Source organism: Schistocerca nitens, chromosome 2 (genome assembly GCF_023898315.1).
Source record: "Schistocerca nitens isolate TAMUIC-IGC-003100 chromosome 2, iqSchNite1.1, whole genome shotgun sequence".
In the NCBI taxonomy this organism is placed as follows: Eukaryota; Metazoa; Arthropoda; class Insecta; order Orthoptera; family Acrididae; genus Schistocerca; species Schistocerca nitens.
In genome coordinates, this window is record NC_064615.1 from 1,053,167,250 (window position 1) to 1,053,423,535 (window position 256,286).

At 43.5% G+C, this 256,286-nt stretch overlaps 1 protein-coding gene and 1 non-coding gene across 2 annotated transcripts; both read right to left on the reverse strand.

The window, feature by feature from the left end:
* Positions 1–15,013: 15,013 nt before the first annotated feature.
* On the reverse strand, positions 15,014–225,260 carry LOC126235534 (Down syndrome cell adhesion molecule-like protein 1). The gene is made up of 15 exons (XM_049944253.1): positions 225,014–225,260; positions 224,663–224,901; positions 215,046–215,283; positions 190,023–190,166; positions 161,911–162,075; positions 148,268–148,407; positions 131,968–132,236; positions 111,089–111,243; positions 110,922–110,939; positions 89,161–89,259; positions 67,211–67,396; positions 39,786–40,091; positions 25,297–25,473; positions 20,662–20,981; positions 15,014–15,307 (listed from the first exon to the last, which is right to left on the reverse strand). Exons 1-15 carry the CDS (start codon positions 225,258–225,260, stop codon positions 15,197–15,199), a joined length of 2,814 nt encoding a protein of 937 aa, XP_049800210.1. The 3' UTR covers positions 15,014–15,196.
* Positions 90,316–90,390, reverse strand: Trnat-ugu (transfer RNA threonine (anticodon UGU)). The gene has a single exon. It is a non-coding gene; the product is annotated as a tRNA-Thr (tRNA).
* Positions 225,261–256,286: the final 31,026 nt, after the last annotated feature.

Below are 256,286 nucleotides of genomic sequence, written 5' to 3' on the forward strand. Positions count from 1 at the left end.
CAGCTTGTGGCCTTGCGTTTTCTTTCTGGCCACTAAGGGTGTTCTGACTTGTTATAACTCCACCCAATAGAGTTTCTGTAGCCCATGGAAAGCGTCGTTTCTTTCGTAGGGCAGAGTTTATCCTGAGAAGAACAGTTTTTTTCCAAGCGTGTTTTTATGCAGGTGGCCACAGTGAGTTACCAATGTTTTGAGTTGAATTCTGTGCAATCGCTGCGGCTTTACATTGTGTCCAGTGGTTGTCCCGCTGTGAAGGTTTCAGCCGAACATGGGATGGGTGTTGCTGTCATAAAATTTTCCTTTCCTCAGAACTGCGTCTCATAGCTTGGGTCTGGGAAATTACTTGCATGCAATTACTGGTGCGAGTGTTAGTGGTTTATATTCATGAGATATAGGCTTGTTTATTGGATTTGCATATCAATAAAACTCGTACATTTTTATGTAACAATGTCGTATGACCTATCGATTTAACGGGAATTATTCAGGAATTCAATGGACGGTGTGTTATTTGTCTGACACATTAAATGGTTTAAATGGCTCTGAGCACTACGGGACTTAACATCTATGGTCATCAGTCCCCTAGAACTTAGAACTACTTAAACCTAACTAACCTAAGGACAGCACACAACACCCAGTCATCACGAGGCAGAGAAAGTCTGACACATTAGAATGCTATATGATGCAGTGGGTGCAGCTTTTGTGTTGAATACTCTCAGGCTGTTCTTACGGATAGTAGATTTCTTTATCTCAAATGTTGCCTTCATTCCTCTTACTGCTCTGTCTTCAGTGTGCTTCATAAAGGTATGGCCTGTCACCTGCAGTGTAATTCCTACGTATTTGTGGCTTTTATCTATTTCCATTTTTTTTCTGCAGATGAATTCATTGTTTGCCTGGGTTCCTCCTTTTTGGAATGTCATTCTTTTGTCTTATCCCTACTTATGGTAAGATAGTTTTCCTGGGACCGTCCTTCCATTCTGTCAACAGTTTCTTGCAAGGGCTCTCTTCTTTCTGATTGTGGGGTCATAACAACAACATACAGCCACATTCTCACATCTTTAGATTCTATCCTTTAGATCATGTCATGCAGAAATGTACTGAATATACGTTGTCACTGCAATAACAAACACATAATGGTTAATTTATGTAGTGAAAGTGCATGATATTTCTGTTATATAATGCAGGATAAGATCTGTGTGCGAAGAAGCAAGTATTATTCAGCAATTAGAGAAAAAGCATTTCAAGATTACAGCAGCTCACTTACTTCTAAAAATGGTGGAATTGATGCAATAGTGCAGTGTATTCAGATACTAGTATTGCCAACTTCAGTGCTGTTAAACACATGCCCAGTGAACAAGGTGTCTGGTGAAAGTGTAACTTAAGGTTGACAGTAGCTTTTAATAAAGGAAATCATCAAGTTTATTACAATGTCTCTTAGTGCACTAGCACGAGCCGTATGTCAAAACTCGGTTGAGAAAAACTTAAATATTTCATGTTATTTGACTGATGTTGTCTAAGACTGAAAACATCACCTTGTAAATAAGTCTTTATGGCATCATAAGTAGTAATAGTATAGCAACTCTGATTTGTGCCTTTGAGAGTGTAGTATTAATAAGGGAAATGTGACAGTTAATTGGCAGACATCAAATATCAAAGTGTAAGTTCTAGTTTCACTGGAGCCAGGGCTCCACCTCTAATATGCTATCGATTCTATCGGATTTTTGTAACAAGGATCGAGTCGTAGCTCTACAAACACCCGGAACTGACTTTGATTCAGGGATTGATCTTCGGTTACGAATGCTATTTAGATTATAAGTTTATTTGATGGCTCTGTGTTATTTCTGCGAAAAATCCACTTCCAAAGTCAACAATTATGTTTCTCCTACTTCTTGCTGGATTTTTGTCACAGTTCCATTGTCATAACCTTAATGACAACACCAATGTCTGTACGAATAGTATCAACTGACGCCATACTGAAAACAATGCCCCAGAATTTCGGCAAGAGAGTGTGGAAATGGTAGCACACGGCACCACTGCTGTGATGACACTTGCTGTGGCGCCAGTTTTGTTACAAGTGGAAGCCAGCCCTTAGGTCCGGCTGTTGGTTTGAAATGCTTTTGCTGCGTGTCTGCAAAACTAACATTACAGTTTGCAATTTTTCACAGTCGGTAAGTGGCTCAAAATGATCGCAGTTTCAGTTGATCTTCCGTAACATCTTAATCTTGAAACAAAATATTATTTACAAAAGGAAATGGCAAGACATAACTCAGTTTGGATAGTCTTCTGCAACAATTTCATTTTGTCGTCCATTTAATAAGGCGTTATTTATAAACTATTGATTTAACATGTGACATGTTTTGTGTTCTAAAACATTTAGAAAACAAAGGTGAACAAAAGTTTTTCTTTATGTGGTCACTAAGGATAGATAAAATACAGCAATTTATTTAGTTATTAATCAATTTTTGTAGCACTGTTAAAATATTTTTTATCAATCATATTATTTAGTTCACTGACTCCCTATTTTTAACTTCACATCTAGTACATGAATGCATATTGACTAAAAATCAAAAGTACACCCTCACACTTGTAGATACAAATTCAGCATTCACAAAAAAAAATGAAATACCTTACTCATTAGCAGCAACAGAATAATAGTACAACAGTTACGACTAGCTTTAATCGTGCTGCTATACATTTTTGTTAAGGAATAATATTAAAGAGTTTGCTCATTTCCCTGCAGTCTACTTCGTTGTTTATTTGGTATAAGCCCTGATTTAATTGTTATAAAACATTATTTCACAGAAATAGGACTTGTAGGAATAGCTGGAACAACCATTGTTTCTTCTTTCATCCATTAAATTCAATGCCTCCTGTGATAGCTAAGAAATTCCACTAGGCCATGTCTCTGCTGTCTTGATTGATTCATCTGATAACCACCTGTATTCTACAATATTCATTTCCATTGTTTCAGTCAATCTAGACTAATGCCTCCTTGAAACTCTCAATAACCTCTAGTTCTTTCAACTTACCCGTGTCCCATCTCCTTAATTTCCTACCTTTTTGCAATTTCTTCAGTTTTAATCTACAGTTTATAGCCAATAAAGTATGGTCAGTGTTCACATACGCCCCTCGAAATGTCTTACAGTTCAATATCTTTTTCCGAAACCTCTGTCTTACAGTTATTCACGGTGGTCAGAAACAGTCTGAAAAGCTTGTAAGGGCCTTGCAGGGTAGGTTGTGTTGAGAAATTTTTACGAAAAAAATTCGGTACGTCGCGGTATTGCATTGAAGTAAGCCGATCAGGCCATTGCAGTCGCAAATTCAAGCTGCGCGCCAGATAAAATTATCAATGGTCAGTTGTTCTCACAGCGTAGATGACAGTGCACGTGACTGCTCAGCTTTTGGCTCGCGTTCGATCCTTACTACCGCGTCATGTCCAATTTTTGTATCACTATCTTGTTCGGTTTTAGGAGACGAAACGAAGTACACATTTGGCGACACTGCCTGTGAGGAGCCACTTGAATCTGCACTTGCAACGGCCTGATTGACGAACTTCAATACTCATTAACTCGGAAAGGTGGCAGCACATCGAATTTTTTCTTATCAATTATTTCTCAGCACAAGCTACCATGCAATACTGTTACAAGTTTTTCAGATTGTTTCTGACCATCCTGTATAATCAACCTGAAACCATCCAGTTTCTAGGTCTCTTCCACGTATTGAACCTTCTTTCACGATTATTAAAACGTGTACTAGCTATGATTAAATTATGCCCTGTGCTATATTCTGCCAAGCAGTTTTCATTTCTGTTTCATTCATTCTTCCCCTGTCTGTGTCCTCCTGTAACTCTTTCTTCTCTACCTTTTCCGTAGTATCCAGTTAGTCACGCATAACAATTGTACTTTCCTCTCCATTATCTACCTTAATAATTTATTTTGTCTCATGGTACATCCTTCAAATCTCCTGATTATCTGCGGAACTAGTTAGCATATGAACTTGTACTGCTGTGGTGGGTGTTGGCATCGCGTCTCTGTTCATGATAGCTTACCTGCATTCCTATTTTATTATTCATTATTAGACCTATTCCTGCATTTCGTATTGATAATGCTGACCAGAAATCCTGTTCATCATTCCATCAAACTTTACTAATTCCCACTATGTCTAACTTCTTCCTGTCATTTTCCCTTTTTTAAATTTTTTAACCTGCCTACCCGATTAAAGTATCTAACATTCCTTGCTCCAACATGCAGAATGCTTGTATTTTTTTTCCTGATGACATCCTGTTGAGAAGTCCCTACACGGAGATCCGAATGGAGGACTGTTTTTACTTCCGAAATATTTTACCTAAGAGGACGCCGTACCATCATTTAACGGAGCAGTAGAGTTGCATGTCCTCGGCGGAAAACAAAGGGTGTAATTTCCCATTGACTTCATCTGTTCACAGTACTAGCACGGCAAGGCTATGTCGACTGGTACTGCAAGATCAGACCAATCAATCACCCTCACTGTGTGTTGCAAATATGAGTTAAGAATTGATTATTGTCCTTCAAAATGAATGCTGATATGTTAGAAAAATGTAGCAAACTGTCGGAAAATTTCACTCTGCTGCGCTTCTATACAATGGAATATTTCATTTGTTTATTTACACGTCAAGTTCCGTAGGACCAAATTGAGGACCAAATCTCCAAGGTCATGGAACGTGTCAGTACATGAAATTACAACGAAAAAGTAATAATAGGCAAAAATAAAATGTTTATGAACCCAAAAAAGTCAAGCTATAAGTTTAAGTAAAAGCAATCAACAATGCAACAAGAATGAGCTTAATTTTTCAAGGAAGTCCTCTACAGAATAGGAGTGACCCATGAGGAAACTCTTCAGTTTCGATTTGAAATCGCGTGGATTACTGCTTAGATTTTTGAATTCTTGTGGTAGCTTATTGAAACTGGATGTAGAAGTATATAGTACACCTTTCTGCACAAGAGTTAAGGAAGCCTCATCCAAATGCAGATTCGATTTCTGCTGGGTATTAGGTGAGCTGCTTATTCTTGGGAATAAGCTGATATTGTTAACAAGAAATGACAATAAAAAATATGTGTATTGAGAGGGCAATGTCAAAGTAACCAGACTAATGAACAAGAGTCGACAAGAGTTTCCTGAACTTACACCACTTATTGCCCAAACCACTCGTTTCTGAGCAAAAAATATCCTTTTAGAATGGGAACAGTTACCCCAAAATATAATATCAAACGACATAAGCAATGAAAATAAGCAAAGTAGGCTAATTTTCATGTCGAATGATCATTTACTTCAGATACAGTTCGAATAGGAAAAATGTCAGCATTAAGACGTTGAACAAGATCCTGAACGTGAGTTTTCCACGAAATATGAACTGTTCAGTTTCACTAATCATGTGCCCTTTCTGTGAAATTAAAACGTTGGGTTTTGTTGAATTGTGTATTAGAATCTGCAAAAACTGAGTCTTACTGTGATTTAGCGTTAGTATATTTTCTACAAGCCATGAACTTAGGTCATGAGCTGTACTATTTGAAACCGAGCCAATGTTGCACACAACATTATTTACTACCAAGTTAGTGTCATCAGCAAACAGAAATATCTTAGAGTTACGCACAATACTAGAGGCATATCATTGGTATAAATAAGGTACAGGAGTGGCCCCAACACTGATCCTTGGGGCACCCCATTTGACTGTACCCTACTCAGACTCCACATCACAGCCATTCCCTACACTGTGAATAATGACCTTTTGCTGTCTGTTGCTAAAGTAAGAGGTGAACCAGTTGTCAGCTACTCCCTGTATTCCGTAATGGTCCAATTTCTTGAGCAATATTTTGTGATCAACGAAATCAAACGCCTTAATTAAATAATAAAATATGGCTAGCGTTTGAAACCTTTTGTTTAACCCATCCACTACCTCACAGAGAAAAGAGAACATAACATTTTCAGTTGTTAAAAGACTTCTAAATCCGAACTGTACATTTGATACCAAATTGTGTGATACAAAATGATCAATTATCCTTACACATATAGGATTTTCAATAACTTTAGCAGACACTAACGGCATAGAAATAGGTCTAATGGTGTCTACATCATCCCTTTCTCCCTTTTTATACAGCGTCTTTACTACTGAGTACCTTATTCGATGAGGAAACTGATCATTCCTAAAGGAAAATTTACAAAAATGCTTAAATACAGGGCTAACATGTACAGCACAGTACTTTAACATTCTGCTAGGCACTCTATCATATCCATGAGAGTCTTCAGTGATTTAACTACTGGCTAAATCTCCCCCTTGTCTGTATCACAGAGGAGTATTTCCGACATCAGTCTGGGAAAGGCATTTGCCTAGAGAGTTATATGATTCCATGTAGAGACTAAATTTTTATTTAATTCACCAGCAATGCTCAGAAAATGATTGTTAAGTACTGTACATATATCTGGTTTATCAGTTACAGAAATATTTCATCTACTTACTGACTTTATGTCGTCAACCAAGTGCTGCTGACCAGACACTTCCTTCACAACTGACAACATGGTTTTAATGTTATCCTGTGAATTAGCTATCCTATGTGCGTACCACATACTCTTTGACTTCCCAATAACATTTTTAAGCACCTTACAGTACTGTTTGTGCTGGGATACTGTAGCTTGATTGTGACTACTTCTAACATTTTGATATAATTTCCATTTTGTTCTACATAATATCCTTATCCCACTAGTCAGCCACCCGGACTGCCTTTTACTGCTAGTACCACATTGAGAACGTTCTAATGGAAAGCAACTCTCAAAGAGAGTGAGAAATGTGTTAAGGAAAGCACTGTCTTTGTCATCTATGTTATCGACACTATAAACATCCTGCCACACTTGTTCCTTGACGAGGTTTAAAAAACTCTTTATTGCTGTTAGATTAACTTTCCTACATAGCTTGTAATTATATGTGACTTTTGTTTGAGTACAAAAGCCTTTTAGTGTTAAAATTTGTGCATCATCGTCTGAAAGGCCATTCACCCTTTTACTAACAGAACGTACGTCTAGTAATGAAGAATGAATAAAAATATTGTCTTTGGCTGTACTACTGTTCCCTTGCACCCTAGTTGGAAAAAACACAGTCTGCATCAGATGATATGAATCTAGGAGATCTACCAACATCCTTTTTATTGCACCATCATACACAAAATTAATATTGAAGTCGCCACATGTAACTAATTTCTTGTACTTCCTATAAAGTGAATAAAGATCCCTCTCTAGCTTGAGCAGAAATGCTCTAAAGTCAGAGTTAGGGGGACCTATTAACAACAAAAATTAGAAGTTTAGTTTCACTAAATTCAACAGCCCCGGCACAACATTGAAATATATTTTCAGTGCAGTGCCGTGATAAGTCTATGAACTCAAATGGAATACTGTTTTCTACGTACATGGCCACTCTCCCTCTCCGCAAGGAACTCCTTGAAAAACAGCCACCTAATCTGTATCCTGGTAAAGGGAGCCTCTGAACTGTCAAATTATTTAAGTGGTGCTCCGATGTACCGATAATTTCAGAGTCAACATCTACAAGCAGTTCACTAACTTAATCTCTAATACCTCTTATACTTTGATGAAATATGCTAATTCCTTCTCTACTTAGAAACATGACGTCCTCTAAAGGTGATCCCTTAGTTAGAGGGACTTCCTTTAACCCTTTGTTGCCTGACGGTACTTAAAAGTACCAGTAAGTTTTGACTCTCATTATTTTCTTGTGGTGCAAATTCGTGATCTGAGAGCCTGTCGGTACGTAACAGTAACTCTGCTCTACTGTTTCATAGATGTTATTGTGCAATACATAGACCTCTCTGGCGGTCAGAGCTTGAAATTGTTTATCGCGCGCTGCTGTGAAAACAGAAGGTTGTATGTGCTTGTTTCCATGGCGTTGCCTGAATTTGTGTGCAATTTATTGAAACTTACGTTGAGTTTTCCATTGTACGTACTTACCTTCTTTGTTTTTTTATAATAGTTTGAAGCATTACGTTACAAGTGAATGAGATAAAGTGGAAAATATAAGGCGGACTTATTAGTACCGTCAGGTAGTGTGAACACTTTATTATAGCAACAATGCGTTACCTCTCACTAGTTGTTCTGTCCACTTTTTCTCACACAGAAATCTGTAAATACATTTGTCTGTGGAACAATTAGAAAAAACAGGAAAGGTTTGCCATGGAATTTACCTAAAGAAAAATGTCTAAATCAAATCACAGAGAGTCACCAGTATTTCAATGGTAGGAAAATAAAGTAGTGTATTTTGCGTCAAACTTCCATGGCACTGAACAGAGCGTAGTGACAAGAAAATAGAAAGATGGAAGTGGTATGACTATACCATGTCCAGTTATTGTATGTGATTACAATAAAAACATGGGTGGTGTGGATCATGCAGACAGGTTACGTTCAACTTATGGTCTTGACAAGCGATCAAAGAAATGGTGGCACCGTCTCTTCTGGGGAGTAATACAAATTGCTTTTGTCAATGCTTACGTCATTTTCAGTGATCTACATGGGGCACTGCCACTGCTGGAATTCAGGCGTGCTGTGGCACTAGGGCTAATAAATGAACAGCAAGTGTCAAATCTCAAAAAGAGAAACTCTGGTAAAGATGAAATAACTCTCCTAAAGAGAAGGAAGGATAACTTTTCTGTTCCGAAGGATGTACGTCTTGGCAACCGAGGAAACCATTTTGTAGTGTTCAGTTGTAAGAGAGGACGATGCGAAATGTGTGCGAAAAATAAAATTCAGCCGAGACCACATTCACAATGTAGTACATGTAAAGTGTATTTGTGCTGCAATGAGAAAAAGAACTGTTTCCTACAATTTCATGAGGTATCACTAAATATGTGATATGTATATACTGTCAAAAATGTATAGCTAAGTTACTATGTATTGTGAAGTTGCTCTAGAATAAATTTATGCGAAATTTAAAAAAAATTCAGAAATATCATATTTCTGTTAATTAATTTTCTAATGTAAAAATATTTAATATTTATGTGGAATAAAGTACAAGTTATAAAAATTGAAGCATTTTTATGCGCATGTTGTGATTCTGTCCATGGAGTCTGACGGTACTTCTGAGTACCAGGAGAGAAAAAAGTTGTGAAAAATAAAATAAAATTTTACAAAAAATCCTACCGTCATTTGAGGCCACAATAGCACGAATTCTGCAAAGAAAACGTTAAAAAGTAAATTTTTTCTTATGTCAGGAAACAAAGGGTTAAGCAGGTATACCTAACAGCTGACTTCAGTCTACAAAAGGTGCAGTTCTAACTCCAATTGCTACAGGAATTTTTCCATAAGTGATCCCACTACCACCCACTACACCGTCACCTAAAAGCTTTGTCAGCCTCCCCTTCCCATACCTACTGAGGTGCAGGCCATGCCTAGTAAAACCCGATCAACTGATGGACTCAACTGGCACCACTAAAATGTCTGAAATATATGTCGTACATATACGTACAAAAGCAAGCCTAGGGGTATCAGCTCTCTTCGACATAGACCAGCGGTTACTATAATGAACGGTTAACTACGAAGAAAATGAGGATTATACGATTGCAGGTGCTTACAGTTTTAATAACAGCTTTTTTGGGGCTCTAACTGTGATCAAAGTTGCGTGTTTCTGCCAGACCTCTCGCCTCCTCCTGCCGGAGATATCATGAGGGACCAGAGAGATAGCAGATCCATTTTATGATGTTAAATGCTTCAAAAAAAGCAGTTGTAATTCACGCTTTACTCGCACAGCTACCTGAAAGAGCTGAACTATTTGTTGCCGAGAAGTGACGTCATCTGAAGATTACCAAAGGTCGTTGACCCACGCCGGTTACCTTACTTTCAGTTGTTTGGTTAAGCGCGAGAGTAAAGTACAAATTACATTCGCTATTTCAAAGTATTTAACTCAGAGAATCACCTGAAGTCACTCTAATGTCTCCTGAATCAAATCTGTGGAAACCTGGCGGCGTACTTTACCATCTTGCACTTACATTGCAGACAGGAGCGATGTGATGAAGCCACTTCCAGAAGCCTTCGGTAAAGCATCGTCAGTGGAGACATCGAAACTTGTAGATGGCACTGAATTAATCAATTCTTCCTAAGAGTACTTATGCAGAAGTAATAGAACGATGGCTTCCAGTCTGACACGCTGGGTCGTTTTTCTTTTAGCTTCCTGTGTCTATATTCTCCAATAAAAGTTACTGTCTCTAATATTTACTCACTTCTGTATTTTGGTACTGTCGCAGTAATACATCCCCACATAACCCACGTCAAATTGTCTTTATGCCAGAGTACTTCAAGCATCTGGATACATTCAGTCTGCGTTAGCAAGAGGATTTGGCCATGGGAGCTATTAAAAAAGACGTCCGAAAACGTGTTGTGCGTCAAAATGGTCTAGTGCTTTAAGTTATATTTTATTTAACGCAATGTATCATTATAATTATTCTGCGTACCTCACTTGTAAAATAGTGACTACGTACATCTTCTACAAGCTGAAGTGCATATTTTTGTTCGCATGGTAGATCCGTCTCCAAAACAAACTCCCTGGTCGAAATATCTACGTGTCCGTAAATATTTTACACTCAGTATATGTAGACGTAGAACAGTGCTGGGTACGTAAGAACGTAATAATATAAGGGTATTACAAAGAAAAAAGATCGGAAACATACTGTAATATTGATGGCAAAACAGTCAAACTGTTTTATCCCAAACGTACATATAAAATTATCTTTTACTCACAGAAATTAATTACTGTAACAGAGTTTTAGTTTTAATCAGTGCATTAGTAGTAACCTTGAACGTAGAGGAGCCACTAGCTGATTCTTGACTGCCTTGAATTATTGTCCCTTCGAAAGGCAAAACATCTTCGTTCTATTACTGCTTTCGAAACAAATGCAACGGGAAAAAGTAAGATGTTGTACTACATTTTCTGGGACGTCACAGAGATTTTTCCCACGCCTATGATTTCCATTTCGCTGGCACCAACGCGCATTAGAGGCACAGAGATCAGTACAGGTCTTTGCTAATCACATCTAACGAATGAAACAGTTAAAACGAAATCACCGAATTTTCCTCACGTGTTGTTCTGTGTTGCGGGCCCACCACATTGCCTCCGTATTACTCGCTGTGACGCACTTGTAGTGAGGTGACTCTATTAGTCTGTAACACATCTGGAGAATGCAGAATCATTGGTTATTCGTTCCCTAGTGCATGGCCACCAAAATCACCAGACTTGAATCCGTGTGTTTTTCGCTGTGGGGTTACCTGTAGGACAGGATTTATTAATGGGACACTAACACATGTTGGCGGTTGAAGACGAGCAGAGCGAGCGAGGTAGCTAACATCACATCTGAGATGTTTCGGGCAGCGGTACAGCAACGTCTAGCGAGATTCCAGGCAGTCGTGGATGCATATGGCTGTCACTCTGGGCAACGTTTGCAGCCTGGAACGTAAACGTGCTATGCCATTAACAAATCGCAGCCCGGCAAGAAAAGCGCCACAAGTCGAAGTTCTTGTCACTGAAAAATACGCGTGAAGTGCCCCAACGTTCACGAGAAACGTCACATCTCTATCTCACAATTTGTATACTTCTGGCCAGTTGTGTCAGTTTTGTTATACGCTACTTCATGATTCGTCAAAGCAAGAACAGTGTCACTTCAGCGTTCTTATCGGCAGGTTTGCATGGGTCATTCAAGAAGAGTGGCACATTCTGAGTTGTGAAAGTTTTCATGTAAAAGGTAAGTTGAATGTAATTTTTAATATCATTGCTTACCACTTTATCTGTGTTTATACAATATCTGTATCTTACATTACAATATGCTTCAGATATGCGTTCATGTATGAAGAAACACTGCTTTGACGATTACAGCTGATACTGAATCGTATTTCTCGGCGAAATGTATTTCTACATTACATAAGCTCATTTGTTGTCTTTCTAAAATTGTACCTAACTGATGACGCTTGTTAAACTGTATTATTTGTTATAAACTACAATTTTGTATTTTTCTATTGTAGCAATTTCAACTGGTTTTTTATTTTTAATTAAGAACTAATTTTACTTGATGGAGGATAGAATGTAGAGCTTATATATAGTGAGCAGAAAAGTGGCAAAAGTATTAAATAAGAGGCCACAACAGAAACAAAAAAAGTTTTTAGAAAATCAAGAAAAATTACGCAACTTAAAGAATTATTTAATAATTACCTGATAACACCTCACATTCGAGGAGTACGGAACTACATGTCCATATTATGATAATTATAGACGATAATGGACTTTACTGCCAAAATCATCTACCTGAAATTTATAGAAAGCTTATACTATTTTAGTATACGCTTTATAGAATTCTTCAAGTCGATTTCTTTCAAGTACTGCAGTTTGAATTGTGTCGCTGTCCTTGCCGGGGTGCGAAATGTTACCTCTCTCATTTGGAAATTAAAATGTGGTTCTTTCAGTGGTTTATTCGTTATTTCTCTTCCATATGACCTTACAAATGTTTCCATTAAGTTTCGTTTCCTAGGATCACCAGTTTTTCATGGGGCCCCTGTAAAGAGAAAGTTTAATTATAACTGTGGTGACGGCACTCACGACTCCAGAGAGTACCGCACCACAATCAACAAACCGCGCTCGAAACACTTGTAGTGCGGCGGCTTTGTGGGTTGGCATTACGAACTAAACCGAGGTTTGCCAGAGCCACAGCTGCCAACCCGTCGGCATCACGTGTGTGGACAGCAATTAGTCATTGCCTCATTCAGTACCGGAGCACTGACCTGCGGCGGACGATTCTCTTCAGTGCGCCGCGTCGGGTACAGTCAGTCTCCAGTTGCCGCCGGGTCTACAAGCTACTGTGTTGGTCCACAGTCTCTGTGACTTAGGCTACGTAGGCATCGTAGGTCAGCTCTTGTCTCTACGTTGGCGTCACTCAGAGATACAGTGACAGGACTTTGAGCTTTTAGAGGACTTGTAACAATTTCCAAGATCGAATTGTGCTGGACATTTCACAAAAAGAAGCAGCATCAGAACATTTCTTCATATTTACTAAATATCATTTTATTACTAGCTGTTGGGAATGTTTCTGAATGAACATAACACACGCTGTCCTCCTGCATTCCCAACAATAACCGCGATTTATATAAAGAAAATATGATTTCACATTCAGAATAAACATCCTGATGTACCGTTCAGAGATTTTAACAAACATTTTATAACTGTTACTGAAAAGATGGGGTTGTCAGGTTCTGTAGATGCTACTATGGAATACTTCAGACCAGACATTTCAAGTAACTTCCATAATATGAATTTGACCCACACTATCCCAGCGCAAATAATTTTCATCATAAAATCTTTAAAATCAAAAACATCTAGTGGATATGATGAAATATCAACGAAGTTAATTAAAGAATGTGATTCTGAGTTAAGTAACATATTAAGCTATCTGTGTAACCAATCGTTTATCGGTTGAATATTTCCTGAACGGCTGAAATATGCTGAAGTTAAACCACTGTTTAAGAAGGGAGATAAAGAAACAGCATCAAATTTCCCACCAATTTAACTTTTGCCAACATTCTCAAAAATTTTAGAAAAAGTAATGTACAATCGGCTTTATAACCATCTTATCTCAAATAACATACTGTCAAAGACGCAGTTCGAATTTCTAAAGGTTTCTGATATTGGGAAGGCTCTTACAGTGAAAATGTGCTTAATTCATTAGACAAAAAACTGCAGGCAACTGGTATATTTTGTGATCTGTCAAAGGAATTTGACTGTGTAAATCACAATATCCTTTTTAAGTAAATTAGAATATTATGGTCTAACAGGAAATGCTGCAAAATGGTTCAAACCTTATATCTCTGGCGGGAAACAAAGGGTGTTATTAGTAAAAAGACATGTATTAAGCTATCAGGCATCATCCAACTGGGAACTAATTACATGTGGGGTCCCACAAGGTTCCATTTTAGGGCCATTACTGTTTCTAGTGTATATCAATGACCTTTCATCAGTAACATTAACAGATGCCAACTTCGTTTTGCTTCTCGATGATACAAATATTGCAATAAATAGCAAATCAAGTGTAGTCTTAGAAATATCAGCTAATAAAATATTTTTGGACATTAATCACTGGTTCCTAGCCAATTATTTGTCACTAAACTTTAAAAAAACACACTACGTGCAGTTCAGAACTTGTCTGTGGTGTCCCACGAGTATAACCCTAACACACGATGACAAGCAGATAGAAGAAGTGAACAGTGTTAAATTCTTGCGATTACAGCTTGATAATAAATTCAACTGGGAGGAGCACACCACAGAACTGCTGAAGCATCTTAACAAATCTCTATTTGCAATGCTGTGTCAGACATAGGAGATATAAAAATGAAAAAGCTGGCATACTATGCTTACTTTCATTCCATAATGTCATATGGGATTATTTTTTGGGGTAATTCATCAAGCCAAGCTTGGAACATTAGCTTAGTTGTTTCAGTTGTAAATATTTGTCACGTATTATTCTTTTTCTGACGTATTCTACATCCTGGAGGACCTTCTCACTACGGATCTATTGGAATGAAAGTAAATCTAATCTAATTGTAAAACGAAACTTATTGCAAAACAAAGAATGCTCCTTATACATCAATGTTCCAGTCTTAATTAACCAAAAACGAAAATTGTTTTTGAAATTTTATATAGTTAATTACAGTTATAATATTACATAACAGTTACAACACATTTAAAACTTTCAGTAGATGATATTCGAACAAGTTTAGAATGTTTAGGGTACACTTAGTTTGTAAGAACAGTATAATATAAACATTATGTATATATAGATCATTGTGAGAATCAAAAACAATAAAATTTATATTTAAGTACAACAAAGAACAGCGGCATAAAATGTTCCACTTTCATTAAAAGACTTTATTCCCTACATTATTTCAGAAAACAGTCATTCCTTTTGTGGGTAATTTGATACTTATTTCGCACTTGCTACACTTAACTGTATGGTTTAAAAGGGTATCGTGCTTCACTAAGACGTGTAGCCTATACACGTAAGAGAATCGCTTTGTACGGTATCATTCTACATGAGAGTAAGTTCACAAGGCACTTGGATTATTAGCACTGCCTTCGGTAAGACAGTAAACTGTATCTGACGACTGCTGCCGGTAGGTCGACGTGTGCACACTCTTCCAGTCAGTACCTGTGGGTGAGGTACAGGTTCCTCAGCGGAATCCACTCCGACTTATCGCCGTAACTCCGTGGTTCTTGCATCTTTCGGCACGTGACATCCATAGCACCTCCTTGCTGAAAAAAAAAGAGAAAGAAAAAGTGTCAGTCAGTAGTGGTCAACCATTGACGGATACACGAGAGGATTTGAGATAAATGTGAATATTTGCGTGTGCACAAATTACGATTGTGCAAAAATCAAAAAAATGTTCAAATGTGTGTGAAATCTTATGGGACTTAACTGCTAAGGTCATCAGTCCCTAAGCTTACACACTACTTAACCTAAATTACCCTAAGGACAAACACACATACACCCATGCCCGAGGGAGGACTCGAACCTCCGCCGGGACCAGCCGCAGAGTCCATGACTGTAGCGCCTTAGGTGCAAAAATCGTAACTATTTAGTATCATAGCAGTTGAGAAAAGTCGTTCTTGTAGACCCATAACTTGTGTGAAAAAAAAAAAAGTGGGAGAGAGTACTGTTAGTGTTGTTTGTTTACTCGTGTTAGTTCTCGTTGCATTCGTGGTATTCGTGACTAGAAGACGGTCGCTTGTCAGGATCCGTTTATCGATAAACAAATGCACAATACAGCAACTTTTGTTGGTTTCGTGATGCCGTTGTTTAAATCGATAATAATGGTAAAATGTACTGTCCATACAGCTGCTTGCGGAGTAGATAAATACACAGGGTGTTTCAAAAACTTTGTAAAGTACGAACTTTGGGGACAGGTTCCTTACAACAAAAAAAGGAAAAAAGTTCATATGAATGTATGTCCGAAAGCCCTTCGTTTTCTGACGTTTGACAGCTTTCCAGATACAACACAAAAACTTTATTATCTTTGCACCCGTTTGAGTCTATGTATTCTAGATGACCATGTGTTGCCAGAGAGACTTGTCTACATTCATCATTCGCCGGTCGTCAATGTGTCCGTTGCGTACATTTACTACAGGTGTGATTCAACTGAAAGTGCTCCGTTGAGATATGGCAGGATATTCCCGAACAGGCAGGCATAATTTTTACGTACGGCCGTGCGAATGGCAATGGAACCGAGGTTGCACAGCTGTATCAGACGCGTTTCCAAGCTGAAGACAGCTGAGTCATCCAACCTTTGGTGCCGTGTATCGTCGCGTTGACGAGACAGGTTCTGTAACAAAACTGACTGTTGGCCGAGGGAGCCTACACGTTGCTCGTACGCTTGACTAGGAAAGCACGTTATATGGGCTGTCAAGAGGAGGCAGGGGTCAGCGCAAGAGAAATGGCGATGGCATGTCTAACATCACTGAGTACAGCACAGAGGACTCCTCACGAGCAACTCATGTACCAGTATCACCTTAAACGTCTGCCCATCGTCCACCACGGGAAAACTTTGGCCGATGATTTGTTGCACAAACAGCCAATCCGTAGTTTGTCTCTTCAGTTTGGTTTACAGGCAAGGCAGCGCTTGGGAGAGACTGAAAAACAAATTTCCACAGACAACAATGCTACACTACAAGTTAGACATCAGCATGAGTTTAGTGGCCTGGAACTGTAGGTGACAGATGTGCCTCTGCAAATAAGAAGAAACATGTGATTTATGCATAATGGAGCTCCAGCGTATTTATGTATCTACCATGAGGAATGGGTATGTAGAGGACGACCAGTTCCATGTCCTGCACGTTCTCTCGACCTCAGTCCTTAGGATTATTACCTGTAGGGGCACCTGACACAATTGGAGTATGCAGCAGTCCATCCAGATGCAGAAAACCATCGATGTGTCATGGATGCATGAAAGACTATTAGAAAACGTCAGGGAGTATTTGAAAGGAAGCGGCAGTACATGATTCGATGAGACCATGCATGTTTAGAAACAAGGGAAGGACATTTCGAGCATGTATTTTGAGTTTACAGTGAGGTGACAACTTCTGCCTGGCATGGTGCAGGAACTCGACGTGACACAGATCCAACAATGCGCTGGAAATGCCCTGCAGAAATATTGAGCAATGCTGCCTCTATAGCCGTCCACAATTGCGAGATTGTTGTCGGTGCAAGATTTTGTACACGAACTGATCTCTCCATTACGTCCCATGAATGTTCGATTGGTATCATATGCGGCCAATCAATACGCTCTGTGCGGGCAAACAATGCGCTCGAATTGTCCAGAATGTTCTTCAAACAAATCTAGAACAATTGTGGCCCAGTGACATGGCGCATTGTCGTCCATAAAAATTCCATCGTTGTTTGGGATCTTGATATCCCTGAATCGCTGAAAGTGATCTCCAAACAGCTGAGCAGCCAGAGGATCCAGTCCATTTCATGTAAATAATGCCCACACCACCAGCTTGCACAGTACCCTGTTGACAACTTGGATCCATGGCTTCGTGGGGTCTGGGTCTCACACGAACCCTACCATCAGCTCTTACCAATTGAAATCGAGACTCATCTGACCAGGCCACTGCTTTCCATGCGTCTAGGGACCCAATGATATGGTCACGCGCCCAGCAGAGGTATTGCAGTCGATGTCATGCTATTACTTCGGTCGTCGGCTGCCATAATCCATTAACGCCAAATTACGCCACACTGTCCTAACGGATACATTCGTCGTATGTTCCACATTGATTTCTGTGGTTATTTCACGCAGTTATACTTGTCTATTGGCACATACAACTCTACGCAAACGTACCTGCTTTCGGTCGTCAAGTGAAGGCCGTCGGCAACTGCATTGTCAGTGGTGAGAGGTAATGTCTGAAATTTGCTATCCTTGGCACACTCTTGACATTGTGGATCGGGGAATATTGAATTCCCTAACGATTCACGAAATGGAATGTGCCATGCGTCTAGTTCATACTATCATTCTGCGTTGAAAGTCTGTTAATAGCCATCGCGCGGTCATGATCATGTCGGGAACCACTCCACACGAATCACCGGGGAACAAATGACTGTTCCGACAATACACTGGCCTTTTATACCTTGTGTGCGTGATACTAACGCCATCTCTATATGTGCATACCGCTATCCCATGACTTTTTGACATTTCAGTATATGTGTTGTCGAGGTCCAATCATCTAGACTTTAAACTTTCATTAACTACTCGGAAAAGAAGGATTTTGGGATCGGTGTTTATACAGGGTGATTTTTTCCACCGTGTACAAGCTCTAGGGATTGATCGATGAGAGGTTACGGAACATTGTTGCAGAGACCGCGGTATGTGATGAAAATGGCGTCCATGTGCCTCAACACATTCGTGTATGCACATGTTTTCTCTCATACTTTCACATCGGCCAGGCTACGTCTTACCAGTGTCGAAGGCACATGAGTACGCTGCTCCAGTATCTCCAGAGTAGTAGTAATTTTCATGGAGAATGTGCCACATGGTCGTCTGTTTTACTCTGTCCTGGTGGGCCAACTGCCTGGTGCTGGCACGACGGTCGCCTTCCATAGTGTTAATCATATTTTTCTCCAAGTTTCGGGTACGTTCTTTTTGAGTTCCTGCTTCCTGAAACGATCCTGTCTCAGACAAACGGCGAAACACTCTGTTGTTGTCGGTGGCGATAGGTCTCCTGATACAACCTTGCTGCACGCCGACCGTTGCCATTTGCCTTTCCGTCAGTTAACACCATGTGGCTAAGCTCCCGATTCGCATACGGAACCTTTGTGTACAACACTGTATCACATCCACTAGAAGGTGAGTCAGCAGGAGAAGAGAATCGGATACATCATTGCCAATTACTATGACAGGAGAGTGCACTAGGACATGTATGAGATACAGTACCACCCTCTGGGAGGAAACGAAGCATACTGTAAAAACCATGCATACTGTAACTGTGGCTGCATGGTACAGTGCATATTAGACTGCAGTCTCTGTAGCAAAGTTTGACTGAATAAATGGTCTCTAGGATGAAAACCGTGCATTTTCGGACATAAGTTCATTAGACCTTTTTTGTTAAGGATCCTTGTACACAATGGAGAAAATCCTCCTGTGTATGCTTTTTTCCTTATTTTGTTGCATGGAACCTGTAGCAAAATCTGCAAAAGTGTTTTTGAAACTCCATATGTACATTGGTTTCTGGAGCTAAGATTGTTTTGATTATTTACTTGTTCCATTTTACTCTGATCGCCCGTTTGTTTTTGTACCTAAATAATAGTGAAACACTGTTTACAGGGTGATTCACGAAGATATGCAAATATTTTAATATGATATTCTACAAGTAAAAGTAAAGGAAAAAAGTTCATATAAACATAGGTCCGGAAATGCTTAGTTACAGAGTCTCGGCTAATAAGAGATTTTGCCTGAAATTTAGCAACTTCGCTAAAATGAACCCATCCCAAAACTGTACGAGGCTAAAGTAAAGCGCGATTTCCATTTATTTTGTTGTTATTGATCTGGTGAATCCAATAAAACATGTCTCAGGCGTATATCTGCGTAGTTTTCCGGAACATCCAGAGACGCAAAGAACTAACTTCGTAAAATTTTTAATTTACTAACTACTTGGCCCAATTTGTTTTTTTAAATTCCAGACAATTGCACAAAGTTTTCAACAGAAGTTGTAGAGAATTTAATTTTGGAAAAATGATGGTAATAACGGTAACTGTAACTGTATGAATGTGTCAGATAAACTGCTTTTATTAATACTATAGCATACGTGAATTTATGTCACGGAAAAAACAAAGCTCAGTATTAAGGAAGTTGTACAGTGTATATACAATTTCATATTGCATTCACAATAAAAGTTTAGAAGTGTCTCCACTGAGTTCAGTCATTTAGCTGCACGTGTATGAACACATTTTGTTCCTCGTTTCAGAGTCACGTATGCGGTATTCGTTAACTGTAGCCGTAGTATTACCATCAGATTTACCATAAATAAACACCATATCTGCGTATTGTTCTGTTGTAAATTTGAAAGGAGTCCCTATTTCATAAATAATCTACAAACTACAACAGTTACTGTGTGGTTTCATTTAAATACACTGATGTTCTTGTGTTCTTTTACTGAACAATACAGAAAACTAACTCGTTTCAAGGTTAGGAAACGACTGAAACAACTCAGTAACAGTTGCCAACAATGACATAAACGTTTCTACATTCTTAATGGAAAGTAAACAAATTTACTTGTGTAATAGTCTTTGCTTCTCTGGCTGTTGCGAAAAACTACTGCAAATACACGTCTGGGACATGTTTTATTAGATTAACCAGACGAATAACAACAAAATAAATGGAAATTGTGCTTTACTTTAACCTTGTTCAGTTTTGTGATGGCTTCATATGAGCGAAGTTGCTAAATTTCAGGCAAAATCTCTTTTTTGCCATAACTAACATTTGCGGACCTACGTTTATCTGAACTTTTTTCTTTAGTTTTGCTTGTAGAATATCATATTAAAATATTTGCATATCTTCGTGAATCACCCTGTATAGATGTAGAAACATGCTGTACTTTGGCTGACATAGTGCACGTACACTGGTCACAGTTCTGGGACTGGGGGTTCCGCCACCGTAGTCTGAGTGGTAGACGGACTCCTGCACAACGTCTGGACAGCCCTGTGCGGTGGCGAGTGGCACGCGGAAGGTGGCGTAGGGGCTGACGTCACGCAGGGAGATGGCGGGCATGTACAGTGGCTGCCCGCTGGCGGACGCTGACGCTGACGTTGAGGCAGCGGCCGAGGCTGCCGTTGAGGCTGCGGTTGAGGCTGAAGCTGGCCCCTCCTCAACGATGAGGTGCGCCTGCTGCGCCCCCTTTCCCTCCAGGTCTGCCGGTGCACAGGCGTCAGCTGGCTTCTCTGCGAACATGCAGCAAACACCTGTAGGTACTGACCCCAAGGGGTAAGAGGGACGCAACTCCCCTTCCAAACCCCAGAAGAGCATTGCAGTAGAAGCACTAAATTTTTACATACAGAAATTTCCAAATTTCACAGTTAACTTCCGGAGAAGAAAGTAACATGAAAACTAAGAGTCTAAAAAATAACAAGAAATTCTTGAAGTTGCCAAGCTACGTAACATGCTTGAAGGCGACCTGCCCACACGGATGGGGTAACGACCTGAGCGGTAATATTCTAACCAAATAAAAGTACGTATTCCCATGCTGAACATTCCTTTGTCCACAGGCAGAACCAGATATACGAAAACTGCGACCAGTGAAATTTACACACATATAAAAATCTGTGAAATCTGCGTCCGTTATTCCTGGAAACTATCTGCTCACTGGGTCACGGACTACCAGCATGCTGAGAGTCCTCGTCCACTACAAGTGTATTGTATGAGTCACAGTCTACCTGCACTCCGAAAGTCTTTGATCACCCCAGTGGAAGACTATCTGAACATCACCCTTAGTACGACCGTGACAGTCATAGTATTCAGTCCAAGCGCCTTGTTTGTGTGCTTGTAGGTTCAGTACGGAAGTGTCAGCGATCATGCGTGGTGAAACCATGTAGTCACAATGACGGGTATTCATAGATCACAAAGAAATCACCGTTAGTGAAGCCTATCACTGTCAGGAAGAAAGCGATCTTAACGTATGTATTGACACAACACTTTTTTTTAATGTAAGGAAAGTTTTACTACCTGGACTATAATATTCATTGTACAATTAAAGTATGACGACTAGTTTCGGTTCCCTCCTACAACCATATTCAGATCGTTCAAATCGTAAAAACAAGTTGAATATGCATTGGAAAACATAATCATTAGCAAGAATCATGCAGTGACATGCATTCGTATTATGGGCCAATAAGACTATGGTAGTATGTAATTAAAAACTTCATCGAGAGCAAGCCAGGTTGTAAACCATAATCTCGCATGATACAGCTAATAAAGAAGGGAGATCGCCAGTTTGCATAAGCAAGAATTCCTTCTTTATTACCTAAATCTTGCGAGATTATGGTTTACAACTTGGCTCGCACTCGATGAAACTTTTAACTAGATACTGTTGTAGACTTGATCGGCTATAATATGAATGCATGTCATTGCATTGCTGTTGCTAATGGTGATGTTTCTCAGTGCATATTCAACTCGTTTTTACGATCCGAAGGTCCTGAAGGTGGTTGTAGAAAGCAAACGAAACTACTCATCATGCTTTAACTGTATGATGAATATTGCTGTCTATGCAGTAGAAGCTTTCATATTAAACTTCTTTTTATTCAAGAAAATCATTGTGCGAGTGTTGCCGTGTGCCCGTCGCTCACCTCCTACCCTAGTCGAAGCCAACTTATTAAAAAAAAAGAAAGAAAAAGGAGTCGAAGGAACACACTAACATTGAAGCCATGCCGTGTGCACAAACACACTACAGAGACGTCAAATAGCTGTAGCGAGCCAGCGCTCCAAGAGGTTACATTTCACATTGCAGTGAACAGAAGACACACGACTTTCATGATCAAATCTACCGTGAGGCCCTATATTTGATCATATGTATTTGACGACAGGCGAGATTTGGCAAAGTTCCCTATTACACCATCAAATTTCTTTGACATAAATATTCGTCTTATCAACTTTTACAAGAAATGTGTGTAGAAAGTCAGTGAGAATATTTAAAGGGCCTCGTAACCTACGAAACACTTTTGTTCTACATAGTTATTCTCCTTTCTGTTACTTAAAAATAAACAGTATTTATACCAGAATTGAAACTGTCATTGTTTAATCTGGTTTCACTCGAATGTTGTTATCTGTAACGTGAAACAGAGGGATAGCGTAGTAAAAATAAAAAATTAAAAAGACCCGAAAGAAAAGTAAATTAAATATTGCTCCAATGTTTCGTCGAACTTATAGAAACATGTTTCTGTTACTCATGAACAACTTTCGCGTTTTGTCAATAATAGTAGGAAACTCATTGTCTTTCATCATGCTGAAGAACCGTCTGTTGACTACAAAATAACAGTAATTACCTAGATTTTTGATGTTTGTGCATGTACTTGCATCAGGAGTAATTGCTTTGGCTACATAAAAACGCAGAAGTTATGTGATCAACTAATTATTATTACTTATAAAGTGCAATTTATATTATGTAAGGACAAAAATACACAATGAACTAACACTGAACGATAGACAGATTTAATTATCTAAAAAAAATAAATGAAAATAAAAATACTTAGCATCTCCGCTAAATGGTGAGTGGCAACGTTCCTTTAGGTAAAATAAAAAGAACCAAAGAGAAGTCGTTGGCTCCCAGTTCCTATCTTACACATTCATTTTTGTTTCTCTTCCTGCAGTACATCCGGTTATCCTACCATTGACGACCTCATTTATGTATTTATCAAAACTACCGAACTGTGGTTTTTGTAGAGCGCTACTGCGCTCATTAAATATGGATGGGTGTAACTTAACCAATGTAAGTACGCCTGATATCTGACAGTAAAAGCTCACATGGAATGGATGGCATTTCCAACAGAGTACTAAAAAGCTTGTTCCCAATAAATAAGTAGGATTCTCAGCCACATATGTAATAGCTTACTGAAACAGGGAATTTTTCCAGATAGACTGAAATATGCTATTGTTAAACCATTGCATAAAAAAGGGGATAGATCTGACGCTAACAACTACTGCCCAATCTCACTTCTGACAGCTTTATCCAAAATTCTTGAAAAAGTAATGTATTCAAGAGTAGCATCACATATTTATAAAAATCAAGTACTAACAAAATGTCAGTTTGGTTTTCAGAAAGGCTTTTCAATAGAAAATGCTATAAACGCTTTCACAGACCAAATATTAAATGCAATGAATAACCGAACATCGCCCATTTTGTGATCTCTCTAAGGCTTTTGATTGTGTGAATCATGAAATTCTTCTAGATAAGCTTAAGTATTGTGGTATGAGTGGGACAGTGCACAAATGGTTTAATTCATACTTAGCTGGAAGAATGCAGAAGGTTTAAGTTAACTGTACAGAGTCCTCTAACTGGGAAGGTATCAAGAATGGTGTCCCACGGGATTCAGTCTTGGGTCCCCTATTGTTCTTAATATATATTAACGACTTGCCACTCTATATTCATGAAGATGCAGAGTTAGTTCTTTTTGGTGATGACACAAGTATAGTAATCACACACAAGAAGCAAGAATCAGCTGAGGAATTTGCAAATAATGTGTTTCAGAAAATTATTAAGTGGTTCTCTGCAAATGAACTCTCACAAAATTTTGAGAAAACACAGTTTATACAATTCTGTACAGTAAATGGTATAACACCATTGATAAATATAGACTATGAACGAAGGTCTGTTGCTAAGGTAGAATACTCAAAATTTCTGGGTGTGTGCATTGACGCGAAATTGAATTCGTACAAACACATCGATGATCTGCTGAAATGGTTAGGATCAACTACTTATACTATTAGGGTTATTGCAAACTTTGGTGATAAACATATCAGTAAATTAGCCTACTATGCCTATTTTCATTCACTGCTTTCATATGGCATCATATTTTGGGGCAATTCGTTATTAAGAGAGAAAGTATTCATTGCACAAAAGTGTGTAATCAGAATAATAGCTGGAGCCCACTCAAGATCACCTTGCCGACATTTACTTAAGGAATTCGGGATATTCACAGTACCTTCGCAATACATATATTCACTTACGAAATTTGTCAGTAATAATCCATCCAAATTCAAAAATAACAGCGAAGTGCATAGCTACAACACTAGAAGAAAGGATGAGATTCACTATTCTGAATTAATTCTCACTTTGGCACAGAAAGTGGTGATTATGCTGCCACAAAAATCTTTGGTCATTTGCCAAATCTTATTAAAAGTTTGACAGATGATTTCTTAGATATGAAGTAGTAACTGTAAAAAAAATTAATTAAATAATTATTTTGTGTAAAGAAAACTTATGTTAAAGTGACACGTTCCACATCATTACGAAATATCGTATTCATCATCTTTAGAACAAGGATTAATGTATGAATGTATGTATATGTGCGTGGAGAAGTGCTATGTCAATGTTTTCAGTATTAAGTCTTCAAATGAGCAAACACAATTTAGTGAAATTAAAAGGAAACTTTACCGAGTTAAATTTTTTTACTGTGATGTGGATACTAATGAGTTGATAAATAAGGATTATGTCTTTGAGGAAAATTTAGTGAAACGTATTTATCAAAAATCTATGGAAATTACCTTCATACTTATCCTGTGAAAGCCTTCCTGAGATTCTTCGCAGGTAGAGCAAGAGGCCCGCTGCCAGGATGACTAGGAATGAGACTCCGGTGACGATAGGTACAATGACGTTGATCCCTGTGTACAGGTCCCTGTTGCTGTACTCTGAATGCACCATCAACTCTGGTGACACAGTAGCTGCAGACAGTTCCAAACCAGAGGTAAGCAATCTTAATTTCTATTAGTTAGGCAGAACAATACTCAAAATTTCTTTAATTCTAGCCCAGTTTTCTTTGGTATTGAGATAATTATTCTGTTTCTTTGTATATTCGGTTTTTGGTGTTCTTCCTTCTCCACTCTGTTTCTGGACAAGTGTGTGACTACCTGTCTCTAGAAGCTAGTAATTGTTATGAAACTGTAACACTATCAGAGAAATGTGTACGAAGCACTGTTTCCAAACTTCCATCTCGAAACTACTATAAACTTCCGTGATTCATTAGCATATACAACTAAAAAACACGTATCATAGATTCTATAAATTAGTTGTTATTAGCTATTACAATGGAGAGTGCCGGGTTTCTTTGTGCCTAATTTTCTTTCGAATTATTTATGAAGCTAACTGTCGCACATTTATGATGAAAGCTATAAATTAGCTGATTGTTAGTTTTAGATGTGTTTCTAATACGTAGTTCAGCGCATGTGGAATACTACTCTCTGGTACATAAATCTCGAATCTAATGGACTCGTGGCTAAACTACATGAACTATATAAATTAAAATACCTACTTTATGTGAGCTTTGTAAATGATAAAATATTGATTTTCTCGTTAGTTAGAAAGATAGTTGGTAATAATGTTGATACATGGTTTTGTAAATGTCACGGAATATGGATGGATGAGAAGTGTAGAAGTTCGGGGAAGAAAATGAGAAGGAAGTAACTAATGATTCCAAACCAAAATGTTGGAAAAGCAAGAAAAGTGTGTGGAGAAGAGGAGAGCTGGCATGAAAACGAAATGGATGATTATAGAAGCATCGATAGACCTCTGTTTTTCGTTCTCAAGTATGGAGAAGTGGTTAGATTCATCTTCTAACATTATCACGGCGAAAATAAATACCCTGTACTCCTTTTTTATTTTTATATTCAAACTGCTGTCATCATTGCTTTCCAAAGGAACTGCAGTCGACTTCGAAATTCGTCTCCACCAAGGAAAAAAAATGCTGGTAATGATGTGTAACACATCCGAAAATGAACATGTCGCAAATCCATCAACACGTTCAGAAACACTACAACAAACTGCGAACACATCCGACCATCGGACCTGTGACGACAAATGGCTAGTTTACTTGTTGAGACTGAGTATTTGAGAGGTTGCTTCAGACATTGTTTATTTTAACACCAAGACGCTATAGAGTTGATAAAAGTGGCAACTAAACTGAAAGTTAACTATGATTACAAGTAAATCGATGTGTAAGGTCAACAAGAGAAATGAGCTAATAAAGCAATGGTATATGGGACGTAAATATCGGTTGTTATTTGTAAAATTGTTTGACGTGTAAGTGTTTGAGCTTCATGCCAATTTTCTATGAAAAGAAGACTAGAATTGCCAAAAACTAAAGTCAAATAAAATAAAATAAAGTAAAATGGCGAAAAACCGTCATACACTCTGGCAGTGTAGCAGTGAGCGTTTCATTTAATAATTTGAATGATTGTTTTCATATAATGAATTTGTAGTATGGAGTCTGCCTCAGTCAGTCACCATACGTAACTAGTTATATAAACAAATGTAAGTGAAGATAGCGGTGTAGACAGGTGCTAATTTGCCTATGGTGAGTTGTTAGTGATTGGGAAGGGTCAGGCACACTGGTGTCTAATTGTCCTTGAGGAAGCCTCCTCACTCCACCAGGATAAACGGTTGAAGATGCTTAAAATATTTAAGAAAATAAATAATTATGGCTTCAGAAATAACTCAGGAGAGCGAAAACATGGCCATTAGAAACCTCTGCCAGAGAAGAGAGGAGGTTGAGTCACATAATTCTGTTTACTCTGCTTACTGAATGGCGAAGCTGCCCCATTCATCCAACAGACTTCCAAATGAATTTCTCTGCTCTTTCCGAATGAACCATAACATTTAGGCTTGTACAGTGTGTTAACTGTTAAGTTGGTCAATTGGCTGCCTACACCTCAATCGGTAAATTTGGAACGTTTCGGCGGTAGTAATTTGTTTCTGGCTGCAGCCAACATTTGCTAACTGAGAGCAATGTGTGAGGCAGCCATTGTTGTCTGATGTGTCACTGTTTTGTACTTCACTGGTCTGAGTGTTAAGATGCCTGCACTGCGGGATGCGGGCGGTGTTTGTTCCTCCCCCCACTTAATGGCTCCTCGCCCCCGTAGCGGTCAATGTGGTGGCCGGGCTCACATCCGCTGCAGTCCGCAACCCCATCTGGCAATTGGCCAACTTACAGTTAATGCCCTGTGATTTATCTGAGAGACAACAGGCCAGCTGGAGTAGCAGAGAAAGTAACGTACCATATACGCCGATGCAAGGTTCTTTGGTAACCTGCAAGAAAATCGTTTGAGATTTTAGTTCGACTAAGTAAATTTCTTTTATTAGAACGCGCAGGCATTTTCAGGTAGTCAGTGTGTCGTTTGAGTCGAGTGAAAGCATTCAGAATGTTGGGGAACGGACTGGAATAGTAATGGATATGGAGGGGGCAGACAAACGAAAACGAGACAGACGAGAAATATAAGTAAACTGTTTTTTGTTTCAAAAGTAATCGCCAGAAATGTTAATACATTCATCCCACTGTGAGAAAAGACGGCCAACGTCTTCATGGAAAAATGTTTGCAGTTGTCTATGGCACCAATGACTGTACCCAGGCGTGTACCTTGTAAGTAGGCTGTTTAGGTTTTTATGTTGGTATGCCACGTAGTGCTCTGTATGAAAATCGCTGACTGCGACGTGTGGCTGATTGGACTCATTGTTGGAATATTCGCTAGTGTAGTGTTGGGCAGTTGGATGTGAACAGCGCGTAGCGTTGGGCAGTTGGAGGTGAGCCGCCAGCGCTGGTGGATGTGGGGAGAGAGATGCCAGAGTTTTGAGAGGTTACTATGAGCGGACGATGTGGACATGTGTCCGTCAGAAAAAGGAAATTTGTAATATGTAAGACTGATATTTGAACACTATTAAGGTAAATACATTGTTTGTTCTATATCAAAATCTTTCATTTGCTAACTACACTCCTGGAAATTGAAATAAGAACACCGTGAATTCATTGTCCCAGGAAGGGGAAACTTTATTGACACATTCCTGGGGTCACATACATCACATGATCACACTGACAGAACCACAGGCACATAGACACAGGCAACAGAGCATGCACAATGTCGGCACTAGTACAGTGTACATCCACCTTTCGCAGCAATCCAGGCTACTATTCTCCCATGGAGACGATCGTAGAGATGCTGGATGTAGTCCTGTGGAACGGCTTGCCATGCCAATTCCACCTGGCGCCTCAGTTGGACCAGCGTTCGTGCTGGACGTGCAGACCGCGTGAGACGACGCTTCATCCAGTCCCAAACATGCTCAATGGGGGACAGATCCGGAGATCTTGCTGGCCAGAGTAGTTGACTTACACCTTCTAGAGCACGTTGGGTGGCACGGGATACATGCGGACGTGCATTGTCCTGTTGGAACAGCAAGTTCCCTTGCCGGTCTAGGAATGGTAGAACGATGGGTTCGATGACGGTTTGGATGTACCGTGCACTATTCAGTGTCCCCTCGACGATCACCAGTGGTGTACGGCCAGTGTAGGAGATCGCTCCCCACACCATGATGCCGGGTGTTGGCCCTGTGTGCCTCGGTCGTATGCAGTCCCGATTGTGGCGCTCACCTGCACGGCGCCAAACACGCATACGACCATCATTGGCACCAAGGCAGAAGCGACTCTCATCGCTGAAGACGACACGTCTCCATTCGTCCCTCCATTCACGCCTGTCGCGACACCACTGGAGGCGGGCTGCACGATGTTGGGGCGTGAGCGGAAGACGGCTTAACGGTGTGCGGGACCGTAGCCCAGCTTCATGGAGACGGTTGCGAATGGTCCTCGCCGATACCCCAGGAGCAACAGTGTCCCTAATTTGCTGGGAAGTGGCGGTGCGGTCCCCTACGGCACTGCGTAGGATCCTACGGTCTTGGCGTGCATCCGTGCGTCGCTGCGGTCCGGTCCCAGGTCGACGGGCACGTGCACCTTCCGCCGACCACTGGCGACAACATCGATGTACTGTGGAGACCTCACGCCCCACATGTTTAGCAATTCGGCGGTACGTCCACCCGGCCTCCCGCATGCCCACTATACGCCCTCGCTCAAAGTCCGTCAACTGCACATACGGTTCACGTCCACGCTGTCGCGGCATGCTACCAGTGTTAAAGACTGCGATGGAGCTCCGTATGCCACGGCAAAGTGGCTGACACTGACGGCGGCGGTGCACAAATGCTGCGCAGCTAGCGCCATTCGACGGCCAACACCGCGGTTCCTGGTGTTTCCGCTGTGCCGTGCGTGTGATCATTGCTTGTACAGCCCTCTCGCAGTGTCCGGAGCAAGTATGGTGGGTCTGACACACCGGTGTCAATGTGTTCTTTTTTCCATTTCCAGGAGTGTATACCTATCAGTAGTTAGTGCCTTCAGTAGTTAGAAACTTTTATTTAGCTGGCAGTATTGTGCTCGCTGTATTGCAGTAGTTCAAGTAACGAAGATTCTTGTCAGCTAAGTGATTAATGAAAGGTATAGGTTATTGTTAGTCGGGGCCATTCTTTTGTAGGGATTATTGAAAGTCAGAGTGCGTTGCGCTAAAAATATTTGCGTCAGTGTAGTGATGATCAGAATAAGTAAAGAGAAAACTGTCTGAGTACGTTCAGTTTTACTCATCTGTTTCAGCATCAAATAACGCAGAAGTTTAACAGCACAATATTCTTTAGATACAAAGGGGAGGTTTCAACCTCTTCGTCCGAAGCGAATCAATGGGTACCAATGTCTTTATGGATCCAAAAATATGGAAATTGCATGAGGAAAGATCGGCAGAGTATGGAGGACGTGTAAGGGCTTCTGAGCGGAACTTCTGCAGCGTTGTCGAAACAACATTGGCAACATGTTTTCGCAAGAGATTCGTCGTCTTTCTTACAGGTATTACTATTTAAGTTCATTAGCATTTCCGTTGCACTTTCCTAAGGGTTATACCGATCTGATACGATCTTAGCAATGTTTCTCTGAATTAGTTCGATGTTTGTCGTCGGGTTTACTGAATAAGGAAACGTGGAACAATGGTTTAGAACTGGTCATGTTAGTGTCTTGTATGCCAGTTCCCTTTACACACACACATTGAATATATCCAGAACCATCCCAACAAATTTGAGTCTACCCTTCGCCTTCCCTAACACTGGTTTCCTATGTCCGTTCCATCCTGCCTGTTCTTCAGTATTACTCCTAAATTCTGCTGAAGATGAGTATCAGTAATCTTGTAATGTGATATTATCTCGTTGTTTCTCTTTGTTATAAGCATTATCTTACAGTTATCCATATTTAACGACAACTGCCATTAATGACATGAAGTAGAAGTTTTGTCCAAGTCTTTCTGCAATTCGTAAATATCGTTCAATACCAGACCTTCCAAGTAGAGTGTAGGCAGAATAACGTGACCAGTCGGTGCGCAATCGGCAGAGCACGCTTGGGGAGAGCGGTATTGGTGGGGTTGTAGGCAGAGGTTATAGGGAAAATACAGAGTGTTGGAAGGCAAATTCCGTTCTAAACTGAAGCCTAGACTCACACTTTTTGTAAATGTTAAGTGGAGGCCCTTCACATTCACACAGTATTAAGTCTGTTTTGCTTAGTATCTAAAATGAATTCCACCGAAAATACAACAAAAGCAGTAATTTATTTTCACCTGGCTTGTTATCCGTCTGTAGCTTTCAGAAGAAGCATCATGAGTGGCGAATTTTGTCTGAAACCTACATTTCTCCTGTTGCCGTGTTAAAATTTGTTACTTTTGCCAAAACACAGCGGAGTTTACACAGTCTCATCTCACCAACATGTTGAGCAAACGCAGTGGCGAGGGAGTTCTGAAACTGTGGCATATTAAGTGAGGGACGAGGGAAAGTAAGGTCAATAGGTTATGAAAAAGCACATCCTCGAAATGCCTTCGTTTACGCTGTTCTAAAACCGACAGCGTTTCTCGTTTAATCAGCTATTGATAACCCCTAAAAATTATGTTCTTTCATTCAAGAAGTCTGTAGTTGGCGGTATAACAGGATAGATAATGAAGGTTTGTGTAATAACCAAATGCAAAATACTCTCCTCTTTATCAAGGTTACCTTCCATTCAGAAGGCTGTTGCACGCAGCGACTGTTATATTGACTTGTAAAGAATAGATTTCAGCTATCAGTCGTCCTTTTTAAGTTTTATTGGTAGATTTAGATTTCAACTAGAAACTAGCCATTCTCAATGCTAAGAATAAAAGAGCTACATGGTTAGATGATGTCATAAAAAAGTTGCAATTAATGGCTTAACTCATATGGTTTCTGTTTGCGGAAGGCGGGCTGTATGGAGAACACATCGGTTGGTTACATGGCGCCACCTATGTGAACTACGTATAAACCCCAAGGAAAATAAACCACTTCAAATTTAATTACATAACATGAAACATAAGTAAAATTCTTACATTGTCGTCCGACTTAGTTCATATTTATCATCAAGTAATAAAATTTCCGTGTTCACTCCTTGTGAGTCCATTATTATTATTAAAACATTTAAATTACGTCAGGTTGCTAAAACGTAAAACAAAAATATTTTAATTCTTTTTTAAATTTATAAAACACTAGAAGACACGTCCTGTATACACCTACACAGGTGTATATAGGTGTACCTCTTGTATTCTTAGCATTGAGAATGGCTAGTTTCTAGCTGAAATCTAGATCCGCCAATAAAATTAAAAGGGACGACTGATAGCTGAAATCTATTATTTACAACTTTCCTCTTTGTTTGCTATCAATTGCCAAAATCTATTTTCGATATCCCAAAACTTTTACGAAGAATTATGAATGTTGTGGATATTTTATTCTGGCGTTATCGCAGGCGCGCGCGATCGGAAATCCAGTGTGCTACTTCACTTCAATTTTCGGGAGATTGGTGATGGCTAGAGACCTCGACCCTAGCCTAAAGAAAAATTCAATATGTTAGGTACATGTCATATACGGCGACATATTGTGAAATATGCTCGAAACGCAAAATCACAGCGGCTCCTATTTTTCAATGCAAACTTTTTCTAATTTTGCAAATGCAAATACCAGAATTAACTATGACCATTAACGAAATGCTGGGCACGTCATCATGGAGCTGACACGCAAAGTTATAAGTAAGGTAGAAACGAAACTTTTTACCAGATAGTTTTTCTAAAATCGATTGAGAAATATTGCAGGGCGTGCACTTCGATTCTGTCATTGCAGCGCGTAGACGACGGGTAAACAATGCAAACAACGCTCGAACGGTCCACGGGTGTACTGCCAGTTTATAGTGTCCAACGGGCACAATATTTCGGCGATCAGACATGTCGTCATCGTCAGGTGCGCTGACGAACTGAGCTCCTGTGGGCGGGCGGCAGTCTTAAATCCCCTCCCCTCGCGAGGCGTCCTCTCCGCGGTCCGCGCCCGCACTTCAGCGGTCGGTGAGACGCTGGCGTCGGCGTCTGTGGTGGCGTCGGTGTAATTGCCTCGTCCGCCCTAGTCGCCCGTTCGTTTCCTTTGCCGAGCGTCTTTTTAATTAGACTCAGTGCTGGTTCCCATGACCTGCTGAGGTTGTAGCCGCAATTTCAGTTGATTAGTCCGTCCCAGGGACGGACAGGCAGAACCAGGGACGCACTCATCAACTCCTTGATGCATCACCAACTGCCACTCCCAGCATTAGCCACAGTAGAAGCCACATCGATGCAGTCCAAACATCAAGTGGCTGCATACAATTCATTGCAGTGTACAGGCCCGCCCGTGGCCATCTAGAAGAAGCAGACTTTGAGGTGTTACTGTCACAACAAGGAAATCTTTTTCTTGCTGGCGACCTTAATGCCAAAAATACCAACTGGAACAGCCGCATCACTAACATCAGTGGACGTCGTCTCCTACGAGTTGCAGAAAGAAACCACGCCATCATCGTGGGACCACACGACCCCACATGCTTTCCGAACGGAGGCCAGAGTGACGTGCTGGATATAGCCACTACCAGAAGGGCCCTTACATCAGACCATGAACCTGTCATCTTTGATGTCGAAATTGTCGGCATCAATAAACCGCCAAGACACCATCTTGATATTCGAGGAATCAGCTGGGAAACATATCGCCAACTCCTTGAAAGAGACCTTCCGGACACACCAGACCCAGAGACAGCAGGAGCAGAAGCCACTCTGTTATACCTAACATCTTAAGCACTAGACGCTGCAACAGAAGCCACGCCTCCGAGACCGACTACACGACCAAAAACTCACCAACTGCTTCCACCTATCATAGCAACCATCAGGGGAAAAAACCGAGCATTTAGAGAATGGCAGGCAACGCGCAATCCAGCCACAAAGCGCCTAGTAAATCGACTGCAACGAGAAATTAAGGCAGAAGTAGAAAAACATAAGAATCAAGTCTGGGCAGATAAGGTTGCACTGCTACAACTACAAGACCACTCAGCCTGGAAGATGACGAAGTCTCTACTAAGTAACGGACAGAAGTTACCCCCACTACATGTGGGCAACAATATAATTAGCGAACCAGATGCCAAAGCAAATGCTTTTGCAGATGTATTCGCAAAAATCTTCACGCCGATGAATGACCCCACCGACGCAGCCCACATTGGCCTAGTCAACGAGAGACTTCCAAGATTCCTCGCCAATCGAGCCGAAGATGACCACATTCAACCGATCTTGACAGCAGAAGTTACAAAACAGCTCGAAGAACTAAATGGAAAAAAGGCTGGAGGACCAGACCTTCTAACAAATGAGCTGTTGAAGCAACTACCACCTACCGCAGTACCATTAATAGCGGCCGCTTTCAACGAGATCTTGGCAACTGGCGACTTCCCTCTCACATGAAAACATCCCGAGGTCGTCGCCATACCGAAGGCAGGAAAGGACCCTGGATCACCTGCTAGCTACAGACCAATCAGTCTTTTACCTGCCGTATCGAAACTTTTTGAACGTTTATATATAAAGAGACTTCAACTGCATGTGGAAGCAGAACTCCTGATACCAGACGTCCAGTTAGGCTTTCGCCGAGGCCTTTCCACCACCCAACAGCTACTACGCCTAGTTGAGGAAGCATTCGGCGCCATAGAAAGGAAAGAATTCTTCGGGGCTGTATTTCTGGATGTCTCTCGTGCCTTTGATTGCGTGTGGCACGAGGGACTCCTGTATAAACTCCTAGATATAGGGATCCCCGTGTCACACGCAACACTCCTGAAGAGCTACCTTGAAAACCGGACATTTCATGTTCGCACTCAAGATGGTACATCGTACACCAGACCAATCAAAGCAGGAGTACCTCAGGGCAGTGTACTGGGACCACCGTTATACATCTTGTATACATCCGACCTACCATCGACGGCCAGAAAACACCTGTCTTTATATGACGATGATACAGCCATCTACTCCCGAAGTATGAATGCTGCACACCTCCAGGAAAGACTGCAACAAGCATTTAATAAGCTGAATGAAATGGCGACTGTATTTCAACGCCAAAAAGACGCAGGCAATAGCAATTTGTAGAAGACCATTTCCGCCTAACATCCAGTCCATTGAGATAAGGGGCACCCCAGTCCCGTGGTCAAAAACAGCAAAATACTTGCCGTGACCCTTGATAGGCGATTTACATGGCAACCTCATATAGAAAATATTCGAGAGAAAGCCAGGAGAAGAATGGTACAGCTTTACCCATTATTAAATCCAGCGTCAACACTACCATCAAGACTGGGGGTGATATTGTACCTTACACTGGTGCGACCAATCTTAGACTACGCCGCTATTGTGTGGGGAAATGCTGCTCCAACCCACATACAATGGCTACAAAGAATTCAGAATCGTGCTCTGAAAAGGGCACTCCATCTGCCATACCGGTTCCCAAAGATTGAACTTCACCAACTCGCAGGGGTACCCTATTTGAAAGACCGATTCAGAACCACTGCCAAAACCTTTGACGAAAACACACAACAGTCAGATAACGAACATGTACGAGAACTTGGACACAGGGTGCACTACCTGGCCTCCACCAGATGGCCCGATGATCTACGCGAATAACAAGACTACACATCTTGTGTATATATTTTTATATAATTTTAATTTTTTAATTTTAATTTAATTTTAATTTTATTTTATTTTAATTGTATTTTAAATCTTATTTTATTGTATTTATTCTTTATTTATTTATTATTATTATTATTTTATTTATAAAGAAATGTGAATGAATGAGTGTGAGAATGTGTTAACTGTAATATGTATGAGTGTGTACAATTTATATATCGTGTGAAAGTGTGAGCGAATGGGAAAAAATAGAGACAATGAAAAAAAATATTTAAAAAATAAAATAAAAAATAAATAAAAAAATAAAAAAATGAAAAATGAAAATAAAAAATTATCATACAGCCAATGTATTTTTAAATCATTTAAAAGCAGAAAAAAACATGACAACCAAAAAGCTATTGTTTTAATGTCAACTTTTATTATTGAAGGGGTAGCCACATGGCTTGAACTATTTTCAGACTGGGCAATCCTAGATGCCCCAATATATTCTGCAGCGGCTCAGCTCAGTTCGTCAGCGCATCTGACGATGGCGACATATCTGATCGCCGAAATATTATGCCCGTTGGACACTATGACCGGCAGTACAGCTGTGGACTGTTCGAGCTGGGAGAACAGAAGAATCACAATGAAAAAATGTCTGCCTCCCCTGCCGAACAACCGAATGAACTCGCCCAGGGCTTCCCAAGAAAACTGGTCAGTGCACATCGGCCACAATATTCTGGAGGTTCTCTACACAATAGCGTTCAGTGATATAGTGCAGCTGGTTCTGCCTGATAAATTGTCAATGTATGGGTGTATTTAAAATGTGACACTGCCCAATTGAATGATGCATGATAGCTTAATGCAGGGCTATTTACCACTGACACTCTTTGTTTCCTGTTAGATATGCAACGTTGAAAAACAGTAGTTGTCATTATGGGTTGATATGGCGCCTGCCGCTATCCTGTGATCTTGTTCAGAGCGCGCACTGTAATCGATTATACACTCCTGGAAATGGAAAAAAGAACACATTGACACCGGTGTGTCAGACCCACCATACTTGCTCCGGACACTGCGAGAGGGCTGTACAAGCAATGATCACACGCACGGCACAGCGGACACACCAGGAACCGCGGTGTTGGCCGTCGAATGGCGCTAGCTGCGCAGCATTTGTGCACCGCCGCCGTCAGTGTCAGCCAGTTTGCCGTGGCATACGGAGCTCCATCGCAGTCTTTAACACTGGTAGCATGCCGCGACAGCGTGGACGTGAACCGTATGTGCAGTTGACGGACTTTGAGCGAGGGCGTATAGTGGGCATGCGGGAGGCCGGGTGGACGTACCGCCGAATTGCTCAACACGTGGGGCGTGAGGTCTCCACAGTACATCGATGTTGTCGCCAGTGGTCGGCGGAAGGTGCACGTGCCCGTCGACCTGGGACCGGACCGCTGCGACGCACGGATGCACGCCAAGACCGTAGGATCCTACGCAGTACCGTAGGGGACCGCACCGCCACTTCCCAGCAAATTAGGGACACTGTTGCTCCTGGGGTATCGGCGAGGACCATTCGCAACCGTCTCCATGAAGCTGGGCTACGGTCCCGCACACCGTTAGGCCGTCTTCCGCTCACGCCCCAACATCGTGCAGCCCGCCTCCAGTGGTGTCGCGACAGGTGTGAATGGAGGGACGAATGGAGACGTGTCCTCTTCAGCGATGAGAGTCGCTTCTGCCTTGGTGCCAATGATGGTCGTATGCGTGTTTGGCGCCGTGCAGGTGAGCGCCACAATCAGGACTGCATACGACCGAGGCACACAGGGCCAACACCCGGCATCATGGTGTGGGGAGCGATCTCCTACACTGGCCGTACACCACTGGTGATCGTCGAGGGGACACTGAATAGTGCACGGTACATCCAAACCGTCATCGAACCCATCGTTCTACCATTCCTAGACCGGCAAGGGAACTTGCTGTTCCAACAGGACAATGCATGTCCGCATGTATCCCGTGCCACCCAACGTGCTCTAGAAGGTGTAAGTCAACTACCCTGGCCAGCAAGATCTCCGGATCTGTCCCCCATTGAGCATGTTTGGGACTGGATGAAGCGTCGTCTCACGCGGTCTGCACGTCCAGCACGAACGCTGGTCCACCTGAGGCGCCAGGTGGAAATGGCATGGCAAGCCGTTCCACAGGACTACATCCAGCATCTCTACGATCGTCTCCATGGGAGAATAGCAGCCTGCATTGCTGCGAAAGGTGGATATACACTGTACTAGTGCCGACATTGTGCATGCTCTGTTGCCTGTGTCTATGTGCCTGTGGTTCTGTCAGTGTGATCATGTGATGTATCTGACCCCAGGAATGTGTCAATAAAGTTTCCCCTTCCTGGGACAATGAATTCACGGTGTTCTTATTTCAATTTCCAGGAGTGTAGGTCGCTGTCCTGGTGCGGCTGGCGCTCCGGTGGCGATTTCCTATGACGTCGCTGGCGTGTGTTTGCGGTGGCCGGCGGAAAGCGAGAGGGTAGTTGGTTTTCCGGGGACTGGACGGTACGTGAGGTTTGCTCTGGCTGACCTGCTAGTGACTAGCGTTAAGGTTGTTGTGCCTCGCAATATGAGCAGAGTGGTCTGGGGCGGAGGTGACTCGCCGCTGTGCTGGCCATGCGATGGTGATTAATTGGAGTCGGCGTACTTGTTCTTTCTGCCTGTCTGATGTGGAGGTGCGGTGGGGTCCTGTGATACTCTGGCCCGGAGACAACTAGTTACTGAATTTGGAGTCGTCTGCCAGGTTATGGTGTGGGCTCGGTTGGCTCTTCAGATTTTCCCCTGGAAGCTCCAGCAGCGGCTTCTGAACTTTTCTGATGTGGGACGGTGTTGTTGGAACTTTTTGCTGTGTGTGTGGCTCATTACGATATTTGTTGGTACTAATTTATTTGCCGGCCGAAGTGGCCGTGCGGTTAAAGGCGCTGCAGTCTGGAACCGCAGGACCGCTACGGTCGCAGGTTCGAATCCTGCCTCGGGCATGGATGTTTGTGATGTCCTTAGGTTAGTTAGGTTTAACTAGTTCTAAGTTCTAGGGGACTAATGACCTCAGCAGTTGAGTCCCATAGTGCTCAGAGCCATTTGAACCATTTTGAACTAATTTATTTGCTCAACTGGAGGCCTGCGCGGAGTTGCGTTCATGTATGGTAAATTTGGCAGTCGATGTGTTAGGTAAAGTCTGCCTAAGAAGTGCGGTTTTGTACAGTAAATACATAGTGAATTACTGCTGCTTGGTATATGTGGTCTTCTGGGACCTGAACAACACGATCTAGTCAATTTGGTTGTGTAAAAGCATTTAGTGGTATGTTCTGTATTTTTTTATTGTGTTATTATTAACTTTGTGGAATAGTCGCGTTTGGTGTCGTTAAGGCACTTATAAGACTGTGGTTTGACTATTCATGTGCGCTTGGCTTTTATTGTTTCGTTTTAGGAAGCGAGAATTGTTGGAGATTGGTGTGTGTTGGCTTCCGGTACTTAAGAGCGCCAGAGTTAACGGCGCTATGGTTATCATGTGCTGTCGGGATGTTATACTGTATTTTGAATTTTATCTTGTGTTGATGTTATGTCGTGTGTTACAGAACATAACCAAGGTGCGTAAGTGATGGGCAGTTGTGGGAGGCATGTCGGGGAGCTCTCAGCGGTTTATTTCGGGGACCGTTTCTAGTGGGACGGCTCCAAAGTGTTGAGAGCTCGCTCTTCTGTGATTGCGTTGAGAGTTTCCCACGCCCTTTGGCTGTATCAAATTATTTTGTTATTATATTTATTGGTTGTGTGTTGCGCTTCTTTCATTTTATGGTGCCAAGTGCCATTATCTTAAAGTTTTTTTATATACATCATTTTAAATTGTAATGCCAAGTTAACTGATTATTGGATTTTGTCTTTTGGATAAACTCTAAAAGCACTATTGTAAAAGGTTCCTGATTTTATAGTGGCAAGCTGCCGTTATTGTTTTTTTAAAACTCACTCTTTAACCATTTGTTAAGTTTTGTAAGTTATATGGATTTGTTGTTATTTAAAGGAGTTTAGTATTGGTAATTTAATAAATTGTGTGCAGAATCTGCTGTTTGGATATTATTGGGAGGAACTCCTTGGATAGTCGTCCTATAAGAATGCACATTCCATGGGTATAGACAGAAGTCAAACCCCCCGCCCCGAGTGAGCCGTGAGATGGCTTACCGCCGGCGTGAGTGAGCGTGGCGAACGCGTAGGTGGCGACGGTGGAGCCGGCGCTGTTGTGCGCCGTGACGCGCAGCAGGTAGGCGGTGCCGGCGCTCAGGTCGAGCACGGGCAGGTCTCCGCCCCCGCCACTGGGCGCCACCTGCGCGTTGTTCGACACCAGCGTCCACGCCGGCTCGCGCCGCGCCTTGTACTCCACCACCACGGACGTGATGGGGCACCCGCCGTCCTCCCACGAGCGCAGGTTCAGCGATATCGACGTCGAGTTGATACGTATCAGTTTCGAATCCGTGGGGGCGACAGGTGCTGAAAAGTGAAAGTCACCGAGTCCGAGATCCACACTCGTTAATTAAGATAAGCGACCAGACAAACCTGGTCACCCCTAGAGAAATCATTAACGCGTGGATTTGGTCAGGAAGTGGGTCCACAAGGATGCGCCAAGTACGTCTCATCCAGGTTAGGCCGCTTGCTGAGAATTTGATCTAATTTCAATAAGGCGAATTGACTGACAACATCTATGTACCAAACAGTAGAAGACATTACTTTCAAAGATAATCTACGGTGGTGTGGAACCTCAGTAGAAATAAACTTACGTGATCACAGCTGTTTAGCTTTTACAGCCCTAATAAGCCGAAGCAATTTGCGATATCACCGTATGTACTGCGTCCAGTGGTCAAAGTGATGGTTCTTGTACTCGTCTGAGACGATGGAAGAGCTCCAGCCACAAATAAACTCTTTCAAACTGTGGTGTGCGTACTGTAAGACCTTCGGCACACACACCATCAGATTATTTGACTTGTCGCTCTAGTGAAGTAGGCGAGTGTCAGCAATATGTCTCGTGGTCTTATCGTGGCGTGTTTATCTTCTGCCGTTAGGTCAGACGATAGAAATGCCACTTGCACGCTTAGAGTAGCAGATTGACGGTGACAAACTTTAAACAGAACTTGATTAATTTTCACACACATTTATTAAAATAATAAAAATCATAGATATTACGTAACTCGATTTTGGATGCTGTTTACAATTGACAATATGAAGTTCCTTTGGTCTTGGTACGTTAACCTTATTCTCACATATCTCTGATACTTGATAAAGTGTCTATTCATTTATCTTCATGGCTATGTACAGGAATATGATAATCTTATTAGGCGCAGACTGAAACTTGACTATAGACTGGTACAGACTAATGCAGACTGGTACTGACTAATCCAGACTAATGCAGACTGACTAATCGGAGGTCTGTACACTCATTATAAAACCTCGAGCGTTCAGGTATCACTGCACGAGTGTGATCCGAGAGGAGAAAAGGTTCTACGTTAGCAGCAATCTCATTGGCTGCGTTACATATTAATACGCGGATCGGCGGAAGCAGAATTTGGTCCGTCTCTAAGACAGCGCCACCTCGTAGTGCGGAGACAGACGAGCGCTGCGCCTGCACTGTTGTGCTTAGTGGGGCGCGCTCTAGTGGGAAAGTTGTGTACGCGCTGACTACGCGGAACTATGTACACAACACAAACACGAGGATGGTAGAAGGCGGTCCTCTGACTAATATACACTATCTTTCGCTTACGCCGTACTCCTGTAGCGATCACAGGGTCGGCGCGGTTTCAACGGATTTGGAAATGTTAGTGTTAGGGATGGCCGGATGCCCTTCCTGCCACCACCCCGTACCTCCCAGGACGGAATCAGTGTACCCCAACTGTCTGCATCTAGTGTAAGTCGTGAAATGGTGCGGATGTGTTTCAAATGTCTGTGATGCGTGTAACTGAGGCAGAACGTGGGGACCAGCCCGGTATTCAGCTAGCGGGATGTGGAAAACCGCCTAAAAACCACATCCAGGCTGGCCGGCACACCGGCCCTCGTCGTTAATCCGCCGGGCGGATTCGATCCGGGGCCGGCGCGCCTACCCGAGTCCAGGGAGCGCGCGTTAGCGCTCTTTTTTTTTAATCTCATTTTGTTCTCTTTCGTTCGTTGTATCTGCTAAGGGCGGACGTCGTAAGACACTCGTTTCGGTCCGTTGTTGATCGGTGAACTCAGTTTTTTTATTACAGAGGGCAGCTAACCCTCTGACCGAACACGCTGAGCTACCGTGCCGGCGATGCTCTCGGCTACCCTGGCGGGTCTCTGACTAATGTACACTAATACTGTCTTTTCCTCTCTGTGTTCTACAGACGAGAAGCGCGATCTCCCAGCCACAAGGACAGAGTTCAGATAACGTCTCAACGTAAGTATAGGCAGAGGAAGTGCTCTTAATTACTGTACGCTGCATACTCAACAGCGACTTCCAACCCGAAGGTGAAGTCCAGAATCGTATAGGTTCGCAACAGTACAGTGCCTAACTGTTCTAACAATAAACTCCCCTAAGAGCAAAGACAGCAATTCCATCTGTACCAACAAAGCTGATATCGATCGACCGTCACACAAGGCGCTCACAACGGAAGACCCTGTCTCTCCACCGCTGGCCTCCCAGCAAGGCTCAGCTCCCCACCATCGTAATTCCGAAAACGAATAATATTCCCGAAACCATGGAATATTCTCCATCTCTACAGATTCTTCCGAACGCCGACCAACCATATTTTAGTCTTCTGACGTCCAGCGCGGAAAGTTTGCGAGGAAAAACCTATACTCGTACAATGGTACGCTTCTGAGTAAAAATCCTTAGAAATAACCCAGCCTGCGTGGTTTCCGAGGTGCCGCTTCTTCGTTCCTCTCACCTGCGTTCAAGATTTGCAGAGTTCGGAAGTATTATCCGGTTACCCTTCCGGCCCTACTACAAAAGCGCCCGGCCCTCACCCTATTGTGCTCCAGAGCTCAGGTGCCACGACGTCCGTCTTGCTACTTCCCGTGTTTAAGCAGAACCAACACATCTGCGTGGCCTTCCAACCACAGCTTGAGTTCCGCCTGCCGTTTCATTTCCACTGTCGCTCGCAGCTTCTACTAGTATGATAATAAAGACACTCCGTCACCTTTCATGCAATAAGCGTTAACAATTATTTACAAGGCGTACGTGACAATGTCAGTCTCCTTTATATATTCATATATACGATGTACAACCTATCTGTTGTGACTGTAGAAAATTTTAATTTTTATATTTGCTTTTGTCACCATAATAAGCGTCCAGGCCCGATAGGCAAACAGCCAGCCAACATTAAGAAATAGTCCACCAGGACGTAGGGACACGACAAACGGCGGAGGCTGCCAAGTATGGCTTGTTGATCAAATAACTTAGTGTGTGACTTCCTGCCAGAGGAAGCAGCATGAAGCAAACTTGCGCAATGAAAAACGCAAACACCAGGGCGATAATACAGCAAGACAGAGTGTCAGTCACGTGCGGAAAAGACTCGTGTGGAACCAAATTAAGTTGTGTGCAGCTAGAAACGAAAGTGTCCTGTGGAACCGAAGGCATTCTTGCGCAAGCTGACCAATTAGAAACGAGAGTGTCGTGTGGAACCATAGGCATTCTTGTGCAATCCGATCACTTAGAAATGAAAGGGTCTTGTGAAACAAATTAACTCGTGTGCACCCAAGTACATGAGAAACGAAATAAAAGGCCAGGCAGCGGAATAGCTAGAGGCAGAAATTCAGATGCAGATTCAGAGCCAGTGCCGGCAGTTTGGAGATTCCCCAGTGAGACGCCAGCGGGGCCGAGTAGGAACATAGCAGCCGATACAGCTGATAAAGACTTCAACTACGAGAAGACGGTGATAGACTCTGGTGGACACTCAGGAACTGCAAATCAAGTAGGATTTTTAGAGTTTCATTGGAAAAGTGTTGAACAGATGCTGTCAGACTTTGTCTCAATTACTTCGAGGGATTTCAGTGCTAACCAAGAACAAGTGATTGCTTTGTACTTGTTTCTTATATGTACTGGCAATTAGCTTTGAAGTAGCAAGTCCGAATAAATAGACTGAATCTTACTAAGGGGTTTATGGTCCAACACATCACATAAGTAAATATGAGAATAAACTTGATAGAAACTAACCAATCTTTTCTGCCTATTGCAATTCTGTGAACTATTTTCAGGAAACTTATTTGCTTCAAACCAAGGAGATTCTTTCCCTCTCATATCCTATATAAAGGTTGACAGCAATTTATAGCTAACCCATTGTCGTTAACGTCCCGATTGCGCCACGGAGTTCGCACTTACTTCGTTCTGGTATAGTGCGGCTGTGCCGGGACGCGACATATCACATGATACCTAATTGTGTTTGTAGATCACGGCAAAGTATGTGGATGGGTGCTTGTAAGGTGCGAAATTATAGCCACCTTACACGATTTAGGGAAATCACGGAAAACCGAAATCTGGATAGTTGGACAATATAAGCAGCCGTCTTAGATTGTTAGATTGTTTGCGGTGATGCTGTCGTCTATCATCTGTAAAGTCATCAAAAGATCAAGAAAAATTCCAAAACGATTTAGAAAAGATACATGTATGATACGAAAATTGGCAACTGACCCTAAATAACGAAAAGTGTGAGGTCAGTCACATGAGTGTTAAACGGAATCCGTTAAACTTCGGTAACGCGATGAATCAGTCAAATCTAACGGCGGTAAATTCAACTAAATACCTAGTAATTACAGCTATGAACAACTTAAATCGGAAAGAACACAAACCAAAGAGTGCATTTTATTGGCAGAACACTTAGAAAATGCAACAGATCTACTAAAGAGACTGTCTGCATTACGCTTGTCCTCCTCTTTTGGAGTACTGCTGGGCAGTCTGGGATCCTTACCAGATATGATTGACGGAGTACATCGAGAAAGTTCAAAGCAGAGCAACACGTTTTGTATTATCACGAAATACGGGAGAGACTGTCACTGGCATGATACAGGATTTGGGGTGGACATAATTAAAACATAGACGTTTTTCGTTGCGGAGGAATCTTCTCACGAAGTTTCAATCACAAACTTTCTCCTCCGTATGCGAAAATATTTTGCCGACGCCAACCTACATGGGAAGAAACGATCATGATAATACACTACTGGCCAATAAAATTGCTACACCAAGAAGAAATGCAGACGATAAACAGGTATTCATTGGACAAATATATTATACTAGAACTGACATGTGATTACATTTTCACGCAATTTGGGTGCATAGATCCTGAGAAATCAGTACCCAGAACAACCACCTCCAGCCGTAATAACGGCCTTGATACGCCTGGGCTTTGAGTCAAACAGAGCTTGGATGGCGTGTACAGGTACAGCTGCCCATGCAGCTTCAACACGATACCACAGTTCATCAAGAGAAGTGACTGGCGTATTGTGACGAGGCAGTTGCTCGGCCACCATTGACCAGACGTTTTCAATGGGTGAGAGATTTGGAGGATGTGCTGGCCAGGGCAGCAGTCGAACATTTTCTGTATCCAGAAAGACCCGTACAGGACCTGCAACATGCGGTCGTGCATTATCCTGCTGAAATGTGTGGTTTCGCAGGGATCGAATGAAGGGTAGAGCCACGGGTCGTAACACATCTGAAATGTAACGTCCACTGTTCAAAGTGCCGTCAGTGCGAACAAGAGGTGACCGAGACGTGTAACCAATGGCACCCCATACCATTATGCTGGGTGATACGCCAGTATGGCGATGACGAATACACGCTTCCAATGTGCGTTCACCGCGATGTCGCCAAACACGGATGCGACCATCATGATGCTGTAAACAGAATCTGGATTCATCCGAAAAAGATTTGCCATTTGTGCACCCAGGCTCGTCGTTGAGTACACCATCGCAGGCGCTCCTGTCTCTGATGCAGCGTCAAGGGTAATCGCAGCCATGGTCTCCGAGCTGATAGTCGATGCTGCTGCAAACGTCGTCGAGCTGTTCGTGCAGATGATTGTTTTCTTGCAAACGTCCCCATCCGTTGAGTTAGGGATCGAGACGTGGCTGCACGATCCGTTACAGCCATGCGGATAAGATGCCTGTCATCTCGACCGCTAGTGTACGAGGCCGTTGGGATCCAGCACGGCGTTCCGTATTACCCTCCTGAACCCACCCATTCCATATTCTGCTAACAGTCATTGGATCTCGACCAACGCGAATAGCAATGTCGCGATACGATAAACGGCAATCGCGATAGTCTACAATCCGACCTTTATCAAAGTGGGAAACGTGATGGTACGCATTCCTCCTCCTTACACGAGACATCACAACAACGTTTCACCAGGCAACGCCGGTCAACTGCTGTTTGTGTATGAGAAATCGGTTGGAAACTTTCCTCAAGTCAGCACGTTGTAGGTGTCGCCACCGACGGCAACTTTGTGTGAATGCTCTGAAAAGCTAAACATTTGCATGTCACAGCATCTTCTTCCTGTCGGTTAAATTTCGCGTCTGTAGCACGTCATCTTCGTGGTGTAACAATTTTTATGGCCAATAGTGTAGATGTGTGTTTGAACAGTCGCCCTCCCGAATTCGAGTCCAGTGTGTTTACCACTGCGCTACCTCGCTTGGTGGTGAAGGAGTGTTTAGCTGAATGAACTTTGCTGTTGTCTTTATGTGCCAGTGTTATCAATGGCCTCTTGCGAAGTGGCCGAGTCGAAATGTTAATTACATGTTGTTCCCGTCACCATGTCCTCTCGCTAACAGTTTGGGGTGGACCTTCGTTTACTGCCAGCAGCAATTCGTGTCGGATTGAAATCGATTTTGACTCACAAGGCGTGAAAGGCGTCTCCGGTTTCTCTCTCTCAGGATCTTTTTCCGACCACAATTCAGACGTCGTGTTTCGTCGCCGCATGTATTACATCACTGTTTGTAGACACGCTGAAATGCCCGCCGCGAATTACCAAGTTATCAGGCGCTTACTCGAATGATTCTTGAATGTTGTCCATGAATATGGGATCCTTACCAGGTACGCCTGATAGAACAGACAGATAAGATCTAACGAAGAGCGGTGCGTTTCGTCAAGAGATCGTTTAGTTGGCTCCAGAGCGTTACGGATATGCTCAGCAATCTCCAGTGACAGACATTAAAAGGGAAGTGTTGTGTGTTATGATGACGACGAACGAATCGTCGCCCATGTGAATGACTGGTGGCCAATGCTAAATAGAAACATACAAATTTCTTCTTTGCATATATAGTAGGTTTGTCAGTGTAGTTGGTAAGGAGCTGGCTGCATGGTCTGGGCTGCAACGACTAAAATAATTAGAAGTCGTTGGTAAAAAATATTATATTGTACTTAACTGGTGCTACAGGAGTCTTCATAGTCAGGATGAATATAATTACAAACAGAGAGCTACAGAGGCATCACATAGGCCGCACTTTAACTAGGAGCCTTGTTAGAGGTTGCTTACTATCAGCTCAAGGCTCCACTACTTTCCTACTTGACCTCCCGAGCAAGAGTGGCCGAGCGCACGCCAGAGACTTTCTGCAAGCCGCGGAGCGTCGCTAATCTCGACTCGCGGCTCCAGCGATACTAGTACGGACCGCAGTCGATAACTGCAACCCCTAACAAGTGTGGTATCGAACGTTGATGCCACATTGTGCATCGTGTAGAGTTTTTGTGTACTATTGAAATTTCGAGAGAGTACTTTCCGAGAAGAGTCGGACAACATATCACTTCCTCCCACATGCAGCGCGTTGAATGACCACGACGAGAAAATTCGCGAAATTAGAGCTAATACACAGGCTTACCGACAATCATTCTTTCAACGTGCCATTCGCAAATGGAACAGGGAAGGGGGAATCAGTTAGTGACACCGTAAGTAGCATCCACTACATACCGTTAGGTGGCTTGCGAATGTAGATAAAACAGCGCAATAAACATATGTAAAGAGAATTGGTTCCGGCGGTTTAAATACCGTTTTCAACTCACCTACGCACATCAAACATTGTGCCACTCCATGTTGAGCCGGCCGCTGTGGCCGAGCGGTTTTTCGCCCTTCAGCCCGGAACCGCGCTGCTGCTACGGTCGCAGGTTCGAATCCTGAATCGGGCATGGCTGTGTGTGATATCCTTAGGTTAATTAGGTTTAAGTAGTTCTAAGTCTAGGGGACTGATGACTTCGGATGTTAAGTCCCATAGTGCTTAGAGCCATTTGAACCACTCCATGTTGTACACTGTCATTTAGTCATAAACATGGTGGTTTCTTTGCAGACCAGTGAAGGTAGGTTGTTTGTACCACTTGCTTCTTTTATTTCCTGAGACCATTCATTGAATTTTTCAGATTCACCTTGTATCTTGTTTTTTTTTTTTTTTTTCCTCAGTGTCAAATAACATCGAACATTGTTTCTATTATTAAATAATTCCGACCTTTACACCATTGTAACTGTTTTCATTAAAAAATGTCCATCTATTTCCGTCGTTGTCTGTGCCTACTATAATCCTTTTCTTCGTCGGTATTGTAATACATTAATATCGATACATTTTTGCTTTGAAGTATTTTGTCTTTATTGTGGGAGAACATTCTAGAAAGAATACCAGACGCTCCTGCAATCTTTGCAGTGTGTCACGAAAAAAAAGGAAAAAAAAAGATTAAGAAGAAACGAAACCAATTACTGTAATTGGAGTGATCTTGCGGATATAGGTTAACTTTCCATGTTTGCGTTCGAGGCGACAGTCTCCTGTTCTTGCGCGTGCACAGTCTGCAACATACTCAACAATTGTAGAACTCTACACCCTGCAAATTCAGCTGATTGATGTGGTAGCCCACTGATTTACACTTGAGTAGATGGCGCGCACGCACAACATGTAGTCAATTTTGACCTGTAAGACGTTCGTGTAAAGCAGGCTTTCATGAGTGAGCGAGAAAAATCATGTGAGAAATCCATAGAATCCCTCAATAACATTTTTCGACGGTTCCGTAAAATTTCTGTACACGTCTAACATCACACTAATTAAGAGACAAAGTTAGAGTAGTCACTTCTTCTATATCATTAATCAATGCCCTGTAAGAACCGGTTAATAGTAGACAATATGTCATTCAAGTGGTGTCGTCCACGACAATGTACAGAGTGATTGAGAAAGAAAGAATAGATTTCAATTGTTTATTACAGACAAACTATGAATGATAGAAACAGATTGCGCATGTCACTAGATAGAGAAAGGTTCAAAGTTTTATGCTCGCAAAGACACTATACCATACACGCTTGCTCCATAAAGTGTGCGCTTCCCCTCTACAGACAGAGAGCAGTATGTCGTCCAGAATGGGGTGACATCAGCAGAAACACTCACAACTTCCAGTGTGCCCCAGGGCAGCGTAATAGGTCCGCTGCTTTTTACGATTTACATAAACAATTTGGTCGATGGTATTGACAGCGGCATTAGGCTGTTTGCCGATGACGCTGTAGGAAAGTTGTATCACACGATAGTTGTGAACAAATCGATGAGGATTTGCAGAAAATAAATGCGTGATGTAATGACCGGCAGTTATCTCTCAATATTAGTAAATGTAACCTACTGCGTACAACAAGGCGAAAATCCCCATTGATGTACGAGTACAAAATAAATGTCCAGTCTTTGGAAGCGGTAACATCCGTCAAGTATCTGGGTGTGACTATTTGAAATGATCTCAAATGGAACGATCAGATTACAGAAGGAACGGGCAAGCCGAACTGTAGGTTGCGGTTCATTTGTTGAATCCTGAAGCGATGCAGTCCTTCAACAAAGGAAATTGCTTACAATACGTTAGTTCGTGCAGACTTAGAATGCTGTTGGTCTGTATGGGACCCTTACCAGTCGGGTCTGATTCAAGAGATTGAGAAGGTCGGAAGAAGAGTGGCAAGATTCGTGACTGGTACATTTAGCCATCGCGAGAGCGTTACAAATCTCATTAAAAGTTTGAATTGGGACACACTTGCAGATAGACGACGCGCAAAACGGAAGGGGCTGTTCACTAAATTCCGAAATCCGATCTTCGCCGAGGATGTAGAGCATATATTATTAGCACCAACATGCAAATCGCGCAATGATCACCATTCAAAGATAAAGGAAATTAGAGCTCGTACTGAGGCGTTCAGACAATCGTTTCTCCCTCGCACGATCCGCGAGTGGAACAGAGGAGGGGTAAATATGACTTCGTCGCGAATTGTGCCCTCCGCCACACACCGCTAGGTGGCTAGCGGATAATTTATGTAGATGTAGATACACTCAACAAGAGCATCATTCTTTGCTCGAGAAACATCGAAGCGATAGTCCATTTCTTTCCACACACGAATTAATAGGTCCCTGAACCGACAGCTTCAACAACTCTGTTTCTCAGCTCTGCGAGTTCTGGTGACCTGGGAGCTTAAAAGCGATGAACAAGATGTTGTTGTCCACCTCTTCCAATCCAACTTTGTGGGACGGTGTTATTAAGATAACGCCCCACCTTAAGGTGAAAGTGAGGCGCCGGCCGCTGTGGCCTAGCGGTTCTAGGCGTTTCAGTCCGGAACCGCGCTGCTCCTACGCTCGCAGGTTCGAATCCTGCCTCGGGCATGGATGTGTGTGATGTCCTTAGGTTAGTTAGGTTTAAGTAGTGCTAAATCTAGGGGACTGATGACCCCAGATGTTTAAGATGTTTAGTCCCATAGTGCACGGAGTCATTTGAACCATTTGAAAGTGAGGCAGCGCGCTGTCATGCATTAAAATGAAATCACTGGACTCTTCAATAAGCTGAGGAAACAACCAATTTGGCACCATATCCAGGTATAACATTCCTGTCGCAGTTTTCTCCGCAGAAGTGAAAGGACCATAAACATTGTGATTCAGTTTCGGTGAGTCTCGTATGTTCCACGACGATGTCGGTATTTTGTGACCCCCAAACCCTTACATTGTAGCTGTTTACTTTACTCGATAGATGGAACGTCGATTCGTTCGGAAAGATGAGTCGTTCGAAAACAAGTGTCCTCCGTTATATCGAGGAGAAGTGGAATGAAAAATTCGTACCTTCTTTTCTAATCCCCGGGACGCAGTTGCTGTAGTAACTGCAACTTCTAAGGCTTCATAAGCAGGCGTCCTTGTTCCAAAATACGCCACACCGTTGTTTGAGGAAGCGGAAGTTCCTAGCCTGCCCCTCTTGTGGACTTATGAGGTGTGAACGCGTCTCAGATACGCTTGAAATTATCATCAGACGTGTCTAACTCACGAGTGGTCTTACCTTCGCGTATGCAACCAACGTCCAAGAATTTTGTTGCCAGAAGTAAATTTGCTTGTGTAGAGGCGGCGTCTTGTTGAATCGACGGCGGAATGCCCGTTGCACTTGAACAATGGATTGACTTCGCGGAAATTCCAACACATTAGTTATTTCTTTTGTGATGTACTCACCATGTTATACAAACAATAGCGCAGCTGTGTCAAAACTTTGAACCTTCCTATAGCCAGTGACATGTGCAATCTGTTTTTCTTATAGTTGTTCGTACCAAACAATTGTTACCTGTTCTTTGTTTTTGAATCACCCGGTATTGTTGTCAGCTACTTCCGAAATTCTGCATCACCTTAACAAGCATTTCTTTAGGACTGAGACCAAATTCTTTGAATACTGCATTAAGTACTCGGCCGATGTTAGTACACTTCAGACTTAAGATGCTCCCACGGAAAAAGTCGCAGACTGTATGGTCCGGTGATCGTTCTGGCCAGCAGACATCGTCACGTGAAGCAAATAAACGTCCTGGAAATACCTTTCTCAGCACTAGGAAAGAAATCTGAGTTGTGTGAGCGGCGGCTTTGTCCTGCTAAAACAATTTTGTCAGTCTGTAGAAACTGAACTTTGGCGTAAAAAAAGTGCTATCATGTGAGTGTATCGTTGAGAGTTTACTGTCACAGTGGTACCATACCATTCTCTTCAAAAAGGTAAGGATCGATTATCACGTCTCCTCCAACCTAACACTATACAAATACATAGTCATCACGTAGTGAGGTTTCATGAAGTTCACTACTGTTTTGTCCACCCAAATATCGGAAATTTTGACGATTAACGTATACTGAAAATGAAAATGTGCTTCGTCACTGCGAAGGACCACGGCATCTCAAGGAACATTTACAGGAATGTTTGCATATAACGTCACACGATTGTCATCACGCTCAGACAATTGATGAAAATATCCCTCTGATTCGGATGCAATCGTAAATCCTGTTGCAAAAATTCGACGCACACTCTGATCAGGTAACTAAAGAGCTCTAGCCGGTTTTCTATCAGATCTCTTTGGACACTCCTGAATTATCGCCTTACTGCATTAATGTCATCTGGAATTCGAACCTGCGTAGTTTTCTTGCTCCTTTTTTACGATGTCACCAGCTGTAAACAGAACTGCCCACTCCACAGATAACATTCACGTTAAAACAGTTCCTTTATTTTGATCGATCTACTTTTTATTTCAACTTTATACATTAGGGAAGCTATTTTCCCATATCCTTTATCTCTTCGATAAGCAAAATTGGATAACAATCTTAAGCGGGATCTGGAACACACACAAAAACACGTCGAGTCTGCACCGGGACAAATGGAGTTCATTGCATTCTGTAAGGAGACCCAAAGCCCGCGTCTTTGTTAGCAAACACTACTTCCAGCTAGCTAGTGTCTCCATATTCTGAGACTGTGCATCTTTCAAGTGCACTACACGCAACAGACGGCTACACGGGTAGGAGGGGTTGTGTGGCGTGGACTGGGCGGTTTTTTTAGGTTAGATGGCCTCGGGCAAGTACAGAAAGGGCAACAGTCTCAAATTGTGAGGGGCAAAGACTGGACATGCGGGGACCAAGCATCAATTGGGATTGTAATTGTAAACTGTCGAAGCTGCGTTGGTAAAGTACCTGAACTTCAAACGCTGATAGAAATCACCGAATCTGAAATCGTTGTAGGTACGGAAAGCTGGCTGAAGTCAGAGATAAATTTTGCCGAAATTTTTACAAGGGCACAGACGGTGTTTAGAAAGGATAGACTGCATGCAACCGGTGGTGCCGTGTTTGTCGCTGTTAGCAGTAGTTTATCCTGTAGTGAAATAGAAGTGGATAGTTTCTGTGAATTATTATGGGTTGAGGTTATACTCAACAACCGAGCTAGGTCAATAATTGGCTCCTTTTACCGACCTCCCGACTCAGCAGCATTAGTGGCAGAGCAACAGAGAGAAAATCTAGAATACATTTCACATAAATTTCCTTAGCGTGTTAAAGTCGTAGGTGGAGATTTCAATTTACCAGATATAGACTGGGACACTCAGATGTTTAGGACGGGTGGTAGGGACAGAGCATCGTGCGACATTATACTGCGTGCACTAACCGAAAATTACCTCGAGCAATTAAACAGAGAACCGACTCGTGGAGATAACATCTTGGACCTACTGATAACAAACAGACCCGAACTTTTCGACTCTGTAAGCGCAGAACAGGGAATCAGTGATCATAAGGCCTTTGCAGCATCCCTGGATATGGAAGTAAATAGGAATATCAAAAAGGGAGGAAGGTTTATCTGTTTAGCAAGAGTAATAGAAGGCAGATTTCAGACTACCTAACAGATCAAAACGAAAATTTCTGTTCCGACACTGACAATGTTGAGTGTCTATGGAAAAAGTTCAACGAAATCGTAAAATGCGTTTTAGACAGGTATGTGCCGTGTAAAACTGTGAGGGACGGAAAAACCCCACCGTGGTTCAACAACAAAGTTAGGAAACTACTGCGAAAGGAAAGAGAGCTTCACTGCAAATTTAAACGTAGCCAAAACCTCTCAGACAAACAGAAGCTAAACGATGTCAAAGTTAGCGTAAGGAGGGCTATGCGTGAAGCGTTCAGTGAATTCGAAAGTACAGTTCTATGTACCGACTTGACAGAAAATCCTAGGAAGTTCTGGTCTTACGTTAAATCAGTAAGTGGATCGAAACAGCATATCCAGACGCTCTGGGATGATGATGGCATTGAAACAGAGGATGACTCGCGTAAATCTGAAATACTAAACAACTTTTTTAAAGCTGTTTCACAGAGGAAGACCGCACTGCAGTTCCTTCTCTAAATCCTCGCACGAACGAAAAATTGGCTGACATCGAAATAAGTGTCCAAGGAATAGAAAAGCAACTGAAATCACTCAACAGAGGAAAGTCCACTGGACCTGACGGGATACCAATTCGATTCTACACAGAGTACGCGAAAGAACTTGCCCCCCTTCTAACAGAGGTGTACCACAAGTCTCTAGAGGAACGGAAGGTTCCAAATGATTGGAAAAGAGCACAGGTAGTTCCAGTTTTCAAGAAGGGTCATGGAGCAGATGCACAAAACTATAGGCCTATATCTCTGACATCGATCTGTTGTAGAATTTTATAACATGTTTTTTGCTCGCGTATCATGTCATTTCTGGAAACCAAGAATCTACTCTGTAGGAATCAACATGTATTCCGGAATCAGCGATCGTGTGAGACCCAACTCGCTTTATTTGTTCATGAGACCCAGAAAATATTAGATACAGGCTCCCAGATAGATGCCATTTTCCTTGACTTCCGGAGGCGTTCGATACAGTTCCGCACTGTCGCGTGATAAACAAAGTAAGAGCCTACGGAATATCAGACCAGCTGTGTGGCTGGATTGAAGAGTTTTTAGCAAACGGAACGCAGAATGTTGTTCTCAATGGAGAGACGTCTACGGACGTTAAAGTGGCCTCTGGCGTGCCATAGGGGACTGTTATGAGATCATTGCTTTTCACGATATATATAAATGACCTAGTAGATAGTGTCGGAAGTTCCATGCGGCTTTTCGCGGATTATGCTGTGGTATACATAGAAGTTGCAGTATTAGAAAATTGTAGCGAAACGCAGGAAGATCTGCAGCGGATAGGCGCTTGGTGCAGGGAGTGGCAACTGACCCTTAACATAGACAGATGTAATACATTGCGAATACATAGAAAGAAGGATGCTTTATTAAATGATTATATGATAGCGGAACAAACACTGGTAGCAGTTACTTCTGTAAAATATCTGGGAGTATGCGTACGGAACGATTTGAAGTGGAATGATCATATAAAATTAATTGTTGGTAAGGCGGGTGCCAGGTTGAGATTGATTGATAGAGTCCTTAGAAAATGTAGTTCATCGACAAAGGAGGTGGCTTACAAAACACTCGTTCGACCTATACTTGAGTATTGCTCATCAGTGTGGGATCCGTACCAGGTCGGGTTGACGGAGGAGATAGAGAAGATCCAAAGAAGAGCGGCGCGTTTCGTCACAGGGTTATTTGGTAAGCGTGATAGCGTTACGGAGATGTTTAGCAAACTCAAGTGGCAGACTCTGCAAGAGAGGCGCTCTGCATCGCGGTGTAGCTTGCTGTCTAAGTTTCGAGAGGATGCGTTTCTGGATAAGGTATCGAATATATTGCTTCACCCTACTTATATCTCCCGAGGAGATCACAAATGTAAAATTAGAGACATTCGAGCGCGCACGAAGGCTTTCCGGCAGTCGTTCTTCCCGAGAACCATACGCCTCCGCCACACACCGTTGGGTCGCTTGCGGAGTATAAATGTAGATGTAGATGTGGACATTAACTCCCTCCCTTTGACAGAAGAACCCGTAAGGAGTTATATTTATCACTTAGGATAATTCACTCTCGACTTTATACATGTAATACTTTTAGAACCACAGGGCACACGATTCCCCCTACCATAACCTTGCATGGCTATAAGCATCAATTTAGCAAGTTCCAAAACTGCTCCTGGAGATTGTTTTCGCCTACAATACTTGCGGTCGATCTGTTTCCAGTAGAAGCAGAATGTAGGTACTTCAATTGACCATCACATTGACCAGGCCAGTATCTCCAGGCTGGAGATTAGTTCCCGTTCCGTTGGAAACTGGAAAACTGGCGCTGGCGTTCAAAATAGAGCTGTTCCATTTCGGACCAAAAATAAGAAAATTGACCTCATATTTTTAAGAACCAGTAACAGTTTCTACATTTGCCGATTACTGTTCAAGGAAACAACTTTCTTAAAGTTTTAAATGTTTATTAGTTACCGAATTAAAATTTGGTAAAGTTTGCCTTATTTTCCGAACTAGACAGTTTGTATACCGTGTAACTCCAGGACCTGATATCGGATTTTAGTGGACAACGATTCATTTTGAAGCTGATTGCCTGTTGTTGATGGAGGTATATACCAATACTACAACAATAATTAAAACAATTTTTAAAAACCTTCCTTTCATGTATTAAGCATAAACATAATTTTCCTGAAGATTAAATTTACATAGGCATCAACATTGATTTCAGTTTCAAGTTTAACTGAGAAGCTTCTCTAAAGTGTGGAAAAAATAATCAAATACGCCAATAAATATTTAACGCTCGTGCTGTACTTAAGTTGGGATGCCACTCAACATGGAAAGAAGATCTCGCAGCATGTGCTGCGTAATATGGCGTAGCGCACCCAGCGGGTTTTGCCGCTGTTCCTATTTATTTTTTATAAAGATCCCCACTGAAGACACCATAAAATAGTATAATAATGTTGGTAGAAAAAATATGGAACATGGTGAAAATTACATTAAACTTAAGTTATAAAATATTACGGTATCTTCGGTCGTTAAAAAAAAAAAAAAGAAAAAAAAGACGCACTTACTTAACCACAAATGCGATTTTCCAAAAAAATATTAACTTAACGTCTACTTTAGATGATAGAAAATTGAGCCCCCACAAAGAAACGTAAGGTTTCATGCTGTCCGAAGTGATATGAAACAGCTCAGCAGCCGATAGGTGCGACCCGAAACTAATAGTCCCTCCCTGATATCCATACAAAATTAACATTCCGTACTATAAATAAGGAAACCAGTAATGTAATTACTATTGTTGTAGGGTTCTTCAGTTCGTAGACTAACCTTATGCAGCGCCCCATGCCAGTCTGTTTTGCCCAAGTCTCTTCATTTTTGCGTAACTCTAGTAACCTACAGTTGAACTTCCTTACTGTCTTCGAGCCTTAGACTCCTTCTACAAGTGTACAAGTCTGCACTTCCCACGCTTCCTTCCATTGGCAAACTGACGATTTCTCAGAAAGTGCCCGATAAAGTGATCCCTTCTTTTAATCAGGTTGTAGCTTCATCCAAAAAGCAAGTCGAATCGAAGAAAGAAAGAAAGCTAACAGGTTTATTGATTTTGATCAAAGAAAAAAAAGAGAGAAAATCTACAAACGTTTCACTTGCAACTGTATCGAAAAACACACTAATCCTCCAAACAATAACTGCATTAAATGTGTAAGGTGCGAGGAGTTGTGTTACGAATCCTGTCTTCGTTATTTAGATTCTAGACACATTATTCGTGACTTCTGTTTAATAGTCTTTCTTCTAGAAGAAATACTTTCACGAGGTTTTACATTTTTTTACACTGTTTGGTTCCAAGGCCGCGGAAATTTACATTAATCAAATGGGAATACTTTCATAGGGTTTTGTATTTTTAAACACTGTTTTGCTCAAAAGCCGCGGAGTTGTTCATAAATTCAAATTCTTTGTTAAGAGTAACTATTACATGCTGAGGAAGAAGGTACAGTATACAGATGTATACTCAAAAGTAAATAATGAAGAAGCAATTAACGGCATAAATGTTTTTCTCATTTTAGCAATAATGCACAAATTTACTCCATTATTTCGTCACAGTTGCATAAGACTGTCCATTAGCATTACTGTTTTTGTTAACTCCGCCTTACAGTTTCAATTTTAGATGTTTCTTTTGTTCTCTCTTTTCAGATAGTGAGAAGTCAGGCAAAATGCCAGGTTAATGTGTCACTTGAATTCGTTAAGCTTCTTTCAGTACGTCGCTAATCAAAGAATAAGCGCGCAGTGTTGCCCGACTTCATTTTTCTGCCCAAAATGTTGCCCAGCAAGAACAAAACATGAACAAACGCGGCGTGGATTAAAATTAGAAATGTCTGATTTCGCGAGGCTGGACCATACGAAAAACGAACATGTAAGAGGGCGACAGCAGTAACCAACAAATTAAGAGAAACATGCTTTAGGTGGCATGGCCACGTCACCACGAGCGGCGATAAATTCACGAAAACAACAACCGGCCGCCATTTTGCCGAGGAGCAGAGGCGGTTTATCAATGTACCACATGCTTACGGTCATCACACTGTCAGCGGCACCCAGTTACAGGCACATTTCCCACCTTTCCGAGGAAATTAAACGTAGCAGGTTCAACTGCACATAATAATACTGTTCAGAATTACGTGCGCATGATTGCTCAGCACCTTTAGAACACCGGAAATAACAGGCCAGTGACGTAAAATTACGTTTATTTTCGTACGTCAGAGGAATACAACCGACGTAATTATATTTCATTAAACCACACTTTACGTATTACTAATTTGCACTAGAGTTTTGCTTATATGCACAGTTCTATTGCGATCTGCTATGCGTTTCTAGAAATTTGAGCCAAAATATTATCAAAAGATGTTATTTGCCGTACATTAGAAACTAAACTCGTCTAAATATCGATGTTGCAATTTGCGCACCAGCTGAGCGTAACAGTAGAACAACCAGAACACTTTTTAGAAGTCAAGAAATACTGTGTCGACCTAAGTGTCTCGATGCATGGCGTTCAGGTTGTCGTGCGAAAGAAGTTCAAGTTGGGTTTCACATGGACATTGTCTTCAGAATCCATGCTGGCTGACATGAAGGGGTCATTCTGTTCGGGATACCTCATTACGTTTAAGCTCAGACTACGTTCTAACGTTCCACGAAAGATGGGTGACAGGATAAGAGGCTAATATTTTTTGGATCACTTCTGTTCGCCTTCTTGTACACAGATGTGACCGGCGTTGTTTTGGATCAGTGAGCATAGTTTCTTGTTGAAGGGTGCTAATGCAGCTGTGGTTCAGTTGAAGAAGAAATGACACCTCTAATAAGGGCAGTCACAAAAGTTGGAAAGGAAAACATAGGTGAAAGGAAGGTAATTGTAAAGAAGAAGTACTTCAGTTGATCGACGAAAAGAAGGAAGTACGAAAATGATCGGAGAAATTCAGATAAACAGAAACACAAGTCAATTAGGAATGAAATAAATAGAAAGTGCAGGGCAGCTCAGACGAAGTGCCTGCATGAAAAATGCGAATAAATCTAAAAGGAAATGATTTTCGGAAGCTCAGCGTAGAGAAAAGACAAAACAACCTTCGTTGAAATTAAAAGCAAAAGCGGTAAAATTAAGTGTGCAATGGAAATTCCGCTGTTACGTGCAAAGTAGAGAGCAGATGGATGAAAGAGTACCTTAAAGGCCTCAATGAGGGGGAGGACGTCTATTGAAGTGATGAAAGTAGAACAGGAAGAGATAGGAGATTCAGTCTTAGAATCACCATTTAAAAAAGCTTTGGGAGACTTAAGAACAAATAAGGCAGAGGGAATACATAACATCCCATCAGAATCTCCGAAATCGTTGGCGGAACTGGCGGCACAACAATTATTCAATTGTCTAGAATGTATGGGACTGACGTTATAGCATCAGAATTTCGGAAAAACATCATTTGTACAATTCCGAAGATACTATGAGCCGACAGGTGCGAGAATTATTGTACAATCATCTTAACGGCTCATGCTTGCACGTTGCTGACAAGGACAATATACAGAAGAACGGAAAAAACGGAGGATCTATTATGTTAACTGAATCCTCCGTGGGTTGTTGGTAGAACAATATTATAATAAATGACAGGCACTAGTTTGCTTTTGTTCAACAGTATTACTGGCAGTGTGTTAACCGGTTTACAGCTTACAAGGCCATCTTCAGACATTTACTGAGTATTGTCACCAAAGAAGTTACAATGTTTGTAAACAACATTGGAAGAGAAGTTACACGCCTATATTGAAGCAGAAACAGATGATAAGTAACATCTTTGATAGTGTGGTGCTAATGCAATGAAAAAGTAAAAAATTGAACAGAAAATAAATAAAAACGGAACAGACGGGAAAAAAACGTCAACACAAAATAGGAACAGCATGCTTACATAACAGTTTATATTAATAAACAAAACTAATAAAATAAAATTAGTACTTGACAAGGTATAAAACATGGAGAGTGATACACAAACCAATTAAAAGAAGAAACAATGATAAATGTAACTACAGAATATATAACGAACTAAATAAGATGAACAGAAATGAATAAATGCAGGAAAATGGAGGAATGTGGAGGAACATGCAGTAAATGCAATCTATGAGAGTGTGGCGGTATTTCATTTTAAAAGGTAAAAAGGCTGAACAATACACAACTACAAAAGGAGCAAACAGGAAAAACTTAACATTATATTCAAAACAGTGACTATGTAACAGTTTGCATTAAATAAAAGAACCAAGTAAAGTAAAAACAGTATTTGATGAGATAACTACGAGAGGTATTAAACATGGAAAGTAATACAAGTACCAGTTAAAGGAAAGCCTTAACAATTGAAACTACAGTCTATATGGAATACATAGAAAACTTCAATAAAATAAAAGAACTTAATGAATATAGAAAAATGGGAAAATGTAGGAACAGACAGTGTGGGAAGTAATGAAAAACAGAGATGATTGTATGAAATTAAGGAGAGGGAGAAGTGTTGAGCTGTGTGTTGTCATTTAGGATTAGATCTGGAATGTGAGCTAAATGTTTGTTAATTTCCAGGGCTTCCAACAGGTTGAGATGACGGCCTTTGTGTGGTAAGTGAAGATTACGGGACACTGGTCGGTAGCTGTGACCCTCACTCAGTACATACTCAGCAAATGCGGAGTCAGAATTCTGCAACCTCCAGCTACGTTCATGTTCAGCCAGCCCAGTTGTTAGCAAATATTTTTATTTATTTACTGTTCAACTTTTTACTTTTTCATTGCATTACCACCAAACTGTCAAAGATGTTACTTAGTGTATGTTTCTGCTTCAATCTAAACGCGTAACTTCTCTTCTAATGTTGTTTACAAACATTGTAACTTCTTTTGTGACAATACTCAGTAAATGTCTGAAGATGGTCTTGTAAGCCATAAACTGGTTAACACAATACAAGTAATACTGTAGAACAAAAGAAAACTAGTGATTTTCATTTACTAAGGATTTATCAGATGAAGTTTGGCTTCAGGAAAGGTTAAGGCACCAGAGAGGTAGTTCTCACCTTGCGGTTGATAACGGAAACAAGACTAAACAAAAACCATGACGCATTCACAGGATTTCCCCAGCTGGAAAAAAACGTTCGACAGTCAATAATGTAAAACAGTGAAAGATTCTGGGAAAAATAGGGATAAGATATAGAGAAAGACGGGGAATATACAATATGTATAAGAACCAAGAGGAAACGCAAGACTGGAAGACCAAGAACGAATTGCACGGATTAACAAACGTGTAGGACAGGGATGTAGTCTTCCGACCCTACTGTTCGGTCTATACATCGAAGACGCAATGACGGAAAGAAAAGAAAGATTCAAGAGTGAGACTAAAATTCAAGGTGAAAGGATGTCAGTGAGATAATATTGCTATCCTCAGTGAAAGTGAAGAAGAATTACATGATCTGCTGAATAGAATGACCAGCCTAACCTGTACAGAACATATCCACAGTCTGTACACGTTAGACTGTTCATTCTATTCAGAGTAAACTGAAGAAAGACGAAAGTAATGAGAAGTAGCAGAAATGAGAACAGCGAGAAACTTAAGAACAGGATAGGCGATCACGAAATAGACGAAGTTAAGGAATTCTGCTACGTAGGGAGCAAAATAACACATGATAGAAGGACCAAGGAGGACATAAAAAAGCAGAATACCGCTGGCAAAAAGGATATTCCTAGCCAAGAGGAACCTACTAATATCAAACATAGGTCTCAATTTGAGGAAATCACTTCTAAGAATATACGTTTGGAGCACAATATGGTAGTGAGACATGCGATATGGGAAAACTGGAACAGAAGAGAATCGAAGCATTCGAGATGAGATGCTACAAAGAATGTTGAAAATTAGGTTGACTGATACGGTAAGAAATGAGTAGGTTCTCCGCACAATCTGCGAGGAAAGCAATACATGGGAAACACAAGAAGAAGAAACAGGATGACAGGACATCTTTAAAGACAGCAGGAAATAACTTACACGGTACAACAGGGAACTACAGAGGGTAGCAACTGTAGAAGAAGGCAGAGTTTGGGACACATAAAAAATTTTTACATCCCTAACGACTGTCAATTACCCACTTACTATTGAGGTAAACTGCTTTGTACCTAAACGGCGAACATATTTCAGTAACATAAGCAAAGTTAATTTGTTTATATTGTTATCATGAATATGTGATTCTTCGCGCTTTCCCGGTGGATATGTTGTAAATGGTCTTCATGGGTTTGCCACCGGATCACGTTGTGCAAATTCCACAATATTTCCTCGGAGCAACTGTCCGACATCTGCAGACACCTGAAGATGAAACTTCCTGGGAGATTAAAACTCTGTGTCGGGCCGAGACTCGAACTCGGGATCTTTGCCGACACAGAGTTTTAATCTGCCAGGACGTTTCATATCAGCGCACACACCGCTTCAGAGTGAAAACCTCATTCTGGACCTACCTAAAGATGTCTGAGTTGCTCCGAGGAAATATTGTGGAATTTGCATAACGTGATGCGGCGGCAAACCCGTGAAGACTATTTACAGCATGAATATGAATGCCACATTTTTACTCAGAGATCTTAAAATTATATGAAGTGATTAAATCCGGGGTATCCAACGAGATATAAAATATAGCTAGAAAATATTCACAACAAATTTGTTCATATTCGAATAATCTTAGGTTCATACTGAAAACTAAAAAAGGGGCCTTTAAAAACTCAGAATGATTGAGAAAATCATACTGAATATCAGTAAAAATAATCAAGAACAAATTTTATATTAATGTGTGCCGAAGTGGATGAACAGAGTAGGGAATAAACTTTAAAAACTGTCATTCAACACTTATGACGCTTTGTTCCACATACAGAACTTCAAAGCTGATGTTGTTAATGGATTTATCGCTTACGTTCATGGTTTGTATTTTTTAACGTAGACTGGCATACCATTAATAAAATTGAACATAATGTCTTTTGTAAGCCATGATTTGTGGATTGATCAGGTTAGGTGTAAGACAGGACCAGTATACAACTAGTTGCATGTGGAAAATCGCTCAAAACCATCCTCAAATTGGCCAGTCCCCGTCTGTCCGCTTTGCCACAGCACTGATCAGGCATGCTATCTGATATGCAGAATTCGAAGCTCTGTGACAGCACGTGACCCTTTGTTCCAAGCCACAGAGCAGAGAAGATCCCAATTAGTGGGTGGACATCTTCTCGATCTTGAAATTTCAAACTATTTTTCTTTTCTACTAGCAGATAAGTTGGTATTTTCTGTTTTCGACTAACATATTCTGTGGAATCCACTACAACAGCTCTATCCCGTAAGGGCAAATTTAGGATCACCAAGCAAATACGATCCTCATTGTAGTCAGACAGAACAGTGAATCACTGTTATGACTGCTGTGCAGCAAAGGGAGGGGAAAGGGGTGTCGTCGTGGGAACTGTGTAGGGATGACGGACAGATACAGTGCAGGTATCCGCGCGCTCTTATATAAGAACGGCCTGTTTCTGCACTCTGATAAAGGCTGTGCGAAAAAGTGACGGAAAAGGACTGAAGACACGGAGGCGTAGCGCCGTATACCGATCCTGCCTTTGGAGGCGGTTAAGTGGGAGATGTGTCTCAGAGCTGGACAGTGACATATGGTGACGCGAGACTGGACGCGCACGTACAGTAGTTTATGTATCAGCCGATAGAGGACAATATTGGATAGAGGGACTGTGATTTTAGTTTCGATTGTGACCACTAGAGTGCACTAAAGTAATAGAATGTTTTCCGTAAACTGTTGTAGTATTTTCATAGAGTGTTATTATGTCTTTTTGTGTATGTAAAATGTTATAAATTTGTTTTAGCAGTACGAATGATGCGTGAGTGTGGTTTAATGTTAATATGAAGATAATTGTTTAACGAGTTATGTAGTGGGATTTAGTGTGGGAACATTTCGAAGAATTATTGATGTGGACAAAGCGGATTTTTGTAGAGTAGATTTGTAAAGTAAGCTTATGGTAAAGGGAAAGTTAATTCAGGTATAAATAACAATAGTAAATAACTCTATGCATAAACAAAACTTCTGCATATTAGATAATTACGTCGGTAAAAAGTGCAGTCGTGTGGTTTACTATTTTGCGATTGGTTATTGATGAAAAAGCGCGGATTGACGCGGGAGAATGATGTTTTGCTATTGGCTGTTGAGTAAACTGACAAATAGTAAAGCAATATTATTCGCGCGCCTTCCTCTGCTGGTAGAGAAGATTTAGAGTATTCTAGAGAAGAGTCAGAGCCTAGCCATGAAACAGTTCGGACGTGTGTAGTAGTAGTCCCGATGGAAATGATAAGTTGCCGGATCTAGCAGTGTTTCATACATCAAAAGTGTGGTAAAGTGACGGCATAATTATTCCGATGGGCGTGGAGAAATTTCGGAATTTTTAAGTGTATTTTGTGACGAGAAAAGATATATATTCCGCGTGGCGTATTGAGCAGGACGGTGGCTAGAAACTGTGACTGCCTTTGGTACCGACAGACTTACTATTTGGCGAGCATTCTCAATAAAAAACAATCAGTATTTTTGTAGCTATTACGTTTTCGGAAAATGCATCACCATAAACTTGCTAACGTGAGTGAAAGGGATTGTGAGTAACTGTGTTAAGACTAGCACGGGCTTGGCATTGATACTTGTTCACCTTAGTTTCAGAATATATTAATTGAGGACAAAATTTCCAACCTTTTATTTATTGACAAAACTTTCTCCAGAAACGTAGATTAGTGACTTTAATTGCAGCCTGGTTCACGTCGAAGTACAGTAGGTTTCACTCGGCTTCCCTACTGATGAAATGCTGAGACAATGTTCACTGGTAGGTGCAGGTTCGTCGTGAAGGAACGGAAGGAACCGCGCCGCCGCAACACGATAACAGCACGGTTCTGTCAAGATTCTCACCCATCTTGACTGCAGAACAGCATCGAAACCGCTGCCGCACCAACGAATCGGCAGACTATCAAAGGTATATAGGGTGATTCCGTGATGGTGTTACAGACTGTCGGAGATTATGGAGAGGGGTAAATGTATCCATTTGAGGTCAGTGACCTTGGTCTGGAAACGACCGAGTCTAAAGTTATAAGCGAAAATCGTACTTACACCTCTGAGAGTGGAATACATATACCGGTACTATTGTTGCTAACTTGTAAGACTGTAGAATAGCCAATTTTCAGACATGGCAGTGCGGACCAAAACAAGAAAAAAAATCTGTGGTAAACATGGGCTCAATAATGCATACCTTAAGAGCTATGGGCACTTGTTCAGCAGAAGATGTGTGTTTCACAGTATCGAAGATAAACAACTGCTCATACAGGGTGTTTCAAAAATGACCGGTATATTTGAAACGGCAATAAAAACTAAACGAGCAGCGATAGAAATACACCGTTTGTTCCAATATGCTTGGGACAACAGTACATTTTCAGGCAGACAAACTTTCGAAATTACAGTAGTTACAATTTTCAACAACAGATGGCGCTGCGGTCTGGGAAACTCTATAGTACGATATTTTCCACATATCCACCATGTGTAGCAATAATATGGCGTAGTCTCTGAATGAAATTACCCGAAACCTTTGACAACGTGTCTGGCGGAATGGCTTCACATGCAGATGAGATGTACTGCTTCAGCTGTTCAATTGTTTCTGGATTCTGGCGGTACACCTGGTCTTTCAAGTGTCCCCACAGAAAGAAGTCACAGGGGTTCATGTCTGGCGAATGGGGAGGCCAATCCACGCCGCCTCCTGTATGTTTCGGATAGCCCAAAGCAATCACACGATCATCGAAATATTCATTCAGGAAATTAAAGACGTCGGCCGTGCGATGTGGCCGGGCACCATCTTGCATAAACCACGAGGTGTTCGCAGTGTCGTCTAAGGCAGTTTGTACCGCCACAAATTCAGGAAGAATGTCCAGATAGCGTGATGCAGTAATCGTTTCGGATCTGAAAAATGGGCCAATGATTCCTTTGCAAGAAATGGCGGCCCAGACCAGTACTTTTTGAGGATGCAGGGACGATGGGACTGCAACATGGGGCTTTTCGGTTCCCCATATGCGCCAGTGCCGTTTATTGACGAAGCCGTCCAGGTAAAAATAAGCTTCGTCAGTAAACCAAATGCTGCCCACATGCATATCGCCGTCATCAATCCTGTGCACTATATCGTTAGCGAATGTCTCTCGTGCAGCAATGGTAGCGGCGCTGAGGGGTTGCCGCGTTTCAATTTTGTATGGATAGAGGTGTAAACTCTGGCGCATGAGACGATACGTGGACGTTGGCGTCATTTGGACCGCAGCTGCAACACGGCGAACGGAAACCCGAGGCCGCTGTTGGATCACCTGCTGCACTAGCTGCGCGTTGCCCTCTGTGGTTGCCGTACGCGGTCGCCCTACCTTTCCAGCACGTTCATCCGTCACGTTCCCAGTCCGTTGAAATTTTTCAAACAGATCCTTTATTGTATCGCTTTTCGGTCCTTTGGTTACATTAAACCTCCGTTGAAAACTTCGTATTGTTGCAACAACACTGTGTTCTAGGCGGTGGAATTCCAACACCAGAAAAATCCTCTGTTCTAAGGAAGAAACCATGTTGTCTACAGCACACTTGCACGTTGTGAACAGCACACGCTTACAGCAGAAAGACGACGTACAGAATGGCGCACCCACAGACTGCGTTGTCTTCTATATCTTTCACATCACCTGCAGCGCCATCTGTTGTTGAAATTTGTAACTACTGTAATTTCGAAAGTTTGTCCGCCTGAAAATGTGCTGTTGTCCCAAGCATATTGCAACAAACGGTGTATTTCTATCGCTGCTCGTTTAGTTTTTATTGCCGTTTCAAATATACCGGTCATTTTTGAAACACCCTGTAGTTCTTAAGGTACTCATTTTAGAGCCCATGTTTACCAGAAATTTTTTCCTTGTTCTGGTCCATACTGCCACGTCTGAAAGTTGCCTACCGTACAGTCTTACAATTTTGCAACATCAGTACCGGTACATGTATTCCAATGTCAGGGGGTATCAGTACGATTTTCACATATAACTTTCGACTTAGCCTGTTACCTCAAATTGATACATTTATCCTTGTCCGTCATACCTGAAAATTTGTAAGATGACACGGAACCACCCCGTATAGTGAGTGCTAAAGTAACAATATTTACCGACGCCCTCAGCATTATTTAACCTGCAGTTTACTAGATTCGTAAACAATCATTGCTAGCAGTTGGTGAGAAATCTGTTATCAACAAAAGTCTGTATCTCCAGATTTTAGGAGGGGGCAAGTACCTCACTTGCCTGCCATACCCTATCGCAGTCTCCTTCTGAACGCCAGTGCACTGACTCTATCACTCCTCTGTGAGAATTAAACTTGGGTGTCTTAAAACGGAATTGAACACAACAAGCGGACCGTGTATTAATGCTGGACTCAAGATAGGAGGGAAGACGCTCACCTGTTCCGAGAGTCCGTACGGTAGCGGTGGGGGTGGCAGCCCCGCGACCCTCCTGGTTGAACGCCTGCAGGTACAGCTGGTACCTGGTGCCACACTGCAGCTCGCCCAGGGTCCAGTTCCTGTCCTCTGCCGGCAGTCTCACCTGCTCCCACTCTCCAAACTCCTTCTTGTAGAACAGGTAATGTCCTGTGTGCAGAATGAAGACATAACAGTTTTTAAAATTACTGCCCACTGAACATCAGTTGACAAAGTTGTTTTATTATCCGTGACAGACCCCTGTGACAACATAATTGTCTGTTCAGTTTATGGATGTCCACCTTATTGGACGGACGAGGGACTTCTGTTGATGACATATATAAGAAAAGTACCACCGTAGCTGTATCTTGAGAACGTCTTTATTTTATCACAGTTCTAGTTTCGGCTCCATGGAGACAATACGGTTTAGTGTATAGACTCCTGATGAAAGCTACCCCACGTGTGCTAGTACCAGTAAATGCGCCGTGGAAATCAAATACTCTTTTGGCATGGTAAGGTCTGAGGATGGCAGTAATGTGTGATAAAATGAAGACGCTCTCAAGATACAGCTGTGGTTGTACTTTTTCTCCTATAATTGTCTGTCTTTATTGCTATGAAATTTTTTATTTTTAAAAAATTATATATCTTTACGCGTTTCTATCACCACTATCATCAGATATCAGAACAAATGTAGAAATTATATTTCTACAAGTATTACAATAATACATTTATATAATAAAACGAAAATGGACCACCTTTAGAATCACAATCTGTTCAGTTATGCAGTTTAGTGCTGTTTAGTGATGTAGTCTACGTTAAGTAGCAATCAGAGGCCGGTAGGTCACGTTAAAATTCAAATCAAAGTGGCTCTGAGCACTATGGGACTTAACTTCTGAGGTCGTCTAACTAACTTAAGGACGTCACACACCTCTATGTCCGAGGCAGGATTCGAACCTGCGACCGTAGCGGTCGTGCGGTTCCAGACTGAAGCGCCTAGAACCGCATGGCCACTGAAGCCGGAAAAATTCAAATCGTCGTCAATAAATCAAGTATATAGCCATTTCACAAAAATAGTATATAATAACAATGAAATGTACAATTCTGATACAAGAAACAGTTTAACGTATGGCTTAAAAAATACAAGGCAGATCATAAAGTACTGTTTCCCTGTACTGGTGGAGTACTGGCTATTCTTCGTGTTTTACTGTTCCTGTTTATACTTACATATCGATAAAACGAATGCCGCGCTAGACTGACCTGAGATCCCTCTATCTAATAGGCACGTAAGTTTCCTGCCAAAAATCATATTCTTTGTAAGGGGAAACAGACCGTCGCTTTCCGTTGACAGCGGGAATCGCATGAAACATCTGATCAGGAGTACATGTTTCGGTCGACTCCATCTATACATTGCAGAAACGAAATCGTAAGTATCTGGTGAAAGACCAGACGAAATTCGCCTGACGAGTCTTAGGAGGGACCCCCTGTAGATGTAGTCATTTAATACTTGGCGTAAAGTATTTTGGTAATTGGTTGCCATTATTTCTAGAAATTCTAATTATTCAGTGTTCGCGTAAAAAAAAAAAATTAGGGCATCATAGGACGCTCATGTCCACCAAGTTGGTTAATTTCTTCTTGTTTTCACTTTGTAAGTAGGCTGTTTAGGTTTTTTTATTGGTAACGCCACCTCTGTATGAAAATCACTGGCTGTGCTGTGTGCAGTCTGTGGCTGCTTTGCATTGTTGTAATACTCGCCATTGTAGTGTTAGGCAGCTGGCTGTGAACAGCGCGTAGCGTTGGGCAGTTGGAGGTGAGCCGCCAGCAGTGGTGGATGTGGGGAGAGAGATGGCGGAGTTTTGAAATTTGTCATGAACTGCTATATTTATATATGATGATATCAAGGTAAATACATTGTTTGTTCTCTATTAACATCTTTCATTTGCTAACTATCCCTATCAGTAGTTAGTGCCTTCAGTAGTTTGAATCTTTTATTTAGCTGGCAGTAGTGGCGCTCGCTGTATTGCAGTAGCTTGAGTAGCGAAGATTTTTGTGAGGTAAGTGATTTGTGAAAGGTATAGTTTAATGTTAGTCAGGGCCATTCTTTTGTAGGGAATTTTGAAAGTCAGATTGCGTTGCGCTAAAAAATATTGTGTATCAGGTTAAGCACAGTCGTGTATAAATGTTCAAAGGGGACGTTTCATATGTCGACCCTTAGCCTAGGATACCTCACTGGAATCTTCTGATTTTTTTCTTGTAGTTTGTGTAATTAGTGTAGCTTTTGTTTATTGCTAGCGCGTAATTGTAGAGAGAATTTCCTTTGTAATTGTAGTTTTTCATTGTTGTACAGTAAAACAGTTGTGGCATGCATGTAGATTTGCACCAAGTATTTCGCAGCTGCGCTTGCAATTAACTAGATATTATTTTCAGTGTTATGTTAATGTGTTCTCTTATTTTTTGATCTTCAAATTGTGTTTTTCTGTGTTGTCGCGTGAAATACTGTGACAATAATGGCGTGTGAAAAACGTAATACTAGGCTCCAAAGTAAACTGAGAAATGACAGTGAAAATGAAAGCAGTGTGTTAGCGCCACCGAGTAATGAATTAACTGATGTTCAAAGTAGTAATTTGGTAACTGTGCATAGGGAAATGGAGCGGGCGGCAAACAATGGCGTGGACAGTGAAACAATTAGTGAAGAGGGAAGCATTATCGATCGATCGGTCGGCAACAGCTCGCCTCAGGAATCCGAAATGACAGGACACAATTTTGCAAATACTGTAGATTCAGGTTTTGGGTCCTCACCGTTTTCTCAAATAAGTCAAGACACATTTTCTGCTTGTCAAAATGTGAATGTTGCCGGTGCAACTTCACTGCCGAAAAGCACTGAGGAACGTGTTTCAGACACCAGTGCATTGTTATTACAGTTAATGCAACAAATGGGACAAAGGTTACAAAAGTTAGACACAACGCTTGAACAAAATCAGAAACAAATGGAACAAAATCAGAGACAAACACAGCAAAAGCTACAAAAGTTAGACACAGTGGAACAAAATCTTCAAAAGTTAGACACAATGGAACAACACCAGAGACAAACACAGCAACAGTTAGACGCAATGGAACAAAATCTTCACACCACACTTGAACAAACACGTGAAGATTTAACTACTGAGTTACATAAAATCGAATCGAAATGTCAAAAAGTCTGTAACGACGTAAAAACACAAATTTGTGAGCATTTTCAACCTATTTTTTCGCGGCATGAAAATGCATTACAGAATCACGAAGCAGCCATAAAAGAACTGCAAACTATTGTTCATGAAAATCATGAGACCTTGCAAGCTAAATTTGACTCAGTTGCATCTACCGATTCGGTTACGCAACTTGCAAAATCTCAGGAAAACTTAAAGGACACAGTAGATACTCTGAAACTTGGTTCAGAAAAACACACTGAGGAAATAAGTACACTATCGGAGAAAGTAGCCGAACTTTCGGATCAGTTCACTAATTTATCTACGAAGGTAGATGATAATCTGAATGACACAAAACCGGTAGTCTTTAATGACACAGAAGAGAGCGAACAAATTAGGAAACTGAAACAAAATCTGAATCAACACCAAAGAGAAATCCGGGAAGTACAAGATCAGCTGACACAGGTAATACAAGAATTACGTATTTCAGAGGACACTCGCGCCCCAATACGGGATGAGGGACTTAGAAATACGGAAAAGCCGCAAAATAATAACACAGGGCATTTCGGAAGTTATGAAAGAAATTGGCAATGTGCACCGAATTTTGAGATGGAACGGCCGAAACGACCTAACAATGACCGATATGCGACTCGCCGACATGATGATTTTGACTATAAGCTGTTCATTACTACACGTAAATTCAAAACATTTAAGAATTCTGGCAACGACATTCATCCACAAGCATGGCTCCATCAATTCTCTCATTGTTTTCCTCCCAACTGGTCATTAGAACACAGATTAGAATTTATGTGTGGGTACTTAGAGAATGAACCAGCTGTAAGAATGCGATCGGTCATTCACGATTGTCACAGTGAAGGAGAATTTTACCATGCCTTCCTCTCAGCATATTGGTCTCAAGCTACACAAGACCGAGCAAAACATAGCATCATGATGATGAAACACTTTGAACAATCTGAATTTTCCAGTCTTGTCAAATATTTTGAAGACATGTTGCATAGGAATCAGTATCTTTCAAACCCATACAGCCCCTCAGAACTCATCCGCATTTGCTTAATCAAATTACCTGAATATTTACGACATATTATTTTGGCAGGACGTTGCAAAGACGACATTGACGCTTTTCAGGGACTGTTACAAGAACTGGAAATTGACACTGACAATCGCGGAACGCAGGAGCACAACAATTACAGATCACATCCGTCGCAATTCCGCGATGAAAGAAATAATAACTGGACACGACAAGGCTATTCTCACAACACATATCGTGACCAAAACAGACACCACCCGTATGACAACCGTTGGCAGAGTAGTAATAATTACAGGGAAAGATCACCTCTCCGTGGTAGTGACTATCACAGAGACAATCAGAGAAACAGACAATTTGGGAACCAAAATAATTATTATCAAGGGAGACAGAATAACTTTAGACGCAACGGTCCAGCGCGCAGTTACGATTCAGGGAGAAATTCTCCACCACTTAACCGACAAGAAAGAAACTACAGGAACTACCGACATGACGGCAGACGATGGGATCGTAACGACAGACCTGAATTGCATCAGAACTGGCGGGATTTAAACAGGGCAGGGCCCTCTCGTCACGGTGAATTTGTAGAAGTTAGGTCTCCAAATCCCAATAACGACGCGCGCCAACAAAGAGACAATAGGCAATGACTCACACCGCTGGCAGCAACAAAACGCACTTGTGAAACTGATGACGCAGCTACCGTAGCTAGTATTTACGTAAAAATGGAAGACATTAGGGACATCTTACTCCAGGAACACGACGTAAAACTTAACAACATTGAATATCCTGTGATTCACATTACTGTAAATGACGTAAAATTTACGGCAGTACTTGACTCTGGCAGTCCCATCTCAGTAATTAGTGAAACAGCTTTTAACAAATGCAACAAATGGAACGATTGCCCCACACTTCCGTTACGTAAGATTAAATTACAAGGTGCAATCTTTGGAAAAAGTGTAGATGTACGCAAACAAACCAATTTAGAATTCTTTTGCCAAAGCCACAGCTTTTCTATGAACTTTCTTATTGTTCCATTATTGTCGACGGAAATTATATTGGGAGTAGACTTTTTGAATGAATACAAAGCAATCTTAAACTTTCATGATGCTGAAATAAGTTTAGAGAAAGAAGGTAAGTCAATAGCTTTGAAATTTGAAGATTGGCTCTCAAACCATGACGAGGAAATTAATCGGCTTTACCTTCTGTTAGACAACAGTTCGGAGTTTTCTACGGAACTAGACACTAACAATCACTCTGCAAGTACGGACAGGGATGATATCGACGACATATTTGATACTAATGAGTTAATTCAAAATAAAATTCAAACAATTGAGAACTGTAATGACATTGATAGGCAGGACCTTTTTGAGATTTTACTAGCACATTCCAGAGTTTTACTCACAAAACAGGAACAATCAAGGGATTTCAATACCAATTTCGTGTTCGTGAGCATACGAAATTTTGTGTTAGACCATATGTAATTCCAGCACATTATAGGGACCGTGTTAGAACAGAAATACAATCTATGCTTGACGAGGGCATTATTGAGCCTGCAGTAAGCTCATACAACAATCCATTACATGTTGTTGAGAAGAAAAATGGATCGATCAGGCTTGTCTTGGATTTGAGACAAATCAATACTATCATTATTCCTGAAACAGACAGGCCGCAAACATTGGAAGAACTTCTTCAAAATTTTAATGGTGTAAAAGTGTTGTCTTCCATTGATCTCAGATCCAGCTTTTATCAGATCGAACTTCATCCAGAATGTAGAAAATACACAGCTTTCCTTTGTTTCGGTGTTTGTTATCAGTTTCGGAAACTTCCCTTTGGTTTGAACATTTCTTCAGCAGCATTCATTCGCGGGCTAAATTCCATATTACCTGAGTTCTTAAAACGTCACATCACCTTATATGTGGACGATATTCTAATAGCAGAAGCTTCATGGGAACAACATAATTGCATCCTCAACAGTTTGTTACGTATTTTTGCAGAATCTGGAATTACAGTTAACTTGGAAAAGTCTGAATTCGGTAGGTCAAAGGTGAGGTTTTTGGGACATATTACTTCTTCTGAAGGCATTCAGCCGGATCCTGAAAAGTTAGAAGCAATCAGAGCCATTCCAGTTCCATCCACAAAAAGACAAGTCCGCAGTTTTCTGGGTCTCGTAAATTTTTACCGTCGTTTTCTGAATATGCAAATTCTTGTTACACCAAAACTTTGTTCTCTCACTGGAAAAAACACTATTTGGAACTGGGACGAACAAGCACAATTGGAATTCAATTCTTTGAAAGAATCGCTTCTTAACGCGCCAATACTAGCTCATCCAGATCTGTCACAAGATTTCTGCCTTAGCACGGATTCTTCTAAAGTCGGACTTGGTGCCCATTTATTTCAAGAAGCCATAGAAAATGACACTACTGTTCAGAAAACCATTGCTTTTGCTAGCCGAGTGCTAACAAAATCTGAAAAAAATTATTCCGTTACTGAATTAGAAGCTTTAGCTATCGTTTGGGCATTTAACAAATTCCGTTTCTTTCTTTCTGGTAAGCACGTAAAAGTATACAGTGATCATCGTGCATTACAATTTCTTATGTCTTCAAAATTAAATCATGACAGGTTAAAACGTTGGGCATTGTTTCTGCAAGAATTCCGCTTCACAATAGTCTACATTCCCGGCAAGGAGAACATTGTTGCGGACGCACTGTCACGCGCACCAGCTGGGCTTGAGAAAAGCAACATAGAAGGTAACCTCGAGAAAAATTTCAGTATTCTTTACATTCAGAAAGTCGCCTTTGAAAACTTCATCACCACATCTATAAAGGACATTGCTCATGAACAAGATAAAGATCCGATTTGGAAAGACATCAAAAGCAAATGGCATGAAAAGACACACACACAGATTCGGCATTATTATCTGGTTAGAAACAACATACTGTTCAAACGCTGCACTGTTGATGACAAGCTATGGGTACTTTGCATTCCTGACGATTTTGTTAATAAGCTCATTTGGTACATTCATTTCAGCTACGCACATTTTGGTCCACGAAAATGTTATCATATTCTTCGAACGACTTGTTATTTTAACAATATGGAAAAGAGAATTCGAAGAGTCTTGTCTATTTGTAAACTTTGTCAAAAGGCGAAACTATCTACTATCTCACATCGTGCTCCGTTGTTTCCTATCATTCCTTCTAAATTAAAAGAATTTGCTGCAGTTGATCTATTGGGACCCCTTGTCAGAACATCGAATGGATTTTCGTACGTTCTAGTTGCTGTTGAACTTACTTCCAAATTTGTTTCTTTCACTCCGTTACGTAAAGCCACTGGACGATCCTTATCCAACGCCTTTGTTAAAAATTTCTTACGTGAAGTTGGCCACGTTGCTAAAGTCATTTCGGAAAACGGACCGCAATTCAGATCTGCTGTTTGGTCACGCATGTTTCGCAACCATAAAATCAAACCTGTTTTTATTTCATTGTACTCACCACATTGTAACCCCTCCGAACGGATTATGAAAGAAATCAATAAGCTTTGCAGACTTTATTGTCACAGAAAGCATCAGCATTGGGACAGATATTTACACTTATTTCAAAACGTGCTGAATGAAATGCCTCATGATTCCACTGCTTTACCACCTACTCTTGTACTAAAGAATGAAGAACCACCGAACAGAATCAGAGAGCTTGTACCTTTCCCGAATACACGTAAACTTCGACACAAAGATATAATTGATTTGGCTCTTAAAAATATAAAATCTGCAGCAGACAAAAGGAGAAAACTACACGGTAAAGCAAATGCAAAGGAATTGTATATTGGTCAGAAAGTTCTCATTAAAGCTCATTCATTGTCACATAAGAAGAAACACTTGAGTCACAAATTCTTTCTAGTTTACAATGGACCTTACAGAATCCGACGTATACCACATGATAATTGCGTTGAAGTTGAAACTCTGCGTACTAGGAAGAGTAAAGGTTTACACCACATTTCACACGTAAAACCGTTTATTGAGAGATAATGTGCTTTTTTAACCTGAGATTTAATGCAACATTTTGGTTCACTTGAAAATACATTCTGGATTTAAAGTACTTTCTGTGAGATACCAGATGACACCGTGGTTAGTTTATGTGACAGCTACACGATTTTATCACGACGCTACTAATGAGTGACAGTTTACAATGTTGCTGTTGCAGTGTTTCTGTTTTATATCTGCACAGTTTTTCTGTATTGTTCTGGAAAGTAAAACATGTTTTAGTAGTAACTTTTGTGGTATAGCAACAATGAGACAGCCTTTTTCGTGGCACAACAATACGTTACTGTACAGTACTTTCTTCATCACGCCAATAAGCGTAATAACTACGATATCTATACACAAAGCATTTCACTTTTGTTTATCATGAGGTAAGTACATTGACTTCTGCAGAACTTAGCTTTCGGAGGACGATAACTACGACACTTCCACAGAATTATCTTACAGCAAGACGCACATTTAGCGCTACAGGACACGCATTTGAGAGATTAATTTTGTACTTATGCCATTTATTTTTCAAGATTTTTGAATTACAAAGAAAGTTTTGCATGATACATTTCATTCCATTGCTGTAATCTGTAACACCTGAGGGTATAATTACATTAATCCTCAGGGGGGTGCACGCTCACTTTGTGTACCATGTGTTTGGCAAGCACGAGGAGCCCTAGCTAATATGGTATTTGCTTATACAACTTTACACATCGGTACCATATTTCTCTAACACACAAATTACACAGCTATCTGATCATTTAACTGAGAGAGACAAATATCAATTTTACTACATCAGTGACAGATGTTTACGTAATTACACAGTTGGATAACTTCACACTTATGAAATTGTATTTTGTCAGTACTTTGTGAACTCTTCATATTTTTTCGGAACCATTGTGATGCTATGAGAGCTTTGAATGATGTATTTGGTATGGGACCATGATTTTAAAGTACGTTTGAGGCAGATGACACTTTTGACATGAGCAGAGAATTTTTTTAGGTTTTGAAATTATTGGAGGAAGCTACGACGATTTTGAGATTTGACTGAGGTGTTATGATGTTATTTTTACGACGACGATGTGTATTATGCTGCTGAGGTATGTTTATGGTCAAGAAGCTGATGCTATATGAGGAATTTGATTATGCTACATATTTCATATAATGAAATATTAAAGAAGCGTCGACGAATATATAGCTGTGTAATAAGGTAAGGAGTAATGAATAGAAGGTAGGGACTCTGACTGGTGAAAAAGGATGTTGTAAACCGAGAATTGTACTTTAAGAGTTATGAAATGTGTGTAAATGCGTGAATGTATCACAATGCTGGCGAAAATTTTTTGGACACTGTTATATTCATACGATTTTGTTTCTACAGATTTGTAACGCAAATTCTTGACCTATGAAATTTTTATATGAGACTGTCGCTGTAGCGAAAACTGCTGTCGTAAATATTTCGTTAAGAAAGGTAAGTGGCCGTGAAGTAATTCGTTGTGAGCGGCCAGGTGTGTCAGACGCCTGGAGAAAAAGCCATTATTGCGAGCCCTTTTCAGCGGCACAGGTAAAAAAAAAAGGGAGGCCATTATCCTCGCTATTGACGTTCCTTTGTAGAGAGCATCGCAAAAACGACACGGTCGAACTTGAAAACATATGTTGACACTGTGGAGCTCTTAATTTATGATATTTACAGAAATGCCTAATGAAATGACGAGAAATATTTTTACATCTGCACACCTGATTATGACAAGCGTCTTTCTACGAGAGTTGAGAGATTTTCTGTACTACCTTATGAAATGCCCTATGGCTAATGAATGATGTTTCATGCCTTCCTTTGTACATATTTACTCATTTTGTTTAATATCTAGTTTCTAGCTGCACTGCAGCATTGGTTAAAATAAAATTTTATAGATGTACTAATATAAATATTTTCTGTCTACAGATCGAGTAAATAATAATTTTTTCAAAAAAAATGAGGGAGCACAAAAAGACATTTACCCTCACAGGAACTGCAATCATAGTTTTCTTTTCAAGTACTTGTTAATTTCTTTTGTAGAATAAATTGTGATGCATCACTCTAGTGTTAAGATGTGACATAGGTATTAGACATGGCCATTTTTAGTGTAATACTTTTTCTGCTTGAACTTTTTCATGTTTAGGTATAAGTTATGCTGTTTGCCAGGCATAGTGCTACTGAATTTTAATTTGTGTTACTCTGCTAAGCCAGATTTATTTTTCTTGTTTGCTGCACATTGCCTTATATTAGTCGTAATATTGCAATTGCTTCGCTAATTTCTTAAATGCTGCTTCCTTTGCAAATCTGCACTTTTTTGTCATTGCTGTTTGCGTTAATTGTTTTATGTGCTGCTGCATTGCCTCGTCCCTTAGTTTAGCATCTGAGCTCAGTAGATTTAAGTTAGCTTAAGAGGGGGTAGACTATATAAGAAACTAGTTGTGATGAATGGAAAGAAATGCATTGAAGGTATATGAAAACGTTTTGGGCCAAAATGAGCATTGTACAATGATCCGTAATTATTTTGATAGAAATATGAACAGAGTAGAGAAAGCAGGTATTGATAGGACTTTTTGGAAATAATGAGGAACGAAGGGAGATCTCCGAGAAGTAAAGAAAGTTTTGTTTGCAAAATACTGCAGTAAAAGAAACCCTGTCCTTTCCTTGTGTTATCCCACTATGTGTTTGTGTACGCATGTGTATTTGTTTTCTTCCTGTCTCTGTGTACTGTTTCATAGAATTTTTTTTTTCTCTTCTAATACTAAGCTACATTCACTATGATGAGGAATACTGTTATCCTCAAATATAATTTGCATTTATAATATGTAATTTTCTTTGTAAAGATGTTTACACATTATTAATTCTGTTCTGTTTCAATTCTCATATGTGAAATTAATGTTTCGAAAACTATTCTCATTATTTTATTTATCTACTTTTCTCATAATTCCTGTAACTAATGTATATGTTTATTTCTATTCTTTTGTAAAGCCCCTATTACCGCAAATGTTATTTGTATTGTTATGTTCTTTACTGATGTGTTTTGTACGTTGTTATTGTATTCTTATGTTATAAAATTGTAATTGACAGCAGTTCATCAAATTAAGTAACTTGTAAGTTACATTTCACTGCACACGTTTCTATTGGTCATAGTATATGGACAATATGTGAGAAGTAGGGACTGTTAGTGTTTGCACATGTGTTAATAATTCAGCAAGGGACTAGATAACAGCATTGCTGGTTCTAAGGACAATTCTAAAAACTTTGTGAGTGCACAAGTGGTGGTTTATGGACTTGCTATATTGTCCGCAAGATTCTTCGATGGTGATTGTGCACCTGCACAATTGCAACAGATGGCTGCTGGCCGTCTCTACAAGGACTACAGTGGGTCTGCGTCTTTGCTGACTCACCAGTACCATTATTTCTACAAGGACTGCAGTGGGTCTGCACCTCTGGTGGCCCACCAATACCGTAATCTCTACCAGGACTACAGTGGGTCTGCTCTGTGATGACCTACCCACCAATACTCTTCAAAACGTCGACTGACTCCGCTGTGGGTTTGCTCTGTTGTGGCCCATGACGTGTCTGCATGTCGAGAGTCAGCACTATCTTTCCATTGGAAGGACAACGCTACTTCTTCAAGATTGCATGGAAATCCACTACTTCCGTGTGCATTTTCTTTTCCTACTCAGACTTTGAGAAAAACACTGCAATGTGATGAATGATCAGGACTGTCTTTATGGACTGTGAGAAAATTTTAGCTTTTGACCAACATTGTATCAATAAGTGTGTACATTTGATTTCTTTGTTATTGTAATTATAAAATTTTTTTTTCAAATCTGTAGTGGCCACTGTCCAACACAATTTGTAAAATTTTTTGTGGGGAGCATGGGGCTATGTAAGTAGGCTGTTTAGGTTTTTTTATTGGTAACGCCACCTCTGTATGAAAATCACTGGCCGTGCTGTGTGCAGTCTGTGGCTGCTTTGCATTGTTGTAATACTCGCCATTGTAGTGTTAGGCAGCTGGCTGTGAACAGCGCGTAGCGTTGGGCAGTTGGAGGTGAGCCGCCAGCAGTGGTGGATGTGGGGAGAGAGATGGCGGAGTTTTGAAATTTGTCATGAACTGCTATATTTATATATGATGATATCAAGGTAAATGCATTGTTTGTTCTCTATTAACATCTTTCATTTGCTAACTATCCCTATCAGTAGTTAATGCCTTCAGTAGTTTGAATCTTTTATTTAGCTGGCAGTAGTGGCGCTCGCTGTATTGCAGTAGCTTGAGTAGCGAAGATTTTTGTGAGGTAAGTGATTTGTGAAAGGTATAGTTTAATGTTAGTCAGGGCCATTCTTTTGTAGGGAATTTTGAAAGTCAGATTGCGTTGCGCTAAAAAATATTGTGTATCAGGTTAAGCACAGTCGTGTATAAATGTTCAAAGGGGACTTTTCAACTTAACGTTTCTTACCAGCTAAAAAAATGCTTCTGCAGCGAATACTCTCGTCTTTAAATGGTTCTTCACAGAAAAGTGGGGGACCAGCTGGCTCAGTCCTAATTCTGCCTTTCTTACCAAAGGTTTTGGCATCCGAAATATTCTGTTTTAACACAGAACGTTCTAAATCCTTTTACCCAGTCTCTCTTTGTAGTGAGGCCTTCATATTCAGTATCTCCCTCACTTTTTCTGCCATTGGCACTTTCCCTGTCTGTCTCTCCCACTGTCAGTGTCTTCATCCTTTTCTCCCGCTCTTCCTTACCACTGTCTCCTCCTCTATAATTTTCACTACCTCTCTCTCCCAATGCCATTATCTTTGTCCAGTTCTTTTTCTCTCACATCGCTACTCTTTCTTTCTCGCTTATAGTCTGTTGTCTTCTCTACAGTTACTGTTCTCTCCTCTCCTCACATGTCCTTGGAGATGGTTTGCTCGGGTTTTGCCCCTATACTGGGAAACTTTGACGCGTGGGTACAGGGAATGGGAGAAATGGGAAAATTTCTTCGTGTTAAAGTTTCCCCATCTGGGGAGAAGGGGGGGGGGGTGGTCCAGATCCCCCAAGCCAATCTATGGTCCCCACTCATCTCTCATTTTTCACACCCAGTGTCTCCTATCTCTTTTGATCCCATTGCTACCATCTCCATACATCTCTCTCTCTCCCTATCTCTCTCTCTCTCTGTTTTACTCTTCCACCACAATACGTTTGCATGCCAAAATTTTTGGTGAGGAGGCCGGAATGAGAATTGAGGCAGCTGGCTCCCCTCTTTTCCGTTAATAGTCATTTAAAGAGGAGCATTTTCGCCTTCTTTGTGCTCCGCTGGTTCCCTTCAGGGTGTCTGCTTACATGCAATGAATTTTGTAGGTCAGTAAACTTTTGACAGTCTGTTTAAATTTTTCGGCACATGTAAACAAAACATAAGTACATATAAAGTAAGAAGGTTAACACAAAATCGTCTCCCATCCAACACAAGTAACTTTTCCACTACTTTAGATAAAAATTCACAACATTTTTAGGCTACACCTAAGTATATCAAAAAATGCGGTGCTTGGTTTGCAAGGAGTTAACACCACCAGGTGACAATACCGACAGCCTGTATAGGTGTGAAGTACCTATTATACAGAAACGGCGTATGTAAAGGTTTATCGGTGAAAAATAAGGGATTAAAAACTTAGTTTGGTAACCTTAGAACCCTTTCGATGACCGCAGAATCCTTGCTGTTTGTTTACTTCGACAGTCAAAACTACATTCACGCCGCAGAACGGATATTACATGCATATTTAACGTGTATACGTATGGATAATATCACCTTTTGGATCTGAGTACCTGTTAATGATATTGAAAAATGTTTCGGGCTTCCCCGAGATCATGACGTTAAGAACATAAGGTAAAAATTTCGACGAATTCACATGAATGGAAATTATAGATGTGGCCATTCTCACAAAGCTGCTTATTTTATTCAAGAATCATGGTTTTTTGGGGTTTTCTCAGGAACCACCTATGAAGAAATGGTGCTTTTACAAAAAAATGGTTCAAATGGCTCTGAGCACTATAGGACTTAACATCTGAGGTCATCAGTCCCCTAGAACTTAGAACTACTTAAACCTAACTAACCTAAGGACATCACACACATCCATGCCCGAGGCAGGATTCGAACCTGCGACCGTAGCAGTTTCGCAGTTTGGGACTGAAGCGCCTAGAACCGCACGGCCACCGCGGCCGGCGGTGCTTTTACAAGTCACTTCAAGCCCACCCTGTACCATGCTTAATGGAAAAGAACCAACCAATTTTACTCAGTTTGCCTGTGTTGGGGTAAGTGTGTAATGTTTAAATTTTAGTCGTGTAGAGTAGGACAGCTAAAGTAAACCTGTTCTTGCGATAGGTACAGAAATGGTCAATAGGCCAAAGGGTTATCCAAAACACTTGACACCGTACCTCTTTGATTAATAGAAACCGAGATATGACCCCCTGAAAAATCGCATTTTTGCGTGCGGCTTTTTGGTACATATTGGTACCGGCACTGTCGTGCGCGAGCCGATAATCCCTACTTTTATCCGAAATCGCTCCAGTTCTCTAATATAGTACACGGTTTTCGTTTCTTAGTCTTCAGCCTAGTAAGTTTCAAAATGCGCCAGTAGAAATTAAAAGTGTTACATCGTGAACGCCCTGAATGCACTCTATACTGCAGTATTTACGTCGCAGTAGGATATGTCGACTGAAATTTTCTCCGAAGCTGTAGACTCGCTCAAAATAACATGGCACTGGCGCAGAGGCGCCTTCTACTGTTGAGCGCTGGGCGAGTCCACCCCGTTACTCCGGAATACCGACTGTTTGAGTTGACTGTCAGCTGCCGACTTACATGCTTAGAGAGTTACTAAAATACACAGCACCACAGCCTTGTGTACCATAAGTGCAGAGAGAGTTCTTCATTTTCAGGAACATGTGATTATACACAATGCTGTCGCATTTCTGCTGAAAAGTGGCAAATGAGCATGCAGAAATCTCGTTAAAACTATACTTGAGAGGGTTGCAGAAACTGCCACCTGTTCCAGTCTCGTAACAAAGAGAATAAGGAAAGAAGTCAAAAACATAACTAAATGTGCTTCACAAGGCACTAAAAGTCCTTTACAAGGCTTACAGACAGACAGGAGGAGAAAATTTTATTTTTAGTTAGTATTACCGGTCAAGTTATTGGTGGACTGACACGTATTCTTTTTTTCGTTGTCGATGTCGTAGTGAATAATGTTGTCCGCTACACTGCATTTTTACCCCTTTTCAGGGTTCCGTATCTCAGTCGATAAAAACGAAATCCTTATGGGATCACTTTGTTGTCCTTCTGACTATCTGTCTGTCCGAGTGTTAAGACCCTTTTTTACCAGGAACGAGGAGCGATATAAAGTTCAAATTTGCGTCGCATGCTAAGAGCTACTGTTCCTTGCCGGTAAGAAAAATTTAAGCTTCTAAGTAAATGCTTGAGGGCTGTCGACAGCATGTACTAATTTAAAAAAAAGCATTACAATGTGCTGTGTGTCATAGTGATATTTATTCTCCTACCGGTTTCGGTCTTCAACCATCTTCAATGGCAGAAAACTTATGGTATGTCATGCACAGTTTGACATACGTTACTTCTGAAAACCATCGGAACCTATAGATGAGCTACCTATTCGCATATGAGAGCTGGTGGCCTATCGGTATAGTTCGTTCCTGGAAATCGACTGATTCCGGGATCGAATCTCAGACGGACGACGGATTTTTCAGTCTTCATTGTAACCTAGCTTTCACCTCTCAATGAAGTGAGGAGCCGCCAGAAACAACACTTTCTCCGGATTCCCCATTACATTCCCCGATTGGGTAACTGTGGGAGGCTGGGGAAACGGAAGTCGCCGAAGTGGCGTCCAATAGAAAAACTTACTCCACGTCAGTGAGTCACACGAAATTGTTTTTACGTAACTCGCAGAGAGAGAGAGTTCTACTAGCACGTGCCCGATTTTTTGTTTTATGAGATTTCCTTCTGGCAGTGCACGGTCAAGCTTGTCTTGCATTAGTGAATTTTGGATTACGCGATATCTTTTTTTGTGCCCTGGTGAGAAACTATTGACATTGATTGTTTATATTTGTCGTGGTCGCACTAACATAGCCAGTTAATACTATCGTTTGCGGACTGGCTAGATGAAGTTTACAAATCATGCGCGATATACGGGGCGTAACTAAATTCCCTTAACAGACGTTGACTGCTTGTGGCGGGAACCAAGACGGCTAGGTTACGCCCGGACACTTACCGTTATCCCGCTGCCCGCTTAATACCAGAACACACGTTCAGATCTTCCACATTTTCGACTTCACTAACTAGAGCATTGCGTCAGCGCTCACCTGATGTTCCATGCCCATTACAGGTTTGTCTACATGCCATTCAGTTTTTGTGATCTGCCCAGATAGTCCTATACCTGCTCTAGTGCATGTGGTCTTTTTTCATACTGTACTATTGTACCCTCCCAGGGAGATTTGTACCTGCTGGTGTGCTTGTGGTCTCTATCCATACAGTGCTACTGTACAATAGTAATCATTCATTACAATACAGAATGCAAGCTGTACTAACTTCTCAGTTTTAGTGTATTCCTGTCGCTATGCTGAACTACACGTGTTTGCAATAAGCCGACATCATGTCATTGTAGACGAAGCAGTGTGGGAGGGCGGCTTGTCAGTTGCAAGCGGAACGATTTCCACACCGCCGGACACCTTCGCACTACCTCGTCGCTAGCGAGCCTCAGAGACGGGTATATTCACCACCAGCTAGACCGAGTATGGTGCTTCACAATGTCGCCGCACACCCGAGTTTGCAGTGGAATAGGAAACGACAGCGATTACGAGAAACATAGCGGGCAGACTAAATGCAGATCACCAAACTGCAGCCGGCTTGAGTGGCCGAGCGGTTCTAGGCGCTACAGTTTGGAACCGCACGACCGCTACGGTCGCAGGTTCGAATCCTGCTTCGGGCATGGATGTGTGTGATGTCCTTAGGTTAGTTAGGTTTAAGTAGTTGTAAGTTCTAGGGGACTGATGACCTCAGAAGTTAAGTCCCATAGTGCTCAGAGCCATTTGAACCATTTTTGAACCAAACTGCATGAGCACCAGCTACACTTGTGCCAGAAGTTACAGGCAATGCAGTCACAAGATTCTGCACACTTCTGCAGGTGGTTCTTGCACCGTTGTATTGACGAGCCCCATTTCCCACGTCGGATGCCTTTCGTGGATGAAGCAATGTTCAACAGGTAGTAGTGATTAAAATTCTTCTGGGTATTATGCCACGTCATTGCTAAAAACTAACAACAATAATAAACTAAAAGCGACGTTTCTGCCGAATTGCAACTGCACGACTGGTTTTGCATGGGGATAGGTGCTTCTATTTATTACAGACTATCGATGTCTGACGTCACTGCTGTAAAACTTTTAATTGGCCCTCTAATATGATTGGCTAGTCATGACGTAAGGGAAGATGGAAGGAAAGAGGCTATTCGTGGATGTCCATGTCGTCAACGATTGGTAGCTGTCCGCCAATCAGCGTTCGGCTTCTGGTCGGCAAGTTTTCCTCCTGGTGTGCGCGGAAGTGGACTGACAGTTGCTCTACAGCTGTTTGTGCAGATACGTCCGTGTCCCGTGTAGCTTCACTATGACACCAGCCACGGAAGCCTACGTTATTATATTCACCAGGTAAGTTTTTCTCACTTCCCACAACCGGCACGTGTGGTCTGATGAAAACATGCGTGCTATGCGTTTCTTTGCGTTTCAGGAACGATACCGTCTGAACCTTTGGGCAGGGTTCCTAGACAGACGTGTCATTGAACCAAACCTCCTTCCACCATGCCTCAGGGGTGCCGCATACTTGCGATTCCTCGACGGCGTACTGTAATGGCTCCTCAAAGAGACATTCATCAAAATATGTGGTTCCACGCGTGGTCCGATATCATCTGGACCAACGATTGGGGCAACAGTGGTTAGGTCGTGGTGGCCCGAGATTGTTTGCCTGCGCACACTCCCTACTACAGCCCGCTAGACTCCTACCTGTGGGATCACATGAAATCCTTGATGTACGAGACCACTGCGGCATAGCCCGCGGCATAGCCCACGCCAAAAGGTCTTCCCCACCTACTGGCCGGGCGATGGACGCAGTGGACCCTGGGGGACCAAGAACTGATGTTCGTGTTTACCAGAACATGGTACAGAGGTACCGTACCTGTGTTGACGTTGGTGGTCGTCGCATCCAGCCCTACGTGTAATTAGAGCCAGACGACAAACAGCAGGAGTCAGAGAGCAACATGTATTGTGGCACTTTTCCATGTTGCAGGGAACTGGTGTACTTCGGGACGTGACTTCCTATCCTAAACTGAGTCGTCTTAGTCCCCACTACAAGTCCTGAAAGTAAGAGAAATTTAGTTACAGTCTGTATATTTGTGCATAGGCCTCACCTGTCGAATTGTACTTCTCCTAGCGTACGGTGATCGTTCACAAGCCAGCCCCCATCACTGCCGTTGTCCACTCCTCTACCGCGCCGTCTGCACAAGTGCGGGCCAAATTAAAGACGTAGAAGGCCACAGAGAGGCAACACCGCGACCAAAGTGAGGGAAACTCAACAATCTCCCACACTATGTTTTCCAGAGGTAACAGGCGTGACTACAAATCAGAAGTGCGCCTGGCACTCAGCTGAAACTGGAAAGCAGTCACGTGACGTCCCTCGCCTGTGCGGTCTCTGTCTTGACCGACAAATTTACGAAAGCCCTGTTAGGAATTCGATTACAGCTAAATATTTTTCACAAGTAAGACTATTAATATGATAGCAGCTCGTTTCATTGGCAGCAATTTAAGCTGCGCTCTTAGGTTTCTGCCTAGCCTCACCCTCGAAAATCGCGACATATTCAGGAAAACGGTCAACGCCGAATGTCAGACAAACTTCTGATATTTTGTCACTCGTGCAATATAAAGGAGCGTGGTAGATGATAGCGTGTTAATAAATTACGAGATTACTTTCATCTTTTAGCCTTCAGCAGTTATATCCAGAAACTATTTTACCTCTGAGTGTAGTGCACTAACACTTCGTACACATCGGTTTATTACTACAGAATGCCTGCACAAGACATGACAGTTAACAGTACAGCGTAACATCACAGTAAGGTACCAAAGCATCTCTATGTATATTCTGTTTTTTGGACCAAGTACTTTTGCGTGTACTGTGTTCCTTTGAAATCCTGGCACGACACGAACTCTACCCCACTTTCCATATCTGATTACCTTCTCCTACTCTATACCGTAGCAGCTCCTGAAATTCCCACACTTCCTCTAACAGAAAAAAGCACCTTCGTCTCTACTACATCGCTCGAAAGCTTGAATCCCAACCCCCTATAGTTTAAAAATTGTTGAGGCTTTTGTGGTCACATTTTGACGTCTTGCTCTTTGCTTCCGTCTCGGGATCTTCGGCTGACGTTTGTCTGGCGGTTTTCCTGACATTTTGCCTATATTGGTGACGGCGTTATCAAAGGTTCAGCCTCCACTGCGTATCGCCACCAGTAGTGCAGTAGTGGAGGATGAACCTTTGACAAAGCCAGCCACTCGTGCTGATGACTCTTCAGGAAAATCGTTAAACAAAAGTCGGCGAAGATCCCGGGACAGAAGCTAACAGGAAATGCGACGCCCTACAGTCTCGTCCATCGTTGAGAGCCGTGGATCTGCTCACTCGTGTCTATGAACACGTTCCGTTTTCCCTTCATCTCCAAACTCTCCGTGTCCTTCCCCAAAATAGTTTCAATCACCTCTCCCTATCAGACCATGATATCATCACCGATTTCTTCCCTTCCTTGCGAACAAAACCTAACTTACTGATTCCACCATATCCGTAATGAAAGATCCAGATTTTTTACTTCGTCAGCAGGAGTATCACACATCTTCTAACACCCACATCCCACCTTTCAGTTCCTTCTCAATTAAACGTCCTATATCCTTTCCCAGATAATATCCTGCCCATTAATTCCCACATCCCAGTCCCTACGCAAATTTACCTGGAGCCTGTATAAAAAAATATCATGTTCCTAATAAGGAGACTGTACCTCATATCAATATATTCTTATGAATATCATCATCTATTTTATCATATCGATTTTTTAACTTAAAATTGAAATACAAAGTATGTTTATATTATAATGACTGAAGAGCGAAAGTTTGAAGACTGTCACTCCCCTCCCTCCCTTTTCAGTAGGGGGAAAGGAAGTGAAAGACAAACAATAAGATAAAAACAGCAGTGTTAGTCGAATGAAACAATAAGTTTACTGTAACGAGTCAATGTTTATTTATTTCCACAACACACGTCGCATCTCCATTATCAGGTGGGTTTATGTGCATTAATGTGGCATGTGTGTCTTGTGTCACGACTTTGGAGTAACCTGTAGCTCTGTCTAGTAGAGAAAAAAAAACAAATAGTTTTGTGAAGTTTTATTGAAAGGGTGAACGAAAATATAATTGTGTTAACTGAACCCGTGCCGAGAGAAGAGCAACGATGTGATTCTTATGCAGTAGAAGTTGAACAGAACCAATCTGACTTTACTCTGATGATTAGAAAATGAAACATTATGATCTTCGTATAATATTGCTGTTTGTATAGTCTGTGTATGACTTCGCTTCACCCTGAATTTTCACCCCAGTCCAGAACATGTATTTATTTTCGCCACTGCTTGTGTGCCCAGATCGATTAAACAGTGAACAGTAGTGAAGAAAGGCTGCCCATCCTTGCCTTGGATTTTAATCGACCTGGGCGTACCATTCTTATAGACACCTCTTCGTTCCTGTACATACGGCACGTTACTCATCTTTTCCTAAATCTTACACATATTTTCCCCTCATGTTGTAAACATTTCGCACAAGGTATATTACTCATCTTTCCCTAAAATTTGCACCTATTTTTCCGAGGGTTGCAAATATCTTGTACTGTTTTACGCTACCGAACGGTTTTTATAGGTCGTTAAATTATGTGACTTGCCTTAAGTCTTAGTCCATATCAAGCATATCGTAAGAACTGCCCCTGCTGTGGCTTCACCTCTCCTAAAGCCAAACTGATCGTCATCTAACAGATCCCCAACTTTCTTTGCCGTTCGTTTATTGTACTATTGTTGCCAGCAAACTTGCTTGCATAGGATTTAAGCTGATTCTCCCAAAGCTGTCACCCTTAATGTCTTCGAGCTTGTGTGAATGATATTCTCCATTCTCCCGAAACTCAAACGATATGTCTCTGGTCTCATAGATTCTTACATACCATATCACTTCTCTCCAGTGACTTCATAAATTTTGAGCGAATGTTCTCTCTTCAATCTTGTTAGTTCTCAAGTCATCCAAAGCCACATCAAACCCTGACTCTAATACTAGATTCTGGATGTCTTCCAAAGTGACAGCAATTTTAACACTAGACTGCACTCTGTCCAGTTTCAAACTTAATAGTAATAACAGTAATTGAAGTGGAATGTGTTACACCACGAAAACCTGTCGAACATTGCGGAGCTGTGCATCAAAAGTGGGTATTAAGTGACTGAACTTCAGACAGTTCGGAAATGGCGTACATCGACGTCAGTAAGAGGTGGTGCTCTAACACTCTAGTTTTCGTCGTGGTATGGAAAGCAAATTGGTCTCCGGTTGACTCGTTGCTCTGACGAAGTCCTTACCTTGTACAGTACGGCGGGCCTCCTCAGGGAGTCGCCACTGCAGCAGAATGCTGTCGTAGCCAGCTGGTGTGGCCCGCAGGTCCAGTGGAGCCGCCGGCACTGAAACACGCAAACACCATCTGAGCGCACGTCTAGAACCTTCGCGTCACACAGTCATGAAAAAAGGCTTTGGTTCCAATTAAACGGTCTCAAATCTTCGGGAAATTCAGTCCATTATCACCATCACTCATGTGGCCTGCTACAAATCCTAACTAAACTGTACAGTGCCATCCTATTAGTCTGCCTTTCGATCCAAAGCTATGTAAGGTATCCAAGGTACTGCTGCTCATTAACTCGAACAAATGTCCCAGCGGTACTTCATCCTGCCGATCCATTAGACTTACTTCCCTCTGCAGCAAGATCCTTCAATCCATTCTTACCCATTGCATCCAGAAACACTCAGAAATGCACCTATCCCTACATAACTTCTGTGGAAGTTGCGTAACACAAGAGGCCGCGCGGGGTAACCGGGTTGTCTGAGGCGCCTTGTCACGGCCCGTGCGGCTTCCCCCGTCAGAGGTTCGAGTCCTCCCTCGGGCATGGGTGTGTGTGTTGTCCTTAGCGTAAGTTAGTTTAAGTTTGATTAAGTTGTGTGTAAGCTTAGGGACCGATGACCTCAGCAGTTTGGTCCCGTAAGACCTTACCACAAATTTCAATTTTTTTTCGTAACACAAGATCAATACCTTATCATCCTTTCCCTGCAACTGATCCAACCCTGTTCACCATCTTTGTATGCCTCGACGTTGAAAAAGCCTTCGCCCAAGTATCAGTTTCAAACTACAAACATACGGACGTCCGTCTTTAGTTTCTTTTTCGCTGTCACAGCCTCTTTCTTTTGACACTGTCAGCCCTACCCAAACCTGTGTTTCCCGTGTCTCACTGATCAGTCCTATTCCCTCTCCTCTATCTCCTCTACAAAGCCGATACGTCCAACCCATCAGCCTCAACCCAACTACTACAGAATGCTACTCACATTGCCATCCTTGAACTCCGTCCAACCCTACACTATCCACTATGGTTTCACCTTCTGGTGTAACGAATGAAATGACAATTAAATTAAGACCCTAAGCTGCCGACAGGCGTTGATATGTATCAACGGGCACAGATGAAAATGTGTGCCCCGACCGGGACTCGAACCCGGGATCTCCTGCTTACATGGCAGACGCTCTGTCCATCTGAGCCACCGAGGGCACAGAGGATAGCGCGACTGCAGGGATTTATCCCTTGCACTCTCCCCATGAGACAAACATTCCCATCTTAATTTCCACACACTACATTCGTACTGCCCCTGTCCATTACACTCATCACTCACGACAGTCAATCTTACCGAGTCCCGTAAGAGTTCGAGCAATGTGTGTGCATTCGCACAGAAGAAGGTCAATGGCCGGTTAGCCGTATCTATATGAAGATGGTATCTGTTCTTTCAGACATGTCCGAAAGAACAGATACCATCCTCATATTCTGGTTTAACGTCTGGTACGTATTATCTCTTGTTACACTATCTTACAATTGTCCCATAAATTAGTACTTAGAATGTTAATCACCACTTGTCAAACTTGCGATCCCATTATCAACTGCTTAAAGATTCTACGCCAGTAGGCATAACTGCTTAAATTATTCTGTGCCACTAGGAATGAAAGCTTTAAGCAGTTAATAATGGGATAGCGCTGTCCCGGAATATATTATGGCAAATATATCACACATTTGGAAGCTGATTCATGAAATTCTCTGTACTTATTCATGAGGCAGTTGGACGATGGGCTCTGGTGCGTGATTGGTTGTTAGTTCTTTGAGGAAACCTTGCCAGTTGAAAGGCACACCCAAATTATTAATGAAGTGCTCTTCTGGAGGAAGCAGCATTTCAAATACGTGGATGTACGAGTCTGCAGAATCAGCTCAGTACTCGCTTGTGGCAAGGAAGGCGCTCATCCATTTCTTTCCTGCTCGCTGGGTGGGAAGTCAAGACGTCATTGGTTGGCCTGGACGTTCTCGCAGTTTGATGCCACTGCATTTTTTTTCTGGGCGATACGAAAGTTATAACGGCCCCAGATGGTTGAAAACTTTTTGCAGCAAGTGCAATAACATTGAAGGAATATCTTCATTCTGTTCGACACTCCTGTTCAGTAAAAACAGAACACGTTTAACGACGAGAGATAGGGCGTTTATATTCGCAGAACATGTACATTATCAGTCCCGTTCCATATCCTCTACACTGCTGATACGTCCCAGCCACCAGCCTACATAAATCTACTACAGAATGCTACTGACCTATCATCCTTGCTCTCCATCCAAACCTACGGATCCTCTACAGTTTTATCTTCTGGTATAACGTATAGTAAGTATTATCTCTTGTTACACCATCGTACCCATCGTACAACTGTCTCATGAATTAGTACTTACAAGGGAACCTCCCCATCGCACCCCCTACAGATTTAGTTATAAGTTGCCACAGTGGATAGACCTTGAAAAACTGAACACAGATCAATCGAGAAAACAGGAAGAAGTTGTGTGGAACTATGAAAAAATAAGCAAAATATACAAACTGATTAGCCCATGTGTAAGATATGCTCCATCAAGGAGAGACAGAACTCAGGAGCGCCGTGGTCCCTTGGTAGCCGGCACGGTAGCTCAGCGTGTTCGGTCAGAGAGCCGGTTGGCCTCTGTAATAAATAACTGAGTGGAAGGATCAACCATCAAACTTGAACAGGATGTCTTGCGACGTCCGCAACGACCAAACAACGATCAATAACGAACAAAATGCAAAAAAAAGTGGTTAGCGTGAGCAGCTATGGAACGAGAGGTCCTTAGTTCAAGTCTTCCTTCGAGCGAAAAGTTTAACTTTTTATTTTCAGACAATTATCAAAGTTCAGGCACTCACACATAAATCAACTTCGCTCTCCAAAATTCCACGTCATGTTCAGATTTGCTTGGACATATGCAGGATTTGACGGTCTACACACGGAAAAATTTGAAAAAGTTAAAAACATATGTTTTGACAGAGCACAGGGAAAAGTGTGCGACTGTGAGACTTTTGGATTCATTTGTTGCAGTTTATGTGACAAACTCTGATGTTTTCATCACTTTTTTGGGAGTAATTATCACATCCACAAGAAAACCTAAATCGGGCAACGTAGATGAATCTTTTTACCCATTCGCCAAGTGTACAAGTTAGGTGGGTCGACAACATATTCCTGTCATGTGACGCACATGCCGTCACCAGTGTCGTATAGAATATATCAGACGTGTTTTATCGTGGAGGAATCGGTTGACCTATGACCTTGCGATCAAATGTTTTCGGTTCCCATTGGAGAGGCACGTCCTTTCGTCTACTAATCGCACGGTTTTGCGGTGCGGTCGCAAAACACAGACACTAAACTTATTACAGTGAACAGAGACGTCAATGAATGAACGGACAGGTCATAACTTTGCGAAAATAAAGAAAGTAAAATTTTCACTCGAGGGAGGACTCGAACCAAGGACCTTTCTTTCCGCAGTTGCTCAATCTAACCACGAGACCACGGCGCTCCTAAGTTTGAATTAGCCTTGATGTTGCCTGTCTTGCACATGGGCTACTCAGTTTGTATATTTTGCTTATTTTTTCGTAGTTCCACACAACTTCTTCCTGTTTTCTCGATTGATCTGTGTTCATTTTTTCAAGGCCTATCCACTGTGCCAAGTTATAACTAAATCTGAGGGGGGTGCGATGGGGAGGTTCCCTTGTTAGAATGTTAAGCACCAGTTGTGAAAGGTGTGATATAATTACCACATTCTGAAGAAATAATTAGCGTCTGAACCAAGTCGACCCGCAGTTTACGAGGTCAACATCGATGTCGCGGCGTAACACTACCGACCGGTAAAATGTGCCTGCAGCTCTAGTTGATACTGTGGAACGAAGGTAATGGATCAGTGAGACTTGAACAGACGTATGCGTGAACACTACCGTCAAATCAAAGAAATTGAAAGAGGGCGCGTTATTGGCATGAGAGGTTATGCATACATCCGGGAAATTGCTGCTAGTGTGGGACTAAGTGTTTCCGCAATGTAACGAGTGTGTGCAGAATGGTTCACGGAAACCCCTAGAACACAACGAGATGGGTCAGGTCGCACCTCGGCGGACCACCCCTGAGAAGATCGACACCTCATCCGAATCGCATTGCAGGACATACCTGCGTCCTCCTTGGCTCTGGCGCAACAGTTGAGTAATGTCACACACCGTACACTATCAGGGATGACAGTCTGTCGCCGGTTATTACGGCATGGGTTACGTGCGCGTCGTCCACTTCTCCGTCTACCTTTGACGAACGTGCATAGACAGGAATGATGTGTGGAACGACGGCCCTGGTGACAGGAATGGCACCACATAGTGTTTTCGGACTAATCCAGATTCTATTTGTTTGAAAATGAGCCGGCCGGTGTGGCCGTGCGGTTCTACGCGCTTCAGTCTGGAACCGCGTGACCGCTACGGTCGCAGGTTCGAATCCTGCCTCGGGCATGGATGTGTGTGATGTCCTTAGGTTAGTTAGGTTTAAGTAGATCTCAGTTATAGGGGACTGATGACCACAGATGTTAGGTCCCATAGTGCTCAGAGCCATTTGAACCATTTGAAAATGATGGCCGCATTTTGGTTCGCCGCAGACAGGGCGACCAGCATTACAGTGACTGGATTCGTACAAGACATACAGCACCAACTACAGCCCTTTGGTGTGGGGTGCTATTGGGTACAAGCACAAATCATAGTTGGTGCGTATCCAACGCACGGTAACCAGTGTGACGTAGGTGAATGGCATCCTGCGAGCTGTAGCCATACCCATTCCGCACAACACCCAAGATGCCATTTTTCGGCAAGACAATGCACGACCACATGCTGCTACACGAACACGTGCGTTCTTGGCGTCACAGGATGTCAGTCACTTGCCCTCGCCTGCCGGATCACCAGACATGTCACCAATCGTATGGGATATGGTGGAACGATGGATGCAAGGCTGTGACCCAATTCCAACCACCGCAGATGAAGTTTGGAATTAGATGAATGCAGCATGGATGGCTATACCGCAGGACGTCATTCCGCCTTATATGCGTCGATCCCAACATGCGAGCACCAAGTTATCAGGGCCCATGACGGATCCTGCTCCCACTAGATAAAAGGAAACATGCTGAAACGAGGTGACTGAAACGCTAATCATTTCTGCAGAACATATTAATGTTCATGTCCTGTGATCATGAACATCCTAACTCTCGTCGTTCAAGGTGTTCTGTTTTCTTTGCACCTCTTTTTGTATCTCACACTATTCTGCAAGAGAGTATTTACTCATACGAGTTATGTTACAGGTCCAGAAGTCGCAGATGGAAAGGACTAAAGTTGGTGACAACGGTTGCGCGGCATAAGGGCGCTATCGTATTCACATTTCAACATTCAGAGTCGATCTTGCAGTCTACGTTTGAACGAAGTCTGATTGTGATTATTGCTGTTATGCAGACTATTTCTTTGCGATTGAATCTAACGATAGCACGGTTTTGTTTTACCAAGTTAGTGCTTTCTAACGACATTTTCTGAGCCTGTAGTAAACTTATGTGATTAAAGAAATATTCTGTTGCAGAATTATTTTATGGCGCAAGAAAAGTGTAAGGTTGAATGCCTTTCACGACCGTAAGTATTCTCTTCTTGCTGACAATTTGATGTTTGTTTTCTTCGTCAACATTTCACCTTCTTACTTAAATCTACAGTCACAAAATCAACAGCCTAGGACGGAAGTAACCTTACATTGTCCAGAAGTATTTGTCGTAGCAGCGACTGCAAAAGTCTACTTCAGTAGACGGTGGACATTTAGAAGACCTGATGACATAAATAGAATTTTAAGAAGTTTTCGTGTCCATATTCTTTTGTGCTTTCACTTTTCGTCCTGCTGCTGACGCAATTTTGCAATGTAAGCCTGTATTTTTATATTAAACTTATAACACGAACGCGTTATCTAACAGTCCTCTTACATTAAATCTCCGTTTTAAAAATTCATTTACATTTTGACGTTTACCTTCCTTTCATGACTGGTAGAAACATGAACAGTACTGTTACCGTAGTTAACTCGCGAATCATACTTACATGCCACGTCCTTTGCCTTCGAGCTTGTGTGTTGGTCCAGCTACAAGTAGCCAAGTGTGTTTAATATCAGTTTTAAATTAAACTTTTCACCAGTATTCTGCTTTTGTAAGCTGACTATCTCAACCACGTCAAGCTGGAGCGCCCGCTCAGCTTCATGCGACAGTTCCGTGTAACAATACCAAATTTCAAGTAAGACAGCAACCGGTTTCATGTTCGATGTAGATAAATCCTAATTTCTAAATATCTTAATTTCTCCGAAAGTGCCAATAGGATTCTGAAGAGTGAAGCGCCGTTGAATTCGTCTCTTTTAGATCTAAAGACTAACAGCCGAAATTACCACAGTTGTATACGAAAAAGTGAAATTGGTACCTATACCTCTGTAACTCATATAGCTATAATCAATATGGCTATAAAAAGACTATACATCGTTTAGTCTGAACTTTCTCCAAATTTCTCTGGGTTAAAACAGAATTACGATGCCTTACACGGTTTAAGAAACATGTGACGTGCTTAGCTGAATCACTTACGATTTTATGTACAGTGGATCTGAGGTCGTGGTCGTCAAAATCAGTGTTAAAATGTCGGCTCAACCACCTATTTACTGTGCAGAAAACTCTAGAATTAACACGTTCTGAAGATCAAGTCTTCATCATCAGAATAATCACATTAGAATCTCTAAAGGTGATCAAAATAAACATAAACAAGAACAATAAAGGTAATAAAATAACGTGGCTACTTCCCTTGCAGTCACGTCCTCTTATCAAGTACATCCACATCACCGTCAACAGATAAAATAGATTGAAATGGAATTCCATATGTTGTCTTGGGTACTAGCATACTAGCAGCGTCACAGTAAAGGCTATATACGTGCACGGCACGTGTATCTTCTTGAAAGCTACATTCCGGAAGTAACGCGAATGAGCACTTTATGAATGTAAGTATCAAACCCGAAGAGAATGCCGAAGAGAGAAAAAAAAAAGAAAAAACTATGCCGTGGAACCCGGAAGTTCAAATTTCGTCATGAACAGAAAGCTGTATAGTCAATAAATAATTAACAGATATTAAAAAAGATCTAAAAAGGTCTTGAGAAAGTTATTTGTGCCACCTGTGAACTGTTCATATAACCTATTATTATCTCTCACGCTATGTGTAATAATCACCTGTTGTTCCAATACATTCAGTGTTTCGCCTTTATCTTGTATAGGCCTATGTAAAATTGCGAGATCCTCATCAGTTCCCAAGATGGGGCTACCACTTTCATGAATGTGCATGGCTACGGCCGCCTTCTCGAAACTGCTAAGCCGAAAAGCGTCGTAGCTTCAGATAAAGGACATACCAGTTTTGTCAACTTCTTGTTGTAAATTGTTTCTTAGCTTAAATCGCAGAGTATCATTGGTCTTAAATACAGCGTCGACTTTAAAAGATTTGAAAATGTTAGCCACTTTTCGAGAAAGATTGCCAAAACGTGGACTTGTGAGTCTCTTAGTATTCCAAGCGGCATTCTCCTTTATATTCGTGCAGTGTTTCCTGCGTATTAATTTATTCAGTTTTTTTGTGGTAACCGTTAGGTCAGGCTAGCTGTTTTATGATATTTAGCTCAGTCATTGCTCACTCATTGGGACTTCAAGTGCTGCAGGTTGTTAATATTTTGCATTGATCACTTTTAGATATAATTGTACGATTATTCTGATGATAAAGACTTGACCTCTGTAACGCGTAAATTCTGGTGTTTTTTTACTCTGTAAACCGGTGACTGAGCCCACATTTTTACACTGAATTACCTATGATTGCTAAACCCACAACAATTCCAGTCGTACTCAGAAAAATTGAGTACGACACACAGTCATGTCTAGAAATGTGTGAGAACTCTGTAATGAGTAACCGTCTGTAAGCCAAATTCCAGGACGAGGCAAAAGACTGCAATTGCGGTCGCTTGTGAGTGACAATAAGAAGAATATGAGATGGCTAGTCAGATCAAGGATATGGGACACCCCATAGAAATCTTAGCAGAACGCCAGAAGAGAGAGAGAGCCATAGCGTGGCACTTAGCTGCTAGGCCAGACAATAGGCTTGGTGAGACACATTGTTAGCGCCACCGTCACTCCAGCGCGGATGCAAGCTCAGATAATCCATATTTCATATGCCCTTAAGCACTTCCGTCATTATCTGGATGCCTATGCCGTTTGTGCCTGAGTAACATCTACTAAATCCATGGTAACGACCTTCAGAGACATATAACATTTATGAGGGGTGTTCAATAAGAAACACAATACTTGACTCTCGGCCTATTTCGGTTGAAAAAAATGCAGGATCTGTTGGGGGACATCATAGAATATTCCCACTTCAGCCCCTGCAGTTTCATGAAGTTGCGGCGCAATGCGTAGTCCTCAAAATGGCCGGAGTGGGCGAGCGGTTCTAGGCGCTACAGTCTGGAACCGCGCGACCGCTACGGTCGCAGATTCGAATCCTGCCTCGGGCATGGGTGTGTGTGATGTCCTTATGTTAGTTAGGTTTAAGTAGTTCTAAGTTCTAGGGGAGTGATGACCTCAGCAGTTAAGTCCCCTAGTGCTCAGAGCCATTTGAACCTATTTGAACCAACCAAAAATCAAGCAACATTAAGTAACGGAGGTACGTTCCATGCAGAGAGGTGTCATTGAGTCTCTATTTGCCGGAAAACCAGAGTATCGCAGATATTCATAGGTGCTCGCAGAATGTCTAAGGAGACATGACTGTGAACAAAAGCACGGTGAGTCGTTGGGCGCGGCGTCTGTCATCATCGCAAGAAAGTCGCACAAACCTGTCCGATTTCTCGCTTGCCGGCCGGCCGCACATAGCTATGACTAGTTAAGTGTTGGAACATGAGGGCACTCTCGTGCGAGGCGATCGGCGGGTCACACTCAAGCAACTTGTTGGACAACTGGACGTCTTTGTTGGTAATGCTGGCACCCTCGTCCACCAGATGCGGTACTCAAATGTGTATAGCTACCGCCTAACAGCGCAGTCTATAAAGAGAAACGAAGGACTATCTCTGCAGAATTGCTCGCGCTTTACGAGGCTGCTGGTGATAGTTTTTTTGTCGAACATCGTACAGGCAAAGAAACATGGGTTCTTCACTTCGAACCGGAAAAAAAGCCAATCTATGGAGTGGGACCATACCATCACTCCTTCGAATAAAAAGTTCAAACCTTCATCTCAGCCGGTAGTGTCATGGCGACGGTGTTCTGGGGTTCTGAAGGGGTTATTCTTTTGGATTTCCTCCATCACGATGCAACGACCAGCTCTGAAGTGCGTTGTGATACCCACAGAAAAAGGAAGAAATGACTTCAACGTGTTCATCATCACAAAAATGCAAATCACTTCTCCTTTCCCATGACAATGCAAGGTCTCACATAAACCTGCGCAGCCGACAGAAGCTCACAAAACTCCATTGGACTGTTCTTCCTTATCCACCCTACAGCAGGGATCTCTCTCTTCAGACTTCCACCTGTCTGACCCAATGAAGGGATGCACTCCGTGGGAAGCATTACGTCGGTGACGGGGAGGCTACTGGTGAAGCATGGCGCTGGCTGTGATGTCAAGAGGCCCTCGCAATAAGGTGGCGTGAGGCCCTCGGACTCAAAGGAGATTATATCGGAAAATAGTGGTTGTGTAGCCAGAATGGAAATGCCGTGTGGCTACGGCCCCCCGTCGGGTAGACCGTTCGCCTGGTGCAAGTCTTTCGAGTTGACGCCACTTCGGTGTGTTGCATGTCGATGGGGATGAAATGATGATGATAAGGACAACACAACACAACATCCAGCCGGGAATCGAACCCGGGCCGTTAGGTATGACTTTCCGTCGCGCTGACCACTCAGCTACCAGGGGCGGACTGTAGCCAGAATGGGGAATAATGCGATGCACTGGAATCCTGAATAAAACCAATCTACTGCAGGAAAAAATGTATTGAATTACTTATTGAACGCCTCTTGCATGTTATAGAACCAGTATCTAAGACTTCATAAGAGTTTGTAATACCACGCATAGCTTCTGCATAGAGGGACAATATGTCGCAGAAATGACGTGGAAGTTACGGTGTGGCACCTTGCTGACGTGGCCTGGCGATACGGCGTCACCCACGTCAGAAGCTTTCTATTGCCTGAGCAAAGCTCCAGTATATACACTCCTGGAAATTGAAATAAGAACACCGTGAATTCATTGTCCCAGGAAGGGGAACCTTTATTGACACATTCCTGGGGTCAGATACATCACATGATCACACTGACAGAACCACAGGCACGTAGACACAGGCAACAGAGCATGCACAATGTCGGCACTAGTACAGTGTATATCCACCTTTCGCAGCAATGCAGGCTGCTATTCTCCCATGGAGACGATCGTAGAGATGCTGGATGTAGTCCTGTGGAACGGCTTGCCATGCCATTTCCACCTGGCGCCTCAGTTGGACCAGCGTTCGTGCTGGACGTGCAGACCGCGTGAGACGACGCTTCATCCAGTCCCAAACATGCTCAATGGGGGACAGATCCGGAGAGCTTGCTGGCCAGGGTAGTTGACGTACACCTTCTAGAGCACGTTGGGATACATGCGGACGTGCATTGTCCTGTTGGAACAGCAAGTTCCCTTGCCGGTCTAGGAATAGTAGAACGATGGGTTCGATGACGGTTTGGATGTACCGTGCACTATTCAGTGTCCCCTCGACGATCACCAGTGGTGTACGGCCAGTGTAGGAGATCGCTCCCCACACCATGATGCCGCGTGTTGGCCCTGTGTGCCTCGGTCGTATGCAGTCCTGATTGTGGCGCTCACCTGCACGGCGCCAAACACGCATACGACCATCATTGGCACCAAGGCAGAAGCGACTCTCATCGCTGAAGACGACACGTCTCCATTCGTCCCTCCATTCACGCCTGTCGCGACACCACTGGAGGCGGGCTGCACGATGTTGGGGCGTGAGCGGAAGACGGCCTAACGGTGTTCGGGACCGTAGCCCAGCTTCATGGAGACGGTTGGGAATGGTCCTCGCCGATACCCCAGGAGCAACAGTGTCCCTAATTTGCTGCGAAGTGGCGGTGCGGTCCCCTACGGCACTGCGTAGGATCCTACGGTCTTGGCGTGCATCCGTGCGTCGCTACGGTCCGGTCCCAGGTCGACGGGCACGTGCACCTTCCGCCGACCACTGGCGACAACATCGATGTACTGTGGAGACCTCACGCCCCACGTGTTGAGCAATTCGGCGGTACGTCCACCCGGCCTCCCGCATGCCCACTATACGCCCTCGCTCAAAGTCCGTCAACTGCACATACGGTTCACGTCCACGCTGTCGCGGCATGCTACCAGTGTTAAAGACTGCGATGGAGCTCCGTATGCCACGGCAAACTGGCTGACACTGACGGCGGCGGTGCACAAATGCTGCGCAGCTAGCGCCATTCGACGGCCAACACCGCGGTTCCTGGTGTGTCCGCTGTGCCGTGCGTGTGATCATTGCTTGTACAGCCCTCTCGCAGTGTCCGGAGCAAGTATGGTGGGTCTGACACACCGGTGTCAATGTGTTCTTTTTTCCATTTCCAGGAGTGTATAATAACACAAAATTTAAAATCTCCCTGGCTGGGATTGGGTGAAACGAGCTATGCGGAAGCTCTTATTTCGGCAGGCCCGAACTTAGAGAAGGTAGCGGAGAGTCTAGCAGTGGTGGGCCACGGCGGAAGGACGTATAAGCGGTGGCTCTTGTCAGTTGTTAATAATGGGCAAGCACAATATATTTTTTTAAATTGCATCCTAGCTGGTCTACAATGGGATCGCTTGTGCATGCTGGAAGTAATTAAAGTGCAATATGCCCACAACTGCATATCTGTATGGACAAGAAGTATCTTGTATAACGTATGTGGTGTAGATTGAGGTGTGATGTCAGTCAAACCACAGGAATCATTAAATCGTATCCTTTGAACAAGTTAAACTATGTCTCTTTACATGATGATGATGATGTTTGGTTTGTGTGGCGCTCAACTGCACGGTTATCAGCGCCCGTACAAATTCCGAACCTTTACTCTGTCCAAACTCGCCACATTCACGAATTGTGATGAAATGATGAGGACAACACAAACACCCAGTCATCTCGAGGCAGGTGAAAATCCATGACTCCGTTGGGAATCAAACCCGGGACCCCGTGCTCGGGAAGCGATAACGCGACCGCGAGACCACAAGCTGCGGACTGTCTCTTTACAGAAAGCCAGGCTTTTAAGTACTGAAGACGCAAGGTTCGTGGCCTTCAGATAAATCGTGAGATGTGACGCTTTCGCCCATTTGCAATGATAAATTCGAATGCACGGTTGCTCTGTTAATATCAGATGGTAAGGTACGTGTTGTCAAAGCAAAGAGACAGTTGTAGATTTGTGGTAATTTGTGGTAAGGTCTCATGGGACCAAACTGCTGAGGTCATTGTCCCTACGCTTACGCACTACTTAATCTAACGTTAACCTACGCAGAGGAAAACACACACACACCCATGCCCGAGGGAGGACTCGAACCCCCAACGAGGACAGCCGCGCGGGCCGTGACAAGGCGCCCGCGACCGCGCGGTTACCCCACACGGCAGTTGTACGTTGTCATCGATATAATGGTAATGTCATTTCACTTGAAGGGATAGTTATTTCTTAATCGTTCTGTAATAGTGATTTGTAAAATGCAATGGAGTTAATAGACGTTTTCCAAACTTTTTTTTTTAACATTTGACGATAACGTAATTTATTTACACCCCGGTACCCGACACATTCATTTATTATTAGTTTGCAATTGCCCTCCTTAAGGGCACTTCTTTTATAATCAATACGAGGTCGTACGCAAAAGATCCCGGCATTACATTTTTGCTTACAAATTGTAAGTTCATTGAAATACCATGCACCCTTTTTGAATCGGCAAGTGGCTACGAGTTTAGCGATTTAGTTAGCTGTCAGTGAGCATATTTTCACTGTCGTGTTTCCATGGGTTTGCGACCTTTATATCATTGGCCTGAAAGAGCTGCATGCCTCTATAAAGTTTTGTTTTAAACTTCGAGACTCTGGTGGAGAAATGCACCAAATGTTAAAGCAAGCTTTAGGAAGACAGTGGTTTAGGTCAGACACAGACTTACGACCGATGCAAGCGTTTCAAAAACGGGCGAACATTGACTGGTGATCAAGGTCTTTCCGGTCGCTGGTCAACTAGCATCGCAGCAGAACGTGTAGAGTAAGTGAGAGATCTGATTCTGCAAGATCGTAGAGTGAGACCATCCGGCACTCCTGCAACACCTTTGGAATAAGATAAATTAACGTGTACATATTACGTCAGAACAATTGAACGTGAGGGGGACTGTGGCGAGGCAACACGTCGTGCAATGCCGCAGGGAAGTAACACAGGTGCCTCAAGACGAACCACTTTTCAAAGATTGTCACTGGTGGCGGACATCGGGATTGTGGCTATGACCCTGAAACAGAGCACCAATCGTCCCAGTAGAACAGACCCTCGTCTCCCCAATCAAAAGCCGGTCGGAGTGGCCGAGCGGTTCTAGGCGCTACAGTCTGGAACCGCGCGACCGCTACGGTCGCAGATTCGAATCCTGCCTCGGGCATGGGTGTGTGTGATGTCCTTATGTTAGTTAGGTTTAAGTAGTTCTAAGTTCTAGGGGACTGATGACCTCAGCAGTTAAGTCCCCTAGTGCTCAGAGCCATTTGAACCCATTTGAACCAACCAAAAATCAAGCAACATTAAGTAATATATACCTGGTGGTTATAATTGAAGTCCAGCTCCTCACAGAAGCGAAACTTGGCAGATATTCTAATGCATCATTGATTCACGCTGAAAAAAAAAACTGGTTCCAATTTTGGCCACCAGAGGCAAATTTGGAGCTGTGTAAGCAAAAAAGATATATAGAAATGTTTCCGTTTGTGATGGATTAGGAATGGGACTTGGTCAGAGTAGGTGAAAAAAATGGTTCAAATGGCTCTGAGCGCTATGGGACTCAACTGCTGAGGTCATTAGTCCCCTAGAACTTAGAACTAGTTAAACCTAACTAACCTAAGCACATCACAAACATCCATGCCCGAGGCAGGATTCGAACCTGCGACCGTAGCGGTCTTGCGGTTCCAGACTGCAGCGCCTTTAACCGCACGGCCACTTCGGCCGGTAGAGTAGGTGAGACAAGTGAGAAAGGTATAATGTTGATTATATTATTATTTGCCGTTTAAATCATAGACATTGAAGATATGCTGTAGAGCGCCAGATTAGCACCTGGTAGCCAAAAATTGGAACTAATTTTAATCCAGCAGTAATCGGTTCCACATTAACACATTAGCTACCAAGTTTCACTGCTGTACGACACAGCCCACACTGCACCTCCGTGGGTTGTTGTTGTTGCGGTCCTCAGTCCTGATACTGGTTTGATGCAGCTCTCCATGCTACTCTATCCTGTGCAAGCTTCTTCATTTCCCAGTACCTACTGCAACCTACATCCTTCTGAATCTGCTAAGTGTATTCATCTCTTGGTCTCCCCCTACGATTTTTACCCTCCACGCTGCCCTCCAATACTAAATTGGTGATCGCTCGATGTCTCAGAACATGTCCTACCAACCGATCCCTTCTTCTAGTCAAGTTGTGCCACAAGCTCCTCTTCTCCCCAATTCTATTCAATACCTCCCCATTAGTTACATGATCTACCCATCTAATCTTCAGCATTCTTCTGTAGCATCACATTTCGAAAGCTTCTATTCTTTTCTTGTCTAAACTATTTATCGTCCACCTTTCAGTTCCATAAATGGCTACACTCCATACAAATACTTTAAGAAACGACTTCTTGACATTTAAATCTATACTCGATGTTAACAAATTTTTCTTCTTCAGAAACGCTTTCCTTGCCATTGCCAGTCTACATTTTATATCCTCTCTACTTCACCCATCGTCAGTTATTTTGCTCCCCAAATAGCAAAACTGCTTTACTACTTTAAGTGTCTCATTTCCTAATCTAATTCCCTCACCATCACTCGACTTGATTCGACTACATTCCATTATCCTCGATTTGCTTTTGTTGATGTTTATCTTATACCCTCCTTTCAAGACACTGTCCATTCCGTTCAACTGCTCTTCCAAGTTCGTTGCTGGCTCTGATAGAATTACAATGTCATCAACGAACCTCAAAGATTTTATTTCTTCTCCATTGATTTTAATACCTACTCCGAATTTTTCTTTTCTTTCCTTTATTGCTTGCTCAATATACAAATTGAATAACATCGGGGATAGGCTGCCACCCTGTCTCACTCCCTTCCCAACCGCTGCTTCCCTTTCATACCCCTCGACTCTTATAACTGCCATCTGCTTTCTGTACAAATTATAAATAGCCTTTCCATCCCTATATTTTACCCCTGACACCTTCAGAATTTGAAAGAGAGTATTCCAATCAACATTGTCAAAAGATTTCTCTAAGTCTACAAATGTTAGAAACGTAGGTTTGCCTTTCCTTAATCTTTCTTCTAAGATAAGTCGTAGGGTCAGTATTGCCTCACGTGTTCCAACATTTCTACGGAATCCAAACTGATCTTCCCCGAGGTCGGCTTCTACCAGTTTTTCCATTCGCCTGTGAAGAATTCGCGTTAGTATTTTGCAGCTGTGACTTATTAAACTGATAGTTCGGTAATTTTCACATCTGTCAACACCTGCTTTCTTTGGGATGGGAATTATTATATTCTTCTTGAAGTCTGTGGGTATTTAGCCTGTCTCCTACATCTTGCTCACCAGACGGTGGAGTTTGTCAGGACTGGCTCTCCCAAGGCTGTCAGTAGTTCTAATGGAATGTTGTCTACTCCGGGTGCCTTGTTTCGACTCAGGTCTTTCAGTGCTCTGTCAAACTCTTCACGCAGTATCATATCTCCCATTTCATCTTCATCTACATCCTCTTCCATTTCCATGATATTGTCCTCAAGTACATCGCCCTTGTATAGGCCCTCTATATACTCCTTCCACCTTTCTGCTTTCCCTTCTTTGCTTAGAACTGGGTTTCCATCTAAGATCTTGATACTCATACAAGTGGTTCTCTTTTCTCCAAAGGTCTCTAATTTTCGTGTAGGCAGTATCTATGTTACCCCTAGTGGGATAAGCCTCTACATCCTTACATTTGTCCTCTAGCTATCCCTCCTTAGCCATTTTGCACTTCCTGTCGATATCATTTTTGAGACGTTTGTATTCCTTTTTGCCTGCTTCACTTACTGCATTTTTATATTTTCTCCTTTCATCAATTAAATTCAATATTTCTTCTGTTACCCAAGGATTTCTACTAGCCCTCGTCTTTTTACCTATTTGATCCTCTGCTGCCTTCACTATTTCATCCCTCAAAGCTACCCATTCTTCTTCTACTGTATTTCTTTCCCCCATTCCTGTGAATTGTTCCCTTATGGTCTCCCTGAAACTCTGTACAACCTCTGGTTCTTTCATTTTATCCACGTCCCATCTCCTTAAATTCCCACCTTTTTTGCAGTTTCTTCAGTTTTAATCTACAGTTCAGAACCAATAGATAGTGGTCAGAGACCACATCTGCCCCTGGAAATGTCTTACAATTTAAAACCTGTTTCCTAAATCTCTGTCTTACCATTATATGATCTATCTGATACCTTTTGGTATCTGCAGGGTTCTTACATGTATACAACCTTCTTTCATGATTCTTGAACCAAGTGTTAGCTATGATTAAATTATGCTCTGTGCAAAATTCAACCAGGCGGCTTCCTCTTTCATTTCTTAGCCCCAATCCATATTCACCTACTATGTTTCCTTCTCTCCCTTTTCCTACTCTCGAATTCCATTCACCCATGACTATTAAACTTTCGTATCCCTTACCTGAATAATTTCTTTTATCTCACCATACATTTCATCAATTTCTTCATCATCTGCAGAGCTAGTTGCACATAAGCTTGTACTGCTGTAGTAGGCATGGGCTTCGTGTCTATCTTGGCCACAATAATGCGTTCACTATGCTGATTGTAGTAGCTTACCCGTACTCCTGTTTTTTTATTCATTATTAAAGCTACTCCTGCATTACCCCTATTTGATTTTGTATTTATGACCCTGTATTCATCTGACCAAAAGTCTTGTTCCTCCTGCCACCGAACTTCACTAATTCCCACTATATCTAACTTTAACCTATCCATTTCCCTTTTTAAATTTTCTAACCTACCTGCCCGATTAAGGGATCTGACATTCCCTGCTCCGATCCGTAGAACGCCAGTTTTCTTTCTCCTGATAACGACGTCCTCTTGAGTAGTCCCCGCCTGGAGATCCGAATGGGGAACTATTTTACCTCCGGAATATTTTACCCAAGAGGCCGCCATCATCATTTAATCATACAGTAAAGCTGCATACCCCCGGGAAAAATTACGGCTGTAGTTTCCCCTTGCTTTCAGCCGTTCGCAGTAGAAGAACAGCAAGGCCATTTTGGTTAGTGTTACAAGGTCAGATCAGTCAATCATCCAGACTGTTGCCCCTGCAACTACTGAAAAGGCTGCTGCCCCTCTTCAGGAACCACGCATTTGTCTGGCCTCTCAACAGATACCCCTCCGTTGTGGTTGAACCTACGGTACGGCTATCTGTAACATTGAGGCACGCAAGCCTCCCCACCAGCGGCAAGGTCCATGGTTCATGGGGGGCCTCCGTGCGTACCTGCACTTCAATTATAATCACACAATATATTGACAGTATTATCCATAAATAGTTCGTCTGACAGTTAACAGAGAACTCTATCGCGATGTTCCAAGATGTTTGAGGAAGAAAATGATGAGAAAATGTCAAGTGGCATCCTAACGATTGGGTATTCCAGTATGACAATGCACGACTGCAAGCGGTCTACATTATTCAGCAGTTTTGGACTAGAAGCAAGATGTCAATTGTTACCCATCAGGTGTGGTCACCAGACTTAGCTCTGTGTGGCTCCTTCCGCAAGTCGAGAATCAAGTTGAAGGGTAAAGATTGATAGAGTGCAGAAGATTCAAGCGAAATCGCAGTGGGTACTAAACACAGAAAAAAAGACAGGGCCTCCAGGATGCATTCACGTATGTCAGTAAAGTTGGGATCGGAGTATTTGCTTCCAGGAGGACTGTTCTGTAGATGAGGGGTGTGGAACACCACATTTTTTATTGATTTATTTAATTGGCAAGATTATGGGGCCCTGTCTTACACGTAACCAGGCACCCTATAAATTATATGTTGCACACATTCCCAGTTTACATTCGTTCAAGAAAAATACAACAATAAATACAAATTACAGGAAGGTAGATTTAAACAGGTATACACAGCTATAGACTGTGCAAAGACGGAAGCATTTGGTTTTACTGCAGGGGTGCCCAAGAACTAGGCTGACGAGCATCGCACTGGCACGAGTGCCATAGTGCTTAAGCCTGGCATGCACATCCCCCCCTCCCCCCCACCCCATCAGGCTGTTCTGTCAGACCTCGAGGAGGGAAGAGGGGAAACAACGAACGAGCGCGTTTGAATGTCGGTGCAGTCGCATTGCATGCGAGTTGGTTTTGTATTTCACATTTCTCAGTAACATGAATCAAAAACAAAACAAAATTTCATTATTATTTAATTATTTTTGGCACGCTGAAGAGATAATTAATTTTGTGGTGATTCAAACGGTCGGCATACGGGCAGAGGTAGACCGTTTCACAGATTTCCATAATCAGTTTGGCACGTAGTCGTAACTTCTTTACCTTCTTAATCGAAAAAAACGTCTTTCGCACACATGTGTTGATCAAAATATTGTAGCACTTTAGCAACCTCATTTTGGAGTCGTGCATATTCTACCTGACGTCCTGGACAGTTTTAACATTAAAGCCTTTAAAAGGGGAATTACCTAGTAAATAAAACCTTTTTTATATGTGCACATCACAGAGGCGCTTTTCAACGGTCGCGAAAAGAGCTTGAAAAAGGATGTAAAATTGGCAGTGTCCTCAAAACGTTAACGAAAGCCGGCCGAAGTGGCCGTGCGGTTAAAGGCGCTGCAGTCTGGAACCGCAAGACCGCTACGGTCGCAGGTTCGAATCCTGCCTCGGGCATGGATGTTTGTGATGTCCTTAGGTTAGTTAGGTTTAACTAGTTCTAAGTTCTAGGGGACTAATGACCTCAGCAGTTGAGTCCCATAGTGCTCAGAGCCATTTGAACCATTCGTTAACGAAACTGTCACTGTAATTCTTTCAAGGCCAAAATAAATGCCCCAAACCTCGCGTTTTCCTTAACGTCAGAGAGCTTAGGGAACTGCACTGTGTTTGTCGGAATGTGTCCCTTCTACAACGAGATTTTCATTTTAAATGCATACCCATCAAATCAGAAAGAAGGTACCTTGCAATGCCTTAGTGTGAATAGTGGGATGTTCTAATGTTTTCATAAATTCAACAATAGCGAGTTTTAAATCGCATGTCTGTTGTGGTGTTGGTAAAACATTTTCTTAAGATCCATAACAACTTGGTGCAGGTTTCTGTGACCTGCGTAACTGCCAACTGCCACAGAAATTCTCATGAACTGAATACGTTCAATATATAGGCTGCCTTTTATAGCATCACTTCTTAAAAAAGGAATATAAAATATAATAATCGATATTAAACGAAAATGAAAGCGATATATGCGCTCTGAGAATTATAACAAGCATAATCCTTGTCAAGTAGTATAAAAGAAAGAAACTTTGTTTCTTTGTTCTCTCTGCTGTTATTTCGTCGTCTTGGTTCTGACGTCCTAGCTGAATGTCGCACATAGATCACGGTCTGTAGTTAATTAATTTACTCAGATGTAGTGTAATTACAATTTGTGCAAAATATATATGACAGTATCTAATGCAGTATGTGTTTTTGTTAGTAGCAAGGAAGTACTTTCCCTGCCCCCTTTATTTAATTAATTACGCAACAATTAAATGTTGCCCTGATCATTTGTAATTGCATTGTTGAAGCGACGCCATTGCTGTTAAAGTTGATAAAAACTTCTAAATAGTCGTTTAATTATGAAAGTATTGAAAGGATTTAAACTTAATAATTGTAAAACGGCGTCTCATGATAATTTCCATTTCATTTTTGGCCAGAGGTTCAGTTTTATTGGAAAGAATTATTTTAATTGTGTACGCTGCCCTTGCACGTAGGCAGCTATACTGGAGCATCGAGCCTCACACAGAGAAATAATTATTTGAGTATTATATTTAATTGGCTTATCGTATAACACTGAAGAAAGATATTTTTTTATCCATCGTTAGTATGACGGATGTCTTCACGTTGGAATACGTATGATGTTTCTGGCGATAGCGCCCTGAGAAATAAAATTTAGCCGTGGCTTTTAATGAACGTAAAAGAGATTTTCTTTAACAAAACATTTTCGTTCCAAATTAACGGAACATTTTTCTCTTTTCAAAAAGTTACGCGAAAACTGGCGCCCAGCGTGGGGCTCGATGTTCCAGAAATTTATGTATATGTAAAGAATATATTTTCCAGATAATAAAATTAATGCTCGTATATGTAACCTGTTTAATGTTTAGGAGGATTATTAATTTCCAAGTAAAGAGAATACTGAAGACCTGGAACCCACCACACAAATAAAAAAGAATAAAGCCGACAATAAGAACGAAGGTAAGGGCTTCTGAAAATATCTCTTGCTTTTGTGTGTCGTGTTGTGTGCCAGTATTCATGGTTCGTACCAAGTGGTAGTGTTTGGCAAACAGTGATTACAATAGGCAAGGAAATTTATACTTGTTGTAGATTTAGTGTACAATTAGAAATTGTGAATTGCATTATTATGATTTTTCTGGTGATTACCGTTTGAAGATAGTTGTTCTAAAAGAATGCGCACTCGAGAGCCGATAAGTGGACCCAGGTGTATGGTACTCCATATTGTCTGGCCGCAACCTAACTGGTATTATGAAGCGTTGATGGATGTTGCAGATGTAACGCACACGAGAATCTTGCTTCGTTCTGATCGACTAGTGTTTCCATTTCTTGTGCCGAACTGCATTACATCGCAATAGTGGAGAATCGGTTGGACGATTTATTGCACAAGTTCACGTTTCGCACTCTGTGGAAGCAGTTTCTGAAGCTTTTTGAGGGCATAGAAGCAATCAAGCGTTCCCCTGCATTTGGCGACAGTATTTTCTGCCCAGTTGTGATACTCGTCCAGCGAAGTAGCCCATGGTTTTGTGATATGTTATTGGAATACCGTCGAGAACAAAAGGACGCAATTTTTAATGGAATACTGAAATTATTAATTTGTGATGATATACTAAGATTATATCGGGCTTTCTTGCATTTATTTTAATTCCCAGGTTTTGTGCTCGCCTCACTACGGAAGACAGATCATTATTCGTCTGGATGATCGCAGAGTTGAAAATGTTCAGGTATCGTGCTCAGGTAAAGCTGAAAGTCATCAACTTAGAAATGATATTTATAGGAGAACAGAGTAGACGAGATATCACTGACAAATAAGTAAAGCGGTAATGGCCCCAGGACTGACCCTTATGGCACTCCTCAGAGGACTGCTTAGAGTTAGGTGGAGCGTAACAATTTTCGAGAACTTTTAAATACCACCTCATAAATGTAGCCGGAACTAGGAAAATTACCACCACTACAGAAGTACCGATACTTACCTCCACTGTTCCACGCTTCTGTGACAGCATGAAAATGTTGGTAGAGTCAGACATTAGTAATCGTGGGACAGAAATAGAGATAGAGAAGTAGGAAGTTTTAATTTATTTTAGTTGTGCAATTAGCCTAGAGATATTTACAAAGCGTCGCATCTACCCTAGGAGCTCACCTCGTACGGTTACCGAGTACACGACGCGGTCACTCCCAAAGACGTTCTCTGCCTCACACGAGTACTCGCCGCTGTCGGAGCTTCGTGTGGGGCTGATGGTCAGCTGCCACTCCTCGTTGATCCGCACCCGGCTGCTGGTCTCCACAGCACTTCCGCTGCGGGGCAGTTTGTACACTAAGACATCTGGTACATTAACAAACATACGATTATGTTTGACGAAAAGGAAGTATTATGCCGTGCATTTATCTACTGGGACCCTGTCATCAAAGAAGCCGCTGAAATCAGAATATGTAACAACAACTTTAACGGAGGCAGTGGCTGCTGCTGCCTTAGAGGTTCATGGAATGGGGCACTTGATGCTGAAAGGCGACAGAGAAATCTAACGAAATGAGTATCGCTAACAATGTTCTTCAGTCACAGACATAATCTCTGGTAAAGTATGGAAGTTCCATGAGATGCTAGAGAAAGATGTCGAAAATTGGGTACAATGATTAAAGATGAGGAGGTTCTCCGCAGAACCGCAAGGAAACGGAGCTATGGAAATCACAGACAAGAAAAAAGCAAACGATAATAAGACTTATGTTTCGAAATCAAGGACAGCTTCCATAGTACTAGATGTAGCCGTAGACGTAAAGATTGTAGGAGAAGACAAGAGATTGGAGTGCACCCAGCAAATACGTAATTAGGACGTAGTGTGCAAGAGCTGCTCTCAGACGTAGAGCTTACAGTGATATCTTTTTACGTAGCAGTTATACTAATCTAATTTTGAATACTAAGTTTTATTGTAACGGATTTTAAAGAATTGTTCACAATGGTTTTTTCTCTTCCACAAGTGGCGCACGAAAAACCGGCCCCGAGTACTACACTGCTCATTGTCACTTGCCAGTTGTCATCTATTGTTCCGGAGCTGTTACGACTGCGTTTTGTATGTCAGTACGAAAGCCGTTGCGACTTGGTTAAGACGTGTGAAGTAAATATCCCAGCGAGATGTATCCTCTTCAAGAAAGAATCGCAACAGTGGGGGCGTACATGGATACTGTTTCATTTAAGGAAACGTGGGACATTTTTGCATAGAAGTTTCCTGGAATTTCCATATCAGCAAAGAGGAGTACACAGGACTTGGTACAAAGAGAGGTGAAAAAAATGCCGCATCCGTTCGTTCATCCACTGCGATCGCGGATATTCGAACACAAATGATCCAGAGTCCAAAGAAGTCGACACGTACCTCGCCGCCACAAGTGAACGTTCTGTGTATGTCTTGTCAACGTATTTTACACCACAGAGGAATGAAGCCCTACAGAACGATATGTGTCCAAGAACTGAAGAAGGAATATAAGGCGCTACGTGTGAACTACTGTGCGTAGCTATCTCAGTGTTGGATCCGCTGCTGTATTTCATGAGTGATGAGGCCTGATTCCATCTTACAGGACATGTAAACTCCCAGAACAGTCAAGTCGGAGTGTGGGTCCCATAGTTTTTGAAACAACAGTAAACACTAGTGTGTATATATTTTTGAGGAATATCACTTAAAGTTGCTCCTCTCCCTGCCCCCTCGAACGTACGTATGTTGTCTTCCAACAGGGTGGGGCGACCTGTCAAACTTCACACGTGTCAGTCTCACGAATTAATGAAATATTCAAAAAAGAAAGGACTCTCAGCAAAGGATTGTGGTCGCCGCATTCGCTGTTACTTTTACCTGTGGAGCAACCTAAAAGGAAATGTGTACACAAATAAGTCAGTAACATTAGAACTTCGAAGGACAATATTCGTAACGAAATTTCGCGAAGTGATGCGGTAGAGTTGCGCAAGAGCATGTTAACAAGTTAGAGAGCGAGCAAAAGTGCACTGAAGCACAAGGAGGTCAGTTTCAGCACCTAATGCAATGTAATGTAGAAGACAAGACCTAGACAGTAAACATAGATTTCTGCATAACCTTCTCTTTCATTTCTTTATTATCTAATTATCACGTGTCTATTTATTTGTTGTTGTATCTGGCGGGCGGCAATTCGTGCGTAATTGGCGAGCATTCTGACTCAGGGCCGGATTTTCGCGCGTCGCCCTGTATCTTCTGTTAGTGCTACGAGAAAACAGATTAATTCTTACTTTATTATTTTATTTTTTATGGAGTTTGAATAAGGGGAGTTGTAATGATCAAGGATCTTATGATGTAGACAACTGATTTACAACGTTAGTGAATTTCTACCAAAAATTTTGATTCGTATGCAACAATATCATGGAGTGAGCACTGGCAAATAAATACTTAAATTGCACCCCCTAATCTAAGAACGTTATAATTTTTGGATCTGTTCAAACTGAATACACTGACACTCATTTTGATTCTGTTTTTGTGTCCCTTAGAATTCTGATGAACTTTAATTGACAAAATTAAAATAAAACGTCGTCTTTACAGTTACTCTTCAGAATTCAAATACTACATTTAATTGTATTATTCTTCCCAAGGCTCTCTCTAATGTTAATCGTACAAATGATTCAGATATTGCCTAACCTAAGCAGCTCACTTTAACGAAGTCCCATATCACCAACAACCAGGTGGGGAACACCATATCAACGAACTCAACTGTTGTAGAGACCCGAAAATTATTTTATGTATATACTTTTTTAAATTTCTGGTTAATGTAAAAGAAAGTGTAATGTTCATCAAACTCTGTTACCCTTTAGACTATATGACCTTAACAGGATACCTTCTCGTACGCACCCCATAGACCTTTGCGAAAGGGGGGGAGGGATTGCACAACCACAGCTGTCAGTCGCAACATGCACCATTGCAAATTAATACATTTTGTTATTTTTTTGTTTCAACTTACGATCTTACCTCTTGCATCTACATGAGCTCTGAATTTATGGACTAAAGTCTAAGGGCAGTACAGAACCGGTTCTAACATGCGCCCTTACTTAGCATTCTTCGAATAATCGATCAGGAGATGTGTGAGAGAAACTATGTGAGTGCCTCTCCCCCCCGCCCCCCCTCTCCGTGACAGGTGGCTCAGGCCATCTCTACTGCTGACTTGTAACAAGGGTCTGCCCAATCTCCGTCATTTCGCACTCGCCTTCCTTTTCGAAAATCTTTCAACTTTTGGCTACCATCCCGGTCACACTTGGGACTGGGATATGAAATGGGTGCATCCATCCTGGAGGCATGCAATGTAAACTATTAAGTGAAGAAGCGCAAACATTGTCTTTTCATTGAATTTATGAGTTTAAATCGCCGCTGGCAACCTCATCTTACACTCCGCCCACAACGCCGTCCTGCACACGGCTCACGGTTCCGAAAATTATGAACTTATTCGTTCCATGACCATTTGTCTCTGGCTCACGTGATCCCACATAAACCGATATTGAAATAAAAAGATATTAAATTAATACACATGCAAATGTATGGTAAAACAACACTAGTCGTTCCTAGTCTTCAGTAAAAGTAGAAAATGACGTTAAGCTGATGGAGGCCAGCGAGGATTTTTCGACTCTGAATGAAAGAAGGGGAATACTGGAAAACTGGCATAATAAAATCTACACCTAGTGGTCTTGACAGAACGAAGCGACTGAATCGCTTCTGAAGTGTTGAACTTTGTTAGAGATATCTATACAGGTAAGAAAATAGAAGTTCTCGAGGAGCGCGTAATAAAGATGACAGCTGCACTTCGCAGATTTAAAGTGAAGTCACTCAAGCAAAACACGTACGTATTAAGAAACTAAGGAAACTGTTGTCAACGAAGAGAGAACCACTCAGTCCGTTCCGCCAACAAGAATTTATCAACAAAGGGCCAGAATGTGGTAGCGGTATTGTTGCAAGACTGAGATAAAGGAATTGAAATTACGTCAGATCACAACATCAAAAATCAGACTTACGTTTCCGAGAAAATGGGCATTGAACAAAATAATGTTAGAATGTTTTCTGTTTTCTGGCACATTCACAATTATCTTTTCAGAGTACCGCTTTCTATCGTGTTAACTGACTGTCTTCAGATCTAAAAATAGAAATTGTAATATCTATATATATATATATATATATATATATATATATATATATATATATTGGTGCTATCAATTAGCAATACACGGCGCAGTTGAATTCTGTGTCTCCCTCCTAGCAGGCGGCATAAACCCGGCTCTTCGTGTTCACGCCGCCGCTGGGGGCTAAGATATTGGTCAGTTTTGCGGAGGCAACGCCAAAGTTAGGTGAGGTGTGGGCGGACTGTAGCGGCATCAATTTATTGATGCGAGCAGCTGGCAACCATGGACATTGACAGACAAGCCGTCAGTGCAGCGGCGGGCCATGAATGTCAAGCCTGCCCATGTCGTTTGTTACAGCGCGCCTGGCCAAGGTAGTAGCCGATGTCAGCACGGCTCTGGACGTGAAGAGGGGTGGGACAGCCACTGTCGCCACTGGATAGACAGCAGCCTCGGTGGGGCGAACAGAGTTCGGACGGCCACTGAAGGAGGACACTACTAGCAACTTGGAGTACGGAACGGACAGACGAAATGGGAAGCGTGTGGCAGAGCAGCGAGGCTGCCTGGTGAATGGAAGACCGAGACTGCTGATGAGATGCTGTCAACACGGGGCATCATGCTGGATGGAGCAGCGGACGCTGCATGGCCTCGCGGGGAACACAGTGCAGCCAGGAGTGAGCAGTTAGTTTCTGCGGTGAGTTTTTGGATATGACAGCTGGAGTGTGTGTTTTGGTAAGACCAGTGCTAACCTGTACTGCATACGTATGAATCTGGGCTGTCCTAATTAAGTTTCCTAATAATTTCGGTAGTGAAACACTTAGCTGCTGTTGGGCCTACTGTATACAGTTGAAAAAGTTCTATTTGTTCGAAGCGTGCCTAGTGGTATTATATTCGCCATTGCTGTAGGATTTCATTATTTTACTGTTCTTATGATCTGGGTGCAGCAGATTGTACATACACTTGGCTTTACTGTGAATTTTGTCTCTCTGTGTTGCCTTGAGTTGTGCTCTGCGAAAACTACGACTCGGTAATTTTGGTGCATTACACAAATGACGTAGAACATGATAGGTTTACCGTTGGTAAGGAAAGAAACATAAATGAATGGTGGAGAGAGGAACTGCGAGCCCACGAGTTTTCTTTGTTTTTTTGTTTTGTTTCTTGTTGTTTGTTGCGCACATACTTAGAACTGCACATAATTCAGTGTTAGTCCATTGTCTATTTTATATCCTTACAGAAAATAAATTGCATTTTAGAAGTAATAAAAATTAGTTACTCGCGTAACTTCCGCCATTCTATGTAAGCAAAGCAATTACTTTCGATGCAAGTACAGTCTACATGCACAAACATAAAATGTATATTTATAGTTATTGTTCTTATTTTGTATGCAATAGAACTTTTTTCGTCATGATCTATGGGAAGAATTTCCTGTTATTATTGATATTATTTGAGAAAATTGCTTTTTCTAGTGCTATGTGATAGATCTGTATTGCTTTCTTTATTTTTACTACAATATCCCTCTGTTTCGCTTTACAAAACAAGAATTTTCGAATAAAACCTGAATTGTATATTGAAAATTTCAATTTTGCTGTAAATACTGTTTAATTTTAAGGAGGGTAATTATGTAGAACAAAAATTCAAAATTCAATTAAGTTTGGTTAAGAGTTAACGCCTAGACAATCCCCAACCACTTTTCACCCCCACCGTTTCCTATGCCACATCTTCTGACATTTACAGTCGTATCCAGACGGTATCTGAAAATAACGTTATAACTAGCAAAACAATTATATGAGAAACCAGCCGAACACAAGAGTGCTGGTAACATTATTACCAAACTGGTAATCAAATGTTTTACTACTTCGTTTGAATATAGTGTGAAAATTCATGAAAACAGGTTTCCATCTGAATTTCCTATGCTTTGCTCATCTCACTGGCCTCTAGGGAGCTCGTAAGTCTTCAGGTGTCTCCTTTGTAGTTCGGGGTCTGAGGCCACACGATAGCGTCTGCCGTAAAGAGACACTACACCAGGAGCCGACCCAGCAGTGCCTCGTATCGCAAACAAGTTGCGCATGCGTGGCCAAGGGCCGCGCCTTGGGAAATGTATCTTAATTGATAAACAGCTCCCAAGGTGACCCAGAGACCGCAGCAGTTGGCATCGTGCTGGACAACAGTATTAGCAACTTGAAAGGGACGGACCGCCAGCTCCGAGCAAATGACCACTGCCAGAGGAAGCCTGTGTGTGTGTGTGTGTGTGTACCCCAAACAGAAGCAACACACTACCAAGCAGTAGTCTCAGATACGACACTGTGGATGCTTGTACGAAGCAGAACGTTTCAGAGACGTCACGGAAACTCCCTGAATGAAGAGTGTTGTGACTGACAATTCGCAATTTTTCACAAACACAACTTTTATTGATGTAAGTTCACAAGGTTGGTGACAGAACAACAAACGAAAGGTAACTCCTAATTGAGACGAAACCAAAGTTCACTGCTAATTTTCCACAAAGGTTCGTGGTAACACACAAAAACACACTGGTAACAGTCCAGTTCAGAGACTAAGGCGCAAACTTCAACGGACGCAGTACACGAGGTCGGCATCTGAATTGAAATTCGGTTTTTTTTTCTTTATTGATTTTCAATTCCCCCCGAAGGGGATGGGCTGGCAGCAGCTTACTACGCTGCTCTACAGCCTACAGACTTTTGTTTAAAAAAGGAAGAAGAAAGAAACAAGGAAAAACAGGCGATAAAATGGTGATTTAAAGTGTAAAATGGCGTACAAATGCGGAAAGTTAAAACAGAAAGCAAAAGGGGTTGGCAATGTTGATAAAATACACAGGAATCAGACAAGTAACATAGTAGACACACAATTAAAAAACATGGCGACAGTCTGGTTTCTGTTCGCAAGTGATAAAAAAAAGAAAAGCACACCCAGCGACAGTATGAGGGCTGTTCACTACACTTCCCAAAAGACACAACACGGAGCACGCACTGGAAAAACACACTGTAAACCACTGCACGAAAAAGGCGGCACAAAGACGGCACTCCCGATCCAAGGCAGAGGGGGGGGGGGACCTGGAGTAGGGGGAAAAACAAGGAGGGAGGAGAGGAAAAAACGAAAAAGGGGGGGGGGAACCAAGGAGGGAGAGGACTAATAAAGGGGGAGAAGGGCAGACGCGAGACGGAATGAGAGGAGGCAGTGGAGGGAAATGTAAAAGTACTCGGGGGAGAGAAGGGGGCAAAGAGAGGGGAGGTGTGGAAGAAAGAGGATGGAAGGGGGGAGAGGGAGCCCGGGAAAAGGACAGAGGAAAGGAGGGGGAGTGAGGATCAGAGTTGATAGGAGGGATAAATGGAGGAAGAGAGGGCGTCATCTGGGAGGGGGAGTTGATGGAAGCCACCTTGGGAAAGGAGATGTAGGGTGTAGAGATGGAGGGTAGGGGGGACCAAAATTCGGGACTGGTTCTAGCCCCTAAATAGCTGTCTGCAGCCAATCTGGTGTTGGTGTAGTGATACTTCCTGCAGGCCATGGCTCGAGCTCCCCCTGCTGGAAGTATTGCTCGGAATGTCTATTATCTCTAATGTAAATAGCCGGTGTTTACCCTGGTGCCTTTGGTACGCCTTGGGCATAGACAACCTCGTCCTCTGTAGTGTAATATGGGTTGCCGGCCCTCAGGGGCTACCTTGGCTCCCGTATAACAAAAAGGATTCGCCAAACAGAATAGAGAGGAAGGAAAAACAGCAACTATTTCAGTACGACATGAAACACTGGCGGAGAAACCTAACATCCTGTCCAGTCGGAAGAAGAACGCCAGTTCGACTCTCTGGAAATTAGAAACACCGAGCTACCGAGCTTAAGCTTTTAAACAAAGTGTAGGGAGACACTCTGCTACATTTCGTATAACATTCTGTTACTTGCGACTGTCTGGAACGTCCTGCCTCGGATTCTGGTGGTGGTGACTGACGTCATCTGACAACACTAGAGACGAGTGGGCTGTGTGAGTATGACGGCTCGGAGGCCAGAAGGTCGCCATTTTGAATCACCAATCTTTTGCTGGTTTCATGTAGCGCCCCGTCCGCCCCTGGTAGTTGAGTGGCCAGCGCGACGGAATGTCATGCCTAACGGCCCGGGTTCGATTCCCGGCTGGGTCGGAGATTTTCTCCGCTCAGGGACTGGGCGCTGTGTTGTCCTTATCATCAATTCATCCCCATAGACACGCAAGTCGCCGCAGTGGCGTCAACTCGAAAGACTTGCAATAGGCGAACGGTCTACCAGACTGGAGGCCCTAGCCACACGGCATTTACATTTCCATGTAGCACGCCAAGGATTCCTGTTTTGTGCAAACCTCTACATCTCAGAGTAGGCACATGCAACACCCTCACTCATTTGTCGGATATAGCCGGCCTGAGTGGCCGTGTGGTTCTGGGCGCTACAGTCTGGAACCGCGTGACCGCTATGGTCGCAGGTTCGCATCCTGCCTCGGGCATGGGTGTGTGTGATGTCCTTAGGTTAGTTAGGTTTAAGTAGTTCTAAGTTCTAGGGGATTGATGACCACAGCAGTTAACTCCCATAGTGCTCAGAGCCATTTGAACCATTTTGAACCATTTGTCGGATACATTATAGTCTCTGTCTTCCCCTACAGTTTCTGTCCTCTACAGTTTCTTCTAGTACCATGGAAGTTATGCCATGATGTCTTAAGCGTTGTATGAGAAATCGGTCCACCTAATTTTCAACATCTTTCTATAGTACTACATGTCAGACTCTTCGATTCTCTTCTGTTCCAGTATTTCCATAGTCCATGATTTATTTCCATGCAATGCTGCACTCCAAATACACATTCTCAGAAATTTCTTTCGCAATGAAAAGTTGATGTTTAATATAGTAGACTTCTTTTGGCAAAAAATTCCGTCTTCGCCTGTGCTAGCCTGTTTTCTATGTTACGTCGTGTGTCATCTCTTTTATGGTTTTACATGGCGTTTGCTGCATCTCACACGGTGATTTTCAAATTTTCCACGATCCTTGAAACGTTTAACATGATGACTGGAATGTGTTATGCCTAGATTAGCACCATAAAATTTAAAAAGTGCGAAGAGTATCAATTACAGTCAGCTGTATGGATGAAACATTGTGCTCAGACATGCAGAATTCCTTTTACTTCAATTTTTAAAAAAATCTACATATTATGTATAAAGTTTAGGTTTTCTTATTTTTCAGCACTTTTTTAATTTTTCCCTTCTGATTTTCTGGTTACATGACACTGAAAATTGTACACAATACACCTAGGAGCATACTTTACACTGTATCATGAGTTCAAGATTGCCTGTATGATGTTTTAAAATTATAATTAACGAAATGTTTAAAATGAAGAAAATGGAATTCCACCCAGGCCTGGGGTAAACTTCCTACTGTTATGGGGCAAAATGCCACACAAAAGAGCCGGCCGGGGTGGCCGAGTGGTTCTAGGCGCTACAGTCTGGAATCGCGCGACCGCTACGATCGCAGATTCGAATTCTGCCTCGGGCATGGATGTTTGTGATGTCCTTAGGTTAGTTAGGTTTAATTAGTTCTAAGTTATAGGGGACTGATGATCTTAGAAGTTAAGTCCCATAGTGCTCAGAGCCATTTGAACCATTTTTTTCCACACAAAAGAAATTATTATAACAGACTAAAGCAGAACTACAGTATTCGCCAGATACTGCAATTATTAACTTGTTTAATGTTTAGTATATCAAAATCATCACCATCATCACAATGATAATCATCATTGTTTCTGTCATCGTGATCGTATCAACCCATAACTGCCAAATGATTTTACTTCGACCTACGTTTATTTTTAGGTAGCTTTATTGACGTTCTGGGAAAAGAATTGTAAAATAAAAAAATGAAATAACCTCGAAATAAATTCTGTATTTTAGTCAAGCGCCAAATGGGGACCGTGACACATGCCACTCGTTTTCCATCTTCATTTACTTTTTGTGCCAGATAACGTCGCATTCGATATAGAGTCGCACACTGCACATATCGCACTTCTTCTTTGAATTTCTCTTGCAAATATGACATTATCTCTTTTTTCCAATGTCGCGCTTTCGGTTACACGCCCTGTTTGAGAAATCCTGATCTCAACTGGAACACTTGCAGTGGATGCCTTCGGATATGATGGACGTCCTACCCTTTTTGGATCAGAAGCAGCAGTTGGTTGAGCACTATATGCCCTTGCCACCAGCCTGCTAAACTGGAGCAGTGGAATATTTTCATTTGTGAGGCAGCAGACGACAGAAACAGTACATGGCCTCTGTTTGAAAGCGAATGACATTAGTTTCCTGCGAATAAATTGTTTTAGGTAATGATGTCAGTAATACCGAATCATCAGCTCATCATTGCTCAGGCTATCAGAAAAAAACTTGAAATTTCATGAAATAATTATTCAGCGAATCCATCATGCGACAAATCTTGAACAGTTCATACCTTTTGTCAGCTTGGATTCTGTTCGGATGTGATTCATCATTGAAGTGAAGGTGATACTTAATTTGTAGGTATCAGTTGCGGCCCTTACACTGTCACACACACCTTACGAGCATATCGAAGTTTACGCGTTCGATGGATCAAAGCTGTGATTATTGGTCTGTGTAGCATATTGGGCACTTTCACTGGCAGTCAAGTTCAGTACTTGTTCATCAAAACATTCTTCAGTGCAATCGAGTACAGACTTTCCTTTCAGTACCCCTACCAAATGGCATTAGCGTTCTTCAGTTTCCGATATACTGCTGTAGGTCTTACTGTAGGTAGCGTGTTCTGTTGCTCAGTTAGAAGCGATATTAGCTTTCGCTTTCTTCTTGCGATGGCCTGCATTTTCCTCATCCTCCCTTTCTTCAGTAGTACAAGTGGGACAAATGAAAGTGGCCCAGAGTGGATATCTCTTGCGGCGGTATTAACGGAGGAGGAAAAGACCTACAGTTACTTCCCATAAGATGGAGCAACTGCCCACACAGCCGACCGAACCTTGGAGCACATTTATACGATCTTCAAGCCTGACAGAATCGTTAGCAGAGGTCAGTCTGGTCGCGGCACTACCTGGCCACCCATGTTAGCTGATCTGTAAGTGTGCCATTACTCTGTGTGGGGAACCCTCAGGTTTAAGGCGTATCGCAACAACACTCGAAGTCTTCAAGAACTGCAGCAGAAAATTTCGGATGAGACTGCAGCAGTTCCAGCAGTCCACCTTAGATCCATCTTAAGCAGCTTGCTGGCCTGGGCCCAAAGGTGCCAGGAGATGAATAGTGGCCACTTTCACCATCTGCTATAGTGAGGTTACTACTGTATTTCCTTCTCTCTGCTGTGTTTCTTTATACCCTGGAACTCAGTTCTGGACCATTTTTCTTTGCACCCCCCGCCATCCTCCTCGTATGAGCTTCCAATGTACCTGGTGTTATACTGGAGCCAAGGTAGCCCCTGAGGGTCGGCAACACATATTACACCATAGAGGACAAGGTTGTCCATGCCCAAGGCATACCAAAGCACCATGGTAAACCAGCTCCGAAATTCAGTTCATGCCAGATGCGAACCTCGTGTACTGCGACCGTGAAGATTACGTCTTCGTCTCTGAATTGGACTGTTACTAGTGTGTGTGTGTGTATGTGTGTGTGTGTGTGTATGTGTGTGTGTGTTACCATGAACTTTTGTGGAAAATTAGAAGTGAACTTTTGTTTTTCTAAGTTAGGACACTTTTACTGGCATCGTTGTTGTTACTTTTCGTTTGTTGTACAGTCATCAACCTTGTGAACTTACATCAAAACATTTGTGTTTGTGAAAAATTACGAATTGTCAGTCACAACACCTGGTCCATTAGCTGGGAGAGTATCTTCCAATATATTTTAATCAGTCAGACCTCACATCTACACGATCTAGAGGGAGCTCGATAATGTCAGTGATCACTTCATATTCATGATCAGAAGAAGAAATAAAATTGTGATTATTTACAATATATTCACTTTTCTTTATAGAAAGTGCTTTATACTGAGTCGTTGTGCCTGGGGATTAAAGAAAAACGAAATGTTGTTTTAGGTAGAACCTGCCATGAGCCCCAAATGTGGATCGACGTTCAGAGAGCCCAAACGGGAAAATAAAATACGCCCTGGCAATAAACAATCTATGGACATCACCTAAAAACATTACAGAACATGCCACTACACAGGCGCTGACAGTTATTTACATAATAACATAACTTACACTGTTTCGAATATGTTCAACACTGGAAACGCTGAAAAAGTTTACTTCTTCACACAAATAATCCTCTACAGTTCACTCCTTTAACAACATCTAACAATCAATCAATGCACAAGCTTGAAGAGGTCTAAACAAAAATACAAAATAGTAATAATTGCTGCCAACATAATTAGAAATAAAAAATGTCCGCTACTAAGACAAATCCCCACATCAGGAACGTGGCAGTTAATGGGTTAAACATTAAAATATGACATTATCGTATCACTAATTTAAATACAAAACATTTTAACACAAGGAAACACAATGTATGTTTGTTATTTGGCCTTTTCTATGTCGACTTTTCTGCAGTTTTTGTATGTCCATCTTTTTGTATTGAGGTCTTAAGGACCAAGGCCGTTTACTACTGTAAGAAAATGAAACGCCACAGCCGTCCTTATGATCTTATTTACTGTCTAACTACCAGTTTCGGCGCTTCAATGCGGAATCTTCAGGCAGTAGTTGATGCTGAAGGGGTTATCATGATCCATACACACACTGCATCAGTGGCCAACATAACTTGTTTCTGCACTTTTCCGGTAAAGTCTGTATTCCTGCTTTATCTTCATTATAGACTCGATGGCGGGAAAGTTATGTTTATGCGTGTGAAATCTTATGGGACTTTACTGCTAAGGTCATCAGTCCCTGAGCTTACATACTACATAACCTAAATTATCCTAAGGACAAACACACGCACACCTATGCCCGATGGAGGACTCGAACCTCCGCCGGGATTAGCCGCACAGTCCATGACTGCAGCGCCCCAGACCGCTCGGCTAATCCCGCGCGGCAAAGTTATGTTTAGACTGCAATGTATCGAAGTTGCTGGAAAAAAATCCATTTGTGCTTTATTTAACCCAATTATTGTTCCGGCCTGAGCCAACCTAGTCTTCCCCTGCCACTTGGGTTCCTTTATTAAACGGGTTATTTATGCCGTTACTTTCGGCAAACTGATACGCTAAACGTTGGAAGTGTTTAAACCTAAGGCCATAGAACATAGGATTCAGACAGACAAAGTGCTCCGCCAATTCAGTTTCCTCTGTCTCAGAAATTACTATCTTGAAACACCTCAATGATGTTACCTCTTAGCCGGCTGTAAGTCTTTTACGCAATGTGGATTCATTACACTCAAGCCTTTTAGCTGCATTTATAGTGGAAGATCAATTTTCTATCAGTTCTTAGCCTTCTATAATGTTTTTGAAGTCAGCGGCGTGGAGGATTCTTTTCTCTTGTAGTTTCTGTAACATGTAGTAGAACTAGTCTGATTAATACTCAATCAGTCTAAGCGAAATAGTGAACTTTAAACTGAGGTCCATTAAATATGTTAAACAGACCTCGCATTCAATATAAAAATCAAAAAAAGAAAAGAGAAACGTCTTGGATCAAAGGTACGCATACGGAAATTTGCCCCAGCTAGTTCGTAGGTTCGTGACGCTGATTCCTGAACTTGTGGTTTCAGTTGCATTATAAGGCAACTTGTTAGATATATACCTACATACGACGTATTTGTAATTCTTTGGGATTTTGTTATAGCAGGCACATAGCCATCACTTAAACTGTAAATACTTTGATCGAAAGCTCCAAAAAGTAACTCACCTCTTATCTCAAAAGCTTCAAAGTGTAAACCACTACCACAACACACCTGACTCTTCCACCATAAAAGCTGCCAACTGAAGATACAGGGCTGCCACACTACACTCACAAGTAGGGAAAACACTGGGTTCGGATCTTTGTCCCATGCACACCTTTGATCCCGCTACCCTAACCATTTTACACGGAAACATCGTAACGTGAAAGACAAGAAAAGCACCAGGGAAGGCGTCTGATGTCCAAGGAGAGATCCGACGGGAAGAAACGTGCATGACCTGGCGAACTGGAGACCACACCAGCAAAACTTTCGTCTGCGACACTTTTGTGCAGAGTGTAATTATCTCATATTCTGTTCAACATCATCAGGTAAAATTCAACGTGAGCAGTTGATAGAACAATTCGACGTAGACCGATTCATTTTCACTGTAGAAAGCGAATGTAAAGTGTAGGGAGTCTCCGCTCTACGGCCATAGAATGCTTACATCACTCTTTCGTTCCTTAGAGTATCTACAATGTTGCCTTATCGCATAGTTGAGATTGGGCCATGACTGAAATGACAACAGCATCGTTGCCACAGTTGTAGCCAAACACATCAACTTCAATGAGAATGATGTCGGTACTTGCACATCCCTTCACCCCTTTTTCAAATTAACCAACAAAAATGTTGTAACAATATTCACATGCATTCACTCTATGAAACTGCAAAGCGCTGAAGCTGTCCCTTATTTCTGTCATTCCATTCGCTGTACGGACTGTACAGTAGGGGCGAGAAACTACATAGCTGTATGATACCGACAGGCTTTTGTAAGAGGGGAGAGAGGGTAGGGACTGGTTGTGGTGATGGTTGTGGTGGTGGTGGTGGTGGTGGTGGGGAGGCAAGGGATCACTCCCCCCCCCCCTCCCCTGTAGTTACAGGATTTTCATACACTTCAATGCTAGGAGCTAGGAGATGTAATTAGCTTTCTGTGGGAAGGCAATGTGTCTACGCAGTAGACACAAAAACTGAATAAAGTCGGTTTAATGCAATTTATCTGCTAACTAGTATATCTGAGTTCTTCATGTAGGTATACTTGCTTATTATATATACAGGGTGGTCCATCTGAAGTTTCGGATGAGATTATCTCGAAAACTGTACATCGGGTAAAAATAGTGGGTAAGACAAGCTCGTAAGCACAAAGGGGGACATCAAATGATACTCTACGTGACCCCCAGCCCCCACCCGATTGGGTGGGGCGGGGCCAACTTTTAAATCTTAAATCTAAACCCCCATTTTTTATGGCAGGTTCCGATTCTCCATAAAAAAAGTAATCAAGTTTTTTTTCCAACTCTTTTTAAACCATTGAAAAATGACGCTGAAATCTAGAAAAATTAGAATTGGGGAAGAACTCCGATTTATTTAGAATGATCCGAGAAGGACGCATCAAATCGATACAAAATGTGCACCAGTTATTTAATTACGCCAAATTAAGCTATTTTTTTACACAATGTATCCTACCCGTCACAGTTTTTGATGGAGGGAGGTGGAATGGTATTAAAATCTCGCTAGGGAACTCTTCACAGTTGCATTACTCACCCGACTGTGGCCAAACTGCGAACTATGGCTCAGTATAAAGGTCAGAGCAATGCGACCAGACGTCACTTCACTTTCAGATTGTGAGCCGTAAAAATCAACTGGCGAAAGTAAATTATTCTTTAGCGAAACATGGCTCTCTATCCTCCTACAGAGATTGTTGATATGATGTTAATTTTACGTGAATGCCATAACAATTACGCTGCAGCTGCGCAATTGTAGGCGGATCGTTTCCCAAACAGACGAAAACCAAGCGAAAACATTATTCGGAATTGCACTCAACGAGCTCGAAATAGATACATGCACCGCCCACCTCGTCATCGCGAATAAAATGAAAACGACGCTCTTGCCCTTACAGTTCTCGCCTGTGTTCAACTGGATCCCGAAATTAGAGGTCGTGCGATTCAGAGACAAACTGGAATACCGAACTCAACTGTTCTGAGGATTTTGAAGGCATATAACTATCATACGTATCATATCACATTGACACAGGCATTAACGCCGAAAGAAACGCAGATACGCGTGCATTTCTGCCAGTGGGCCCTGGAAATGATAAGAGGTGACAATGATTTTTTTTTAGATTCATTATGTTCACTGATGAAGCCACATTGAAAAACAATGGCGAATTAAGTCGTCATGCTTCTCATTATTGGTCCCCTGTCAATCCACACTGGCACAGACCCGTCGACACTCAACACAAATGGTCGTTAATGGCCTGGTGTGGAATTTTAGACGGTTACTTGATAGGACCGTATTTTTTTTGACCGAAATGTTACTGGTGAATCTTATTTACAACTTCTCCGCGATGATTTGTTGGAGCTAATGGAAGATGTTGATATAGAAACTAGGCAACGAATGTGGTTCCAACAGGACGGAGCAGCTCCCCATTATGCTAAAAACGTGCGGAACGTTTTGAATTTAGGGTACCCTGGTCGGTGGATAGGACGCGATGGACTAATTCAGTGGCCTCCACGTTCACGAGACCTAACATCTCCTGATTTATTGTTGTCGGGTTATTTAAAAAATATTGTTTATGAAAGACAGCCCAAAATCAGAAACGATATCGAGCAACGCATTCGAAGAGGGTGTGCAGCCCTACGACGAGATGTGCTGCTCAAAACTGTGGACAACTTTCGCAGACGATTGATTTTATGCATTGAAGCGAAAGGGGGAAAATTTTGAACAATTTCTTCGTGGCTAATTCCATTAATTAAGCACCCCAAATTGTGAAAGGCAAGGGGACTCACACTAATGAAGCACCCCAACATGTGAGAGGCTAGGGGACTGACACTAATGAAGCACCCAATGGGAACATCATTTTACTACGTCCATGTCGTTGTTCCTGGGTAACGCTAATAGCAGGATACAGTAAATTTTGTACAAAAATAGCTTAATTTGGCGAAACCAAGAAATTGTTTCACATTTTTTAGGATTTGATACGTCCTCCTCGGATCATTCTAAATAAATCGGGGTTCTTCCCAATTTTAATTTTTTCGATTTCAGCGCCATCTGTCAATGGTTTAAAAATGTTACAGACAAAATTTGATTACTTTTTTTAATGGAGAATCCGAATCTGCAATAAAAACGGGTGTTTCCATCTAAGATTTAAAAGTTACCCCCCCGCCCCACCCAAGGGGGCGGGGGCTGGGTGTCACGTGTAGTATCGTTTGATGTCCTGCTTTGAACTTACGAACTTGTCTTACACACTATTTTAACCCGATGTATAGTTTTCGAGACAATCTCATCCGAAACTTCTGATGGACCACCCTGTATATGTAAAAGTCAAGTATGACATAAGGGTAAAGAGGGGGACAATTTTCTTGGTGTTGGATATGTTCCCTGCATGCAGTACACTGGGTTTTTATATTAGTTTCACGATTAAGTTAGTTGTTCTAAAATAGAACTGTACATATAAACGTCTTTTATTGTAATAAAATTTGGGTGTTTTATATTACTGTATAACATTTGACGTTTTGCATGGTTGTCTGTCTAGGAGCAATTTTACCATACGAATCGTCCCTCAGGCAGAATCATTTACAGAAAAGTTTAGTTCTTATGGCATCAGACGTATCGAAAGAAATAAACGCATTTATATAAAAAACCGGACGAGTAAGAGTGGGCACCGCGCACTGAGGGTTCCATACGAACTTAATTATGTGTATAGGTAGCTCATCTGTAGGTTTTGATCAAAGAGTTTGCGAGTATCAAAATATGAGACATAAATGGCCGTATGTTTTGATTGCATTGACTTAGAAACTTAAATTGTTTTTAAGTTGTAAAGAGGCCGTAGACTTTAGTATGTCACATAAATTTAAAATTGACACCTCTCTCCGTTCCTCAGGTCATAAAATAAGATAGCCAGAGGGATAAAAAAAAGATGCTGTAAAGCACGGAACTTTACAAATGGCAACTTTAGAGTGCTGCCCCTTCCTCGAAAATTTTCTGCTTACGGCTATGCTTATCAGAGCACTTCGTCCGCGGTCTTCGATTTTTAGTTTCAGATGTGGTTCATGTACATACCAATATTGCCCCTCTTTTCCTAGAACTTGGACCTATTTTCCTGAGAATTTTGAGCCTATCACTCTATCTTATATCGTCGAAGATGTTTTATAGATGAGGGCTCTTCCAGAAAATACAGACATTCTTGTAAGTAGGGGAATAGTGCTGAGGTCTGGATGGCTTCTATATCGGAATACAAACTCCTAGTGCCAATTTTTACATTACAATGAATAGCTGACGGTTCGGTGGCATGACGTCTCGGAAAACTTGAAATCTGTGGCAATGTTTCCTTTTGAGAAGCTTTCAAAATCGTTTGATTTTTTTCAACATAACACTGGAAAACAGTGGCAAAACAGTGAAATATGACAAAAATGGTGAACATACTTGGAAAATAGCCGTCAGAACATAACATGGAAATTGGTAAGAAATAATATCGAATTGAGAAAAAAAAGAAAGAAATTCGCCGCAAAATAAAAACAATTTGTCTTTTTGCTACCTATAGCTTACACCTAATGCCCCAAAAGTTTTCAACATCTTGCAGCATCTTACCCTGCCGAATGTCGACAAATCGTATGGCGGGATAAACACTTGGAAAGAGATGTTCAGGCTGGTCTATTTATCTTCACCATCCCAAATAACTTTTTGTCCAAAAGCAAAATACAAAATGTACGAAGTAAAAGTCGTTCAGCTACCCAGGGGAACATTAACCAGCATGACAGCTTTCATTGTAACTTTATTCGTTACGTATACAGGGTGATCCATTGATCGTGACCGGGCCAAATATCTCACGAAATAAGCGTCAAACAAAAAAGCTACAAAGAACGAAACTTGTCTAGCTTGAAGGGGAAAACCAGATGGTTCTATGGTTGTCCCACTATATGGCGCTGCCATAGGTCAAACGGATGTCAACGGTTTTTTTTAAAATAGGAACCCCCATTTTTTATTACATATTCGTGTAGTACGCAAAGAAATATGAATGTTTTAGCTGGACCAGTTTTATCGCTTTGTGATAGATAGCGCTGTAATAGTCACAAACGTGTAAGTACGTGGTATCACGTAACATTCCGCCGGTGCGGACGGTATTTGCTTCGTGATACATTACCCTTGTTAAAATGGACCGTTTGCCAATTGTGGAAAAGGTCGATATCGTGTTGATGTATGGCTATAGTGATTAAAATCCCCAACAGGCGTGTGCTATGTATGCTGCTCGGTATCCTGGACGAAATGATCCAAGTGTCCGGACCGTTTTCCGGATAGTTACGTCATTTAAGGAAACAGGAAGTGTTCAGCCACATGTGAAACGTCAACCACGACCTGCAACAAATTATGATGCCCAAGTAGATGTTTTAGCTGCTGTCGCGGATAATCCGCACATAAGTAGCAGACAAATTGCGCGAGAATCGGGAATCTCAAAAACGTCGGTGTTGAGAACGCTACATCAACATCGATTGCACCCGTACCATATTTCTATGCACCAGGAATTGCATGGCGACGACTTTGAACGTCATGTACAGTTGTGCCGCTGGGCACAAGAGAAATGACGGGACGATGACAGATTTTTATGAACGCGTTATATTGAGCGACGAAGCGTCATTCACCAAGAGTGGAAACGTAAACCGGCATAATACGCACTATTGGGCAAAGGAAAATCCACGATGGCTGCGACAAGTGGAACATCAGAGACCTTGGCGGGTTAATTTTTGGTAATTGGCCCCCATTTTATCGATGGCAATCTAAATGGTGCAATGTATGCTGATTTCCTACGTAATGTTCTACCGATGTTACTACAAGATGTTTCACTACATGTCAGAATGGCGATGTACTTCCAACATGATGGATGTCCGGCACATAGCTAGCGTGCGTTTGAAGCGGTACTGAATAGCGTATTTCATGACAGGTCGTCGAAGCACCATACCATGGCCCGCACGTACACCAGATATGACGTCCCCGGCTTTCTTTCTGTGGGGAAAGTTGAAGGATATTTGCTATCGTGATCCACCGACAACGCCTGACAACATGCGTCAGCACACTGTCAATGCATGTGCGATCTTTATGGAAGGCGAACTACTCGCTGTTGAGAGCAATGTCGTTACACGTATTGCCAAATGCATTGAGGTTGACGGACATCATTTTGAGCATTTATTGCATTAATGTGGTATTTACAGGTAATCACGCTGTAACAGCGTGCGTTCTCAGAAATGATAAGTTCACAAAGGTACGTGTATCACATTGGAACAACCGAAATAAAATGTTCTGTATTTTTATTGGAAAAAAACCTACCTGTTACCTGTTACCAACTGTTCGTCTAAAATTGTGAGCCAGATGTCTGTGACTATTACAGCGCCATCTATCACAAAGCGAAAAAAGTGGTCCAACTAAAACATTCATATTTCTTTACGTACTGCACGAATATGTAATAAAAATGGCGGTTCCTATAAAAAAAACGCAGTTGATATCCGTTTGACCTATGGCAGCGCCATCTAGCGGGCCAACCATAGCGCCATCTGGTTTCCCCCTTCAAACTAGACAAGTTTCGTTCTTGGTAGTTTTTTCGTTTGGCGCTTATTTCGTGAGATATTTGGCCCAGTCACGATCAATGGACCTCCCTGTATATGAACAGCAGTACGTCTTTTTTGAATAGTACCCTGTCTTAATTTCTTGTCAAGAGCTGTTCGAGAACGTGTCACAGTGTACTATTAACGATTTCGAACAACTTTTGAGGGGAGGAAGCGGATTACTGTACAAAAAAGGTAGGGTACCATTTAAAAAAGACGTACTGCTGTTAGTATCTTCGTAACGAACAACGTTACAAGAAAATCTATCAAGCTGGTTAATGTTCCCCTGGTAGCTACACAACATTCACTTAACACATTTTATGCTTTTCGAAGGACATCATTTTCGACCTTGACTGCATGTTTGTTAGAAATTATTATTTAAATTTTGCTCCTGGACACCCAGAAGAACATAGAGAGTTGAGACAGTGTGGTTATGCGAGACGTACTTCTTGGTCCAGCGCCGCACGGGCGGCGGCTGCCCCACGGCGAGGCAGGGCAGCGAGAGCTGGGCGCGCGGCGGTGCTGCCATCTGTCGGCTGAAGGAGGCGATCCTGGCGGGCGCGCGGCCAGACGGCGCCTGCTGCACGCGGCGCGAGGGGGCGCCCTCGCCGGCCGCCGTGGCTGCCGACACCCACAGCTCGTAGCGGCGCTGCTCCGCCAGGTGCGACACGCGGTACCACGTCTGGCCCGCCGGGATGTCGAACCGGTCCCGCGTCTGCAACACGCACCCCTCCCTCACTCTCGCGCAGGAGCGAGCAGTGGTTTCCGAACTGCGGAAGGCGGCGACATTTTCCGATCGGTAATATTGTACCAGGGCTCTCAAAAGCGTTTAAAATCTGTACCTCTTTTCAGTTTCACAGGCAGATACTAAAGCTGAATCAAAGATATGACCTATAGGTAGCATGTTGAACCACCGACCTCAGACCTGCCGACTCTTTGCATACTTCCGTAATACGTAGTTTTATGGCTTGTGAGCGCGAGTCGCAACTCCTGCAAGGTAGACTTCCCTCGAGGATTAGTGATTAGGGACGGCACAGGACAGCCTAATCCCCAGGCGGAGCGGTACCTGCATATTCTAGTGCCCTATTACAGACGTTAGAGCTCCAGTTCACCTCAAAAGGGGACTGCGCCTACTTTTCATCACAGATTTAATCCACATTTATGGTATATGTAAGAATTCGTCTCACAAGGGGACCCTCCATAATGTAAATCACGGATTTCGATACGTTTCAAATATATAAGGCTCACCGGCCACTTGACTCTTACGGGAATCGGCAATGCGCTGCGAGTAATGAGTTTAATGGGCGGGGGCATTACGAATGTAGTGCGGGACAATACGTTGAGTATGTGGGTTTCGCGGGAGGCGTGCCAGAGATAAATCCCTGCAGTCGCGCTATCCTCTGTGTCCTCGGTGGCTCAGATGGAGCCAGCACTCTAGCTCAGCGTGTTCGGCCAGAGGGTTAGCTGCCCTCTGTAATAAAAAAACTGAGTTAATAGATCAACAACGAACTTAAAAGGGTGTCTTACGACGTTCGCCCCGATCAGATTCAACGAACAAAATGAAATTAAAAAAAAAAAGATGGATAGAGCGTCTGCCATGTAAGCAGGAGATCCCGGTTTCGAGTCCCAGTCGGGGCACACATTTTCATCTGTCCCCGTTAACGTATGTCAACGCCTGTAAGCAGCTGAGGGTGTTCGTTTCATTGTAATTTCGTTTCAAATATGTTGTAGAGGCACTTACTCTGAGTATCTGGCTATCCAATTTTTTTAGCGAGGGGCCTTGGTTTTTGAGAATATCGATTTTGAAGTTCACTGCGCACTTTGTATATTGGTAACATTACATATATTCCGAGCTCGTCAGCGTAGCGCAGCGGTAAAGGTTCACGGCTACCGTGCTGGAGGTACCGTGCTCGAATCCAGCTTGCGGAGTAGATTTTCGGCGTATTTAATGGCACTTGTGATTTCACCTTTTGATTCTTCGTTCAACTCCTCTACTTGTGGATCTTGTTCAGGCTGCACTACTGCAGAAACACTTGGTTCTTCCATTTCACAGAATTTTTCTAGCACACGGCACTAGAGACGCTTTGCGAGCAACTGACGCTATAATTAGATGCGAACGTAAAGGAATGCAACTCACATCCTCATTGGCCGCAACTAGGAGCTGGGGTTCCCGTTACGGCTAACGGTATCCACGGGAGAGGGGACGATAATGGGCGGAGATCGATTTCAGGTAACACAAGAAGCGGCTGTTTTACGAACATTTGGAACTCCAATTGCGAACAACAAACGGAATGAATATCTGAAAAAATTAATAACTGAATATATCTTTATAATTTGGCACACCTTGTTGATATTCTTTGAAATAAAACCGAAAAATTCGGTCGATTTTGAAAAGAAAAAAAGAAAAGAAACTACACGAGCAGGATTCGAACATTGTACCTCCAGTGCGGTAGCCGTGAACCTATATCGCTGCGCTACGCTGACTTATTCGGAATACACGTAATGTTACAGGTGTACAAAGAAAGCAATGAACTTCAAAATAGATTTTCTCAAAAACCAAGGCCCGTCGCTAAAAAAAACGGATATCCTGGTAGTCAGGGTGAGTGCCTCTACAACATATTTGAAGCGCATCAAAATCCGTGATTTACAGTATGGAGGGCCCCCTTGTCAGAAGTGGGAACTCCAGAAGGCTTGGCGTTTAGGAAAAAAAAAAAAAAAAAAAAAAAAAAAAAGAAAATGCATCTTTGGCGTGGGTCGGTGAGCCATGAGCTATGTAATCAGATGGTCATGAGGTCGAGTCCCTTAGCGGTAACATTTCTCTATTTTTCAATTTTTACAATACTTATACTGCAAATTAACCGAACTAATGCTCTCTGTATTTATGAATATTTTCGCAAAAGGAGCGACCACGAGGACTACGCAAGTAATTTTCCAAGAAGGGACCGTTATTGAAACATACGGGAATTCGTTAGTTTCATTTTGACGTTCGATCACCGTTAAGTGCGGTCGGTTGACAGATTGTGTGGCGAGAATCTTTTATGAATGTAATCAAAGATTGTGCCTCTACAGAAACGTTAAAACAAGAATGTAAGTATAAAAATTCGCCAACGGGCTTGCCACAGTGGTAACTGCGGTTACAATCAGATGACCAAAATTACGCGCTGTCGGGCTGGGCTAGCACTTGGATGGGTGACCGTCAGGTCTTCCGAGCGCTGTTGACAAGCGGGGTGCACTCAGTCCGTGTGAGACTAATTGAGGAGCTACTTGATGGGGAAGTAGCGGCTCCGGTCAAGAAAACTGACGACGGCCGCGAGAGCGGTGTGCTGACCACATGCGCTTCCATATCCGCATGAAGTGACGCTTTTGGGCCGAGGATGATATGGCGGTCGGTAGGTAGTGCTGGGCCTTCAACTCCTGTTTGGACGGAAAAGAGTGAAAAATTAAAACGTATGCAAGATGCTGAGAGAATTACTGCTTCCCCTGCTTTTAAGATGAGTGTAACCCCAGGAAGTGTAAATCATCAAATATAATGAAACGATTTAATTTTGCATACGAAATTTTCGTGTATGCCTTACAATCCTTTCCTGGGAATTGTTTTACTGCGTGCTCGTGGATTCTGTAAGTACAACAATTTCTTGAAAATTTATTTGTTGTGCGACATTTCGTTTGCCTTTCCTTACACTCCTTACACGCACAGGTTCCGCCGTGCCAACCGCTTACTAAAACCTACGCTACCATAAATGGCTCAAGGTACTCTTCTCGGGTATGCAGCCGGCCATTGTGGCCGAGCGGTTGTAGGCGCTTCAGTCTGGAACCGCGCAACCACTACGGTCGCAGGTTCGAATCTTGCCTTGGGCATGGGCGTGTGTGATGATGTCCTTAGGTTAGTTAGGTTTAAGTAGCTCTAAGTTCTAGGGGACTGACGAACTCAGATGTTAAGTCCCACAGTGCTCAGAGACATTTGATCGGGTATGCAGCTGGGTAATGTAGTCATCTTGACTATAGTGTAAGTAGGCTGCACAAGGGAACCTGTTAATAATGCACTTTATTTCGCAAACCTCATCAGTTAGTAAGAATGTTCTTAGCAACGGAAGGTCGCGGCCCATGTTCTGTACCCGAGAAGACTATCATCAGTCATTACGGCGACAAAGTCTACGTAAGCACATAAATGGCTCATGCTTTGCCCTACCAGCGCCAAAGAGGCTACTTTTCTAAACGATTGACCATCTGGAGCTCCGACTTCTGTCACTTTCATTTCTGGCCAAGCCCTGCGTATACCATAAATTTGGACGAAATCGTCGATGACGAATAGGCGCGGCCGCTTGTCAGTTCGCCTGTCCGAAGAAGGATCTGTCGCTCTTCGACAACGCACGACACGCCCATGGCAGCATCTACGGCGGTAAGAAGACAGTACTGTCTTTACTGGTTGGATTTAGTATCAGAGAAGCACTGCTACAGGCTATTGCAGAGCTACTACCTGAAGCTGATGTATTGCTGAACAAATGTTTTTTGAATGATATTTCAGTAGTGCGATTTGTATGCATGTGTATCTGATATTGTTGGTTGGGAGTAGCACCACTGTTCGCAATGATGTATCAACGGCACCTCGTAATATGTCGCAACTTACAAGTGAGCTGCGTCGGGTAGCCGTGTGGTCTGTGGCGCCTTGCCACGGTTCGTGCGGCTGCCCCTGTTGGAGGTTCGAGTTCTCCCTCGGGCTTGGGTGTGTGTGTGTGTGTTGTCCTTAGTGTAAGTTAGTTTAAGTTAGATTAAGTAGTGTGTAAGCCTAGGGACCGATTATATCAGCAATTTGGTCCCATAGGAACATACCAAAAATTTTTCCTTACAAGTGAAGTTACAACAAAAGGATGGAGCAAAGGAAACGCATGTTTTTCACTATTTAATGACTGGGACACGGTTTGATAAAAATAATAAAAACAAGTCTTAAGTGATAGATTTTTTAATCCAGTTTTGAAATACACATACTTTAATTAGGTTTCAAAAATAATGCCTTGGAGATGACGTCCTTCTTGCTGGATACAAATTTGGATCCTCTCCCGAAAGTTGTGCATGGCTTTCTCCAACATTTCATTCGGCACGGCTTCAATTTTCAGACGAACGGAATTCTTCGGGTCATCGATTGTGCGAGGCTTGTTCATCTACATCCACATTTATACTCCGCAAGCCAGCCAACGGCGTGTGGCGGAGGGCACTTTACGTGCCAGTGCATTACCTCCCTTTCCTGTTCCAGTCGCGTATGGTTCGCGGGAAGAACGACTGCCGGAAAGCCTCCGTGCGCGCTCGAATCTCTCTAGTTTTACATTAGTGATCTCCGTGAGAGGTATAAGTAGGGGGAAGCAATATATTCGGTACCTCATCCAGAAAAGCATCCTCTCGAAAGCTGGACAGCAAGCTACACCGCGACGCAGAGCGCCTCTCTTGCAGAGTCTGCCACTTGAGTTAGCTAAACATCTCCGTAACGCTATCACGCTTACCAAATAAGCCTACGACGAAGCGCACCGCTCTTCTTTGGATTTGCAGACTTCTGATTTTAAATATCCCACAAAACGAAATCGCATATCGACAAATCTCGAAATAACATGTCCTGGGAACATCTGTCTAACCACTTCCATGGATGCTCTCGCTGTGTGAGCTATAGCACCGTCCTGCTGAAACCATATTTCTCTCATGTTTACTTGACGTCTTTCAAGTTCTGGACGAAGAAAGTTGTTTAACATTTTAACGTAGCTCGCCGGTGTCACAGTAACTGCAGTTCCTTCCTCTTCAAAAAAATAGGGTCCAACAATCCCCATCTTTGAAATGCAGCACCACACTGTTACTTTTAAACTGTGGAGAGGTCTTTGGTGTAATTCATGTGGGTTCTCCGGCGCCCAATACCGACAATTTTGAACATTGACGTAACCGTCTACATGAAAATGTGCTTCATCACTCATGAAGACTGTAGCATTTGCATCTTCCATAAAAATTTCGTCCATTACGCGACAAAACTCTTTTCGCTGCACAAAATCCCCTTCACTAAGCTGCTGGACGATCATTATCTTGTACGGGTGAAACTTAAGATCATCACGTGAAGATGTGGTGAAGCGAACGATGTGACATACCCAGCGCTACAGCCTGTCGTCTAGCCGATCGTTTCGGACTAGCAAGAACTGCCTTTCTCACTCGGTACTGGAGTACGAACTGAACGGGGATGACCAGGTGGCTTCTTTTTCATCACAGGTCCAGTACTTCTAAACGCTGCAAACCACCGGAGTCAGTATTTCGGTCAGGCACTGCACCTCGACGTCCAACTCTAAAATTTTGACGGAAAAATTGCACTGTGACTACGGAATCATTGTTTCTAAAGTACTGCTCGACAACGAACACACGATACCCTCTGCTCCAACGATCCATAGCGACTGAAACTGGATTGTATGGGCAGTCTGCCAACATTCATTCAAGGTCAATACCCTCTCTCGTCCCCGCGTACTAGCGGTTCAAAAAACATGTATTTCCTCTGCTCCACCCTGTATATTTCTACGTAGTCACCACCACGTTCTATCGCCTTACGCCAGCGTTGTGTATGAGTGTGTCTTCGCTGTTGGTAAAAGCTGTCTTCCTATACTCTTGGCCAGATCTTCATTATATGAATGACAGTTTTACATCAAAGTTGCCCGTACAGACGAAAGCCCAAGGACGCCAGTTCTGTGCTATAGGGTGGATGAGGCAATGATGTCCAACCCAGTTTGGCGAAGCGTTTGTAGGTCATGTTGGAGGAATATTTATTTTGAATTCTTGTCAGACCGAAGAAGTCGGTAATCGTTCCTGTGTTTGCTCAGAGTCTTCACGTACGAGTGCGCCTCTGCATTAACACCAACACATCCTTGAGAATGACACCATCACTATCCCAAATGACTCTAATCATAACTGTCAGCAGAGGAAGCTGCCTTCAATTTCTTGCTTTTATTTTTTTCGTGGTTACAGATGGTGCCACTCAAGTGACTGCCCTTTTGTTCCTGGCTGAAAGTGTCGCACCCAGTTGTGATGTGTTACTCTATGCGACAGAAAATCTTCCCCACTGGCCTCAAACAGCCCCAACAGTTCAGACCGAATGGCTTTTCTTTGAATCTTGTGGCATATTGTGAGCAGCCATAGAACCCACATGGATCACACCTTTGAATATCCAAGAGTCTGCCATAGCACACATAGTTCCGACGCTCACCAATAGCAGTAGAGCCAACCATCGAGTTGTGATGCGCCGGTCTGCACGAAGGACGGCGTCCGCGCGTTTCATAATGTCGGTAGCTATGACTGTGACGGGACATCCTGGATGTGAACGAGTATGGAGCTTAGTTTCTGCACTTCCTGAACCCTTAATTCTCTTTGCTCATCGCGAAACAGTAGTCCTATCAACTAAATTATTACCATACACTCCACGCAAACGTTTATGCATATTAACAGGGCTTATTTTTCCGCAGCAGTGAATTCAATTACAGCACACTGCTTTTAACGACTGTCTTGTGTACTCTCCAATTTGATGGTTCACAATGGCTCTGCCATCTGATGAAACTGTTCGAAACATCGTACACGTGCAGGAGGAACATCAAATCTGAGTACATACTGTATCAGTAATAAGAATAATAATAATAATCAGTAAAAGAATAAAAATTTGGTGGTTCTTATTTACTAAACAACCCATGTAATTACGAAAACAATAAAATACGGCATATCAGCTTCGTTGCATGCTTAATGTTTCTTGTGTTTGCAACTCTGAACTTGACACGTTTAACTTTTTCGTTTGTGTCCAGCCTGTGGTGTTAAAGAGCTCGCGCTGAAGAAACAGTGATGTTCCCATGACCTCACAGGTCCTATGCTACGACTGGCTCATAGAAGCAAACCGAGCTGCTGCCATGTTGGTTTAAGTGTATAGAAGCAAAGAGGCCGTATTTGGTGTTTTTCGTATTTATACTTGCGTATTACGAAAAGATACTGTCTGAATAATACATCACATTATAACTGTCTCCGGAACTCGCATTTTTAATAGACTTTGTTCCGCTGAAGTGTCAGGAAATGACATGGCTAGAAATGTTACCAGTTCATATTGTGCTGTTTCAGAAATAACACAGACACAATACTCTCACAGAAGGGAACCTGCTAATAATGCACTTGTGTAAACGTCATCACTTAGCAAGAATGTTCTTAGCAACGGAAGGGCGCATCCCACGTTCTGTATCGTCATTTTCGTATAAACATTTGTGAAACTCTTGATAGGTGGGTACACTTACATTATCGTAATCTAGTGCATTCTAGCGAGATGTTTACAAACCTCACATTCGTTCCCTACAGTATAATTGTAGAATTAGCAGTGCCAGAAACAAAAAGAACATCTTTAGCCCTACCAAAATATTAGTATTAAACGTCGATTAATGGCGCTTGCAAGCTATATATTGACAGGGATTCAAGAGTGAAGTTTCAGCCAGTTTGTTGATTCCCATTTGCTATAAGCAGCAGAAAATGGCAACCATGTGGAGAGAGGGAGGACACACTTAGGCTAAGCAAGCTGAACTTTCTGTAAACCATCAGATCTGTAACTCGTTGAAACCGCAGCTCCAAACCGCTACTACATGGTACTAACTGGTGCAGCATTAAGACTTACTACTATCTGTTCTAAAAACATCTCTCTCTACAACAGTTCGAGACTTATTACTTAAACCCTCGTCGAAAATGTTTAAAAAGCGTCCTAATAATTTAAATTCTGGGTTATGACATTGAAAATTACATTTAAATATGCAATTTGGAGCCTCTTCACCTCAGAGCTTTTACTACGAGCTGCGCCTCTCGAGACAGTATCGCGTCCGTAAGGCATTTGGATCGTATTACAACGTGTGGAAGCCACTGACGACTTTAACTATGAACACGAGAGGCATACATGAATGGTGACAGCAGCAAGATGGTCTACAATGAGAAGGTAGAAAACGACGGAAAGAGGATTAGAGTTTAACATAATATATGATTACATGATTGCAGAACAGTCTGTGAAAGCAGCTATTAACTATCCCGGAGTACGAAACGATCATGGTGACGTTTACTGCTAAAATTCAGAGAGTTTACATTTATACACACATCAACAAAAGTATTGCGTCACCTCAATCACCGTAGGTGTCTTGCTGCTGTGACTGTCCCTACATCACAGGGAATATCACGACTGACGTTTGTAAACGTACAGTTACCTTGAGCGATGCACTCGAATGCATGTCGCTCTGGGGTAATGAGCCGGTAGGGACGCATTAGCGGCGTCTGTGGAAGCAGAGTCAACATCGATCATCCCACGAAGGGAAATTGCGACGAAAGATCAGGTGCGTATCATCACGTCACTTTCAGCACTTGGTGAAGGCTTGTCAACCAGGGAAGTTGCTCGACGTGTCTAGTGGAGGCAAAGTGCTGTGGTGAGGACATGGAACCTTTTCCAGCTGACAGACAGTGTTGAGGACTTAAACCTCACAGGCTGTACACGCTCGACAGATGAACAACGTAATCGATATCTACGACTTTCGAGTGAAAGGAATCGTGGAAAGAGTGTTCCAGAACTGACTAGAGGACGTCATGTATCGATCGCACGCAACTGTTAGCAGACGATTGCACGATACGAATCTCCATCCCCGACGACCATGTCACGCACCACGTCGTACGCCAAAACGGCAGGGACTCTGTTACAGATATAGATGGACAAGAAATCACGCTGAATGGAAACCGCAGGACTGACGTCGCATGTTGTTTACGGACGAAACTCGGGTCAGTTGTATCCTGATAATCACAAACAATCTGTCTGGTATGTCTGGTGACAACCTGTTAATATCAATCGTCTCGCCAACTCTGTGTCCCGCCTATGCAGCAGGATGATAGTGGAGTGATGTTCTGGGATGGCAATACATGCTCTATGTTTTTTTTATTTTTATTTATTTATTTATTTTTGAGTAACCAGTCTTCTGTCTGGTTTGATGCGGCCCGCCATAAATTCCTCTCCTGTGCCAATCTCTTCATCTCGAAGTAGCACTTGCAACCTACGACCTCAGTTATTTGCTGGATGTACTCCAATCTCTGTCTTCCTCTACCGTTTTTGCCATCTGCAGCTCCCCCTAGTGCCATGGAAGCCATTCCTCATGTCTTAACAGATGTCCTATCATCCTGTCCCTTCTCCTTGCCAGTGTTTTCCACATATTCCCTTCGATTCTGCGCAGAACCTCTAGATTCCCTACCTTATCAGTCCACCTAATTTTCAACATTCGTCTGCAGCACCACATCTCAAATGCTACGAGTCTTTTCAGTTCCGGTTTTCCCACAGTCCATGTTTCACTACCGTATTATGCTGTGCTCAAAACGTACATTGTCAGAAATTTCTTCCTCAAATTAAGGCCTGTGTTCGATACTAGTAGACTTGCCTTGGCCAGGAATGCCTTTTTTGCCAGTGTAGTCTGCTTTTGATGTCCTCCTTGCTCCACCCGTCATTGGCTATTTTGCTGTCTACGTTGTAGAATTCCGTAACTTTATCTCCATCGTATCCTACAGTCATGATTAAGTTTCTTTCCATTCTCATTTCAGCTACTTCTCATTACTTTCGTCTTCCTTCGATTTACTCTAAATCCATATTCTGTACTCATTAGACTTCATTCCATTCAGCAGATAATGTAATTCTCCATCACTTTCATTGAGGATAGCAATATCATCAGCGAATCGTATCATGGACATCCTTTCACCTTGAATTTAATTCCTCTTCGGCATTATTTCCATCATTGCTTCTTCGACGTATAGACGGAACAGTAGGGTCGAAATGATATATCCCTGTCTTACATTCTTTTTAATCCGAGCACTTAGTTCTTGGTCATCCACTCTTATTATTCCCTCTTGGCTGTTGTACGTATTATATACGAGGTATGTCCACAAAGTAAGTTCCGTTTGGTTATATGAAACACGTGTACAGATACAGAAAAAATTTTTATTGTACAAAAATCTACAACTATTAAACTATTTTCCTACATAGCTTCTGAAATTTTGTAGGGACTTGTCATAGCGTGGCACAAGTTTTTGTATGACTTCTTCATAGAAGGTTGCCGCCTGTGTATTTAACCATGTGGTAACATGTTCTTTCAGCTCGTCATCATCGTTGAAGTGTTGACCACCAAGGACAGATTTTAGGTGTACGAAGAGATTAAAGTCGCTAGGAGCGAGGTCCGGGCTGTACGGAAGATGATCAAACGCGTGCCAGTGAAATTCCCGTAAGAGTTGTTTGGTCACATTCGCCTTGTGAGGTCGGGCATTATCGTGGAAGAAATCAACACCTTTTGACAGTAATCCTCGGCGCTTGTTCTGTACTGCGCGGCGCAATTTCTTAATGATCTCGCAAGAACCGTGTGCATTGATTGCTTGGCTTCGTGGTAAGAAATCAATCTGTCCCAAAAAACGGTGCACATGACTTTTCGAGGTTTCAAGATTTGCTTAGGCTTAACCTTCGTTCGGGATGAAGTATGCCTCCATTCCATTGATTGTCGTTTTGTTTCAGGGGTATCGTACGATACCCAAGTTTCATACCCCGTGACTATCCGAGAAAGAAAACCATGACCTTCTTCATTGTAGCGTGTCAAAAACTGAAGTGCACTGCCCATCCGTCGTTTTTTGTTTTGTTCAGTAAGAATTTTGGGTACCCAATGTGAGCGGTGTTCGCAATTTCAGTTTTTCAGTAACAACTTCATGAATTGAGATTTGCGGAACTTCCATAGCAAGGGCAGTAAGTGTAAACTTACGGTTGTGCTTAATCTTCTCTTCAGTTGTGTGAACCAGTTCATCAGTAACCACAGACTGGCGTCCACTTCGTTCTTCATCGTGCACTTGATCACGTCCTTCATTGAACAGTCTGACCCATCTTCTAACCATCGAATCACTCATAGCATTTTGTCCGTAAAACTCGTATATTTGCCGATGAATTTCATTTGGTTTAAATTTCTTTGCATTTAGAAAACGAATCACAGATCTGATTTCACACGCGGCGGCATTTTCAATTACGGCTGACATTATAAAGAAGCACTACAAAGCACACGTCGGCAACAGCGATCTGAAAATGGCGAACATACCTTCTCCTTGAGTCAGAGTAACTGCCACGCATGCTCGGAACTGCGATCGTAGCGCTGCCGCGGATATAAACAGAAACGGAACTTACTTTGTAGACGACCCTCGTGTTATCCATCTCTCCCTACAGGTTACCGGTATTTTTCTCAGAATTTCGAATATCAAGCACCATTTTACACCGTCGATCGCTATTTCCACGTCGACAAATCCTATGAATGTGTTTTGATTTTCTTTAGTCTTGCTTCCATTATCAACCGCAACGTCAGAATTGCCTCTCTGGTGCCTTTACCTTCCTTAAAGCCAAACTAATTGTCATCTAACACATCGTCAATTTTCTTTTCCATTCTTGTGTATACTGTTCCTGAAAGAAACTTGGGTGCATGAGCTGTTAAGCTGATTGTGCGATAATTCTCGCACTTGTTAGCTCTTGAATTCTTTGGAATTGTGTGGATGATATTTTTTTTTTTTGATGGTCAGATGATATGTCGTCAGTCTCATACATTCTACAGACCAACGCGAATAGTCGTTTTGTTGCCACTTCCCGGACGATTTTAGAAACGCTGATGGAATGTTGTTTATCCTTTCTGCCTTATTTGACCTTAAGACCTCCAAAGCTCTCTTAAATTCTGATTCTAGTGCTGGATCCCCTATCCCTCCTCTATGGTACAGGGGCGAAATTCTGCATCCGATAGTGGGACCGTATCGGCAACATTGTCGGGATAGTTTCATCCTGATGGATGATAACTAACTTGCTCATCATGCTGCTCTCGTGAAATCGTTCTTCCACCAAGTTAGGATCATCAGAATGGAGTAGCCTGTCCCTTCCCCGGACATGCACCTCATCAACATGTGAGGGATCCACTGAAACGAGGTTTTTTGGACGATGGCAACGACCATGTACTCTGCGCGACCTACGCAGAATCGCCAGTGAAGAGTGGGACAATTTAGACCTGGGCTGGCTTAATGATCTCGTATGACACGAAAGATTCAAGTCTCCATCCAAGCGTGTGGATTTTACAGCACGTACTGATGTTGCTCAGGAGTGCTGCAAATAGGCCTTCATGCGAAACAGACGGTTGATCGTTACATTCTTTAACTTTTTTTTTTAAATCCGTGATCTGGACACATTGCAGATGAATATCCACGGTGACAATTATTGAAGTATATGAAATAAAATCGTATAACTTCTGAACGGTTTGCGCTAGGACGTTCGAACTGCATGGTTGGCCGCGGGGCATGACGGGAATTACTAAGCGCGTTGTTGCGTTGTTGTTTGATTTAGCGACGAATCCCATTTTCGTTTGGATGGGTTCGTCAATAAGCAAAATTGGTGCATTTGGCGAACTGAGAATAGACATTTCGCGATCGAGAAGTCTCTTTACCCTCAAAAGCTGACTTTGTGGTGTGCAATGTCCAGGACGGAATAATCGGTGCGGAATAATCGGTGCGATATTCCTTGATGGCACACTGACTACCAAACGGTACGTGAATGTTTTGGAAGATGATTTCATCCCCTTTATCCAAAGAGACCCTCATTTCGACAAGATGTGGTTCATTCAAGAATGAGCTCGACCCCATCGGAGCAGGAGTGTGTTTGATGTCCTGGAGGAGCACTTTGGGGACCACATTCTGGCTCTGGGGTACCCAGAGGTCCCTGGCATGGGCCTCGATTGGCCGCCATAGTCTACAGTTCTGAACACATGCGACTCCTTTTTGTGGGGCTATATTAAAGACAAGGTGTACAGCAACAACCCCGAAACCATTGCTGAGCTGAAAACAGCCATTCACTAGGTCATCGACAGCGTCGATGTTCCGACACTTCAGCGGGTCTTGCAGAATTTCGCACCACATCATCACCAATGATGGCGGGCATATCGAACATGTCATAACATAAACCTGAATATTTGTAGTGACGTTTACATGTTGAATAAAGTGTGTGCACGCTGTAGTTTATACCTAATTCACCTTTTTTTCATATGGGTCAATAATTTTCACCCTATAAGGGAGAACCGATATAACGGTTCCTCCTGTGTGTATCTCGTAAGAAGTCCAGTTACATTAGAAGATTTGAGCTCCCAAGAAGGCTTACCAACAACCGTTCTTCTCGCGCACCATACGCAACTGGAACAGGACAGAGGAGAAGTAAGAGTAACAAACAAATTATCCCTCGCTGTGGAGTATAGATCTAGATGACATAGAAAGGTCCCGCTGATGTCGAGTAGATCATATAGCTGGAGCACAAGCTCGGATATGTAAAGGATGAGGACTAAAATCGGCCACGCCCTTTCGAAGGAATCAACTCAACATTTGCTGCGGACTGGAACTGTCGTCTTCCCGAGAACGATTGTAAACCACGGATTTTTCCAGGGCTCCATCTAGACAGCTGGGGAGGTACTAGCAGCCTTTACGTCCAACCCATACAAAGTGTAAAGACAGATTTAATATAATTAGAATTCAGTCACATATTCAGGTAGAAGGGGAAATTACGAATCCAATGACTGCAATCATAAGTTGATTACGTGCATATTAAGTGAGTTGAAAAATTTAATGTACGAATTTCCCATGTTAAATCAATTTTTTATAGATTCTAGACCCACCGATGTGTTGCGAAAGCACAGGACCGTCGTATGATACATATGCGATTCCTGCAAAGAAAGATGTCTGAAGATAGTGTGGACCATTAAGAGAAAAGGAAAATGGTGTGGTTCAAATTTGTTTCATGGCCACGCTGTAGCAGGAGAGCACATTTTTCACTCGGCATCGTGGAGCTAGTGCCACATAAGAACGAACATCTTAACAGCTTCGAAACCCCCCCCAACGGGGGAAAGCTGCAGCAGAGACTAGCGCGGCCTACCTGTAAGGATGGTAACGCGGACTACTTTTTAACGGCGGAGACACTCAGCCTACGTAACAAACTAGTGGAGAAACGTCCTCCAGCCCATTCTTACAGTCTTTCGTCTCGTCCGCTTGAGGTTGATCGTTTGTGAAGATTGTTGCAGAAGTGTGCCACCATCTTAGCTTACGCCATGTTCTGAACTTCATCACCTAGAAAGGAGACCACGCGGCAAAAATTTCTTAAATTTTTTTTTTTACATTTATTTCATACGAAGTTCAGAACTCAAATATCAGTTCGCCAAGGCAGTTCGATGCAATTATTATCAAAAATTGTCGAGAAAATCTACTTTCAAGTTTTCCGAGCGTCTTTAATGTACGTACTAAAATAAGGTCGGTTTTTTGACAGTCACCGTGCTTCTCCGATATCCTGCTCGCTTGCTAACCTGGGGGCGTCGGTTCCATTCCCACTGGATCCAAATTTTTAAACATTGGTGCATCTTCTACGAGAATACCAGTGAAGCGTTAGATACATTAAGACGGAAAAAATCGATAGCGCTCGAGACTGGTAATCGCTGGTTAAGCCTAATTTTGGTTCGCACGACTTCTTGTTTTTAATTACATATCGCACAAAAAAATCCAGTTTTGAACGGATGTAATAATTCTTAATTACTCATCTTTTATAAAAGGTAGTTAATAAAGATTGCTTAATTATAAGGAAAGATTACAAATTAATTTCCTTTTCGTCTTTATGCATTTATGCTTCACAAAAATGCTTGTAAAACATGCGATTTTGTTAAAAATTTCACCAGAGCCGGCAGCTGAGACCTGGCCCTGCGCAATACATGAAAGAATTCGACCACAGCACCGCGCAGACTGTTAAGGAAAATCACTTTGCTTTAGCGGATTAAAGATGCTACGAAAACTGTTAAGTCTATTTTCTCGAGGATTTTTGAGACTTGCAAAAAAATACGATTACCGTCTGGGCAACCATCCGTTCAAGCAGTTTGCAAAGCACGTTGGTGGGGTCAAGCAGTCGGTAACTGTCGACGCACGTTGGGTTCTTACCTGACTTAAGGATTGTGAAGGGGATACTGTCTCGCCATCTACGAACCAAATATGATTGAAGGCCATGAGTAGATGTAGTCATTGAGTAACATTCAGGTGCTGGATCATCTGATTGTGAATTTCATCACGGCCTGGAGATCAATCGTGAGATGAGGCAATAACCTGAAGCAATTCCCAGTCAATGAAAGATTCATTATATGATATGGCTTGGCGTAGGCTAAAACATAGGGTGACCCCTCCAGCGTATCTTTTCTGTAATAGAACAGTAGCTGGATAAGAAGAGGACGCTGATGCAGTCGTAAAATGCATCACTAGGTGTCACTAGGTGTCCAACATCTTGATGACGGAATATTTCCTTACATCTAATATGGCATCAGAAAATTACATCCATCGTTTTTAGCTACAGGTATGTCTCCCTCTTGCCTGCCTCCAACGCCCCAACCCCACGCTCCACCGCGCCTCCCTTCCAACTCTCTCTCTCTCTCTCTCTCTCTCTCTCTCTCTCTCACTCACTCTCTCACTCTCCCCCCCCCCCCTCTCTCTCTCTCTCTCTCTCTCTCTCTCTCTCTCTCTCTCTGCGTGTGTGTGTGTGTGTGTGTGTGTGTGTGTGTGAGAGAGAGAGAGAGAGAGAGAGAGAGAGAGAGAGGGAAAGAGAGAGAGTTCACGTAATTACTATTACTTATATAATTACTATAGCCAAGAACAAATATTTTAAACATCACATACCAAACCAAATCCATCGAGCGATCTAATGTAGACTTTGTACTTTGTCAGTCTTCCATTGGGATATTTTGGTGGCCTCCATGAAATCAGGATCGTCTGTGAATCCATAACAAGCGCTTTGATGTCAGCTGGTTCTCCTGGAACTGCAAAAAAGGATTTTGAGTCAGGTTTCATCATGAAGCTGAAAGTGAAGACAAGACGAAAATTTATGTGTAGCTTGGTATACAAAATAAGTGAAACAAGTATTACAAATTTTTCAATGTACGTTATTTCGAAGTGTGAAAAACAAACATTGGTAACGAATGCAATGTTATCAGGAATATCTGTCAGTGGAATATACAGGGTGGTTATAATTAAAGTGTAGGTGCTCAGAGAGGTCCAGTGTGGGCTTTAATTATCATATGTCAGCGAAAATTGTTAGACATGCTAATGCGTTAGTGTGGAACCGACTCACGCTGGGGAAAAAGGTTCCATTTTGAACACCAGACTTGAGACTGGCGCTGTGGATGTATTAAAGACGTATAAAGACGTTTCCATATGTAATGAATTAGGACCGGAAAGATCAAACACATGAGAAAGGCATAATGTAGATTTTATTATTGATCGACGCTTACACAATTTGTCAGTATGTCGACGAGGTGCTGCATCTGTAAAACGACAAACTCAGCAGCCGCTTGCAGAAAATCCGATGGAATCTCAGCAACGTATTCCTGTGTATTGGTCTTCAGATTAGGTGGGAACCGAACGTTTCCCTGTTGAACGCTTTCAGTTACATAACCCTAGACCCAAATGTCAGATGGTTTCAGATCAGGAGATCATGTAGGATATGCGCCTACACTACTCTGGAGATATCACGTTCGTGGAACATGACAGTAAGCAGATCTTTCACTGGGTGAGTGACCCCATCTTGCATGCAAACAGTGGTGATCACACATTGCGCTCTTCCAAAGCAGGAGTCACATGCTGTACAAGGAAGTCTCGATAATGTTCAGACGTCGCGGTACACGTGACAGGCCCTCCGTATGTATTTTCTTCAAAGAAGAACAGACCGAGGATAAAATTGCTGATGAATTCATATCACATAGTCACATACTGCGAGTACAACAGTACTTCCGTGCACAACACGCGTTTTAACAGTACACCATATTTGCCAGTTCTGTGTGTTCACTGCACCCTGTAGTGTGAAACCTGTCTCGTCACTCCGTAGAATATTGACTGGCCACGTATCATCAACTTCGAGCCTTGCCAGAAACCGAATAGCGGTCCGCCTTCTTAGCTGAGTGCGTCTGACTGCCATGCAGCAGGCCCGGGTTCGATTCCAAGCTGGGTCGGAGAGTTTCTTCACTAGGGAACTGGTTACTGTGTTGTTATCATCATTTCAACATTATCGGCCGGCCGGAGTGGCCGAGCGGTTCTAGGCGCTTCAGTCTGGAACCGCGCGACCGCTACGGTCGCAGGTTCGAATCCTGGCTCGGGGATGGATGTGTGTGATGTCCTTAGGTTAGTTAGGTTTAAGTAGTTCTAAGTTCTAGGGGACTGATGACCTCAGATGTTAAGTCCCATAGTGCTCAGAGCCATCTGAACCATTTTGAACCATCATTATAGACATGCAAGTCACCCAACGTGTCGTCAACTGAAAAAACTAGCAACTTGGCGGTCGAACATCTCTAAGTAGGAACCCCAAGCCATCAGAGGCATACAATCATTTTATTTCATCGGATAGAAAATTCAGAACGTTGCTGCGGATCGTGTGGTATCAGTTGCTGCAGCGTCTAGTTCTTGTGCGGGTACGAGTGTAAACTTGACCGCAAAACTTTCCGTTCTCTCGACCACTGCATGGACAATTCTCATGACACTTAACGAGCGTTTGCACTACCCAGGGCACAGCATGACTTCCTCTAGGGTAGGACGCCATCCCCTTGCGGATGCCGCACCAAGATCATCCGTGTTTTCGAATGTCTTTGTCGTCTTCTTTAAACCATTTAATGAGATCGGGCCTCTCTCAAGACCTTTTAATCAGCGGTCCTCTCTCAATTCAGCACTGCAATTCCTGCCGTTCACATAAAACAGTTTCACGATAGCCGCACCGTTCAATCATGTTATGGCTAGTCAGAATGACAGTGTGGATGTCATACCATGACAGAAACAGTGTACAGCGGCGGATTTGCGCCTCGTAGCAAAAACTGGAAGTAAACTTTTTCCAGCGTAAATCGGTTCTGTATTAACGAATTAGCTTATCTACCAACTTTCGCTGTCATACAATAATTACTGCCCACGATGGATCTCCGTGAGTAGTTACATTTTATTTATAACCATTCAATAATTGTTTCGCTGCGTTTAGGAGATTTCACATATGTGTGTCGCTCTATCAATTCAACTCAATTTTTCGATAAAATAGATGTTGAACCAATGGTTACTTTTCCATATTTCTATTCAAATATCGTTAACTAAATGAAATACATTATTTTGAAACCTGAAGTACTTAATTAGAACATCAGGAATTACTACACAAAACTTCAAAATGGGCTATCTGACCAAAAAGTGAAGCACCCAGAGGAATTGGTCGCATGCCACTGTGACTCTGCAGACGTGCGCACCATCGGGGCTTATGTAAGTGATTAGAGTTAGTAATTCTCTATGACAGATAGAGCGGATGCCAGAGTGCATTAGCGTTGTTCATATATAGTCCTGGTAGGGTATGTAAGGGGCATGAACTCCGTCAGCTGTTGAGCGATTAATGTGAAGGTCACAGAGATGCAGTATACTAGTGAGAGAAAGCGTTAACAGCAACAGACAGAGTTTGAATGAGACCTCATTGTGTGTCTCCATTTCGCTGGAAGGCTGAACCTTGCAACATCCAGATTTGTGGGACATTCAAATGTGGCAGTGGTCTGGTGTTGGACTGCATGGGATCTAGAGGGTAGACTTAAGGCTCCGGTTGACCACGGCTGACCACCACAACGGAGGATTGCCGTATTCTGTCCCAAGCACACTATAACACCTTGATATCTGTGTCTGCCATCAGAGAACAAATAATAGAACCCCTGCAAAATTCTGTGTCATCCCACACTGTAGATGGGTGACTAACAGCAACCCGACTATTCAATTACCGTCCCATGAATAGACTGCAGTTAACAGCACAACACAAGTGGCTTCGTATTGAGTGGTGCTGTGACCGGAAAGCAAGGACTACTGATTGATGGCGTCGCATTGTGTTCAGCGGTTCATCGCGGTTCTGCACTACACTGGATGGCTGGATGACGTGAGGAGAAGTCCCTTTCTTCCTATGTTTTGGAGAGGCACCGCGGCTTTGCTCCGGTTTTGTTTTGTTTTAGGGAGCAAAAACAATTAGGGGCTTTACTTCTGAAGTTATGGTGTGGAAGCCATCGGGCATGACATCAGGTAATGGGTTGATAATGACTGAGGGAACTCTGACGATGCAGCGATACGTCACCGACGTCCTGCGCTCTTAAATGTTAAGTCTGAAGCGGAAGTATCGTGGTGACATTTTTCAACAGGACAATGCTTGTCCACAGATGATGCGTCTCGCTAAGAACTGTGTGCATGATGCTGAGGTACTCCCGTGACAAGTGAAATCACCACATCTGTCCCAGACAGAACATTCGTGGGATCTGATAGGACGTCAACTCCACCTTAATGCCAGTATGAAGGGTATCAAGGGCTAAGGATTGGGGTCAGCTTGCCTCAGGACAAGATACAACAACTTTGTGACATCCTTCCCAACCGAATCAGAGCATGCTTCCAGGCCACAGGGGGTGCAACATACTGATAAGTTGACTATACAGCCAAGTTCTTTGTAAATTTAACTCGATTTTATAATCACTAAAATAACATCAAGTAGCTTTTCAGACCCTAAAATTTCCTTTAGTTTCTTCCTGCCATTCTGGGTGCTTCTTTTTTTCAGACAGGAAAACTACAAACATCCCTTTTAGAGAGAAGCAGTAAATATTGAAAATCACTTTAATAACTCAATCAATATATTTTGTAGACCAGTTTTGCTCTTAAATATTCATTTGTATTTATTATCTTTATCGTCTTGACAAATTAGACACACATGCTTTATAGAACAGTTTTGCCTGAGAGCCCATCGCACGAAGGAGCTCATGGGAAGCATATACACTACTCACCATTAAAATTGCTACACCACGAAGATGACGTGCTACATACGTTAAATTTAACCAACAGAAAGAAGATGCTGTGATATGCAAATGATTAGCTTTTCAGAGCATTCAAACAAGGTTTGCGCCGTGGCGACACCTACAACGTGCTGACATGAGGAAAGTTTCCAATCGATTTCTCAAACACAAACAGCAGTTGACCGGCGTTGCCTGGTGAAACGTTGTTGTGATGCCTCGTGTAAGGAGGAGAAATGCGTACCATAACGTTTTCGACTTTGATAGAGGTCGGATTGTAGCGATCGCGGTTTATCGTATCGCGACATTGCTGCTCGCGTTGGTCGATATCCAACGACTGTTAGCAGAATATGGAATCGGTGGGTTCAGGAGGGTAATACGGAACGCCTGCTGGATCCCAACGGCCTCGTATCAGTAGCAGTCGCGATGACAGGCATCTTATCCGCATAGCTGTAACGGATCGTGCAGCCACGTCTCGATCCCTGAGTCAACAGATGGGGACGTTTGCAAGACAACCACCATCTGCACGAACAGTTTGACGACGTTTGCAGCAGCATGGGCTATCAGCTCGGAGACCATGGCTGCGGTTACCCTTGACGCTGCATCACAGACAGGAGCGCCTGCGATGGTGTACTCAACGACGCACCTGGGTGCACGAATGGCAAAACGTCATTTTTTCGCATGAACCCAGGTTCTGTTTACAGCATCATGATGGTCGTACCCGTGTTTGGCGACAATGCGGTGAAGGCAGATTGGAAGCATGTATTCGTCATCGCCATACTGGCGTATCACCCGGCGTGATGGTATGGGTGCCATTGGTTACACGTCTCGGTCACCTCTTGTTCGCATTGACGGCACTCTTAACAGTGGACGTTACATTTCAGATGTGTTATGGCCCGTGGCTCTACCCTTCATTCGACCCCTGCGAAACCCTACATTTCAGCAGTATAATGCACGACCGCATGTTGCAGGTCCTGTACGGGTCAGGATACAGAAAATGTTCGAATGCTGCCCTGGCCAGCACATTCTCCAGATCTCTCACCAACTGAAAACATCTGGTCAATGGTGGTGGAGCAACTGGCTCGTCGCAATAGGCCAGTCACTACTCTTGACTAACTGTGGCATCGTGTTGAAGCTGCATGGGCAGCTGTACCTGTAAACGCCATCCAAGCTCTGTTTGACTCAATGCCCAGGCGCATCAAGGCCGTTATTACGGCGAAAGGTGGTTGTTCCGGGCACTGATTTCTCAGGATCTATGGACCCAAATTGCGTCAAAATGTAATCACATGTCAGTTGTAATATAATATATTTGTCCAATGAATGCGCGTTTATCATCTGCATTTCTTCTTGGTGTAGCAATTTTAATGGCCAGTAGTGTATTAGGTAGGTGCATAAGTTTTTAGTACACAACAGATACACGTAACAGAGACTTTAATAATCAGTAATATATTTTCCTACACTTTTTACTAGTCTTCCAACGCTGGAGTAACTTTTCGTTTCCGCAGCTGCAGAAATCACGTGGTTTTGAGGCGAAAAACTCGTCGAGCCATGTTCGGCGTCCATTTTCAGCCGGAAAGGTAGTTCTTAAAGATTGTTTGACCTAGAGCGGAAAAGGGGGAAATCTGAGAGCGCAAGATCAGGTGAATGAGGTGGGCGCATAATTTCCCACTGCAGACAGTGTTTTTTTGTCAGTCTAGCAGAATGCAGGAGAGCATTATTGCGGAGTAGCATCACCTCACGCAACATTTCTGGTTGTTGTTCTCCGATTGCACCTGCAGGACGTCTCAGTCGTTGTCAATAAATTTCAGCAGTGATGGTTACACCTCGGGGAATCAGTTCATAGCACACCACACCGCCACTGTTCCACCAGATACGTAACATTACCTTTTGTGGATGCGCGCAGGTCTTTGTACGGGGAATTTCTGCATGGTTGGATTCGTACATTCCTTCCTTTTCCTTTTCCTTTTCCTTGTGTTAGCATAAACACATTATTTATCATCACCAGTAACGATAAAGGTTAGGAATGGTCGGTGCTGTTCAGGAGCCAACTGATAATGACCAAGCAGAGGTGAATAAATGGCCACCCACTGATTTCTGTGATTTTGCCTTATCGCATGCAGTACCCATAAATTTTCGAATCTTTGACATTGCATGCGAATGTCGCACGATGGTGTAACCACCACCGTTCATCACATTTACCAGTTCTCGAGTACATCGACGTGGATCATTGTGGATTAATTCAAACCTTTAAGGTCTTCACGAACGTGAAGGGTCACTAATGTCAAAATGATCCTCCTTAAAACGAGCAAATCATTTTCTCGCCGTGCTCTATCCAATGACAATATCCCCATTAGCGGCGCACATGTCCCTGGCTGCCTGCGCTGCTGCCACCTCTCTGTTGAACTCAAACAGAAGAATGTGTCGGAAACGTTCAGATTTCTCCACTTGGCACTCCATTTTCTAGCGTGTACAGCTCCACTCACTGTCACCAAATGACAGTATGACAACATGTAACTCAAAAAGCATCAGTGAACTACAAATAAAAATGGCTATCGATAAATAAACCCATAGCAACTGGACATGGTAAACAAAAACGCTACGAACGTATGCACCAACCTAATATATTGTCGAGAATGGTACATATGATGCTTAACTTACATATACAGATAGAAGTTTGCCTTGAGCAGTTTCAGAATACGACCAGTGAATTATATAGAATATTTACTAACATGTATCCGGAAAAGGCATTAAATAATGAAGGTCGTTCTGGATTAAAACGAAAGATAAGAATTTACACTATCAATCGGTCATTCATGTACTGTCCTTATCGTCAGTTTATTTCTTTACCATACCGGTTACAGTTTTCAGTGAGAGAAACGAAGGGAGTTTAACTTCTCGTCGACGATGAGGTCATTAGAGACAGAGCATTAGCTCGGACTGAGGAAGGATGGGGAAGAAAGATCGCAATGGCCTTTCGAAGGAAGCAGCCCTTCATTAGCCTTAAGAGATTCAGGAACGCCACGATAAACGTAAATCTGGCTGGTCAGACGGGGATTTAGACCGCCGACATCTCGAGCAAGAAACCCACTGCGCCACCTCGTTTGTTTTTCAACAAAGCGTTAATTTCGTCTATTGATTTGTTAGTTTCAAAATTGGAATGGTACTCGGATATACAAAAGAGCTTCGGTGTGGGTATAAAATTACGTTCTGCTCTCTGTCTCCTTCATAGCAGGGTTGTCCATCCCGCGGCCAGCGGACCGCATGCAGTTCAAAGCAAGAATGAAAGTGGCGCCAGAGGTGACATCTGTCACACGATCGATGAAAAAGAAAAATAATAATTAAATAATAATAAATTTACATAAAATTCCATGTTGAACATTTTCAGTTTGAAACTCGCACCACACGATGCTATTCTCTCACTGGTCCATCCGTTTTTAACATTGCTGCCCGTGCTGTGGTTGAACTATCGGAGTCTCGTTCTTATAACAAGCCAATCCGTCAGACGTGTTGTTTTTTTATCTCACGGCTGCTTCAGCTGCAACTGGGAAACTAGGGACAGAGAAATTCGTTTTTCGTAATACAAAGGAATTTCGTGTCATTTATGTTCAGATGTAATAAAGAACCTCTTTTCACCGTAGTTTTGATCACCGCAAATCGGTTAAAGTTAGAGATCGGGCTATGCCCCGGCTCTTATACCTGTAACAGAAGGGCTTATAGGAATAATAGGAGTCGGAAACTCTTATTTGATGCAACACCATTGCATAATACACTAAGAAAATTAGTGCGGAAAAGTTTTAAAATGAATAAAGTTATGGTAATCGTTGTGAAGACTGTGAATTTTTTAGGAACCAGGGGACTGAATCATCGCCGATTCCAGGAATTCAGCAGGAGTTTGAATATTGTGTATGGTGACATCGTACAGTCGAGGCCAGATATTAAACAGATTTTATAGCATAATTAATGCAATCAAATCGTTCATGGTATCGAAAGCAAAATCTGTGCTATAAGTTGACGATACCAACAGGAAGGCATTTCTGGTAGATTTGACTATTCGGCTAGATGACAAACAGGTGTTGGGGGGGGGGGGGTATTTTCAGCCCTATAAGAGTAAAAATTTTAAAACATATTACAAAATTGGACCCGGCGGTTGATAAAATGAATGTTTACATTAGAAAAAGACATTTATTCAGTTGAATAATTTAAAATCTAGAAGGTCGTTTAGTTGATTAATTAAACGAGTGACACAGATGGAATGGTAAGTGAATGTCTCACAAAAGTTAAGACAGAGGGGCAGTTGCAAAAGTAAAAAAAGTAAAACGCAAGTGTGTTGACCGATTAAGATAGAGACATAGATAAATGCAGTGAGGAGGGGGCCTGGACTGCCAGAAGAGGGAGTGTCCAGAAATATAACAGTTGGTATAGTGCGTAAAGGGGAGTTTGTGTGGACGGATGTTGGGAGGAGGAATTCGGGAGAGGGAAAGGGCTGCTGTTCCGGACTAGTCCTTATGATGTGGGTGTAGAGGAGTGAAGAGGAAGGGAGCCCTGATTGAGGGGAGGTGGGGAGGATTCCTTTAGATCTGGTATACATCAGGGCGGATTTCATGGTCGGGTAAGGGAAGGCGATTATAGTTTCGTTGGAAGAGGATGTGGAGAGTGTGGAGGTGTTGTGTTGGAGGAATGTGGTGGTAGAGGCGAGGCAGGTTACCAGGAGCAGTGAGCAGCGAGAAAACTAGGGGGTGGGTAGTGTCGAGTTTTCGGGTAATGTAGGATAGTCGGAGGTTTTCAGGGTAGAATAGGACGGGGGGGGGGGGAGGGGGAATTTTATACGTTGGTGGAAGATGATGGTGTGGGACGGTAAGAGGATTCGAAAAGCTAGGCGGAGTGCGTGGTGTTCGAGGATCTGTAGTGCGAGATAAAAGGAGGGAAGAGCGGTAGTCAATGCAACATTTGCAGAACAGTGCAGTTCCCATGTTCGGTCTGTTAGTAGTTTCAATAACTAGTCTATTGTGGGTCTTCTGTTCCATGGTTAGTAGATGTGGCTTCCATGTTAGTCGGCGATCAAGTATTAGAGGTATTTTAATGTGTTGGTTAACTGGATAGGACGATCGAAAAAGGTAAGGTAAGAATCATAGAGATTGATTTCAGTGCGATATTTTGCAATTATTTGCAATTTCGAGAGTATTTCTTCATGAAGACATTTTAGCTTACGTCATTTCGTTCAGGAGTTTTGGCTCCGTTTACATTTATTTTACGATTATTCAGATCTCTTGATTTTTACTAACGCTTACGATTCAGAAACAGAATAATTATTTCGCAAATTAAGCAGAAAATAAATTTTAAAAAACAGTAATCTTATGGCACATAGAAAACGAATGGCTTTCTCGGCGTTGGGAGCGCTAGTGTCGCTACAAATGTCAAGAGGACGACAACTTTCACAGCAACGAGTGTCGTGACCGCACATGCCAGGATGTGCTTGCACTGCCACCGAAAGATTGTTATTATTGCGTAAGTACAACAGCTGCTAAAAGTATGTTACCAGTTTTTGCCAGTTAGTTAACCATTGTTCATTTTTAAGGGCGTGTAAAGCACAGGAAAAAGCCCACCTCTTGCTCTAATTCTTGCAGTCCAGATGAGTTTAATTATTATTTTATAAAAAATAGTGGAAAACACAGTAGATGAAATTCCTGGCTTTGGAATAGATCCTGCAGCTGCTGTGAAATTTGAGAATAAGTGCAGCATAATAATGTGGAAGAGAGTGTATAAGAAAGAAATAATAAAATTTGTAAAGAGCTACAAATCTTCAGGGAGCCCTGATATTTATGGCACGTCCTGTACTATGTGAAAACTATAATCAGTGAAATTGCACAACCATTAACAGTAGTAATAAATAAAAGTCTCCGTGCAGGCGAATTTCCAGACTTCCTGAAAGTAGCACGCACAGTGCTTGTTTACAAAAAAGGCAGTCCACATGAAATGTCAAGCTACAGGCCCATATCTATAATACCAGTACTAGCGAAGGTGATGGAGTCGATAATGAAAGAACAGCTATTAAGTTACTTTGAAGAATATAGTCTCTTTTATGATGCATCGCATGGCTTTCGTAAGGGCAGGTCAACAACAACAGCTGTACTTGACTTAGTTACAAACAGAAGTCAGGGTTTTGAAGGCAAAGAGTGTATAGCACTAGTCATAGAGTACTCTGTGACCTTACTAAGGCATTTGGCTGCATCCCACATAAGGCCCTGCTCAGAAAGCTAAAAACATATGGTTTAGGGGCCGAGCAGTTTAAGGCGCTGCAGCCATGGACTGTGCGACTGGTCCCGGCGGAGGTCCGAGTTCTCCCTCGGGCATGGGTGTGTGTGTGTGTGTCCTTAGGATAATTTAGGTTAAGTAGTGTGTAAGTTTCGGAACTGATGACCTTAGCAGTTAAGTCCCATAACATTTCACATACATTTTTTATGGTTTAGGGAGATATGTCCTGCAAACTCTTCAATCCTACCAGAGAAACAGACGACAGATTGTCTCCGTGCAAGCAGCTGATTCAGGAGAGAAGAAGCTACAGCATGGTGTGCCACAGGGATCGGTAACAGGGCCCCTGCTGTTGTTTATCTTCGTAAACGACATAGGCTCCAATGGGCACACATTGCAGTTTGCGGATGATACAACCTTGTTCTCAAAAGGAGAGAATGTTGCACAGGCTGTCCAACAAGCAGAAGTCTAGTTCAGTGAGGCTAAGGCCTGGTTTATCATGAACAAAATGAAAATTAGTGAAGAAAAAACTCAAAGGATGATACACAGCCTCAGCAATACCGGGGCACTGGGTAACGCAGCAGATGTTAAACTTCTGGGCTTCCTCACTGATACCAAATTATCCTGGTAACAGCACACCAAACATGTATGTTCCAAACTTTCACGGGTACTGTACCTCTTGAGGAAACTGAAAAGTATAGTACCAGAACAGTAACTGCTAACTGTGTACTTTGCAATGTTCCAGAGCCACATCAGTTATGGGCTGTTGTTTGGGGTCATTCTGCAGGCTGCAAGAAAGTGTTTTTACTGCAAAAGAAAGCAATGAGGATCATTACTTCAGGCAAAGAAACAGACCACTGTAAACCAATTTTCACCAGGTTAGGAGTTCTGACTGTTTACAGCCAGTATATATCGAACTGCCTCTTCCATATAAAGAGAAACCATGATGTCTACAGAAAGAGAAATAAAGTTCACAGATACAGCACTCGCAACAAATACAGTATCGACATGCCAAGGTGTCGATTAGCAAAGACTCAAAACCGCTTCCCAATGGTGGCCCTAAAATTGTTTAATGCTCTACCTGGTCACATTCAGTCTTTACCATGGGAGAGTTTAAAACTACTATTTTGTGTAAGCTAAAAGAGTAACCCTTCTACAATATTGAAGAATTCTTCTCTAGTAATAGCATAGTGTTTACTTGAGCTGCAGCTCAGTTCCATGATTCCAACAGCAACCGTTATATTTAATTTCATTATATACTTGTATCTATTTTATTGTTGTGATATTATTGTAATCTAATTTTTAACTTAAATATGTGTTACGGTATTAAATGACTATCATAGTAGAGTTGTATTTATGTACTGGGTGATCAAAAAGTCAGTATAAATTTTAAAACTGAATAAATCACGGAATAATGTAGATAGAGAGGTAAAAATTGACACACATGCTTGGAATGACATGGGGTTTTATTAGAGCAAAAAAAAAAAAAAACAAAAAAACAAAGTTCACAAAATGTCGGACAGATGGCGCTGGACAGCAAAACGTCAGTGACTGCGCATGACAATCGTGTAGAAAATGAGCTGTAATGAGAGAGAGAATCAGATGCGCCAGCAGTCGCAGCATGTTGACGTTAGCTGAAAAGGCGCTTTTAGTGAAGCTGTATTATCAGAATGGGGAACGTGCTAGATCAGCATCGCCATAGGAAGGGGATTCGAACGGGTAAAGGTCCGTTGACAAATGAAGCTGTGGCGAGAATGATTTCGAAGTTCGAAGCCACGGGTTGTTTGGACGATAGACCCCGTAGTGGCCGACCGAGCACAAGGCGTAATGCTGCTGAGACAGTTCAGGAAGAAATGGAGACTGTAGCGGGTTCGTCTATGCACGGGGAAGTCAGCGCTCGTGCAGTCGCCCGTCGCACCGGCATTCCGTACACTACCGTTTGGTTGGCACTGAGGCGTACCCTCCGATGCTATACGTAAAAAATCCATCGGTATCATGAACTGTTACTTGGCGCTTTAGTGAAGCGGAGGGCATTTGCAGTGTGGGCGTTTCAAAAGATTGCGGAAGATGACGAGTGGTTGAGTAACGTGTTGTGGACTGACGAAACTCATTTCACTCTCCGAGGGTCTGTCAACGCCCACAACTGCAGAATTTGGGCTGCCAAAAAACCTAGAACTGTCGTGGAAACTCCATTGCACGACGAGAAAGTCATGGTATGGGTTGGATTTACCACATCTACCATTATCGGGCCTTTTTTCTTCGAGGACATGCGTGGTTCTGGTTTTGCAACTGCTACCGTGACGGGTGAAAGGTACGCCGATATGTTACAGAATCGCATCATCCCCAGCCTGGCTGATAAGCACCTGCTGGAACGGACGATGTTTATGCAGGATGGCGCTTCACCCCATATTTCTAGACGCGTGAAAGATCTCTTGCGCGCGTCGTTTGGTGATGATCGTGTGCTCAGCCGCCACTTTCGTCATGGTTGGCCTCCCAGGTCCTCAGACCTAAGTCCGTGCGATTATTGGCTTTGGGGTTACCTGAAGTCGCAAGTCTATCGTGATCGACCGACATCTCTAGGGGTGCTGAAAGACAACATCCGGCGTCAGTGCCTCACCATAACTCCGGACATGCTTTACAGTGCTGTCCACAACATGATTCCTCGACTACAGCTATTGTTGAGGAATGATGGAGGTCATATTGAGCATTTCCTGTAAAGTACATCATCTTTGCTTTGTCTTACTTTGTTATGCTAATTATTGCTATTCTGATAAGATGAAGCGCCATCTGTCGGACATTTTTTGAACTTTTGTATTCTTTGGTTCTAATAAAACCCTATGTCATTCCAAGCACGTGTGTCAATTTTTACCTCTCTATCTATATTATTCCGTGGTTTATTCAGTTTTCAAATGTATACTGACTTTTTGATCACCCGGTATTTTATTGTTGTGGTATTATTGTAATCTAATTTATAACTTCAATATGTGTTGCGGTATTAAATTATATCATAGTAGAGTTGTATTCATGTATTTTGATAATGTTGTATCTTGACGCTGTCTGTCCAGTGGTGGCTGGTGAATGACATAGAATTAGTAATGAAGGTAATGATAATAAAGGTACTAAGCAGTCTGATCCTCAGGGAAAGTGGAGGCTCTGCTTTATTTTAAGGAAGACTTATTTTATTGGATTATTTTGGGGAACACCACGATTCCATCTGCGGAATGTGAGGCTAGAGACGCCTACCGTCCTCCAGAGTGGTGCAGAAGACGGGCTGGCTGGCGACGCCGTCGCCCTTCCTGGTGAAGGCCCGCACCTCCAGGCTGTAGTTGCGGAAGCTCTGCAGGTCGCGCAGCTCCAGCCGCTCCTCTTGCGTCACGCGCTCTGCAGGGGCCGAAGGCTCTGGAACGACTGCCACCGTCCACCAGTTACATCAAGTGTGAGGGCGCTGCCATCCTCCACATACAGACTTTATGAGCATACAGTAATGGCACCAGAGAGGTAACTTAGCAAAAGCGTCCAACAATTGGTGTAAGGCGCAGGAGGAGACGTCTAATATACACCTCAACAAACGTTTGGAATTTCACAGAATTTAATACAATGAATTCTTACAGTACACCCATTGAAGTTTGTACAATACTTTATTAACAAAATAATCATAATTCCGCCTGAGAACAAGAACAATTTTGGTTAGTTCCAAAAATCATTACAAAACAAAGCAGTCTCTCTTCTCAGTGTACATCCTGAAAACTAAAACAATGAAAATCTCTGTCTCATGATGATGATTTTCAGTCTTTAGTAGGGACTTCACCTCCCTGCACTCGCATGAGCTCTTCCGCTCTGCGAGGCATGCTCTGGATGAGACCAACAAGTTTATCTTGGGATATGATGTCCCACTCTTCAGTGGAAGCTTCATGGAGGTCCTGAAGATTGTGAGGTGGATTTGGACGCAGTGCAATGGCCATCTTTAACAGGTTCCATGCTTGCTCAACTGCATTCATGTTTAGGGACTGTGCTGGCCAATGCATTCGGTTGATGTTGCATCTATGGGGACCGTGACACTGCTAGAGTACGGTGCGGTCTTGCATTGTCATCGACTAGGATGAATTTCTCATCTACATCACGTCTCTAGGGGCATGAAATCCTTTCTAGGACCTCTTGGAAGTACGGGGACCAATCACATTTCTGTAGATGGGAATTAGAGGGGTCCAACGTCCTATCATTATTGCCGACCAGAACAAAACACTTCCACCTGCAGATGGATGAACTTCCTGAAAGTATCGACGTTCCTGGTGTCGTATAGCTTTTCTTCAAATCCCGAATCGTCTAGTGGCCAGTCGCAAACCAACCCTGGTTTCTTCAGCAAACATGACATTAGTCCATACTGGAACGGTCCAATGTCGATGTGCAAGAGCCCAGGTCCTTCGATTGCATCGGCTCCTTTGGTTCAGTTCAAAACTTCTCATTGGTCTTCTGGAATGAAGACCACACTGATGCAATCTTCTACGCACTTTTTGGTCTGAGATACGAATCCCCTTTTCCTAGGAGAAGTCGTTTCCAATATTTGTGGCTGTTGTTGTTGGACGCCTGCGAGCCGACAGTTGATGGGAAGGATGCTTCATTGGTGTTGTCATACGAAGACGACCACAGAGAGGTCTATCGTTCACATTTCCCATCTCTCTGTACTTTCTCCACGTCTTAGACATACCACTTTGAGTGACATGTAACCAGTTGTCAACATCCTGCTGTGTGTGACCTGCTGAAAGCAAAATCACTATCCTCGTCTGTCAAAGTGTCGTATGCCCCTATGTGGCCTGTTATTGCAGCGCTTAGCACTAACTGAATGAAGCTGTTTTTGATACTGACCTGCTGGCAGTGTATCTATGTGTGTGTGTGTGTGTTTTGTTGGATCTTATAGGCGCCCAGCGGCGATGTCATCAGCGCCCTTACATTCATTAAAACAAACTAATGTGGAGATAAACTCTAAATCTGTTACCCACTCATGCACTCGAAATGACCACACACTCACTCAATCTCACAGGCCATAAAACAACTGAGAAAGAGGGGAACTAGCTACAAATGAAATTAAAACACAGAGAAAACACAACACAGGAGAGCTAAAAGAAAAGCGCAGGGAAATGTGACTGGCTGACCACTTACAAAAAACTTGGGTCAGCCAGTCACCCTGTTTACTCGTTAAACCATCTCCTTAAAATCTTTGGAGGAATGTTGGACATTTCACAAAAATTACTTAAAACAGGGGGCAGATCTGTCGGCAAATTCGCCGTGGCCCACTGGTCGGAAAATAAAACACAGTCCAATAAAATGTGGTGCACAGTGACCGGCACGATACAGGCACCACACATTGGAGGACTCTGTCTAGAGTAAGAAGCCATGTGTCATAGGGCTGTGGCCTATGCGAAGACGAGTAAGAAGGACCTCTCGTCCCGTCGACGTGGCTGGAAGGAGGTGCGCAACAGTCTAATTGTTGATTTGCTGCAGAGAGCTTAATGTCTATCTCTTCTAGTCACTCGTCTTCCTTTTAGCACATGGCTTTGTACCTTAACAGCGAGGTGGTAGCATGCAGGGGGATGTCACACTGAAGTAACTGAAGATCACGTCACGCCTCCTTGGCTACTAGATCCACCCTCTCCTTTCCCGCAATGCCATGTGCCCTGGTACCCAGCAGAAAGACACCTCCTTCCCCAGTCGTTGTAATTGGAGGAGGGCATCCTGGATATTACGGACTGCTTTATCCGTTGGGTACAAACGTTTCAGAGAGTGAAGGGCACTCAGCGAACCGGAACAGAGAAGAAACTTAGCACTGGAAGAACGTCTCATCTCCTCCAGTGCCTTCAAGATCGCATATAATTCTGGGTCGAAGAAAATAAATTCTTGAGGCAGTCAGGTCTTGAGGACACGATCTGGGAGAACGACAGAGCAACCAACAGAGTCCCCATGTTTGGACCCATCCGTAAAGAAGGCTACATAGTTGTGGCGCTCATATAAAATGTCAGAAAATATCGCACTGAAGATAGAAGCAGGAGTGCAATCTCTCTCTTGTACTGTACTAAATCTAAAATGACGCTGAGCGTTGGCAGTAACCAGGACAGCAGACGGTTAAAATCCTGGATTTGGGGTTGTACCTGCTCCACACCAAGTGACCCCAGCACACAGTGCAAGTGAATCCCAGATGGCATTATCGGTAGTGGACAGTTGGATAAAAGGCGTTCCAGAGGCGGAAGAGCAACGGTATGGCATACAGGTGAAGTTGGAGCTATGAGGAACTTAGCATGCCTGCTGCACCATGACGAGCTGCTGGCGGATGGTGAATGGCTGTTTCTTGGCCTCAGCTGAGAGACTGGGTTTGGGACTGGTCCTATAAGCACCCATGGCCAGAAAAATGCTCTCATGTTGGACAACGTCAATGATCATCAAAAAGGAAGGCCTCGCCAATACATATGCCATGCACCCGTAGTTCAGCCGCGAACGCATGAAAGTCTGACAAAACTGGAGCAGCAAAACTGGAGCAGACGAGCCCTGTCCGCTCCCAAAGACCCCTAATTTTCATATCTCTCAGGTGTGACAATCACGACAACTTGGAGTCAACTCTCTGAGTCTCTAAAATGTAATACGGTGCCCCTCATATTCAAGTCAAGTAAATTAAAAATATGACGAGGACGATTAAAATGAACACACTCACTTATCTAGAGGAAACTGAAACCCTGTCTTTGCAGCCAACTTCTCTAGCCTATGGGCCGGGAGATACGAGAAGAGTTCACTTAGACTACATTATGATCAGGCAGATATTCCGAAATCAGATACTGGATTGTAAGGGGCACCAGGTGCAGATAAGGACTCAGATCACAATTTAGTAATGATGCAGAATAGGCTGAATTTTAAAGAGACTAGTTGGGAATTATTAATGCCCAATGATGTGGGATACGGAAATCGAGCTGCAGATACTGCAATAGTGAATACCCCAGTAGGCAGATCAGCTGAAGAGGAATGAACAGCTATAAAAAAGGTGATCAGAGAAATTGGGAAAGAAACCGTAGGTACAAGGAGGGTAACTGCGAAGAAACGACGGGTCTTTTTTTTTTTTTTTGGTCATCAGTCTACTGACTGGTTTGATGCGGCCCGCCATGAATTCCGTTGCTGTGCTAACCTCTTCATCTCAGAGTAGCACTTGCAACCTACGTCCTCAATTATTTGCTTGACGTATTCAAATCTCTGTCTTCCTCTACAGTTTTTGCCCTCTACAGCTCCCTCTAGTACCATGGAAGTCATTCCCTCATGTCTTAGCAGATGTCCTATCATCCTGTCCCTTCTCCTTATCAGTGTTTTCCACATATTCCTTTCCTCTCCGATTCTGCGTAGAACCTCCTCATTCCTTACCTTATCAGTCCACCTAATTTTCAACATTCGTCTATAGCACCACATCTCAAATGCTTCGATTCTCTTGTTCCGGTTTTCCCACAGTCCATGTTTCACTACCATACAATGCTGTACTCCAGACGTATATCCTCAGAAATTTCTTCCTCAAATTAAGGCCGGTATTTGATGTTAGTAGACTTCTCTTGGCCAGAAATGCCTTTTTTGCCATAGCGAGTCTGCTTTTGATGTCCTCCTTGCTCCGTCCGTCATTGGTTATTTTACTGCCTAGGTAGCAGAATTCCTTAACTTCATTGACTTCGTGACCATCAATCCTGATGTTAAGTTTCTCGATGTTCTCATTTCTACTACTTCTCATTACCTTCGTCTTTCTCCGATTTACTCTCAAACCATACTGTGTACTCATTAGACTGTTCATTCCGTTCAGCAGATCATTTAATTCTTCTTCACTTTCACTCAGGATAGCAATGTCATCAGCGAATCGTATCATTGATATCCTTTCACCTTGTATTTTAATTCCACTCCTGAACCTTTCTTTTATTTCCATCATTGCTTCCTCGATGTACAGATTGAAGAGTAGGGGCGAAAGGCTACAGCCTTGTCTTACACCCTTCTTAATACGAGCACTTCGTTCTTGATCGTCCACTCTTATTATTCCCTCTTGGTTGTTGTACATATTGTATATGAACCGTCTCTCCCTATAGCTTACCCCTACTTTTTTCAGAATCTCGAACAGCTTGCACCATTTTATATTGTCGAACGCTTTTTCCAGGTCGACAAATCCTATGAAAGTGTCTTGATTTTTCTTTTCTTCCATTATTAGCTGTAACGTCAGAATTGCCTCTCTCGTCCCTTTACTTTTCCTAAAGCCAAACTGATCGTCACCTAGCGCATTCTCAATTTTCTTTTCCATTCTTCTGTATATGATTATTGTAAGCAGCTTCGATGCATGAGCTGTTAAGCTGATTGTGCGATAATTCTCGCACTTGTCAGCTCTTGCAGTCTTCGGAATTGTGTGGATGATGCTTTTCCGAAAGTCAGATGGTATGTCGCCAGACTCATATATTCTACACACCAACACGAATAGTCGTTTTGTTGCCACTTCCCCCAATGATTTTAGAAATTCTGATGGGATGTTATCTATCTCTTCTGCCTTATTTGACCGTAAGTCCTCCAAAGCTCTTTTAAATTCCGATTCTAATACTGGATCCCCTATCTCTTCTAAATCGACTCCTGTTTCTTCTTCTATCACATCAGACAAATATTCACCCTCATAGAGGCTTTCAATGTATTCTTTCCACCTATCTGGTCTGCATTTAACAGTGGAATTCCCGTTGCACTCTTAATGTTACCACCGTTGCTTTTAATGTCACCAAAGGTTGTTTTGACTTTCCTGTATGCTGAGTCTGTTCTTCCGACAATCATATCTTTTTCGATGTCTTCACATTTTTCCTGCAGCCATTTCGTCTTAGCTTCCCTGCACTTCCTATTTATTTCATTCCTCAGCGACTTGTATTTCTGTATTCCGGATTTTCCCGGAACATGTTTGTACTTCCTCCTTTCAGCAATCAACTGAGGTATTTCTTCTGTTACCCATGGTTTCTTCGCAGCTACCTTCTTTGTACCTATGTTTTCCTTCCCAACTTCTGTGATGGCCCTTTTTAGAGATGTCCATTCCTCTTCAACTGTACTGCCTACTGCGCTATTCCTTATTGCTGTATCTATAGCGTTAGAGAACTTCAAACGTATCTCGTCATTCCTTAGTACTTCCGTATCCCACTTCTTTGCGTATTGATTCCTCCTGACTAATGTCTTGAACTTCAGCCTACTCTTTATCACTACTATATTGTGATCTGAGTCTATATCTGCTCCTGGGTACGCCTTACAGTCCAGTATCTGATTTCGGAATCTCTGTCTGACCATGATGTAATCTAATTGAAATCTTCCCGTATCTCCCGGCCTTTTCCAAGTATACCTCCTCCTCTTGTGATTCTTAAACAGGGTATTCGCTATTACTAGCTGAAACTTGTTACAGAACTCAATTAGTCTTTCTCATCTTTCATTCCTTGTCCCAAGCCCATATTCTCCTGTAACCTTTTCTTCTACTCCTTCCCCTACAACTGCATGCCAGTCGCCCATGACTATTAAATTTTCGTCCCCCTTTACATACTGCATTACCCTTTCAATATCCTTATACACTTTCTCTATCTGTTCATCTTCAGCTTGCGACGTCGGCATGTAATGTAAACCTGAACTATCGTTGTCGGTGTTGGTCTGCTGTCGATTCTGATTAGAACAACCCGGTCACTGAACTGTTCACTGTAACACACCCTCTGCCCTACCTTCCTATTCATAACGAATCCTACACCTGTTATACCATTTTCTGCTGCTGTTGATATTACCCGATACTCATCTGACCAGAAATCCTTGACTTCCTTCCACTTCACTTCACTGACCCCTACTATATCTAGATTGAGCCTTTGCATTTCCCTTTTCAGATTTTCTAGTTTCCCTACCACGTTGAAGCTTCTGACATTCCACGCCCCGACTCGTAGAACGTTATCCTTTCGTTGATTATTCAACCTTTTTCTCATGGTAACCTCCCCCTTGGCAGTCCCCTCCCGGAGATCCGAATGGGCGACTATTCCGGAATCTTTTGCCAGTGGAGAGATCATCATAACACTTCTTCAATTACAGGCCACATGTCCCGTGTCTTTAATGCAGTGGTTTCCATTGCCTTCTGCATCCTCATGTCGTTGATCATTGCTGATTCTTCCGCCTTTAGCGGCAATTTCCCACCCCTAGGACAAGAGAGTGCCCTGAACCTCTATCCGCTCCTCCGCCCTCTTTGACAAGGCCGTTGGCAGAATGAGGCTGACTTCTTATGCCGGAAGTCTTCGGCCGCCAATGCTGATTATTTATCAAAATTTAGGCAGTGGCGGGGATCGAACCCGGGACCGAAGACGTTTTGATTATGAATCAAACACGCTACCCCTAGACCACGGGTCTACCATCAACTATGGGTAACAGAAGAAATACTTCAGCTGATCGACGAAAGAAGGAAGTACAAAAACGTTGAGGGTATTTCAGAAATACAGTAATTCAGGCCACTTAGGAACGTAATAAAGGGGAATGGCAGGTAAGCTAAGGCGATATGGCTATGTGAAAAATGCGGAGAAACCGAAAAAGAAGTTATTGTCAGACGACGGGAAAATCAAAACAAACTTAAGTGACATTAAAACACGAATGGCAACATTAAGAGTGCAGTGAGGATTCCATTGTCAAATGTAGAGGAGAGAGCGGATAGGTGGAAAGAGTACATCTCTATGGGGGGAGGACTTACCTGTTGACGTGACAGAAGAATAAACAGGAGTCCATAGGGAGGAGACGGGGGACCCAGTATTAGAATCAGAATTAGAATCATCTTTGAATGACTTAAAATCACATAAGGGGAGGTGGCAACAAAACGACCATTCACGTTGGTTTGTAAAAGGTATGAGACCGGCGATATATTATCAATCTTTCGGAAAAGCATCATCCACACAATTACGAGGATTGCAAGAGCCGGGAAGTGGGAGCATTATGGCACAATCAGCTTAACAGATCATGCATCTAAGTTATTGACTAGAATAATATACAGAAGAATGGAAAAGAAAATTGAGGATCTGTTAGATGACGATCAGTTTGGCTTTAGGAAAGGTTGAGGCGTGAGAGAGGTAATTCTGACGTCGCTGTTGATAACGGAAGCAAGAGTGAAGAAAATGGAGGCATGTTCATAGCATTTGTCGACATGGGAATAGCGTTCGACATTGTGAAATGGTGCAAGATTTTAGAAGTCCTGAGAAAAATCGGGGCTAGCTGTAACAAATGACGGGTGATAAATGATGATCAGCCAGAGTCTTAAGGCCACCGATCTACTAACGATATGAATCCGTCCAGGCGATAGCAGGTTCACCTTGCGAGGAATGACAGGTAGTCAGACACACGCAAGGTCCATGTAGTACCTGTAAGCGTACTGTTCGTTGACCGAGGACGGATTGTGATGGCCCAGAGGCTCGGCACTAGCATTTCGGAAACCTCACGACTTGTCGAGTGATCGAGGAATGCTGTGCCGAAACGAATGTGAAATCACGTCCAGTGGTCGCGTGGTTGAGCGACCTCCCCTCATTACAGCTTTCGTACGTCGTAGGCTGTGCAGACTGCTAAAACAGGATGGGCGGTTATCTGTGGCGGAACAAACATTACACTTTAATGCTGGGCAGTGTACAGACAACTCGTAAGGATAGGCTTCCGCAGCTGATGACCCACGAATGTGCCAATGTTAACACCACGACATCGGCAGCTACGACGGAATTGGGCACGTGACCATCGGCACTAGACGTTGGCTCAGAGAGCTCTGTGTGGTCTGATGAATTCCAATACCTTCCTCAACATGCAGGTGGGAGGACGCGAATAAGTCGTTTTCCAGGGGAACAGCTCCCTGACATCTGTACTGCAGGACACAGACAAGTCGATGGTGGCTTCATTATGCTCTGGGAGACATTCACGTGGGCATCCATGAATCCAATGGGGTTCGTGCAAGGCACCATGATGGCCAAGAAGTGCCTAAGACTGCTTTCAGACCACGTACACCCTCTTCTTGGAGATCATGTTTCCCGGCAGCAGTGGCACTTTTGGGCCGTGTTACAAGGCACGAGTGTGGTGGAGTGGTTCGAGGAACAAAGTGACGAGTTACAGTTGGTGTGCTAGCCCCCCCAACTCCCCAGATTTGAACCCGATCTAACACATCTAGGATGTAACTAAACGTGGCACGAGAGCTCATCGCCCCCTCCACCTCCCAGGAATTTACGCGTGGGAATAAGAAGACCTGTGTGTATTTGCAGATGTCGTGCCAATACCCTCCAGCGATCTTCCGAGGCCTTATCGCGTCCACTCCAAAGGTGGATGTACCGGCTATCTATTCGGTAGGTCGTCGTAATGTTCTGGCTGATCAGTACACAGTACGTTCAAAAACCAAGAGGGAACAATAAGTGTGGAAGACCAAACACGAAGTGTTGGTGTGAAAAATGGTGTAAGATAGAGGTGCAGTCTCTCGCCAGTACTGTTGAATCTATACGTCGAAAACGCAATGACGAAAATAAAAGAAAGGCTCAAGAGTGGGATTAAAATTCAAGGTGAAAGAATGTCAGGGTTAAGATTCACTGATGACATTGCTGTACTCAGTGAAAATGAAGACGAATTACAGGAACTGTTGAATGGAATGAACTCTCTAATGAGTATAGAGAATGGATTGACAGTAAATCGAAGAAAGGCGGAAGTAACGAGAAGTAGCAGAAATGAGAACAGAAAGAACCTTAACATCAGAACTGGTGACCAAAAAGTAGTTGAAGTTCCTCTGCTACCTAGGCAGCAAGGAAGACATAAAAAGCAGACTGTCACTGGCAAAAGGGCATTCCTGCACAAGAGGAGTCTACTAGTATCTAACATAAGTCTTAATTTGAGAAAGTAATGCCTGAGAATCCCCCCCCCCCCCCCCCCATGAACCATGGACCTTGCCGTCGGTGGGGAGGCTTGCGTGCCTCAGCGATACAGATGGCCGTACCGTAGGTGCAACCACAACGGAGGGGTATCTGTTGAGAGGCCAGACAAACATGTGGTTCCTGAAGAGGGGCAGCAGCCTTTTCAGTAGTTGCAGGGGCAACAGTCTGGATGAATGACTGATCTGGCGTTGTAACATTAACCAAAACGGCCTTGCTGTGCTGGTACTGCGAACGGCTGAAAGCAAGGGGAAACTACAGCCGTAATTTTTCCCGATGACATGCAGCTTTACTGTATGATTAAATGATGATGGTGTCTTCTTGGGTAAAATATTCCGGAGGTAAAATAGTCCCCCATTCGGATCTCCGGGCGGGGACTACTCAAGGGGACGTCATTATCAGGAGAAAGAAAACTGGCGTTCTACGGATCGGAGCGTGGAATGTCAGATCCCTTAATCGGACAGGTAGGTTAGAAAATTAAAAAAGGGAAATGGATAGGTTAAAGTTAGATATAGTGGGAATTAGTGAGGTTCGGTGGCAGGAGGAACAGGACTTTTGGTCAGGTGAATACAGGGTTATAAATACAAAATCAAATAGGGGTAATGCAGGAGTAGGTTTCATAATGAATAAAAAAATAGGAGTGCGGGTTACCTACTACAAGCAGCATAGTGAACGCATTATTGTGACCAAGATAGATACAAAGCCCATGCCTACTACAGTAGTACAAGTTTATATGCCAACTAGCTCTGCAGATGATGAAGAAATTGAAGAAATGTATGACGAGATAAAAGAAATTATTCAGGTGGTGAAGGGAGACGAAAATTTAATAGTCATGGGTGACTGGAATTCGTCAGTAGGAAAAGGGAGAGAAGGAAACATAGTAGGTGAATATGGATTGGGGGGAAGAAATGGAAGAGGAAGCCGCCTTGTAGAATTTTGCACAGAGCATAACTTAATCATAGCTAACACTTGGTTCAAGAATCATAAAAGAAGGTTGTATACCTGGAAGAATCCTGGAGATACTAAAAGGTATCAGATAGATTATATAATGGTAAGAAAGAGATTTAGGAACCAGGTTTTAAATTGTAAGACATTTCCAGGGGCAGATGTGGACTCTGACCACAATCTATTGGTTATGAACTGTAGATTCAAACTGAAGAAACTGCAAAAAGGTGGGAATTTAAGGAGATGGGACCTGGATTAACTGAAAGAACCAGAGGTTGTAGAGAGTTTCAGGGAGAGCATAAGGGAAGAATTGACAGGAATGGGGGAAAGAAATACAGTAGAAGAAGAATGAGTAGCTCTGAGGGATGAAGTAGTGAAGGCAGCAGACGATCAAGTAGGTAAAAAGGCGAGGGCTAATAGAAATCCTTGGGTAACAGAAGAAATATTGAATTTAATTGATGAAAGGAGAAAATATAAAAATGCTGTGAATGAAGCAGGCAAAAAGGAATACAAACGTCTCAAAAATGAGATCGACAGGAAGTGCAAAATGGCTAAGCAGGGATGGCTAGAGGACAAATGTAAGGATATAGAGGCTTGTCTCACTAGGGGTAAGATAGATACTGCCTACAGGAAAATTAAAGAGACCTTTGGAGAGAGGAGAACCACTTGTATGAATATCAAGAGCTCAGATGGCAACCCAGTTCTAAGCAAAGAAGGGAAGGCAGATAGGTGGAAGGAGTATATAGAGGGTTTATACAAGGGCGATGTACTTGAGGACAATATTATGGAAATGGAAGAGGATGTAGACGAAGACGAAATGGGAGATAAGATACTGCGTGAAGAGTTTGACAGAACACTGAAAGACCTGAGTCGAAACAAGGCCCCAGGAGTAGACAACATTCTATTAGAACTACTGATGGCCTTGGGAGAGCCAGTCATGACAAAACTCTACCATCTGGTGAGCAAGATGTATGAGACAGGCGAAATACCCTCAGACTTCAAGAAGAATATAATAATTCCAATCCCAAAGACAGCAGGTGTTGACAGATGTGAAAATTACCGAACTATCAGTTTAATAAGTCACAGCTGCAAAATACTAACGCGAATTCTTTACAGACGAATGGAAAAATTGGTAGAAGCGGACCTCGGGGAAGATCAGTTTGGATTCCGTAGAAATGTTGGAACACGCGAGGCAATACTAACCTTACGACTTATCTTAGAAGAAAGATTAAGAAAAGGCGAACCTACGTTTCTAGCATTTGTAGACTTAGAGAAAGCTATTGACAATGTTAACTGGAATACTCTCTTTCAAATTCTGAAGGTGGCAGGGGTAAAATACAGGGAGCGAAAGGCTATTTACAATTTGTACAGACACCAGATGGCAGTTATAAGAGTCGAGGGGCATGAAAGGGAAGCAGTGGTTGGGAAAGGAGTGAGACAGGGTTGTAGCCTCTCCCCGACGTTATTCAATCTGTATATTGAACAAGCAGTAAAGGAAACAAAAGAAAAATTCGGAGTAGATATTAAAATTCATGGAGAAGAAGTAAAAACTTTGAGGTTTGCCGATGACATTGTAATTCTGTCAGACACAGCAAAGGACTTGGAAGAGCAGTTGAACGGAATGGACAGTGTCTTGAAAGAAGGATATAAGATGAACATTAACAAAAGCAAAACGAGGATAATGGAATGTAGTCAAATTAAATCGGGTGATGCTGAGGGAATTAGATTAGGAAATGAGACACTTAAAGTAGTAAAGGAGTTTTGCTATTTAGGGAGTAAAATAACTGATGATGGTCGAAGTAGAGAGGATATAAAATGTAGACTGGCAATGGCAAGGAAATCGTTTCTGAAGAAGAGAAATTTTTAACATCGGGTATAGATTTAAGTGTCAGGAAGTCGTTTCTGAAAGTATTAGTATGGAGCGTAGCCATGTATGGAAGTAAAACGGACGATAACTAGTTTGGACAAGAAGAGAATAGAAGCTTTCGAAATGTGGTGCTACAGAAGAATGCTGAAGATAAGGTGGGTAGATCACGTAATTAATGAGGAGGTATTGAATAGGATTGGGGAGAAGAGAAGTTTGTGGGACAACTTGACTAGAAGAAGGGATCGATTGGTAGGACATGTTCTGAGGCATCAAGGGATCACAAATTTAGCATTGGAGGGCAGTGTGGAGGGTAAAAATCGTAGAGGTAGACCAAGAGATGAATACACTAAGCAGATTCAGAAGGATGTAGGTTGCAGTAGGTACTGGGAGATGAAGAAGATTGCACAGAATAGAGTAGCATGGAGAGCTGCATCAAACCAGTCTCAGGACTGAAGACCACAACAACATGCCTGAGAATGTACGTTTTTAGCACTGTATTGTAGGGCAGTGAGACATGACTTGTGGGAAAACAGATTGAGATGTGGTGGTACAGAAGAATATTGAAAATTAGATGGAACGATAAGGTAGGGATTGAGGAGATTCTCTGCAGATTCGGTGAGGAAAGGAATTTGTGGGAAACAATGATAAGAAGAAGGTTCGGATCATAGTGCATCTGTTAAGACATCCCGGAATAACGTCCATGGAAATAGAGGAAGCTATAGAGGGCAAATAATTGAGGATGTAGGTTTCACATTTCGTACTTTCAGATGAATAATTTGGCACAGGAGAGGAATTCGTGGTGCGCCACATCAAACTAAAACTGATCACTAAAAACAATGGCGCAATTTTACGACTTGGTCAAAGGAGCAGGAATCCCATGAGCACATAACTAAATTTCGCTAAGCTGTCCTCAGCTATTGTGGACGCCAGTACCAGTTTACTGTGCTTACCGGAGAGGCAGGAGGATGGCTTCTTCCAGCTTGAAGATAATGGGTCAGGCGCTTTCCGTAATCCGAAATGAATTGTCGTCAAAGCCTACTAAGCTGGATTAAGGACTAGCGAGTTCCGATACAACGCTCTGTAGGGGTCGCATGCAATTATCGCCACATCCGAATTAGCGTTTAAAAGGTCTTTGAAGCTAACAATGATGCTAAATATTTCCGACAGTAATCTTATTATTTATTTTACCTATGTTGCCAAATATACAGTAGTGATGCCCCAGTAAAGGTATGTTGAATAGAGGTACTTTGGCTGCTCGTAATTGCAACTGATTCAGAAACTGACAGTTTTTCCAACAAGACATTTTTAACTGTAAAGGAGTTCTTTGTGCCAGGTTCAAACAGTCCTTCGTGCATCGGAGAGGCAGAGACATGCGAGAGAAGAGGTTCTCTATATTAGAAGAACTAAATATCAAGCAACCTAACACAACTGAGCAGCCTGACCAAAACTGTACACACACACACACACATACATACACACACACACACACACACAAATATATATATATATATTCTATCTTTGCCCCACTACAGGGAACTATATTACTTACAAAAGAGTCTGTGGAAAGGTGGAACTGTGTTCCCGGCTGTGTGAGTTGGAAATAGGCTCCCACTACAGGCATGATTCGGCCTTGTCTTCACAATAATCATGGAGATATTAGAAACAGAAGGGGATAGGATGGCGTATATGTAAATACGTGTGTGTGTGGGTATATGTCTGGGTCTGTAGTTGGCCCTTATGTAAGTAAAGCTGTACTATCCCCTTCTGTTCCTCATATATCCATGATTATCGTGAAGACAAGGCCGAATCATGCCTGTAGCGGGAGCTTAGTTCCAACTAACACAGCTGGGAACACAGTTCCTCCTTTCCTCAGACTCTTTCGTGAAGGCATATAGTTCTCAGCACCTATGTAGTGGGGAAAAGAGAGAACAGAGCCACTTTTCATATCGAATTGATCTGCTAATTAATTAAATTGTGACAGCTGATTGATTTATAGCTTTAGCCTATTCTATGTTAATTGATTTATGACTTCCTGCAGTTGATTTAGGACCTGCTGGGGATAACACCTACTTCTGAGAAACCACCCACCACTCCCCCTCCTCCTCTACCAACGCCTCTCGGAGGAGCGACACTTTTTTTGTCACCCTTCCCATTTCAGTCCAGAGCCTCTTTTCTCCCTCCTTGGAAACCCCCCAGGCCTGCCTTCCCCTCACTCACTTCTCTCTCCCTTCACCCACTTCCCCTCTCCCCTCTACCATCTGAAAATTGATGGGAAGAAACTCAATCTGTGCTGAGCTGCCAGAGTGGATGTCATGGTACAATATGAGCAATAAATTCGAACAATACGTCGGTTATTTCTTTAAACATTAATTAAATTAATTATTTAATTGGTGGGAAAACTGGCTTTGGTTCTCTTTATCTATGTAAGAAAAACAACACACTCTTATGATGTCACAGTTGAAATATCAAAAATGGTAGAAAATAGCCCATTTGCTGTATCCTAGAAAATTAACTGTTCGACAATTTACGGGAGTCAAATGGATCACTTAAAACACTCACAATCACATTATGATAATTCTTCTCTGTAACAGAATATTTTTTCAACGTTTGAAAATAACACGCAATCGTTCTGCAAGTCAAGTAATTAAATTCCCACCACAAATAGATGTGGTGGTAAATACGAGGGTGAGTCAAATGAAAACCTTAAATATTTTTTGAACTATTGTTTTATGTGCAGAAGTGGTACAAAGCTGTATCACTTTTCAACATAATCTCCCTCACGCTCAACACAAGTCCTCCAGCGCTTACGAAGTTCATAAATTGGTTTAGAAATAAATTCTTTTGAAAGTCCGCGCAACCACTCATGCACCGCGTGGCGTACCTCTTCATCAGAACGGAACTTCTTTCCTCCCATTGCGTCTTTGAGTGGTCCAAACATATGGAAATCACATGGGGCAAGGTCTGGTGAGGAGGGTGGATGGAAAGATACTCAAAATGCAGGTATGTGGTTGTTGGAACTGTTGTACGGGCAGTGTGGGGCCTTGCATTGTCATGTTGCAAAAGGACACCTGCTGACAGCAATCCACGTCGCTTTGATTTGATTGCAGGCCGCACATGATTTTTAGAAGATACACTCCTGGAAATGGAAAAAAGAACACATTGACACCGGTGTGTCAGACCCACCATACTTGCTCCGGACACTGCGAGAGCGCTGTACAAGCAATGATCACACGCACGGCACAGCGGACACACCAGGAACCGCGGTGTTGGCCGTCGAATGGCGCTAGCTGCGCAGCATTTGTGCACCGCCGCCGTCAGTGTCAGCCAGTTTGCCGTGGCATACGGAGCTCCATCGCAGTCTTTAACACTGGTAGCATGCCGCGACAGCGTGGACGTGAACCGTATGTGCAGTTGACGCACTTTGAGCGAGGGCGTATAGTGGGCATGCGGGAGGCCAGGTGGACGTACCGCCGAATTGCTCAACACGTGGGGCGTGAGGTCTCCACAGTACATCGATGTTGTCGCCAGTGGTCGGCGGAAGGTGCACGTGCCCGTCGACCTGGGACCGGACCGCAGCGACGCACGGATGCACGCCAAGACCGTAGGATCCTACGCAGTGCCGTAGGGGACCGCACCGCCACTTCCCAGCAAATTAGGGACACTGTTGCTCCTGGGGTATCGGCGAGGACCATTCGCAACCGTCTCCATGAAGCTGGGCTACGGTCCCGCACACCGTTAGGCCGTCTTCCGCTCACGCCCCAACATCGTGCAGCCCGCCTCCAGTGGTGTCGCGACAGGCGTGAATGGAGGGACGAATGGAGACGTGTCGTCTTCAGCGATGAGAGTCGCTTCTGCCTTGGTGCCAATGATGGTCGTATGCGTGTTTGGCGCCGTGCAGGTGAGCACCACAGTCAGAACTGCATACGACCGAGGCACACAGGGCCAACACCCGGCATCATGGTGTGGGGAGCGATCTCCTACACTGGCCGTACACCACTGGTGATCGTCGAGGGGACACTGAATAGTGCACGGTACATCCAAACCGTCATCGAACCCATCGTTCTACCATTCCTAGACCGGCAAGGGAACTTGCTGTTCCAACAGGACAATGCACGTCCGCATGTATCCCGTGCCACCCAACGTGCCCTAGAAGGTGTAAGTCAACTACCCTGGCCAGCAAGATCTCCGGATCTGTCCCCCATTGAGCATGTTTGGGACTGGATGAAGCGTCGTCTCACGCGGTCTGCACGTCCAGCACGAACGCTGGTCCAACTGAGGCGCCAGGTGGAAATGGCATGGCAAGCCGTTCCACAGGACTACATCCAGCATCTCTACGATCGTCTCCATGGGAGAATAGCAGCCTGCATTGCTGCGAAAGGTGGATATACACTGTACTAGTGCCGACATTGTGCATGCTCTGTTGCCTGTGTCTATGTGCCTGTGGTTCTGTCAGTGTGATCATGTGATGTATTTGACCCCAGGAATGTGTCAATAAAGTTTCCCCTTCCTGGGACAATGAATTCACGGTGTTCTTATTTCAGTTTCCAGGAGTGTATGTGTATGATGCACTGGTGACAGTGGTCCCTCTAGGCATGTAATGCTCCAGAATGACGCCTTTTTCGTCCAGAAGGGGTGTCAGCATAACCTTCCCTGCTGATGGTTCTGTTCGAAACTTCTTTAGTTTTGGTGATGAGGAATGGCGCCATTCCTTGCTCGCTCTCTTCGTTTCCGGTTGGTGGAAGTGAACCCAGGTTTCGTCCTCAGTACCGGTTCTTGGAAGGAAACCATCACCTTCTCGTTCAAAGCGCTGAAGAAGTTCTTCACAAGCATCAACTCATTTCAGGAGTCAGCTGCCTTGGCACTCATCTTGCAGACACTTTGTGGGACTGGAGCACATCATGCACAATGTGGTGTGCTGACCCATGAGTAATCTGTAAACATGCTGCAATGTCATTCAGTGTCACTCGGCGGATTTCCTTCACTATGGCTTCAACTACTGCAATGTTCTGTGGAGTCACAACTCGTTGTGCCTGACCTCGACGAGGAGCATCTTCCACTGAAGTCACACCATTTTCGAACTTCCTATTCCATTCGTAAACTTGTTGCTTTGACAAACATGCAACACCATACTGAACATTGATTCGTCGATGAATTTCAATAGGTTTCGCACCTTCACTACGCAAAAACCGAATAACAGAATGTTGTTCTTCCCTGGTGCAAGTTGCAAGTGAGGCGGCCATCTTTATACTGATACTGCGACGGTATGTGGGCATCTGCACTATGCTGCCACCTACACGCCATTCTGCACGCTGATTGTAGCACGCTTACCAACTTACAGGATAACGGCGCATAATTTCGATTTGTTATCACAAATTTATGTTTTCATTTGACTCACCCTCGTATATCTGAGGCTTTGTATGTACTGACGTTGGAGAACACAACCACCATCATAAACCACAACGTTTCCACCCTACACTAAACATACCTGGCGAAAAGAACCTTCCGGTGACACGTAATCGCGATCGCGAAGTGCGCACCGTCCGCCAACTGCCGCGGAGGGAGCCTGGCCGTACCAGCCGGGAGAGAACTAGAGACGAGCACCAACGCTGCCCATGGCAACAGCTGTACACATATCTCTAGCCATGCAAGACACTCAGAGGTCGGACAGACTGTCAACGTGACTGCCAATCAGGCAAATACACGGAGGAGGTAATCGTCCAGCGAAGACAATCACCGTATTAAATCTTCTCACGCAACACGCACGTCCGCTTCTGTCACCACTCAACCAGCACACTGATTACTTTGCCATTCAGCCATACAGATGGCGCCACCACCAGGACTTGTTCCCAAAGCTACCGGAAAGATCCGGCAGGTCACAGCATTCACTGTAGCCACCAATCACGTGAGGCTAAGCAGCAGCTTCCGACCGGCCATTGGCCACGGTCACTGCAAGACAAGCAAGTGCAGCTTGGACATATAGTTATAACTGCAATTCCAGCCTGACACAGACCTCCATGTTTGGAAAATCGACTTTACCCAATCCGAATTGGGGACGAGGTTGTCTATACACCTCGAATTTCTCTTACGAAATGTAGATTCCTTCGTCTTACGTGAGCTATTTTTGAAGGCAGAACAAATTGGGGTATACACACGTTATCAGTAGCTAAAGTATCGTTAATTGTTGCAATAATCATGTACAACAGTGTGCTTTGGGCTGTACAGTTTTCCCACTAAGTAGTCTCTCGTCAGGTAAAAAAAAAAAAAAAAAAAAAAAAAAGATCTGTTCTTACAACTTATTACGTCTTATGTCCTGCATCACAGGACGAGAATATTCATGACCCGAGCGTGCTTCACATTTGTCACAGGTTGCCTTCTCACTTTCGAACCTTCTTAAGGTAGCCAGATTCCTCGTCAACTACGGCTTTTCTTAAGGTAGCAGTACGGAGGAGATTTAAATGTAAAGTTAATACTATGTATCACTTTATACATTTGGTAATATTGCTCGTTTTATTACGATGAACATCTCACTGTGTGTATGTGGGAGATTTAAATGTCGTGAAAAGATTTCGCCGCAACGAAAACAACGCCCGATTACCACTACAACTCGCTAATCGTATCCGTCGTACTCTGGCTTTATCATCCACCTGCCCGGCGGCTTCTTGTTGATTTCATATGGATTATAAGAGTCCCATTGCGGGATGAGTAATTTATTTACGCAGCCGGAATACACTCGCCAGGTGGTGTTCAAACAGGAATCTCTGGAAGGACGACGAGGTTCTTTTCGAGGAACGCCACATAGAAAATTTGGAGAACCCGACATTTTAAGCTGATTGTAGAAGGTTTATACTGCCGCTTACACACATTTCGGTTAAGGACCACGAAAATAAGACTCGAGAAATTACCGCTCAGACAGTCTTATTCTCTCGTTCTATTTGCGAGTGGAGTAGAAAAGTAAACGACTTGTAACGGTGCAGGATACCCTCCGACGCACGCCGCGTTCATCGAGAAAACAAAAGACGAAACTTTTGCTGCTGACTGTCTCACGTTTTGTTGACATGAGAAGTCGTCGAGAGCAGTGGTTTTGAACTCAAATAATTGTGTGAAATGCGTTGAAATTCTGGAAAAATTTGGCAATATTCTCAAATTTATGGAAAATACGTAAAATTGAGGAAAACTATTACAGAAGCGATAAAAATGATTTTTATAGGGCTCCGACCTCGACAGTTTGCTCATCCGTCATCGGTAACAGTATCGTAGACGAGTTCATAATTTTACTCAGTTGGATGTTACGAAATAACATGGAGGGATAGATGTGAATTATACACTCCTGGAAATTGAAATAAGAACACCGTGAATTCATTGTCCCAGGAAGGGGAAACTTTATTGACACATTCCTGGGGTCAAATACATCACATGATCACACTGACAGAACCACAGGCACATAGACACAGGCAACAGAGCATGCACAATGTCGGCACTAGTACAGTGTATATCCACCTTTCGCAGCAATGCAGGCTGCTATTCTCCCATGGAGACGATCGTAGAGATGCTGGATGTAGTCCTGTGGAACGGCTTGCCATGCCATTTCCACCTGGCGCCTCAGTTGGACCAGCGTTCGTGCTGGACGTGCAGACCGCGTGAGACGACGCTTCATCCAGTCCCAAACATGCTCAATGGGGGACAGATCCGGAGATCTTGCTGGCCAGGGTAGTTGACTTACACCTTCTAGAGCACGTTGGGTGGCACGGGATACATGCGGACGTGCATTGTCCTGTTGGAACAGCAAGTTCCCTTGCCGGTCTAGGAATGGTAGAACGATGGGTTCGATGACGGTTTGGATGTACCGTGCACTATTCAGTGTCCCCTCGACGATCACCAGTGGTGTACGGCCAGTGTAGGAGATCGCTCCCCACACAATGATGCCGGGTGTTGGCCCTGTGTGCCTCGGTCGTATGCAGTCCTGATTGTGGCGCTCACCTGCACGGCGCCAAACACGCATACGACCATCATTGGCACCAAGGCAGAAGCGACTCTCATCGCTGAAGACGACACGTCTCCATTCGTCCCTCCATTCACGCCTGTCGCGACACCACTGGAGGCGGGCTGCACGATGTTGGGGCATGAGCGGAAGACGGCCTAACGGTGTGCGGGACCGTAGCCCAGCTTCATGGAGACGGTTGCGAATGGTCCTCGCCGATACCCCAGGAGCAACAGTGTCCCTAATTTGCTGGGAAGTGGCGGTGCGGTCTCCTACGGCACTGCCGGCCGAAGTGGCCGTGCGGTTAAAGGCGCTGCAGTCTGGAACCGCAAGACCGCTACGGTCGCAGGTTCGAATCCTGCCTCGGGCATGGATGTTTGTGATGTCCTTAGGTTAGTTAGGTTTAACTAGTTCTAAGTTCTAGGGGACTAATGACCTCGGCAGTTGAGTCCCATAGTGCTCAGAGCCATTTGCACCATTTCCTACGGCACTGCGTAGGATCCTACGGTCTTGGCGTGCATCCGTGCGTCGCTGCGGTCCGGTCCCAGGACGACGGGCACGTGCACCTTCCGCCGACCACTGGCGACAACATCGATGTACTGTGGAGACCTCACGCCCCACGTGTTGAGCAATTCGGCGGTACGTCCACCCGGCCTCCCGCATGCCCACTATACGCCCTCGCTCAAAGTCCGTCAGCTGCACATACGGTTCACGTCCACGCTGTCGCGGCATGCTACCAGTGTTAAAGACTGCGATGGAGCTCCGTATGCCACGGCAAACTGGCTGACACTGACGGCGGCGGTGCACAAATGCTGCGCAGCTAGCGCCATTCGACGGCCAACACCGCGGTTCCTGGTGTGTCCGCTGTGCCGTGCGTGTGATTATTGCTTGTACAGCGCTCTCGCAGTGTCCGGAGCAAGTATGGTGGGTCTGACACACCGGTGTCAATGTGTTCTTTTTTCCATTTCCAGGAGTGTAGTTTGATGTCGGTGGTAAAAAATAATATTTTTTCCCACCACATGTGAATAGATAGCGTGAAACCCGCTGTTCTGTATATTTATGCATCTGAAGCGTACGTAATACCCATACGCATTAAAATTTATTTTGTATTACTTCGACAGACGCAAATTTTGAATACTCGGGCTATGGAAGGCTAGTGCTTGAAGCAGTGGGATAGTCGGTGCCAGCGTATTGAACAGCTTTTCTGGCGGCTGTTGCCTTTTCCCACGGTGAGGTGTAGCGAAGGGCCATAGCATGGTGTTGACCGCTCCGTGACGAAGAGTCAAGTATTTCGCTATTGTTCCAGTGGTCAGCATTTGCTAGAAATACTGCTGATTTCTGCAAACCTGAAACGGTATATCATTTTCAGCCCAACACAGCCCAAAACAGAGCACCTGCAGTGGATGGAGGTTTTTTTATGTACCTAAGTGACAATATAGAAGAGGCCTGGAGAACCAGTATCCTTACCTACAGGTGGGTGAGGAAAGAGGAGCGGAGGTAGGAGGGGAGGTAAGACCGGTTTTGAGCTGCATTCGTGGTGTAACATACATTGTTGCTATTGTGATTTTTTTTAAAGTTACTTGCTTATATGAGGATTTTGGTTTTCTTATCCTAAGACGCTATGGTACCACTCGTAAGAAAAACAGCCTCTCCAAGGCGGAATATTTTCTCAAAATTGATTATCGTGTTGTTGTTTGATTCTACGAGCATTGCCCTATTGGTCAAGTCTTCTACTCACCATAGTGTGTTGAACTTGCTAGCCAATGTATGTTTAATGTCTGTTGGATACTGTTAAGTGCTTATTATGCATCATATTTAAGGCAAGATTAAATGTTATCGGTTGAATAATCATTGTAGGAAGCATAAGTTCATACCACGATCGTCAGATTACACTCACTTAGCTGCAGCTTTAAATAATTTTAGTACTATATCCGCTATTTGCGCTGTCGTAGTATTCATTTTAAAAGCGCGTGGCCACACCCTTTACACGATGTGAGGTGAGGTCCGTCGGTACGATATTTCGTTGTAGCAAGCATAAGAATCACACTATTTGCAGTGTCACAGTATTCTTTTCAAAAGTGTAAGACTTCACCCGTTACACGATATGTGGAGAAGTCTGTCGTTACAATACAAGCATAATAATCACACCAGGAAAATACATCATGGTAGCACTTCATGCAGCAAATGAGCGTTCGTGTTTATTTAGTCACTTCTTTAAAATAAATACGCTGACATTACAGCAGTTGAGCTGCTAAGAACGGCAACAGTTTACGCAGACTGAGGTAATTAGGGTCTCATACGAAGATTTTTACCGAGAGACAGTCAGCAGCAGAAGTTCCATCTTTTGTTTTCTACATAAATAAAATAAATATTCTTCCGTGAGTTTCTCGTGCCTACAAATGGGTGGAATTACATCGTAAGAGTAGACTAAATTTACATTTACTTCTATGTGCTTACTTTTCAAGCCATAGTTTGGTGTGTGGCGGAGGGTGTGTCCTGTAACATTAGTAGTTTACCAGGACAGTACAGACATTTAACTATCAGCTTCAAATGTCGATTCTCTAAATTTTCTCAACAGTGTTCTTTAAAAAGAACATCATCTTCACTCCAGGGATTCCTGTTTGAGCTACCTGGTGGATATAATCCGACTACGGAAAAAATTATTCGTCATGCAGACGGACACCCACGATCAATTTTTACATGCCGCCAGCCGGGTGTGGAAGCGAGGGCGAGACTACATCAGATATGATTCGCGAGTTGGAGCGATAATCAGACGTTTTTTCGTTGCGGCGAAATTTTTTTTCACGAAATTCAAATCTCCCACTACACACAGCTTGAGAATCATTGCAATAAAGTCAGATTTATTACCGAATTTATAAAGTGATGCCAAGTATGAAACTGAAATATAAATCTCCTCTGTGCTGCTAGCAAGGGAGACTTGGTAGGTTGACGAGGCATCTGGCTACTTGAAGAGGGTTCGAAAGTGAGGAGGCAACATGTGACATACATGGAGCATGGTCAGTTCATGAGGCAAAAATGAGATAAATATTCTTGATCTATGATGCAGGACGTAAGACATAGTAGAACAAATCTTTTTTTGTACCTGTTGAGAGAATATTTAGAGGAAATATAATCTATACCACAGTGTTGTACAGGATTTTCGCAACAAGTAACGATTATTTAGCAATGTGAAAACATGTGTGGGCCCCAGTTCGTTCTGTTTTCAAAAATAGCTCGTATATAAGGAAGGAATCTACATTTCATGTGAGAGGGTTGGGTTGATTTGGGGGAAGAGACCAAACTGCGAGGTCATCGGTCTCATCGGATTAGGGAAGGATGGGGACGGAAGTCGGCCGTGCCGTTTTGAAGGAACCATCCCGGTATTTGCCTGAAGCGATTTAGGGAAATCGCGGAAAAGCTAAGTCAGGATGGCCGGAAGCGGGATTGAAACATCGTCTTCCCCAATGCGAGTCCAGTGTGCTAACCACTGCGCCACCTCGCTCGGTTATGCGAGAAATTCGATGTGTATGGATAGCCTCATTCCCATTTCTGATTGGGTAATGTGGATTTTTTAAACTGGGATGTCTACGTCAGGCTGGAATTGCAGTTAGAGCCACATGTCCAAGCTGCACCTGCTTGTCTTCCAGTGTCCACGACCAACGGCTCGCCGGAAGTCGCTGCTTCGCCTCACGTGACTGGTGTGTACAGTGAATGCTCTGACCTGCCGGACTTTGCACGGAGGTGTGGGAACAAATTCTGATGGTGGCGCCATCTGTGTGACTGGTAATCAGTATGCTCGTTGAGTGGCGACAGAAGCGGATGTGAATGTTCTATGAGAAGATCAAATATGGCGACTCTCTGCGCTGGACGATTACCTCCTCCGAGTATATTGATCGGTTGACAGCTTTGCAGTCACATTGACAGTCTCTCTGGCCTCTGATCATGTGGTATGGCTGGAGACGTGCTCGAAACTGCTGGTATGGCCAGAGCGGTTGTAGGTCTCTAGTCCTCCCCCAGTTGGCCGCAGTGCGGCTCGGCTTTCCAGGAGCTGGCGGATGGTGCTAGGTTCACTATGGTGAGTGTGTGTGACTGGAAGATATTTTTTACCAGATATGTTTAGTGCAGGTGGTTCAGGAGGGTGGTTGCGTGTCCTCAAATGTCGGTACATGCAAGACCTCGGATATACGCTGATCAGCGAGAATATTATGACCACCCACCTAATATCGATATAAATATGTGCAGGTGATAGTGTCATCTGTCGAGGAATGACTGGTAGTCGGACACAGGCAAAGAGCATGTAGTATCTGTGAGCATGCTCTCCATGAATAGAATAGGGAAGGTGCACGATCTATCTGACTTTGAATGCATATGGTGATGGCCCAGAGGCCTGGCATGAGCGTTTTGAAAACTGCGCTACTTGTCGGATGTTCAAGGAATTCTATGGTAAGAATCTTCAACACTTGGAAAAACCAAGGTCAAACAACACCCAGACGATAGCGACTGTGCAGCCACCCATCATTACAGATGTCGGACATTTAGACTGGGCAGACTGGTAAACCAGGACAGGCAGCGAACTGTGGTGGAACTAACGTCAGTCTTTAATGCTGGGCAGAGTACAAGTGTGTCTGAACTCTCAGTGCACGAAACACACCTAACTATGGGCTCCACAGCCAATGAGCCTTTAAAGTCCCAGTGTTAACATGACAGCATCAGCAACTATGACTGAAATGTGCACGTGACCATCAGCACTGAAAGTTGCCACAGTGGCACGCCATTGCATGGTCTTATGAATCACGATAATTTCTTCATCATGCAGATGGGAGGGTAGAATCTGTTAACTTCCAGCTCAAACATTCACATAGGCCTCCATGGGTCCGCTGGAGCTCGTGTAAGGCACCGTGACGGCCAAGGTGCCTTACTGGCTGCAGACCACGTTCACCCCTTCATGTCGCATCATGTTTCCCAATGGCAGTAGCATTTTTCAAGAAAATAATGCGCCATGTCACAAGATGAGGGCTGTGAAAGAGTGGCTCCAGAAAAACAGTGACTTGGCACAGATTGACTCTTTTACCCACCAGTTTTCAGGTGGGGGATGGAGAGAGTCAGTGCAGGAATGGTGGGGGAGTGGTTGAGGGAAAGGGTGGGGAGGACTAGAAGATTAGCCAGAAGGGGGAAAAGTAGGACTGAACTGAACAGGAGAGGGGTGACAAAAAAAAAAAAAAACTGTTCCTCTTTCCAGAGGGAAGAGAGGGAAGGTGAGAAGTGGTGGGTATCTGAGAAGTAGGGATTATCTCCAACAGGTCATATATCAACACTTTCCATTAATAAATTAGCTTAACAACAGGTTAAGGCCATAAAGCAATCAGCTGTCATAATTCAATTAATTAGTATATAAATTTGGTATTAAAAGTGGTCCATTCTCTCTTTGCCCCACTACTCACCTATCGAAAACCAACTTCCTGGCATGAAGTACGACTTATTTGATTAATAACATGAGAACGACTGATTTAAAACAACCGTGAAAATGAACTGTTGTGTTTATACAGGATTGTGAGGTATGGGCACAGAAATTTTAATAGTTGCTACCTCAATATGTACACTTCAGTGTGTCAATTGTTTTTCTCTGCATCTAACTGTCTTCCTGCAAACACATCACATAATTTACTACCTGAAGTTTTCTGAATGGTTGTAGCTTCACTACGAAGTGGAAGACACCTGTCAATATAGACTATCTGTGTTACATCCACGTGTTGACTCTTCGGTACCTGGCCTGCCATCCAGGAGAAAATATACATTAGTTACTTGGTTGTGTGACGCACACTGATCAACTTATACAGATACTACTCATCACAGCAATAATTATTATACGGCAAATGAGGTAAATAATGATGTAATGTTGTTCAGCTCGCTATCCTTGGTCATCAATAGAAATATCTGCACTTATATCCCTAACAGTCTGCGTAATTCTCTATGTTAAATTTTTGGTACTTTTGTACTTTGAACATAGGTAATTTTTTGACAATTATTAAATAATTTCAAAGCCAGTCGCCACTCAGATCTAAAAGCGACTAAGAGAGAAAACTAAAGTAATTATAACCCAAGAGATTTAAGAAAAAACAGAAAAATTATATATTTCTCACACAACTTGATTAAAGGTAAAAAAAAAAACCGTTCCATTTAGTTGGCAGGGTGATGGACCATTGATATGAATTAATGAATGAGACAAAAATGTGGGCAATATTTGCAACAGACCATTTAGGTGCTGGCACCATTTGCCCTGGTTCAGGCTGTATATCAAGCAGCTACACTAGTTCATATAATTATCATAAATATACCTCCTGGTACATGGTTGTGCCATGTAGCATGAGGATCATATATCCGTAAGCTGTGTATCCAGTTCCTGCTACTGACGCATAAAGATAACTAACTGCACTATGTTTGGGTAAGGTCGAATTGGCCTTTTGTACATAATTGTTTCCACCGCCCTAGATTTCCCTCTGTCCGTTTTTGTCACCGGTGTATCAATACAGTCTACCAGTGCGTTTTTTACGGGCATACTGGGATACATTCCCCTTTTCTGTCGAACACAACGTTATCTTTGTTGCGGTTTGTTGCGAAAAAAAGCATTCCGTAACAATGCAGTCACTCTAAATGTATGATATAGTATAACTATGACCATAAATTTAATACTAATTCTCTGATCGCCTCGTTTTACACTCGGCAAAGCCTGATGATATGTTAAACTTTAAAATTTAATTGTTCGTTTCAGGTAAAACTATTGTGTCCTAGCTAACATCATTCACTAGGGTGGAACTGAACCTCCGGCATCAAGCTCATGCCACCGCGTAGGCTGGTTGCAAGTACGAACTATTGCTGCTCTAAGTTGGTAACATCCAGAGCGATGCATCTCCTAAGAAGTACGAAAAGTGCCGCTGATTATGTCAGACCGGAAAGGTCTCATCATATAATCATCATCACTCATCCTAGGAATACGTGAACGTTCTGTTATACAGTATGCTGCGTACCCTTCTTTTTTTGTAAAGAAGGAATGCACTGACTCTCAAAGCTTGTTCTTGTCCACGAAATGATTGAAGATAATCCATAAGGGCTGTACTTATGAAAATTTATTGCAAGGATGTGTGTAAGATACAAGCTGTGTCTAACTATAACGAATGAATAATCGATTGTTCTAGTAAGGAAGAGAACATTTTTTAATTAATGAGAAATGCTGATATGAACCAGTTTTCGATAGTAAAAGTATTTGAAAGACTACAAGCAACATTAATGTTAGCTTGCGATACTTGTGCTGGAAGGTGAAAAACACAAATGTAACTTACCCGAAAGGAATGGAAAAACGTAAAATTGCAGCAAGGATCATTCTGAATCATGGATGAATGGGAAGAATAAGAGGACTGTAGTTTAATATTAACGTGTTCTACTTTATTTTTATTGTTAGAGATTCGAACGTTACACAAAATGCTATGTTTTATCTTTTGGACACGAAGTCATATTGATGAAGTTGCATATGCATTCACGTTCGTGACGATTATACATTAATGGTTGAGAAATTTGTCAGAAAAGTAGATTTTCGCGTAGCTAGGTAAGCTGCCTACAGCATACAAAAGGAGAATTTTACCTTCCCAGTCGGACAGAGCTCGGTACAAGACCCTGTAACCCTGCAGCACTCCATTGATCTGAGCAGTGGGAGAGGACCACTGAACAAACAGGGCGCGAGAAGACAAAGGCTTACACTTAACGTCTTCTGGAGGCGCTCCAGGAACTGAAACAAACAGACAAAAAGAAAGAGCAATAAAAAATCACTTTTAGTGTTAAATGAGACGCGAAAAACCACTGCCCTTTTTAGCGAGGGATTATTAACGTTTGAACTGTACATAAACGTTGTTTTCGTTAGTCTCTAGATTAAAAGTTAAATATAAACAAGAGAAAAAACAGAATGCTCTCCGCTGCGTCGTTTCAAAGCAGCAAGATGGCTCGCTTGAAACAAAAGCTTTCTTTAGTAAATGGATTTACCTTCGTTCTGCAACAGTTACTTGTATCACTTTTCTAGAATTGTTAGTTGCTACATATTCACTACCATGTAGCCAGAAAATGCAAAATATTGTCAGGTTAGCCTGATGAAGCTTGAAAGAGAGCAGCGTTTTTACTCATTTATTTATACATCCTGGCCAGCATAGGGAAATCAGACCCTCTCTTACATCTAACAAGGCAGTCTCCATGTTTTGCAGGGTGTTCTAAAAGTACGCACAACCTTACGAGATAAAATTTTTTTAAACTTTTTGTTTGACGTAGTTATGCACCTCGTTTAATTTATGAAACAGAGAGTATATACCGTCATCCAGTATGTTAGATCTTCTAATTATGTCAAGACGCAGAATACATCCACGCAGAATTGTGGTACAGATGTACCAAATAAGTACACCAGCAAATGCCTGTAGCACAAGTTCCAGAAGATGGGAACTATAGCAGATGCAGCCAAAAGTGGTTGATGGAAAACGTTAATTTCAGATTCCTACAAGATGCGTGTTCCATGAGTTCCTTAATATTTTCACATCACTATCATATGAGCATTTGACAACCTATTTGTAGTTTACAACGACCGCTGGCTGATCTAAAATAGTTACGGCATTGTGAAGTGCTCATGTGATTGTGTCTTGAAGATATTAAGCAAAAATAAATAAAAAAGAACACTTTATGTCAGTGGACACTATGCAAATACGAGGCCTGTTCAGAAAGTAAGCTCCGATTGATTGCCAAATTGAAACCACAGTGAACATCAGAAATGTTTTACTTGTAACAATTAGCTACACCTTTCAGCTACTTCTCTACGTAGTCGCCGTTCTGACTTAGACTTTTGTCATAGCGTTGTACCAACTTTTCAATAGCCTCATCATAGAAGGCAGCCGCCAGTGCTTTCCGCCAATTCTCCACGCTGGCCTACACCTCGTTGTCTGTGTCAAAATGTTGTCTTCAAAGACAGCGGTTCATGTCACCAGAGATGAAACTCAGGAGGAGACAATTGCGGACTGTATTGTGGGTAATCTCACATTTCCATTTGAAAACGATGCAGGAGCATCTTCATTGCCCCTGCAGAATGCGGCTGAGAATTGTCTTGAAGAAGAAACAGCACGACAGTTATGTAATGTTAGCTGCATAGCTTCAGGCGAAATTTCTCACCAGGCCCTCGTACTTGGCGGCAGACACTATTTTCTAGACATCTTTACGCACTCACTGCGAGCTCAGAAATGAGAAGAGCGACGTGATGCTAACTGGGGTTATACTAGAGACACTACCCAACACATCTGTGCAAAGCTTTATCGGATTTTCATAGTCGTTTCCATTTCGCGACCGATCGGAGCTTACTTTCTGAACGCCCCTCGTATTTCTGTAATATTCTTTTGACTATCGATAAATCTGTATGATATCTATTTAGTCACTTTGGCCTCTCTGTTCATAGTACCCTTACAGCAGGAACGGTCAAGAATTGCTCAATTGCTCTCTCAGCTGGCTCCATACTCCCCCCACCCCCCCACCACCACACCATTGTGTCTGAGTGCGAGAAGGGCGAAGCAGTGGGAACTGGGAGAACGCTGCATTCAAATGGCAGTGCAGTTGCATTGCTTTTGTCTTGATTTCATATTTCTCAACAGCATAGACCACAAACAAAACTAATTTTCAGTATTATTTAATTATTTATGTCGCATTGAAGACATAATTTTTATCTGATACAAACTGTTAGCATACGGATAGACGCAGACAATATCACAGATGTTTCACACTCAAGTTGTCACGTAATCGTGACTTATTTAGTTTCAAAATCGGAAAAAGCGTTTCACACACATACGTTAATCGAAACGTTTCATCATTTTTGCTACCTCTTTATGGAGACAAGGAAATTCTTCCCAACGGAAGCAATGTAGACGTCCTACACAGTTTTCACTCAGAAGAATTTGTCTTTTAAACGGAAATCGCACTGCAGATCAATCAGTTCCATCTGTATATGCAGAGTGGCACTTTAAACTGAAACAAAAACATCTCGAAAACAGATGTAAGACTGGCAGTGCCCTCAGGGGTTCAGAAAACTATCCTTGTATTCTTTCAAGGTCACAGTGAATTATTCAAATCTCGTTTTTTCCATAACGTCAGTAAGCTTAGGGGAATGGTCTGCCTTTTTATCAGGATTTGTCCCTTACACAACGCGATTTTCCTTCAAATCCATCCCTATTAAATCGGAAATAAGTTGTTTCTTTCAGTGTCTTACTGTGGGTATTGTGCTGTCAACTCCACTTAAAATGCGAGGTCTGCAATCCATTCCGGATGTTTTACTTTTCGTTCCTGCTCGCCTTTTCACTTCATACGTTGAACATCAGCCGATTTTAAATCGAAAAATCGTTCCAGGCATGCCCCTTGACCAACGTGCATTTTGTAATACGTAAAGCCTTCATACCCTTCGTTCAGTTCGATCGAAAAATAATGCATCAAACTGTGGATCAATGCATGCGACTTCAGAAAATATATAATTCATACCGTCAGTTTCATCGCGTGCTCTATGCATGCAAATTTTAGCACTAAGTACTTTTTGATGTACAAAACGGCGAGTCCCATCCGTCGTCTGAATCTTTAAATTCTTTCTTAGCAGCGTCGTTCCGTAGTACACTTGCGGTACTTGTCGATTATGGGACTGTGTACCGCGGAACAGAAATTGAGAACTCTTATACTTCTCCCCTGTCATTCGCATTCATTTTTGTCTCGGTAGACCTCTGAAATAGGCGTTGTATGGAGACACGCACTGGACCTATAAACGTCTTTCATACCACGAACAAATAGCGAAGGGTAAACCGCCCTGACATTACGCTTCTCACGAACTGAAAGAAGTCTTGACGAGAGAACTAACGAACAAAGCCGAGACACGCCCAGCCTCAGCTCGCACGTGGTTCACACATCCTGCTCCGTGTGGTTTCGCACGCCTTGGCCGACGCTGCTTTACAGGAATGCACGTGCTTTTCATGATGCATGTGAGGAGAAGTCGAGTTAGCTTGAGTAGTTACCAGAAGACGTCTAACTATGTATCAGCCGTTAATATTGTAGTGTCGTGGAATAGTAAAGAGTTGGAAACGTGGAATATTGTCAAAGTGTCGTTGCCTATACCGAGAGCCAGAGGCAGTAAGTTAGCCAAGAGCTAAGAGGATTGCACATACATCGGAATGTGTCGTCACGCAGGGGCAATGGCCTGGTTACACACAACAGGCGAGAGAGAATTGCTTAGCACCCGGGTTTGTGTGAGATGGAGACTTTCGTAGAGTGCAAGACAGAGGTATAGCGTCAGCTGTACTGCATTTCACAACTTCGCGTAAGTCTGTCGTAACAAGACGTAACTCTGTCACAAGAACACCTAAGGGGCGAGTACGACAGATGAATCAACAGTATAAGTGGAACGAATGCGTTCATTACAAACGAGCATGACGTCAGGACGTCGCTCGTGCTTCCTTTAAATACGCCAGCTTTGATAGCAACAAGGCACTCGCACTCGCAGTTAGACTTGCAGTTAGATGTGTACTGCGTCGCTGCGTAGCGCTCAGCTCGGTGATCGACATGTTAATCTTTATTAAGGAGATGTTGCAGTAAGGGCGGCCCCTCCAGCAGCAGACGTGAGGGGACAGTACTAGCTCTGGTCCTCTCTGCTGCCGCTGTCAATCATCAACCCAGGATTAGCAGACATCGCGGCAGACTCGCTCGCCGCCAATGCTGACCACATCAGTGAGCCGTCGTCGAGATCGTGCGGGACCTAGGCCCTGTGCATCCGCCGTCACAACCGGGTGAGCCGACGACGCTGGGGGACTGTAGCCCGTTCCGCCCGTCCACCGCAGACGAGCCACCAGGAGGAGCAGGGAAGAAGACGGGGTGGGATAGAGTACACTCCGCACTACGAGAACACCTCTCGTGCCGACAGCGTCGGAACTCCAACTCGGAGCCACCTGCTGTCCGCCGTCGAGCCGGCCGGCCAGACGGACGCCGCCAGCCACGCGCGGCCGAAGTAAGGGCATTCCTCCGCTACGTCACAGTACGCGGCGCTGCGCTAGCAAGACTGCGCCGCCCGGATCTGGTGTCATCGCTACGAGTCAGCGAGGATTCGGGGAAGATCGTTGATATCACCAAGCCACATAGTACTCGGCAGGAATAAAGGTGTTATGAATTAATAATGTTTCTTTGGCATTCCTGACGCGTCCACAATCATTTCCTAGCATCCTGACAACTGGAGAGGTCACCGCTCGGCCATCCACCGGGAATACAGGGGCGCCTACAATATCATCTGGAACGCCAGACATGGGCACTCGATGGTTGGTTTCGGTCTGTCTGGTCGTATTGTTTATACTTTCATGAATGTACGAGCGCACAGAATTGACGCATTTGGGTTACGGAAAATCCAATCAAAAAAGGGGATAGCGAAGAAGGGTAAACCTCGCTGACTCTACGCTCATGCCGAACAGAAGAAAGTCATGCCGACCGTAAAATTCCTCGCCGCAGTGTTTAATGGAACGTCGTGCTGTACTGGCTACTTCCGAGAAGTACCGAGCAAAGCCGCAATGAAAATGTTTTAAACCTTATAGTTACAAACAGATAGAATCTTATCGACAATGTTACTATAGGGACAGGGATTAGATATCAATGTCAACATAACGGTAATGATTACTAAAGTCGCACATTTTCATCACAGTTTGTAAACACTGTACCTGAAGAACAGCTACAGTATTGAGGTTTGAGCAGGACATTGCTATGGGTCATACAGCCAACACCGCCATGGTTTTTTTGGGATATTATTTTCATGGACAAGTGATTTCAAATATGTTGTTTCCCCTTCGGTCTCCTGCATCATCCCCACCTGACATTTTCTTGTGGATGTAGCTTAAGTGCGCTGCTTACATATTTCGCCTTGACACTATTCCCGAACTGCAGGAAAAAAATTTAATGAAGTGTTGCTGCGCAATTCATATTCAATTACGTGAATCAAATAATGGAGGCAGCTTTCTACAATTTTTTATAACTGCGTCATTTTTCTAACATGGTTCCGCTATCTTCCGAATGTCCTCTACGACAAAAAAATGGTTCAAATGGCTCTGAGCAGTATGGGACTCAACTGCGGAGGTCATTAGTCCCGTAGAACTTAGAACTAGTTAAACCTAACTAACCTAAGGACATCACAAACATCCATGCCCGAGGCAGGATTCGAACCTGCGACCGTAGCGGTCTTGCGGTTCTAGACTGCAGCGCCTTTAACCGCACGGCCACTTCGGCCGGCACCCTCTACGACACATTCATTATGACACACCTATGTTCGGTTTTACAATACAGATTGCAATTCTCCGAAATGTGTCTCCACTGAGGTCGAATTTGCGTGTTACAGTGTCGTCTGGACACTTATAACAAGTCTAGGCGAAATAATGTTAGTTATTGAATGTTTTTATTGGCCACCCGATTCCGCTGTGACAGTTTTGGAGTCATTCAAGGCAAATCTAGCACCAGTAGCGCGCATATTTGCAGATCAAGCAATGTTAGTCGGAGGCGACTTTAAGCTACCAACTGTAAACTGGGACATCTTTGGCTTCACTGCAGGTCGTAGGGACAGACAGTCTTGTGAAGTACTTCTGACCAGGATTTCCTAGAAGTGCCTTGAACAACTAGCTAGACAATCCACACGCAATGAAAATATTATAAACCTTATAGCTATAGATCGAATCTTATCCACAGTGTCAGTATAGAGACAGGGATTAGTTAATAAATCCGTCAAGAAGGCCAAGGGAGTGTTTATGCCAGAAAAAGTAGATAAGTAGTTATTAGCGTCCCACATAGATAATGCATGGACGTCATCCAGCTCCAGTATGTGGCATGTAAGAGGATTATGGGCAAAGTTTAAACTGTTATTTAATCACGCTCTGGAGATTAATGTGCCAGGTAAGTGTATTAAGAATTGGAACGAGCATTTGTGGTTCAGTAATCAAATTCGGAAAGTGATGGGGAAACAAAGAAGCAAAAGTTAGTAGAAATTCGTTCGTTCGAAGAAGATCAATGCGCGAAGCATACAACAACATCCACCGTCATACGTTAGCGAAAGGTCGTGCCGAGAACCCAAGAAAATTATGGTCACACGTAAAATAACTAAGTGGTTTGAGGGCTTCTATTCAGTCACTCGTCGACCAGTCTGGGTATGGCAGTAGTAGACAGCAAAAGAAAAGCTGAAGTCTTAAATTTCACCTTTAAGAAATCATTCATCCAGAAGAACCCTACAAACATGACGTCTGACTGCCATACAGACTCCCACATGGAGCACATAGTTATTGGCGTCCGTTGAGTAGAGAAGCAACTAAAAGAGTTGAAAACAATTAAGCAGCCAGGTCCAAATGGAACCCCATTTCGGTTTTATAAAGAGTACTCTGTGCTATTGGCCCCTTATTTACTGCATTTATCGCGAATCTCTCGCCCAGCAAAAAGCCCCAGGCGGCTGGAAAAAGGCGCAGGTGACTCCTGTGTATAAGAAAGGTAAAAGAACTGACCCGCATAATTAAATACCAATATCCCTAACATCGGTCTGCTGCAGAATTCTGAGTTCAGATGCAATAAAGTCCCTTCTGTCCACAAATCATCACAGATTTACAAAGCAACTTTCGTACGAAAGTCAGCTTCTGCTCTTCTCACATGATATCCTACGAACCATGGGTGAAAGGCAACAGGAAGATTCCATATTCCCAGATTTCCGGTAAGTCTCTGACACGATGCCTCACTGCAGACTCCTGATGAAGGTCCGAGGGTACGAAATATGTTCCCAAATATGTGTGTGGCTCGAACACATTTTAAATAATACACTCCTGGAAATTGAAATAAGAACACCGTGAATTCATTGTCCCAGGAAGGGGAAACTTTATTGACACATTCCTGGGGTCAGATACATCACATGATCACACTGACAGAACCACAGGCACATAGACACAGGCAACAGAGCATGCACAATGTCGGCACTAGTACAGTGTATATCCACCTTTCGCAGCAATGCAGGCTGCTATTCTCCCATGGAGACGATCGTAGAGATGCTGGATGTAGTCCTGTGGATCGGCTTGCCATGCCATTTCCACCTGGCGCCTCAGTTGGACCAGCGTTCGTGCTGGACGTGCAGACCGCGTGAGACGACGCTTCATCCAGTCCCAAACATGCTCAATGGGGGACACATCCGGAGATCTTGCTGGCCAGGGTAGTTGACTTACACCTTCTAGAGCACGTTGGGTGGCACGGGATACATGCGGACGTGCATTATCCTGTTGGAACAGCAAGTTCCCTTGCCGGTCTAGGAATGGTAGAACGATGGGTTCGATGACGGTTTGGATGTACCGTGCACTATTCAGTGTCCCCTCGACGATCACCAGTGGTGTACGGCCAGTGTAGGAGATCGCTCCCCACACCATGATGCCGGGTGTTGGCCCTGTGTGCCTCGGTCGTATGCAGTTCTGATTGTGGCGCTCACCTGCACGGCGCCAAACACGCATACGACCACCATTGGCACCAAGGCAGAAGCGACTCTCATCGCTGAAGACGACACGTCTCCATTCGTCCCTCCATTCACGCCTGTCGCGACACCACTGGAGGCGGGCTGCACGATGTTGGGGCGTGAGCGGAAGACGGCCTAACGGTGTGCGGGACCGTAGCCCAGCTTCATGGAGACGGTTGCGAATGGTCCTCGCCGATACCCCAGGAGCAACAGTGTCCCTAATTTGCTGGGAAGTGGCGGTGCGGTCCCCTACGGCACTGCGTAGGATCCTACGGTCTTGGCGTGCATCCGTGCGTCGCTGCGGTCCGGTCCCAGGTCGACGGGCACGTGCACCTTCCGCCGACCACTGGCGACAACATCGATGTATTGTGGAGACCTCACGCCCCACGTGTTGAGCAATTCGGCGGTACGTCCACCCGGCCTCCCGCATGCCCACTATACGCCCTCGCTCAAAGTCCGTCAACTGCACATACGGTTCACGTCCACGCTGTCGCGGCATGCTACCAGTGTTAAAGACTGCGATGGAGCTCCGTATGCCACGGCAAACTGGCTAACGCTGACGGCGGCGGTGCACAAATGCTGCGCAGCTAGCGTCATTCGACGGCCAACACCGCGGTTCCTGGTGTGTCCGCTGTGCCGTGCGTGTAATCATTGCTTGTACAGCCCTCTCGCAGTTTCCGGAACAAGTATGGTGGGTCTGACACACCGGTGTCAATGTGTTCTTTTTTCCATTTCCAGGAGTGTATATACCGGTACATTATACACGATGGCGACCGATCATCAGAGGCATGGGTATCGTCAGGAGTGCCCCAGGGAACTGTGATAGGACCCCGTTTATTCTCTGTACGAGGTGTGGCAATAAAGAAACCGGACTGGTTGTTGTGGGAATTTCCGGCTTCGTCGATCACAGGTAGAAGATTGGGGGAATAAACTTGGGTCTCTCCCTGACGCGAGTACAGAATTTTATGCCGCTGTGGTTAGTCTGTCTGTGAGCCGTCTTAGGAACGGGTCGTGCGTCTGAGCTCCGTTGCAATTATGCTACGCTCTAAAGTGGAACAACGTGTTATCAAATTCCTCACAAAACATGGAAAATCCACAACAGAACCTTACGATTTGGTGAAACAAGTTTATAGTGATCAGTGTCTATCTAGTACGCAAGATTTCGAGATGGTTAAGACGTCCAAGGACGGTAGGGAAGACGCTGAAGACGATCAGAAATCAGGCCGTCCTTCCACCCCAAAAACCGAAGAGAATGTGGAGAATGGCAGTAGAATCAATCGAGAAGATCGGCGCCCAAGCATTTGAGCAACTTCAGAACTTGTTCCATCAATAAGGAAACCGTTAGGCAGATTTTTCACGATGACCTGGGCATGAAAAAGATCTGTGCTAAAGTACTGTCAAGAAACATCACAAACGAGCAAAAGCAACATCGGCTGGAATGCTGTGCTGATTCTTTTGAAAACATTGAAAATGACCCTGTTTACTTCAGCGAAGTAATAACGTGTGATGAAATACGAATATTCCAATACGGTCCAGAGACTAGCGGACAATCCATGTATTGGAAGAGCACTCAACCCCCTAGGAAGGAGAAAGCGCGCTTGAGCAAATTAAAATTCGAAGCAATGATGACTGTTTTTTCGATAACCGAGGGGTTATCTACATTGATTGGGTGCCTGAAATTAAGAATGGCAATAAAACTTACTGTTGTTGTTGTGATCTTCAGTCCAGAAACAAGTTTGATGCAGCTCTCCATGCCACTCTATCCTGTGCAAGCCTCTTCATCTCCCACTACCTACTGCAACCTGCATCCTTTTTAATCTGTTTAGTATATTCATCTCTTGGTCTCCCTCTACGATTTTTACCCTCCAAGCTGCCCTCCAGTACTAAATTGGTGATCCTTTGATGCCTCAGAATATGTCCTACCACGCGATCCCATCTTCTGGTCAAGTTGTGCCACAAATTTCTCTTCTCCTCAATTCTATTCAATACCTCCTCATTAGTTATGTGATCTACCCATCTAATCTTCAGCTTTCTTCTATAGCACCACATATCGAAGGCTTCTATTCTCTTCTTGTCTAAACTGTTTAACGTCCACGTTGCACTTCCATACATGGCTACACTCCATCCAAATACTTTTAGAAACGACTTCCTGACACTTAAATCTATACTCGATGTTAACAAATTTCTCTTCTTCAGAAACACTTTCCTTGACATTGCCAATCTATATTTTATATCCTCTCTACTTCGACCATCATCAGTTATTTTGCTCCCCAAATAGCAAACCCCATTTACGACTGTAAGTGTCTCATTTCCTAATCTAATTCCCTCAGCATCACCCGATTTAATTCGACTACATTCCATTATCCTCGTTTTGCTTTCGTTGATGTTCATCTTATATTCTTCTTTCAAGACACTGTCCATTCTGTTCAGCTGCTCTTCCAGGTCCTTTGCTGTCTCTGACAGAAGCACAATGTCATCGGCGAACCTCAAAGTTTTTGTATCTTCTCCATGGATTTGAATTCCTACTCCAAATTTTTCTTTTGTTTCCTTTACTGCTTGCTCAATATACAGATTGAATAACATTGGGGATAGGCTACAACCCTGTCTCACTCCCTTCCCAACCACTGCTTCCCTTTCATGTACCTCAACTCTTATAACTGCCATCTGGTTTCTGTAAAAATTGTAAATAGCCTTTCGCTCCCTGTATTTTACCCGTGCCACCTTCAGAAATTGATAGAGAGTATTCCAGTCAACATAGTCAAAAACTTTCTCTAAGTCTACCAATTATAGAAAAGTAGGTTTGCCTTTCCTTAATCTATTTTCTAAGATGTAGGGTCAGTATTGACTCACATGTTCCAGCATTTCTACGGAATCTTCCTCGAAGTCGGCTTCTACCAGTTTTTCCATTCGTCTGTAAAGAATTCGTGTTAGTATTTTGCTGCCATGGCTTATTAAACTGATAGTTCGGTAATTTTCACATCTGTCAACACCTGCTTTCTTTGGATTGCAATTATTATATTCTTCTTGAAGTCTGAGGGTATTTTGCCTGTCTCATACATCTTGCTCACCAGATGGTAGAGTTCTGTGAAGGCTGGCTCTCCCAAGGCTATCGTTCTAATGGAATGTTGTCTACTCCCGGGGCCTTGTTTCGACTTGTCTTTCAGTGCTGTGTCAAACTCTTCACGCAGTATCATATCTCCCATTACATCTTCTTCTACCTCCTCCTCGATTTCCATAATATTGTCCTCAAGAACATCGGCCTTGTATAGACCCTCTATATACTCCTTCCACCTTTCTGCTTTCCCTTCTTTACTTAGAATTGGGTTTCCATCTGAACCCTTGATATTCATGCAAGTAGTTCTCTTTTCTCCAAAGGTCTGTTTAATTTTCCTGTAGGCAGTATATATCTTACCCCTAGTGATATACGCCTCTACATCCTTACATTTGACCTCTAGCCATCCCTGTTTAGCCATTTTGCACTTCCAGTCGATCTCATTTTTGAGACGTTTGTATTCCTTTTGCCTGCTTCAATCATTGCATTTTTGTATTTTCTCGTTTCATCAATTAATTTCAATATCTCTTCTGTTAACCAAGGATTTCTATTAGCCCTCGTATTTTTACCTACTTGATCCTCTGTTGCCTTCACTATTTCATCTCTCAAAGATACCCATTCTTCTTCTAGTGTATTTCTTTCCCCCAGTCTTTTCAATCGTTCCCTAATGCTCTTCCTGAAACTCTCTACAACCCCTGCTTCTGTCAGTTTATCCAGGTTGCATCTCCTTAAATTCGCACCTTTTTGCAATTTCTTCAGTTTTGATCTACAGTTCATAACCAATAGATTGTGGTCAGAGTCCACATCTGCCCCTGGAAATGCCTTAAAATTTAAAACCTGGTTACTAAATCTCTGTCTTACCATTATATAATCTATCTGAAACCTTCCAGTATCTCCAGGCATCTTCCATGTATACAACCTTCTTTCATGATTCTTGAACCAAGTGTTAGCTATGATTAAGATATTCTCTGTGCAAAATGCTACCAGGCTGCTTCCTGTTTCATTCCTTACCAGCATTCCATATTGAGCTACTACGTTTCCGTCTATTCATTTTCCTACTACCGTCACCCATGACTATTAAATTTTCGTCTCCCTTCAGTGTTGAATAGTTTCTTTTATCTCATCATACATTTCATCAATCTTTTCGTCATCTGCGGACTAGTTGGCATGTAAAGTTTACTAATGTGGTAGGCGTGGGATTAGTATCTATCTTGGCCACAATAATGCGTTCACTATGCCGTTTGTAGTAGCTTACCCGCATTCCTATTTTTTTTATTCATTATTAAACCTACTCCTGCATTACCCCTATTTGATTTTGTATTTATAACCCTGTATTCACCTAACGAAAAGTCTTGTTCCTCCTGCCACCGAACTTCACTAATTCCCACTATATCTAACTTTAACCTATCCACTTCCCTTTTTAATTTTTCTAACCTATTTGCCCAATTAAGGGGTCTGACATTCCACCTTCCGACCTGTAGAACGCCAGTTTTCTTTCTCCTGATAACAACTTCCTCCTGAGTAGTCCCCGCCCGGAGATCCGAATGGGGGACTATTTTACCTCCGGAATTTTTTACCCAAGAGGATCATTTAACCATACAGTAAAGCTGCAAGCCCTCGGGAAAAATTACGGCTGTAGCTTCCCCTTGCTTTCAGCCGTTCGCGGTACTAGCACAGCAGGGCAGTTTTGGTTAGTGTTACAAGGCCAGATCAGTCAGTCATCCAGACTGTTCCCCTGCAACTACTGAAAAGGCTGCTGCCCCTGTTCAGGAACCACACGTTTGTCTGGCCTCTCAACAGATACCGTTCCGTTGTGATTGCACCTAGGTACGGTTATCTGTATCGCTGAGGCACGCAAGCCTCCGTACGAACGGCAAGGTCCATGGCTCAAGGGGGGGGGGGGGGGGGGGATGAAACTTATTATGAAACCGTTATGAAGACCTCGTAAACATGTGCGACGGAGACCAGAACTGTGGAAGAATCGCTCATTACGCGATGTCTGTGAAGAGATTTTTGGCGCAAAATATTCCACTGATGGAACATCCACCGCATTCTCCTGACATAGCACCATTCGACTTCTTTCTCTTGCCAAAACTGAAGTCTGGGCTCAAAGTAACCAGGTTCGTGAATGCAGTGAAGGAAAAAGCAACGAGCCTCCTCAACAGCATAACAGAAAGAGACTTACAGCACTGTTTCCAACAGTGGAAAAGTAGCATGGAGTGGTGCATGGTTCGGGGAGGCATGGATCGAGGAGTGGACTACACTGAAGGGGACAACAATTGTGTAAGGTTTTTCAATTAAGAATTAGACCATGAGTCCTGTTTCTTTATTGACGTAGCTCGTATACATAAATGACCCGACGGACAGGTGAGCAATAGTTTATGGCTGTTTGCTGTTGACTCTGTGGTGTCGTCATTGAGCGACTGTAGGAGTATGCGAGATGAGTTAGACAAAATTTCTAGTTTGTTTGTTGCATGGCAGCTTACTATAAATATGGAACATGTAAATGAAGGCGGATGAGTAGGAAAAACACTTCTGTGACGTTCGAATACAGCTTTAGTAGGGCGCAGCTTGACACCCACAGCAGTAAACTATCTAGGAGTAACCTTGCAAAGTGACATGCAATGGAATGAGCACGTCAGGTCGGCAACAGGTAAGGCGAACTCTCCAATCCGGTACTATCCACACCAGGTCGGATTAAAGGAAGACATCGAAGCAGTTCAGAGGCGTGCTGCTATATTTGTCACCGGTAGGTTCGATCGGCACGCAAGTGCTTCGTGACTCAAATGGGAATCCCTGGAGGGAAGACGACAACCTTTTGGTAACGCACTATTGCAGACATTTAGAGAACCAGTCTTTGCAGAACGATTCTACTGCTACCAACGTACATTACGAATAAGAACCATGAAGATAAAAAGCGAGAAATTAGTGCTTGCTCGGAGGCTTGTAGACAGTGGTTTTTGCGAGTGCAAATGACTAGTACTGGTACAAGATACCCTTATCCATGCACTGTACAGTCGTTTGCGTTTTTTTTTTTTACTTTACTGTTATTTTAACACCTGAACAATCAGGTAGGCTGGCAGCGGCATGCTACGCCGCTCTTCAGCCATAGTGGTGACAATAACAGTACAAGAACGGAGAATTAAAATGAACAGAGTGATGGGCAAAAAATAGTGGTCACAGATACACAAAACACACGGAGCCGTTCACACGCGACGATAACGACACGGGAAACACGTTGACACGGCGCACATAACACTGATGAATCCGACGGCACAAGTGAACGTAGAAGCGGGACGGCGGACACTAAAAACACAAAACGACGTCACACACACGAGACACAGATGGCGATGATCTCCGGCGCGCGAAAGTCCACGTAGCGTATGCGAGTCCGGGGACCTGCCAAGAGGGGAAGAAGGGTGAGGGAGGGTGGAGAGGGGAGAACATAGATGCCAATGGCTGAGGAGATGGGAGGAGGAGTAGAAGGACAGGGGAGGGGTGGCCCGGGGGGGAGTGGGGAGAAGGGGAGGAGGGATGGAGGGTGCCCAAAGGAACAGATACAGGAAGAGGGAGGGAGGATCAAAGTTGGTAGGAGGGGTAGATGGAGGGGAGGAGGACATCATCAGGGAGGGGGAGCTGGCGGAAGCCACCTTGGGAGAGGGTAAGGAGGGTGGAGAGATGGAGACCAGGTGGGACGTGGGAATACAGGCGCGGCAGCGGGTGGGGGTGGGAGAGGATCGGGGAGATGAGCGGGTGAGGAGGATCGAGTTTATGGGAGGTGTACAGGATCCGTATCCTTTGAAGGAAAAGGAGGAGGTGGGGGAAGGGGATGAGATCGTACAGGATCCGCGTAGGGGAGGGGAGACGGATGCGATAGGCGAGGCGGAGAGCATGGCATTCAAGGATTTGGAGGGATTTGTAAAAAGTAGGGGGGGCGGAGATCCAAGCCGGATAGGCATAACAAAGGATAGGGCGGATGAGGGATTTATAGGTGTGGAGAATTGTGGAGGGGTCCAGACCCCACGTACGGCCGGAGAGGAGCTTGAGGAGACTGAGTCGGGAGCGTGCCTTGGCTTGGATTGTCCGGAGGTGGGGTCGTTTGCGTAGTATGTATGCACTTTTAGATGTAGAAATAGTTATATCAATAACGAGAACAGAAACACTTACAGCAGAAAAAAACAGAGTTTGTATCTTTTGTGAAAAGTAGAATAATATGAACTAGAGACAGGTACACTACTGGCCATTAAAATTGCTACACCACGAAGATGACGTGCTACAGACGCGAAATATAAGCGACAGGAAGAAGATGCTGTGATATGCAAATGATTAGCTTTTCAGAGCATTCACACAAGGCTGGCGCCGGTGGCGACACCTAAAACGTGCTGACATGAGGAAAGTTTCCAACCGATTTCTCATACACAAACAGCAATTGACCGGCGTTGCCTGGTGAAATGTTGTTGTGATGCCTCGTGTAAGGAGGAGAAATGCGTACCATCACGTTTCCGACTTCGATAAAGCTCGGATTATAGCCTATCGCGATTGCGGTTTATCGATTGCGACATTGCTGCTCGCGTCGGTTGAAATCCAATGACGTAAGCAGAATATGGAATCGTTGGGTTCAGGAGGGTAATACGGAACGCCGTGCTGGATCCCAATGGCCTCGTATCACTAGCAGTCGAGATGACAGGCATCTTATCCGTATGGCTGTAACGGATCGTGCAGCCACGTCTCGATCCCTGAGTCAACACATGGGGACGTTTGGAAGACAACAACCATCTGCACGAAAAGTTCGACGACGTTTGTAGCAGCATGGACTATCAGCTCGCAGACCATGGCTGCGGTTACCCTTGACGCTGCATCACAGACAGGAGCACCTGCGATGGTGTACTCAACAACGAACCTGGGTGCTCGAATGGCAAAACGTCTATTTTTCGGATGAATCCAGGTTCTGTTTAAAGCATTGTGATGGTCGCATCCTTGTTTGGCGACATCGCGGTGAATGCACATTGGAAGCGTGTATTCGTCATCGCCATCCTGGCGTATCACCCGGCGTGATGGTATGGGGTGCCATTGGTTACACGTCTCAGTCACCTCGTGTTCGCATTGACAGCACTTTGAACAGTGGACGTTACATTTCAGATGTGTTACGACCCTTGGCTCTACCCTTTATTCGATCCGTGCGAAACCCTATATTTCAGCAGATAATGCACGACCGCATGTTGCAGGTCCTGTACGGGCGTTTCTGCAGACGGAAAATGTTCGACTGCTGCCCTGGCCAGCACATTCTGCAGATCTCTCAGCAATTAAAAACGTCTGGTCAATGGTGGTCGAACAGCTGGCTCGTCACAATACGCGAGTCACTACTCTTGATGAACTGTGTGTGGTATCTTGTTGAAGCTGCATGGGCAGCTGTACCTGTACACGCCATCCAAGCTCTGTTTGACTCAATACCTGGGCGTATCAAGGCCGTTATTACGGCCAGAGGTGGTTGTTCTGGGTACTGATTTCTCAGGATCTATGCACGCAAATTGCTTGAAAATGTAATCACATGTCAGTTGTAGTAAAATAAATTTGTCCAATGAATACCAGTTTATCATCTGCATTTCTTCTTGGTGTAGCAATTTTAATGGCCAGTAGTGTAGATTCAGACTGAATGCCGTGGCAGCAATGGACGTGAGATAAGTAGTGGGTAACGGAGCAAAGAGTAGTGAGTGAGGTGGGAAACACGTTCTTAGGGAAAATATGTCCTGACTGATCGAGGAACGAGAGTGAAACAAGAGTAACTGGAAGACATCAGTATTTGTGTCACTACCTGAAAGAAAGAAATAGCCATACATGGCAGTTTGCGAAGGAAAAGTTGTGAGGTGGACCAACAGGAGTGTTTCAGATTTTTCTTAACTGTTATAAGATATTAATTAGTGGTCTAGTTGCAAGGTAGCTTGATCCAGACGCGAACTGCAGCTCCAGAGAAGGAGCGTCCAGATGTTTTTTGTTTTATGGTTGACCTCAGCTAGGTTATTAGATAAATGAGACTTTGTATTACGACTAAGAGAATATGACGCCCACGTGTATTCCACGGGCGTCAACTCACGTCATGACAGAACCTTCGGCGTCGCTGAAACTCGAGAGAAAGACGAAAACTTACGATTAGTATCCTTTAGGAGGACATATTGAGCAGTGGATGTCACCGTGATGAATTTTTTTCTTATTTGAGCCATCAGTCTTCTGACTGGTCTGATGCGGACCGTCACGAATTCCTCTCCTGTGGCAACCTCTTCATCTCAGAGTAACACTTGCAACCCACCTTTCAATTACTTGCTGGATGTATTCCAATCTCTGTCTCCCTCTACAGTTTTTGCCTTTCACAGCTCGCTCTAGTACCATAGATGTCATTCCCTCATGTCTTAACAGATGACCTATCATCCTGTCCCTTCTCCTTGACAGTGTTTTCCACATATTCCTTTGCACTCCAATTATGCGCAGAACCTCCTCATTCCTTACCTTATCAGTCCACCTAATTTTCAATTTCTGTAGCACCACATCTCAAATGCTTTCATCTTCCTCTGTTCCGGTTTCCCTACATTCCACGTTCCAATACCATATAATGTGTTCCAAACGTACATTCTGAGAAATTTCTTCCTCAAATTAAGGCCTATGTTCGATACTAGTAGACTTCTTTTGACCAGGAATACCCATTTTACCAGTACTAGTCTGCTTCTCCTTCCGTCGTGGGTTACTTTACTGCCTAGGTAGTACAATTCCTTAACTTCCTCCACTTCGTGAACATCAATCCTGATGTTAAGTTTCTCGCTGTTCTCATTTCAGCTTCTTCTCATTACTTTCGTCTTTCTTCGATTTACTCTCAGTCCGTTTTATGTACTCATTAGACTTTTCATTCAATTCAGCAGATTAATTCTTCTTCACTTTCACTCAGGATAGCAATTTCATAAGCGAATCTTATCGTTGATATCCTTTCACATTGAATTTTAATTCCATTCCTGAACCTTTCTTTTATTTCCATTATTGCTTCTTCGATGTGCAGATTTAATGGTAGACGCGAAATACGACATCCCTGTCTTAAACCATTTTTGATCAAAATGGTTTAAATGGCTCTAAGCACTATGGGATTATCTGAGGTCATCAGTCCCCTAGAGTTAGAACTACTTAAACCATACTAACCTCAGGACATCACACACATCCATGTCCAAGGCAGCATTCAAAACTACGACTGTAGCAGCAGCGCGGTTCCGGACTGAAGCACCTAGAACCGCTCGGTCACAGCAGCCGGCCATTTTTGATCCGAGCACTTCTTTGTGGTCGTACTCTTGTTTTACTTCTTTGCTCTTGCACATATATTGCTTATTACCCGTCTATCTCTAACATCTTGCACCATTTTGCATTGTCGAACGCTTTTTGGAAGTCGACAAATCCTATGAACGTGTCTTGACTTTTCTTTAGCCTTGCATACATTATCAACCGCAACGTCAGAATTTCCTCTCTGGTGAATTGATCCTCACCTAATGCATCCTTAATTTTCTTTCCCAGAGTATACCTGCAGAAATTCTTCATACTCCTTGGGATGTGACCCAAACAGATAAAGACCTTGTAGTGGTTGCTGTGGGAGTACCTGATAATTCTTCTCATTCTTTAGTTCCGTTCCAGGTGAAATCTCCTGATTTTTGTTGTTAGTCAGTATTTTCTCACATATCACGAACACAAAACCAGAATAGTCTCTGCACGATCATACGACTTCCTGGCGCTCCAGTTACCAAGTTAGTAGGAGTTACGACGCAGTCTAATTGTATCTCAAGAACTGTCAACATGATTTAAACAATAAATTACAATGCAAGGCTCAATGGTTCCACTTACTTGCTATAGTGGTTTGCGGCTTTAGTTAATTTTTTCTTGTTCCCTCGCCTCAAACCTTCTATTACTGCCTTATTTCGCTTCATTATATGGCGCACGAATTGTCTCTTAAACGTTCGTAACCGAAAATAAAATAAAAGAATCGTTCTCTTCTTACAAGCTGATTTGCGTGATACATGAAACGGTCCTGTATTGTGTTACTTACATACACGAACACTTCAGGCATCGTAGTAATTATGAAACCATGCCAACAACATTTGCACGCATTCTCCCTTAACTATTTCACTTTATCAGACAATTTGCGACTACAAATGGCCACTGCTCTGGCTGTTATTAGATGGGTCGATTCTCCAGACAATTCTGAATTAAAACGACATGTGGTTATTTCTCATATTTTACGTAACAACCATATTATCTACATCTAAATCTACATTTATACACCGCAAGCCACCCATCGGTGAGTGGCGGAGGGCACTTTACGTGCCACTGTCACCTCCCTTTTCTGTTCCAGTTGCGTATGGTTCGCGGGAAGAACGACTGCCGGAAAGCCTCCGTGCGCGCTCGAATCTCTCTAATATTACATTTGTGATTTCCTCGGGAGGTATAAGTAGGGGGAAGCAATATATTCGATACCTCATCCAGAAACGCACCCTCTTGAAACCTGGACAGCAAGCTACACCGCGATGCAGAGCGTCTGTCCTGCAGAGTCTGCGAAACATCTCCGTAACGCTATCACGCTTACCAAATAACCCTGTGACGAAACGCGCCGCTTTTCTTTGGATCTTCTCTATCTCCTCCGTCAACCCGATCCCACACTGATGAGCAATACTCAAGTATAGATCGAACGAGTGTTTTGTAAGGCACCTCCTTTGCTGATGGACTACATTTTCTAAGGACTCTCCCAATGAATCTCAACCTTGTACCCGCCTAACCAACAATTAATTTTATATGATCATTCCACTTCAATCGTTCCGTACGCATACTCCCAGATATTTTACTGAAGTAACTGCTACCAGTGTTTGTTCCGCTATCATATAATCATACAATAAAGGATCCTTCTTTCTATGTATTCGCAATACATCACATTTGTCTATGTTAAGGTTCAGTTGCCACTCCCTGCACCAAGTGCCTATCCGCTGCAGATCTTCCTGCATTTCACTGCAATTTTCTAATGCTGCAACTTCTCTGTATACTACAGCATCATCCGCTTAAAGCCGCATGGAACTTCCGACACTATCTACTAGGTCATTTATATATATTGTGAAAAGCAATAGTCCGATAACATTCCCCTGTGGCACGCCAGAGGTTACTTTAACGTCTGTAGACGTCTCTCCATTGAGAACAACCTGCTGTGTTCTGTTTGCTATAAACTCTTCAATCGAGCCACACAGCTGGTCTGTATTCCGTAGGCTCTTACTTTGTTTATGAGGCAACAGTGCGGAACTGTATCGAATGCCTTCTGGAATTCAAGGAAAACAGCATCTACCTGGGAGCCTGTATCTAATATTTTCTGGGTCTCAAGAACAAATAAAGCGAGTTGCGTCTCACATGATCGGTGTTTCCGGAATCGATGTTGATTCCTACAGAGTAGATTCTGGGTTTCCAGAAACGACATTATACGCGAGCAAAAAACATGTTCTAAAATTCTACAACAGATCGACGTCAGAGATATAGGTCTATAGTTTTGCGCATCTGCTAGACGACCCTTCCTGAAGACTGGGACTACCTGTGCTCTTTTCCAGTCATTTGGAACCTTCCGTTCCTCTAGAGACTTGCGGTGCACGGCTGTTAGAAGGGCGGCAAGTTCTTTCGCGTATGTCATGTAATACATGAATAATCAATAAAAAAAACTATCTGCTGTGACCTTCCTTGTGCTCAGTGTCCCAGATAAGGATAAGCTTCCACAACACGCATGTCAAGATAGCATACTGACTATTTATACGCACAACGCACATGGTGTTCCTCGCTAATGTAAACTAACCTTTCTGGGCAACACACAAAACACACAACATTTCGGAACTAAGCCTCAAAGGCAAACGCAGAAAAGTTCTTCGCACTACACAAGTCTCTCTTTTCCTTTCTTAAAAACAAAAAAAAGCCTTTAATAGTGTATGTAGTTAAGAATGTATGTTGATAAGAATAATAATGGTTCAATGGCCTGGTGGAAGTATTTCTATTGGACACTACTTCGGCGACTTGTGTGTTTGTAACCTCCACAGTAATCCAACCGTGGACGGGGAACTACAATTTAAAGTGGATTTCTCATGTCGTTGAGATATGAAAGCTACGACAGGAGAAAAACATGGTCAGTTCGAAGTTCGATCCCGCGACCTCTTGGTTTTCAGGAACGCCATTTACCGATGGATCATCAGCCCCAAAACGTATATAAATAATTGAACTGTAGTTTCTGTCAATGAGTTTGTGAATACACAAAATATGTCACATACATGGCCGTATTATTTGACAGGATTGACGTAGAACCTTAAATTATTTACACCGCCAAGAGACTGCAGATCTTAGTATTTGGCATAATTTTCATCTTGATACGTCTACCCGCTCCTGAGAAGAGGGAGTATTTGTAGTTGGACAGACAGACAGGCAGACAGATACACAGACGGCCATAGAAAAGGTTTTACACTGAAGCGCCAAAGAAACTGGTATAGGCATGCGTATTCAAATACAGATATATGTAAACAGGCAGAATACGGCGCTGCGGTCGGCAACGTCTATATAAGACAACAAGCGTCTGGCGCAGTTGTTAGATCGGTTACTGCTGCTAGAATGGCGGTTATCGAGATTTAAGTGAGTTTGAACGTGGTGTTATAGTCGGCGCAAGAGCGATAGGACGCAGCATCTCTGAAGTAGCGATGAAGTGGGGATATTACCGTACGACCATTTTACGAATTTACCGCGAATATCAGGAATCCGTTAAAACATCAAATCTCCGACATCGCTCTGGCCGGACAAAGATCCTGCAAGAAGGGGACCAACGACTATCGAAGAGAATCGTTCAGTGTTGCAGAAGTGCAACCCTTCCGCAGATTGCTACATATTTGAATGCTGGACCATCAGAAAGTGCCAGCGTGCGAACAATTCAACGAATCATCACCGATATGGGCTTTCGGAGCCGAAAGCCCACTCGTGTAACCTTGTTGACAGAACGACACAAAGCTTTACGCCTCGCCTGGGCCCGTCAACAGCGACATTCGACTTGAGCCGTGGTAAAATTTGCTGTTTTGAACAGTGCACCGCAGCGCGTTGTGTGAAGCAGTCGCCCTTTGTTTCTGGCGGTGGCGCTGCTGTGGCAATCGCAACTTTGGTGTCTCCCACTGGTGGAAAAAGGGGAAAGGTTGCCTGTTCACGTGCATTTAAGGGGCGCCATGAGCTCGGCAGGGGGTGCGTGTTTTACAGTGAGTGTTCCGTGTTGTGTTTTTTGGGACTTGTTGCGAACGGCCATCATACTGTCGCTGGGTGTGCCTTTTATCTCTTGCGAACAGAAACCAGACTGTCGCCATGTTTTTTAATCGTGTGTCTACTATGTTACTTGTCTGATTCCTGTGTATTTTATCTACATTGCCAACCTCTTTTGCTTTCTGTTTTAACTTTCCGCAATTTTACGCCATTTTACACTTTAAAATCACCATTTTATCGCCTGTTTTTCCTTGTTTCTTTCTTCTTCCTTTATTTAAAAAAAAAAGTCTGTAGGCTGTAGAGCAGCGTAGTAAGCTGCTGCCAGCCCGGCCCCTTCGGGGGGAATTGAAAATCAATAAAGGAAAAAAAAACTCGGCAGGGGGTCAGTCTGTCAGTCTCGGCGAGGCTGGTCAGTTGGTCAGCCGCGTCAGTGAGGGGCAGTCAGTGTCTGTCGTCCGGAGTGCTAGTACGCGTTAGGCTGCCAGTCTGCTCGAGTTTGCTCAGGCTATGGGCATTGGCGGTTGGATTGATCGGTTGGTCGGTCGCGCACTGGGACACAAGATGAATTGTCCGTCTTGAGCGTTGGTGCATGTGAAGTCGCCACGTCAGTCCGGTGGCCCGCGCCTTATAGCGAGGGGTAGTGACTTCGTGGCCGACACGAGAGCAACGGGAGTCAACCGACGACATCGGTCTGGCCGGCGCGAGCTGCGACGCCGTGAGACGGGAGTTCGGCTACGCCAGGTCTTCGCCAGACATCGCAGTTTATGAAAAGTTAAGTGATTCGTGATATGTGTTTCATTTACTTGTTAACTTCTATTTGTGTTCTTGGTCAGTCTCTCGTCCCCAGTTTACTCGTCTGTCTCTCGTCCGCATTTGTTAGGCAGTTAGTGTCTGTCTGTCGGTCTGCCCTACGTTAATAGCTGACTCTGTCATGTTTGTCGGATTCGGTGTTAACGAATTTATTGCTTAAGGTGTAAAGTCCGAATTCCTGAAATATGCCGGCCGGAGTGGCCGAGCGGTTCTAGGCGCTACAGTCTGGAACCGCGCGACCGCTACGGTCGCAGGTTCGAACCCTGCCTCGGGCATGGATGTGTGTGTTGTCCTTAGGTTAGTTAGGTTTAAGTAGTTCTAAGTTCTAGGGGACTGCTGACCTCAGAAGTTAGGTCCCATAGTGCTCAGAGCCATTTTTTTGACATATGTTTTTATCTTGCCTATCATCTTGCGAGGTGATATATGTGTAATGTAGAGCATGTTGGTACATTTTATGTAAAACTGCATTTCACGGATTTTATTTAAATGGTATTTTCGGTGTATAAAGTTGCCACCCTTCCACCGTAAGAGTCTTAACAACAAGTTCCCCTTTCGGTGGCAAATATTTTTAATGTGAGTGTTTGGTACCATTTACATCCCGCTTACGGGTTGCATAGTTTATGTGTTTGTGTGAATTGTTAAAATTTTTAGTTTAAAGTAATCTTGTGTGTTGCAGATTTGCACCAGTGTAGTCTTCCAGAGGTTGTTGTGAGCGGTCGTGACTACGGCCGTGTTAAAAATTTATTGAAAAAAATTTTTTTTTAATTTGTTTCATCAGTTACCAATTGGCAACTACTTCCACGCTCACATAATGTGATTCAATGTGTTAATGTTCTTTATGAAACGCTAGTAAATAAAGTAAATTCTTAAGAAAAGTTTTTGATAGTAAATTCACGGTTCAGGACTGCTGATGACTGGAAACATGCTGCCTGGTCGAACGAGTCACGTTTCAAATTGTACCGAGTGGATGGACGTACACGGGTATGCAGACAACCTTATGAATCCATGGCGTCTGCATATTAGCAGGGGACTGTTCAAGCTGGTGGGGGGCTCTGTAATGATGTGGGGGTGTGCAGTTACAGCGATATGGGAGCCCTGATACGTCTAGATACGACTCTGACAGGTGACACACACGTTAGCATCCTGTCTGATCACCTGAATTAATTCATGTCCGTTGTGCATTGCGACTGACTTGGGCAATTCCAGCAGGACAATAAGACATTCTACACGCCCAGAATTGCTACAGAGTGCCTCCAGGAACACTCTTCTGAGTTTAAACATTTCCGATGGCAACCAGACTCCCAGACATGAACATTATTGACCATATCTGGGCTGCCTTGCAACGTGCTGTTCAGAAGAGATCTCCACCCCTTCGTACTCTTACAGATTGATGGACAGCCCTGCAGTATTCACAGTGTCAGTTCCTTCAATCACTACTTCAGACATTAGTAGAGTCCATGCCTCGTCATGTTGCGGCACTTCTGCGTGCTAGCGGGGGCCCTACACGATATTAAGCAGGTGTACCAGTTTCTCTGGCTCTTCAGTGCATAAGAGTGCCATTGTTACCGACTAAGGTACAGAACCCTAAAAATTATTGTAAAAGGAACAGTTAGCTACCTGATGATGGTACCATGCTGTCAAAGCGCGACGGATCAACAGATATTGGAAAATAAACATGACCCAAACTGAGAAAGTCTTATATTTATAACTGTAGGCACTATTCAAGTATTTCATTTTATTATTGCAGGTGAAGGAGAACAGAAATGGTGACATCAGCCCTAAATGAATTCTCTATTGTCTTTAGCTACAAAAAATTTTTTTTCGCAAACGATTTTAATATTTTGAACATTGGAAAGCATTTTAGACGAATCACTAACGTAAAATGTTAACTTATTGATAACGACATAGGAGAAATGCAAAGTAACACCACGCTTTACGATCCTCAGAGCTCACCAGAGCAGACTCACCGTCTTCATCTGTCATGGCGGTAACTTCTGGGCTCTTGGGACCTGCTCCAGCCTTATTGTACGCCTGTATCAGAACCGTGTACTCTGTGAACTTCTGCAGGTTGGTGAGCAGGCCTTGTAGCGGCATTCCGGGAATTACTTCGAACGTCTTGTAATGGAATGCATCAGAAGAGTTAGTTTTTCTGTAGCCAATGTAGTATCCCAGAATTTCTCCATTTTGAAATTTCTCTTCTGGTGGCTGTAAAGTTGAGAAAAAAAGCTTAATTATATCATTGATGAGTAAGCTACTGTAATCAGTGTATGCCTCATTCGAAAACTCACTATTTATACAGCTGTTAAAGGCACTTTCGCAGGTGAGATAGAGGAATCGCAATGCAAATAGGTTGTTGCACTAAGTCTAACGCTAGTGTATTTTTATAAAGGTAGGTACAAATAGTTACCTGAGAAGTGCAAAATTAACATTAATCAATGTGGCAGGCAAGCTCCGCTTCGGGCTGAAAAGTACCGGTGGGACCGTGTAAACGCTAAGAAATGGTATGGCGCCATTTTCTCTCTTTCTCGAGAGGGCACCTATCACCGTACATACCACGCTATCACGCTAGTTCACACGGTGAACAGAGAAAGTTGTTTTACCACTCTGGTAGGAATAAAACAACATTTTAAATTATATTGTACATATTGTATAAGGAACGTCGGATTTGTTGGAAATTGAATTTCCACTCGACAGCAGTAGTGCCAGAAATATTTTTCACCCAGTATTTCTATGCATAAGAAGACTTTTCGCAAAATCGGATACCTTTTTAATTGATTCCTGGTGAAACACTGTGTATCATATTAATTAAACGAAAATAGTTTTTGCCTTGTTTCACGAACTTTATTATTATTGTATGACCTATGTTTCGGATTATAAGCCCATTGTCTAGTACACAACTGACCCAAAAATGGAAAACAAGCAAAAATAAACACGCCCAATTCTTAAAGTCTCGATTCATGATAAACCATAAAGAGTTGTCTCTGTTGCCTAATTTAACACAGATACATTTACAGCCTACAGGTTTCATTGCGACACTATTTACAATAACTATGAACAAATATATACTGCCTTGGTGCTACGTGCACAGGAATGGAAATTTGTGTTATAATCTAATTATGAATGAAGGCACCAAGGTTGTTCTCCTATATAGAAGTTGTTAGGTGTCTAAAAGTGGTGAATAACTGAACTGAGTTTCCTCATTCAATAGTGAAGATGGGGATACACATCTGTTTTTTTCTAGTATTTCTGATTGACTTAGCTTTGTACCATTTCCCTCCGTATGTATAACTTTTGCATCTATTATTTCTTTATGGTTTTGGTTTAAGCAATGTTCGGCGAAGGAAGAATCAGTCTTCTATAATTTGCAGCTTTACCGTACAATTAATTCACCATAGAAATTGAAAACATTTCCATCTGAGAACAGACTGACAGCGGCTAATTTATTTATCTTTGGAATTCGTACGATCGCCTGCCACTCAGCCGAAGTGATACATCCTGATTAATGTTATAGTTTTTCATACTGCACAGATTCTAATTTTCAACTACAAGCCACCGTAGAATAATGGTTACTTTGAGTAACTCGTGTGTGTTTAACAAGGGGACCACCCTACTCGTCATCACCGATTTTGCCAAAATATATGGTAATATGCATCAATTGACCAGAAATGAAGACGACAGAAGTGGTAGCTCCAGATGACAAAGCGTTTAGAAAGAAATAGCATTTTTGGCGCGGGGCGAGTGATGTATGAGCCATTTGTGTTTTCGTAGTTTCCAGATAGCGGGTGAAGCAGCGGAAATAGTGCAGAACGATAATCTGAGGGTCGTGGTTCGAGTCCCTTGCTGAAATTTACTTTTATGTTAATTTTTTACGTTACTTACACTGCAAATAAATCTAAATAATGCTCAATATATCGTAGCTATTAAAATTTTCATAAAAGACATAAAAAAGGCAAAGGAAAATTTGGGATTGCAAATAAATTTACAGTAAGGGATTACACGGCATATACAAGAACTTCATATATAAAATTACGTAATTTGATTATTTTACAGCTGATGATTTACGAGTGCTGAGGTAATATTCATCGGAAAAACAAGGGAAGCAATAATTTTTACGGCGTCTTGCATAGGTTTTAAACTCTGCAGTTTTGCAGCTACGTGGTCGTTTTGAAATTTCTGCAGAAAAATAAACTTGGTTTACATTCGTAAAAGGTTGTCATTCAGCGCATAGTTTGGCAGCAAATCACTCGTAACACATTGTTTCGCCAAATACTGGCGATGATAGCTACTGATGTACTAGGAAATATATTTTAAGTCTTCTCGGTGTCTGATTCTGTTTATTTCTCGATGAAGTAAAGAGCAGCTTTTTTCACAAATTCTTTACCTGACGAAAGAAACAGGCACCGCAGAGATGCATTAGATGCCGAGGGCTGGTCGAAGACGAAAGTAAACTAACGGAATACCTTACGCTGTACGCCTTTATTATCATTCCTTCTTGGAATGTTACTTGCAGAGTCCGTGAGTCCAGAATCCTCGTGGACGCTGTAAGTACAATCCTCTCTTGGAAATTCATTTACAATCTCAACTCTCCTCTGCTTTTCCTTTTCTTACCTTTTATGAAAATATTAAATGCAATATGTTGAGCATTATTTCCGACTACTGGCAGTGTAAGTATCGTAAAAATTGAAAATAAAAGAAAGTTTGAGCATAGGGGCTTGAAGCCACGACCCTCAGATTTCCGCAGCGCCGATCGCTGCCTGAATCCTACATTAACATAAATGGCTCGTGGCTCCCCCGACCAGCGCCAAAAGTACTATTCTTTTTTCTAAACCCTTGACCATCAGGATCTTCCACTTCTATCACTTTCATTTCTAGCTCAAAATAGTTCAAATGGCTCTGAGCACTATGGGACTTAACTTCTGAGGCCATCAGTCCCCTAGAACTTAGAACTACTTAAACCTAACTAACCTAAGGACATCACACACATCCATTTCCGAGGCAGAATTCGAACCTGCGACCGTAGCGGTCACGCGGTTCCGGACTGTAGCGTCTAGAACCGCTTGGCAACCCCGACCGGCTTCATTTCTGGCCGAGTTCTGCATATACCATAAATTTCCAGGAAATCGGTGATGACGAATAGACGCGGTCCCTTGGAAGTGTTCCTGCCTGCAAGAACGTAAACACAAAATTACTATAATAATTAAGCTAATTCCGCCACTCCTGCAGTTTTGGTACACAGAACTATCCATTCCTTAAAGAAGAGAATCATTCATTCTCTTGTATCCATGAATACATAGAGTAATGTTAATATTTGGGCACCACGAGATTTTTACTTTGTACTGTCATAAATTCTCTCAGAACAAAACATACAAAAAACATAGCCAAGCATGATATTAAGTTATACGTCTTGTAATCAACAGCATAAAGTTTATCAATTTAAGTTACGAAAGTTCTTTAATAATGCGATTTATTTTCACGTTACTTTGATATTCTGACACTTTTAAGAACTAATTATTTCGACATATCGTTGTGAAAAATATGTGTTCCAATATGATGTTGATTATCCATTCTTGTGCATGAGTTCTTTAAAACGCTGCCGAGTACTGCTAATGATGATTTTTATATAGTCAGTACACAGACCGTCCCATTCTTCTTTTGATCGACGCTTTACAGTTTCTTTGGAAGGTACTGGTATGTTTATAATACGTCGTTCTAGTCCTCCCCCCACATTCTTAATACGTTGAGGTCAGGTGATTGAGGTGGTGGTTGTAATGCTTTCGGGAAATTGTACAACAAGTATCTCCGCACAATTCGAGCCTTAGGTTTCAGTTCATTTTCCTAGTAAAATTTGAACGTATTTCATATTCCCATTTTTTCAGTATCTTTGCGTAAACTGTCCTTTAATGTGTTCAGATATATTTTTTCGTAACAGTGTCGATGAACACTAATTCACCTGGTCCAGATGTGGATATATTGCCCCAGAGAAGAACAATGCCATCTCCACGCTTTATGGTCGAGTTAACATTAATGACTTTAAAAACTTCATTCTTCCTCCATCACACCACCCTTCGTCCATCTGACCCAAAAATCGTCGATGAAAATGACATTTCTCCAGCATGTTTCTTCCTTCGTAATTAGCTCTTTAGCGAAGTCCAATGTCTTCCGTCGATTTTGTTAGTTCACGCACGGTTTCTTCCTAGCCACTATTCCATTATAGCCACTTCCCTCAATGCTCTGCGAATCGTTTGAGGATTTACAGTACCTTCTTTCCAGTCTCGTTTAGGATTGCTAATTTGGGCGCACTGAGTGGAGGTTTCTTCTGTATTATGAGGGTTGCCCAGAAAGTAATGCACCGCATTTTTTTCTTCAACAATTCTTTATTGCACCTAAAGAATTACACAGACGAAAGAACTGTGTTTTATCTACAAATCTTATGTTTCCACGTAATCTCCATCGCGTTCTATGGCCTTCCTCCACCGCGAAACAAGGCCGTGTATGCCCTGTCGGTACCAGTCAATGTCCAGGTGGCGTAATTGCACCCACACTTCCTTTGCTGATTGACAGATGCACCGCCAACTGCCGAGTCGTAATGCGTCTGTCCTCGTGAATGACAACATCAGCTCGCTGGAACATGTCAGGTTTGGCAGCCGCGGATGGTCTCCTCGACCGCTGCAAATCGTGCAGCTCCACCGAACCGCCTTGTGATGACCTCATCCTCCGTGCCCAGCGACTAACTGTACTTCTGTCGACAGCAGACGCTCCATAGACTTTGCACAAGCATTTGTAAGTATTCCCCACAGTTTCTTCCTCTGCGGAGAGAAATTGAATGATGCTGCAGCTACGCTATCTGTCGGAAGTGACGGAAACTAGGCGTGCTCACTTAGGAGACTTAAAATAATATGTATGTAACGTTTGGCATTCGTAGCATTGTTTTTGGTCGAGAAAAAAATGCGGTGCATTACTTTCTGGGCAATCCTCGTAAATTCGTCTTGTCACGTGCATCCAACTTCATTGGTTGGTCCTTTTGATGCTTACGGTCTATACAGTCCTCGTTTTTTAACCTTATGACGATAGCTGGCACTGTAGTCCTGCTCTTGTTGAGCGTGGCAGAAGTTTGTCTATATGATTTACCTTAGGCGTTACGAAGAATTACTAGTTGTCGTATATCAAAAGTGGTATTAGTTTTGCGTGACAGTGTACCGTCTGGAAAGTCAAACGCGCTGTAAGTGAATACTGCTCTCTAACTCAGAGTATATAACTTGGCGTGAACGATCAAACCAGGTAATACACTGCCAGCTGTCCGAATATTATAGTAACTTGAAAATACACTAATGATCGTAAATTACGGATCTGGTGCCGACGGAGGTTCGAGTCCTCCCTCGGGCATGGGTGTGTGAGTTTGTCCTCAGGATAATTTAGGTTAAGTAGTGTGTAAGCTTAGGGACTGATGACCTTAGCAGTTAAGTCCCATAAGATTTCACACACATTTCATAAATTACGGATAATTGCAGAATGTGGTGCCACACGACGTGGCACTACACAAAACTGGCGCTAATAGCATAGGCGCATAGGTAACACACACGACACAAATCTGTAAGTCCACAGTATTGGTGACAAGTTGAGAAAACCGTCCCGAAACACATGTGCTACAAAACGCCACTGTTTCCTGCGCATGTACCCCGACATCAATATGGGATACGATCACCATGTACACGTACACAGGCCACACAACGGGTTGGCATACTCTGGATCTGGTGGTCGAGCAGCTGCTGGGGTATTGCCTGCCATTGTTGCACCAGTGCCTGTCGGAGCCCCTGAAGTGTCCTTGGGGTTTGAAGACGTGCAGCAATACGTCAACCGAGAGCATTCCAGACGTGCTCGACGGGGTTTAGGTCTGGAGAACAGGCAGGCCACTCCATTCGCCTGATATCTTCTGTTTCAAGGTACTCCTCCACGATGGCAGCTCAGTGGGGCCGTGCGTTATCATCCATCAGGAGGAAGGTGGGACCCACCGCACTCCTGAAATGGCGGACATACTGGTGCAAAATGACGTCCCGATACACCGGCCCTGTTACAGTTCCTCTGTCAAACACATGCAGGGGTGTATGTGCATCAATCATAATCGCATCCCACACCATCAAACCACGACCTCCATATAGGTCCCTTTCAAGGATACTAAGAGGTAGGTATCTGGCTCCTTGTTCACGCCAGATGAAAGCCCGGCGAGAATCATTGTTCAGACTATACCTGGACTCATCTGTGAACCTAACATGGGACCACTGTTCCAATGACCATGTACTGTGTTCTTGACACTAGGCTTTAAGGGCTCTCCTGTGACCAGCGGTGAGTGGAATGCACCTTGCAGGTCTGCGGGCGAATAAACCATGTCTGTTCAATCGTCTGTAGACTTTATGTCTGGAGAAAACTGTTCCAATGGCTACGGTAAGGTCCGAAGCAGGGCTACCTGCAGTACTCCCTGGCCGTCTGCGGGCACTGATGGTGAGATACCGGTCTCCTTGCGGTGTTGTACACTGTGAACGTCCCGTAGTGTAGCGCCTGGACACGTTTCCTGTCTGCTGGAATAGTTACCATAATCTTGAGATCACACTTTGTGGCAGACGGAGGGCCCGTGCTACGACCTGCTGTGTTTGACCAGCCTCCAGTCGGCCTAGTATCCTACCCGTCATAACGTCATCAATATGTGTTCTTTGAGCGATTTTTATTAGCACGTCTGAAAACTTCTGCACACTTGCTCGCTGCACTGTACTCTGACATGCACCAATACACCTCTGCGTATGTGGACTGCTGCCAGCGCCTCCGTGCGACGACCGCAGGTAAAATGCACCGTATGGTCATACCCCGAGATGATTTTAACCCGCAAACCGCCCGCCAGAGCGTTGTTTCTCCATGTATCATTGAGTATCTTCACCATGTATCATCCTTAATTTATGAACATGAGAGTGGAATGGTGTTTTATTTAAAGCGTATTATTCAACAAGTGTTATGTGCTGTGTAATAAATGCTATTTTTTATTTAATGCTATTATTTACTGGACATCTACCTCTAATATTTTTATCTTGTTAAGAATAAAGTTATGATGCTACAAAGCAAAAATCTGATAGTATGCAAATACACTCCTGGAAATTGAAAGAAGAACACCGTGAATTCATTGTCCCAGGAAGGGGAAACTTTATTGACACATTCCTGGGGTCAGATACATCACATGATCACACTGCCAGAACCACAGGCACATAGACACAGGCAACAGAGCATGCACAATGTCGGCACTAGTACAGTGTATATCCACCTTTCGCAGCAATGCAGGCTGCTATTCTCCCATGGAGACGATCGTAGAGATGCTGGATGTAGTCCTGTGGAACGGCTTGCCATGCCATTTCCACCTGGCGCCTCAGTTGGACCAGCGTTCGTGCTGGACGTGCAGACTGCGTGAGACGACGCTTCATCCAGTCCCAAACATGCTCAATGGCGGACAGATCCGGAGATCTTGCTGGCCAGGGTAGTTGACTTACACCTTCTAGAGCACGTTGGGTGGCACGGGATACATGCGGACGTGCATTGTCCTGTTGGAACAGCAAGTTCCCTTGCCGGTCTAGGAATGGTAGAACGATGGGTTCGATGACGGTTTGGATGTAACGTGCACTATTCAGTGTCCCCTCGACGATCACCAGTGGTGTACGGCCAGTGTAGGAGATCGCTCCCACACCATGATGCCGGGTGTTGGCCCTGTGTGCCTCGGTCGTATGCAGTCCTGATTGTGGCGCTCACCTGCACGGCGCCAAACACGCATACGACCATCATTGGCACCAAGGCAGAAGCGACTCTCATCGCTGAAGACGACACGTCTCCATTCGTCCCTCCATTCACGCCTGTCGCGACACCATTGGAGGCGGGCTGCACGATGTTGGGGCGTGAGTGGAAGACGGCCTAACGGTGTGCGGGACCGTAGCCCAGCTTCATGGAGACGGCTGCGAATGGTCCTCGCCGATACCCCAGGAGCAACAGTGTCCCTAATTTGCTGGGAAGTGGCGGTGCGGTCCCCTACGGCACTGCGTAGGATCCTACGGTCTTGGCGTGCATCCGTGCGTCGCTGCGGTCCGGTCCCAGGTCGACGGGCACGTGCACCTTCCGCCGACCACTGGCGACAACATCGATGTACTGTGGAGACCTCACGCCCCACGTGTTGAGCAATTCGGCGGTACGTCCACCCGGCCTCCCGCATGCCCACTATACGCCCTCGCTCAAAGTCCGTCAACTGCACATACGGTTCACGTCCACGCTGTCGCGGCATGCTACCAGTGTTAAAGACTGCGATGGAGCTCCGTATGCCACGGCAAACTGGCTGACACTGACGGCGGCGGTGCACAAATGCTGCGCAGCTAGCGCCATTCGACGGCCAACACCGCGGTTCCTGGTGTGTCCGCTGTGCCGTGCGTGTGATCATTGCTTGTACAGCCCTCTCGCAGTGTCCGGAGCAAGTATGGTGGGTCTGACACACCGGTGTCAATGTGTTCTTTTTTCCATTTCCAGGAGTGTATTAACGCTACTCACAAGGGAACCTCCCCATCGCACCCCCCTCAGATTTAGTTATAACTTGGCACAGTGGATAGGCCTTGATAAACTGAACACAGATCAATTGAGAAAACAGGAAGAAGTTGTGTGGAACTGTGAAAAAATAAGCAAAATATACAAACTGAGTAGTCCATGGGCCACATAGGCAACATCAAGGAGGACGTGAGCTCAGTAGTGCCGTGGTCCCGTGGTAGCGTGAGCAGCTGCAGTACGAGAGGTCCTTGGTTCAAGTCTTCCCATGAGTGAAAATTTTACTTTCTTTATCTTTGCATAGTTATTACCTGTCCGTTCGTTCATTGACGTCTCTGTTCACTGTAATAAGTTTAGTGTCTGTGTTTTGCGACCGCATCGCAAAACCGTGCGATTAGTAGACGAAAGGACGTGCCTCTCCAATCGGAACCGAAAACATTTGATCGCAAGGTCATAGGTCAACCGATTCCTCCACAGGAAAACACATCTGATATATTCTATACGACACTGGTGACGGCATGTGCGTCACATGACAGGAATATGTTGTCGACCCACCTAACTTGTACACTTGGCGAATGGGTAAAAAGATTCTTCTACCTTGCCCGATTTAGGTTTTCTTGTGGATGTGATAATCACTCCCAAAAAAGTGATGAAAACATAAGAGTTTGTCACATAAACTGAAAATAAAAAATTAAAGTTTTCACTCGATGTAATATTTGAATCAAGGACCTTCCGCTCCGCAACTGCTCACGTTACCACGAGACCACGGTGCTCCTGTAGTCTCTGTGTCCTTGATATTGCCTATCTTCCCATGAACTACTCAGTTTGTATATTTTGCTTATTTTTTCACAGTTCCACACAACTTTTTCCTGTTTTCTCAATTAATCTGTATTCGGTTTTTCAAGGCCTATCCACTGTGCCAACTTATAACTAAATCTGAGGGGGGTGCGATGGGGAGGTTCCCTTGTCAGTGTATCTCTATCCTTTCAGTACATTGCTTCCTAAGCGTTTTAAGGTTGGAACGTACCTTCCACGTAACAAAAAGACTCTCTGAACTTTTCGTCCTAGCTTTCACATCCCTGGGTGGGGATTCAGGGGGTTCCTCCATTGTGGTGACCGAGAGCGCTCTGGTCGCATTGGACGTTCCCACGGAGTTGCTAGCGAGGGCCCTGAACTGGTAAACTCGGGCGGGCAGAAGGCCCGACACGGTCACGTTTTGCTGGCCTCCTTGCACCAGCACCTGGGCAACATTCCAATGCCATGTAACTGCCAACAGACACACAAACTGGAAGAAATTACACAACAATGTCAGTCACGATGAGATTCCGCAAAAAATCTTCAAACGCTAGAGCACGCTAACAGTTCGGCGACCACATACCTGAAGCGTTCTTGTACTGGACCACGTAGTGCGTTATGCGGCTGTTCCCGTCGTACGGCTGTTCCCAGCTCAGACTCACACTGCGGCTGCTGTAGTTGGAAACGTGGAAGTTCAGCGGAGTGTCCGGCGGTTCTTGAACTACCAGCAGGATTTCTGATCTGTCTGTCCCGTACTTGTTCGACGCGACACAAACAAAATGTGTCGTATCCGTTCGCTCTACGCGTTTGAATTCCAGTTTCGATGTCATTCCATTACGTGTTGCTATCTCTTCTGTAGTAACTCTTTCGTGACGAGTAGCATCAAAAGGGTGGCCATTCTGAAACCAGTTTATGGTGACAGGTTTGTCCCCATCGGCGGTACAGTCAAGCGTTGCTGAACTTCCTTTGACCGCTGTAATATTTTGAAACGGTCTATGAAATCTTGCCGGCACTGAAAATAAAGTAAAATATCACTAGTTACTGCAATGTATTTAGACCATCATGAAATGAGTATAATTGCTAGAGAATGTATCTGAATATATCTGTTGCAGCAACTAATATATGTAATGTGACAGTTGCCAGAAAGGAGTTAATATATTGTATGTCATTCATAGCAGGTATGAAATATGGCTCATTTAGACATTCATGATCACACACTTATACACACACAGAACCATGTAAATATAATACTTCATTGTTTTTAGAGTACATGAAACGTCCATAAAGACATGTGATCTGTTATCCAGTTTTAAGGTTACTTGATAAGAATAATGTAACAGTTAAGCATTTATATATAGGGTGATCCAAAAGGAAATAACATATTGTTATTGTTTAGTACAGACAAACTGTGAAAGACAGAAACACATTGCGCATCTCACTTGAAGAGAAAGGATGAAAGATGTATGTTTGCACAGACGCTACACCATACACTAGACATAAACACGATGTCAATAGAACGAAAAACCAGTCCAAGTTCAAAAGATTTCATTTTACATTTGATGACTAGTTCTGGGCTTAGACCCATTTTCAAACCAAACTACAGGGCAGGTAACCAAATTTACACTCATGCATAATACAGTTATTACTAAATTCTTAAGCATATGCCAAAGATACAGAACATATCGTTTTAAAATTATATAAAATCGAAACTGCCATTTCCGAAGATGTCAACAAAATGCGTAGTGTACAGTCACAATGGATACATATAACTGGCAGTTTATTCCTTCCTCTGTCATAAGAAAACCTTGGGAAGGGACACCCTATCAGGAGGAGAGGGATGTTGGACGTGGGTGGAAACTGTCAGGATACACCATATTAAAACCCATCTGAGTTTCCCAAGTGATTTATTATTTCCAGCTATAGTGCCCCTTCCTCTTGGTCTGTGTCACTGGGTCCCGCAATGCTGAGGACACCACTTTGCTGGCTGTGAAACAGCTTGGCACGGAATGGCTGGCTCAGCGACTCGTGCAATGCACAGCTGAGTGCCAGCCAAGTACGGCCATGGAGATGTGATGACGTCAGGATGCACCGGCAGTCGACTCAACGGTCTCCATCCCTTCCGCCTCAGCGCTACGCGTTGGGAGCTGCAAGGCAGCCCTCGGCGTGCTTCCTCAGTGGCATGGTTAATATTGCGATGACAACAAGCGCCCGCGATCCAGCGTCCAAATCAGTGGCCCTCGCCTCGGGATGCCTCTGGCATGTGTTGGGAGCTAACCAGACTGCCCGCAGTAGCGAGGTGTGGCGTGGCCCCCCGCTGGCTGGCTGGCTGTGGGCCCCGTGTTGGCCTCAGAGGGTCGAACCAGCGACCTGCCGTGGTCTGGAACGCTGGTGCCCCACCTGCCTCTGCGTGTAGCAAGTAGTGTGACATGTCCCACCGTCCAGGAGAGCTGTCACACTTGAATGCATTGTTAGTGGACAGGCGCCTATTTACACTAGGCTGTGCACCTCTGTTTTGCTAATGCGCCGCTCATAACATCTGGGTTGGGCCAGTGGGCCCCTTCTTCCTGTAACATGCGCCACGCAAGCTGTTGCATTTACTCTTTTCAGTGGGTATACGGCCGTGTGGCCTCCACTCTACTTTCCAACCGCTGGTAGCGTAACTTACTGTCAACAGACCTGTGCCTGGCTGTAACTGGTGCGCTCAGAAATATTGAACCGAAGCTAACCTTTTCCCATCTTATACGGTGGTGCCGCTACACAGGATATAGGATAAATTTATTTATTTATTAAAATGTTCTCCAGCCATCAAGAATACCCTAGCTCACACAATAACCACAGAATTCCACAATGAAAGTAATACTCTTTTAAAATCTTTACCAAAAAGAGTCAAATAATTAAAATCACTGACCAGTAGTACATAGCAGTGCCACCTGCGGCACATATTACAAAATTGTATGCCATATTGGCACGTAAAAGTCAGTAAATGTAAAACCATGCAAGTCAATGATAAAATTACGACCTTTTTAAATCCTCTACCAAAAAACTATTTAAAACCACTACAGAGTAAAGAATATAATAATTCCATTCCCAAAGAAAGCAGGTGTTGACAGATGTGAAAATTACCGAACTATCAGTTTAATAAGTCACAGCTGCAAAATACTAACGCGAATTCTTTACAGACTAATGGAAAAACTGGTAGAAGCAGACCTCGGGGAAGATCAGTTTGGATTCTGTAGAAATGTTGGAACACGTGAGGCAATACTAACCTTACGACTTATCTTAGAAGAAAGATTAAGAAAAGGCAAACCTACGTTTCTAGCATTTGTAGACTTAGAGAAAGCTTTTGACAATGTTAACTGGAATACTCTCTTTCAAATTCTGAAGGTGGCAGGGGTAAAATACAGGGAGCGTAAGGCTAGTTACAATTTGTACAGAAACTAGATGGCAGTTATAAGAGTCGAGGGGCATGAAAGGGAAGCAGTGGTTGGGAAGGGAGTGAGACAGGGTTGTAGCCTCTCCCCGATGTTATTCAATCTGTATATTGAGCAAGTAGTAAAGGAAACAAAAGAAAAATTCGGAGTAGGTATTAAAATTCATGGAGAAGAAATAAAAACTTTGAGGTTCGCCGATGACATTGTAATTCTGTCAGAGACAGCAAAGGACTTGGAAGAGCAGTTGAACGGAATGGACAGTGTCTTGAAAGGAGGATATAAGATGAACATCAACAAAAGCAAAACGAGTATAATGGAATGTAGTCAAATTAAATCGGGTGATGCTGAGGGAATTAGATTAGGAAATGAGACACTTAAAGTAATAAAGGAGTTTTGTTATTTAGGGCCCGCATCTCGTGGTCGTGCGGTAGCGTTCTCGCTTCCCACGCCCGGGTTCCCGGGTTCGATTCCCGGCGGGGTCAGGGATTTTCTCTGCCTCGTGATGGCTGGGTGTTGTGTGCTGTCCTTAGGTTAGATAGGTTTAAGTAGTTCTAAGTTCTAGGGGACTTATGACCACAGCAGTTGAGTCCCATAGTGCTCAGAGCCATTTGAACCATTTTTTGTTATTTAGGGAGTAAAATAACTGATGATGGTCGAAGTAGAGAGGATATAAAATGTAGACTGGCAATGGCAAGGAAATCGTTTGTGAAGAAGAGAAATTTGTTAACATCGAGTATAGATTTAAGTGTCAGAAGTCGTTCCTGAAAGTATTTGTATGGAGTGTAGCCATGTATGGAAGTAAAACATGGACGATAAATAGTTTAGACAAGAAGAGAATAGAAGCTTTCGAAATGTGGTGCTACAGAAGAATGCTGAAGATTAGATGGGTAGATCACATATCTAATGATGAGGTATTGAATAGAATTGGGGAGAAGAGGAGTTTGTGGCACAACTTGACAAAAAGAAGGGACCAGTTGGTAGGACATGTTTTGAGGCATCAATGGATCACAAATTTTGCATTGGAGGGCAGCGTGGAGGGTAAAAATCGTAGAGGAAGACCAAGAGATGAATACACTAAGCAGATTCAGAAGGATGTAGGTTGCAGTAAGTACTGGGAGATGAAGAAGCTTGCACAGGATAGAGTAGCATGGAGAGCTGCATCAAACCAGTCTCAGGACTGAAGACCAAAACAACAACAACACAGTAAATCACAACAGGGCCACATACGGCGCTTATTACAAAGTTGCCTGCCATGCAGGCACATAAAAATGGTGAAATGTGTACAGCAACAACAGTATTAAAAAAGAACAGAACTTTCTAAATGTATACCGCAAAGGGTCAAATACTTAAAATGACTAACCAGTAATACACAGCGCTGCTGTGCATCACTGGCTAGTGATTTTGAGTGTTTGGCTCCTTTTGGTAAAGTTTTTCAATGAGTATTACTTTTATTGTGGTCTTTTATGGTTACTGTACGAACTGTTGTACTCCTGATGGTTGGAAAAGATTTTAATAAATAAAAAAAGGTTTGCTATATCCTGATAGAGGTTTCTTTACGACAGAGGAAGGAAAACTGTCAGTTATCTGTATGCACTGGAAAAATGAAATGATCGTATTGCATTGTTGACCAGGAAGCCCCATTCGGGGCAGTTCTGCCGCCGTATTGCAAGTCCTTTTTAGTTGACGCCACTTCGGCGACTTGTTAGTCAATGATGACGAAGGACACACAACACCCAGTTCCCTGCCAGGAATCGAAACCGGGCCCCCTGGATGGCAGACGGTAACGCTACCACTACGCTACAAGGCGAACTGTATGCACTGTGAATGTATGTCACACGTTTTGGTGACAACTTTAGAAATTCCAGATTCGACTTTATGTAATTTTAAAACGATATTTTCTGTATATTTGGCATATGCTTCAGAATTTGGTGATAACTGTATTATGCATGAGTGTACATTTGGTGTTCTGTCCTGTGGGTTGATTTGAAAATGGATCTCGGCCTGAAACTAGTCATCGAATGAAAAATAAAATGTTTGCAACTTGGACTGGTTTTAGGTTCTATTGATTAACAGAAGTTGCTGAACCAAGTTACTCCAGCTTGCTGAAAGTTCATAAGCACAAAGTGTTGGTCGAGAACCATAGGAAAGTTAGTCCATTTCATTCCTTACATGAATCAACAGGTCCGTATTTATTGAACCGACAGCTTCAACAATACGATTTCTCAGATCTTGAAGAGTAGATACCATAGTTGGGACAAAGACTCTCTCTTTTATGTACCACCACAGAAAAAAAGTAAGGTATGATGCCTCGTGACATGGGAGGCCTAAAGCAATGAGCAAGATCTTGTTGACATCTTGGGTTGTCGGGTGTTCTGCCGGATATCAGCGTCGTACTTGCACGATAATTCGGTCACGTAGCTCGTAACCTTCATCAGGTGCGACCTGAGACTGCTCCTCGAGTGGACCTGGTCCAGTATTTATGCCTATGGCCTTCCCCCTCCACCAACGGCTGCAGGCGCTTCCTCTGTGGTCCGCGCCCATTCCCTGCGACCTGCTGGAGCGTTGCTGCTCCGTTTTCCGTCCGCTGCGGTTCTAGGTGTTCCCTCTGCGGTCCGCGCCCACCAACCCCGCTCCTGGGGGTTTCATCTACGGTCTGGGGTGCCAAGCGTTCCCCCTGCGGTCCGCGCCCGCTCACCACGAAATGTTGGAGCGTTGCCGCTCCGTTTTTCGTCCACTGCGGCTCTGGATGTTCCCTCTGCGGTCCGCGCCCACCAGTCCCACTTCTGGGTGTTCCATCTTCGGTCTGGTGCTCCTGGCAGTCCGCCAGGGGCTCGTTTTCCATCTCCATGTCTCTGGTTCTTCTGTTTGTGCAGTGTTGCAGCTGGCCCCGTTGCTCCTATAACAATTCCAGAGCCGGATCCCAGGCTCTGCTTAGCTGGTACCCTGTGTCACGGTTCATAAGATCGTCAGCCATTTTAATTTCTATCGATTCTGCCGGCCGAAGTGGCCGCGCGGTTCTGGCGCTGCAGTCTGGAGCCGCGAGACCGCTACGGTCGCAGGTTCGAATCCTGCCTCGGGCATGGATGTGTGTGATGTCCTTAGGTTAGTTAGGTTTAACTAGTTCTAAGTTCTAGGGGACTAATGACCTCAGCAGTTGAGTCCCATAGTGCTCAGAGCCATTTGAACCATTTTTCTATCGATTCTCTTATAACACTGTCCCAAAATCTGGGTGTTTGTGTTAGAATCCTGGTATCCTCATACTTCATGGCATGATCTAGTTCTAGACAGTGTTCAGCAATGGCTGACTTAGTCACCTGTCTTAATCTAGTGTGCCTCTGATGTTCTTTGCACCTGATCTCCACAGTTCTTGTCGTCTGGCCAATGTAGGACCTGCCACATTGACAAGGTATATTGTAAATCCCTGGTTTTCGTAACCCCAGGTCGTCTTTGACACTCCCCAGCAGTCCCCCAATCTTGTTGGATGGACAGAAAACACAACAAGATTGGGGGACTGCTGGGGAGTGTCAAAGACGACCTGGGGTTACGAAAACCAGGGATTTACAATATACCTTGTCAATGTGGCAGGTCCTACATTGGCCAGACGACAAGAACTGTGGAGATCAGGTGCAAAGAACATCAGAGGCACACTAGATTAAGACAGGTGACTAAGTCAGCCATTGCTGAACACTGTCTAGAACTAGATCATGCCATGAAGTATGAGGATACCAGGATTCTAGCACAAACACCCAGATTTTGGGACAGTGTTATAAGAGAATCGATAGAAATTAAAATGGCTGACGATCTTATGAACCGTGACACAGGGTACCAGCTAAGCAGAGCCTGGGATCCGGCTCTCGAATTGTTAAAGGAGCAACGGGGCCAGCTGCAACACTGCACAAACAGAAGAACCAGAGACATGGAGATGGAAAACGAGCCCCTGGCGGACTGCCAGGAGCACCAGACCGAAGATGGAACACTCAGAAGTGGGACTGGTGGGCGCGGACCGCAGAGGGAACATCCAGAGCCGCAGTGGACGAAAAACGGAGCGGCAACGCTCCAACATTTCGTGGTGAGCGGGCGCGGACCGCAGGGGGAACGCTTGGCACCCCAGACCGTAGATGAAACCCCCAGGAGCGGGGTTGGTGGGCGCGGACCGCAGAGGGAACACCTAGAACCGCAGCGGACAGAAAACGGAGCAGCAACGCTCCAGCAGGTCGCAGGGAATGGGCGCGGACCACAGAGGAAGCGCCTGCAGCCGTTGGTGGAGGGGGAAGGCCATAGGCATAAATACTGGACCAGGTCCACTCGAGGAGCAGTCTCAGGTCGCACCTGATGAAGGTTACGAGCTACGTGACCGAAATATCGTGCAAGTACGACGCTGATATCCGGCAGAACACCCGACAACCCAAGATGTCATTAGATCGCCGGAAAAGCCTGAAGAGTTAAGATCTTGTTGCCCACCCCTTCGAATTCAATTTTATGTGAAGGCGTTGTTCATATAACGGCGTACCTCAAGGCGAAAGTGATGCGGGGCGCCATCATGCATAAAAATGAACTCATTGGACTCTTTGTGAAGTTCAAGAAACCACTAGTTTTGCAGCATATCCAGGTATGACATTCCTGTTACAGTTTCCTCCGCAAAAAAGGTCCATAAACTTTGTGAGCAGAAACTGCACAAAACACATTCAGTTTCGGTGAGTGTCTTTTTGACGAGAATGCCAGCATATTTTCCTTATTATTGCATTGTGGGGTTTACTTTCCCCGATAGATGAAACGCCGATTCGCCTGAAAAGATGAGGCGTTGGGATAAAGTGTCCTCTGCCATATCCTGGAGAACTGAAATGCAAAATTTGTACCTTCTATTGTGGTCGCCGGGACGCAGTTGCTGCAGTAACTACAACTTGTATGGCTTCACCCGCAGGCATCGTTTAGGGATCGCCACAGTGTTGTTTGAGAAAGTTGCAGTTCCTGGTCTGCCCGTCTTGTGGACTTCCCTGCCGCGTGATCGCATCTCGGTCGCATCTCGTCGTGTCCTACCAGTGCCCTTCCACTTTGGGAATGCGACCAGCTTCCAAGAGTTTGTTGTACCAGTCATAAATCTAGTTGCGCAGAGGCGGTTTCTTGCGAAACTGATCATGGAACCCACGTTGCACTTAAACAATGGGTTGACTTCGCCTAGATTCCAACACATATAATGATTTCTCTTGTGGTGTAGTCGACATCTATGCTACAAACAGACAACAGCGCAGCTTTGTCAAAACTTCCTCTGTACAGTTACTTGAGCAGTGTGTTTCTATCTTTTGATGCTTGTGTGAAATAAGAATTGAAATCTGTTCTTCCTTTTTTGAATCACGTTGAAGTGAGGAAGACAAGCCAGCTTAGATCAACGATAGGTGTTATTTGTTGTCTGTTGGGTACGAACATCATTTATAGACTTTAAGCTATATTTTTAAATGAAGCAAGCCGTATGAAATTGAAACTCATCAGGAAAATAACACACTGAATCCTTGTAACAAAAGAGAAAATTGGTTACCGTGCAAAGGACATTCACAAAATTTTAATAATCAATTCGAAAAACTATAGACACGTAATTAAATTTTTTTCTGCTGGTACATGTCAGCAGTGATAAAGTGCACATTGTCAGCACTATTTTGTTTTCTCTGCTGTAGCAACATTCTACGTTACTGTAGGGCGGGGATTTCACTGTGGATTAGGAAACCGATTCACAAATAGTGAAATCAGTGTGACGTCTGCTTTACTAATTATTCGCGACACATGAAAATTAGTGTCCGACTAGGACTCGAACCAGAATTTCCCACTTATCGCGAGCCGTCCTCTTAATAACTTTTTCTTACTATTGCCTTAATGAAGAAGAGCAGTCAGCTTCACGCTGGTGTAGACGGGGTTCGCATGGATCAAAACCCGAGGCCGGGCAACGATGCCTCCACCTTCCCCGTCACTGAACCGTCCCTGCGAATTTTTTTTTCCTTCAGCTCAGTTTGGTATATAATTATAATAGAAATTGGCTAATGTGGCTTCTCGCTGCCAGTCCATATCCTTTGATCCATTCAAACACAGAGCATACTTCATCACCTGATCAGGCCAGCGGTAGGTCATCAGCATACACTTTGCAGAGGGAGGTGTGATCCCTCAATGTAACCACCAGCGCTCCTATATGTGGTTCCAGTGCGATCGCGTGAAAAATTTTGGAGACTGCGGATCATTGTCGAACCGAACGTCGAACTGGCAAGGGACTCGCCTCACATCCATTTACCAGTGCAACGGGTGATGCCCGGCGTAAGAGGCGCAAAACTACGTCGAGGAAGGCAGGTGGGATGTCCATACCGGCTAGAACCGATGTAAGCAACTTGTAGTGTATTCTGTCGAAAGCGTGGTCGAAATCAATTGGTATCACAGAAATTCGAGGTGACAGGATGTGTCAAGAGCTATCAAATCCCTACAATCGCTGATGGCCGTTTGCATGTTGGCCTCTCCGCCCTGTGTCGATTGCTCCATTGAAAGGATTCTTGGGAGGACCTTCTTTATATGTGCTGGTAGGAGCCAAGTGAATACCTTATAGCCTGAAATTAACACTGCAATCAGATGGTACTCCTTGATGGGCTGACCTGTTGAAGGCTTGTATTAAGATGAGTGGTCCATCGACGAGGGCAGGTGGCACACAAAACTTGGGGACGTGAGCTCTTGGTACGAGGTTATCCAATATTGAATCATCAGGGAAAGAAACGTCTAATACACCCCTGGAAATTGAAATAAGAACACCGTGAATTCATTGTCCCAGGAAGGGGAAACTTTATTGACACATTCCTGGGGTCAGATACATCACATGATCACACTGATAGAACCACAGGCACGCAGACACAGGCAACAGAGCATGCACAATGTCGACACTAGTACAGTGTATATCCACCTTTCGCAGCAATGCAGGCTGCTATTCTCCAATGGAGACGATCGTAGAGATGCTGGATGTAGTCCTGTGGAACGGCTTGCCATGCCATTTCCACCTGGCGCCTCAGTTGGACCAGCGTTCGTGCTGGACGTGCAGACCGCGTGAGACGACGCTTCATCCAGTCCCAAACATGCTCAATGGGGGACAGATCCGGAGATGTTGCTGGCCAGGGTAGTTGACTTACACCTTCTAGAGCACGTTGGGTGGCACGGGATACATGCGGACGTGCATTGTCCTGTTGGAACAGCAAGTTCCCTTGCCGGTCTAGGAATGGTAGAACGATGGGTTCGATGACGGTTTGGATGTACCGTTCACTATTCAGTGTCCCCTCGACGTTCACCAGTGGTGTACGGCCAGTGTAGGAGATCGCTCCCCACACCATGATGCCGGGTGTTGGCCCTGTGTGCCTCGGTCGTATGCAGTCCTGATTGTGGCGCTCACCTGCACGGCGCCAAACACGCATACGACCATCATTAGCACCAAGGCAGAAGCGACTCTCATCGCTGAAGACGACACGTCTCCATTCGTCCCTCCATTCACACCTGTCGCGACACCACTGGAGGCGGGCTGCACGATGTTGGGGCGTGAGCGGAAGACGGCCTAACGGTGTGCGGGACCGTAGCCCAGCTTCATGGAGACGGTTGCGAATGGTCCTCGCCGATACCCCAGGAGCAACAGTGTCCCTAATTTGCTGGGAAGTGGCGGTGCGGTCCCCTACGGCACTGCGTAGGATCCTACGGTCTTGGCGTGCATCCGTGCGTCGCTGCGGTCCGGTCCCAGGTCGACGGGCACGTGCACCTTCCGCCGACCACTGGCGACAACATCCATGTACTGTGGAGACCTCACGCCCCACGTGTTGAGCAATTCGGCGGTACGTCCACCCGGCCTCCCGCATGCCCACTATACGCCCTCGCTCAAAGTCCGTCAACTGCACATACGGTTCACGTCCACGCTGTCGCGGCATGCTACCAGTGTTAAAGACTGCGATGGAGCTCCGTATGCCACGGCAAACTGGCTGACACTGACGGCGGCGGTGCACAAATGCTGCGCAGCTAGCGCCATTCGACGGCCAACACCGCGGTTCCTGGTGTGTCCGCTGTGCCGTGCGTGTGATCATTGCTTGTACAGCCCTCTCGCAGTGTCCGGAGCAAGTATGGTGGGTCTGACACACCGGTGTCAATGTGTTCTTTTTTCCGTTTCCAGGAGTGTAGAATTAGAGCGGCAGTTCTTCGGGCTAGGGGACTTGTTTAGCGCATCCTTGTCTAGCACGTCCTCAACATTGTCCTGCGCAATCTCCGCTAAAAGCAACGATGCTGCTGTGTCGTGCTGTAGAACGTCGTTATCGTCCCCTTCCTCTATTTTCTCCTTCTGGTAAAATCGTCGATAATGGTCAGCAAAGGCTTGCACGACGGCCGCTGGGATCGTTAAGGATCGACCATCCCGCAAAGTGAGGTTAGTGCTTATCTTTCGTCGGCATCGACGGCTATCGAGCACAACGTGGCGCTTGGATGGGATTTCATCGTTCACTCGGTCTAGACGCCGCGACCACACTACAACCCTTTCCAATTTTCCCCGCGTAAGAGGCAACACTCTGGCTTCAGTTGTGTGGCTTGCGAGTTGCTGATCTGGTGATGGCGGTTGGGATGCGGTTTCGCGAAGCATCATGTAAAAGAAGTCCCAAGTATGATGGTATCATGCAGAGATCCCATCTGCATTGTATTAGCACCTACCAAAATGCTTGTTCTGCATATTCCATCCGCTATGTCAGCGTCGAAAGATATCGTGGAAGACATCGTTCGTAGTCCGCCCACGCGGCAACAATAATCTGACGGCATTCGGAGGTCCTGGAGACGCACAACATTTATCTACTAGATCCCATATTTACGCCATACGCGACATCCATATGAAGGCGTTATGGTGTGAAAGGCAAGCGGCCATCTTCAGCGTCCAACACTTCCGGTGCAAGATCGTGTGAGACATAGATGTGATCAAGACGAGTGGCCGAGTGATTGGTAAGATATGTGTGTCCAGGGTGGTCAACTTGCTCTTTCTCAAAGTATCGATGAGAAACAGGTCTTGCACCAATATGTGAACTTAACAGTTCGAGAAATGTTGGACGTGGTCTTTGGGGTGGAACACACAGTTAAAATCGTCACCAAAGAGACATTGTCCGGAACTTCCACGAAAGAGGGGACGATTTCCTCTGTAGAAAAGCAATCTCTCACGGCGTTTGTAGGTTGCTGACAGAGTGCAAAAATTAATAATATGTGTAACCAGCATTGTGATTACCATCCTCTGGATGAGGTGAGGTAAGTCACACCTTCGATTTCAAGACCGTCACACACTAGTATCACACCATACCGCTGCCATTCTGATCACTCAATGTCATAAATATTGAAGTTGGGAGGGACATTAAGCGCACTTCCTGCAATAAAGAAAAGTCAGTATCCGAAACATGAAACACCTCTTGCAGCAGATGGATCTTCATCATTGTTCCAATGATATTGAGGTTAATTGTGACGACGCCATAAGCATATCATCGAAATGCGGTTGCCAAATTATTCATTAGGTAGGAAATGTCTATTGTATGTCTATTGTATGTCGTCACCTTGGGCTACCCACAACATTTCAGCTTGTATTGTTCCTAGACTGTGGGCGCCACCGGTTAGGGCTGTGTCAGCGTAACTTGCATGGCGTCATCGATCTCCCCCCACGTCGTTGCACACAAAGCAAGATCGTCTTCCATCATCTCGTCAGGGCACGAGATTGGTTGGTCCACGCACTCCGGTATGTGCGGGGGCGGTAGGGGTTGGGGGAGAGGGGGGGGGGGCAGCACCCTCCTCGTGTATCGATGTCTGACCACTCAACTGCGGGTACACCTGAAACTTCGCCTCATTCTATGTTCCCTCGCTGGAGCCAGCGATGGCTGCTTCCATGGCAGCATCGTCGTTGTGGAGCCCTCATCCCCTGGCGGCTGTTACTCAACTTCTTCTGAAGCTGCCCTGCGTCTTCGCTTGTGGTGTTTTGGATACCGTTGCTCTCGGGTGTGTCCTGCGTCAGACGAAGGCAGTGACTCACGATGCTGTGGCACAATGGCGGCAGTTAGCACGAGCAGCGAGTCTATCCCCATTCTATCGTCGTGAACCACGTCATCTGTCGGCGGTAACGGTGTTGTCAAAAAAATGGTTCAAATGGCTCTGAGCACTATGGGACTCAACTGCTGTGGTCATTAGTCCCCTAGAACTTAGAACTACTTAAACCTAACTAACCTAAGGACAGCACACAACACCCAGCCATCACGAGGCAGAGAAAATCCCTGACCCCGCCGGGAATCGAACCCGGGAACCCGGGCGTGGGAAGCGAGAACGCTACCGCACGAACGGTGTTGTCGGAGTGGAGTCCTCGACACGTCGAACGCGCGTTTCATCTCAACACCGGATTGGAGGGTGCTACGTTGCGTCATCATAGAATGCGGCTGCCGTATTGAGGAGACAGGAGTCGTGACGGTAGCAACCTAAATCATGGGAAAAGCTGTGTCGGCTGTGATGGCGGCGCCATGTCCGCTGGCGGTTGTTGGCTGATCCGATGGTGGATGCTTTCGGGTAGGTGCTCTCCCTTCTTCCCACATCCTGTCGCAAATGACGATGGAATGACAGCCATTTATATAGAGCTATGAGGAAACGTATCCGCATCGAGCCGTAGGGCGAAATGCCGACTCGACATCTTCTGCTGGAAGTTTAGATGTAAGGTAGAATATCCTGATTGCGCAGTGTCCCAGACCAGCATGATAGGTGTCCACAGTTCCCACACTGCCGTCAGCGTGGTGGAAGAGGAGGCTCTCTTTCGTTTACCTAAAAATCCGTTCATATGTTGCGTCACTGACGATCTTTACATAGACTATATTACCCACGATGGATAAATGTATACCGACGATGTTAGCCGCTGGGATTATGACCTCTCCTCTTAAAAATCGTTGTACTTCGTGTGCTTTTGGTCGTGCAAACTCGTTTCGGAAAGTAAATTTGAGCGTCGGTTTTCTGTATTGGTTCGCAATGCTGACCTCTACGCTTCAGTTTACGCACACGGAACGGCCGATAAGTGAGTAAAAAACACGAGCACTCATTCCTCGGTGAGGACACAAACAGCACGTCGGCACCGCTGGACTGCGAAAGGCAAATTGCCACTTCGGCTATCCATGCACGGTCCCCGGACCAATCCAAACCTCCATATGTAACACTTGGCTTGGCTTGGTGGCCAGCTGAGTACGACGAGCTCATCCCGGTGTTTTTTTTTTTACTTTATTGTTATTTTAAAACCTGTGCAAATCAGGTAGGCTGGCAGCGGCACACTACGCCGCTCTTCAGCCATAGCGTTTACAATAGTATAGGAACGGAGAATGATAATGAACAAAGTGACGGGCAAAAGAAAGAGGTCACAGAGACACAAAAAACACGGAGTCGTTCACACGTGACGATAACAACACTGAAAACACGTTGGCACGGCGCACAGAACACTGATGAATCCGACGGCACAAGCGAACGAAGTAGTGGGACGGCGGACACCAAAAACACGAAACGACGTCACACACATGGGACACAGAAGGCGATGATCTCCGGCGCGCGAATGTTCACTATGCGTGTGCGAGTCCGGGGACCTGCCAAGAGAGGAGGAGGAGGAAGGAGAGTGGGAGAGCGAGAGGGGAGAGCAGAGATGCCACGGGCAGGGGAGATAGGGGGGAAGGAGGAAGGGGGAGAGGAAGCCCGGGGGAAGAGGGGGGAGGGAGGGGACGGGGAAAAGGAAAATGAAGGGAAGAGAAGAGAAGGGAGGGAGGGTGCCGAAAGGAAAGGACACCGGAAGTGGGGGGCGGGGCAGGGTCAAAGTTGATAGGAGGGGTAGATGGAGGGGACGAGGACATCATCAGGGAGAGGGAGCTGGCGGAAGCCACCTTGGGAGAGGGTAAGGAGGGTGGAGAGATGGAGACCGGGTGGGACGTGGGAATACAGGCGCGGCAGCGGGCGGGGGTGGGAGAGGATCGGGGATACGAGCGGGTGAGGAGAATCAAGTTTATGGGAGGTGTACAGGATCCGTATCCTTTCAAGGAAATGGAGGAGGTGGGGGAAGGGGATGAGATCATATTCATCCCGGTGCTTTTCGAAGCACTTATGTACTCAGTGAGCTAACTGGCACTTTGCATTTTCCTGCTGGTAGATGTCATCGTGCTGAGGAAAAACAAACTTGATGTAGGCGAAAACAAATGGTAGTGCCTTTGGACGTCAGATAAATCGACCCGTTTTCGCATTACGGCAATGGCTACATTGTTTACCGCATCCCCCGACATGCTTCATTACCCTCCACTACTAGTGCTGCCACCTGCCGTCTGTGGATGGTAATTGCACGTTGACGTCGAAGACGGCCCAGAAGGCCCAGCTTACTCCGCGACGGAGAAGGCACAGCTTACGGCCACTACACTTGCAGCGTCTTTCATGCCGAATCTGACTCCTTCCGATCCAGTATTCACACTCGAAACGGACCAGGAGTTTACACGACTTGTAGCCCAGCCCTCGCGCGACGAAATTAGACGCACTAGCACAAACGAAATGTCGTGGACTATCAAGCATACCAACGCTAGGAAAGCCCCTAGGCCTGATAGCATTCAAACAGTGTTCTCCAGGAGTTCACGGATAGTCCCGTAGAATACCTTGCACACATAACGAATGCCATCCCAGAACACCAACACTTCCCTGGCGACCAAGGTCCTGATGTTCAGGAAGCCAGGATAAGACCACTCTCTCTCACGAAACTACCGACCCATCAGTCTGCTGTGCTCGCTCAGCAAGGTTGTTGAGAAGGTAATACTAAAACGCATTACTAGGCACTGCGACGCCAACGACATCCTAAGACCGGAGCAATTCGGCTTTAGGAACCACCACTTAACAACACAGCAACTCCTCCGCGTAGTCGAACGTATAACACACGGCTAAAACATGAACAAATCCACAGGCGCCGTGTTCCTGGACATCGAAAAAGCTTTAGAACGTCTTTGGCACAACAGTCTTAGCAGACTAAGCGAAGCTGTGTCCCCAGACGAACTCGTACGTCTAATGCACTCATATCTCACGAACAGATGTTTTAACACTGACGTGCAGGGTAAAACAATCGACACAACACGGTATCAAAGTTGGAGTACCCCAGGGAAGCATCCTAGGGCCCACCTTGTTCAACCTGTACATTAACGACTTCCCAGCAACACAAAACACGACGTTAGCCATCTACGCTGATGGCACAGCCATCTTTGCGCAAGACTGGAAACCGTCGAGCATTAATTCACGAATACAGGTGGCACTCAGAACTGCAGAGCCTTGGTTGGAACGATGGCGTATTAAAGTAAACGTCGACAAGTGCGAAGCAGTTCTGTTCACATGTAGACCGAAACTACTGCGCAATCATCAACACTGTAGACACGTAACTCTACATACACGCCCAATACGTTTCCGGGAGAAAGTCAGATATCTCGCTGAGTGGCTGGACTGGAAACTTACATTGGGAGTCCACATCGAATACGTTGCCAACAGAGCGCACGCGAGGCTCAAAAAGTTTTACTCAATGCTCAACAGGGAATGTATACTGAATAGGAGGGTGTCGAGATCCATATACACGACACTGATTATACCTCTGATGACATACGCAGCTCCTGTCTGGCGATATGCAGCTCCTACACGCCTGCGCCGCCTCCAGATCATACAGAACAAAGTGTTACGTATCATTAGCAACACTCCACGCTACACGCCAACCGTGGATCTTCACAATGAGTACCGCCTTGAAACCCTCAAGGAAGTATTCAATAAACACGCCACACGAATATACATGAACTCGAGACACTCGAACAACATCCTTACTCTGGGAAACTATGATCGCAACCGTAGGTGGAAGCATAAGGGGCCAAAGACACTACTAGCTAGGGCATAACCACCGATGGTGAGTGTGGTGTGCGTACTGTAAGACCTCCGGTACACACATGATCAGATTATTGGACTTGTCGCTCTAACGAAGTAGGCGAGTGTCAGCAATATGTCTCGTGGTCTTATCGTGGCGTGTTTATCTTCTGCTGTTAGGTCAGACGATAGAAATGCCACCTGCACGCTTAGAGTAGCAGATTGACGGTGACCAACTTTAAACAGAACTTGATTAATTTTCACACACATTTATTAAAATAATAAAAAGCACAGACATTACGTAACTGGATTCTGGATGCTGTTTACAATTGACAATCTGAAGTTCCTTTGGTCTTGGTACGTTAATCTTATTCTCACATATCTCTGATACTTGACAAAGTGTCTATACATTTATCTTCATGGCTATGTACAGGAATATGATAATCTTCTTAGGTGCAGACTGAAACTTGACTATAGACTGGTACAGGCTAATGCAGACTGGTACAGACTGGTGCAGACAAATGCAGACTGGTACAGACAAAGGCAGACTCATACAGACTGGTGCAGACAAATGCAAACTGACTAATCGGAGGTCTGTACACTTATTATAATACCTCGCGCGTTCAGGTATCACTGCGCGAGTGTGATCCGCGAGGAGAAAAGGTTCTACGTTAGCAGCAATCTCATTGGCTGCGTTACATATTAATACGCGGATCGGCGGAAGCACAATTTGGTCCGTCTCTAAGGCAGCGCCATCTCCAGACGGGCGCTGCGCCTGCGCTGTTGTGCTTAGTGGGGCGCGCTCTGGTGGGAAAGTTGTGTACGCGCTGACTATGCGGAACTATGTACACAACAGTGAGCTAACACACACCAACAAGCGACAAACGACGGCAAGTCCCTGCATATCAGCAACGTTGACTGATATGCCAGCTGCTATTAAAGCCGACCAACAGGCTACAGCAGGGAAACCGACGAGTTCGCACACTGGCGCACAAACAAATCGCCAACATCATCCTACACTGTGAATCTAATATATGACCTATCAGACACAAAACGATGATCAACCTGTTACAGGTGTGCTGACGCTGACCGAGAGATCAACACCGGCACCCAGCGGCAACCGCCGAGTAACAGCACCGTGCAACGTCACAGGTACCGACTTGCATGACACCCACTACTAACAAAGCATAACCTTGCATGACCTGTCGCAGGCAGCAAGACATCCGCTACTGCTCTTACTACCCGACCTAACTATCGCAGAGGATTTTTCCCCTTGGCTCTTGCCTTGGCACTTTTTCCCCCTCTGCCCTTCAAACCGCTACCCTGCGTTCGGCTTTCGACCTAATCTATCTCCAGATGAGCGCATATTAATGGTTAACTTTAACCAGACGTACGCAAACATCGCAGTGCCCACATCCTGCGACACGTCACTTAAGTGAAAACTAGCCCTTATGGAGAGATGGCAGAAGACCTTTTGAGCTGGCCATCATACCGGTGCAGGGGTGGAGGGGCTCTACCTGTATTTAAAACAAAGAACGTCGTATGTAAGCGGTGGTCACATTAATGTGACGTGGCCGTAATCAATATCTGTGATGAAATAAACAATCCTCTGGTGAACAAGCGAAGGCCATCGTCCACAGGGTCAAAAAGATGGTGTGCTATTTTGTGTGAATCTTTTTGTACTTCTCAGATCACTGAAGAGTAAAAAGATTAAACGTCGGTAAGTCTCAGTACCAGCTGTTCATTACTAAAAAACACCCTTGGTTGTAGGATTCCTCTGAAACGCATCGGAAGGAGCAATTTATTTTCGTTTCACTTGTTAACCTTCTTATACTTTCAGGGAAGCGTCACCAGTCACGAAATTAAAGTAGAGCGCCCTCATGTCTCTTGTTAGCATTCAAATACTGTGTTCTTTTGTAAAAACACAGCTGAGTTTACACAACGACACCTCATCAATATGCTAATGTGGTTGCAATTACGACTGAATCCTGAAACACTGGTGTATTAAAAGAACAACTGACAACAACTCAGGTCAGTAGCTCATGAAAAAACACATTACCGTTCTGAAATTGCCGTTCTGAAATTACTGTTCTGAGAATAAATGTGTAATTTGTATATCATGTTGATGCAAAGCCATGCTATTTCTCATTTCCCCGCTATTAATGAACCTTAGAAATTATAGTATACCTGTAGTAGTTACTCAGCAGTAGATAACATAGCTGCACATATTAATCATATGATAAAATACTCTTCTCTCTGCGTGCAATTATTTGCTATAAACTCATTTCGCCATCTCCAACAGTTTAGGAGATGGAATAGATGTTATGAATATTTTATTCTCGCTGTATTGTTAACAAGCACGAGTAGAAGATAATGCGTTACATACAATCCACTTCCTTGAGATTGGAGATGGATATAGATCTCTTCCCAAGTGTGAAGAAAAATTCAATATGTCAGCTATATTTCATAAGCAGTACGACCTAACATGCAACAAAATTAAACTCATAACGCCTGCTGTTTTGCATTGCAATCTATTCGAATTTCATACAGTTTGTTACTTCATTGGGAAGTATCGTAGTAACTATGACCGTTAACAAAATGATACGCAGTTCATCGTGAAACTGACAAACAACGCTATAAGATACGAAAAAATCAATTCTTTTACCGAGCAGTTTGTTTAAAATTGTGTGAAAACGTTTGCAGAGCAGCCTGAGTACGCGCAACGTTCAGTTCGTAGTGGCAGAGCTGCACATTAAGCAGCGAGCGCTTTCTTTGTGCTTCCACGCTAAAGCAGAAGAGAATGCGGTATGTTGATAGAGTGTAATGCTGGTGCAGGTACAAGTGTTTCAGAGTACACAGTTCACCGCACGTTGTTGAACAAAAGGTCCCACCACATAAGAGGCTAATGTGCACCCATTCAGACCCAGCGACAACCATAGTAACGATTACACTGACAAGGGGAGGCCGCCAATTGTGAAATTCAGATTCGATTCATACTGCGCATAATAAAAGCTCATGACCAGAGGTGTAATGTGGCAAAGCACCAAGATGCACTTCTCAGCCGTTGTCGAGAAAATCGACAGTTAAAAGAAACCGTTGGGGTGAAATACTCTCTACGATTAATATTTTTCTACAGCGTCGTGGCGCAGCGGTAAGCGCTCGGGTTCGTAATCCAAAAGGTCGCCGGATCGAATCTCGCGTACCGCCTCCATTTTTCCGTTTGTTTAACAGAGTGTACCAAAGCTCTACCGTCCGCACTGATTTTCGACGATGTTATAAGTTGCGCTAGGGACCGCATCTACCTTCTTTCGAAGTTATCAGGGAACTACGCTGTTATGCGGCGGCTCGTTTCGGCCCATTCAACATCTGTCCTTCAAGTGTAACGAGCGAGTAACGGAGTTTATATTTCATACCTGCCACAGCAAATTTGTGTTCGTGGGGTCTCTATTCTAATTCGAACGTTTGACTTACGCTATACCTATTCGTTTCGGAATATCGTTTCTACGTCTTCCGTTAACTATACGTAGTTAACATTATGAAGACAATTAATAACATTTGTGAAATACAACTTTGTTTGCGGAAAACATAATGATGTTCGAAGTCGCCAGTTTTTCCACGACAAACGACTTTCAACAACTTATTATATGCATAATTGTTGCAACTGATTGCCGGGAATTATATATATATATATATATACAAAAAACAAATACTAAAAAAAAGGTTGTATGGCGCGAGATTCGATCCGGCGACCTTCGGATTACGAATCCGAGCGCTTACCGCTGCGCCACGACGCTGTAGAAAATAATTAATCGTAGAGAGTATTTCACCGCAACGGTTTCTTTTAACTGTCGATTTTCGCGACAACGCCTGAGAAGTGCATCTTGGTGCTTTGCCACATTACACCTCTGGCCATGAGCTTTTACTATGCGCAGTATGAATCGAATCTGAATTTCACAACTGGCGGCCTCCCCTTGTGAGCACAAAGTCATCGAGTTTGGACCACGAATCGACGAAAAGGTGTTACTTGGTCCGATGAATCACACACCAGGTCACTGTTCTTGTCCGGATATGCCGTCATCCAGATAGACATGTGCCATGCCAAGACGCAGGCCGATGGGGGCAGTATTTTGCTATGTGGAACACTCACCTGGTTTCACGTGGGAGTTATGGTAGGCTAGTAACTGAAGACACCATGATAGTGGTGGATTACGCGAACATTATTGAGGACTACCTGCATCCCTTCAAGTTTGCTGTCCTTCCTCGTTGGCGATGACATCACCCATCAGAATAACTGTTTCTGTTATAAGGCCAGAATCCTGCTGCAGTGGTCTGAGCAGCGTGATAGAGAATTCACGTTGATGTATTGGCCTCCAAATTCGCCTTATCTGAACCGATGGAACGCATCTGATACGATAACGGGCGCCAGCTTCGCGCCCATAAACCACCGGCCCCAAATTTATGAGGATTGCGTGACCTATGCATATGCGTCAGAGGTCACGTACCTAAGGACTGTGCAGAACCTGTGCTTTATTGCGTTGCGACAGGGATTAAGAAGATGATCATGATCTGTTGGCTCATAAGTGTATATACTATGTAATCAGTCCTGCAAAATCTGTTTTGCACTTTTTGTCTGCATCTAAAGTATTTTCCCTCTATTCGTTCATACAAAGACTAAACTATTACTCGATGCTGCAGCAAATATTACTCTAGTAGGTCTTTGAAAGCGGAAAACGGGTAATGGCAGCTGGATTACATCATGGATTGGTTTTGGAATCAGGTGTTAGATAGTGGGCTACATCTCAAGTTCTCTGAGGCTGCTGATACTGCGACAGGAAACAATATAGAAAATTTTACCGAACTGAGAAATCGGAGAAGATGGCCAAATAAATACAACGTCCAGTCACATTAATGTGACCATCGACTATGTTCAAGGCCAACACCCAATACCGACTCACACACGCCGGGTTGCAGCACTAGCAGTGGGGATGGGTGGGGTGGGGGGGGGAGAGTAGGAGGGGGGAGGGGAACGCTAGAAACAGTGCAATCATTACTCCGTAATGCAGAAAAGGAGCTATTTATCAGACCTCCAAAATGCACGAACTTTGTCCTTCATGTCAAGAATGGAAGCATTCTCGTACGGGATCAGTTTGTAAACTGTTCGCATGCCACCGTGGTTAAAGAACACTGTGGATGGCAAAACGGTGTGATCCAAAACCGTCGGCAATGTGGTACACCAAGTCCCTTAGGTCACTGGGGCGAACGACGGCTGTGAGGACTTGTATAGGTCAATAGACGTGCAACTGTTGAGAAACTGATCTCCCAGATGAACCATGGGGCCACCAACGGTGTCTCCTCAATAACCGTTCAGCATACGTTGCTGCATATGAGCAAAGCGTCTGGTTCATGCACCGACGCTGCCTTCTCTTCATTGGCGACAAAAGCTGGAATTTGCACCCCAGTACCGTAACTGGATGTCCACAGAGTGGTGACAGGTCGTCTTTTCCGATGAATCACGCTTCATACTCCATCAGACAGATAGCCTTTGGCGTGTACAGAGCTGCAACAATCGACGGAAGGTTCGAAGCCGGGGGAGGGAGCCTAATGGTCTGGGGAATGTTTACGGGGAATTCCCTGGGAGATCTCGTCATTCTGAAAGGCACAATGGATCACTAGCTGTATGCATCTTTTCTTTGGGACCATATCCACCCTTACATGCAGTTTATGTTTCTTCTGCACGATGCAATCTACCATCAGCAGACTGAAACCTGACACACACCTCGCAGTGTGTGGTTCGAAGAGCACCAGGGTGAGTTCACCCATCTCCCCTTGCCACCAGCCGGCCGTTGTGGCCGAGCGGTTCTAGGCGCTTCAGTCCGGAACCGCGCTGCTGCTACGGTCGCAGGTTCGAGTCCTGCCTCGGGCATGGATGTGTGTGATGTCCTTAGGTTAGTTAGGTTTAAGTAGTTCTCAGTCTAGGGGACTGATGACCTCTGACGTTAAGTCACACGGTGCTTAGAGCCATTTGAACCATTTGAACCTTGCCACCAGACTCCTAGGACTTATACCGAATCGAGAATCTGTGAGACCACCTTGGTGGAGGTTCGCGCTATGGATCCCCAATCGAGAAGCCTAGTGCAGCTAACCACGATACTGAAGTCGGCTTGGCTCCATATTACTGTCAGTAGCTTCTGGAACCTCATTCACTCTCTTGCTATACGTCTCGCAGTGGTCCGCACTGCAAAATGTGGTTATTCGGTCTTTTAGCAGATGGTAACATTAATGTGACTGGACAGGGTTCAAGGAGGATAACTAAAAGCGAAAGTCCTTGGGTATCGATTTGGAAGACGTAGGTGATCCAGTATTAGAGTTAGAGCTTGAAATAACGTTGAAAGACTGTGAACAAATAAGGTAGCAGACATAGGTAACATTCGCTGGTGATTTTTAAAAGTATTGAAAGAAGTGGGAACCATTGTGTGTAGAATCTCTTAGACTCAAGGTTCCATAGGAGATAATCATCCACACAGTCCCAAAGATATTAAAGATGAGTGTGAGAACTATTGCAAAATCAACTTTACAACCCATAAACCCAAGCTCCTGACAAGAATGACATACAGAAGACTGAGAAGAAAATTGAAGAACTTTTGCACGACATTCAGTTTGGCTGTGGGATAGGTAAGGTACCATAGAGAGAGTTCTGACGTTGCGATTGATGAAAGGCATAAGAAAATTGATCTTCATGGGACTTGGTGACCAAGAAAGAGCACTCGACAACGTACAACAGAAGATAAATTAGAAATTTTCAGTAAAATAGGCATGAGCTAAAGGAAAAGGAGAAGGAACAAAACGAATGAAAGACCAGGAAAGAAATGCTTCGGTTAAAAAAAGGGCGTAAGGCAGGAGTGTAGCCTTCCACCTCCACTATTAAATCTGTGTATCGGAGGAGGAATGATACAAATAAAAGGAAGTTTCGGAAGTGACATTAAAATTCTGAGCGAAATGGCGTCAATGGTAAGATTAGCTGATGAGGCTGCTGTCCTGTGTCAAAGTGAGGAACTTAGGTGACCTGTTGAAGGGGACGATGAATCTATTAAGCAACGCATATGGACTGAGAGGTAAAACAGAGTGACAAGGTGACAGAACACACGTTGACGTCAGGGAATACAGAGTTACTAGTAAGTACCTCCAGGGCATCAGAAGACGACCGCATGAAAAACTGAGACATACAGAAAACAGACTCATGTGAATGGGCACAGCATCTCCCGAACTTTTTGTCTCACACTGCAGGTGTTCAGTATTGTTTAGGCGCCGTTTCTGACACGGCAAACATCAATATGTGGGTGCAATTAATTGAAGTCACTGCTGCAGGAAGGCACAATTGAGCCCTCTTTGGTAATCTCTTCATTGGAGCGGATGATTTTTATCTACATGTTCTAACACCGCTGCCCTCTAGTGCATCTGAGCTGCGTCATTATTACGAATCGAAACTTGAAGAGATTCTCTATCTACTGGTATACATCTATTTTCTGTATGTATGGAATTTGTCGAGCATCTGTTTACTAAAACTCCAGAGGCACTTACGAATGATCCCAGGAGGAGCTGTAAAGGGCAAAAACTATAGGATAAGACAGAGATTCGTATATACAAGGAGAATCACCTAAAACTTTCACCGCAGATATTGCAGAATGGCAAATGCTGTTGATGTGCGGTTTTGCCGGCCGCCGTGGTCAAGCGGTTCTAGGCGCTTCTGTCCGGAATCGCGCGACTGCTACAGTCGCAGATTCGAATCCTGCCTCGGTCATCGATGTGTCTAATGTCCTTAGGTTAGTTAGGTTTAAGTAATTCTAAGTCTAGGGCACTAATGACCTCAGATGTGCTTAGAGCCATTTGAACCATTTTTGCGCGGTTTTTAGAGACAGAATTAATAGTCAGGGACTCGTATAATTAGCCAATAAATAGATTGTAATAATACTTACAAAGCGTATTTTTTGTGCAAAAATACACTTCTTTAAGTGGAACATTGCCTATTGATGTTAAGAAACTAAAAGTAGAGCAAATCAAAATGTCAGTGGCGTTAGTTGCAGGATTCTGGTGCACGCCCTTTACGAGGTATCGTACTCTGAAAACTTTCCACACCGACACTAGCTTGTGCCATTCAAACTGCGCATTCTATAGGTATGGCGTCGTTATGTTTGCTTACAGTGTGCTCGTGTGCTCCTTGAGTGCACTACAACTTACTAGTTCAAAAAAGCAGATAAAAATTCACTTGACGCCTTCCTCAGAAACAATCTCCACTCATTCCAAATTAATAATATAAGTGTAGACCAGATGTGGTTTAAATTCAAAGAAATAGTACCGGCAGCAATTGAGAGGTTTATACCAAATAGGCTAACAAACGACGGAGCTGATCCTCCTTGGTACACAAAACGGGTTAGAATACTGTTGAAGAAACAACGAAACAAACATGCCAAGATTGGCGATCCTTTACAGAAGCTCGAAACTTAGCGCGGAGTTCAATGCGAGACGCCTATAACAGTTTCCACAACGAAACTTTGTCTCGAAACCCGGCAGAAAATCCAAAGACATTCTGGTCGTATGTGAAGTATGTGAGCGGCAGGAAACAATCAATGCCTTCTCTGCGCGATAACAATGGATATACTATCGAAGACAGTGCTGCCAAAGCAGAGTTACTAAATGAAGCCTTCCGAAATGCCTTCACAAAAGAAGACGAAGTAAATATTCCAGAATTCTATTCGAGAACAGCTGCCAACATGAGTAACGTAGAAGTAAATATCCTTGGAGTAATGAAGCAACTCAAATCACTTAATAAAAGCAAGTCTTCTGGTCCAGACTGTATACCAATTAGGTTCCTGTCGGAGTATGCTGATGCATTAGCTCTATACTTAACAATCATATACAACCGTCCGCTCGACGAAAGATCGGTACCCAAAGACTGGGAAGTTGCACAGGTCACACCAATATTGAAGAAAGGTAGTACGAGTAATCCACTAAAATACAGGCCCATATGGTTAATGTCGATATGCAGCCGGATTTTAGAAGATACATCGTGTTTGAACATTATAGATTACCTCGAAGGAAACGGTCTATTGACACACAGTCAACATGGGTTTAGAAAACATCGTTCCTGTGAAACACAACTAGCTCTTTATTCACATGAAGTGCTCAGTGCTATTGACAAGGGATTACAGATCAGTTCCGCATTTCTGGATTTCCGGAATGCTTTTGACACTGTACCACACAAGCGGCTCGTAATAAAATTGAGTGCTTATGAAATGTCGTCTCAATTATGTGACTGGATTTGCAATTTCCTGTCAGAGAGGTCACAGTTCGTAGTAATTCACGGAAAGTCACCGAGTAAAACAGAAGTGATTTCAGGCGTTCCCCAAGGTAGCGTTATAGGCCCTTCGCTGTTCCTTATCTATATAAACGATTTGGGAGACAATCTGAGCAGCCGTCTTCGGCTGCAGATGACGCTGTCGTTTATCGACTAATAAAGTCATCAGAAGATCAAAACAAACTGCAAAACGATTTAGAAAAAATACCTGAATGGTGCGAAAAGTGGCAGTTGACCATAAATAACGAAAAGTGTGAGGTCATCCACATGAGTGCCAAAATGAACTCGTTAAACTTCAGCTACACGATAAATCGATCTAATCTAAAAGCCGTAAATTCAACTAAATACCTAGGTATTACAATTACGATCAACTTAAATTGGAAAGAACACATAGAAAATGTAGTGGGGAAGGTTAATCAAAGGCTGCGTTTTATGTGCAGGACACTTAGAAAATGTGACGGACCTACTAAGGAGACTGCCTACACTAAGCTTGCCCGTCCTCTTTTAGAACACTTCTGCGCGGAGTGGGATCCTTACCAGGTAGGACTGACGGAGCACAGCCTTCAAAGAAAGGCAGCACGTTTTGTATTATCGCGAAATATGGGAGAGAGTGTCATAGAAATGATACAGGATTTGGGCTGGAAATCATTAAAAGAAAGGCGTTTTTCGTTGCGACGGAATCTACTCACGAAATTCCAATCACCAGCTTTCTCCTCCGAATGGGAAAATATTTTGTTGACAGCGACCTACATAGGGCGGAACGATCACAACGATAAAATAAGGAAAATCAGAGCTCGTACGGTAAGATAAGGGCGTTCATTCTTTCCGCGCGCTATACGAGATTGGAGTAATAGGGAATTTTGAAGGTAGCACTTAAATTTGATTTGCAGAGTATCCATGTAGATGTAGACAGATGTAGATGTAGTCAGCTAGTGTGCGACAGTCCGACCACCGTAGGTCGTGATTGGACAGTAGGATTTACCAATGCAGCAAAAGTCGACATGCTCATGGTGTATCGAGCGTGTAGGAAGAATGCAGTTCGTTCTTGTACGGTGTGTGGGGCAAGATGTCCCAACACACGACTACCATCTCGGCAGTAGCCGGACGCTGTGGCCGAGCGGTTCTAGGCGCTTTAGTCCGGAACCGCGCGACTGTACGGTCGAGGGTTCGTATCATGCCTCGGGCAATGATGTGTGTGGTGTCCTTAGGTTAGTTAGGTTTAAGTAGTTCTAAGTTCTAGGGGACTGATGACCCGAGATGTTAAGTCCCATAGTGCTCAGTGCCATTTGAACCATATCGGCAGTTATTTATCACCAAACAGGTACGTGAAAGTGATAGTGTAACACCTAGACCATAACAAAAGGATACAAGTGGCGACAGAAGGGGGGAAATAAATGTTCCTGCCGCTGTTGCAGTTGATCCGTCTGTTATTTCGCGCGCAGTCGCACGACAAAGTGCCATGAGTCAGGTAAGTGTCCTATGCACTCACCGTCGACATACGTTCCATCCCTATCACATCTCTCTCCATCACGAGATGCATGGAAACGATTATGAGAACCGTGTTAACTTCTATACAAGGGCATTAAGACAGGTTACGTCAGACGTATTATGTATCTTGTTTGGTGGTGAAGACACATTTACCGATCACGGCCAGGTAAACCACGGAAATGTGCACAACCTGTATGTCGACAACGCCCGTTGAGTTCGTCACGTGGAACGTCAGCGTCCATGGAGTGTAAACGTATCTTGTGGGATAGTGAACCATGAGCTCACAGTCCCGTTTTTCATGGGTGGAACACTGAACGCGCACAAATAACGTAGCCTCCAAACAGACCATCTTCCACGGATGCTAGAAACCGTTCCTCTGCAGACTAGGAGGAACCTGTGGTATCAACATGATATCTGCCCAGCCCATAATGCACGAAATACTACACCATGTCGTAACAAATTGCTTCCAAACCATTGAATTGGACGCAGAGAAATTATACTTTTGGCCGGCCCGTTTCTCAGATTTGAAGTCTGTGGACTGATTTATGTGAGGAAAGCTAAAAGACGCCATCTACACTCCTGGAAATGGAAAAAAGAACACATTGACACCGGTGTGTCAGACCCACCATACTTGCTCCGGACACTGCGAGAGGGCTGTACAAGCAATGATCACACGCACGGAACAGCGGACACACCAGGAACCGCGGTGTTGGCCGTCGAATGGCGCTAGCTGCGCAGCATTTGTGCACCGCCGCTGTCAGTGTCAGCCAGTTTGCCGTGGCATACGGAGCTCCATCGCAGTCTTTAACACTGGTAGCATGCCGCGACAGCGTGGACGTGAACCGTATGTGCAGTTGACGGACTTTGAGCGAGGGCGTATAGTGGGCATGCGGGAGGCCGGGTGGACGTACCGCCGAATTGCTCAACACGTGGGGCGTGAGGTCTCCACAGTACATCGATGTTGTCGCCAGTGGTCGGCGGAAGGTGCACGTGCCCGTCGACCTGGGAGCGGACCGCAGCGACGCACGGATGCACGCCAAGACCGTAGGATCCTACGCAGTGCCGTAGGGGACCGCACCGCTACTTCCCAGCAAATTAGGGACACTGTTGCTCCTGGGGTATCGGCGAGGACCATTCGCAACCGTCTCCATGAAGCTGGGCTACGGTCCCGCACACCGTTAGGCCGTCTTCCGCTCACGCCCCAACATCGTGCAGCCCGCCTCCAGTGGTGTCGCGACAGGCGTGAATGGAGGGACGAATGGAGACGTGTCGTCTTCAGCGATGAGAGTCGCTTCTGCCTTGGTGCCAATGATGGTCGTATGCGTGTTTGGCGCCGTGCAGGTGAGCGCCACAATCAGGACTGCATACGACCGAGGCACACAGGGCCAACACCCGGCATCATGGTGTGGGGAGCGATCGCCTACACTGGCCGTACACCACTGGTGATCGTCGAGGGGACACTGAATAGTGCACGGTACATCCAAACCGTCATCGAACCCATCGTTGTACCATTCCTAGACCGGCAAGGGAACTTGCTGTTCCAACAGGACAATGCACGTCCGCATGTATCCCGTGCCACCCAACGTGCTCTAGAAGGTGTAAGTCAACTACCCTGGCCAGCAAGATCTCCGGATCTGTCCCCCATTGAGCATGTTTGGGACTGGATGAAGCGTCGTCTCACGCGGTCTGCACGTCCAGCACGAACGCTGGTCCAACTGAGGCGCCAGGTGGAAATGGCATGGCAAGCCGTTCCACAGGACTACATCCAGCATCTCTACGATCGTCTCCATGGGAGAATAGCAGCCTGCATTGCTGCGAAAGGTGGATATACACTGTACTAGTGCCGACATTGTGCATGCTCTGTTGCCTGTGTCTATGTGCCTGTGGTTCTGTCAGTGTGATCATGTGATGTATCTGACCCCAGGAATGTGTCAATAAAGTTTCCCCCTTCCTGCGACAATGAATTCACGGTGTTCTTATTTCAATTTCCAGGAGTGTATAAAGACATACCAACTACATCCGATGATATGCAACAACGTATTACTGCAGCCTGATCGAACATCTCAGCTGCAATGCTAGCACGTGTGCAGCAGTCGTTGCATACCAGAAAAAGTGTATATTGCCGCTACCGGAGGTCATTTTGAACACAGCATGTGATGGTCAGCTGTCTCGTCACTGGTCAGAAACCACATAACTAGTTTATGCACTTATGTTGTTCTTTACTCTGTGCTTCCACTGCTATTGTAGAAGTGTAGATGTGGGAAATTTTCAAAATACGATATCTCATAAACCACTCGCTCTACAATCCTGCAACAAACAACACTAACGTGTTAATTTACCACACTTTTAATTTGTTGTTGTCAGTAGGAATTGTTTGCGTAAAAAATAAACTTTCAAAGTATTATTAGTTGATTGCCTGACAATATGGGCCCGTGAATACCAATACGTTTTGTGAAAACCACATATCAATGGCACGTTCCATTTCCGCAATATTTGCAATTCAAGTTTTAAGTGATTCACCCTCTTATATATCCGCCAAATAAACGAAACTGTTGGATCTAAGTGCTATTCTGTAGAAGGCTGGAGAAATGCTGTATACCAGATCTTTTTCCTTGCCTATCCTTTTCTGGAGTGTCGTATCGTACAAAGACATTAACGGCCAGATTGCACCTCACACACAGATTGCACTTAACCGGTAAGTTCTGTGCCCAGAGCGTAAGAAAGGGACAACTCATAAAGAAATAAAACCGCATGGACCATTAGTATCAGGCTCTTGAAATTACAGAGGCTAGGTACTTTGTTTCTTGCCGTAGCACTCAATAATATGATGCACACGATGCGAACAGCTCCTACCGTAATTTACGTAAATTAGGCTTCTTGTCATTACACGCAATGTCATTGATAGAATATAAAATATTAGAAAGTAACAATAACGTCGAAATACAAGTTATGTGGGTTAAAAAACGTCTTTTGCGACAGTAATAAAGTCTAATTAAGACCAAACGTGTTTCGCTGTATTCTGAAGCATCTTCAGTGGTAACTACAACATTATAGTTTGTCTTGCAAGTTTGGTTTTGCTAGCATCATGAGCAGTTATCATGCTTTCAGTTACCATTGCAAACAGGATTAATTATTATCGTTGAACGAGATTTTTTGTTTTTTACACCATCCGATCCGCTCTTCTACACATATGTGGCAGATTTCAGCGTACAGCATATAACCACGTTTTTCAGTTGTGAAGAGTCACTGCCATCTCACCATATTGGCCACTTTGTTTCGATGTGCGGCATGCATTTGGTTTTGGTGGTAACGAGAGCATCTGCTGTTTCTCTCTCTCTCTCTCTCTCTCTCTCTGTGTGTGTGTATTTTTATTTATTTATTTATTTATTTATCACCAAAACTAAACGAAAGATGAACGCATTCCGCACATCAAACAAAGGGCGCAAAATAGCAGGATGGGAGTGGTTCTGCATAACGCAAAAGCGTGTATTATTGAAACTGCTGTCTGATGAAATGTACCACACCACATACATATGAGAACTGAAAGAAACAAAACCCCACAAGTATAGACAATAATTAATATTGTTTACTTAGTAAGTTAAAGTATGAGAACTGTTTCCTAGGAAGCCAAAATTGTAGGAAAAACTCTGTCAGGCACTTAAATGTGTTTTGCAGAGTATCCATGT

Excerpts from the sequence above, each read along its gene's own strand:
- LOC126235534 (XM_049944253.1), bottom strand. The coding sequence starts at position 225,260 with ATGACATCGAAACTGGAATTCAAACGCGTAGAGCGAACGGATACGACA. Across the intron at positions 132,237-148,267 it reads CGCTCGATGGATTTGGTTTG|ACGCGGGACCGGTTCGACAT; the intron begins GTATGTGATGTT and ends TGCGTGTTGCAG. Across the intron at positions 20,982-25,296 it reads TTCACAGGATAAGTATGAAG|AGAAGCCAGCTGACGCCTGT; the intron begins GTAATTTCCATA and ends GCATGTTCGCAG.